At 49.5% G+C, this 266,633-nt stretch overlaps 7 protein-coding genes and 1 long non-coding RNA gene across 12 annotated transcripts in view; 3 read left to right on the forward strand and 5 right to left on the reverse strand.

Moving 5' to 3' along the window:
- On the forward strand, positions 21,180 to 81,000 carry CDCP1 (CUB domain containing protein 1). Its single transcript, XM_018038392.1, has 9 exons — positions 21,180 to 21,378; positions 48,152 to 48,355; positions 56,929 to 57,294; positions 58,516 to 58,884; positions 66,044 to 66,265; positions 67,281 to 67,661; positions 72,052 to 72,417; positions 74,717 to 74,804; positions 77,426 to 81,000. Exons 1-9 carry the CDS (start codon positions 21,297 to 21,299, stop codon positions 77,856 to 77,858), a joined length of 2,511 nt encoding a protein of 836 aa, XP_017893881.1. The 5' UTR covers positions 21,180 to 21,296; the 3' UTR covers positions 77,859 to 81,000.
- Positions 97,875 to 104,077, reverse strand: CLEC3B (C-type lectin domain family 3 member B). The gene is made up of 3 exons (XM_018067001.1): positions 103,751 to 104,077; positions 101,559 to 101,657; positions 97,875 to 98,393 (listed from the first exon to the last, which is right to left on the reverse strand). The coding sequence occupies exons 1-3, from the start codon at positions 103,857 to 103,859 to the stop codon at positions 97,993 to 97,995; spliced, it is 609 nt and encodes a 202-aa protein (XP_017922490.1). The 5' UTR covers positions 103,860 to 104,077; the 3' UTR covers positions 97,875 to 97,992.
- EXOSC7 (exosome component 7) lies at positions 115,278 to 144,246 on the reverse strand. The gene is made up of 8 exons (XM_005696051.3): positions 144,145 to 144,246; positions 133,332 to 133,433; positions 132,941 to 133,035; positions 126,428 to 126,593; positions 123,376 to 123,446; positions 118,663 to 118,786; positions 117,498 to 117,653; positions 115,278 to 115,522 (listed from the first exon to the last, which is right to left on the reverse strand). The coding sequence occupies exons 1-8, from the start codon at positions 144,199 to 144,201 to the stop codon at positions 115,418 to 115,420; spliced, it is 876 nt and encodes a 291-aa protein (XP_005696108.1). The 5' UTR covers positions 144,202 to 144,246; the 3' UTR covers positions 115,278 to 115,417.
- On the forward strand, positions 144,277 to 204,959 carry ZDHHC3 (zinc finger DHHC-type containing 3). Of its 5 annotated transcripts, none has more exons than XM_018067003.1 (8): positions 144,277 to 144,535; positions 165,324 to 165,653; positions 177,121 to 177,245; positions 183,311 to 183,407; positions 183,996 to 184,077; positions 184,182 to 184,277; positions 187,280 to 187,410; positions 202,527 to 204,959. In XM_018067003.1, exons 2-8 carry the CDS (start codon positions 165,348 to 165,350, stop codon positions 202,785 to 202,787), a joined length of 1,098 nt encoding a protein of 365 aa, XP_017922492.1. In that variant the 5' UTR covers positions 144,277 to 144,535; positions 165,324 to 165,347; the 3' UTR covers positions 202,788 to 204,959. The 5 variants fall into 5 exon arrangements, with proteins under 5 accessions (XP_017922492.1, XP_017922491.1, XP_017922494.1 ...); XM_018067002.1 differs by having other exon boundaries at positions 144,277 to 144,526; XM_018067005.1 differs by lacking the exon at positions 202,527 to 204,959 and adding an exon at positions 189,608 to 191,289 and having other exon boundaries at positions 144,277 to 144,526.
- On the reverse strand, positions 211,833 to 215,327 carry TMEM42 (transmembrane protein 42). Its single transcript, XM_018038418.1, has 3 exons — positions 215,084 to 215,327; positions 213,079 to 213,225; positions 211,833 to 212,495 (listed from the first exon to the last, which is right to left on the reverse strand). Exons 1-3 carry the CDS (start codon positions 215,273 to 215,275, stop codon positions 212,355 to 212,357), a joined length of 480 nt encoding a protein of 159 aa, XP_017893907.1. The 5' UTR covers positions 215,276 to 215,327; the 3' UTR covers positions 211,833 to 212,354.
- On the forward strand, positions 215,172 to 238,618 carry LOC108633369. The gene is made up of 3 exons (XR_001917031.1): positions 215,172 to 215,194; positions 236,083 to 236,210; positions 238,355 to 238,618. It is a non-coding gene; the product is annotated as an uncharacterized LOC108633369 (long non-coding RNA).
- Positions 246,720 to 250,802, reverse strand: GHRL (ghrelin and obestatin prepropeptide). Its single transcript, XM_018038228.1, has 4 exons — positions 250,630 to 250,802; positions 250,318 to 250,431; positions 247,357 to 247,465; positions 246,720 to 246,870 (listed from the first exon to the last, which is right to left on the reverse strand). The coding sequence occupies exons 1-4, from the start codon at positions 250,735 to 250,737 to the stop codon at positions 246,851 to 246,853; spliced, it is 351 nt and encodes a 116-aa protein (XP_017893717.1). The 5' UTR covers positions 250,738 to 250,802; the 3' UTR covers positions 246,720 to 246,850.
- Positions 260,950 to 266,633, reverse strand: part of SEC13 (SEC13 homolog, nuclear pore and COPII coat complex component) — a 29,865-nt gene continuing 24,181 nt past the window's right edge. The window contains exon 9 of the mRNA XM_005696060.2: positions 260,950 to 261,365. Coding sequence (XP_005696117.2) covers positions 261,252 to 261,365 — 114 coding nt within the window. The 3' untranslated portion in view covers positions 260,950 to 261,251. The remainder of the gene's footprint in view (positions 261,366 to 266,633) is intronic.

Here is a 266,633-nt window from a genome sequence, read left to right on the forward strand (position 1 = left end):
CTCCAGGGAAGTTCCTGTTTTGTTCCATCCACTGGAACCTGAGACACTTGGTTTTCCAATGGCTTTGCCTCTTGCTATGTGACCCTGGGCAAGTTACACAGCCCCTCGGAACTGGATAAAATGAGCAAGCTAGATGATACTGGCCCTGGTGCCCGCGGCCCGGGCTGGTTCCTAGTCCTGAGCCTACACTTTTGTAAATGGGGCCTTCATTAAGGCTCCTCAGTTGTCACCTGCTTTCAGCTGTCACCTGCTTCCTTCCTCCCCGAGTCACAGGGCAACCTGGTCTGCAACAGTCTGCAGGCTCCAGGGTGGCTGACAGCAGTGCCTTAGAACTTAAGTGTGTTTGATTAACCATTAAAAATGACTGATTTTGCTTCCTACATACAGACACTCTGAAATAATCAAAACTTTTGTTAGGATGAAGGGGAAAAAAAATCCTGAGGGGTAGAACAAGATGATAACATGTTATTATTTGTATAAAAATAAAATAGAGAGCCAGACACTCGTATGAAAAATATATAAAGAGCTGTGGACACAGAGGGCAACAAAGGGCTACATAGTGACCAGTGGCAATCACAAAAAGTGCGGATGTTTGCTTCCCAGATAATCACTTTATTTTACACACAGGTAAGAGTTTGCTCATTGAAGTGACCACTTGGTGAATGACACAGACATGCCTGGATGAAGTGGAGCTAGTTTTCCCAAACGCTTCCTGGGCCCCTGGGCTGACCTGTAGCTGAGACCTCACCTCCTTACCTCTTCACGCCTGACCCCTGCTCAGCCTCACCAACAGACCAGCAAGGGCTGAACCATCAGAAACTACAGCTAAACAGAGAGATGGACAGAGAGAAGGAGTAGGGATACAGAGGGAAGGGAGTGAGAAAAAGAAAGAAAAGTGTCCATCGTCTGAACAACCAGAAAGAACTTGGCACAGTTTTGATGATGTTCCATTTACAATGAGCCTTTACAAATGAAATTCTTTAAAGCAGCCTGCCTTCTGGATGTCTTTCTGTCTTAGCAACTCAGAATGGCGAGGGACTATGCCTGCGTGGGATAAGACCTGGGGTCCCAGTTGGCCCAGGCTCCAGTCCCAGCTCCATCCCTCCAGCACAGCAACGGGCGGCCAGCCACCAGTCTCCGGGAGCACTGGGCACAAGAGCCCCCGAGAGAGCTCACCCCCTGAAATGAACCACTTCAACAACTGGACAAGGCTTTGGAGTGAAGGCCTGGGACGGAAGATAAGAAGGAGCAGAGTCAACATTTCCAGATGTCTTTTTGCTATCTGTCGGGATTAATCTTCAGTGACAGAGCAATTAACTGCACAGAACACGTGGGGAATGGATATGAAGCGGGTGTCCTGAATAACAAGGGGAGGCAGAGGGAACCTCGGGGACTGCATGGAGTGCCCAGAGTCCCGCCCGAGGCAGGGGGCGGACAGGACCCTAGAAGACAACCAGTCTCCTGGAACTTGACCACCACTCACTGCTTTTGAACCTTCTGGCTGGTACTTTGTCAGGCTCCCCTGTTCAAGAGGCTGGTTGGAACAGAGTTGCTTTCTTGCTCTCTCTCCACTTTTCAGCTGGAGTCAGGAACCCTAAGCTGCAGGCCAAGGTTGGTTTGATCACAGAAAAGTTCTCTTCTGCCTTCCTGCTGACTGCCTCCTGCCACCATAAGGACCTGAGCTAGTCACTGTCTCCAAGTCTTTTTCTTTTTTCATATTTATTTATTTATTTTTGGCTGTGTCAGTCCTAATCGAGAGGCAGTGGCTGTGGTGCACATGCTAAGCTCCCCTCAAGGCATGCAGGATCCTAGTTCCCCAACCAGAGATCAAACCCGCGTTTCTTGCATTAGAAAGCAGATGCTTGACCACGGGATCATCAGGGAAGTCCCTCCAAGTCTTTTTTATCCCTGAAAAATGACTCAGGAACCAGAGATTAAAATGTTGCCTTTCTAGTAACAGCCGATGCTTTAGAGTAGCTTGCCAAGTGCCAGGTCCCAGATTCAGTGCTTTATCGGTAATACCACATCTGATCCTCATGACCCAATCAGTTCGGTCCCTCAGTCGTGTCAGACTCTTTGTGACCCTATGAACCACAGCACTCCAGGCCTCCCTGTCCATCACCAACTCCCGAAGTCCACCCAAACCCATGTCCATTCAGTCCGTGATGCCATCCAACAATCTCATCCTCCATCGTCCCCTTCTCCTCCTGCCCCCAATCCCTCCCAGCATCAGGGTTTTTTCAAATGAGTCAGCTCTTCGCATGAGGTGGCCAAAGTATTGGGAGTTTCAGCTTCAGCATCAGTCCTTCCAATGAACACCCAGGACTGATCTCCTTTAGGATGGACTGGTTGGATCTCCTTGTAGTCCGAGATACTCTCAAGAGTCTTCTCCAACACCACAACTCAAAAGCATCAATTCTTCAGCGCTCAGCTTTCTTTATAGTCCAACTCTCACATCCATACATGATTACTGGAAAAACCATGGCCTTGACTAGACATACCTTTGTTGACAAAGTAATGTCTCTGCTTTTTAATATGCTATCTAGGTTGGTTATAACTTTCCTTCCAAGGAGTAAGTGTCTTTTAATTTCATGGTTGCAATCACCATCTGTAGTGATTTTGGAGCCCCCAAAGATAAAGTCAGCCACTATTTCCACTGTTTCCCCATCTATTTGCCATGAAATGATGGGACCGGATGCCATGATCTTCATTTTCTGAATGTTGAGCTTTAAGCCAACTTTTTCACTCTCCTCTTGCACTTTCATCAAGAGGCTTTTTAGTTTCTCTTCACTTTCTGCCATAAGGGTGGTGTCATCTGCATATCTGAGGTTAGTGATATTTCTCCCGGCAATCTTGATTCCAGCTTGTGCTTCCTCCAGCCCAGCGTTTCTCATGATGTACTCTGCATAGAAGTTAAATAAGCAGGGTGACAATATACAGCCTTGATGTACTCCTTTTCCTATTTGGAACCAGTCTGTTGTTCCATGTCCAGTTCTAACTGTTGCTTCCTGACCTGCATACAGATTTCTCAAGAGGCAGGTCAGGTGGTCTGGTATTCCCATCTCTTTCAGAATTTTCCAGTTTATTGTGATCCACACAGTCAAAGGCTTTGGCATAGTCAATAAAGCAGAAATAGATGTTTTTCTGGAACTCTCTTGCTTTTTCCATGATCCAGCAGATGTTGGCAATTTGATCTCTGGTTCCTCTGCCTTTTCTAAAACCAGCTTGAACATCTGGAAGTTCACAGTTCACGTATTGCTGAAGCCTGGCCTGGAGAATTTTGAGCATTACTTTACTAGTGTGTGAGATGAGTGCAATTGTGCGGTAGTTTGAGCATTCTTTGGCATTGCCTTTCTTTGGGATTGGAATGAAAACTGACCTTTTTCAGTCCTGTGGCCACTGCTGAGTTTTCCAAATGTGCTGACATATTGAGTGCAGCACTTTCACAGCATCATCTTTCAGGATTTGAAATAGGTCAACTGGAATTCCATCACCTCCACTAGCTTTGTACAACCCTATCACGTAGACACAATTATGCATCCCTGGTGTATTGGTGAGGAAACAGGCACAGAGAGGTTGAATGACTTGCACAAAATCACACAGCAGGCTAGACTTCAAGACAGGCGGAGGAGGAATGTGTTTCCTTAAGGACAGTAACACATCTCACTAATGATAAAGTTGATCAAGAGGACACAGTCTAGATCTGTGGCCAAGAGACTCCTTAACGCCGCATTCTTAAATTAGACTGGCCCGGTCATGTCAGAGGGGGTGGGCAGGGGGCCCTCGCGCACATCTCACAGAGCGAGCAGAGGACACCTGCATCACAAACGAAAGAATACCTGAAATCAAGGAGGCAGATCATCCAAGTAGGAAGAGGTGAAATATGAGGAACTGAGAGGCTGAGTTTCTTAGTTTCCACTTTCCACTGGTTCCAAAGAATACCTATAGATGTGCCGTGATACTGTATTTCCTCAAATCTCAAATAGCATCAGTGTAGCTCACACCATTATTGGACATACCTCTAAGAAAAAGAAACATCCTCTTTTCTCACCATCTGTAAGATGCATCCCAATTTCAAAAGCAGTAATATGTGAGGAAAGAAACAAATGTCTCTGAATCAATGAATTATGGTAAAAAGGTTTCAGGGTGAAATGGGCTTGGGAAAACTTTGAGTTAAACGGGCTTCTTTATTGCCAGACCTTTATTATGCTCGTGGGAGCTCGGAGTCTCTAAGAAGGGGTAAGTAATGAGTGTTTCCCATGGGTGTTGGTCCAAAGAACCTTTTCTCCCAGAGTGTGCCAGAGAAGGGGCCATCTACAGAGCCAACTCAGGAAAACCTCTTTTAAGGAAAAGAGGAGCATGTGGGGACTGAGCAAAAACCGAAGAGTATCTAAATCTGAAGAGAAAAAAGATGAAACATTGGAAGAAAGACCTCGAAAGACTTTGGGAGGGAACTGAGGTGAGGGTAAGGGAAGGAAGAAAAGATGAGAAACACAGGAGTCTGGCTCTCAAAAAGAAATCCAAGTTCTGCCCTAACTGAGAGGGACTGTAATTCTCCATCCCCTAATGTGGGGCTGGGTCTGGTGACCCCCTCCCAGAGAGTCCTACATGGAAAAGTGGGGGCAGGGAGAGAAAACTGACGAGAACCACCCCAGCATGTGACCAAGATTAATATCAACAGTGGTGAGTTATATTGGTATTTTCCACTCTTGATATGATGAAAATGTCATTTCCCTCTGTGATGTTTCTCCCCCAGACTCATAATCCCAGTCTAAGCATGAGAAAAACATCAGACAAATCCCAATAGGGGATCATCTTACTACATACCTGACTGTTGCTGCAGTTTAGTCGCTAAGTTGTGACCCTTTTGTGACTCCATGGATTGTAACTTGCCAGGCTCCTCTGTCCATGGGATTTCCCAGGCAAGAGTACTGGAGTGGGTTGCCATTTCCTTCGCCAGGGGATCTTCCTGACCCAGGGATCAAATGCACGTCTTCTGCACTGGCAGGCAGATTCTGTACCACTGAGCCACTAGGGAAGCCCATTTACCTGACTAGAATCCTCAAAATTGTCAATATCGAGATTTTCCTGGTGGTCTAGGGGCTAGGGCTCCATGCTTCAATGCAGAGGACACAAGTTCAATCCCTGGGCAGGGAACTAAGATCCTACATGCTGAGCACAGCTCGGCAAGTAACAACAATAAAACTGTCAAAATCATCAAAAACAAGGCAGGAAGAGAGATTGTATCAGCCAAAAGCAGCCCAAGAGACGTGATGGTGGTGGTGGTTTAGTTGCTAAGTCATGCCCAACTCTTGCGACCCTATGGATTGTAGCCTACCAGGCTCCTCGGCTGCTGCTGCTGCTGCTAAGTCCGCTTCAGTTATATCCGACTCTGTGAGACCCCATAGATGGCAGCCCACCAGGCTCTCCCGTCCCTGGGATTCTCCAGGCAAGAACACTGGAGTGGGTTGCCATTTCCTTCTCCAATGCATGAAAGTGAAAAGTCAAAGTGAAGTCGCTCGGTCGTGTCCGACTCTTAGCGACCCCATGGACTGCAGCCTACCAGGCTCCTCCGTCCATGGAATTTTCCAGGCAAGAGTACTGGAGTGGGTTGCCACTGCCCTCTCTACTAGGATAGACCATTTGGTGTATTTATTACTCAAGCGGGAAAGAAACAAATAGGCTACCAAGGTAGCAGTGAGAGATTTCAACTTGGCCAAGAACAGCTGCAAAACTCTGATGGAAATGGAGAAAAGCAAATTAGCACTTAAGAAAGGGAACTGGTGTGGGTTCTCAAATATTTATCCCAACTAGACCTTGGTCTTGGTAAATGCACAATAAATACTTATTGATTACTGTTGACTTGATTCCTCCCACAAATATTTTTGAAATATTGCAAACACTGAGTGAAGGCCTGGGGAGGTCATCCAGATTAAAAAAACTGGGAATCTTGCCAGCCTAGAATCCAGAAACTGTGTTTCATCAATTCTGAGACACACGTCTTAAAAACTTATAATATCTCTCTAATGTGGGCACTTCTCATAGTTGTTGCTCACAAGTGGCAGCGTGGTCACCATCCTAGACACAATCCCACTTGACTATCATGTTCATACTGCATCACCTTCCACTGAATTATACGCATGGTTGGTTCTATGCATACAAGGCCTAATTATCATTTAAAATATCATTAAAAAGATGACAATCTGATTCATATGGAAACAAACAGTATGGGCACAGGAAGTCAGGGAAATGGGGCAGTGGGGCAGAATATAACAGCAGAGTAGCAATTATCCGTCTTGAGAGGAATGACCACAATTCTGTATTGTCCTGCAAAGCTATAACAAAGTGCTTACAGTAGTTAAGAAAGGATGTAGAAGCAGCAGAACTCCACGAAGCTGTGTTGTCACTGAGAAGTGTCCAAAGGATGGCAGACCACACACCAAGCAACAACACAAGGGAGCTTAGAGGAAACTGAGTCCCAGGGAGGGATGAAGGCAGTGGGACACCTTGACCACAAACGCTGGTGTGACCGATGCCCTGGAGCAACGGCTGCCCAAACATCCAGCCACCAGGCAGCCTTCGGCTGAACCTCTAACAAGTGCAATTCACCTGAGAGTGAAACAAAGTGAAAGCCGCTCAGTTGTGTCCGACTCTTTGTGACCCCATGGACTATATAATCCATGGAATTCTCCAAGCCAGAAGACCAGAGTGGGTAGCCTTTCCCTTCTCTAGCAGATCTTCCCGACCCATGAATTGAACCAGGGTCTCCTGCACTGCAGGCGGATTCCCAGAGGAAAGAATCAAATTATGAAGTTAGTGAAAAAGGAAAGCACTATTTTGTTCTCAGCGTTTTTTCTTTCTTCAGTTCAGTTCAGTTTAGGTGCTCAGTCGTGTCAGACTCTTTTTGACCCCACATTCATCTTTTTGATGAATCACAGCATGCCAGGCCTCCCTGTCCATCACCAACTCCCGGAGTTCATTCAGACTCACGTCCATCGAGTCAGTGATGCCATCCAGCCATCTCATCCTCTGTCGTCCCCTTCTCCTCCTGCCCCCAATCCCTCCCAGCATCAGGGTCTTTCCCAATGAGTCAACGCTTCGCATGAGGTGGCCAAAGTACTGGAGTTTCAGCTTCAATATCAGTCCTTCCAACGAATACCCAGGACTGATCTCCTTTAGGATGGACTGGTTGGATCTCCTTGTAGTCCGAGATACTCTCAAGAGTCTTCTCCAACGCCACAGTTCAAAAGCATCAATTCTTTGGTGCTCAGCTTTCTTCACAGTCCAGCTCTCACATCCATACATGATTACTGGAAAAACCATAGCCTTGACTAGACGGACCTTTGTTGACAAAGTAATGTCTCTGCTTTTTAATATGCTATCTAGGTTGGTTATAACTTTCCTTCCAAGGAGTAAGTGTCTTTTAATTTCATGGCTGCAATCACCATCTGTAGTGATTTTGGAGCCCCCCAAAATAAAGTCAGCCACTGTTTCCACTGTTTCCTCATCTATTTCCCATGAAGTGATGGGACCAGATGCCATGATCTTCATTTTCTGAATGTTGAGCTTTAAGCCAACTTTTTCACTCTCCTCTTGCACTTTCATCAAGAGGCTTTTTAGTTCCTCTTCGCTTTCTGCCATAAGGGTGGTGTCATCTGCATATCTGAGGTTACTGATATTTCTCCCGGCAATCTTGATTCCAGCTTGTGCTTCCTCCAGCCCAGAGTTTCTCATGATGTACTCTGCATAGAAGTTAAATAAGCAGGATGACAATATACAGACTTGACGTACTCTTTTCCTATTTGGAATCAGTCTGTTGTTCCATGTCCAGTTCTAACTGTTGCTTCCTGACCTGCATATAGGTTTCTCAAGAGGCAGGTCAGGTGGTCTGGTATTCCCATCTCTTTCAGAATTTTCCAGTTTATTGTGATCCACACAGTCAAAGGCTTTGGCATAGTCAATAAAGCAGAAATAGATGTTTTTCTGGAACTCTTGCTTTTTCCATGATCCAGCAGATGTTGGCAATTTGATCTCTGGTTCCTCTGCCTTTTCTAAAACTAGCTTGAACATCTGGAAGTTCACAGTTCATATATTGCCGAAGCCTGGCTTGGAGAATTTTGGGCATTACTTTACTAGTGTGTGAGATGAGTGCAATTGTGCGGTAGTTTGAGCATTCTTTGGCATTGCCTTTCTTTGGGATTGGAATGAAAACTGACGTTTTCCAGTCCTGTGGCCACTGCTGAGTTTTCCAAATTTGTTGGCATATTGAGTGCAGCACTTTCACAGCGTCATCTTTCAGATTTGAAACAGCTCAACTGGAATTCCATCACCTCCACTAGCTTTGTTTGTAGTGATGCTTTCTAAGGCCCACTTGACTTCACATTCCAGGATGTCTGGCTCTAGGTGAGTGATCACACCATCGTCATTATCTTGGTCGTGAAGATCTTTTTTGTACAGTTCTTCTGTGTATTCTTGCCACCTCTTCTTATCTTGTTTCTGTTAGGACCATACCATTTATGTCCTTTATCGAGCCCATCTTTGCATGAAATGTTCCCTTGGTATCTCTGATTTTCTTGAAGAGATCTCTAATCTTTCCCATTTTGTTGTTTTCCTCTATTTCTTTGCATTGATCGCTGAGGAAGGCTTTCTTATCTCTTCTTGCTATTCTTTGGAACTCTGCACTCAGATGCTTTTATCTTTCCTTTTCTCCTTTGCTTTTCACTTCTCTTCTTTTCACAACTATTTGTAAGGCCTCCTCAGACAGCCATTTTGCTTTTTTGCATTTCTTTTCTTAGTTGTACATAAACAATAATGTTTCTTACCATGGGTACTATCTTTGATTTGCTAAAATCTGCTGTGTGTAATGAAGGAGGAAAAGGAACTATCTTCCTGTAGGAAAGATTACATTCATGATAAGCTTAGTTTTGAGGACTCTAAAGGCATTAGAACTGAGGTGACACACTAGGCATTAGGAGCTGCTAACATGACAAAAAGGAGACAATCACTGCCTCCTGACTGAAGCCCACAGCTCCATCCCTATGGCGGCCCTGCTGAAAAAAATCAAGCATGAGGCAGATCAGACCTTGAGATCCAGCTTATAGGAACCACATAGGGCAAAGGAAACAGGACAAACAGACCAGTTTTTTCAACAAATACATTTTGAGAAAAAATAAAGAGATAAGGGAATTTTGATTCAAATGAGTTTAAAAGACATACCATGGGCTTAATGTTGGTTCACTTGCAAGTAATAGAGCAAGAAAAGGGGAAGATAGTAATTTCATGGTGGAGAAGCCAAGAGACACTACTTACCCGACATAGGAAGGTGAGTATCACCAGGGATGTCCTGTGGCTGTTACCCACCCCTGATGAGGTGTGATGGAGCACTCTGCCTCTGTGCTGTCGTTACCAAACCCACATCCCCAGTCTGATCATGACACAAACCTCAGACAAATCCAGACTAGGGGACCTGCTACAGGATACCCGGCCAGCATTCCTCAAGACTGTCCAGGTCATGAACAAGGAAGAACTGAAAAATGTCACAGAGCAGAGGAGCCTAAGAAGACATGATGACTAAATATATACAATGTGGTATCCAAGATGGAGTGTGGTAACAGAAAAGGGGTATTAGTGAGAAAACTGGTGACATTCCAGTAACGTCAAGAGTTTAGTTACTAGTAAAGTATCAGTGTTCATTTCTTAGTTTTGACCAATGTCTCATGTAGTGAAAAATGTTAATGTTAGAGCTACTCAGGTGAAGAGTACATGGGATGTCTCTGTACCGCCTTTGCAACTTTTCTGTAAAGTTATTCCAAAATAAAGTTTATTTTAAACAAAAGGCATACTGATCAACTACAATACATGAACCAACATGAACCATGTTTTGATTCTGAATCAAACTAAAATAGTAAAAATGATTTTGATAGATAATTGTAAATTTGAACACTGACTAGATATTTGATGCTATTAAGGCACCATCATCCATTTAGTTGGAGGTGTGATGATGGCACTGTTGTTGTCTTTGTTGTTGTTTAGGCACTCAGTTGTGTCCTGACCCTTTTCGACCCCCTGGACAATAGCCCACCAGTTCCTCTGTCCATGGGACTTCCCAGGCAAGAATACTGGAGTGGGTTACCTTTTCCTCCTCTAAGGGGATCGTCCTGACCCAGGGATCTAACCCGAATTTCCTGCATTCAGTTCAGTTCAGTTCAGTTCAGTCGCTCAGTCGTGTCCGACTCTCTGCGACCCCATGAATCGCAGCACACTAGGCCTCCCTGTCCATCACCAACTCCCAGAGTTCACTCAGACTCACGTCCATCGAGTCAGTGATGCCATCCAGCCATCTCATCCTCTGTCGTCCCCTTCTCCTCCTGCCCCCACTCCCTTTCCTGCATTAGCAGGTAGATTATTTACCACTGAGCCACCAGGGAGGCGCTGATGTTACCTTGAAAGTGAAAATGAAAGTTGCTCAGTCACGTCCAACTCTATGAGATTGCGTGGACTATACAGTCCATGGAATTCTCCAGGCCAGAATACTGGAATGTACAGCCTTTCCCTTCTCCAGGGGATCTTCCCAACCCAGAGACTGAACCCAGGTCTCCCACATTGGAGGCAGATTCTTTACCAGCTGAGCCACCAGGGAAGCCCCTTATAATCCAGAAATTTTGCTCTGGCTATATGAACAAAAGGACCAAAAACAGATCCAAATAGATACTTGTACCCCCATGTTCATAGCAGCATCATTCACTGTAACTAAAAGGCAGAAACAATACAAATGTCCATCGATGAATGAAGAGATAAACAAAATGTGGTGTATCTACACAGTGGAATATTAGTCAACTATCAAAAGGAAGGAAATTCTGACACATGCTACAACATAGATTGACTTTGGAGACATTAAGCTAAGTGAAATAAGCCAGATACAAAAAGACAAATGTTGTATGATCCCATTTATCTGAGGTACCTAAAATAATAAAGTCACAGAGACAGAAAGTAGAATAATTGTTGCTCAGGGGCTGGGGGGAGGGAGCCTAGGAAGCTGTTTAGTGAGTACAGTAAGTACCTTACACATGAACCTTCAAGTTGCAAGCTTCAAAGACACGATCGTGCCTTCACATGTCCAATCACATGAGCAAGTTCAAGTGTCTGGCGTACACTGCCATTTGCGTGCATCCTCTACAAGCGGTTGTGCTTATGTGTTCTTTACTGTACAGTACTATAGAGAGTACAGTAGGGTAGTATTTTTATTTCAAGCCCAGGATATCTGGAAGCAAGCATAAAAGCAGTGGTGTTGTAGCAGGTACTGACATGAAGAGGAAAAAAAGAGCTATTAATACTATCCAGACATCACTGGATTGTTTTCTTAAAAGGGTAGATAGAATTGAATCCAGCAAGGAACCAGAACCTGTGACATCAATGTCAGGCATGAGTGACATTGCAGCTTGCCTTTCATCTCCTATTGCTGATGATCCTTCAGCTCTACCATCTCCCACCTTCTCTCCCTCCTCCAATCAGTAACTCTTCTTGCATGTTCAATTCCAGCCCCTGTATGCCAGTTCTTGTACTTTTCAAGGTACTGTACTGTAGGATTTTAAATGTTTTATTTTTTGTGTGTTTGCTTTCTATGTATTATTTGTGTGAAAAGTATTATAAATCTATTACGGTACAGTACTACATAGTCAACTGTGTTAGTTGGGTACCTTGGCTAACTTTGGTGGACTCAGGAACCACTTGGACTTATGAACACACTCTTGGACTTATGAACACACTCTTGGACTTATGAACACCACTTGGACTTATGAACACACTCTTATGTAGGGGGCTTTCTGAACAGAGTTTCAGTTTGGGAAGATGAAAATGCTCTGGCGGCAGATGGTAGTGATGGTTGCACAAGTGAAGCGTGAGTCTCCTGAGGATGTGGATTGGATTCTTGGTGGTGTGGGAGGGCACTGCAGGCAAAGTCTGTGACCAATGGCTCCAGGCTTGCTGAGTTAGCTGTGTCTTTGCCCATCCAGCTCCTGAACCAGTCCTAGACTAGGGGAGTCTCAGAGCGTAAGCCCACGCCACTTCCCCATCCCCTCCTCCTTCTGAAGCCATCTTCCTATCACCAGACCTGGTGTGACCACGGGGAGGGGCTTTGGCTATTCTGGAGAGAAACATTTCAGCAGAGCATTGAGAGTGGAGGCCAAGCGGCCAAGGAAGAGGGTCAGAGCGGGTGAATGAGTGGCAGAAATGAGGATGGATGCTGGCAGGGTTGGACCAGGATTTTTTAAGGAGAGCTCAAAGGGCTCCTGGCTGGACGCCTGGCTTCCTTCCACCGTGAACACCACTTGTTGGGTGGCTTGATGTTGTCACGTACCCTCTCTGTGACTCCATCTATCAAGAGGTGACGAGATGAGCTCTAATGCTCAACGAGATGAGCTCCTCCAGCTCAATGGTTATGACTCAATTCCTTCTCCTGGGGGAAGAACAATCTCTGAAGGCTTTCTAAAGACCGTCTTCCTCCCACACTCCAAGCGAAAATATAGAAAAGAAAGAAGCAAGGCTGGCAGGCTCAGGCCTGATGTGGATATGGGTCATATCCAGGGAGGGGCAGGATCTGGATTTCTTTACCCTGTGGGCCAGACTTACAGGGAGCTGACTGCACAGGCTTGAAGAGGCAGGAGTGGGGAGCTCTGTCTCCCGCTCGTTCTACCTTCACCTCCTAGATGCCATGATCCGGGGAGGTGATGGAGCTTGGGAACTCCATGGCTTCAAGGCACCGTGGGGCGAGCACATAGGTGCTTGGCAGCCTGCTGGCAACTTTCTGAGACACTTGGATTCAAATTCACTCAGCCCCGGTCCGCAGCATCTGACTAGCTGCTCCTGGAGGATCTTCCTTATTTTGTCATCTCAGGACTGAAATTGTACCACGTGCCTCCCCCTTTGGGCAAATGACTTGGCAAACCAGGAACACCCATCTTATCCCCAGACCACAGCCAGCTCCTCTGTTTCAACACTCACAAAGGGGCCTCTGCCCCAGCTGTGACTGGGAGGTTTTCTCTCTGAAACAGTGGTTGGCATTAAAGCGACAGTTAAGGGCTGTTTGTGCTCCCAAAGAATCTCCACTTTGTTAACTTGCTTAATCGCCTGGAAAGCAAAGTCTCAGAGAAGCTGCCTGACGCAGACAGATTCTTTCCACCCCTCTGTTCAAACCAGATGAAGTCTTGGCTCACCAGACACTGGCCAGTCCCATAAGACCATGGTTGCTGCCAGACACCTGGCCTGGGCCATAATGACCTCTTTCTAGAAGCTGCCCCCCCTTTTAAAAATGAACAACTTGCATTTTTTTTCAGGGTCCCTAGTTTTAAAAAGATCCCCAGGCTCAGCTGGCTGGATTAGCAGGGCCATCCACACATTCATCAGCTTCATGAATCCATTCATTGCTCAACTATCTGCTGAGCAGTGACTGTGTACCAAGCACCGTTCTTAGCACTGAGAACATCCAGATGAGTAAAGCAGAGGCAACTTCCTGTCTTGGGGAACTGACGCTTTCATGCATGAATGAGATCATGAAGATGTTGGTCTCTAGACCTCTCCCTCCACCCCAACCAAGCTGAAACCCTCTCATTTCACACCAGCCCCCACGGCAACAGCAATCTTGGCCACATTTATTGTGCATTTACTACGTGCCAAGCACTATGCACATATTATCTGTTACACGTATTATCTCATGAATCTCTGCAACACCCTCTGAAGGTCATCCTCTCATAGCCCTGGTTTGTGGCTGAGGAAACCAAGGCACGTACAGAGTTGCACAAGCTGGTAAGTTGCAGAGCCTGTATTTGAATCTAGGACATCTGACTGCAGAATCACAGTGGTAGTCAGTAAGCCATTCCACCGTGCTCATTTAGGTTAAATTCCTTTTTGCAGCGAATCACTGGGTCTGCTTTCCCTTAACATTCCACAGCACCAGAAAAATCTCTAGTGCTGGCCTAAGGATGAGGTTCCAAGTAACTGGAAGCTGCAAATCACAGAAGCTTGAAAAGAGAGCATGTTCCTTGAGGCTGGTGTGTCACTCCATGGCCAGGCTCCTTGTCTCTGGTTGCTCAGCTGTGTGTGGCTCAAGTGCATCTGAAGAACACAGGTGTGCTGAGGTGTGGATTACGCACATCTTGGCCAAACACTGTTGAGGATCTCATCAATAAAATTAATGATTCCATTGGATTTTGTTGTGTCCATTGGTTCACCTGGAAGGGGCTCCCATAATCCTCGGCCATACATTTCACAACTTGACTCAATCTGGACTCCGGTCTCTCTAAGCACAGTGCATGTCAGCCTGGGCATTCCTTACCTCCCCCTTGAGTTGGATTTTGTGCTTCTTGTGTCCAGAAGCAAATAAATCATGAAGATAAGAAAGTTTAAATAACACTGCAATCCTTCTAAAGGCATGTGCTCATTTACTCCTGTTTTTTGTAATAGTCGCAAAGGCATGTATTTCAATTGCAAAAGAGTTTTTCCTCCACCTCCCCTCCATCTCACCTCCCCTTATGCAATGCAGCACTGAGTGGCTATGAGCAATTTGGGATCCGGCTAAGGAGAAGCTTAACTGGAGATACATTTAATTGGGAGTTAGTGGGATATCTTAGTGGGACATAATTCATAGTCACTTTGGGGTCATTGCTTGCACTCATGCTGTAGTAGCATCTTCTAGAAATACTTCTCCGACCCACTGGGCTGACTCATCAGATGAGGTGACCAAAAGGAGCAAGGTCAGAAGTGGTATCATATGATGAATCTGTCCTACAGTACCCACCCAGAAACATGCAGATAGTGGAGGAGGAAGAATCAAAAAAGGTAGTCTGGAAAATTCTTTCAACTATCAACACTAAAATATTAAGCATAACATGCAGTTTGCATGTCTTATAAAAAGTGAAGGATTTGTCAGAAATAAATGAATAATGCAGCATATAAAATTATAAATGTGTCATACTACTCTGCTCTTTAGTAAGAATCACACATATAGAATTTGTAAGAATTTCTGTACTCTGCATGGCACAACACTATGTTTCTAGAAGCACTGAGCATTTCTGTGTGTGAATTCATATGTCTAATGCATCACAACACATCAAGTTGTATCTTACCTTATCTGATGCATCTTGTCATGATGAAATTTGACAGTTCCAGAAGAAACGATACATACATCAGTGACGTAGTATGACCTGAAGAAATGAACAAATGAAGGACGTGGTGCTGTGAAAAGTCAAAGCGTTAGTTGCTCAGCTGTGTTCAACTCTTTGCCATCCTATGGTCTATAGTCCTCCAGGCTCCTCTGTCCATGGACTTCCTCAGGGAAGAATACTGGACCAGTGAACTCATATTAGAGATATCACACTGCTTCCTAGATTTAGTGACATTTAGGGCATTTTTCAACTTTCTCAAGTTTGTGATTTGTTGTCTTTTCTTTCCTTATTATAAATAAATACTCACTTTTCACATTTGATTTTCTATTTGTAATTCTGTATTCTTTTTCTTAAGATAAGTAAGTTCAACCCCACAAACCTGTATCCACTCCTCTCTGTCTCATGCATTTCCTGTTTTAATGGAATACATCCTCCAGCATTTGTCTGAGAAAAGGTGTGGGGGAGTTTGTTGTTTGGAGGTTTTATTGGTTTTCTTTCTGTGTTAGATGTTGAATGTCTACAAGTGCTCTTTTTCTACTTTATCACTTAATTGGTAGCTTGGATATAGAATTCTTTAGTTCAGTTCAGTCGCTCAGTCGTGTCCAATTCTTTGCGACCCCATGAATTGCAGCACGCCAGGCCTCCCTGTCCATCACCAACTCCCGGAGTTCACTCAAACTCACATCCATCGAATCAGTCATGCAATCCAGCCATCTCATCCTCTGTCGTCCCCTTCTCCTCCTGCCGTGAACCCCTCCCAGTATCAGAGTCTTTCCCAATGAGTCAGCTCTTCGCATGAGGTGGCCAAAGTATTGGAGTTTCAGCTTTAGCATCATTCCTTCCAAAGAATACCCAGGACTGATCTCCTTTAGAATGGACTGTTTGGATCTCCTTGCAGTCCAAGGGACTGTCAAGAGTCTTCTCCAACACCACAGTTTAAAAGCATCAATTCTTCGGTGCTCAGCTTTCTTCATAGTCCAACTCTTGCATCCATACATGACCACTGGAAAAACCACAGCCTTGACTAGATGGACCTTTGTTGGCAAAGTAATGTCTCTGCTTTTGAATATGCCATCTAAGTTGGTCATAACTTTCCTTCTAAGGAGTAAGTGTCTTTTAATTTCATGGCTGCAATCACTATCTGTAGTGATTTTGGAGCCCCCCAAAATAAAGTCTGACACTGTTTCCCCATCTATTTGCCGTGATGGGACCAGATGCCATGATCTTCATTTTGTGAATGTTGAGCTTTAGGCCAACTTTTTCACTCTCCTCCTTCACTTTCATCAAGAGGCTTTTTAGTTCCTCTTCACTTTCTGCCATAAGCGTGCTGTCATCTGCATATCTGAGGTTATTGATATTTCTCCCGGTATGCAGTATTTCTCTTTAATAGAATTCTTAGTTGGAAATTATTATACCTTCACAATTTTGAAGGTATTGCTTCATTGTCTTCCAGCTTCCAGTGCTACTGCTGGAAAATCTAAAGCTAGTTTGATTTTTGTTTCTTTGTATAAGACTCTGGAAATTATAAAATGTTCTCTTTGTTTATAGGCTCCTGAAATTTTGCTGTGATGTGCCTTGATGTGAGCTTGTTTTATCCATTGTGCTAGATACACCATGAGTTTTTAAATCTGGAAACTCATGTCATTCCAGACATGGGGAATTTCTTGAATTATATTTACTGATGATGATATCTCTGCTTAATCTGCTATCTCTATCTGCAAAACCCACTATCCACGTAAGATTCCCTGAACTAGACCTCTAATTTTCTTACCTTTCCTCTCCTATTTTTTATCTATCTTTTTGCTTTACTTTCTGGGAAATCTTTCAATTTTTATATTTATTTTTTAATATTTACTATCATTTAAAATTTTTTCTAAGAACTCTTGTAGGTCCCTGAATACTCATTTTTTTATTACTCCTTATCCCTACAGCATAAATACACTGTTGTTTGCTATTTTTCTAAAGAAGTTAGCAATTGTTTTATTCTCTCTCTTTTCTCCAAGTGCCTTTTTCTGTTTGGTTAGTTGGTTGATTTTGACTCTCTCATGTTAGCTGCTTTCCTCAGATGTCATGAACTTCTACTGTCTGGTCATATTTAAAAGTGAGAGATCAAAAAGTTTAACCGGTGGGGCTTATCAACTGTGAATGTCATGGGAAGAATCTGGTTAGCCTCTTGACGGGGATAAATGTCTATATCTTTAGGTCTTTCTCCTCAAGCTTGTCAGATTCACCAGAAGAAGACTCCTTCCATCTCTAGTATGAATTGAGACTACTGGAGTCAGGGCAAACTGGGGCCAGGCACCTAGGGAGCTAAGCATAAGGAATACATTTGTTCCTTTTATCTACCTATTTTCCAGAATGTTTCCTAAGCCTACAGCTATGCCTAGCACTCCTCAGTGCAGTTTCCTCAGTTGTAACCTCTTCAGACGGAGAAGGCAATGGCACCCCACTCCAGTACTCTTGCCTGCAAAATCCCATGGACAGAGGAGCCTGGTAGGCTGCGGTCCATGGGGTCGCTAAGAGTCGGACATGACTGAGTGACTTCACTTTGACTTTTCACTTTCATGCATTGGAGAAGGAAATGGCAACCCACTCCAGTGTTCTTGCCTGGAGAATCCCAGGGACGGGGGAGCCTGGTGGGCTGCCGTCTCTGGGGTCGCACAGAGTTGGACACGACTGAAGCGACTTAGCAGCAGCAGCAGCAGCAATCTCTTCAGAAAACAATGCTTCAGACTTCTGCTTAGGGGCAGTCGCCCAGCCAGGAGAAATGGAGGACAGTTTCCAGAGATCGAACTATAGTTTTTCAGCTTTCTCCCAGATTTCATTGTTTTAGCCCCTTCTTCACTCTCCCATTACACAATACCTGTGCTGCCAGTTCCTTAGTGGTGGTTTTTTGTTTGCTTGTTTCTTTTTGAGAACTCTATGGTATAAATCATGCTATTTCCCAACTTTCCCCTCTAGTGGCTTAGAGTTTCCACTTACCCATCTGCTTTCCAGTTTCTAACAGGCTGTTGTCTTCTGTCTGCTCCCCTCATCTTTGTAGGCTTACATCTTTTACCAAACGGAGGAAAAAAAAAAAGTCCCTGCTTTGTAGCTTTTGTACGGTTTCCAGAGGGGTCAAAAATGCTTAAAAGATGCTTGCTCCTTGGAAGAAAAGTTATGACCAACCTAGACAGCATATTAAAAAGCAGAGACATTACTTTGTCAACAAAGGTCCGTCTAGTCAAAGCTATGGTTTTTCCAGTGGTCATGTATGGATGTGAGAGTTGGACCACAAAGAAAACTGAGTGCCAAAGAATTGATGCTTTTGAACTGTGCTGGAGAGGATTCTTGAGAGTCCTTTGGACTGCAAGGAGATCCAACCAGTCCATCCTAAAGGAAATCAGTCCTGAATATTCATTGGAAGGACTGATGCTGAGGCTGAAGCTCCAATACTTTGGCCACCTGATGCGAAGAACTGACTCATTGGAAAAGACCCTGATGCTTGGAAATATTGAAGGTGGGAGGAGAAGGGGACGATAGAGGATGAGAAGGTTGGATGGCATCACCGACTCAATGGACATCAGTTTGAGCAAGCTCCAGGAGTTGGTGATAGTCAAGGAAGCCTGGTGTGCTGCAGTCCATGGGGTCACAAAGAATTGGACATGACTGAGCAACTGAACTGAACTGAACTGAACAGAGGGGTCAAAAGTAAATATTACAGTTTTAAAACTCATCTTTCAGTGTCATTTTTCTCTGGCAACAGACTGTAGCTGCCTGGATTTCTTTCAGTTCAGAAATAACTTTTAAAAATGGACTCCTCCATTCAGGCAAGTTTGTAAAGAGAAGATATTTCCAAAACTTGGCAAAGCTTTGCTTACATTCTTCCATGAACCAAGCCATTACCTCAAGACATCTTGATTTCAACTGCAGAGGTGGGTCGTCTTGCAAAGGATGCAGAAATGCCTCCTCATTTCCTTGACTCTTTCTCACTGTCGCCATTATCTGGAACTACTACCAATCCTTCACATCTGAGACTTAGTGACTCTTGTGTCATTTATGGAAAGTTCATTTAGGACTTCCCTGGTGGTCCAGCGGTTAAAAATCTGCCTGTCAATGTAGGCAACATGTATTCAGTCCCTGATCTGGGAGGATCCCACATGCCTCAGAGCAACTAAGTTGGTGTGCCACAGCTACTCAGCCCACACCCTAGAGCCCGTGAGTTACAACTACTGAGCCCACGTGCCACAACTGGAGAGTAGGCCCCTCTTGCCTCAAATAAAAAAAGTCGATGAGCAGCAAAACGAAGACCCACCGCAGCCAGTTTCACTCGTCCAGAGAGTCCAGTTAAGCAAACTTTGGAGAAATGAGATAGTAAAAAGATAACTTGTACCTTAGGCTTAAACTTACCACAAAATATTTCTAGTATTTTCAATTCAACTCATTGCCGCTCTATTATTATTATCAATATTATTATCATCATCATCACCATCATCATATATAGGAAACAATGGAGTTAGGGATGCTAGGAAAAGATGCTGGGGTATATACGCCTGCTTACAATTAGGAAAACAGACAAAATCTGCTTTACTCTCCTGTCAGCATAAACATATTTGAAAGATGTTTAGATTTTCTGGTAATTTTTTTCTCTTGATGAGTCTGCCTTCAATTTCTTGGGGAGAACCAAAAGCCTCCCTACTTTTCTCATCGTCTTCCTTCCTTCTAGGACTCAGCTTCCTCATCTATCTTTCAAGTAACTGGAAGGTAAACTGATGTTCCCTCAGCTCACAGTCCATAGGTGGAGGAGGGGCGGGGCAGTCATGTCCACAGCTCGGACAGCCCCGCATCCCTCAGGAACTGCAGGCTCCCTGTAGACAGAGGCTGCTTTATTCTCATCACTGAAGACACACAGAAGGAAGGGGATCACTCTCCTAAGAGATGGTTTCTTACCCCTGTTCCTGATAAGAGTAGGATCAGCCTGGAGAAGCTCAGTTCCCCAAGAATTAAAAAAAAAGTGGGAACTGGACACAGACCAATGCTCTTGCATGTACTCTGCTTCCAGGTTATTCTGGGTGACCCTGGCCAAGTTGCTAGCTGCCCACTGCCACAGGCAGACCCACAGGGGCCTTTGGAGTCATTCTGATAGAACCCTGGTATTTTAGCTGAGAGTCCCTGAACCATCCACTGTTTCTCCTTGTGACACTGAGACCCTGGACTTGGTGTGGCCTGCAGAGCGGGAAGGAGAATCCACAGGACCTCAGAAACCAGAGAAAGGCAGCTGGGAGGAGAGAAAGAGGCCCAGGGTCATTCATTAACAGCCCAATGATTGTAGTAAATGCCTCAGGCCAGTGCCATACATACTATTCAGAATTCAAGGAAGGGGCCCCCGTGGACCTGTTCAGGTTTCTCCTCATGGCCCTCTCCAGCCTCCTGTATTCACTCATTTCATTCACTCTTCAGAAATGAAACAAAGCAACTCCGGTTGTGCAAACCCCTTCCAGGGGTATCAAATCCTGCCTCTGCAAGTTACTAACTGGCCTGGGGACCTTCGGAAGGTTGCGTAACTGGGTGTCTGTTTCATCTGTTCTGCGAAGGGTTACTGTGAGCATTAGAAGCACTGTCCGTGAAGTGCCTGGAGTTGGCTGCGGGCTCATCATTCTGAAAAGAGTACCAGTAGCATCGGTGTTAAAAGTCCAAAGCCTGCAGCCCAAATCTGGAAGCAGAGGCGGAACCACGGCTTGGGTGTTCCACAGACTTGATTTCCCGGGAAAAAGGGCTGCACAGTGGCCTCCTTTCAGTGTCTCCCAGACAGTGAAAGGAAGGCAAGTGTCTTCCCCAAGCGCGACTCTGGCCCCTGTAGAGAAAGTCGTGAGAGGGACGGCGGCTAGACCCCAGGAAGGTGGCTACCGGCCACAGTGCTCCAGGCGAGAGGCGGGAGTGGAGGCAGGAAGGGGAGGCGGACAGGGAGGAGGGGACTGAGCCGGCCAGCTCGTGCTCCCGCGGCGCTGGGCGGAGCCAGGGGGAGTCCGCCCCGCGCGCAGGTGAGCGAGCCGGGGTGGAGCGCAGCGCCTCGGCTGCCAGGCTCGGGGGCCCGCGGCCGCCACTCTGCACCACGGGCCACAGTCGCTTTCCCCGCCGAGGCCCAGGCGCCCCGGAGCCATGGCCAGCCTCAGCCGCGGGGTCACGCTCGCACTGCTGGGGATCTTACTGCTGGGCGCCGCGCGCCTGCCCCGCGGAGTGGGTGAGTGCGGCGCTGAAGGGGCTGAGGGTCGCGACCGCCCGCCAGCCGGCGCCTGGTGGAGAGGGGCGCGGGTTGCCGAGGGTGCGGGAGGGGGCGGCGCGGTCCGGGGGGTCCCCGGGACTGCCCGGCGCCGCAGGCGGGTGGGCGCGGTGGCCGTGCCCTCTGGATTCCGCGCCACCTCGCCCAGGACGCAGGCCTTGCTTGGCACGCGGGGAGCCCCGCGGTCGGGCGCCCGATTCGGGCGCCGAGAGGGAAGGAGGGAAGGGCGCGCGGAAGCCGGGCCCGGGGACCTCGCTGAGGCGGCGCGCCGCGCGCTCGGGCGCTCCACCTGGATAGTTGGTGGCGCCGGACGGGCGGTGAGGAGGGAAACTTCCCTCTCGGGTGCTCCCTCTCACCTCAGCGCCCGGCCAGAGACGGGGGCGAGGAAACCGTGGTTTAGCGTCACCACAGCCTCGCTTTCGCCTCACCTTTCCCCAGTCCGCCCGCTCTTTTCTCGCTGTCCCGAAGTTCGGGAACACGAATTCCACAGGGAAAGCGCTCCTGCGCCGCGGAGGCAGGGCCGCCCCGGGCCCTCGCACCTGCGGGCCGTGGACCCTGACGGCGGAAGGGGGTCGGCGGGGGGGAGGGTCCGGAGCTGTGCGGGAATCCGGGGTTCCGGTGGGGGCGGGGCGGGGGCGCGCGGGGCGCCCCGATCCCGGCTGCCCGCCGGGAGGTGCCTGCGGGCCCTGGAAGTATTAAAGGCGCGAATAACCTGGTCTCCTCACGTAAGGACTTGATTTGAAGCCTTCCCTGAGACTACGACAGGTTTTGTGTGGTGTTTTTTTTTTCCCCCTTTGGAAAGAACTTTGGTTGTTCTTTGGTTGTTACCCTTTGCTGCATCTAAGGGGACGTTTGTGTTTGGCAGGCAGACAAATTAGAGGAAATTAAAAAAGAATGAAACTAAGCGGATGAGTTGAACTTGGGCGTTCCGGCAACTGCCATCATGACAAATCCGAGACGGGAAAGCTTCCTGGTTCTTTTCCTCAGCGGTGTCAGGCGACATACTACTGCACAGTACATGGGATATTGAACATACTGTGGGTGTGTTTATTGTATTTATTGTAAGTTAGGACTGAGTTTTCAAGATTTCCGTTGGAAAAAGTCTGCTTAAGAATAAAGAGTAACAGCAAATGAAGAGGTGTAAATGTGTGTATGAGAAAAAAAGTGTGCCCACCAGACTTGGGAGCCGTCTCGAAACTCGGGAAATTGTCTGAGATGTTTCTGGTTGTGTGTGATAACAGTTGAGAACTCCAGTAAGAATATGATGTAAATCAAGGCATCAGTACGTTACTGATCACAGTGACAGACTGTCCTGAACTGGCTTCTGTTACGTATCTGATTCCTACTTGTGGCCTGGGGAGGCTGCCATTTTGGTCTCCAGTGGAGCCTGTTCTTTCCAGGAAGTTATTAACTGTTGGAGCAGTGTCTCACCGTTCATTGTCTAGATACAAGGAAGCCCGGGAACTTGCCCCTTTCGCTTTCTTAAATCCCTTATGTGTTCTTAGGAACAAGACCTGTGAGGCCACATCACTGGGCTGAACTAATGGTTGTGCCTTTTTGGTTGAAGCAGGCAGAGTACGTTTGCTTTGCCCAGAAGTTTCTAGAGTCTGTCCTGAAAAGACGGAGAAAACCAGAGAGCCTGGCATAGTGGATTTATTTTATAAATCCCTGAACTGTCTTAATACTCCTGTGAATGAAAATGAAGTTGGTGTCACTGCACAGATGGAAATGTAAAGGAAAGTTGACATCGCCATGGGGTGTGTTTGTTTGAGTTCGGTATTCTCACAAGTTCCCCCACTTCTAAGAATGAAGGACTGATTAAGTTAAAATAATCCTGTTAAAACCTCAACTTAGTGGCTTTCCAAGAACCACTCAGGTACCAGAGTCTGGGTCGGTGACCCCATTCTCGCTACCATTGTTTCTTGCCAAAAGTATGAGTAGACATCAGATGATGTGTTCGCTTACCCTGGGTGAGTGTGTAAGTTCCTCGTTCTTCAGATTCAAATGAGGAGCTGGTGCCTGTTGTCTGGAATGTGTAACTGGCAGAACTGCTGGGTCCTCCCCCCAGTCTCCCCAACTCCCACACAGATTTGTGTGAGACAGTCAGAGACACAGCTGCTCTGCTGGTTGTGCGATGCGCCCGGGTGCTCACCTCAGCCTCAGGGTTCACCTCAGATGCCGGCATTTTGTCCGTGATGACTGGACTGTGCTCCGCCTCAACATTCTTCTAGGGGTTCTCCCAAGCTATCAATGAGGGGAAAGGAAGTTGAAATTATTTACATATTTTAAGTACTATATATATTGTTGTTATTGTTTAGTTGCTAAGTTGCATCCAACTCTTGGCAACTCCATGGACTGTAATAGCCCACCAGGCTCCTCTGTCCATGGGATTTTCCAAGTAAGAATACTGGAGTGGGTTGCCATTTGCTTCTTTAGGGGATCTTCCCACCCCAGGGCTCGAACCCGTGTCTCCTGCTTGGCAGGCAGATTCTTATACCCCATGCCTCAGCTTTGATTTTGCTCAGTGGGGCTGTCTTTGGTTTGGATGGAGGAGAAGCAGAGTTTGCTGGTCAGAAGGACCCATGATTGAGGTCAAGATGGGTGGAATGCTAGGGGCTGATACAGTGCTAAGGCTCTCCACCTGGGCGATTAAGAAAAGTTCACACCCTTTCATTATCATTCTAAATTATAAAAATTATTCCACAATCAAATTATTTCAAACCTCTTCCTACCACCTTGTAATTAACCCATCACTTTCTCCGGGGCAGCTGGCAGTATTCCAGAGAAACAGGCAAGGAGAGCCAAGTTCCCTCCCTCACCTCTTTGTAACCTTGGGTTTGTATTCAGTACATCAGTGTTGTTTTTCTTTTTTAAATTACTAAGTGCTACTTGTAGTAGCTAACACACATTGAGCTTCTACTCTGTGCTGGTCATTCTTCTAAGTATCTTATGTATAAGCATCTCCCACTTAAAATCAGTAATTCATCCCTAAAAACCAGACATTCTACGTGAAAACAGTAACTGATGCCCTCTGTCTCATTATTTCTTGTGGGACAAACTGTAACAACCCATTGCACAAAACCCAAACGCCCAACAGTTTCTGAAAGCATAATGAAACACTGGGAGATACCAATATATAATTAACAGCCAATTCTATTAACTGTAAAACATGTAAGACATCCTTTCCAAATTGCAAGACATCTATGTGGCTCTTTGTAGACAGTTACTTTGTGTGTAATAACTTCTTGCACCCCCATTTGTTGGCACTCAGAGCATCTCCACTAGATCCTGACCTTCTGCCTCTGTGTACAACATATATTTTGTTTAAAGTGTTGTGTTTCGAGATGTAAATATACATGTTTCCTAAATAGACATTGGCCAAAAATAACTGTGATGGATGACACAGTGTTTGAGTAATAAAAGCTCAGCTGTTTCCTCTTGAGAAAATGTAAATCAAGAGTCACTTAGCTCTCCGTCCTCAAGCATGTACTCCTATAACCCTGGGAATAGAGGAGCTCAGAGAGGTGAAGTAACTTGCCCAGGGTTATCCAGCAGGTATGTAGTGATGCTGAGATGCTACATCACCAGGGCACCATGCCCCCTGTGTGCAGTGGGACTCCTCAAGACAGCATTTGCTGGTTATCTTAGAGACTGTCTGCACGCCAGACATTTTTTTTAAAATGTACATATTTCTTTATTTGGCTGTGCTTGGTCTTAGTTACAACATGTAGGATCTAGTTCCCTAACCAGGGTTTGAACTGGGGTCTCCTGCATATGGAGCATGGCGTCTTAGCCAATGGATCACCAGGGAAGTCCCTCTTTCATTTTTTAAAAATCAGCACTTACTGAGTGCTGTGTTCATATCAGTTCTAGAAATGTGTATGTGGTATTTTTTTATTGAGATCACATTTGTTTATAGCATATAAATTTCATGTATACAGTTTTGTATTTCAACTTCTTTATATCCTATAGCATGTAAAAGTCACTCGGTCATGTCTGACTGTTTGCGACCCCATGGACTATACAGTCCATGGAATTCTCCAGGCCAGAATAGTAGAGTGGGTGGCCTTTCCCTTCTCCAGGGGATCTTCCCAACCCAGGGACTGAACCCAGGTCTCATGCGTTGCAGGCAGATTCTTTACCAGCTGAGTCACCAGGGAAGCCCACGCTACAGCATGCTCACCACTAAAAATTTATTTTCCATCCCTCCTTGTAAAATCGACCCCCTTTTCCACATTTGTGTCCCCATCCCCCATCCCTTCCTCTCTGCTAACCACTACTCTGTTCTTTGAATGTATGTTTTTGTTGGATTTGTTCATTTTGTTTTTTTGTTTGTTTTTTATATTCCATATATGCATGAAATCATAGAGTATTTGTCTTCCTCCGTCTGACTTATTTCACTTGGCATAATATCCTCAAGATCCATCCATGTTATCACAAATGGCAAAATGTTTCATCTTTTTTATGGCTGAGTAGTATTCCTGCTGTGTGTGTGTGTGTGTGTGTGTGTGTGTGTTTCTGTCTGTCTGTCTGTCTCACATCTTCTTTATCCATTCATCCATGGATGGGCCCTTGCGTTGTTTCTGTATCTTAGCTGTTGTTAATAATGCTGCTGTAAACATTTGGGTACATGTGTCGAATTAGTGTGTTTGTATTCTGTGGATAAATACCCAGAAGTGGAATAGCTGGATCATATGGTAATGTGTATTACTGTTAATATTTAAATAATTTAAAAGCTGTGCTTAGAAAAATAATTGTCTGTTCATGGTAACATAATTTCAAATAGCACAAAATGGTCTGTGGGAGGAAAGAAGTATGTCTTCTACGTCTGACCCCAGGCCTCCTCCCAGAGGCAGTTATGATTTCTTATGCATTGTTCCTGAGCATGTACAAGTTAACAAATGTATATACCACCCTTCTTAACACAAAGAGGAGCATAAATACAGTATATAGTGGAGGATATATCCCATATGTTTCCTGATTTTTTTCACTGAGCAATCCATCTTAGTGCTCCCTATATACCAAAATATACAGAGCTATCACATGCTTTCTGAGAGCTGTACAGAGGTCCTCATCATGGGAATTTAATCAGCAGCTTATAATGGATTGTTCCCAATCTTTTGTCACTATACACTGAGCCTCAGGGACCATCTTTGCAGTTGATTTGGTTGGATATATGGACAAGTTTATCTGTGGTTGAAATTCCTGGATGAGGAGCTACTGGGGTTTGTACAGAAAGTGAAAATCTCTCAGTCATGTCCAACTCTTTGCAACCCCATGGACTATAGTCCATGGAATTCTCCAGGCCGGAATACTGGTTTGGGTAGCCATTCCCTTCTCCAGGGTGTCTTCCCAACCCAGGGATCAAACCCAGGTCTCCCAGATTGCAGGCAGATTCTTTACCAGCTGAGCCACCAGGGAAGCCCAAGAATACTGGAGTGGGTAGCCTATCCCTTCTCCAGGGAATCTTCCTGACCCAGGAATCGAACCGGGGTCTCCTGCATTGCAGGCGGATTCTTCACCAGCGTATCCAGAAAATGTCAGAGCAAATGGAAGAAAGTGAGTAACAGTGGAATAAGTTAATAAGTGGTGTTGCCGTCTGTGAATCTGGGCAGTTTAGTTTCAGAATACAAGCTCTTAACTGCCCCCAGGCTGCAATTTATTCCTTGCTTTATTCTTTCCAGTTGAAACTAATATAAACTTTAGACAAGGGAAATATTTTGAATCTCCTTTCAACTACTCACTTCAGGTCATGTGATCAGAATGCCATGAGCGCTGTGTATCAGGAAGGCTGAAGATGCGCCTGGGCCCTGGCAGCTCTCAGGTGAAGCGTTTGTACTGAGGGCTGCTGGATCCTTGGTGACCTTTTACCTGATGAGTCTAATAGTTAAGGTGTGACGCACTCCAGCCGCTGTAACACAAACCCAAATGTGTCTAATGGCTCAAACACAATAGATGTTTATTTCCTGCTCATAGTAGGCCGTAAACACCAGTCTGCTCTCTACATCTGCATCTCCATTTCTTCTCTGGAAACAGGTTCATCAGTACTATTTTTCTAGATTCTGTGTATAGGCATTAATATATGGTATTTGTTTTTCTCTTTCTGACTTACTTCACTCTGTGACATATATACATTATCATGTCTAAAATAGATATGGGAAGCTGCTGTATAACATAGCGAGCCCAGCCTGGGTCTCTGTAATGACCTACAGGGTGGGATGGGCAGGGCAGGGAGGCCCAAGAGGGAGGAGATATAGTTATAATTATGACTGATTCACGTTGATGTATGGCAAAGACCACCACAGCATTTTAAAGCAGTTATCCTCCAATAAAAAAATCACATAAATCAAAAGGCCCTAAATGGGATCTCCTCTGAGCAGTGATATGGGGACCCAGGCTTCTGCTTTAACTCTACCGTCTTCAGGAAGTATGGCCTCTGTGTCCATCCATATCAAACCTATGGTCATGACGAGGACTTTGATACTGTCCTGCATGTTCTCCCCTGTGACCCACCTGGCTTCACAGTATCCCAGCCTGCCCAGAATGCAGTAGAAAATCAGAATTTGTTTTACTGACTTGCACTTCACACAAACATTTGTAAACCTTAAAGTTGTTTCTTCAGATACTGTGCTTAAAAAATATCTGCACTCTTCACTTCTCTCCTGAGTATAGCCCAAGCCAAGGGCACCACTGAAAGCCTTGTTGGTCTGACTTTGCCAGGGAGGGGCTGTCCTCTTGAACAGGCCGCCTGTTCTGCGAGAGAGAAATACAATATTCTTTGTGAGTTTCTTCAGTGGCTCGGTGATAAAGAATTCACCTGCAGTTCAGGAGATGCAGGTTCAATCCCTGGTCGAGAAGATCCCTTGGAGAAGGAAATGGCAACCCACTCCAGTATGCCTGAAAAATCCCATGGAAAGGAGAGCCTGGGGAGCTACAGTCCAAAGGATCGCAAAAAGTCAGACCTGACTGAGCGACCGAGCACAATATTCTCTGAGGCCATTAACCACCTCCCCTGAGAGTCCGAACATCTTTAAATAATATTTAATATTTGGAAAATATTTTGGAAATATTTTGAAAAAAATTACAACTCTTCCATGAGCACAAATGGGAAGCTTTCTTTGTTTTTAATGAAGTGTAAATATTCCCTACTCTCAATGATAGAAAATCAAAGCCTTCTGGGGGAAATGTGCCATTTCTGCAACGACGAATGGGTGCCAACCTGCTGCCTTCGGCTGGGACAATGAAAGACAATCTCCAGGATTAAATTCATCAACTGCCCAAGTCCAAAAATCACATGGAGTTCAAGTCAAGCTGTTGTTTTTGTTTTGAGGTCTGCCCTCTTGGCCACATTCAGTATCACACAATGCTTGGAGCCATGAGGGCGACTTCTCAGTACTTGACAATGTGTGGTCCAGCCGGAGCTGGCCTAGGACGGTGTATGTCCAGGCATGTGCCAGATTCCTTCAAGCAGATGCTTTGTCTTCCATCACTGAGCTGGTCATGGGGACATCGAGCCATTTCCAACAAGGATATATGGCAAAAACATTTTTTAACCTGAAGACAACTCACAAGCATTTGTGAGAGGTCTCAGGACATCGGGCTTCTCTCACGGCTCAGACGGTAAAGGATCCGCCTGCAATGAGGAAGACCTGGGTTCAATCCCTGGAGGGATACCTGGGTTCAATCCCTGGGTTGGCAAGGTTGCCTGGAGGAGAGCGTGGCAACCCCCTCCAGTATTCTTGCCTGGAGAATCCCAAGGACAGAGGAGCCTGGTGGGCTACAGTCCATGGGGTCGCAAAGAAACATCACGGAGGATGCAGAGGCAGTGGGATGAAGCCCCTGCATGTGATGGGCTTAGGGCATCTCCTGGACCCAGACAGACGCTTGACTCTGTTGCAGGGTGGCACTCCGGCCACGGCAGGGAAGCGACGAGCCAGCAGCACAGAGGGTGAAGTTACCATGTGTTGCTGCCCCTGCTGGAAGTCTGCCCTATGCTGGAAGTCTGGGGCAGCAGGAGACACTGTCTCAGGAGAAGTCAGTCTGGGGCGATGGGTCATCTTCACCACCAACCGCCCGGCTGACAAGTCTCACTGGAGAGCAGGGCCTCGGAGCATCTTCCAGGCAGGGGCCCAGTGAAAACAACATCTGTAAATCACTCAGCACAGTGTCCGCCCTCGAACGGATTCCTCGCTTAAGAATTGATACTACTTTGATTATCTAAATTGAGCCCAAAAAGAACACTGAGATTTTTTTAGCAGCAGACCATCTGGACCAAACTGCCAGGCCATTGTCTGTGTAACCAAGTTGCTCTGGGGAGACGCTTTGGTTGTTTCAGCCTCTAACTACGCAGTGTGCTTCAGGCGGTATCGCAGTAGTCAGCTTTGGGCCCTTATGAGAACATCTGGGGAGGCTCCTGGATTAAAATCTGCAAGAAATCAGTGACGTAAGAACATGTTTTCCTTTTGTGTGTGTGTTTATTTTCATCATGTGTTTTTAACAATTTTTTTTTGCTTGCACCGGATCTTCATTGCTGCACGCGGGCTTTCTCTCGTTGCAGTGAGTGGGGGCTAATCTCCAGCTGGAGGTGCACGGGCCTCTCACTGCGGCGACTTCTCTTGTGGAGCGCAGGCTCTAGGTGTGTGGCTTCAGGAGCTGCAGCACACAGGCTCAGTGGTTGCGGCTGAGTTGCCCCACAGCATGTGGGATCTTCCCAGACCAGGGATCATACCTGTGTCCCCTGCATTGGCAAGCGGATTCCTAGCCACTGTGCCGCCAGGGGGTCCTAGAACATTTTTTTAAAAATAGTTTGCAAGTGAGCAGCTGCGCGCGTGCGTGCACACACACACACACACACACACACACATGCATACACATAAGCACACATATTTTCTTTTAACCAAGGAACTGACCAGACCGGTTTTATATAATGTAAACATCATACCCAGTTACACAAGAGAAGTGAAGAGAATGCCCCAGTGGGCTTCTGAAGTTTACACCCGTCCTTGTGAGCAGGTGTCAAAACTAAACCCAGACTGAGCTGCAGTGTGCCAGGCCATGAAACCACAGCCTGGTATTCCGTGGAACCTGGCAAGGCCGCCACCTTTCACCGCTGCTGAGAGGTGGAAGATTGCCCAACTGGTCTGAAGTCGCTGACAGTCTTATCAGGCACTTCAGCCGTAGGCTGTCAGGAGCAAGTTCTCAACTTATCTATCACGACAAGGAAGACGTTTTTCAAATAGTAAACCGTGCTCGGGTCGTCTTGCAGAAGCCCATGTCAACATGGTGCAGCCAAACCCTAGAAATAACGCCTTCCAGCCTCCCTGATCTCAGCCTCTGTGGGAATACAATTCAAGTTCCAGCCAGGAACCTGACACACCCAAGAAGGTGTGTCCAGCTGGCACCTGGAAACTCCAGATAAACATCTTCTGCTCCTTCCTCTGGTCACTGGAGACTAGAAACAACCCAAATATCCATCCTTAGAAGACTGATTACATTAATGATGGTGCATTTAAACAGGGGAATGCTGCACAGCCATTTAAAAGAATGGGATGTAGAGACATGGAGTGGACCACCCCCCTGCCCCCGACCAAGATATATTCTGGAGGGGAAAACACAGACTCAGAACTGCTGCTGCTAAGTCGCTTCAGTCGTGTCCAACTCTGTGCGACCCCAGAGACGGCACCCCACCGGGCTCCCCCATCCCTGGGATTCTCCAGGCAAGAATACTGGAGTGGGTTGCCATTTCCTTCTCCAAGACTCAGAACAATGAGGATGACATGCTACCTTTTGGCAAAATGAAATGAAATAAAACAGGGGTGCCTTATGCGTACATATTTCATTTTGTGCTTCAGTATCATTTATCTGAAAGTAAAATGTATTTTTCAGCTTTATTGAGATGTAATGTACATACCATAAAATTGACCTCTCAGCTGCACTCTTTGATGAGGCCTGTCAAGTGCGTGATACAATGTTTCAATCCCCCTGAGAAATTCCTCCAGACCCCTTTGCAGACAGTCCCTGCCCCTTGGCCCCTGGCAGCCATTTGTTTGCCTTCTATCAACACAATTTTGCCTTAAAAATAGTTTTAAATTTAAAAAGAATTTAGAGACTTCCCTGGTGGTCCATCAGTTAAGAGTCCGCCTTGCAATGTGGGGGACCCAGGTTCAATCTCTGACAGGGGTCTAAGATCCCACATGCCACAGGGCAACGGAGTCTACTTAGCCACAACTACAGAGCCTGTGCGCCACAGCTAGAGTCCACACGCCACAACAAAAGTTCCCGCATGATGCAACAAAGATTCTGTGTGCTGCTACGAAGCCCCAGCCAAATAAATAAGCAAAAATAAAAAGAGAAGGATTTAAAGCCAGGTAATGAATATCTCAATGATTCTGTCTTCGAAAGTCTGCAGACACTTCCTGCAAGAAGTTGGTCGTATGGAGGGGGTGGAGTAGAAGTATTAAACCACTAGGAATCAGGGAACTAATGACCAAAACTGATTACTCCACCCAGAGCAACTGTTTTTGAAGAGCGATTTGCTGCTTTTCCCACCTCCTCACCACTTTTAAGTTCTAGCATTGAGCAGAACTAGAGAATTTGATTTTTTGCCTACAATGTCTTTAAAAGACCCGGCCTAGTCCTAGGTCATTTGGTAACAGATTCCATTGATTCCACAGATGTTGGAGGCCCATTGTACTGGATACTCAGAGGTAGAAAATCCTAATCCCTTGCTCTCTGGGGGCTCACCTTCCAGAAGGGATTCACACATGTAAACCAGGAGCTACAACAGGTGGCCTGGGGGCCTTGGCCAGTTCTGCTTGATGTGTTTTGGAAAAAGCTGAATTATAAGGTGCTTAGTAGAGCGTGTCCCCTCCGACTGAACAAAAAGCCTCCCTACTATGCTGGCTTTTCTCATTTACATTGTCTGCTAGGGCCCTGAAAGCATTTGAGTTTGAGGCTCAGTGTGATAAGTACAGCAAAAGATGTACTTGTGGCGAACCTTCTTCAGGAGCGAAGGGAGGAGGAGGAGGCAGGTGCTCTGATGCCTGAGGCCTGCGGACGCCACAGCAAAACCCTAAGACAGGCCCTGGAGCAGAAGTATGGTACTGTCATTCGCCAGCAGTAATCCCCAGTGTTGTCTTGATATTTTAAAAGTGTTCTCTCACGACCTCTGAAAAGACAGTTTAGTAAGTGATCCTCTAACTGAATGTCATGAAGAATAATCCTTCAGTATATGACTTCTGATTGGAGACCAGCTACAGGGGCAAGGCAGAATGTAGTTTGAATGATGATTAAAGGCCTCATTTCTGTGGGACTTCCTCACTGAGTCTTGTTCCCATCGTCTTCTTCCTTTCTTGGCAATAGCACTTAGCAGCACGACCAACTCCGCTGTGAAGAAAGAATACGGGTCATGAAGGGGAAAGTGCTCTGAACCATAGCCTCTCCCCCTTCCAGGAATAACCATCTGCTCGTTCTTCCACCTGCCAGCCTATGTGCTTGGGATCCAGGCTCCTCGAAACCCCCATCTTGGCACTCTGGGTCCCTCCCCTCAGTTTTTTACCTCCCTGAGTGGACGGCACAATTACCTTAAGATGATTAGCTAGACCCACCCCACAGTCCAGGTGCAACGCGGCCCCCCTAGTTGGTGTGACACCCTCCATAATGACTATCCTAGTTGATACCATCTCATCCACGATGGCTGAACCCCTAACAAGTCCATTCTTGCTGATTTGACACCTCCCGTATCAACACCTTTCATAACAGCCATCCTCGCGGACAAACACCTTCCGTAATGATTGTCCTCGTTGACATAGGACCTTCCATAATGGCACTCCCCATCCCAGGGGCTGTCCTGGCCCCTCTCGATGAGGAAAGCTTGTGTCCGTCTGGCCCCAAAGAGTTCCTGGAGTGTGTAGCCTTCCTCTGCTGACCTGCTTTACCTTGGGCTCCCTGGTTTGCCACAGGAGGCAACTGTGTTGACCTGACCCATGTTCATTTGAGGGAGCTTTGTTCAAAGACTTATTCTCCAAGTCAGGCTATGTGGGTGGATCTTCCCTCCCTCTCCCCTTGCCTTTAAGACTGCTGGAAACGGTAGTAACTACAGTAACCGTGGTGATCATTTCATGATGTATATAAGTCAAATCATTATGCTGTACACCTTAAACTCACACAGTGCTGTTTGTCAATGATATCTCAATAAAACTCGAAGGGAAAAAAATTTACTAAAAAAATCGCTGGAAACAGCAACAACAAAAAGTACTAACCCCCCAGTCCCTAAAACAAGAGGTTTAGACAAAAGGATGTTTTCCAAGTTGGCTGCAGCCCTGGCCCCTGGAATATGATACACCCACGCTCCCCCCAGTCCTGTCCCGCAGCTGATCAAGAGGTTGTGTCTCTGCAGTTAAGAAACAGATAGACCTGGTGTGTGTGGATTCTTGTTTAACCATCTTCCTGCTAGCTTTTTATCAGAGCAACTAAAACAACTGGTCTCTGATGGCAAAGGTGAGACCACTGGCAAAGGGCTCCAGGGAACATGAAAGAAATGGGATTTCAGTAACTTCTGAACTTCTGCATGGCAGGGCAGGGAAAGGCCCCTCTTCCTGCTGGCATCCCTGAGCACACACACAGATGGGTTTGTGTTCTGTTTTTTTGGCGACACCACGCATCATTTGGGAACCCCCCACGGGAGATTGAACACTCACCCCCTGCAGGGGAAGACTCTTAACCACTGGACCACTAGGAAAGTCCCCAGGTGGTTTTGTTTTTTTTTTTTAACTGTGCTCCTTTGATTCTTCCCCATCTGTCCTTGTGATCCTCAGTGATTTTTAAGGTCGTCGTGACTAACACCTCAAGGTCTGACAAAATGATTATTTTTAATATTTCATAAGATGTTAACGTGATTTACACTGGCCCTGTGGCACTTTAGCATATCATCGTGAATTATGTACAGCGGTCATAAACTCAGTATGTTTGTTTAATTCCGCAACTACCGAGTGCAAAGTCTCTTACTATGCAGCTTTCTCTCCCTGTGTAAACTCTTTGAAATCATCTTTCCACTCTGTACAGTTCCATTCAGTCTGGAGTTAAATGTTAAAGCTCAGGTCTTAGGGTGGCAAGAAGCCTTAAAATGGCCACGGTCTCAGAGGGGTCTACACATAGATGTGTTTGTTTACTCCAGACTGTGGTCCAAACACTTTCCTGGTGGCTCAGTGGTAAAGAATCCGCGGTAAAGAACCCAGGAGACCTGGGCTTTGATCCCTGGGTCAAGAAGATTGCCTGGAGAAGGGCGTGGCAACCCGCTCCAGTATCCTTACCTGGAGAATCCCATGGACAGAGCAGCCTGGTGGGCTGCAGTCCATGAGGTCACAGAGTCAGACAAGATGGAGCATGTACGATATCCAGACAGAGCTCACTGCCTAGTTATGTGTCTCTAAGATACATCTTCGATACAGTGTGTGTCTTTGATTATAAGAGGGAAAGACACAACAGAAGGATTTAGATGGCCCCCTGCAAACCCATCTCCACTTAAATAATTCAAAGCACAAGCTGTGGAAACAGCCTATCGTTAGTATCTGCATTGGAGGATCATCTACCTTAGAAAATGTACATGCATCACTGCATATAAACTTCTCTCCTAAGGAATTCAGGATTTAAGAGGAGGACATGAATGCGTGGACACAACGGTCCTCTGTTTTGCTAAACAATTCAACAAGTCGGATTGACTGAGAATGCACAAGGTTCCTTTTAACATTGCTCTTTGAAGTTTGTTTTATTGTCTCCATGATTGTTCTAAGAGATATGAAAATAGTAAACTAGTTTTTAATGGGAACTGTGGGTCTCTTTCACTGAGCAGGTGGGAACATGATGTCCTTTGAGCTCTGAAGTCTGTGGATGTGACTCCACAGGCTGGGCCCAGCCTTGGGCATCTCTGTATGCCAGCACCTCGCCTGGACCGAGCTCACCATTCCCTGGAGGCACATGGCCACAGTCAGCCTTCTTACAATGGCAGCACCGCCCTTCCAGTCCCAGATGCTTTGGGATCTGTGGGCCCCGGTGCAGATGTGGCTAAGTCTAAGAACTACACCACCCACGACCAGTCCTGAAAAGGGCACGGAAATGGCATCAAGCAACCCCGATCACAATGATATGAATCTCTTAAGGGGGTGGACCCCAGCTTCCTGAGTAACGTGCACTTGGCCAAGAAGCACGGAAGAAGGGCCTGAAGAAGATGCTGGCCCACAGTGCCGAGGCCAGGAGTGCATGTGCTGAGTCTGCGGAGGCTCTCACGGAGTCCAAGGAGGTCAAGTCCAAGATCCCAAAGGGGCTGCTGCACACTTAGTCAGCCTGCCTGCATTGTTCACCCCTGGCCCAGGAAACATGCTAGTGCCCACATTGCCAAGAGTCTCAGGCTCTGCCGGCCAAAGTCCCGGGCCAAGGCTCACACCAACGCCCAGTCACTGGCAGCTGCGGCTCGTACTCTGGTTCCCAAAGGTGCCCAGACACCTACAAAGGCTCCAGAGTAGAGGCCTGGAGAAGGAAATGGCAACCCGCTCCAGTATGCTTGCCCAGAGAATCCCATGGACAGAGGAGCCTGGTGGGCCACAGCCCATGGGGTCCCAAAGAGTCGGGCGCGACTACAGCGACATAGCATAGCACAGAGGCCAGTGTGAGGACAGGAGGGCGGGCGTGACCCTCCTGCTCTGCTGTCTGCATGGGGCTGGTGTCCTCCTCTGCTGTTTGTTCAAATGAACCCAAGGCAGGATCTGTCAAAAAACAAAACAGCCGCAGCACCAGTTGTCTTTGGGCCTTCCGCGTCTCTTGTACGCGCCCTGGCCCTCCTTCTGTGGCTTCTTCATTGCCCTGACCCCTGCCCCCGCCCCACCCAGGGCAGGTCTGGGTCCCAGCTCTACCCTGGTGTGAGGTTATACTTGGTCACCCCCAGGCCCTTTGTTTATAACTGTGGTCAATGTCCAGTCCTTCCTGGTGTGTTGACTGATGATTGCAGTGTTTAGTGTATGGATTTAAAGTGTGGCTCTGTTCTTTAAGGAGTCTGGGAAGCTCCTGTGCTGGCATTGAAACCGAGTGTGTCGTTTCCAGGAGCTCCAGAGAGCTCAGGTTCCATAGTCCTTTATGTCTCATCGCAGAGAAGAATTCGGGGAGAGCGAAGTGATAGATGAGTGAAAGTGTTAGGCGCTCAGTCGTGTCTGATTCTGTGCGACTACGGACTGTAACCCTCCTTCTCCAGGAGATCTTCCCAACCCAGGGATCAAACCCCGGTCTCTTGCCTTGTAGGCAGATTCTTGACCATCTGAGCCACCAGAGAGGCACCAAAAGTGATAGATAAGAAGTGATTTGTTAGAACAGGATGTGAGGTTTACAAGGGGGATGGGCGAGAAATGCCGTGCCCTGAGAACTTACTGGGCTACAGTTTTTAATAATCAAAGGAAAAGTGGGGAGGGGGAAAAGAACTTCTTTTTCTTTCTTGAGTAGACGTTATGCTTCCATCATCAGCTCCTCCTGCAAGTTGAGCAGGGGAGTTTTCTTGTCCCTGCATGGTCAAGCTAGGTCCACAGATTGTTTTTGTGTGTCTGTGCAGAGAGCGTGTCCTAACTTACTGAGCTCACTGGGCAGGATGTGGGGATCCATGGCGCCACTGTTTCATTGTTTGGGGGCACGTCTTATGCTTCTGCTGTATGGTTCTGCTGCCAAGCAAGCCTGCTTGGTTTTGTGGTTAAGCAAACCAACTCTCTTGAGTCATCATTAACTCACAGGGGTCTCCATATTTTTCCTACTTATAATCCCCTAGTGGGAGTAACTATTTAATGACCTGTTTTGTCCCTTCACTCTATCCCTGTCAGAATGGCTGGCGAGTTCTTCAGTTGCTTTTGGGGGCTGAAATGAGGCCCGGTCCTATGGCCTGCCGTCTCTCCAGACTTCCAACAATAGCCCGAAGCATCCCTCAACCCCGGCCCGACCACCACCCGTGTGCTCAGCCACTCATTTGTGTCTGACTCTGCGACCCTGATGGACTGTAGCCCGTCAGGCTCCTCTGTCCATGGGATTTTTCAGGCAAGAATACTGGCGTGTGTTGCCATTGCCTTCTCCAGGGGATCTTCCCAACCCAGGGATCGAACCCATATCTCCTTGCGTTACAGGCAGATTCTTTACTGCTGAGCCACCTGGGAGGACCCACTCAGCTTCTTTGTGGGGATGCTGTATGTGTGGGCACTTTTTTACTCCCAAGAAAGAGAAAGAGAAAAGATTTGCCCTGTACTGTAAGAGGCTGGTTTTCCCACACCAACCCAGGGAATAAGGTGGGTGGAGTGGCCAGGGGGACAGGGTTGGGATGGGGGGTGGTGTGCCTTCTCAATCAGGCCCCGCCTGGTTTCCGAACCAGCGGACGAGGGAGCAGCTTGACAGCTCCTATACCTGGAAGGACAGGTGGGAGTCTCCTACCAGGAGAAGGTATTTCCTCCCCAGCTAACCAGAGGTCTGGGTTGAGATTTAAAGGCCAAGTAGAGAGGAAGGAGATTCAGTAGAGGGGGGTTGGGGAATTCTCCTTAAACACAGGTATGATTTCGCGCATGAGTCCCACTAACAGTGGCCTTCAGAAGTGAGCCTCTCCAGCCTGGGTTTCTAGAGATGCTTCTCTTCCAAGACCTGGCACTAGCCCTGTACACCCAGTGCTTCGTTCCAGAATGATGGCTGCTTTTTGTCTGCCACCAGCTCAGCCACTTGCCTCCCATGCCCACAGCCCCTGGGCAAGCCTCACAAAGCTACCCAAGTCTCAACACGCCAGGTTCCCTTTTTTCAGGTCCTTGTCCAGAGTCACTGCCAAAAAGAAAAAAAAATCACATAGAAGAACCACACCCCAAACATTTTGAATTCCGGGGAACTATCAACCTTCAGTTTAAATTCAGAACCACATTTGCAAATGATTTTGAAACAAAGTGCCTATTTAACTATTTTAAACAAATGCCTGTCCCTTTTGATAGCCTGAAGAGTCTTTAGCAAGCGAGCCGCTGAAAAACGTTTCATTCCATTTCGCTTGACTGTTGGGGAGAGGAGACTGTTGGGGAGAGGAGACTGTTCCCATCCCCAGGCTCCTGGCTGGCCATGTGTGGAATTCTCTGGGCTGGGTCTGCAGTGAGCCAGTGTTCCTGTGCTGGGCTCCGATATCAGGCTGCTCAGGCTGCAACCTGGCCCTGCCTCTTACTAATCACATGTGCCTGGGCAAGTTCCTTGACCTCTCTGAGCCTCGGCTTTGTCATCTTTAAAGTGCAGGTTAATGTTAGAACCTGCTCCGTGGGGTGGCTGTGGGCATTTTATCAAGTGCAAGCGCAGAGCCTGCGCATATTAAGTACTCAGTGTTATTCTGAACGCTGGCCTGGTATCTAGACTCCAAAAGCTTCCCGTCCAAGAAAGACTGGTTAGTTTGTGAAACAGCAGTTTGCCTTGTGGTCCTTTTGTGAATGTGGGAAAGTAACTATTTCCAGGCCGGAAGATGGCTGATCTTCCTGCCGTTGGTGAGACTTCCCCTTGGTTTGCCAGTCCGTGAACAGACCTGGCCAAGGCCGTGCCAAAGAGATTTAGGGTGGCTACACCGGTTTTTCCTCCGCAGCCTGCAGGCCGTGCAGCCCCAGGTCCACTGGATTAATAACGCTTCAACTTTGGTGGTGTGAGAGTCTGGCACTTGCTCCCAAAACAGGCCCTGTTCTGATGGGTTATGTTGGTACCCATGCTCAGGCCCTTGGTGTCAGCCAACGATTACACGAACTTGATCACAAGTCTTCCTCCCCTCCTGCTGGTTGATTCCACCAGCTTTGGCAACTTCCGGGAGGACAGCTCAATGTGGTACCCTGTGGGGTGGGGAGGGCAAGTGTACAGAGGTCAAACCAGAATCTCCCAGTTGCCTCCTGAGCTCAGCAGACAGGGACATGAGGTCACTTCTCTGAGCCTCAAAGGGATGCTGAATTTGAATGAATCAACGCACGTGGAAGGACCTTAATAATAGCTGGGCAGGGCTAGGCCAGGGCAGGGGAGGTGTGGAAAATGTAAGGAAGCATTCACCCTTGCACAACCCCGAGTGTGATGGTTTGCCCCTAGGCACCTTACCTGCTCTGCCCTCTCCCAGCCCAACCCAGCCAGGACTCTGGGCTCTAGATTGAGAGCCAAGCTGCTGCAGCAGTTGTTTCTCTACTTCACACCCTCAACAACGCCCCACGAGTACTGCCGCAGTAGTTATAATGTGCTATCTGTCATTACTAATATCAACAATAATATCATTGATTGACTTCCTGGCACCATTCTAAGCAATTCACAGGTACTTTCTCATTTAGTCCTTACAACTATTCCATTATTACACCCCTTTGCAGGGAAGAAAAGTAAGACACAGAGAAGGTAAGGAGTTTGTCTAGCGGGACGCAGCTGGTAAGTGGTACCAAGCCAGGGATTGATCCCGGGCAGTCAGATTCTAGCATCCAAGCTTTTCACCATGACACACAGCTGCCAAGGTATCCTGGTCCCACTGGGTGACTGGGTGAAGCCCGAACTCCGTGGCAACAACCAAGCCCTTCCCAGCCTGGCCCCTGCCTCTGTCTCCAGCCTCCTCAACCCACTCTCTAGGCAAACCAGAGTCCCTGGAGTGGCTACAAGGAAGGTCTTCCTCACACCTGTGATGCTGCACCTGCCTTTCCCTCCACCTATCCTTCCTGACACCCATTTCTCTGCAGGCAAACTCCTCACTCATTTTTCTCAACTCCGCTCTTGAGTCTGCTCTGTGAAGTCTTCCTTGACCACCCCTAGACAGTTCATAACTGACCTCAGCATCTTCAGAGTACCTTGACCTTCCCTGGTGCCCTCAAGTTGCTCACTATCCGGTGGGGTCACATGGGGCAGACAGACAGGCAAACGTACACTCAGTTCTGTGAATTCAGCAATTGCCTCCCATAAAGCAGGGGTCCTCAACCTCCAATATCTAATGCCTGATGACCCGAGGGGGAGCTGATGTAATAATAATAGAAATAAGTGCACAATAAGCGTAATGCACTGGAAGTATCCCCAAACCATCCCCCTCCCCTCACCCCCAGCCGTAGGAAAATTGTCTTCCATGAGGCTGGTCCCCCGTGTGGAAAAAAGTTGGGGACTGCGGCCCTGAGGAGTAGAGGCGGGAGGAGTCGTGGGAATGGTGTGACCTGCGGGGTGGGTGTGTGGTGGGAGGGTGAACCACGTGCCTTCTGCTGGTGTCGCCTCCTCTGCCTCTTGTGCTGTGAGCGTCTACAGTCTAACAAGCTGAATTTTGCAAACCTGGCCCCTAAAATCAAATCATCACTTTATTTGATGCTCAGCCAGCAAAGCATGGGTCTGCTCTGTGGGGGAGCAAACTCCAGCCATCAGCCCCGTGCACTCACTGAGAGAAGGATGTGGGTCTGCAGTGGGAAGTCTTCCCGAAAGAGGACAGGGCTGTTTCCCCAGAAGCGATTATCTCCTTGTGGGCTTGCCTGGGAATCTGACTCCCACGCGGGCTGCAACTGATCAGTCACGCTGATTCACAGTCGTACCGCCTGGCTCCTGTGCCCAAGTTCCCAACCTGGGCATTTCGTATGTGTCTCCTGGCGCCCGGGCTGAGCCCAGACCCTGGCCGGGAGCCGTTCTGTTCATCTTCGTTGGACAGAGAGAGTGGATGAGAGCTGAGTCTCCCAGGAAACCACACCCAGAGGCAGCAGATTCTGACCCATCTAAGAAACTGTAAATCACATTTGGCAGTCTTTTAACCTGTACTGGCCACATCTGGGAACAGATAACTTCCTGGTGTTTCCCTGGTGAATCCCCTTCCTTGCATCTGCCTCCCTTACAAAGACGGAGGCTGGCAGGGAGAAGGAGTAACAGGGGCATCTGTATAATATCCTGTGATAGGTGACTAATGAATGGTGAATAATGAATGGTGGTGATTAAAACAATTGGAAATTCCCGCCCGAGGAGCTGCTGGTGAGGCAGAAACTCCGCAACGCATCCTAATAAGGAGAGGTCAGAAGGCAGGGGAGCTGAGGATGAGAGCTGTGACTCACGTGCCCACGTGTGATGCCTGCAAGCTCTCCAGCCGGCAGCCCACGCGCTGCTAACGTAAGGGTCGCCTTGGATTTCTTTCAGCCCCGTGAGCTCTTGAAATCACACTGGAATCTGGAGCTTTGTCTGGGTTCCGGTGAACTTGGGTAATAGATCTTTAAAAATAACCAGACCAACGAAATACCAAGTTCCTGGGGAGACAAAAGAAAGAGATGCTGAAGAAGAAGCCGCCTACCTATTTTCTTTAAGTCACAGAGCATTTATTCAAGCACTCGGATGTGCCAGCGTGACTGGTGGGGGTGGGCTGGGGGTCGTGATAGGAGGTTGAGATTGCTTCTACAGGGTTGAAATTTTCATTTCAAGGAGTGACGAATGGTGGGGAGTGGGCAAGAGGGAAGATGTGCAAGCAAGGTGTCCTTCTCAAACTCCAAGCATTTGTGATAAATGAGTTATAAGTTATTTTACTCAGGCCGGGGGTGGGGGGTGGGGTCTCTCTGCTACTTTTATGATAGTGAAATAAAAGTGAAAATTGGAAGTTAGCTGCGCAGTCCTGTCCGACTCTTTGAATCCCATGGACTGTAGCCTGCCTGGCTCCTCTGTCTATGGCGTTCTCCAGGCAAGAGTACTGGAATGGGTTGCCATTAAAAATGCCATGGACAGAGGAATCTGTCGGGCTACAGTCCAAAGGGTGGCAAAGAGTTGGACACGGCTGAGTGATTGAGCGCAACACGCAAGGGGTTAGTATTGGTGAGGGGCTGGGTAAAGAGGGTCTAGGTTTCAAGTATATACATGCTTGAATCATTATCTTCTCCCTCTGGCTGTCCCCCTCCAGCTGGTATGTTAATCACTGAGGAGGAGGAGGGGGCGGAGCAGTCGAAAATGACAGTCCAGTGAGAATGTGGCCTTGGCTACACGGAAACAGATATAATAAGAGATCCCTCCTTCTGCAAAGGCAGGTAAGGCCTTCAGTGTTGCCTGGGCTCCGACCCGTGGTTGGATGGCATCACTGACTTGATGGACATGAGTTTGAGTAAGCTCCGGGAATTGGTGATGGCCAGGGAAGCATGGCATGCTGCAGTCTATGGGGTCGCAAAGAGTTGGACACGACTGAACTGAACTGAACTGGGCTCTGGACCATGGCGGTCCTCTGGTCTGGGGCAGTGAAGGAGAGAGATGAACTAGGGCCTGACCGTAGAGCATTCCAGGTTGTTCATCTCAAAGTCAGGGCAAAGAAACATGGTTAGATGTTAAAAGTCCACCCAAGTGAGTAATTTAACTCATCTAACAAGGCTCCATCTGCTTTTTATTTCCAAAATGACTTTGGATGAAAATCTGGGTTATTTAGACCCCAAAATAAAGCAACAACAGAAGTTGCATCAGCAGTTCATTAAGGAAGAACTGGCATACTCAATCATTAGCATTGGGACATTTGGCTTTCCATCTGGAGAAAAAGTAAATGAAAGGGAATCCCTACCTCCTACTGTTGGGGTCTAAAAAAAAAGAAAAATTTTCCAGTTCAGACTCCCAGGTCCCACAAAGGCCCTATTCTGACTTAGAACTTTATCATTTTTAAAGCCCTTCACAGACCATTTAGTCTAGACTATTAACCCCCAGGGGACACGGACTCTGGCTGCTTCTATTAAATCATTCGCACCGAGGATGGTCCCTAGAACGTAGCTCTTGTTGTTCAGTCACTCAATCATGTCCAACTCTTTGCCACTCCGTGGATTCAGCACGACAGGCCTTCCTGTCCTTCCATCTCCCGGAGCTTGCTCAGACTCATGTCCGTTGAGTCGGTGATGCCATCCAACCATCTCGTCCTCTGTCGCCCCCTTCCTCTCCTGCCCTCAATCTTTCCCAGCGTCAGGGTCTTTTCCGATGAGTCAGTTCTTTGCATCAGGTGGCCAAAGTATTGGAGCTTCAGCTTCAGCATCAGTCCTTCCAATGAACATTCAGGGTTGATTTCCTTTAGGATTGACTGGTTTGATCTCCTTGCAGTCCAAGGGACTCTGAAGGGTCTTCTCCAACACCACAGTTCGAAAGCATCTGTTCTTTGGCACTCAGCCTTCTTTATGGTCCAACTCTCACATCTGTACATGACCACTGGAAAAACCATAGCTTTGACTATATGGACCTTTGTCATATGACTCTAGAAAATGTTGGAATGAATAGGTGACTTCAAAGAATTTTAAAAGAAAAAACAGTGAACTTCTGAAAGAGCTCATACATTGTTTTTTGGCTGTCATTGATAATGAGGTAGATAGTCGTATACGCAGAGTTATTTGGGGTACTGCTGTAAAGCAGGAGAGAGGATTTGAGTAGAGAAATGTTAGTGAGATCAGCCTTTTCTTCTCAAGATTTAATTTAAAGCTATATGAAATTATTACACTTACCTTGGGAGAAACTCAGCCCACCTCAAAATATTATTAAACCATATTTTAACTGTGGTCATGATTATTCTTCTTTTCATTTATCAAGTGCCTACTTTGTGCAAAAACACAGTCTTTCTAACACGTTTCCCCTCTTTTTTTCCCTTAAATTTATTAAGGCATAGCTTACACATAATAAACTTTACCAATTTCAAGTGCCCGGTTTGATGACTTTTGGTATTTGTGTGCCACCTATAATCACTATCATGGTCAAGATACAGAATGGTTACTTCATCCTACACTGTCTCCTCTGCCCTCTTTGTTTCCATCCCCTCCTCCCACCTCCAATCTTAGGGAACCACTGATCTGCCTAGGGTCTAACAGTCAATTAAAGTAGCAGTAATCAGGAATTCCCTGGAGGTCCAGTGGTTAGGACACTGCCCTTCCACTGCAGGGGGCCCCAAGTTCAATCCCTGGTCAGGGAACTGAGATCCCACAAGCTTCAAGGCATGGTAAAAAAAAAACAAACAAGCCCCCAAAAGAGTAATTGTAAGAGTCAAGAATTTTTGAAGATTTTTACCAAAGAGGAGAAATGAGAAAGAAATTGGTAACCTAGCCAGCCAGACTGCAGCCTTGAGAGAAATCGCAGCTTCACTGGACAATGAGTTAGCCCCCCTGGAGGCCCAGGGTTGGGGGCCACAAAGACTGGGTGCTCCAAGAATTCTTTTTTTTTGTACAAATAACGTGGTGAAACCTTTTTTTGTGATTACAGAAAAAGAAGGCAAGGGTTTATGTATTCAGTTCAGATATACATCTGCCCACTGGGTTTCTGATCATGCATCTGGACTCATTTTTAAAATATTTCTTTTTAAACATTTTTATTTATTTGGCTGTACCAGATCTTCATTGTGGTTTGTGGGATCTAGTTCCCCAACCAGGGATTGAACCCAGACCCCCTGCGTTGGGAGCATGGAGCCCTAGCCACTGGACCACCAGGCACGTCCCTGGACCCATTTTTAATCTAGTGTCTTAAAGAACCCCTGGACCTTCCCCCCTCTCTCAGAAGATTCTCAAAGGCCATGCTGCTTGAAGATGAAGCAGTAAGTAAAGAAACTTCTGCCTCAGAGGATGTTTTCTTTTTCTGAAGCTATTAATCATAAAGCTCAGAGTCCCTGATTTACAAGGAACTAAAGAGTCCCACTAAGATTAATAGCCCAAACTGAAGCACAGAAATGGTGGTAAGTCTATGAGAAACTAAACGGCGCAAAGACAAGGATGTGGAGATTTTATGCGGTGCTGTCAGGCGGGTCGTCAGTTCTCCTCCGTGAGGGCACCCAGCAGGCACTGCTTGGGTCCCAAGGATGTCACTGAGGAAGACAGGCAAGCTCCTGCTGCCCTCTGGGAGGCAGTGGCTCGCGTTCTGGTCTCGGGAGGTGGGAATGAGTAACATGGGTCCTCTCAGAGGATGAACAAACAGCAGGGGCAGGACAGCTGGGTTGGGGTGGGGTGAACACTTTGGGTAATGGTCACGGACAGCTCTGAAGAGGTGGTCTTTGAGCTGAGACCCCCAAAAACAAAAAGGAACCAGCTTTTGCTAGAGAAAGAGCATTATAAAAACCAGGACCAGCACATGCAAAGGCCCTGAGGTAGCAAAGAGGCTTGTGTTCAGGAAAAAGGGCAACGGTAGCCCGTGTTCAGTGGCCAAGGTGGAGACGGATGGGAGCTGAGGGTAGAGGGATGAGAAGCCCTGCTCCAAAATATGCAAAACCTGAGCCCCCTTGGAAACAAAGTAGCAAAGCCAGCTGTGCCGGAGACAGGTGTCAGGCTGGGCGGTAGTTGGGAAAGCTTACATTGGCAAAATCGCTTCTTATTTCCTTGGATACTGATGATAGATGAGCTGCCTGGGAAGGTAGAGCTAGTCTAGCCCAACCTCCTCATTTTACAAAGGAAGGAACAGAGGCCCAGAGGGTAAAGTTCTTCCCTCATAACCTCGAGGAAATATTTGCAGTTCATTATTGTTACCGAAAGGATTCAGGGGCTGGTGGCGGGGAGTCCAGCTGCTTGCTGCTCAAAAGGCAATAAACAGGCCAGGTTGGTGGAAAGGAAAGTTTGTTTTATTTCAGGTGGCAGCAACTGTAGGGGGAGGGTGGCAGACATCTGTGCAAAGGCCAACCCCCCCCCCATCCGACAAGCAGGGGGTGAGAGCATTTATAGACAGAGTCGGGGGTGGGGGGCTACATGCCGAAACAGCACAGTCATCTCTAACAGCTTCAGATTGGTCATCAGTGGTCCGCCCAGCATCATCTTGGTTGTTGTATGTACAGTTAATCTTCGGTTGCGGGTTGCACTGGTTCCCATTTCTTTGCAGTCAGTTCTCAGAATTGTGGCAGCTCAAGTCCTGGGTACAGTCTGGTCAGCGTGTAGTTAAATTCTCCACCTGGTGCTTTGGTATCTATAAGACAGCTCCCAGGATACACTCAGAATATTATCGACAGCCCTTGAGAAAGGACTAAAGGTTCTTGACTGTGCTTAATGACTACATTAATATTGAGTCTCCTTTACTGTTTTCCTTGGTTTCAGCATTTCTCACTTCTCTGATGAAACTTATTCTTTGACTCAAGTTTGACTAAAGGCAACAGGCAGGCAGAGGCCATGGTGTGCGGGGAGCTGGCACAAGGACCATATGGTCCTGCTCTGTTTCATTATCTCAGATTGAGAGATCAGTTTCCACCCCCCGTATAAGGAGCTGCTGGCGGGTGAGCCTGGCATAGAGTGAATGAGGGGGAGGGGGTTCAGAGGAGGTTGACAAAAATCCAGATGTTTGATGGTACACAGCAACTGGGAGGTGGGAACACATGTGCCCTGAGTGGGAGAAGTGAGCACAGCTCTTGAGCAGGCTTGCAGCTCTGGGAAAATGAAGTCACGTGGTTGGTCAAAAACTGGAAAGAACTCCATTGTCCCTGAATGGGTGCCCAGATGAATAGACTGCAGTCTCTCCAGACAGTGGAATACTATGCAGCAATGAAAAGACACAAACTGCAGATCCATGCAGTAACGTGGTTGACCCTCAGATATGCTGAGCAAAAGCAGCCAGCTGCTGTTTTGTGGGAAAGTCTAGGTCAGGCAAAACTGATAGTTTCCTGGGGCCAGGAGTGGAGGTTGGTGGCTAAGTGCACCGAGGGAGCTTCTGTGGATGATGGACGTTTTTATATCTTAATCGCGGTGGCATACACACGTATACACATTTGTCAAAAGTCTTTTAGGTCTTTCTTAGTGTCTGTAAATTATGTCTCAATAAATTTAATTCTAAAAATTTTAGAAAGGAAAGGGGAAGGTAAAGCTTTTGGTTAAACTGCTGTTCACTGGCTAAACGGTTATGGAGCACCTCTTGTGCGTGTGAACAAGGTGCCGAGTGGCTGTTTGTGCCAAACATGGTGGGGCAGAGGACTGACGAGCCCCATGGTTCCCTCCTCCAGAAGACTGTCCCTCCATTCTCTGTACCCAGCCCAGCAGCCACCCAGAGACCACAGTCAGCACCCAAGTCCAGGAAGGAACAGGGATCACTCAGGAGAAAAACAGCTCTTCCTTTTGGCCTGGGCGGACCTAAAAAGGACCTCAAGCAGAGGGAATGGGAAGGAGATGGGACTGGTTCATCCTGACGCGGATGCACCCACCTCTCTGTTTAGTAACCAACCCCCGTCTGTCTTGCTTGATACAGTTTGCTCACATAATTTTTCTGAGCGCCAGTCTGAGGTCTGAGCAATGTTTGGCGTTGACTTGCCAAGTTCATCGATCAATATATTTATATCTAATTTCCGCAAGTTTGCCCAGCCTCCACTACTGCGTATATGTGTGCACAGGGCATATGAGGCATCCTGGGCAGTGGACAGCAGCTTTTTACAGATAAACATGTGTCTCTACAGAAAGACAGTTTCTATGTGTGGACTTTTACCTACAGTTGTACTGTGAAGAGATATGGTAGTTTCTATTTAATATTGCACAGATAGGGGTATCTGAAGGCATACTGCTCTGGACACCTAGAACATGATATAGTGCTTTTAATTTTTCGAGAAATGAATGAGCCACATCAGAGATGAACATCAGGGCCTAGCCCACAGTGGTCGGGTTCTTCTCTGCAGGTAAGGGTGATACTGTCATTTGGTATCATCCCACTTCTCAGACCTGGAGGAAGGAATAAAAGGGTTCAGAAGACCATCCTCCTGGATGAGCTGAGGGGACGGCGGCAGGTAGGCAGCCCTAGTTCATCCTCTTCATTCTATTATTTTTCTTCCTTTTTTCTGAAGCTTATGAGATTGATCTGCCACGTGGAAGCGGCATCACAGTCCTCCTGAAGCCTGGGACCCAGGCTCTGCCAGCAAAACTCTGTTACATCGTGGCTAAAAGATGGGAAACCACTCTGTCCATCAAAGCTGGAGAGAAAAAGGTCTTTTCCTTTAGCTGCCAGGATCCGCATAATTACTTCGTTATCGAGATCCAAAAGAACATTGGTAAGTACGTACTCGTGGGCTCTGGCCTCCCTGTCTCTTCTTTCCAAGCTAACCCAGCCTCTACTGCTAGAGAGGTGAGACCTGTTCTGAAATTCTGCACTCTGTTTAGCTTGTATGTGGCCAGTCACAGTCCTAAGCGTTTTGCATGGTTTCAGGGTTTGTTTGTTTGTTTTCTTTTAATCCTCAAAGCAGCCCTAAGAGAAGTTCTCAAAGGAAGTCACTTGCCTAAGATGGCACAGCTGGTGTGTCTCAGCAAGACAGGAACCCCAAGTATTTGGGAATTCTGGGTCCAGAGTGTCTGCCTGTGGCTGCTATGCCACAATGTCTCATAGCAGAGCTATGGATCCTCGGGTGATGCTCTGTCTGATGTGCTAAAAACATCTGGCTGAGCAGGAGCGGAAGTCAAGGGAGCTGGAGGACAGAGGAAATGGAAGATTGAGGAGCTAAGAGTGGGGCAGTGGATCCACTAGTTACAATGGGAAAAAACCAGCAGCTTTGCCGAGGGACCTGGTTTGACTTCAAGTGCCAGGGCGACTGATCATGTGCCTTGATTGCACGGCTTCATATAAGTTACCTACTGGCTTTGCGATTTCGTTTTCTAGTCTGTAAAACGAGAGTCATTGTACCAACCATAGGGATGTTTTCGGGATGAAATAAAATAATGGATTGAGGTGTATGACATACTGGCATTCAATAAACTACAGATACTTGGCATTATTAATGATAAGTCAAGTTTGGGATAGGAGATTGACATAAGAAATACTAATCAGGCAGAAAGAATTAAAGGTATACTTTCCCAATTATTTTAAGGTGGCATGCCAATGAGATATTAACAACAAGGAGAACACTATTTTGACGTAATCAAAGTCATACTCAGAAAACTTCTTCACCTTTAACTGAAAATAGATGAATTGGAATAGATCATGAAGGAAGAAGAAGAAGAAAATAAACCTTGAGAAGAAGGAATTCATAAAAATAAAAAGAGAAATTCAAGTACTTGAAAGCAGTTTTAAAAATTATGTTTATGGACTTGCCTGGTGGTCCAGTGGTTAAGAATCCGCCTCCCAATGCACGGTACACAGGTTCAATCTCTAGTTCAGCTGAGCCCATGTCCCACAACTGCTGAGCCCGCGCTCCACAGCAAGAGAAGACCCGGCAGTGAGAAGCCTGTGTGCAGCTAGAGAGTAGCCCCCACTCAACACACAGCAGTGGAGACCCAGTGCAGCCAAACAGAAGTGTCCATAACCAAAGCCGAAACCTGGTTCTTTGTAAAGGCCAATTACATAGACGAATCTCTGACTAGTCTTCAGGAAAGAAGAAAGAGAAATTGCAAATATGTAACAGTGAATGTATACATATGGATTTAATGACATATAGAAAGCAGATTGCTGAAACTGTAAGAGACTGATAATAATTGTGAAAATCTGAATGACAAAATGATTTCCAGGGAAAATTTACCGGGCCAGATTGACTCAAAGAAAGGGAGGATATGTGAATAAATATATAATCAAGGAGGAGCCTGGAAAAAATGTCCAATGTGAAGGAGAAAGGGTTTGGGTTTGGCAGAGGTGGTTTCACAGAAGTGTCCTATAAAACTCCAGGTAGCAGATAATTTCTGTGATATTTAAACAATTCCAGAGGAAGGTTGACAAACCTTTTTTTTGTAAAAGGCCAGGGAGTAAATATCTTAGACGTTCTATGCCAGATGGTGTCTGTTACAACTCCCCCGCTCCGCTATGATAGCACAAAATCAGCCATAGACAATAGGTAAACAAATGGGCAATGAACATGCCTTGTTTATTTACAAGAACAGATGTTTGACTGGATTGGGCCTATGAGCTGTGGTTTGTCAGACCCCATTCTAGAACGTTGAAAGAGGTGAAATTTCACAGTTCATTTTTCTAAGGTCCTTAAAACCCTGATGTCAAACTCTTCCACTGCATAAAAAGAAAATAGACTAATCTCTTATGAATATGCTTTGCCCGCAAAATCCTAAGTAAAATAGAAGTATATCAGATCCAAAAATTGCATGGAAAGACCAAAGCAACAAGGGCAGGGGAACTTGCTGGAAGACAGGATAGTTCTAACCATTAGCCAATCAGCTCAGTGTACTGCAGCCTGTGAGCATGTGAAAGGGAAGAACTGCAGTTGATTTTTTTTTTTTCAATTGTGTTTATTTATTTTTGGCTGTGCTGGGTCGTCGTTGCTGAGCATGGGTTATCTCAAGTTTCAGAGCGTGCGGGCCACTCTTGATTGCGATGTTCGGGCTTCTCATTGCAGTGTCTTGTCTTGTTGCAGAGCACAGGCTGTAGGCACATGGGGTCAGTAGTTTTGGCTGATGGGTTAGTTGCCTTGTAGCATGTGGAATCTTCCCAGATCAAGGTTCGAACTCATGTTCCCTGAATTGGCAGATGGAGTCTTAACCACTGGACCACCAGGGAGGCCCACACTTGATCATCTTAATAGATGATTTTAAATGATTTTAATAAAATGCTCTGGCATGCATGCTCAGTCACTTCAGTCACGCCCGACTCTTTGCAGTGCTATGGACTATAGCCCACCAGGCTCCTCTGTCCATGGATTCTCCAGGCAAGAACACTGGAGTGGGGTGCCATGCTCTCCCCCAGGGGATCTTCCCAACCCCGGGGTCAAACCTGCCTCTTTGGCATTGCAGGCTTCGTTACCGCTGAGCCAACAGGGAAGCCCAAAACACTCTTAGTAAAGCAGAAATAGAGGAATGTTTTCTTAATCCAATAAATTGTATTCATCAAAAACCAATAGCAGAGATTTCCCTAGCGATCCTGTGGTTAAGACTCCATGCTTCCACTGCAGAGGGCGTGGATTTGATCCCTGATAGGGGAAGTTCCGCTTGCGGCACAGTGTGGCCAAGAAAAAGAAATAACAAGTATATTTAACCATCAGACATAGAAGCATTACCAGTAAAACAAGGAACAACATAAGGATTCCCACTGTGCATGCTTTTGGTCGCCAGTATTCAAAATTTCTGTTTAAGTATTTAGAGATAATCTTAATAAATACATAGGATGTATATGAAGCAAAATATACGATTTTCCTGAAAGACCAAAGAGAAGATGTAAGTAAATGGAGAGATGTTCCCATGTTACTTGATGAAAATCTCAGTATTTTTTGTGTCATTTCTCCCCAAAATTAATTTATGAGTTTAAGTAAATTACAGTTAAAATGTCAGTGAAGCTTTCACATAGGTGAGGAGACTATTGATATACTTAGAATTCAAAGGGATGGTGTATTGCTATTAAAGAATGGAGGAAATCTATGTATTAATGTTTGACATGGAAAGATACCTCTGGTCGCTTTGTTCCATGCAAAACAGTGCAGCTTTCAGTAGGAGAATGGTTTTCATAGTTGTTATTTTAGTCCCTAGGTTGTATCTGACTCTTTTTGGACCCCATGGACTGTAGCCCGCCAGTGTCCTCTGTCCATGGGGTTTTCCAGGCTAGAATACTGGAGTGGGTTGCCACTTCCTATTCCAGGGGATCTTCCCGAACCAGGGATCGAACCTGTGTCTCCTGCTTGACAGGCAGATTCTTTCTCACTAAACTATACAAGGAAGCCCTTGTATAGTTTAATTTCACTTTATTAAATACACAGAATCATACAGAGCCTCAAGTCTGGAGGATTAAACACCAAAATGCTATCCTTATATCATTTCTCTAGTGAGTAGGGGAGGGGAACAGCTGACATCCATGTCTTCTTTCTGTTCCTCCGTACTGTCATTTTTTTACAAGCAGGCATTACTTTTATAATCAGTTAAGTCAAGAAAATGACTGCCATCTTGCAAAAAGGAAAAAGATACCACAATCATATCTCACAAGACACATCTCATGAGACTCGTCTCACACAGTTTCCCGAATAATAAAAACCCATGCTCGTAGTTTTTGAAAATGATATGAAAATAACATTTTTAGAATTATAAATCTACACACTGGAGTCAAGTTCAGTGTTCTGCTTACCTCTGGTTTTTAAAAACCTTTCTGAATAAACATTCTGAAAGTTTCAATGTTTAGCCCCTATGCTGTCTCCCTTCTTTTTAAAAAAAGAAGTTTAACTTTTATTTTATATCAGATATAACTGATTTACAATGTCATCCCTTCTCGAATGACTCCATTAAAGCTAATGAAAGTAGAAGTCTGTGCAGGGGAAGTGAGGTGTGAATCACTACAGAAATGACGCTTCTCCATCCTCTGGATAAGGAATCATTTGAGTTACGTAAACGTTTTTACACTGGACGGGGAACTGAAGACTTGGAGCCTCCAAAATCACTGCAGATGGTGATTGCAGCCATGAAATTAAAAGACGCTTACTCCTTGGAAAGAAAGTTATGACCAACCTAAATAGCATATTAAAAAGCAGAGACATTACTTTGCCAACAAAGGTCCATCTAGTCAAAGCTATGGTTTTTCCGGTGGTCATGTATGGATGTGAGAGTTGGACGGTGAGGAAAGCTGAGCGCCGAAGAATTGATGCTTTTAAACTGTGGTGTTGGAGAAGACTCTTGAGAGTCCCTTGGACTGCAAGCAGATCCAACCAGTCCATCCTAAAGGAAATCAGTCCTGGGTGTTCCTTGGAAGGACTGATGTTGAAGCTGAAACTCCAATACTTTGGCCACCTGATGCGAAGAACTGACTCATTTGAAAAGACCCTGATGCTGGGAAAGATTGAGGGCAGGAGGAGAAGGGGACGACGGAGGATGAGATGGCTGGATGGCATCACTGACTCAATGGACATGGGTTTGGGTGGACTCCGGGAGTTGGTGATGGACAGGGAGGCCTGGCGTGCTGCAGTCCATGGGGTTGCAAAGAGTCAGGCACGACTGAGCCACTGAACTGAACTGAACTGAACTGAACTTGTGTGTCCATTCTGAAAACTAAGCTCTTAGCAACACATTAAAAAATGTCCACACAACCTGACAGCCGCAGGGTCACATGACTGGTGGCAGGGCTGTGGCTGAGAGATGGAGCTTTTTTGCTCCAGGTACTTGTTATGGAATTAAGTCAGAAATCATTGCCTTAGTTGGGCTAAGTGATCCCGTAAGAACACGGAAGCCAGTAGGAGCCACTCTGAGCCACATGGGAGGTGTAGCTGAAAGGTAGCCCTGGCTGAATGCAAACAGTAGAGTTTCTGTGAGCTCCAAAATGTTGATACTATCTTTACCTACACAAAAAACCTGATTTTACCTGCATTTGTCACCTCGTTATCTAACCTTGCTTTATCACTCGAGCAGTGCAGGGGACTGGCAAGAGTGCAAGTCAACAAACAACAGTCTGGGCTTTGGTCCTGGGAGCGTGTGTACTGTGAGCGCCACACAAGCCACCCGGAGCCCAGGGCTCTTTGCAAAATGTGAGAGGCTTAATGTGCTGACCTCAGAGGTCCTTGACAGCTCTGAAATTCTCCCATAAATCCTTTTCGAGTTGGCAGTAGTTTCACATAGTCCCCCGGAGCAGCAATAAAAAACTTGCAGATTATTATTACAGTGGCCAGAGTGCTTTGCACCTTTCAGATTCCCTGCGCTTGAGACCGCAAAAGCCACACTGCCTGCTTTTCCTTACTGCCTCTCTGAGACAACATTTCTCCCTTTGTTTTCTTTTGTTTCTTTTTAATTTCTCTTCAGTTGGAGTATGATTGCTTTACCATGTTAGTTTCTGCATGCAACAGCGTGAATCAGCCATAGGTATACTTATATCCCCTCCCTCTTGAGCCTCCCTCCCACCCCTCTAGGTCATCACAGAGCACGGAGCTGCGCTCCATGTACTATACAGCAGCTTCCCACGAGCTATGTGTCTTGCACAACGTCTGTATGTCAATGCTCCTCTTTCAGTTCATCCACCTTCTCCTTCCCCACCTGTGCCCGCAAGTCCATTCTCTGTGTCTGCGTCTCTATCGTTGTTCAGTCACTCAGTCGCGTCTGACTGTCTGCGACCCCATGGACTGCAGCACGTCAGGCCTTCCTGTCCCTCCCTCTCTATTCTGACGGCGTCTCTATTTGCTGTCCTGCACGTAGGTTCATCAGGACCATTTTTTTAGGTTCCATATATATGTGTTAATATACGATATTTGTTTTTCTCTTTCTCACTCTGTAACACAGATTCTAGTTAAATCCACCTCACTGAAAATTCTCCCTTTGTTTTAAAAAGGTTTAGGAAACAAAGTACATCAAAGGATTAGACATTAGCCTTAGGGGAAAAGATTCAACAGCAGTGGTAATAACGTACCAGCAGTAAAGCCAGGAGGCAAGAAGATGACCTGGCCTCTGGGTTCCAGCCCTTAAGGGCTTGTATACTCAGGGCATACTCCATCTGCTGATGACTGCACCGATGGGAAAACCAGTTTTAAAGGGTAAAGCTTGGCGCAATGCCTGAAAAATTACGAAATCATGACTTTCCGGATCAAGGAGGTAGAACATCCCAAAGCACAAGCCCCACTGCAAAGGCCCCCTCTCTGGGGGGCTGAGAATGGAGCCACAAGCTGGACTCCACTAACTTAATCTGGAAAACAATGCTGGTTTCCCCTGCTCTTCAAAAGCTGTTCCTATGACACTTTTTTCACAAGCTGGAATGGTGTAAATCGAAGCAGCAATTACCACAGGACATATTTTGCTAATGGAGGCACAAAGTAATTTGAAATAAAGCACAGATGCTCACAGATACAGTGCAGAGCTGTGACGGCTTGTTGCTGAGAGGCTGAGTCTCATTCCAGGGAGAGAGAGCAATGCCCACTCCTGAGGTATGCACTGCCTCTAATGGCTCCCTGCAAAATAAACACCAGACGCTGTTCACGCTTTCCACCTTTTTTCATAAAAGTAAAAATTCTCTTTGGATTTATTTTGGTTCGTGGAAACATGTACTAATGTAAGTCTTTCATAAAAGTGAAGTGGTATAAAGCGAACTTGCAGAAAGTGGGGGAGACGTGTAGTTAGGAGGTGACTTTGGTCTGGTCCACTGGAAGCAGAGCCTGACGTGGGGATTCTTGTCTTTAAGTCGGTATCAAGAGAGTTTCCTTGGGGGAGGGACTCTCATAGCGGTCTAGTGGTTAAGGCTTCACTTTCCAGTGCAGAGGGTACAGGTTTGATCCCTGGTCGGAGAGCTAAGGTTCCACATGCCTCTCAGCAAAAAAAAAAAAAAAAAAAAACCACACACACCATAATATAAAACAGAAGCAATATTGTAACAAATTCAATAAAGACTTAAAAAAAAAAAAGGTCAAAAAAAAAAAAAACCCTCTTAAAAAAAAGGAGAGTTCCTGTCGGAAGAAACGTTTGAAGAAGTGAGGAAAACAGGATAAAATGAGTAAAGTGAGGGGTACTTGTGGTTTTAGCTGCAGGCTGAACTGGAGCTTGAGTGGCAATTGCTGGGCTGGGTCATGTGAAAAGGGGCAGAGGGTCAGGCTGGTGGTGACTGGGGCTTCCCCTGTGGCCCCGTGATAATGCACCTGCTGACGCAGGAAACGCAAGTTCGATCCCTGGGTCGGGAAGATCCCCTGGAGGAGGGAATGGCAACCCACTCCAGTGTTCCTGTCTGGAGAATCCCATGCACAGGGGAGCCTGGTGAGCTGTGGTTCATAGGGTCACAGAGAGTCGGACACGACTGAAGATCTCTGGGCTGCCACCCTCTGCGGGGATTCGAGTCAGGGGGCAGGGAAATCTCTCAGGCTTTTCTGCCCCAAAGCAGTTCCCTCCAGCCAAGGCACTTCCCCAGAGAGGGACACACTCCTGAGCGATTGGCAGGCAGCATTCAGGTAGCCAGGAGATGGGAGGTGCAGGGGGCGGCGGGGGGGGGATGGTTTGGGGATGATTCAAGGGCATTACATTTATTGTGCACCTTACTTCTTACAGCAGTCTTCCCTGGTGGCTCAGATGGTAAAGCGTCTGCCTACAATGCAGGAGACCTGGGTTTGATCCCTGGGTTGGGAAGATCCCCTGGAGAAGGAAATGACAACCCACTCCAGTATTCTTTCCTGGAGAATCCCATGGACGGAGGAGCCTACAGTCCACAGGGTCACAAAGAGTCGGACACGACTGAGCGACTTCACTTTCACTTTACTCCTATTATTTTTGTAGCCTTTATTTTAATTATTTTTTTACCTTTTTCAAACAATTATTTGCTTTTAATTGGAGGATGATTGCTCTATAGTGCTGTGTTGGTTTCTGCCGGTTGTTGTTCAGTCGCTCAGTTGTGTATGGCTCTTTGCAACCCCATGGACTGCGGCGTGCCAGGCTGCATGCTGGCATCCTTCCCTATCCTTTACCGACTCCCCAGATTTGCTCAAACTCATGTCCATTGAGTCAGTGATGCCATCCAACCATCTCATCTTCTGCCGCCCCCTTCTCCTCCTGCCCTCAATCTTTCCCAGTGTCAGGGTCTTGTTTCTTTCTGCTACACAACATGAATATTTCTATTACCAAATCAGCGCCACCTCAGACCATCAGGCGTTAGATCCCAAAGGTTGGGGAACCCTGCACTCCAGGGGCTGAAGAGGTGGGGCAGTGAGGGGCCCAGTAGCGTTTGTGACCAGACCGTTTTGTGACTGTGTTTCAGACTGCGTGTCAGGCCAGTGTCCTTTTGGCGAGGTTCATCTTCAGCCTTCCACGTCGGTGTTGCCCACACTCAACAGAACCTTCATCTGGGACATCAAAGCGAGCAAGAATGTCAGTCTCGAGCTGCAGTTCTCCCTGTCACGCCTGAGGCAGATTGGGCCGTTGGAGGACTGCCCGGATGGAGTCACTCACCGTATCAGTGGCCGCGTCGACGCCAGCACGATGGTCAAGATCGGAACCTTCTGCGGCAATGGCACTGTGTCCCGGATCAAGATGCAAGAGGGAGTGAACCTGGCTTTGGACCTGCCGTGGTTCCATAAGAGAAACGTCTCTGGCTTCAGCATCGCAAACCGCTCGTCGATAAAACGTGAGCTTGCCCACCCCTGTCTCCCCAACTAGTGGTTGAGGTTGAAACCTACAAAATCAGCCTAGCTCTCAGTCAGAAACAGTCTGATGGCGGCAGTTTTGTGATTCCATATGACCCCTTAAAGCACATCCCACTCTTCTGTGAGCACGAGGGCCGCCTGGTGAGAGCCCACCCTTCTCTGTTACACAGACCAGGTGGCGACTCTGTCCTTTGTCCTTGGTATGTGAGACTTGTGTTCAAGAAGTAGAATGGGACTGGCTGCGCAGACCTACCACTCCGAGGCTCTGCTTCTCATGTCCTTGTCCTATCTTCCGTCTCTTTCATATTTTCTCGAATTATATTGGTGGCGGTGTGCCAATGCTGGCTCACCACAGCTCTGAGTGCCAATTGCTAAGTGTTTTGGAATTTCGTGAGCTGGTAGTAAACAGAGCAATAATTAAAACTCTATAAACTTATAACTAGATAAATTAGTTTAGGAGCAAAGGTAATAAGAACTTGAAGCTCATCCCTGCTTAGTTACTGCAGTTTACTCTTCTCTATGCTCTGAGGGTGGGTATGCCGATTGGATCTGTACGGTAAAAATCCTATGTTATGGGAGAGGCTCTCCATCACCTCCCACCTCCATCTTCATCCATCTCCTTTTGGCAGTTTGGAAACAGCAACAATGGGAGTCTTTACACCAAGGAAGTGGGCAGACACTACAAATTAGGGCTTTATTGTTTTCCCCTGCTGGGCTGGTTATTACACATTTACTCACACATGCTGATGTAGCCTCATTCTCAGTCTTGTTCAGTCGCTTAGTTGTGTCCGACTCTTTGCGACTCCATGGACTGTAGCACACCAGGCTTCCCTATCCATCACTATCTCCCAGAGTTTGCTCAAACTCATGTCCATCGAGTGAGTGATGCCATCCAACCATCTCATCCTCTTCTTTTCCTGCCCTCCATCTTTCCCAGCATCAGGGTCTTTTTCAATGAAAGGTGACCAAAGCTTCAGCTTCAGCATCAGTCCTCACAATGAATCTTCAGGGTTGATTTCCTTTAAGACTAACTGGTTTGATCTCCTCTACCTTGAGTATAAACGTGCCATATCCAAACCCAATGCTCAGGATCTGAGACCTTGCCCTTTCACCTCTTCTCTAACCGCTGTCCCTCCAGCCACGAATGACCAAGGCAGAGTGTAATCACCTCCTATTCTCTCGTTTGGGTTCCACCCCCACAGGCCTCTGCATCATCGAGTCTGTGTTCGAGGGTGAGGGCTCGGCCACTCTGATGTCCGCCAACTACCCGGCCGGCTTCCCCGAGGACGAGCTCATGACATGGCAGTTCGTCATCCCCGCGCCTCTGCGGGCCAGCGTCTCCTTCCTCCAGTTCAGCGTCTCCAACTGCGTGAAGAAGGAGGAGCGAGTGGAGTACTACATTCCAGGCTCCACCACCAACCCCGAGGTGTTCAAGCTGGAGGACCAGCAGCCCGGGAACATGGCCGGGAACTTCAACCTCTCTCTGCAGGGCTGTGACCAAGATGCCCAGAATCCAGGCATCCTCCGGCTGCAGTTTCAAGTTTCCGTCCAGCATCCACAGAATGATAGCAGTAAGTGAGCCCCACCTTCCTTCCCCCTCCCTCCTCCTTTGTTCCTTCCTGGAATCTCTTGCCTGGGGCGAGATTCCTTCCTACTTCCCGTCTGTAAGTCAGTCTTGGACTGGACCCTGGACCCTGTAAGACTTTCAGGAAGTGCGTTGCTAGTGACACCAGGTCACTGGGTGAACGCGGAGCATGCCTCCGTTTCAGCACAATAAGCTAAGATGATCCTGCGTTCAGGGTGCTGAGTTGTTTTTAATGAAGACACTGGAAGGTTACGCTCTAGAGCTCGTGTCTTGACTGACCCTCCGGTAAATCAGGACATCACCATCACTGTGAGCAGTGCTATTAACACTTTTATTGGCTGAATGCCCCATACCATGGGCACATACTTTGCGTGCCAAGTCCTGCCCTAGGCACACCACTCAGGTGGTCCCAACTAATCCTTACTGTAGTCTTGTAAGGGAGACAGGGGTTGCCTTCATTTGTTTCTTGAAATTGTTTGTGTGTTTTGACTGCGTGGGTCTTCGCTGCTGGGTTTCGGCGACTGGGAGCTGCCCTCCATCGCGGTGCACGGGCTTCTCACTGTGAGGGCGTCTCTTGTTGCGGAGCGTAGGCTCCAGGTGCACGGGCTTCAGTGGTTGCACATGAGTAGTGACGCACAAGCTCTTCCCGGAAGAGGGATCGAGCCTGTGTCCCTCGCATTGGCAGACGGGTTCTTACCTGCTTTACCTGCAGGCAAGTCCCAAGAGTTATCTTCATTTATTGATGACAAACCAGAAGGTTCGGGGAGCTTATGACACTAGGCCAACATCACACAGCTTGCCAGGAGCAGAGCACGCTCAGAACCTGCAGCCTGTGCTTCTGGACCACACAGAACCCCAGGTTCTGTGACAGTGACGTTGCGTATCATTCCACACACATTTACTGAGATGCCGTGAACCTCAAGAAGGGTTGTTAGGGCCCAAACTACAGCGAGGCGACGTGCCCAGGGCACAGCATTGGAGGAGGCCCCAGCTCTGACGAGTGCACTCTCACAGAGCCCCTACCCTTGGATCAGTACGAGGTCAGCCCCTGACAGCAAGCACTTCCATAATACTTGTTCCGTGGGTTCCCTTGCCTCACAGGAGGGGAGTGGTGTGGATGTTGAGAAAAAGGGACAGGATGAGCCCCCGGGGATCTTCCCGGGGGTTGTCTATGAGCTGGAGTTTGTGGGTTGTGACAGGGGGCCTTGAACCAGGACCTCTGTGACATGTGCTAAGGATGGATCCTGCCCACGGGCTGCTTCTCATCCTTATCTTTATCAGTATTTGCTTCGGGAAGTAGGCAGAAACAGGCAGAGAAAGTAAGTGGGAGTGTGGACCGGCAGGCCTGGTAAATATCTGCCAAATGATCACACGGGATCCACTCCCAGATTTGGCCATCTGATGCTGTCTTGGGAGTGCCTGCTCAGCACCCGCTTGGAGCCTGGCTCCTGGAGAAGCCTCAGTTCCATCATATCTTGGCCCAAGATTCCTTCTCATTCACAAGAACCGTGTACAAGGCATAACGTTATATATACATGTGTGTGTGTCCATTGATGACTCCACTGTCGTCAGTGTTAGCAGAATGTTGGAAACAGCCATCGGAGGAATCAGAAATGGACTGAGTTTGAGTTGTAGAAGACGGAGGGATTTGTTTACCGTCTCGGTCATAGTGAAGTGCTACTGATGAATTCTGTTTTCTGAAACATCAGCTGGGTTGAAAGCTACATTTGATCAAATTGTTAAGCATGCTATTACCAGCATCAAGAAGGATACAGCTTTAGTTTTGAGGTAAATAGTGGTTAATTGCAATTTAGATGTGTTTAGCAGCATCAAGGCTTTACATCAAGCAGGGTTTGCATTTTTCTCGACTACTGAGTGAACCTGGCTGGCAGAAGTATCTTTTTTATTTGATTGGATTATTTTTGGTTGCACTGGGTCTTCATTACTTTGGGCGGGCTTTCCTCTAGTTGCGGTGAGTGGGGGCTGCTCTTCGTTGTGGTGTGTGGGCTTCTCACTGTGGTGGTGTCTGTTTGGAGCACTGGCTGGAGGGCACGCAGGCCTCCGAGTTGCGGCTCCTGGGCCCTAGACACAGGCTTAGCAGTTGGGGCTCATGGATTTAGTTGCCCTGCGGTATGTGGGATCTTCCCAGACCCAGGATCACACCCGTGTCAACTCCGTTGGCAGATGAACTCTTACCCACTGTACTATCAGGGGTGTCCAGCAGAAGTATCTTTAGAGATAAAATTAGTCGAGGCTGGGTGCCCTGAGAGCTCTGAGTTTCTGGACATCTCCATCTTTGAAACCCAACATGGACCCTACATTTCAGGACATTGTGCAAGGCAGCCAGCCCTGTGCACTCACACGTCTGTCAGGTTCTATAAATATGTGTGGACAGCTTGTCTTGCAGGCAGCATAGCCTGGCAGTCAAGGGCACTCACGCTGGAGTTGGCCTCCGAGAAGTTAAAATCCTGGCTCCCCTACTCACTGTGTGAGCCCAGGCAAGTCACTTCACTCCTGTGTGACTCCGTTCATCTTCCGGTGGAGCTAATAGGCCTGCCCTCATAGGGGTGCTGTGAAAATGCAGTGAGGTGGCACTGCCTGGCAGGTCGTAAGCACTGTCTGAATGTTATCCTGCCAGGCGCCAGGTCAGGGAAGGGAGGCAGAGTCGAACAAGACACGGCACTTGTCCTTAGAGGTTAGCTGGCAATCCAGAAGGCAGACGAGATTTGTAGGATGCTGGTGGTCCCTTCCCAGAGGAGTTTCTTCTATTTTCTTTTCATGTCTTGTTGATTTTAATAATTGCAATCTTTGTGCCCTGTTGGTGTAACATGTGGTCACCGTGTGGGTGGCCGTTTCTCCGCAGGCTCCTCTGGGGCTGCAGCGGATCACTGTAGGGTCCCAGGACCCCCGGGACGCTGTGCATCACTGGGCCGGGCGGAAGTCTTCAGGGCCAGGTCTCTTGGTTCTGCTCCAGCCAATTCTCTCTGTCATTTTCATGCCCTCTCGGCATCAGCTGGTGGTAACAAATGCCGTTGGTCTTGTTTCTCACTTTCTTGCACAGATGATAGAAGTTTCAGAGGAAATTTTGGCTGGCATCTCTACCCACTTGGCTGTCTTCCCCACCTTGGCACTGTCTCTGCGCTTGTATTGGCAGAGGGGTCATCATCTCCATCCTTCCCTGAGTGCTGGTGGTCAGCTATTACCAGCTTGTGGCTGGCTGTTCGGTGCTAGGAGCTGGTTATTCCACGCTTGTGGTTGTTCTGTACCCACGGTTGGCCAGTTCATATCTGTGATGAACTCTTACAGATTGCCAATAACTTCAGCCATGCTGGAGCCTCCCATTGTGTCCACACTGGGGTTTTTGATCTCCTGACATATACCTTCTCCTAGGCAATGAAGAGGGCCTCCCAGGTGGCGCAGTGGTAAAGAATCTGCCTCCCAATGCAGGAGACCCAAGAGATACGAGTTTGATCCCTGGGTCAGGAAGATCACTGGGTCAGAAAGATCCCCTGCAGCAGGGCATGACAGCCCACCCCAGTGTTCTTGCCTGGAGAATCCCATGGACAGAGCAGCCTGGCGGGCTACAGTCCACGGGATGGCAAAAGTCGGACATAACCAAAGTGACTTAGCACACTTGCGTGCTAACTTCGGAACAGCCAGATGGAAGAGAAGCATGGGTGTGTGGGAAGGAGGGCAGAGCTTCCAGGCCCTCTTCCCAAATCTCCACGTGTTCACCCACCTGGAAGCCCCCCAGAAGCAGTTTCAGGGGCATGTAACGGGGTTCAGAGCAGGGAGCGTGCCTCAGGCTTGAGGGGCAGGGTACCAAGAGGAGACTCGTGACAGAGCCTGGCCCTTCTCAAGCTGCCTAGGAGGCCCCAGACAGGATGTGCCCCTCGTGGCCACAGGAAAGAAACACATATGTGCTGTTTAAGCTCTTTGCTTTTTTAAAATTTACTTTTTTTGGCTGCGCCTGGTGGCATGTGGAATCTTAGTTTCCTGACCAGGGCTTGAACCTACACCCTCTGCATTGAAAGCAGCGGGTCTTAACCATCAGACCACTAGGGAAGTCCCTCTGCTCTTTCTTAATTTTGGGGATGAGAAAAGAGCTAGAGGTTGTGGGTGAGGGGAACTTCAAGAGCCTTGACTTTGCTTTGTCCCAGCAGAAGGAAGCAAATGCCCAGACCACCATACCAGGAGCCCCCATTAAAATGGTTTGCACTCATCACCAACCATGTCCCGATCATCCATCTGATCATCCATCTGTCCATGTCTGGGTCCTGCTAAAGACCCCATCAGGCATCTTGTCTTATTCCTCCATCTTCCCACTCTCAGCAGTATCCAGCACATTCCAGGCCCTCCATAAACCCTGTTTAACAGCTCTCAGGAGGCCCTTTTTTATCCAAAGTGGTTCAAGACCCAGATGCATGCTCCAAAGGCAGCACGCCTCAGAAGGGGCAAGGGTGGCATACAGTGGCGGCACCAAGAACGCGGCTGCAGGGAAGTTAGACACGGGCGAGAGAAGTTGAACCAGAGCAGGGGCAGAGCTGGGAGACCTTCTCAGGCCACACGGGGCGGCTGTCACAGCCACCTTGCAAAGGCAGAGCCTCGGCAAGGGCAGAAGAGGCAGCTGTCAGAGGCACCCAGACCCTTATCACCCATCCATCCAGTAGGCCTAACTACAGTCGGCTCAGACTGCCAAAAAAAACCCCAACTTAATGAATGTGGGCAGCAGGAAGGTACTCCACTGAGCCTGACTCCCCCCCAAAGCCCTTTTCTCAACCTCTGTACTTTGCTGAAAATATCAACTAGGCTCACACTAGACCCAGACAGCTCCTGCAGAGATTATCTTTCCACGGCTTGACCACAAGCATCCTGTGTCTTAAGACAGTAATGTACAAGCTGCCCCGGACTCGAGGAATGACTGATCTAGCCAGCTGTGACCAGATGTGTGAGCACAGATAGCCTACATTGCCCAAAACCTGCAGCTTAACCATGTCTGAGATTATCGGAGAGCTTGATTCACAATCATCTCCACCAAGCACCAACTCAACAGACATGAATTTGAACAAACTCTGGGAGATAGTGAAGGACAGGGGAGCCTGGCAGGCTACAGTCCACGGGGTCACAAAGAGCTGGACACGACTGAGCAACTAACATTTCTACCTTTTGGAAGATACATTTACGTGCTCTGAAAATACCAACAGACTAAGTGTATCTTCAAGTCCTATGGGTTTCCAAGTTACCATGATTCAAATAAGGTAAAGGGATGTGAGTTCCCAGCATTGTATATCACGTGCTTCCAGTGACCCATCTGGGTAAACACTGGTTGCGGAAGCAGTTACACTGCTTCTTTTTCAGCTTTCATAACCACCAGAAACTGCCTGGAGCCCTTAACTAAATGTTGGCTTTGTTTTTATTTTTTGTTGGGTAACTCCTGCTCTAAAAATTCAAACATCACAGACAAAGCTAAAATCTCCTTGACAATCTGTATTGTCCCTACTTCCAGGCCCCCCTCCCAGGGTAACCACAATTATGTGTGTGCTTAGTTGCTCAGTTGTGTCCAACTCTTTGTGACCCCATGGAGTGTAGCCCGCCAGGCTCCTCTCTCCATGGGATTCTCCAGGCAACAATACTGGCATGGGTTGCCATGTCCTCCTCCAGGGGATCTTCCGAGCCCAGGGATGGGACCCAGGTCTCCTGCATTGCAGGCAGATTCTTTACCATCTGAGTCATCAGGGAGGCCCATAAACACAATTATGAATTTGTTATATTTCTCGCCAAATTTTTTTCTCTTCATTTAAATATTAAATGCAAATGTATGTAAGTATGTACATGTAGAAACAGCTATTTCATTTTACATAGAGATTTTACAATCAAATAATGTCACAGTCTAAATATGATTCTACAACTTGCTATTTTGCCTCATACTACATCTTTTTAACTGCTATGTAATATTCCATTCATGTGTTTCATGGTCTGTTTAGCTATTCCAGTATTATTCCACTAACTATCACTGGTGTACAAATGTGGGCATATATCCCCATGGCTAGATTTATAGGGGTGAAGAGTTTTTATTTTTATACTATACTTTTTTTTGGCTGCGCCACATGGTCTTAGCTGCGGTATGTGGGATCTTTGCTGACACGTGCAGAATCCTTAGTTACAGCGTGTGGAATTTAGTTGCCTGACCAGGGATTGACCCCGGGCCCCCTGCATTAGGAGCCTGGAGTCTTAACCACTGGACCACCAGGGAAGTCCCACTATATTTGATTTTAATTTGCTTTTCTCTTATTACAAGAAGGATTACAAGTGATGCTAAGAACCCTTCACATTTTAGATATTTGGACATTTATATTTCCTGTACTGTGAACTCCTCAGTCATTCTGTTACGAATATTTTCTCCCAGTGTGTGCTTTGTCCTTCAAGCATTATTTATGGTACCTAAACCAGATAGACATTTTAATCTTTTTTTTTGCTTTTATAATTTGTGTTTATTCTACATTTAAAAAGACAATCTCTTTGTTTTTATTTTGGTGACTGCTCTGAGGCACCAATGTAACGTTACTCTTTTACTCCTGGGAGACACCATTCTCTTGGCCCAGCCTATGAAATAGTTCATCTTTTTGTCGCTTATTTGAAATGTAGCATGTATTAGAGACTAAGTTATATCTGTGATTCTATCCTTCTATGAATCCTCTCTCCCTGCACTAATACTGACGGTTGTTAATAACTGTTCATAGTAGAAGAATATTTAAATAGGTGATGCTACATCTCACTTGGTTGACTAAGATTTAATAAATATTTTAAAAGATTAGTGAGTATGAAAACTGTATAGTAAAGTAGATATATCTGTATAAAATAATAAAGTAAAAGCTGAGTATACAATTTTATATACACTATAATATGCATGTGGATGAACAAGGACTAAAATGAATTTGAAGAAATGAAGTACTTCCATGAGAGGGGTAGAAATGCAGTCTACTCGTCTTCTTTTAAAATTTTGTTTCAAACTATCATAATGTTCTCTTACTAATAAACAAGCTTCCCAGCATTCCCCAGCCATGAGAGGTTCTTTGCTCATTTTTGCCTTCACACGAGGTTGGTCCTGACCATTCTTCACGCCTGTTTTGCACTTGTGGTTCCAGATAAAACCTACGTGGTCGACTTGAGTAAGGAGCGAACCATGTCGCTGTCCATCGAGCCACGGCCCAGCAAACTGAAACGCGAGTTTGTCCCCGGCTGCTTCGTGTGCCTAAACTCTCGGACCTGCAGCACCAACCTCACCCTGACAGCTGGCTCCACACACAGTATCTCCTTCCTCTGTGATGATCTCACACGCCTGTGGATCAACGCTGAGAAAACCATAAGTACGATCCTGCCCTGTCTCAGTGGGGTCCGCGGGGTGGGTTGTAAATAATCTGATCACCAGCAGGGCAGGGTGAGCAAGGGCAACAAGGAAGCACAGAGTGAGGTAGAGACACACCTCCTTTCAGGACCAGCAGCTTCAGTGGGGACATGCTTCCTTCAGAAGCGGGTAGCGTCCCCCATGTCCATGCTCACGTCTCCTCTGCCCAGCCTCCAGTCTCCCTCTTTTGAAGTCCTTGTAGCCTTCCCTAACCTCCCCCATCTGCACGGCCCCTGAGTCCACTCTCACTGCCTGCTTTTCTTCTCTTGCATAAGAGCAAGTCTTGAGGTCAAAAACTTTGGCTTCTTCCATTTTTTTTAACCCCTTTAGTTACTAGCCATGCCAGACATGTGCTCGTCATGTAAGAAATGTTCCGTCAGTGGAGAGCAGCAAAACCAAGAGGCACCTCCCTCCTGGGCAACCATCATCTCTCACATGGATGCTCTTAGGGTCTCCACCGAGGCATTAGCTGGGTCCAGGAGAGGCGAAGCAGCTAGCCCGAGGCCACCCTGATAGGAAGCAGCAGAGCTGATATGCCAGCTGAGATCTCCCCAGCTCCACTCTCTGCTCTAATCACTAAGCAGAAATGCTTCCCCACAGACAGGGACGCTAGGCAGTAGGGCTGCATGCTGGAAAAAAATCTACTCTTGGCCCATGTGGCACTTGGCATCTAAGATATAGGTTGTCTTAGAGATGAGAACTGGCAGCAAACAAGAAGAGAAGTTTTCAACTCTGACTCCTTCCCAGAAGGTGGTCTGCCAGTTTAGTGGAGAGTAAGAAAGCAAGAACAGGAGATGAGCTAGGAAAGGAGCACCAGGGAGGAAGGAATGAAGGAAGAGAGACCAAAGGGAATAGCGAGAAAGCCTCGGGCTAACTTGAGAGCTGGAGAGGATGCGCTTCCGGTCTCCTCCCAGCTGGGTACCACTGTGCACGTCCAGTCTCCTCCCAGCCAGGTACCACCCGCCCCTCTTTCACAGGCTGCTTGGACCCCCGGTACTGCCACAGGACGCGCTACTCGCTCCAGCTGCCACAGTTCATCTTCCAGCTGCCCGTGCAGCTGCACGACTTCACCTGGAAGCTGCTGGTGCCCAAGGACAGGCTCAGCCTGGCGCTGGTGCCAGCCCAGAAGCTGCAGCAGCACACGCACGAGAGAGTCTGCAACACCAGCTTCAGCTACCTGGTGGCCAGCGCCGTGCCGGGCCAGAACCTTTACTTCGGCTCCTTCTGCTCTGGAGGGTCCATCGAGCAGATCCAGGTGAAGGAGAACATCTCGGTGACCCTCCGCACCTTTGCCCCCAACTTCCAACAAGAGAGCACTAAGCAGGACCTGACTGTGTCCTTTATCCCCCACTTCAAAGGTAAGGGTGTCTTTCACTCTCTCCCCATCTCCATGCTCCCTTAGCCTTTCTCGTTGGAGAATTCATTTTGCTTTTGTGATCGACTTAATTGCCGATTTGAAGAGAAAGGGGTACCTGAGTGGGCTATTCCTCTCGCAAGATGAGGAATCCTAATCCTGATTTTACCATTAGGCTAGTGTAGACAATTCCAGGAGTTAGAAATAAGTCTCTGACATCACTCTCTGACAATCAGAGGTGATGGTTGGTAGGCAGCAGAACAAATAATCAGCTCTCGAGCCTTTTTTGGAAGCAGGCAGGGCATAAATGAGAACTAACTATAGTCTTAAGTCCTGGATTCTTGAGGTGGTAACATAAAAATCCTTATGCAGACATGCTTATGATTCTGCTTTGACAATTCAGAATGTGGTTCAGAGGACACAGAGGAAGGAAAATGGGGAGAGAGATGAATCTTTGGAGCTCTTGCATGGGGGAGCAGAGCCCTCCTGGGAGGCCAGTGCATGATCTTCTCAGGCAGTAAATGAGGTTTAAATCAGTCACAATGGATGAACTCTATATGGCTGATTTTGTTGGGGGTTTTTTTTTCTCTTTATTTTTTTTACTTTACAACACTGTATTGGTTTTGCCATACATTGACATGAATCCACCACAGGTGTACATGAGTTCCTAATCCTGAATCCCCCTCCCACCACCCTCCCCATATCATCTCTCTGGGTCATCCCAGTGCACCAGCCCCAAGCATCCTGTATCCTGTAATGAACCTAGACTGGCGATTTGTTTCTTACATGATAGTATACATGTTTCAATGCCATTCTCCCAAATCATCCCACCCTCTCCCTCTCCCACAGAATCCAAAAGTCTGTTCTATACATCTGGGTCTCTTTTGCTGTCTCGCATACAGGGTTATCATTACCATCTTTCTAAATTCCATATATATGTGTTAGTATACTGTGTTGGTGTTTTTCTTTCTGGCTTACTTCACTCTGTATAATTGGCTCCATTTTCATCCACCTCATTAGAACTGATTCAAATGTATTCTTTTTAATGGCTGAATAATACTCCATAGTGTATATGTACCACAGCTTTCTTATCCGTTCGTCTGCTGATGGACATCTAGGTTGCTTCCATGTCCTGGCTATTATAAACAGTGGTGTGATGAACATTGGGGTACACGTGTCTCTTTCAATTCTGGTTTCCTTGGTGTGTATACCTAGCAGTGGGATTGCTGGGTCATAAGGCAGTTCTATTTCCAGTTTTTGAAGGAATCTCCACACTGTTCTCCATAGTGGCTGTACTAGTTTGCATTCCCACCAACAGTGTAAGAGGGTTCCCTTTTCTCCACACCCTCTCTAGCATTTATTGCTTATAGACTTTTTGATTGCAGCCATTCTGACTGGCGTGAAATGGTACCTCATTGTGGTCTTGATTTGCATTCCTCTGATATTGAGTGATGTTGAGTATCTTTTCATGTGTTTGTTAGCCATCGGTATGTCTTCTTTGGAGAAATGTCTATTTAGTTCTTCGGCCCATTTTTTGATTGGGTCATTTATTTTTCTGGAATTGAGCTGCGTAAGTTGCTTGTATATTTTTGAGATTAGTTCTTTGTCAGTTGCTTCATTTGCTATTATTTTCTCCCATTCAGAAGGCTGTCTTTTCACCTTGCTTATAGTTTCCTTTGTTGTGCAGAAGCTTTTAATTTTAATTAGATCCCATTGTTTATTTTTGCTTTTATTTCCAGTATTCTGGGTGGTGGATCATAGAGGATCCTGCTGTGATTTATGTCGGAGAGTGTTTTGCCTATGTTCTCCTCTAGGAGTTTTATAGTTTCTGGTCTTACATTTAGATCTTTAATCCATTTTGAGTTTATTTTTGTGTATGGTATTAGAAAGTGTTCTAGTTTCATTCTTTTACAAGTAGTTGACCAGTTTTCCCAGCACCACTTATTAAAGAGATTGTCTTTAATCCATTGTATTCTTGCCTCCTTTGTCGAAGATAAGGTGTCCATAGGTGTTTGGATTTATCTCTGGGCTTTCTATTTTGTTCCATTGATCTATATTTCTGTCTTTGTGCCAGTACCATACTGTCTTGATGACTGTGGCTTTGTAGTAGAGCTTGAAGTCAGGCAGGTTGATTCCTCCAGTTCCATTCTTCTTTCTCAAGATTGCTTTGGCTATTCGAGGTTTTTTGTTTTTCCATACAAATTGTGAAATTATTTGTTCTAGCTGTGTGAAAAATACCCCTGGTAGCTTGACAGGGATTGCATTGAATCTGTAGATTGCTTGGGTAGTATACTCATTTTCACTATATTGATTCTTCCGATCCATGAACATGGTATATTTCTCCATCTATTAGTGTCCTCTTTGATTTCTTTCATCAGTGTTTTATAGTTTTCTATATATAGGTCTTTAGTTTCTTTAGGGATATATTCCTAAGAATTTTATTCTTTTCATTGCAATGGTGAATGGAATTGTTTCCTTAATTTCTTTTTCTACTTTCTCATTATTAGTGTATAGGAATGCAAGGGATTTCTGTGTGTTAATTTTATATCCTGCAACTTTACTATATTCATTGATTAGCTCTAGTTATTTTCTGGTGGAGTCTTTAGGGTTTTCTATGTAGAGGATCATGTCATTTCCAAACAGTGAGGGTTTTACTTCTTTTCCAGTTTGGATTCCTTCTATTTCTTTTTCTGCTCTGATTGCTGTGGCCAAAACTTCCAGAACTATGTTGAATAGTAGCGGTGAAAGTGGGCACCCTTGTCTTGTTCCTGACTTTAGGGGAAATGCTTTCAATGTTTCACCATTGAGGATAATGTTTGCTGTGGGTTTGTCATAAATAGCTTTTATTACGTTGAGGTATGTTCCTTCTATTCCTGCTTTCTGGAGAGTTTTTATCATAAATGGATATTGAATTTTGTCAAAGGCTTTCTCTGCATCTATTGAGATAATCATATGGCTTTTACTTTTCAATTTGTTCATGTAGTGAATTACATTGATTGATTTGCGGATATTGAAGGAGCCTTGCATCCCTGGGATAAAGCCCACTTGGTCATGGTGTATGATCTTTTTAATGTGTTGTTAGATTCTGATTGCTAGAATTTTGTTGAGGATTTTTACATCTATGTTCATCAGTGTATATGGCTGATTTTGAAATTCACTGTTACAGAGTTTTCAGTTCATTTTTAAATTGACTGAGAGTTTAATTCAGGGTTTACTCCATAGTTTTGTTCTCAGAGCCATGAGTGGGAGGGAGATGAATCTTTGGCCAGTGAGATTAAGGTCAGTCCAGGCTGTCTGGTATCTTCTAGGTTACCAGAGAAACTCCTTCTGGGGAGTCTTTGAAAATAAGACACACCATCCTCAGTGTGGAGGGTTGGGGTTTTATCTTACCCGAAGGTAAGGAGTGGATTAGAGACCCTTTCAGCTTTGCCATTCTAGAATTCCTCCCAGAACCTGAAGTTTTCTAAATCTCCAAAATATAAATCAGTATATACCAGTCCCACCATGGTGCAGAGCATGAGATGAATGTTAGCTCCATTGAGGGCATATTTCTTTCTTTCTATTTTTAACTTTTCTAGCCATACCATGTGGCATGTGGGATTTTAGTTCCCCAACCAGGAATCAAACCTTCGTCCCTTGCATTAAAAGGTGATTCTTAACCACTTGACCACCAGGGAAGTCCTGAGGGCATTTCTGAAAAGAACCTGAGATAACCACCAGTTTGGCAAACTGGCCTGTTTAATGTTTGGTTGGTTTTCTCCAAAGGCCTGAGAACCTACTTGAAGACTATTCTTTTGGTGACCAATATGGTAGCCACAGACCACAGGTGGCAGTTTAAATTTAAATTAATAGTAAATGAAGTTAAAAATTCAGTTCCTCAGTCACACCAAGTACTTTCCAAGTCTTGCAACAGACACCTGTGGCTGTGACCATTCTCCTGGCCAGTGCTGATCCAGAGCTTCTCTGTCATGGCGGGATGCTCTGTGGTCTGGACTCCTCCACCTTCCTGTTCTCTCCATCTTCTTTAAAAATGATTTATTTTATTTATTTTTGGTTGCACTGGGTCTTCGTTGCTGCCTGCGGGCTTTCTCTAGTTGTGGTGTGCAGGGGCTACTCTCTGTTGGGGTGCTCGGGCTTCTCATTGTGGTGGCTTCTCTTGTTGCGGAGCACAGGCTATGGAAGCTCGGGCTTCAGTAGTTGTAGCACATGGGTTCAGTAGCATGGAGCTTAGTCGCTCTGAGTCATGTGGAATCTTCCCGGACCAGGAATAGAACCCGTGTCCCTTGCTTTGGCAGGCAGATTCTTATCCACTGTAGCACCGAGGAAGTCCTGTGTTCTCTCCGTCGTGATTGAGTGAAACAACCTCTGAGTGGATTCTCTTCCCTTTCCTGCAGAAGAAAGTGTCTTCACAGTGACCCCAGACACGAAAAACAAGATCTACCTGCGGACCCCTAACTGGGACCGGGGCCTGCCGTCCCTCGCCTCGGTGTCTTGGAACATCAGCGTGCCCCGCAACCAGGTGGCTTGCCTGACCTTCCTCAAAGAGCGAACAGGTGTGGTCTGCCAAACCGGGCGTGCATTCATGATCATCCAAGAGCAGCGGGCCCACGCCGAGGAGATCTTCAGCCTGGAGGAGGAGGTGCTGCCCAAGCCAAGCTTCCGCTATCACAGCTTCTGGGTCAACATCTCCAACTGCAGCCCCATGAGCGGGAAGCAGCTAGACCTGCTTTTCTGGGTCTCGCTTACCCCAAGGACCACGGGTAAGGTCTTTTAGGGGTGGTGATGAACATCAAATTGGTGGCTCAAGAGTTGGGAGCAAGCCTGGAAGGCAAGTCAGAAAGCATGGATTTGAGCCCTGGCTGTCCATGTATCAGTTAGCTATTGAATCAGTAACTCTGAGTAACAAACCAGTCCAGAATGCAGTGGTTTAAAAACAGCTGTTCGTAATCGCTCACATGTTGGCTGGGCATTTCTGGTCTGAGCTGGGCTTATCAGATTCATTCACTCAAGCCCCTGTGGGCAGCTGCAGGTGGGCTAGAGAACTTTGTCAGTCTTGACCAAACATGCTCACATTCTGGGGCCCAGACAAGATCAGCAGAGACAACTGGGATTCCTTGGCTCTCCTCCACGTGGATTCTTACCCTCCAGCCTGGGCCCCCCTCATGGCAAAGCCAGAGAGATGCAGGAGAGGCTGGGGGAGGCATGCTAGGTCGCCTGATGCTTCAGATTAGAAACTCATACCCAATCCCTGTGACAGCATTGGTTTGGTCAACCCAGATTCAAGGGGAGGACAGGTAGGCTCCACCTTTTGGTGGGAGGAGCTGCAGAATCACACCTAAAGGACATGGTTCGGGCAGAGGGGAGAATTAGGGCATTTTTTGTAGTCAATCTACTACTGATCTCTTTCTGACATAGAGAAAGTCTCTTTTGCCCTCTGAGCTTCCTCATCTTCCTTCTGTAGAGAACAGATGACTGTAACTACGCTATAAAATTTTCACTGGGCTTTCAGAGTTGGTGACTCAAATGTGAGAACCTGAAAAGTGGGACACATATGCATGACACCAGCACTTTTTATTTAGTCCAGTGTAACATCAGAATCCTTGAAGGCCCTTGGTCATGAGCCGCAGAGCCACAATGAGGATTTTGCTTTTGTGCCCAGAGTGGCAGCATCCACTGGAGGGTTTGAGGTAATCTGTGCTGGGGCCATGTTTGCACTTTATTCCAAAATAGTCACAGAGCATCCCAGAGTGTTGGAACCATGGAGATTTGTTCCCTGACCCCTTCTCTTTTTTGATGGTCAGATAGATTGTGTATCCTCCCTGGTGGATCGATTGTGACCACCCAGGCCACACAGGTGGTCAGCAGCAGGAGAATCGACAGGGATCGGAAACCACGTGTGAAAAGCTCGCCCACATTCTCAGATTAGCTCCTGGGTTTTTTTCTTCTCTTCCACTCATTTTCTGTCATTTATTTCTAGCCCTGTTTCTCTCTCAGTCTCACCTTTTGTTTTCTTGTTGAGCAAGCCAGAAAGTCTAAATCCCAGTTTGGTGCGGGGCTCTCTCTCTGCCTTCTTTTCTTTCTCCTTTGTACAACTGTAGGAGGACAGCACACATGAGACAACCCTCTCCTCACTCCTTCTCCTCTGACTTTTGACTCCCTGCTTTCTTCTACACTCTTCTCTCCTCCAACTCGGGCAGTGGCGATTGGGGGAGGACAGCTGGGATAGGCCAGGAGTAGCCTTTGGAGTAGATCTGGTAAGTCCCCCAGTTCACTGCATAACAAACTACCCCAGGATTTAATGGCTTAGATGGTCACCTTTTTTTTACGCCCACACTCCAGGGGTCAGGAGGACTTCCCAGGTGGCACTACTGGTAAAGAATCCATCTTCCAGGGCAGGAGAAGTAAGAGACACGGGTTCCATCACGGGTCTGGAAGACACCCCAGAGGAGGGCATAGCAGCCCACTCCAGTACTCTTGCTTGGGAAATCCCATGGACAGAGGAGCCTGACGGGCTACAGTCCCTAAGATCGCAAAGAGTCAGACATGACTGAAGTGACTCAGCATGCAGGCATGGGTCAGGAATTCAGACAGGGTACAGCAGGTGGCTCGTCTCTGTTCTAAGATATTGGGAGCCTCCGCCAGATGCCCTGAACAGCTTCGGGGAGTGGGCTGGGCTGGTTCACCTTTGTTCACTTTCAAGGCTGGGTGGGACCCGTGGGTTTTTTTTTTTTTTTCCTCCTGGAGTCTCAACATGGCCGCTTGAGCTTCCTCACAGCATGGTGGTCTCAGCATAGTCAGACTCCTTACATGGTAGCTGGATTTTCCTCAGGAAACACAAGACGCTTCCACATTTCTAAAAGGTTAGGTGCACACCAGCTCAGCTCATATTCAAGAGGAAAGGAAGCAGATTTCCCTGAATGTGAGAGGAGCGGCACGGGCCTATGGGGAGGGAAGGAATGGATGGTGGCCATCTTTGAAGACTGTCTACTGAAGTTGGTCACCAGGCTAAACTAACCCCACATGTCTCCTCATCTCTCTCCCTTGTGTCTCTGCTCACAGACCTGACTGTCATCGTCCTCGCAGTGGTGGGAGGTGGCGCCTTACTGCTGTTTGCCCTCGGATTCATCATATGCTTCGTGAAAAAGAAGTAGGTGGAATTTCTCAAACTCTTCTCCTGAGCTGACACCTCCTTATATCACACAACCCAGAGCTGTCATTAATTACTGACTTTTTCCCCTTGCTTTCCATTGTCCCCCCCAAAGATCAATCTTAAATACTATTGCCGGGGGTGAATTCCCTGGAAGTCGAGCAGTTAGGATTCCGAGCTTTCACTACCTCGGGCACAGCTTTGATCCCCGGTCAGGGAACTAAGATACCACAAGCTGTCTGTCATGGCCAAAAAAAAAAAAAGGAAAATAAACGATAGTGCCAGATGTGAATTATGCTTGGGGGTTGGGGTTGGTGCAGAAATCCCCTGCCTAGCAGGAAAGAAAAAGAAAACACACATGTGGTGACATTTTAGCCTGCAGTTTTTAGGCAGCTGCCTCAGCACAGGCTCCCTGTGAATCATTTACTGTCTGCTCATTAGACTGCGGTCCTCATGGGGGTGATGTTGGCAGAAAAAGCTCACGTAAGCCCTGCCAGACCAGGCCTGTGAACCTGCTCCGCCGTCACCTTGAGGTACACATGCACGCTGCCCAGCTTGTTCTCCTCCAGTTTTTTAAACAAACTGTCTGCTTATGCTTGTTTGTTGGCCTCCAGACGAGTACCAGAAAGCCAGCCCTGTGGGCAAGAGACAGGAAGAGCCAGTTAACTGACTCAAGTCTCACCTTCCACCCCCTCAGGATGACAGCTTCTTTTTTATGAGAGGACAGGGTTGACCTTTTTAGAGGTTGACCTTAGTCCACACTGCTACTAGAGTTCATCAATTCTGCTCATATTTCTGATTAAAGCCATGGGTGGCAGGGACAGTGCCGGGGGGGCGGGGGCGTGTCTATTTTCCTTAGCAAAAAAACTAAAAAAAAATTTTTTTTAATTAACTGGGTCCATGAACAAACAGTTGAAATTGCTGATCATCAGTGAGACTGTCTAGAAATGTCTCTGCTGGTGAGGACGGGCCGGCAGGTCCAGGGGAGACGTCTCCTCAGCGAAATGGGATTGCACATGTCTTGCATGAGGGGAAAAGACTTCTTTTAATGACACATCATCGTATGGTTTCTCTCAGGAAACTTTCCCGTCTGGGGTGCATGGTATGTTCAACCTAGATGGGAAAGCGTGTCATTAATACTGAGAGCCAGCTTCCTGCTCAGGAGGGAATTGGGTGGGGAGGGGAAGGGCCTGCAATTGCCTCCATCCCTAAAGTGCCCCAGTCCCGGCCTGAGAATCCCCAGCCCCCTCCTTGCTGTGGGGGAGGCTACTGGCTGGCAGATTTACATAAGGCTCCTCCATCCCCAAGTTAGGGTGGGAGGAAACACGGGTTCTGTAAGGGAGAAGGGCAGACAGTGCCGTTGAACTTGTTCCTTAAGCATGTATTTCCTGGGACTTCCCTGGTGGTCCAGTAGCTAAGACTCCACGCTCCCAATGCAGGGTCCCCGGGTTCGATCCCTAATCAGGGACCTAGATCCCACATGCCACAGTTAAAGATTCCGTGTGCTGCAATGAAGACCTGGCACAGCCAAGTAAAAAAAAAAAAAATTTTTTTTAAAGCATGTATTTTCCTGAGGGTCTTCTGGGCCTTAGGAACCAAATGAGGTGCTGGGGATACACAGGGGACAGAAGAGCTTAGTGGGGACAAGAACGGCACTGTGGGAGCACAGGGGAGGTGCATTATTACAGGACTTCAGGCTGGGGCCCTGGCAGCCTGCTGTTCTGGCCGGGGAACCCAGCATTACAAGCTACATGTACTGGATTTATCTTTATCTCAGAAAAGTCCAGGTTCATCATTATCGAACCGCCAGCCAGCGAACTGCATTATGTGATCCCTTATGCTGATTGAGCTAATGTCCTCCATTTGAATCTCTGATTGGCCCAAAAGTCAGCCTACCCTGCTTTTCACTGGTGGAGATGGAGAGCGAGGCTTTGTTTTCGAGGCAGGGAGTATTAATGCTCGTCCACGTCCAAGTACCAAAAAACATTACAAACCAAGCGTCACTGGTGGTGGGAGGGGAAGTCAGGCACCCTGGGCTGACTTTTGTCTTGTTGGTTGCTCTTTCCTCTGTTGGAGGTTACTGCTGAAAGGACTGGCTCCCTCTGCTCCTTCAGAGTCCAAACTGTCCCCAGCTCCAACTAAAAACTAAGTTACAAGCTTCCATCCTGAGTCTCGTGTGCTGTCATTTAGAATCGAAATGGACGTAGCTTGTACACGTGCAAAAGTGAGCTGAAGCGTTAGCTACAGGAAAGAATTCAAAGTCTTGGGAGGCTGGCCTGGGCATGCCCATTTCTGCTAGGAAAGGGTATTATCAGACCCTCCACCTTTGGACACCACGCGGGTAATCCAATTGAGGCACGGATGGTGTTAACAGTGCCCACTCCACACCACTATCTGCTCCTTAAGTTTCCACCTTAAAAACTGGAGACAGAGTTGGTCCCTCCTAAACGTTCTCTGAGGACAGGAGTTTCCATTTCAAATGCTAAAGTGACCTGAGGGCCTCGGGGAGACCTGGGTATAATCGACCCTGAAGGATCTATTATATGTTCCAGTAGGGACATACAGTTGATGGGCCTCTAAGGTCACATTCTTCCTGACTTCTGTCTCTTTCCCTCCCTCAGTAAGAAAAAGAAGATCACCAAGGGCCCAGCCGTAGGCATCTACAATGGGAACGTCAACACCCAGATGCCAATGCAGCCGAAGAAGTTTCAGAAAGGGCGCAAGGACAACGACTCGCACGTGTATGCCGTCATTGACGACACCATGGTATACGGGCATCTTCTGCAGGATGCCAGCGGGTCCTTCCACCAGGCAGAGGTGGACACCTACCGGCCCTTCCAGGGGCCCACGGGGGACTTCCCTCCCTCTCCACCCCCCACAAACTCCAGGGCCCCGACCGTCAAGCTGGCCACAGATGAGCCGCCCCCTGGCTCCCCTCCTGAGTCTGAGAGCGAACCGTACACCTTCTCCCACCCCAAAGACGGGACGGTCAGCAACAGGAGCACAGACACTCCTCTGCTGGACGCCCATGAGCCCACGGAGCCCGGGGAATAACAGGGACCCACCCAAAGACTTGGCATACAGCAGGGCACTGAGATGCCCTTTAGGGTTCCCACCCATATATCCTGAAGACAAGGAATTGTGTGGAAAGACAAAAGGAAGTTTTTCCTGAATGCCACCAACTTCTGATTTCCACGTGGACTCACTCCGCCGCTGAGACGTTGATCATGATGATTTGTGATCCGGATGGTGTCATCTCCGGGCATGTCCTTCTGTACTCAGGTTGGGTTGTAACCAGCCCATAATGAGAGGGAAGCGGCTGAATCACCCAGGACAGGGCTGCAGCAAGCCCCACATTTGGGTTTTGACCTCTTCAGGTTGACAGTGTCAATCCCTGGGCCCTTGCTCTCACTGGGGAGCCCCTGGATGAAAATATCAGTGTGCTTTTTTAACTATTATTATTTATTGGGTGGTCCCGGGTATTTAAGAAGTCAAATGCCATGCAGCTCTTCTCACCCGGCATAGTGGCAGCTCACGCTCACTGATTAGATGGCTGGGTTTTGACTTCTGTCCGCCACTAGATAAACATGTGCCTGTCCTCTGGGCGGTGGGAATAATTTGCAGTCTCTCCAGCCGGAAAACAGTGTGTGTGTGTTTGAGGGCACTGACGCACATCTGCTTTGAGCAGAGACTTGCTGGTTGTCTTGCTCTGCGTGTGGTTCTCTCGCTGCAAAAATCCGTCTTGAGTCGCATTGTCCTTGGATCTAGGAATAGGAGAAATGTCCTGGAATTGCAGTGTGTGGCTCCACCCAGCTGCCGCAATGCTTTAACATTTAAACAGAAATGCAGAGAGTATCTTCATCCTCTAGAAGCGTTGAAAGAGGATTTCCGTGGTGGCTCAGTGGTGGGGAGTCTGCCAGTGCACGAGACACGGGTTTGATCCCTGATCTCTGAAGATCCCACTTGCCTCAGGTCAGCTGAGCCCGTGTGCCACTATGGAGCCAGCACTCTAGAGCCTGCGAGACACAGCTACTGCACACCACAGCAACCAGAGAAGCCCCAGGGCCGCAACTAGAGAAAAGCCTGCCCAGCAACAAAGACCCAGCACAGCCAAAAAGATACCAGTAAATACAGGTACGCACTAGAAAAATAACACTGAAAGGTACAGGAGGGAGTGGCCACTTGTATTAGTTGCTAAGGCTACTGCAAGAAATTACCACACGTTTCCTACCTGACGGTTCTAGAGATCAGAAGTGCAAAACGGGTTTCCCTGAGCTAAAATCCACGTGTCAGCAGAGCTGTGCTCCTTCTGGAGGCTCCAGGGGCGAATCCATCTCCTTGCCTTTTCCAGCTTATAGCGGCCTCTCACATTCCTTGCCTCCAGTTCGGCATTGTGACACTGCTGTTGTTCAGGCGCTCATTGTGTCCAGCTGTTTGCAACCCCATGGACTGCAGCACACCAGGCTCCTCTGGCCTCCACGCTCTCCCACAGTTTGCATCTCTGTCCTACTGACAAGGACCTTTCACTTACGAACCTCACCCAGGTAACCCAGGGTCATCTCCCCGTCACAGGATCTTTAATTACACTGAAGATCCCCTTTGCCCTGTAACACATCCGCAGGTTCCGGGGATTAACACATGGACCTTTCTCCTGCCTACCACACTTTACCCGCCCCAGGAGAGACTACAGAATGTTCCAGCCTACAGATGTGTTTTGTTAGGCCTGCAGCATCTTTTTAAAGAATTACTCACCAACATTTGAAATGATAAAATGTTTACATAACAAATCTGGATTGGAAGATCTGGCCATGCTGGGACTTGCATGCTCATCAAAAAACAGCCTGCTGGAGTTGAAACAGAGCTGCTCTCTAGAGGGGGCACGCAGTTCACCCATTCAGGCCACACCTCTCCCTATTGCCTCCCACACAGAGGCTGAGGGTCTGTTGCTGTGGGTGAGTGCCCTTCAGGGTTGCTTCTCTCATAATGAAACGGAAAGTTCAGGACCCATACCTCAAGTGACATAAAAAGACAAGTCTTGAGGTTGATGTGTGCTTCAGGAAAGTTGTTTTGTTACACCCAGCCCACATCTTTCATTTATACTAATTACCACCCCAGCTCCTGCAGGCGTTTGCCTTCGTGGCCCCTGCTCTCATCCAGGAGGAAAAGGATTGTGTTATGGCTCATCAGCACAGTCCCAAGGTCAATATTTCTGTGGCAAAACCTCCTTTAAAAAATAGATGCGGGTTGTCAAATTCAGTGACTTCACCTTGAAAATGCACTGTCTGGACTTGTCCCCTTGCTACTTTGCCTCCCTGAAAAGTTTTGCAATCATCTAAATGCTGTGAGGTCCAAGGTCTCTTGAATTCTTTCCAGAAAGAGGAGTATTATATTATTATTATTATTGTGCCTTTGGTGCTCCCTGTGACACTTTTACTCTGAAAGGCTGGCTCTGCCCAGGGACCCTCATTGTCTTGGCCTGAGATGCTGGCAAAGCCCCTCCAGGAAGGACCAGAGGAGGTCTGTGGCTCCTTTCCTTTTGTGAAATTGTGTCACTATTTAAAATCATCACTGAGGCCCTGCTCCTCCATTCTCTGCCTTCTCCGACCTCTTGGCCTCTTCTGAGGGTCACTCAGCGCTCTGAATTCCACCCCCAAAGCGTGGCTGTCATCACACACATCACCTTTACCTGCAGGGGCCCCACGTGGCCATTTCCTTTTAACCAAGAGCTCAAAACTCCAGACCACATTACTATCTTCCTGAGACCTCAAGTAAATCTCAAGTTCTCCAGAAACATGCCTCCTTGAAGGGGCCAGAGCGATGTACCCCTGGCTCTTCTCTTTAGAGCTCAGGCCCTATTTCTGTAACATATTTTCAGGGTCACTGAAAACCAAACACATTTGTTGAGGCCAGCAGAGTGCCCTCCACGCTGCGTCTCCCCTCAAGCCCATCCTCTGACAAAGCCTGGCTCAGGCAGGACTGATTTAATGCTGCAGCCGTTTTGCAAGATTGAGGGGGGGTGGGGTCTCAAGGAAGATCCAGGGGGAAAAGCAGAAGTCTAGGCGATGTAACCTTGGTGAAGGTTAGGACAGATTTGTGCGGATCTGCAATGCTTAACTCAAAATAATTTATTTGTTGTAGATACTTTTTAGGCAGCATTTTGTTCATTTCCTATACTTTTTTAAATAAACAAATATACGGAAAAAAAAGAGGTATCAGGTTGTTTAAATGCTTTGGCAGCTTGTCCCCTGGGTCACCTGCAGCCCTCGTTCCCCGGTTGTTGACTGAGACAGGTTCAGCAGGAGCTCAACGCATTCCATCTTCTCTATGTGTTTATGTTCTAGCAGGCCAGGCTTTGAGCTGCCAGTGGGTGACTCAGAGGCCACAGTTTGTTCTGTTCTGTTCTTGTTGAGGCAGCTGGAGTCCCCTCTGTGTGACCCTCCTAACACCTGTCCCCTATTGAGGCCACCTTGGCCACTGACTGCTCAATGGCTCAGCAGTAAAGAACCCACCTGCAATGCAGGAGCTGCAGGAGACTCGGGTTCCATCCCTGGGTCAGGAAGATCCTCTGGAGGAGGCAATGGCGACCCACTCCAGGATTCTCGCCTGGAGAATCCCATGGACAGAGGAGCCCAGCGGGCTACAGTCCACGGGGTCGCAGAGTCAGACTCGACGGAGCACGCACAAAACGTATGCTGCTCTAAGCCCAGGGCAGCTCACCAGCCAACGGAACAGAAGCAAAGAGAGAGTGGTGGGAGAGGGAACCTCCAGGTGGGTGCCCGCGCACTTGGACAGGAGACCCAAGTGCACGAGGGAGGCGTACACAGAGGGTGCGTACACAGCATCACGGAAGAACATTAAACTCGTAGAGAAGTGACAAGACAAAGGAGAACTACTCTGAGCTTCTAGGAGTGGCAAATTGTGGAAAGGTAAGAATATGGGAGAAACAAATGGAAAACACAGGTCTTAGCAAAGTGCGTTGTGTCAATTTCTCTGGTGTTGTCTCCAGGCTAAGAGTGTAGAGTTGTCTCTGGTGATTAAGAATCGTCCTGTCCTTCCTGGTAAAGAGGGGGAGGACAGAGAGCTTTTCTTGTGTCTGTTCCTTCTGAATTGCCTTCAATTCAAAATAATCCTCATGCCAGGCAGGCATATTTTGGGGTGGAATACCCTGAATCCCTCACTTTCCCATTTGAAACATAAGTTTCATATATTAAAAGTTGAGTCGGCAGCTGTGCAAAGAGACTGGAATGACAAGTAGCGAAACAGATCTGCAGAGGCAGAGAAAAGCCGAAATGGAAGAGGGAAAGAACAAACCTAAGTCTATTGCCCATGTCTTCATGAATCAGTCTCTCAGGCCCAGGAAGGAGTCACTCGGTGAAACAGTTGTGTTTCATTTTAGGAAGCTGTGCTGCAGGCGGGAGCAGGGGGCCTGCTGAAGTCCAGCCTTTATATGGTGTCAGCAGTCAGGCACCTAACGAGGGACATTTCTATAGAAAATGAAGGGGAAACAAACTGGATCCTCATTTTTTTGAGTCCCGAGGGTCGTCAGTGAGAAGATTTCTAGATGTTGGGCTCAGAGCATTTTTAAATGGGGGACTGAGAATAGCAGTGCCAAGCCAACAAGTGTCCTAGTTTGCAATTCCAGTGTCGGATTCGCGCGTCTACATTAGCCTCACTATCACCAGAGTTTGTGGTGCAGTGTGTGGAGGTGTCCAGCTGCACTTTGCAGGGCTTCTCCTCCTTCGGTTGCTCCTTCTCTCTCTCTCTTTTTTTTTAAGGTAATCCCAAGAAGGATCTAGGCAGTCAGGTAGTTCTCAGTGGCACCAAGCTGGGGGGAGGGAGAGAGAAAAAATGGAAATGTTAACTGCTAAAATGCACGCATGTCAGAAACCAGTTTACCAAGAGGTCAAAAGGCTCAGAGGCAGTGAGCCTGGCTGGAGTTCCACAACCCACCCACAACAATATGCTAGAGTTTTGTTGTTGTTGTTGAAAAACGGAATTTCTCTCTATAAGTACCCCCATTTCTATCAAAGATAATCAAAGACTATTTTGTTTGCACAGTAAGTCTAGTCTCATGCAATCTGGCCTAATTATTTACAGAAGTGCAGCAAGAGTGGTACCATGTCTCCCCGGACCGAAGAGACCTCGGAATCGGCTAAGAGGCCGCCATGAAACGTGAGCTGTGTGACAGGCAGCCTAACTTCTCTGAGCCAAAATTTCCTCAACTGTAAAATGTAAATCCTAATACCTACTTATTAGCAAGGTGACTGCCAGGGTGGGGAAGAGATGCTGTGTGTGACGATGTCTGGATTTAGTAGTCACTCTTTGTTAAACCTGCATTGAAGAGAAAAAAAATACATAGCCTATAGTCTGCTCAATTTGGCATGGTCTCCTCTTCAGCAAGCTGGCTGCCTTTCCCTGTGAGCTGACAGTTCTCTAGCTAATTGTGTCAAATTCGAAGACGCTGTACTCCGCGTCCTCTCCACACTCATTTTAGCTGTCAGCTTCAGCAAGCTGACATATGATCCTCAGCATTCATGCAGCCCTAGAAAGAGATGTTCCTGGGGGAAGCATCACAGCATGAGCCGTGCGGGCTCCACAGCCAAAGAACCCAGAACTGTGGGCTTTCATTTTCTAACACGATTGCAGTTTGATAAGATACTTGGCTGCCCGTGGCAGAGGCAGCACCGGCTGTTTGGGCTTGCCTTGACCAGGCACCCAGACCAGAGAAGGACCTCAGCAAACACATGTGAGGTGCGCATCATTGTGGCTTGAAGTTACCATAGCAACTGTCCTGTCTTTTCCCCCCTGTTCCACTCCTACCCCATCACAGGATACCTTTCGTCAGTGACGAAGAGGCCAAGAGTTGTTGTTCAGTCGCTAAATCATGTCTGACCCTTTGCCACCCCATGGACTGCAGCACACAAGGCTTCCCTGTCCTTCACCATCTCCTGGAGTTTGCTCAAATTCACAACCATTGAGTCAGTGATGCTATCTAGCCGTCTCGTCCTCTGTCGTCCCCTTCTCCTCCTGCCCTCAATCTTTTCCAGAATCAGGGTCTTTTCCAGTGAGTCAGCTCTTCACATCAAGTAGCCAAAGTATTGGAGTTTCAGCTTTAGCATTAGTCCTTCCAGTAAATATTCAGGGTTAATTTCCTTTAGGATTGACTGGTTTGACCTCCTTGCAGTACAAGGGACTCTCAAGAGTCTTCAGCACCACAGTTCAAAGGCATCAGTTCCTTGGCACTCAGCCTTCTTTGTGGTCCAACTCTCACATCCATACATGACTACTGGAAAAATCATAGCTTTGACTAGACGGACCTTTCTTGGCAGTGATATCTGCTTTTTAATACACTGCCTGCTTTTGGCAAAAAGTATCCCCACTGTAAAGCTGGTCAGAAACTCATCACTTCTCTAATGTAGAACCAAGCCAATGCCTCTAAATTGCCTCTAAGCATCTGAAAAGTTTAAAAAAGAAGTTTGAAAAAAATCTTACTAAAGAGGAACTGTGGACAGTGTTTGCCTTCATAGAAGGAAACAGTGACTGGGAAATTTCCCCCCTTATACCATTCTGTAGCTTTTGAATTGGAACCGTACTTATTTTACTTACTTTACTTATTGGAAAGTATCTTATTTTACAGTGAAAGAAAATGAAAACAAAAACTTCTTTTTAAAACTTGTCAAAACTCAAGATTCCTGGGACTTCCTGGCAGTCCAGTGGTTAAGACTGTGTTCCCCATGCAACATGGGTTTGATCCCTGGTCAGGAAACTAAGCTCCTGCTTGCAGCAGGGCCAAAGAGAATACATTAAAAAATAATAATAATAATAATAACAGAGTACCCTTAAGATTCTTCGGTGGTTCAGTCTTGCCAGCCTCTTCTGAGTGCAATTTTTCAGAGACTTTTTCCCCCTTCCTCCGCCCCGCCCCCAGTGGTGGGACCAGTTTGGCCAGATTTCACCCTTTCTGGTCAAAAATCCCAGGTTACTCCCAGAGAGGCTAAAGGTTGGAAAAGACTGGAAGGTGTGGTAGCTGCTTGAACACCCTGGAAGCCTCTTGCACACTACCTCAGGGATCATTCCTCAGTGCTGATACTCCCAGGCCAAGAAGTTCTCTGGGAGCTGACACCAATCCTGGGACAGCAGGTTTTGCACCCCGCTCCCGCATCGGAAAGAGGAGTCCCAGGACCAGCTGGTGATCCAGCGTCAGCTCCATCACTGCCCAGGACGTTCAGATCTGACCTGCCTAGGAGCCAGGCTGGAGGGACTAGAATCCGCTCAGATCTTAAGCCTAGGAAGTATGGTTGGGAGGGTATCGGCTGCCCCTTGGAGTTCAGGGAGAAGAAATCATTTTGTGATGCTTAATCATTTGGAAGGAAAAAAATTTTTTCTTTTTCTTTTTTTTTTAGCCCCCACCCCCCCAAAGGAAAAACATTAGTTAAAGAGTGAAAGAGCTTTTCTACCGCAGGCTTGGGTTCAGTGTGTACTGTGGACCCTGGGGTGGCTCCCTGGGTCTCAGGATAGCAGGCGGGTCCAAGTCCCTCTAGGGTCCCTTTCTTTCCTGGACACATTAATTGCTTGGCTGCCTGCCACTGGCAGCGTCACCAGAGCTCTTGGCAGGCTGAACACTAATCCTACCTTCCACCTGGGAGACTGGGAGGGAACCTGCTCTCCAACCTCCTCCCAAGGCAGCAACCTCCACTCACCCCCACTGATGGTTGCAGCTGCTACCCAGGAGGCCCCTGCTGGTATCCTGAGACCCAGTGAGCCAGCTGAAAGTGAAAAAGTGAAAGTGTTAGTTGCTCAGTCCTGCCTGACTCTTTGGGATCCCATGGACTATAGCCCTCCAGGCTCCTTTGTCCATGGAATTCTCCAGGCAAGAATAGTGGAGTGGTAACCATTCCCTTCTCTAGGGGATCCTCCCGACCAACGGATCCATCTCATATCTCCTGCGTCTCCTGCAATGCAGGTGGGATTCTTAACCGCCTGAGCCACTACGGAAGCCCAGGGGGCCAGCTGAGGGAAGGATAATTGGGAAATGTGAACTTCAGAGGTGATCCTTTCCAATCAGGAGTTAAATTGCCCTCACTTCCTCTTGAAACGCAACCCGGTGATATTTCTGCAAATAACAGTCTTTTTGAGAAACACTGGCAACATAGATACTTCCAATAATGAAGATGAAAATCCCTTATACCTTTTAAAAAATGTCTAGTGTCAAATCAGTCCAATATATCCAGGATAAAGCTGTATTTTCAATCATAGTTTTCTTAAACAACATGGGTAACAAGCTCCTTTTGCGATAATGAAGGCTTTGTCTTTGGTGTTAAAAAAAAAAATTATTTTCTCCAGGCCAGGGACATCAATTTTTAAAATGAGAATTTACACTTGCTACAGATGCTGCAAGCTGACTTTTTGCACAAATAGATCAAGGTGTTTCTGTTTGCCTTCAGATCCTTGCCAAGGGTTGAGCGATAATTGAACATGGCAACAAATCTGCTTTGATCTTCATGAGGAATTTCAGTGTGGGTAGCACTCAACTGCCTGGTATTCATTCTGCTGTGGATCCAATTCAATTCAGTTATCTCAGTGTACTCATTAAATGCCTACTATGTGTAAGACATAAGTGTGGGATTACGTGTAAGACTTAAGTGCGGGCTTCCCTGGTGGCTCAGCTGGTAAAGAATCCACCTGCATTGTGGGAGACCTGGGTTCGATCCCTGGGATGGGAAGATCCCCTGCAGAAGGGAACCCATTCCAGTATTCTGGCCTGGAGAATTCCATGGACTGTAGTCCATGGGGTCGCAAAGAGGCAGACACAACTAAGCGACTTTCCTGTATAAGACAGTATGCTAGGGCTGAGTGCTGGTGGAGAGGAAGTTACCATATAAAGTGCTATGAGGGAGGGCTGAGACAGGGTGGGGGAGGAGAGGAGACGACAAAACTTCAGTGGCAACATCTGCTCGTTCATTCAACAAGCACTTCACCAAGTGAGGTGCTGGATGTCTCCGTTCCATTAGCTCCTTTCTTGAGTGGTTAAGACGTTTCTAAACCGGAAGAGGAATGAATTGTGAGGCTTGGCTGGAGAAGCAGTCATAAAATATGGTGAGTTCTTTGCCAATTTTTAGTCACTTTTCCCAACTGTAACGTTTTGCTTCTCGCCCTGCTCCTGAGGCAACAGACCATATTGCAAGTATTTAGTAAACAAGCTACATTCATCTATAAACCAAGCAATACATATTGTGCTGATTCCTCAGCTATATGCTTTTTTCATTTCGATCATTTCATTTATTGATTACCTTTGGCTGTGCAGAGTCCTTGTTGCTGCCTGACTTTTCTCTAGTGGTGCCGAGAGGGGGTTCCTCTGCAGTTGCGGTGCGCAAGCGTCTCACTGCTGGCTTCTCTCGCAGTGGAGCCGGGGTTTAGATGCAGGGGCTTCCTTCAGTAGTCCTGGGACACGGCCTCAGCCACTGGGGCTCCCAGGCTCTAGAGCACAGGCTCAATAGATGTGGCTCGTGGGCTTAGTGCTCTGAAGCATGTGAGATCTCCCCAGACCAGGTATCAAACCCGCGTCTCCTGCTTTGGCAGGCAGATTCTTCACCCCTGAGCCCTGAGGGGAGCCCTCTCGGTAATATTCTGACACAAAGAACTTTTCACTGAGGATACTGAAAAAAGAAAACCATGCTCTCTATCATGGCCCTCAGGAATGCTGATGACTGGAGTGGCTAGAATGTTCTAGAGTCTATGCCTGTAAGACACAGGTCGCCTGAGGATTTAACCTTGATTCCAGATCTTTGCACAGAACTATCGCCACTTTAGGAAGAGCAGCCTACTATTCTCTCACCTGAACTGGAGACGAAACACACATTCAGGCCCCCGAGGGATAAAAGGGACCAAACAGCCTCAGTTGGGGAGGGCGGAACCCTGGGGCTTCCTGGATCTAACTCAGCAGGCCCAGAGTTTGGGGGTGAGAAGGGCAGGCTCGTCTACAATGCTTTAGTCCCATCTCAAGGTCCTGAACTGTCATTTTCCAGGTCCCCTTTCCTGAGTTCTTTGAGGGCCCAGAACATTAGAAAGAGGGTCTCTGAAGATCATGGCTGTGCTAGGGCTGAGCTTCTGCAGAACAAACACTGTCCTCCTCTCTGAACAGCCATCCTCAGATGCTAAATAGGGGGTGACCTGAGGACAAGGGGAGGGAATTGATGAGCTCTGTCTCGTCGGTTGGTCAAATTCCAGAAAATTCCAGTGAAAGGGCTCCTATCACAGCGACCATTAAATAAAGGACTGTTTGTGCTCAGGTGAGCGCCTTCCCCCCACACACGTGTTCAAGGACTGCCTTCAAAACGACAGCAACACAAATCCCCACCCAACCAGCGATCCTGGATTACCTCAGTTACCAATCCTTCCAGGCCTTTCTAGCTTGAAAAGCAAAACTCTCATCTTTGGATTGTGAGGCAAGGGTCTGAGGCCAGACTCATTCTCCCAACCCCCTTCCTTCCACCCTGTCTCCCTGGGGGGCGGGGATGAGACCTATCTTGAGACATATTTTTAAACCAACTGCCTGGCTCTCTGCCCTGCCTCCCACTTCTAAGCCATCATTTTAAACTATGTTTAAAGTGGACCACATGGGGACAATTAAGGCAAAACATTCCTAGGCCTGAGGGGCCCAGAGGATGAGAAAGACCTTGAGGAGAAGTGAGGGAGCCAGAGATCTTCCCTGGTGGCTCACAGTTAAGAATCTGCCTGCAATGCAGGAAACATGGGTTCGATCCCTGGGTAGGGAAGATCCTCTGGAGAAGGAAATGGCAACCTGCTCCAGTACTCTTGCCTGGGAAATCCCATGGACAGAGGAGCCTAGAAGGCTACAGTCCATGGGGTTGCAGAAGAGTTCCAGCAGCAGCAGCAGCAGAGGTCAGAGAAGGGGGAGGTTCTGAGCGAGGTGTGGGGAAGGGAAGGGAGAGGCAGGGGGACGACTCCAGGGGGAGGCTGGCTCACTTAGCCTCCTGGTGGCAAGTCCAGACTGCCTCCCTCCAGGCCACCTGCCAGGATCCTGAGACCCAGAGAGCCAGCCGAGAATCAGGAACCACACCCTGTGCCGCCTTCTGCGCATGTTGTCACTTCAGTTATGTCCGATTCTTTGTGACCCCATGCACTGCAGCCCTCCAGGCTCCTCTGTCCATGGGATTCTCCAGGCAATAATACTGGAGTGGGTTGCCATGCCCTCCTCCAGGGGATCTTCCCCACCCAGGAATCAAACCCATGTCTCTTACGTCTCTTGCATTGGCAGGCAGGTTCTTTACCACTAGCGCCACCTGGGAGGCCTGCCGCCTGCGAAGAAACGTCCCATCACATCCAGGTAAAGGTGAGGAACCTGGGGCCCTCCCCAGGGTGCAGAAGTCCAGGTTTAAGGCCACCAGCATGTGAGTAAGGACACTGCCAGACCCCTAGTCGAGGACAAGGGCAGATTCCCCGTGACACGGCTGAGGGCCTTCCTGGTTAACATTTTCACCACTGGGGGCGACAGAGGTTGCTCCACCTAGGTTTGGGCCCCTTTCTCCTTTGGAGCTTGCACTACCCCACCTGGGGCCCCTGATCCTCCCCTAGTTAAAGCACACAGCGAGAAGTGCCAGCCGTGTGGCAGGATGGGTGGCCTCAAGACCTTCCGGCTAGCGGCACCATTCAACACAGGCAGCCTCCCGTAGCTCGAGCTGACTTGGCCCAGGGATGATGCAGAGAAAACCTTCCTACCGCCTTTCAGTTTCTTCTCTTTGAGCTCACAGTTCCTTTAGTCTGGTTCCTTCTAGAAGAATGAGTTTTTCTAACTGGTGTCCTCTACTTCCGCCTTCGAGTTAAAAGGTGAGCCGTTCGCTTTGGACTCTTAAGTCTCTGGAAGGTGACGATCATTATTGGTCTGTTTTTGCTCCTGAAAGCTCTGTGCATTTCTCTTTTAATTAAAGTACAGTTGATATACAAAATTATGTAAGTTACAGGTGCACGATATAGTGATTCACAATTTTTAAAGATTTTACTCCACTTATAATTATGATAAAACATTGGCTATATTCCTCATGTTGTACAATATGTGTTAGTCACTCAGTCATGTCCGGCTCTTTGTGACCCCATGGGCTGTATGCCACTAGGCTCCTCTGTCCATGCAATGCTCCAGGTAAGAACCCTGGAGTGGGTTGTCTCTCTAGTTGTGGTGTGAGTTTCTCATTGTGGCGGCTTCTCTTGTTGCAGAGCACAGACTCAGTAGTTGTGTCCACAGGCCACAACCGTGCATATAAGTCTTCCCGAAGCAGGGATTGAACCCGTGTCCCCAGCACTGGCAGGCAGGTTTTTTTAGTTTGGAAGATAACTGGTTTACAATATTGTGTTGGTTTCTGCCATACAGCAACACAAATCAGTCTTAAGTATACATATATCCCCTCCCCTCTCCCCTCCTAGCCCACCGCTCTAGGTCATCACAGAGTGCCAGGCTGGGCTCCCTGTGTTACATAACACCTTCCCACTAAGCAGGTAGATTCTTAACCACTGGACCACCACGAAGCCCTGCAAATATTTTTTGCATGCCCACAATTGTGCATGGCTTGCTCTCATCCTTGACTTGTTTCAGACTTAACTTTGCAGTCCTGTGGAGCTTCACTATATTTCCAGTTGTGTACGACTTGTTCGAGGGCACAGAGCAACTTGAGTTAGATTGAAACCCTACTCAGAAGATTCATGTACATCTTGGCTCTGTGTCCTGAAACCTTTCTTTTTCATCATTGTCTTGCCTTTCTTTTCTTCTCTTTTTCTTTCATAGGCTGGATTCAGCACCTTGGAGACAGACTCAGGACCTGACCATCTGTGGACCACCTGTGTGTGCCCTGTAGCTAAAGACCACCAAGAACAAAGTTGGACTTACTGATCTTTTGCAGGGAGGGAGGCTGTGTACATGCACAGATAAGGAGTCATGGGGCCTCTCAGCACAAGGGACTTAGAACAGAACATGGACTTGTGTTAAGTGGTGTGTGGGAAGTTTCAAGGAAGAAGAGGTTTGCTCTGGATTGAATGGTGTCAGGAAGTAGGATTCTACCACCAGGAACTTCAGTTTTTATACAGAAGGTGAGATGAAGGCATCAGAGCTAAAGCCATGGTTGTGAAGAGACAGCTGTCACTTGGGTTAGTTGAGTGATTTCTCTCGTGTGGGCAGAGGCTTAGTTTGTGTCTGTGCTCAGACATGACTACAGAATGGTCTTGTTTTGTCAGGCTTATCTGAAGTTGGTGATGGGTGAGACTAGCTCTGTTTGAGAGGAGAACGTGGCACCTAGCTCTGAGTGCCTGGCTAGGGGGAGCTTGATGCTAGGGACTACTTTCGTCTTTGTACATTACAAAGGCAAAGCTTTGATCCTCCAGTTCCAGTCTTCTTTATATCCTAGTCTTGTATCTTCATGATGGGATACGGATCCTCACATTTGAAGAGGAGGAGGAGGGACAGATGAGAATGAGAAGGGGGATTTGTTTATGGTGGGGGTGGGGTAAAATAGTGTCTTAGCTTAGAGGATTCATATCTCTGTAACCTAAATGGATCCAGGATTCCATTCCGCTGCCTGAACAGAATGATATTCCAAAGCCATGTTAAGCAGACAAGGGAAGGAATTAGGATAAGCTTCCTATGTAGGTGCCTTGTGAGTTACTGGAGGAAGTTCCAGGTCGAAGGGTGGGGCAGGCATAAGAAGCAGCCATTCTTATTACAGATAACCCTCACTTAGAAAGGTAGTCCACTCTCTTTGGAAACACAGGGTGATTGTACATTCCAGTTTTCTGGTATATCCTCGATTTAAGTAATGTAACTATTTGATACCCTACATATAGTTTGGCTACATATTATATTGTTCTATATAATTTTTTTAGAAGTGCAAGAGAATAACTGAGGGAAACACCTGTGAAAGGTCAAGGGCTCACGGGAGCAGGAGTAGGCAGAGAGAGGCGTCTTCAACACAGGTCTGACCCTGTGTGAAGAACAGCAGGGCGAAAAGCAGACAGGGTAGGCAGAACCCCAGACTGCAGCTCACTTCTGAGACAACTGAGCCCAGGCCTTTGGAGAGTTCCCAGGCTAAACTTTCCACTTAGAGGGGTCACCTCTCCAGAGGGAATGGTTCAGTACTCAGTCATTGCCCAGAGGCAGCCGGGGAAAGACTGGCCTCTGCGCCTCCCCAGACAGCCCAGGCTGTCGGTCAACTCTTGTTCGGCAGAAGGTTCTCCTAGAGCCGTCTGAGCTGCACCCTCCACGGCCATACGTGTCTTCGGTCAGCAATACCTTTCTTTTTTTTATTTTTTTGAGTCACTGAAGCAGATCAAGTCCTCCCAGAAGCAGAGGCCAAGACAGGATTAGACATGCAAAAGATTTGTTAAAGGAAATGCCTGCGGAGGATAAAAGGGGGAAGAGAGGAGAGGGGGAAAAACCTATACAAATGTGACTTACACTGTGAATAAATGAGCTTCTATAAGTTCTTTGTTGTTCTAAGCCTCTGTTAAGACATATGCCCTGAATTTGGCTTGGCAACTATGGTTTCTAAGTCGTGTTAAATGATAATACTGTAATTTAGGAAGGGCAAACAAGGTGATATGGGCTTCCCTGGTGGCTCAACAGCAAACAATCTGCCTGCCAATGCAAGAGTCGCAGGAGCCACGGGTTCCATCCCTGAAGATCCCCTGGAGGCGGGCATGGCAACCCACTTCAATATTCTTCCCTGGAGAATCCCCAGGGACAGAAGAGGCTGGAGGGCTACAGTCCATGGGGGTCACAAAGAGTCAGACACAGCTGAGCGACTTAGCACGCACTCACGCAACAAGGTGATGGAGGCACAGGAAGAAGTGGACCTTCCTCAAGCTCACCTACATCTGTGCGGACCTCGACCACCAGCGGGACACGGCCTAAAAGCAGCGGGAGGGCGACTGCGCAAGGAGCGGCACATGCTGCTATAGCGCCTGCGCAAGACCAGACTGAGGCTCCGCCCACAGTGGAGCCCCAGGTGGTGAAGACGAGGCGCCGCACCGTCGCCCTGCAGGAGATGGTGGGCAACGTGGTGGGCGCCTGCAACTGTCAGGACCTTCAGCAGGTGTAAGTCAAGCCTGAGGTGATCGGCCACCACCTAGACGAGTTCTCCATCACCTTTAAAAGCCCATGAGGCACGGCTGGCCCGGCATGGAGCCACCCATTCTTCCCGCATCGACCCCCGCAAGTAGCTTGCTGGCCAGCAAAGGCACGGACTTGGCTTTAGGAAGAAAGAAACTGGAGTCTAAAGCATCAAATCAAGATCTGCCTCAGCTACTCTTTTTTTCACACGGCTCCTTTCTGGGAGGACTTCGCATGTGCCCTCGCCTCCTGCTTCCACTCGTAAAGGGTGGTTTTGCCTGGCCGGGGACTCTGGGCTGTCAGAGCCGGTGCCTGGGTTATTGGGGGAGTAGACGCTTCTCTCATCCCAGAAGGAGTTCAGAGAAGAGAGAGGGCGGTCAAGAAAGCAAAGTGAGGGTTTAACTAAGCGACGGTACACTCTCAAAGGTGAGAAACTGCACCGCCTTTCTTTCGCAAGCAGGACATGTACAAATGAAGGGGTGGAATATGCAGTGGGGAGGGAGGGTTTTGCGGGGTCACGTACCCGGATTTTCATCCTAGCTCCACCTTGCCAGGGGAGGAGGGATTTTTGTCCTTATGTAGTCTTGATGGGAAGTGTCATGACCTCAGTGCATGATAGGAACTTCTTACCTGCAAGGTTTTATTGTAATGAGAGCTCAGGAAGCAAAAGGTTACATTTGGGCGCCAGAGATTCCTATCTCTTCCCACCTTTCTTTAGCTGTCTCCAGGACACTTATCACCCCAAAATGTGTGGTTTCCCATGAGTCGGAAGGGTCCTTCTTGGTCTGCCTAAGGACCCCCTTTGTTTACAAGATACATGATTTCCTGCTGTTGGCCTGTGTGCCCCTGTAGTTTGCACCTGGCTATCTCCCTGCTCCAACATTACTCCTTCAAGGAGTCTGGACACTTAAAATCTTCTAAGGGCGAAAGTATCTATGGTCCATCTTGGTGTTTTAATTTTTATTTATTCGTTGCATTGGGTCTTCATTGCTTCGTGCAGACTTTCTCTAGTTGTAGTGAATGGGGGCTGAGACGCTGTAGTGGCTGCGCTCCGGCTTCAGTAGTTGCAGCATGATGCGCTGAGCCGTTGCAGTGCACGGGCTTAGTTGCCCCAGGACATGTGGAATCTTCCCGGACCAGGGATCGAACCCTCATCCCTGCGTTGGCAGGCGGATTCTTAACCACTAGACCGCCAGGGAAGTTCTAGTCCATCTTCTGTAACTGCTTTGAACTGAGCATGAGTGTTGTCCCTGCCTGTGGGTGGAGATCTCCTTCTTGTCTGTGAGAGACGGGGATCTCAGGGTGGTTTACGGTTTTGGAGGTGGAGAGTGGGGAGTAGATCCAGTGGGTGGTGGCACCTCATCTTCAGGTGGGATGAATTAAAATCCCTGATGCATCATCATTTGAAGAGCTGGAATCCAAATCCAGGATTTCTTCCTGATTGGTATTGCACCATCCATGAGTAGCTTCAGCCAGGTTTAAGGTTTTCCTGGCGGAACTTGCTGATGAACGGGAGGAAACTAGTTTCCCGATTTGACTCTGGCTTATTATTTGGCTTGCATGTCTTAATCGGAAAGACACTTTCCTACTACTACTGCGCAGTTGTTTTCCCAACAATGCAAAACAGGAAAGCCACCCTTAGAGGATACAACCAGCCCCATCCCTCTGTCTTTGAGCAGCCTCAGAAATGGCAGGGCAGTGAACACCTCAAGAACAGGATCCAGGCGTTGTGGCCTAGCTTCTGTCTGAGCAATTGGCATACGGAAGGAGCTCAGTACTTACTAGCTGGCTGTTTGGAGAAATGGTTTGCACAAAGCTCTTTCTGCTAACAAAGTGAGACTCTTCGGCTCATTCTCTTGCAAGCAACATGACCTTGGCTAGTCACTTAGCCGCCCTGGGCCTCAGTTTTTTTCATGTGAAGATTGCATTGATCTTTGAGCTGTTTCTCCTGCGACTGTGTTCTCATGCTGTACAAAACAGCAGTGCATTCTAGTGGAGAAAATGGTTAGTTTCATAGATTGTGTCATGATTTTTAGCATGAAAGAGACTCATAAACCGTGCTTTTCATGAGTCACCCATGAAAAACAGGTGAAGTAGAATCTAATGTTAAGCTTCAGAAATAGCCCTGGAAAATCTGGGTGGAAAATGTGTTTTTACAGAATTCCTTTCCAGCAATCACAAATATACACCAATGCACATGACCATCAACTCCTTTTCACAAAAGCTTCACAGTCACATCATGAAATATCTGAAAACTTTCTTCAAGATTCAGGAAGGGCTGAATGTAAATAATAGATAGTACATGGGCCTTGGAACTCAACAGACCTGAAATCCAGCCCCATTCATGGATGTTCTTAGAAAAATTATCCTCTCTCTACTGTTTTCTTCAACTATGAAATAGGCTTAATAAAAGCGCTCTCCTAGGTTAGTATGACTGTTGAGTGAGGTCATTCATGAGCTGTTGTCAGGACATAGGAAGGGGGTTGTGGGTCAGTGCCCAGCACACAGTAGGAATGCACTCACTGCTCATTCTCTTTGCTTTTATGAATACTTCCACCTTCTCTCAGCAAAGCCAAAATCCAAAGAATGTGCCTGGAGGTTGTGCGAGGACACAGGAGTGGTTTAATGTTTTCATTTGAAGCAAGTATGTTTATGTGTGTGAGAGGGAAGCTCACATTCCAGGGGCCGACTCTGACCAGAGTTTGAACCGGTCTTCTTTGCCATGCAACTAGCAATTATGCAGGAAAACCTGTGGTTTAGGGAGGTTGGGAGAGACTGATGGGTGAGTTGCCAACCAGGAAAGATAGTACTGACACCTCGATTAACCTCTTCTCCAAGGCAAAGAACTGGAAACAGCTGAACTTGCGAAAGCTTTTACCCAGCATTTTGCGTGACCGGCACTTACAGCAATATTTCAAATTGTCCCTTTGTTGGACATCCTCAAAATCTTTGCACACCAGGGCAGCACATGGTAAAGAGGGAAATGCGTGATGATGAAAGAGGGCTCTACCATCAATTCTAATAAAGAGTAGTATAGAAGCTGAAGATCTAGAAACCAGTACCTTATTATTGTTCATGCACCTTGGAAATTTTTAATTTTGTAGCCAGTGCCATAAGGAATAGTATGGTGAGTGAGGCATTTAACTGGGGTACAAAATTTAAGGAAGTGCCTAAAAAACTCAGTAATCATGATACAAAATATTTGAACACAGTGTTTTAAAAAATAAAAATTAATGCAAACAACAACAGGTCGAAACTTAAAGCAAGATCCCAGGGCAGATGTACCCTAGCTTGAAGTCCATGAGTCTGTGTCTTAAAATCCCAAGCACTTTCGCAGCTGATTAAAAATGGTCAGTGATTCTTTTGCTTATGCTGCCACCTGCTGCTGAAATCAGGCAGCGCCACAGAGGCAGTTCTCTACCAGGACCCTCTCTCATACCCAAAGGCCTGGTGCCCTCTTGCGGGCATCCACGAAATGCAGGAACTTTGAAAACGTGTGGCCTACATCCTACTAGATAGCTGAGTGGGGTAAAAAGAGCCCAAGACTCAGCCAGACCGACATCTGCATCTCAATTTTGCTTCTCATTTGCTAGGTCATCTTGAAAAAAAGAATCACATCGCTGTTCTGAGCTTCAGTTTCTGCATCTATCATGAATGTCTTCCATCATTACATCTTCCTAAACTGTTGAATTACATGAGATGGTTTCCATGACAATGTCAGGCAGGCTGTGTGGCACAAAGTAGACACAGAGTTCACTCTAAGCCACCTCCCCCAGCATAGCCCACTCCCCGTGATCAAATCAAAATATCATTAATTTACCTCTGAAGGCAGGACACACTCAAAGACGACCAGGGAGAAAAGATATGGCAGACATGGCTGATCTGGGAAGACCTCCCCTAAGCGGGTTACTAGAGCTAGGCCTACATGGTTGGATGGGCCAGAGGGGTTCATGGGGCCACTTGTCTGATGTTTTATCTCAGGGAAGGTCCAGTACCATGAGACAAGCATCACGGTGGTGGTGGAAAGGCCAAGGCCCTGGTCATCCTGGCTCTGTGACCAACGGAAGTCACTCAGCTTCCCTGAGCCTCAACTTCCGTTTCTACAAAACGGAGATAATAACATGCCTGTCCCTGGTGGATAAGATTAAATAAGATGACTTATTTAAAGTTCCTGTGATTCAGTGGGCTCAGTAAGTGGTAGCTGGTATTTCTAGGATGGAACTTTCTTTGAGGAGCAGAAAGGGGGTCACACCAGTCAGGCAGTGTCGGCCGCTCTCATTTTTGACTCCTGTTCGGCAAGAGGGGGGATGCAAATGTTCCCTGTGGCAGACCGAGCTCTCACCCTAACAGGACTCCGCGAGTGAGTGCACCCCAGAAATGAATCCCCAACAGAAAAGGGTGGGATGGGGGTGTCCCTTCTGCCCTGCAGTTGTGGAGGGGATGCTGAAGTGGAGTTTACGATAAGAAGCCTGGAAATCGGAATAAGGGCTGTAACTTAGATAAGAATAGAGTATCAGTGTTCATCTCCGGACCTTGAGGAAACCTCCGTGCTGCCATGAGAAAATCTCCTTGCTTTCAGGAAACACACTTAAGAATTTAGGGGTAAAGGAGTAATCACGTCTGCAATTTATGGTCAAACGGTTCAGGAAAAAATGAAAGGCAAATGGGGGAAATATTAGTGTTTGTGGAATCTGGATGAAGGGTATTCGGGAATTCTTGCTCTCTGTAAGAGGGAAATCAAATGAAATATAAAGTTGTGTAATTTAAAAAAGGCAGCAGCAGTCAAGGGTTCCCGCCTCCCCTCTGTTCTCTTTCTCCCTCCCCTTCTCTGTGCACCCAGCTCACCATCCTTCACCGCCTCTCTGCTTGCCTCCTAAGAGCCTTCTCCCAGGGACCCCAGAAGGGCTCCTGGACTCTCCCCGCCCATGGGAACCGGCACAGACTGCAGCCACTCTCCATCACGGTGCACCCACTTTATTTGCGAAAGGAGGCGCCCAGCGCGCGGGGGGCGGGGAGGTCCCCGCACCCCTCCTCCGGGGCTCAGGATCCCGCGCCCGGCCCGGCCCTCCCGGCCCGCTAGACGATGGCGAACTGGCAGACGTAGGGCAGCTTGTCCCGGCAGCGCTTGTCGAACCACTTGCCGTTGGCCGCGCCGGACAGGGTGGCGCAGTTCTCGACCTTGCCGCCGTCGGGCTGCGCGGTGATCTCCGTCTCCCAGTTCTTGTAGGCGATGTGGCCACCGGTCATGTCCACCCAGGCGCCCTCGGACGCCATGTCGTTGAAGCCCAGCCAGACCTCGGCCTCGCTGCCCACGCTCTGGCGCAGGTACTCGTACAGGGCGTCGTTCTCGGAGCCCGTCTGCGGGGTGCCCAGGGTGCCCCCGCGCGAGATGCAGTCCTCGCTCGCCTCGTGGAAGGTCTTCGCCTGGACGAAGGCCAGGAAGCACTTCATGTGCACCTTGGTACCCTTCAGACAGACTGGGGGGGGAGAAGTGGCCGTCACCCCAGCTTCCCCAGCCGAGAGCCCACTGCCAGGGGCCGGCTCACCCCCTCCACCAGCCCTGTCCGCAGCGGAGGGGCTCCAGACCCAGCCCCGAGGGCCCTGCTGTGATGGGCACTGAATCCCAGACCGCCGATTCACAGCGGGTGGAGCCCCTGCTGCTGGGCGTGGGCCCAGCCCCCTCCGCTGAAGACAGACGGCCCCTCCCTCAAGGTCACACCCCTCCCCTGGGTGCCCCATCCAGCTCCCAGGTGGGGAGTGGTCATCTCTCCCCCAGGCAGGATAATTCTGCCTTTTAGCAGAATTAAAAGGCCCTCTAGGGGCCTTTTAGCTTGGAGGGTGCACAGGGGGGTGCAGAAGCTGGCCTTGGGTGTCCCTCTGCCGAGTCTGCTTCCCACCGCCCCCTTTCACAGCTGGGACCCCAGACTCTCCCTGATGAATGTACCCCATCTCAGAATGGGCTTCCCAAGGAGCCCCGCCAGAGCCACCAGCTCTGATCTTCCTCGCGCCCCACTCTCCCTGAGATTGGAGCCAGGGGACATGACCACACTCCAGGTGCCCAGGACCCCAAATCCCTGCCCCAGGGGCCCAGACAGGCTCCCAGCATCTGCCAGCAGCCTCTTCTGAGTCAGTGCTCCTGAGGGCTGGTTGGAGTAGTGACTGGGAGCTCAGAGCTGAGACTGGCCAGGCCCCGGACAGAAGAGATGGCCCAAGTAGGGGGCCAGGAGCTCGCTGTCTCAGGCTCAGAACTCTGAGGAGTCTGAGAGTTCCAAATTTGATTCTGGCCTCGAAGGTTGTAATGAGGGTATATATTTGGTCTAGTTAGGGATATAGGCTGTTTCTGCTTAGCAGTTTATTCTTTAGCTGGGTTTATAACATAAATATTTAGACAGTTGGAGTGTATGTCTTCATTTGTCCTCTTGCTGCTGATCCTCAAAATTTTAGGGGTGGGTCTGCACTCCACCACCACCCCCTCCCCTCACTCACCCGCTCACTCTGTTACTCTCACTTAACACACTTCTCTGTGCCCCCGTGAGCACCGGACACTCCTGGAACTCTCAACTCCAGGTCCGGAGAATCACCGAGGTGTCTTCACTCACAGACACTGTCCCAAGCTGGCCAGCCCTGGCACATGCTCTCGTGCAGTGCCTCCTAGCCGGGCTTCATTGCCCTTCCCAGCCTGGCCCCACACTGTCTTTCCTTCCTTCTGGGGTCACTGTGAAATGCCACCTAGACCCCCTTGGGGTGAAGGCCTGACCACCCCAGCTGCTGGGAGCACTCAGACTCCCTTTGGGGATTGCCTCAGTGGAAGATAGCCCCTCGCCCACAGCGTGCCCCTCCCCGGAGCAGCCTGCACCCAGGGACCAGCCCATGAGCCCCCTTGTCCTGACTCAGGACAGCTCTGAAGGGCCCTCCAGAGGTCAGGGCTCCCTCTGCAGTCTCTGGAGCCTTCCCTGAGACGCAAGGCCCTCTGCCCACTCCTGAGTCCTGTCTCTTCCCTTCTGATCCTGGGTGCTGATCAGGTACTGGTCCTGGGAGGTGCTCCCTCATGAGCCTCCTGCAGGCCCAGCTCCACCTCAGGGCCACGTCCTGGGAGCCCCGCCCACAACGCTAACGTAGTCCTCAGGGCGAGTCAGTCCGCAGTGCCTTCCTAATTGTAACCGACAGTTTCTCACTCTGGCCTCCTATGATCTGGTGGATTGATGCTGGCCCTGCCTAGCCCTGCTCCTGCTGTGCCCTCTGCTTGGAATCCCTCTTTATGTTCCTACACCTGCTTTAAGGGTACCAGGGAATGCACTGACTCCATGAATATACTGAGGCCCCAGAGCAGGGCCCCACTCGGTCACCTGTCTCTCCTTGTGCGTGGCAGAGGCTTGCTAGTTGGGGACCTCATGTGCATTTGTTGATTGGGGGAGAGGAAGGGCAGATGGCAGGAGGGAAGGATTTCTCCCCTAACCCCTCATTCTCTCAACTCTTTGGCTAGGTCAGCAGAGCTCAGGAGTGCTTTGTGTGGGGTTCTTGGCAAGGTGATTTGCAGCTTGTCGTAAAGGAGAGAGTGATGAGAGGGAGAAGGCTTCCAAGGATACCAGGAGCCCATGAATCTTCTGGGAATCAGCAGACATGGAGGGGGTGTTTGGATCTCCGTCTGCCGTGGACTTTGCACAGGGAGGTCCCCACGACATTGCCCGCCTCAGAGGGCAAGTGGCATCTGGGTTGCATGGTCTTTGCATGAGTGCAGAGCTGAGTCATGAGACCTGAGAGCTTGCCCTGCCAGTCCAGCCCCAGCCCGTCCACTTTACAGATGAGGAAACTGAGGCCCCGAATGGCATTGTGCTTATCTTAAACATTCCCCCGTGTGTCAAGCATTACTGATCGTCTGTATTCTGTGTCCTCCAGGGCAAGGTCATGGAGTAGGTGAGTGGGAGGTGTGTGAAAACTGGAGACAATATGAAAGGAACTCAGTGGAGAGAAAGAGAGTGAGTTGTCCAGGCAGGCTGGCCAGGAAGTGCCAGGGCAGGTGGCTGTGAGCTGAGTGTGTCCCCAGGCTCCACAGCTGGGTGTTTTGTCCATCCTGACTTAGCTGGTTCGTGCAGGGTCAGGAAGACCAAAGCCCACCTTTCCTCACACCCAGCATGCACCGGGCAGGCTGCCTCCATTTCCACCCTAACCTGCACTTGCCAGCCAGGGGCGTATGGGCAAAACCAGGGCCGCTCTGTGTCTCAGCTCCCGCCTTTAGAATAGGGATAATAAATCCTGCCTCAGTGTAGCGAGGATGACTGAGGGTGGCTGCACAGCAGGTACACAGGTGTTGAGGCACATGCCCTGCGGGACCGTGGGGCCAGCTGAGTGCAGGGTCTCGTGGGGCTCGTTAGGATGGCCTCTGCCCCACCAGCCCTCCAGGGCTCATGCTTCCAGTGGGCGGTAATGGATTCTTGGGGGCAAGTTCGTTGTCCTTTTGGGACATTCCTGCTTCCACACATCAGGACATCTTCCTGAGGCCTCCTTGAAACTGGTGCCCTGGACTAGGGGAGCCAGCCAGTTCCCTGGTGCTGGGCCAGAGGTTAGAGGCGCATCCCTGACTGCAGGCCTGAGCCCCTGTGTCCAGCGCACCCCTGCCTGGAGAGACCACCACGTTCACTCACCCGTCTGCAAGGCCTGCTGCTCTTTCAGCAGGGCCACCTCCTGGGCCAGGCTGTCCAGCTGAGTCTTGAGCTCCTCCAGCATCTTCGGACTCACGGCATCTAGGATGAAGTCAGAAGGAAGTGGGGACAATCCCGTGATGAAGGCAGTAGGGATGAGGGTAGGGCAGGGCAGGGACTGGAGGGGCAGACCACCATCAGCCACAAGGGGACAGGGGATGACCCCTCGACCTTGATGTCGTGGCAGACTCTGTCTCTCTCTGTTCCTGCCAGTGGTCATCCAAGGGATTGCTCGTGATTTCCCTTCTGCCGGGGACCCTCCTGCACTTGCTTTTGCTAATGTTAGAGACCTGTGCTGCATTGTGTAGGAGGGATCAGATGGGATGGCGACAGGCAGGGGTGGGGAGGGGGTGCAGGCAGAGCCTTCAGTGACCACCCCAGACCCCGGCCACCCTCCCAGCTCCAGAGGAGAACAGACCACAGGAAGCAGGGCCAGGGGCCCCGGAGACCTCCCGGGTGTACTTTCCCAGAGGAACAACACGCAGACCAGCAGAGCGGGCGGAACGGGCAGAGCCAGTCAGGCACTCCGCTCTCGCTCTGTCCGCTGCTCTGCAGGCCTCCAGCGCCCTGGGCCTCCACGGGCTCTGCACGGAGACCACATGGAGCTGGGGTGCAAGTGTGGCAGCTGCAGAGGGCCAGGGCATTGTCTGGTGTGACCTTCTTGTCCATGTGATGAGATCTGTGATTTACACGTTCGAATAAATACATACAGCATCTTTGGTAAACTTGAGAAATTAGCAACTCTTTTCCACATTTAAAAATTCTGTTATTTGCCTTTGGAACTGTGTATCCTTTACAAAGAACATCCTTGCTGGCAATTTTCGGTCACATTTGTGGACATACCGTGCATGCCACGAGTCCTCTTTTTTTTAATGAACATTTTGTAGAAGGTAACAGAGCCATATAATTTTTAAAGACCCAAACAGTTCAAATGTTCAAGTCTCTTTCTCAGTCTGCTCTCAGCTCTCTAGTTTCTCTTCCCAGAGACAATCACTGTTGCTAACTCTCGTGAATCCTTCCAGAAAAGTTCTATGCATATACAAGTAAATAGGTATTTTTTTTTCTTTGAAGTAAATATAATATTTTTATATAAATCCCTTTTTCAAAACAAATGTTACGTAAGTATCCATTCTGTTTTGAATTTTTTGTTGTTTACTTTATGAACTGAACCTTGGGGATTATTCCTGTCGGCACCGGGACCCGCCCATTCTGTGTCGCAGGCCTGTGGGGCTCCGTGGTCCTAAAGTGCCCTTGCGTACATCGTCCATGGACCGTGGGCAGCTGTCCATTTACAGTGGAGGCTCCGGGAGGGGCCTGAGGGCAGCTATGTCCCCCGGCCTTGCCTCCTCTGGGCCCGTGGCCCCAGGCCAGCCGTTTGCTTGCCTGCATCAGCACTCTCGTTTCCTGGGGGGTGACAGCCCCCTGCATTGCCATGACACTCCACTAGTGTTGTCTCAACACAGCCCGGGGTGACCTCACTGCAGGCAGGGCTCCAAGGGCAGGCCTTGCTGAGGCCAGGGCCACCCAAGGACACCCCGGGCCCAGAGGCCGTGGAGGGAGAGCAAAGCTGCCTCCACTGTCCTGGTTCAGCCTTGAACAGTTTCATTTCCTGAAGGCTGTGATGCACCATAGAACTGCAAGCTGTCCGTATCTCCTTCCCTGTGCATTACATTATACCCTGTGTTCCAGAAGCCTTACGTGTTTTTCTATCGTTAAATCCTCCCAACCAACCTTTTGCGCCAAGGCCCCCATCTCTGTTTCACAGTTGAGAAGCCTGAGGTTCAGAGATGACAAGGTGGTGCCTTGTCAGCCCTCCCGAGAAGAGTCGGACATCTCCAGGCTGCCGAGCCAAACATGTGGTTTCTCTTAAAATCTTGGGGAGGTGGGGGAGGAGTGTGTGTCCGTTAAGGCGATCTGGAAGGTTCTTTCTGATTCTAAGAGCCCGTGACTCCGACAGCCTGACAGCTGCCCCCTGCGGCTGGAGAATTCACCCAGGTCCCAGTTGGTGGGGCGGGGGGGGGAGGGGGGGGTACTTCACTGTTCCCTGGGCTCGCGGAGAAGGGAAGGGAAGGAGAAAACGGAGGGTGAGGGCCAGTCAAGGAGAAAGCGACCAGCTCCCCCACCCACCTCCTTACCTTTCTTGGCATTTGCAGCCTTCTTGACCTTGGTGGCGGGGGCCTCGGCGGCTACCTGGGTCAGGAGAGAGAAGAGGCAGAGGAGCACGCAGGGCCCCCAGAGCTCCATGCTGCTGCTGCTGCTGCTGCTGCTGCCTGCGGTGGGCCTGGGTCAGAGAGCACTGGCCGCTGGGGCCCGAGCTGCGTGTCTTAAGGCAGCGGCCACAAGGACCTCTGTCCAGAAAACCCTCCCAAAGTCGGCTGCAGGAATGCCAAAAAAAAAAAAAAAAAAAAAATCCTTCAAAAAGAGGAAGGCCTGGGAGCCACAGAACCTGGCTGCTGCTCGGGGAACACCCACCCAGCATCCTGGCCCCGCCCTCTGAAACAGTCATTGTTTTCTAGGATTCTGAAAAATACATGCTTGTCCTCAGAGCTCACATCTGCTGGGCAGTTCTCAGGCAGGCGCTGGGTCACGCTTTTCCCTGGCCTCACAGAGGCCTCACACCAGCAATGTGAGGCGGGTGCTGGCATTTCCTCATTTTACAGTTGAGGAAACTGAGGCTCAGTGAGGTTAAGGGAGCCTAAGGTACTGGACCTACTGGCAGCACTGGTATCTGACCCCAGCCCGGGTACAGAACAGTCATGGAACCGTGTCTCCTTAGGGAGAGAACTGGGGCTCACTGCCAAATTGTCTGGAGTGTTTGCTGCGATTCTTTTATAGTTCTGCGTCTGTGTTCTTGATGCATGTTTGGTTAAAAATACAAAGAAGACCTTTCTTTTCTTGCCTCACTCTCTGTTTTTCAACCATCCTTTCCTGAAGCCGAGGTGACCATGGTGGGAAAGGGGCAACCTGGTGTGCCAGAGTGGTGTCAGATGGAGCAGGGAGGAAAGAATGCCCCCAGGAAGGGGAGTCTGGTGTGGGGTGTCAGGACGCAACAGGGTGGAAGGGGGCACCCCCTGGGGGAACAGAGGTCCTCCATGGAGTGTTGGAGTCCCGGTGAGGAGAAGAGATCTGCATGGGAGAGCAGGTGGGGGCACATGGGAGAGAGTGGTTACACAGAAAGAAAGAAAACAAAAAAGACCACGGGAGTCAGGTTTCTCATTGTCAGGAAAGGGAGGTACAAATACATAGAGAAAACATAGAGAATGTTTCCTACCGTGTAGGATTGACATTGGAGCTGTCGGTGTGCAGTTGTGGACTTTGACACATGAAGCCCAGTCTGAAGCTGTCCACGGAAATGTGCGCTTCAGTCCCCCAGCCAGATGTCTGGGTGGAGCAGCAGCCCCACCAAAGGCTTGAGCTCGCCTGGCATCCAAGCGCCGGCTTCTCAATACGGCTTTCCGTGAAAAGGAACTGCAGCACCTTGGAGCAACGGCTCATTCCAGGGCCGCGGCAGGAAAAGGAGAAACTAAGCCCAGCACAAGTTATTTTGCCAGAACATAAGAAAATGTTTAAAGAAGGGTGAGAACGTGGCAGGACACGGAACCAGCTTGAAGGAGCTTCTTAGGGCCCAAATCGGGGACAGTTTGAGCATCAAAACAGTGACGATAACAGTCAAATGGGAAACCACGAGCGCAGACAGATACAAATAAATAAGTGAATACTCTGGAAGTCGCAAGCAATGGGAACTTTTCATTGTCTCAGATTATTTGCCCACAAAATCCTTACTAACTCCAAAGAGGAAAGAGTCCCCTTGCAACGGAGAAGCCTGGCAGATGTCACTTTAATGAAGTGACCGAGGTTAGCATCGTCAGTAACGGACCCAACAGAGAGCTGCAGCCCCCAAGCACCTGATGGGCTGGGGGAAGACTCCTGCTGAGGGCACAGTGCACAAGCCCAACCGAGGGGCCCTCTCCACAGCAACTGCCCAGCAGTCTTCAGAATTGTCCAGGACACGTCTGAGGACACGAAGGAGGTCTCAGACACAGAACAGCAAATGTGCTGTGCTCTGGACCAGATCCTTCTGCTCTCTGGATGCCCCTGGGACGGGGTGAGGAGCACGTGGCAGGGATGGTAGGTCATGATGACGGAAGAGAGGGGCCTCGGCCACAGGGACCAAGCACTAAAGCGGGAGGCGGTGATAGGGCATCAGGTCAATGACTCCCTTGGAAATGGCTCAGGGGAAAAACATTCTCTGTGCTGTAGTTGCAGATTTTCTGTGAACTTTAGATGATTCTACAAGAAAATGCAGCTCTGTGTAACTCGGGCTTTTCTTGCAGGGACCCCCGCCTTGCTCTGTCTGATCTGGGCAGGGACGTGGCTGCAGCCTGCTGGGCCAGGCCCCGCCCTGTGGTCCCCCAGCGCCGGAGCCTGGGGCAGGCAGCAGGAGCTCCGTGCGGTTGGCCCTTCCTGTCTGGGCCAGCCCTCACGTTCTCAGAGTACAAGAGAGCTTTATATTCTCAGCCAGGCCCTCAGTGGGACATTAAGGGCCAAAGATTAAGCAAACCACGAGGGAGTCTTGCTTCCTGGAACTTTGGGTGGGTAGCACATGGCAAGAGAAATTATGGTTCTCTTTTTCTTTTTAAAACTCCATTGCGTTCCTGATTGTCTCTCCTCGGCTCTTGGGCAGCAGGGAAATGGGAGGAGTCTGTTTCTGGGTACAAGGCCAGGGCAGGCCCGATTGTGGAGGCCGTGCCCTGGGTAGGCTGGAGAGGAGGCCCTAGAGGAGCCACTCAGAAGCCTGGAACTCTCTGCTCTGGGGCTTATCCTGCAGGAGCCGCATGGGAGCCGGGCTGCATCCGGCCTGCCTGGGACTGTTCTCACCCGGCCAGTCCCTTGGTCACTGCACCACGTGCCCCTGTCACTGTGTGGCCCTGGGAGTGCAAGGCACCCACTGTGCCAGCGGGGCTGCGGTGGCCTCTCCAGAGGCACGTAGCCCACCATCTCTCAATCTCTGAGCTAGGAAGCTGAGTGGAAGAGGCTGCCTGCTTTAACCGCCTCTCGATATGTGATGTCCTTTTCCATTGATTTCCATGTGCCTTCCTGGAACGAGCAGCTCATTACTCTACAAAATAGCTGGTTATAGATGCTTGGCTTTTTATAAAGTCCCCCTGTGCTGAGGCAGTGCCCTGGTGCACCAGAACAGTCGTTTAAGGGGTCAGCAAATGTCAGCAATATACAGCCTTGACATGCTCCTTTCCCGATTTGGAAGCAGTCACCCTGCTTATTTAACTTAGATGCAGAGTACATCATGTGGAATGCCGGGCTGGATGAAGCACAGGCTGCAATCAAGACTGCCGGGAAAAACAGCAATAACCTCAGATACACAGATGACACCACCCTTATGGCAGAAAGCGAAGAAGAACTAAAGAGCCTCTTGATGAAAGTGAAAGAGGAGAGAGAAAAAGTTGGCTTAAAGCTCAACATTCAGAAAACTAAGATTATGGCATCCGGTCCCATCACTTCATGGCAAATAGATGGGGAAACAATGGAAACAGTGACAGACTTTATTTTCTTGGGCTCCAAAATCATTGCAGATGGTGACTGCAGGCATGAAATTAAAAGACACCTGCTCCCTGGAAGAAAAGCTATGACCAATCTAGACAGCATATTAAAAAGCTGAGACATTACTTTGCTGACAAAGGTCTATATAGTCAAAGCTGTGGTTTTTACAGTAGTCATGTATGGATGTGAGAGTTGGACCATAAATAAAGCTGAGCACTGAAGAATCAATGCTTTTGAACTGTGGTGTTGGAGAAGACTCTTGAGAGTCCCTTGGACTGCAAGGAGATCCAACTAGTCCATCCTAAAGGAAATCAGTCCTGAATATTCACTGGAAGGACTGATGCTGAAGCTGAAACTCTAGTAGTTTGGCCACCTGATGTGAAGAACTAACTCATTGGAAAAGACTCTGATGCTGGGAAAGACTGAAGGCAGGAGGAGAAGGGGATGACAGAGGATGAGATGGCTGGATGGCACCCCTGACTCAGTGTACATGAGTTTGAGTGAACTCTGGGAGATGCTGATGGACAGGGAAGCCTGGCGTGCTGCAGCCCACGGTGTGGCAAAGACTCAGACTCGACTGAGTGACTAAACTGACAACTGAGATGTTGGCACCGGGCCTTCCGGTCCCTCCTTGATTGTCTCTTCTCCTTGGTCCTTCTCTTCCTCCCAACTTTCCTTCTAAGGTATGGTTCCTGGACTTTTTATCTTCTTGAAAGCATCTTTGGATAGAATTCTGCTTGCCACAGTCCTCACTGTGTTTGTGTTTGTGCGTGTTCTCAAGGACTCTGCTGTGGACAGGGGCCTGTGTCCTGTGTTCAGAATGGACACGCTATTCAGAAAGGCACTCTGTAGACACAGCATGCCTCATTCGCTGCCTACGTTGAGCTTAGGGCTGTTAACCCCCTGGGTCCTCTTGTCCAGGCCTAGTTTGCCCCGGCCACGTGAGGACCATTTCGGCCACCTGCAGTGGACTTACCACCGGCCCTGGTGGGGCCTAGGATTTCACCCTCCCAGCTTAAAAGACCTTCTCGTGGACCGTCCCCCAGGCCTCCACCAGCCGGAAGGGCACCAAGCAGGGGGCGCTTCAGCCAGGAGCTCATGCGGGGTTACCGTTCACAAGTCAAAGGAAAGGTCTGTGCACTCACACCCCGCCCTCAGGGCCCAGTCTTCTCCCATCAATTTCCCTGCACAAAGAATCATTTTGGCAACAAAGCCAGAGGCAGAAAAATCTGAAGAGGGCTCCGAAAGGCACATTTCAGTTTTGTTTTCTCCCTCCCAAGCTGCTGGAGATCTGAGTTATATAAAACAAGCGCTGGCCACCCCACCCACGTCGTGCACGGATGAAAACATCCCCCACCCCCCACCCTCTTCATGCACAGATGTTTCCTCTTAGCTCTGCTGGCCCTGGGTCAACAGAAATGTGGCTCGCCTATGGAGCAGAGAACTTTCCACACTCTGTTCAAAGGTAAGAACATCCAGGCTGCACATCTCCAAGAATCCTGCAAGGGCCAAAGACCAGCATCCTGTTGCCACGGTCTCAGTGACCCTCATTAGGAAAGTCACTCTTTCCTTTTCGAACCTTTTGTTGGCCTGGTTCTGTCATTCATTCAGCGAGTACTGACTGTGCCCCTGTGTGCCAGGCCCTCGGGCACCCACAGCGCGGAAGGCAGTACACCATCTGGCCAGGTTCTCGGCTCCATGGGGCCACGTTTCTGGTTGTTTTGAACCTAAAGGTCAGCAGTACCCTAGTGGAAAGAGAACTGGGAGCCTTGGATTCTAAGCAGAGCTCAGACATCCAGCACTTGGGTCTTCTGGGGCAAGTTATTCCAGACCCAGATATCTCTTTCATAAAACAGGATAATAATCTCTACCCTGCCTACACAACAGGATTTAAAAAAAACAACTTTTTACTTTATTTTAGAGTATAGTTGATTAACAGTGTTATGATGGTTTTCGGTGAACAGCCGAGGGACTCATGTATCCATTATCCATATATATAATGTATCCATTCTCCCCCAAACTCTCCTCTCATCCAGGCTGCCACATAACATTGAGCAGAATTTCATGTTATACAGCAGGTCCTTGTTGGTTATCCATTTTGAATACAGCAGTGTATCCATCCCAGACTCCCTATCTCTTGCCCTTCCCCCAACCAACCATGAGTTTGCTCTCTAAGCCTCTGCGTCTGTTTCTTCCGTAAGTCCATCTGTCATTTCTCCGTAGACTTCGCATATAAGGGATGTCATCCAGTGCTCCTCTGCACAGTGGAACCCTGGGTGTGAGGCGGCCGGGCCACCTGGAAAGGTGTGGGAGGCTGGAGGACGGGGGTGAGACGGTGCACGGCCCTCAGGGCTCCACGGCCTCTGTCCACCGCCTTCCTCCTCCCAACCCAGGGCTGAGACACTAAATTTACCTGACCTGTACATTTGGGAGGAGTCAGTCTTGCCTGTGCAGCCCAGTTCTGCACTTACCTGATGTCTTCAGCTGTTAAAGCTCACGCAGGAATAGAAAATCTGATTAACTGTGTAGGATGCTATAGATGGCCATCTGCCTTTTTGACACCTTTCCCCCACCCCTCTGCAAATGGCCTTAAAATTCAGCAAATACAAAGCCGGTTGTGCATTTAGGGATCCTGAACATTTCACGTTATCACACGAGACATGCACAATCTAAGTTTTGCTGGTTTCTTTTTTCCCTCATAGAACCCCTCTCTGTGCACCAGGTCTGATCCTTAGCTCATGTCCAGAATCTGTGTGTCCCCAGGAAAGGAAAGGGCTGGTGGCAGACTGCTCCCATCCAAAGCTCTGCCTCCTCTGGAATTTTTCAGAGAACAAGCTTGTTTTTCCATTGATTTTCTCTATCGATTTCCTGTTTTCAATTTTGTTGACATCTATATTGCTACGTTGAATTTTTTATAATTTCTCTCCCTCTGCTGACTTTGGATTTAATTTGCTCTTTTTCTGATTTCCTAAAGGTGGGAGCTTAGGTGACTGATTTTAGATCTTTCATCTGCCCTAATATTCAATGATTTAAATTTCCTTCTAAGCACTGCTTTTGCTGCATCCCACAAATTTTGATAAATAGTGTTTTCCTTTTCATTTAGTTCAAAATAAAGATTTCATCTGAGTCTTTTTTCTTTGACCCAAGTATTACTTAAAACTGTGCTGTTGAATCCCCAAGTGTGTGTGTGGTTTCCAGCTACTTTCTGTGATTGATTTACAGTAGAATTCTATCATGGTCTGGGAGCAGATCACTGTGATTTCCGTTGTATGAGATTTGTTAAGGTGCATTTTACGGTTCAGAACGTGGTCTGTCTGCATGAATGTTTCCAAGTGAGCTTGAGAAGAATGTGTGTCCAGCTGTTGATGGATAAAGCAGTCTATGGGTGCCAAGTCCCTTCAGTCGGGTGCGACTCTTTGCGATGCAATGGACTGTCTTTGCAACCCACTGGGCCCTTCTGTCCAGGGGATTCCTTCAGGCAAGAATACTGAAGTGGGTTGCCGTGCCTTCCTCCAGCGGAATCTCCCCCACTCAGGGATCGAACACCCATCTCTTATGCCTTCTGCATTGGCAGGTGGGTTCTTTACCACCAGCGCCACCTGGGAAGCCCCAGAAGCAGTCTGTAGATGTCCGTTATATCCAGATTGATGCTGTTGGCAAGTCCAAACACGTCCTTACCAATTTCCTGCCTGCTCCATCTGTTCATCTCTGTCAGAGCGATGTTGAATTCTCTGGTTATGATAGTGGGCTCGCATATTCCTTCTTGCTGTTGTGTCAGAGTTTTTTACCTCATGTATTTTAATGCTCTGTTGTTAGGCATATACACGTTACAGATTTTTATGTCTTCTTGGATTTTTATGTCTTTTTATTTTTTGTCTTTATCATTATGTAATGCCCTTTATCCCTGATAACTTTCCTTGCTCTGAAGTCTCCTCTGTCTGAAATTAAGATAGCTACTGTAGCTTTCTTTAGATGAATGCTACCATGGTTTATCTTTCTTCCTCCATTTACTTTTATTCTATATGTGTCTCCTGTTTAGTGAGCTTCACGCTTTATTGATTTCTCTGGACTTGCCTGCGGGCCTCCCCAGTTTGGGGAGCAGTGGTTGCCTCGGTCCTCACCTCTCTTCCAGCTCTGAGAAGCCTTGCTGCTCTTCCAGCCCGTTCAGTTCTGGCTTCTCCTCCTCATTTACTCCAGGTGCCGGCAAGGCCCAACTTCAGGGGCTGTCCCAGCAGTGAATTAGGAAACCTTCAGATCTCCATGCCAGGACATTAGGCCCCCGCCCAGCCCTGACCCTGGTCCAGCGCCCTCAGAGCCACTCCCAGCTGTTTCCTTGGTACCTGCCAAGCCAGGTCTTGCGACTATTCTGATGAGTCGTGTCTTTCTTCCCAGGGCAGGGCCTGTGTTTCCCTGCTCAGGCTGGGCTGTCATCAGTCCCTAGTTATGGGCCTGGAGCCAAGGAGGGAAGGTGTTATCACTTTATGAGAAATCTGCCTCAGGTATGGTGCCTGTGTGGAAACTGGTATAGTGTTTCTCTGAGGAATGCTTCTCTACAGGCGGGAGTTTCTTCTGCCTGCCCAAAGCGTCCAGAGGAGTATGAGGGGCCAAGATGCTGTCTTTCTCCCAGGTCAGAGTCCCCTTCTCCTGACCAAAGCCCCGTCTCTGACAGAGGACCCTGCCAAGGGTCTCCGTTTATCTTCCTGGGCCGCTCGGCCTTTCTCGCACAACCACTGGAATGAACTTCTGTTTTTACTCTTTGGTGACATTTCCAGAACTCAATTATTAGGTCAACGGCCATGAAAGTTTTAAGACTTTTAATACACACCGCCAGACTATCTTCAAAAAATATTGAATAACATAGATTTACGCTCAACTGGCAGCTATAAGATTGCTGGGAGAAATATCAACAACCTCAGTATGCAGATGACACCACCCTTATGGAAGAAAGTGCAGAGGAACTAAAAAGCCTCTTGATGAAAGTGAAGGAGGAGAGTGAAAAAGCTGGCTTAGAGCTCAAAGTTCAGGAAACTAAGATCATGGCATCTGGTCCCATCACTTCATGGCAAATAGATGGGGAAACAGTGGAAACAGTGGCAGACTTTATTTTTTGGGGCTCCAAAATCACTGCAGCCATGAAATTAAAAGACTCTTACTTGGAAGGAAAGTTACGACCAACCTAGATAGCATATTGAAAAGCAGAGACGTTACTTTGCCAACAAAGGTCCATCTAGTCAAGGCTATGGTTTTTCCAGTAGTCATGTATGGATGTGAGAGTTGGACTATAAAGAAAGCTGAGCACCGAAGAATTGATGCTTTTGAACTGTGGTGTTGGAGAAGACTCTTGAGTGTCCCTTGGACTGCAAGGAGATCCAACCAGTCCATTCTAAAGATCAGTCCTGGGTGTTCTTTGGAAGGAATGATGCTAAAGCTGAAACTCCAGTACTTTGGCCACCTCATGCAAAGAGTTGACTCACTGGAAAAGACCCGGATGCTGGGAGGGATTGGGGGCAGGAGGAGAAGGGGACGACAGAGGATGAGATGGCTGGATGGCATCACCAACTCAATCGATGTGAGTGTGAGTGAACTCTGGGAGTTGGTGATGGACAGGGAGGCCTGGTGTGCTGCAATTCATGGGGTCACAGAGAGTGGGACGTGACTGAGCGACTGAACTGAACTGAACCAGCAGTTATACGGGAGACCACTGCCTTTACTGAGCAAACGCAAACTGCTGTCAATTTTCGAAATTTGTGTGCTTTGTAGGCTTGAATTTACACGATTTCAAAGACCAAGGAATCAAAGAATAAAAGCAATTAGAATATTCTGTAATACTCCATTCCTTCCATGCCCACCCTCACTGAGCCCCCCGCCCACAAGCTCCTGATTGCCTTCTGGCTCATTTTAGGTCTTCTCCCCAACACTGATTTAATGCCCACTAAAGACAGCTCTGGTTCTGCTCAATGAAGTAGTGGAGTTCTCTGGGACAATATTTTCCCAAGTCTTTGCCAGTCTCTGCCTTCAGTTCTCTTTCCTTATTCTGAGAGCTGTAGTAACCAGACAATTCCAGGAAAGCCTCTCTGGAGAGACCCTGCTTACTTGGTGTTTTGTTTCATTTGTGATGGACGCTTCTTCCAGGCAGGGTGGCCCTCAAGGAAAGGTATGGATGGGGCGGTAGAGACATGCTGACATCTACCTCTCCTCTTCATCTGCACTGGACAGGCTCCGCCAGCAGGCCCAGGCGGGTAGCTGTGGCACAGTTGGACTGGGACAGCGTCACCTGTCTGTCGCAACTCTGATGCCTCTAATCACCGAAACCGAAGGCTTCTCAACTGTGTTCACGTTCTGGTTGCAGCTGCGCAGCCCCACTGTGAACGCTCCATCACAGGCAGACAACCAGCGCCAGGGGAAGAGGAACAGGCCGATTGCCACCTCGCTGGCAGCACTGTGGCGGCACCCATGAGGACTCTCCCTGGAAATAAAGCAAAAGAAGAAAGCCCCGGCTGTTCTCTCCACAGGGCAGCAGCTCCAAGTCTAGGCAGCCGCTGCTCTCCACTGGGCACCCCTGGCCAGGCCGGGAGGCGCCCACGCCAGGACCTCTGCAGTCAACCTGCAAGGGCTTCAGCTCACATTATGTTCTTTCCATCCGGCAATAAAAATTCCTAACTCCTTACCCTGTTTGTTTAATGAAATGAAGAGAGTAAAATGCCACGCTGAAACACTCCTTCATGAATCAGCTCCTTCCCCAGGGCTCTCTTGAAGATCGACTGGGGAGTTTCAGTTCCCCCGGAAAAGGAATACCAAGACTGCTTCAACCCATGAATAGACTCAATTCCAGCACGCTGTCCCGTGAGTAGAACACGGGCTCACAGAAAGCGCGTTCTGAAAGCCAGAAGAATGGCCTCCCCTTCTGTCCCCAGAGTATGAAGGCGGGCTGAGTAATCAAATGGCAACATCTCTAAAGCAGCCTTCTTAATATTGATAAAACCTGGAAATCTTACAAAACACCAGGGAGTGGTTATAAAACATGAAGCAATTTCCAAACAAGAGTGATAAGGCTGGCTGGCTCAGAACCAGACCCTAGGGGAGCTCGGCTGGGATCTCTTAGAGGGCCAGTAGCAAGAACTGGGCTTCCCCAAAACTCGGGAAGGCTCACCAGCCAGGCAGAAACCCTGGGTCGGTACCCAGGGCAGAATGCCTTCTCCATCTCAACCAGGAAGCCCCCAAATGCACGAGTTGCATTTATATTGTGTGTGAGTATCATCTTGAAAGCTCGAAGGGGGAGAAAATTGACAATATATATATCATAAGATGGTGATTGCAGCCATGAAATTAAAAGACACTCCTCGGAAGGAAAGTTACGACCAACCTAGACAGCATATTAAAAAACAGAGACATTACTTTGCCAACAAAGGTCTGTCTAGTCAAGGCTATGGTTTTCCCCGTGGTCATGTATGGATGTGAGTTGGACTGTAAAGAAAGCTGAGCACTGAAGAATTGATGCTTTTGAACTGTGGTGTTGGAGAAGACTCTTGAGAGTCCCTTGGACTTCAAGGAGATCCAACCAGTCCATCCTAAAGGAGATCAGTCCTGGGTGTTCATTGGAAGGACTGATGTTGAAGCTGAAACTCCAGTACTTTGGCCACCTGATGCGAAGAGCTGACTCATTTGAAAAGACCCTGATGCTGGGAAAAATTGAGGGCAGGAGGAGAAGGGGACGACAGAGGATGAGATGGTTGGATGGCATCAATGACTCAATGGATGTGGGTTTGGGTGAACTCTGGGAGTTGGTGATGGACAGGGAGGCCTGGTGTGCTGCAGTTCGTGGGGTTGCAAAGAGTCAGATATGACTCAGCGACTGAACTGATACTAATATCATAAGCATTTCCTTTGAACTATTTTTCTGGTAGGTCTTATTTTAGTGTGTGTGTTTGTTGTTCTGATTTCCTGCAGCAGGAGACAAGTCTCCCTGGAGAGGCCTGGGACCAGAGTCCTCCACTGGAGCAGGTCTCTGGACTTAGTTGTCATTTCCTAGATAAGGGTCAGTTGTGGCGGAGCCACAAATGGCATCCTGGCGTACAGCTGAAGAAGTCAAGCCATACTACACACGAGACCAGAAAATAGACTTTAATTTCACATGTACAAATGTTGCCTTAAATTCACAGCAGTTAAGAAAACAATGTTACAAACTTCAGCTTCCAGGGAAAAGGAGAAGATGAACATTCGGCAGTTGGAGGCTGCTGTGCACATCAGCCCAGGAATCCGACTTTCTGTCTCTTGGGCCCCAGGCTCTCCTCCTTGTGTAGAATACTCTGCAGGGAGGCATGCAGCACCTTGCCCACGCGCTTGCCAGTCTGCAGGACAGAGAAGGGCAGACAGAAGAGGGCAGACGCCCGCCCGTGAGGCACACGTACTCTGACTGAGAGAAGCGTCCCTGCCAACCAGCCATTCCAAAGCCACACACATTCCATCGGCCTTACAGGACTTTAATTCAACATAAAAACCCCAGGGAGTTCCTGGTGGTCCAGAGGCTGAGACTCTGCACTCCCAATGCAGGGGGCTCGAGTTCGATCCCTGGACAGGGAACTATAGATCCCACATGCCACCACTAAAGATCCTGCATGCTGCAACTAAGACCAGGTGCTGCCAAAAAAAACACCAAACCTCCAAACCCCAACACCACAGTAGTTAACCTTCTGGGAAAGCCTCTATTCTGAGAAAGGGGAAAAAGAAGAAGGCAGCCCCCAAGCAGCAAGCAGAAAGGAACAAAAGCGGCCTCGGTCCTTAGCTGCTGCCACTGGAAGCAGCAGAACAGTCAGCCCCGTCAGAACCTGGCTACAGCCACTGCGCTGCAGAGAGAAGGCATGGGGAGACCACGGGGAATCCAGAATCTGTCTGATGAAGGAACAGATGGTGCTGGGAACCCTTTTTAACAAGCAGTGTCTAATCTGCCTGCCACCAAAGGAGACCTGCTCAGATAGGACTAAAGTCAATACCTGAATAGAGTCTTTGATGTTACTGCCATGCAGAGATGCTAAAAGCATACGTTGCTGGGATCAAGGCATGTCACGAGGTCAGACAACGCCATAGATTTCCTAATTAGCCCCCTGCACAGCAGACAGAAGGGGGCTTTGACAAAAAAACCCTAACTATATAAAAATCCTTCTTCATGCAACTGTTTTTGGGTCACATGAATCATTTCAAGAACATTATGAACCGACTACAAGTTTCCTCTCCAAGCCTTCCATGGTCTCACACCAGCTTTAGTTCACTTGTGCTACTGGTTCCATTCCCGACAATGTCAGGGAGAAAGACACCCAGGCCCTGGCGCCACCCCAGTCCTCCTAGTCATCGGTGGACTCTCCCCAGGGCTGTGTGGCTTTTCTCCTGACCCCGGACTATAACAAGGGATGAGACCCCCATATCACGAAAACTCATATGAAGAGAAGAGCTTAGTCTAAAGACCAGGAAGGGATTGAGTCTATGAAATGTGAAATCAGGATTAAGGTCCAAAGTGACTTTGGAAAGATTTCTATCGCAACATTAAGAAAAGGAAAAAATGTCCAAGTAGGGGACACTGACTAGGGAAACTGATTATTCATAGGAATGAAGACAGGGAGAGAACAGGAAATGAGACAAATAGGCCACCAGGGCTTGCGAGATCTGGACCTGGATTCGCAGGAGAGGTTACAGTGGCCGGGGCGGCAGACACACAACCAGCTGAGTGTCTAAGCTTTATCAGGAGTGGAGGGGATGGGAGTGCCAACCAGTCAGTTCAGGAGCAGCTGGAAAGCGCCCGAGTGCTGCTGCCAGGCCTGGGGACACCGAGGGGAGCAACCCACCCAGAGGCCGTGGGGGGCTTTCCCCCATCCCTCTTCATCTCCATTTACACGCTTCCAGGCCCACACGGAATGGGGAGACCACCATCCTGTACCCGCAGCTCCACCTTTGCCCACTCTCCTTAACAGGCAGGAAGCAGTCAGCCAGGATTTCAGTTCTCTCATCCAATCACCGAAGCCTGGGATTTGGCAGTTACAAGTGACTCTTAACATTATCAGTCCAACATTCTTATTCAGAAACATGGCACTGGGGTCAGAGAAGGAGAGGATAAGGAATTCTTATGGGCCAGTCGCTAGCTCCTGGTCCCAAGCCCCCGCCCAATACCATCTCAGCTAGCTCAGCGACATCTGCCTTATACCAGCTGCCCTCCAATCCCCAAAACTGCGGTGAAGAGGGGAAAATGGGGAGAATGTCCCGTGTGACCAAGGGGGCAGGAGGCAGCAAGCGGCCCCAGCCAGGTACCAGCGCCCACTTCAGAACCAAACGCACCTCCAGCATCTCAAAGATGCTCTCTGGGTCCAGGCTGCCCTTTCCCACCTTCCTCACGCACGTCACGACTCCCTTGCTGGTCACGGACACCAGTAAACTGGCCAAGGAGCAGGCCTCCTCCTGAAGAGTAGCGTCCACCACGTGCCGATAGCCAATCTGCAAGATGAGGGCAGCAGTGCGCACGCGTGGGCAACGCGCACCCCGAGGGCCTCGCAGAGGTGATGCCCACACACCCATTCGGGCCTAGTGTTAGATTCTGTTCATACGGAGAACAGCTGAGCACTGTTTGCTATGCTGTTGAAAGGCTGTGTAAACTGTAACAGAAGCATGGAATGGAAATACATGGTGGGGGGGATGGTGGTCAGAATCAAGATTCAGAGACCTTCCAAGTCAGGGGCTATCCAGGGGTCTCCAGCAGAGGTCCCCTGATGTTTCGCTGATGACAGAGATGAATGCAGAGGGCCCATGCTGATGGACGTGCTCAAAAATGAGTCAAGGGCAGGTGGCTCTGGTCGTCCCAACACTTCACAAAGCCCAGGCTCATGTAGCGATCCTGGTGGAATTAAACCTGGCCTGTCAGTCTGATCTGTATCCAGTGAATCCCGAGTGGAATCATGACAGTCTCAGTCAGAACAGGCCTCTCTGCACAGTCTTGGGCAGTGCCAGTCACACCTGAGCGTCAGCTAGCCGCTCCGCTCCACAGGCCTCGGCGCTCCACGCTTGATGTATTTAGACACCCAGGCCCTGCTCCAGCCCTCGTTTCACAGATGTGCTCATTAGGGCCCACAGAGGGGACAGTGTCTGCCTTTCAACCACCTTTTTACTATTCAAGCAGCCCAGACACCAGAGTTGAAAGAAGTAAAGGAAATATGCATTCAAGGTATTTTGGTGAAATGCCTGGTAGACAGAAGGAGCTCTGCAAACTCTGGCTACTGATACTATGAACCCACTCATGTGCTCCTGAGACCAGAGCCACATCTTCCAGTTAAAAAGAGAAAGCTGTTTATGGTAGTAGTCTCTAATATAACAAAATTAGTGGATTTAGGTTAAAAGTACTTCTGTATGGGTTGTAAACCATAACTTCTCAACCTACTAGGTAACCTTAACGGGCCACGGTTGGAGGAGATTGACAGGGAAGAAAAAACCATGAGAAATAAGCTCATACTTTGCACAGGGTGACGATGCAGGGGACATTCTCCACGCTTAGCTGGATGCAGTCGTAGGGGTCATCGGACAGTTCAATGTCCTTCGACCCTTCTTCGTCTTCCAGAACACGAACTCTTGGTATCCTAGAAGCAGAATTAAAATTCCCAGTTACTGAAAGGAAGCATGGTGACTTCTTTTTCTTGAGTTGGAATCCCCGTGCCTCAGAAGATGAAGTCACGCTGTGCCTGAGTTTGCCCTCAGCCCTGCCAAAAGGGTGCAGTGAGGAAAGGAGGTCTTTTAAAAAGTGATGCTGGGCAGAGGCAAGTGGAGAGGGGCTAGAGGCGGGGGAGATCGAGAGGCACAAACTAAATACTGCGAATGAGATAAGTAAGCTTCATGGATACATTGTACAGCACAGAGAATATAGTCAATGTTTTAGAGTAACTGTAAATGGAGTATAATATATAAAAATACTAAATCACTATATTATACACCTGAAGCTACATGAATTATACCTCAACCAACGACAAAAAATTTAAAAATGAAATTTAAAACAATACTTGGTCAACAGAGATCCAAAAAAGAGCCCTGATCCCTACCTTCTCACCAAACACAAAAATCCATACTAAACGGACCACAGATGTAAAAGGTGAAACAATAAAGCTTTTAACTAAGAACATCTTCACGACCTTCGAGTAGACAAAGATTATTAAATAGGACACAGAGTACTCGTTGTAAAGGAAACAAAACTAGCCTTCAATTATAACTGAACACACACACACACATCTTGGAGACACGGCAGGTCTGGTTGCAGACATCACAATAAAGCAAGTCCCATGAAAACTCGGCCACTCCCCAATGCATATGCAGCCATGTTTATACTACAGTGCAGTCTGCAAGCTTGGCGCAAGCATTATACGTAGAAAATGAAAAAAGAAAACAGTGCACATACCTTAATTTTAAAAGACTCTTAAAAAAAAACAAACTGGAGGATACTTTTAACTGGAGGATAACTGCTTTACAATACTGTGTTGGTTTCTGCCGTGTACCAACATGAATCAGCCATAGGTATGCGTATGTCCCCGCCCTCTTGAACCTCCCTCCCACCTCTCACCCCATCCCACCCCCTCGGTTGTCACAGAGCACTGGATTTGAGCTCGCTGTGAAAAACACATAAAAAAATGTTAAACATCATGTGAACCTTCTTGCAATAGTAACATCAAAAATTACTGATCACAGGTCACTGAGACAAATATGTACATAAGGAAGAAGTCTGAATACTGCAAGAGATGTGAGGTGAGAAGATGCCGTTGGGAAAACGGCGCTGACGGACCTGCTGGCTGCAGCACGGCCACAGACCTTCACTCTGCAGAGAAGGCCGCACCAGCTAAGCACAATCCAGGGGTGCGCAGTGAGACAAGGAGCGCCTCTGCGTGTGCACGATGTAACACAGACGATAAGCTTCTGTTTGTCAAAAGGCATTATCTGGAAACTAAAAGATCATCCAGAATGGAGAAAACAAATTATTTCTCTGTGTGAGTGTGTGTGTATAAACTGACACATTACACAAAGAATTCCTACCGAACAGAAAAGACAGACGACTCAACAGAAATGGGCGAAAGACTTCAACAGGAACCTCAAAAAAGAGCCTATTCACATAGCCGATAGACACTCAGAAAGGTGCGCAACTGAAAATATTCATCAGGAAAGTGCAAAATAAAACTACAATGTGATACCAAGACACACCTACCAGAATGGCTAATATTAAAAAGACCAAAAAAAGGGGCAGGGGGGCTGGCAAAGACGCAGAGCAGCTCAGACTCTACACAAAGCTAGGAGTATCACTTGGTAAAAGCAATCTGGAAAACCGTTTCACAGTATCTGCTACCACTATTTGCAGGAGCTCAAAACTGGCAACTACTCAGATGCTCGTCAGCAGAAGAATGGATACATCAGTGTGGCATATTCGCCGGCAGTGGACCAGCACACAGCAAAACAGAGGGCCGTGACCACAAGCCACAACACAGAAGCCTCAAAGCATAATGCTCGGTGACCGAGGCAGACATCAGCGAGAAAACACCGCGGGATTCCGTGTGGACCACGCACAAAGCGCCCTATTGCTTTACGGCTGTGGTTATCCTCGGGGGGTGCAGTGACTGCATGGGGGTACAGGGTGGGAGGGCTTCTGGGGGCGGGCGCTGTTCTTGTTTCTTGAGCTGGGTGCTAGAAACACAGTGGCGCCATAGAGCCGGCTCATTCCAGTGTGGGGTGGGGCCAGGAAGGAAGAGGCGGTCCAGCCAGCTCCGGTTCCGGAAGCAGCGCCAATGCTTTTCCCCGTGCCTCTGCCAAGAGCCCCCTCTGATTCAGTCCTGCTGCCTGTCCCTACGCACGCCGAGGTCCAGAGCAGAGGGGTTTCAGCCCGAGAACGTGCCGCGAGGGTCCTGCCCCGAGGAGTCCTGCTATGGTCTGCCCCGCGTGAAGTCTCCGTGCCAGGGGCCCCCAGGGTGGAAGTACTAAGTAATAGCAGGTGAACAGTTTGAATTCTGATATGGCAAAAAATAGGCACGCATACACACACACACACCCCTTCCCATCACACACGCACAAAGCACGCATACACACTCACACATACCCCTTCCCATCTCACACACACACCCCATCACACACAAAGCACACATACACACTCACACATACCCCTTCCCATCTCACACACACACACACACACCCCTTTCCATCACATACACACTAAGCACGCATACACACTCACACATACCCCTTCCCATCTCTTACACACACATACACACACCCCTTCCCATCACATACAAAGCACGCATACACACTCACACATACCCCTTCCCATCTCTTACACACACATACACACACCCCTTCCCATCACATACAAAGCACGCATACACACTCACACATACCCCTTCCCATCTCTTACACACACACCCCTTCCCATCACACACAAAGCACACATACACACTCACACATACCCCTTCCCATCTCACACACACACACACCCCCCTTCCCATCACACACAAAGCACGCATACACACTCACACATACCCCTTCCCATCTCTCTCACACACACACACCCCTTCCCATCACACACGCACAAAGCACGCATACATACTCACACATACCCCTTCCCATCACACACAAAGCACACATACACACCACACATACCCCTTCCCATCTCACACACACACCCCTTCCCATCTCTCTCTCACACACACACACACACCCCTTCCCATCACATACACACTAAGCACGCATACACACTCACACATACCCCTTCCCATCTCTTACACACACACACCCCTTCCGATCACACACACCCCTTCCCATCACACACAAAGCACGCATACACACCACACATACCCCTTCCCCTCTCTCTCACACACACACACACACACTCCGACCCCTTCCCAATCCTCTGGCCATAATGCGGTTCATCAGAAGGGCTAGAGGATGTTCTCGAGAGAATGGCCGCCACCCTTCTAGCAGGCCCTGACTACAGAGTCCTCTCCACACACCAGGGGCACCGAGTGCCTTGCAGAGTCCGCACCCCCTGCTGCCTGCATGGCTGCTGTGCTCTGGGAATGGGACTTGAAAGCTATGCCCACGACAGCTGTCCTCCCCAGCCTGAGCAGCTGGGTTTACCATTCTGATGTACAGTTTGCCCAACACTTCCCCTACAGCCCAACAGCCTCATCTGGTTCTCCTCTCCCTTTCTGCCTTGGTGCCCATGGCAACTAGCTGGCAAGACAGGGAGTGATTTCTGAGGCTTGAGGTACAACAGATGGCAACTTCCTTTCTTCCCCAACCCAAGGCCAGGCTGCTGCGGATAGCATCTGGGACGCGAGGCCTCACAGTGGCCACAAGGGCCAGGCCTGCCCTCGGCTAGTGTCAGCCAGGAGTCTAAAGGCCCAGCAAGGGGAAGGGGCTCTACAGCTTTCATCTCAACAGAGCTTCGATCCTGCAACGTCTGACCTACATTTATTCAACTTTGTTTTGGTTTGTTGTATTTTAAAGTGTGTAAGTGGTCTAAATTCCACCACAGGAAAACTCTGAAATCACTTTTTTAATCACCCATAATGTGAGCACTTGAAAATAACCATAACGTCCATTTGGGGGTATTTATGTTTGTCGTCATTGCTGTACAGTTGCTAAGTCATGTCTGACTCTTTGGGACCCCGTGGATTGTAGCCCATCAGGCTCCTCTATCCATGGGATTTCTTGGGCAAGAACACTGGAGTGCATTGCCATTTCCTTCTCCAGGAGGTCTTCCCAACCCAGGGATCGAACCCACATCCCCCGAGTTGGTGGGTGGGTTCTTGACCCCTGAGCCACGAGGGAGGCCCAGAGAGCAGAGTACAAAGCGAGCAAAGCCCGGGCCCCTGTGGAGCTTTATCTAGTGAAAGTATCTGGACGGTTGGCTGGGCCGCTGGTTTCGACTCACTCTGCTGTTCTGTGGTTTTCGAACATTTTTCTACATGGTGCATGTTTACTTATGAAAATAATAATCCAAAATATAAATACAGAAATATATCTAGTTTTAACTTATGAAATCTGTTTTCTGAAGCTTAAAATTAAATACCATCACTGTCGATGGGGAAGCCCCTTGTTATCCTCTCCGACGACCTTCAGTCGTAACGCCCTCTGCGGTCCACTGCAAATGCCCCTCAGGGTCTCCACAGGCCCCGGCGCTGTCTGCAGCAAGGCTTACCTTGTGTTGAAGAGCGCAGCCTTCACAGCTATGGAGATGGCATCGAACAAATTCCCACCACATTCCAGCAGCTAAGGGAGACAGGGAGTGAGGCGGGGAGAAGCAGTGAGCACCATTTCTCACCTTAAGTATTACCCCAATGAAAGCACGCTGGTTCCTAAAAAATACGGACCAAGTGTTTATACAGACCAGGAAGCCAGGCTGCTCGGCCGGCTCTCCGCTGCGCACAGGCTCCTCACCCTAACTGCAAGTGCTGCCTGCTGCCCCAGCTGTGGGACCACCGCTCAGAGGCCCCAGACTGTGTGGAGCAGCTGCTCAGGCAGTCGGGCCTACGCTAAGGGAAAAACTGCTCACTGGCGTTTTGCCCCAGCTAACTCTCAGAAGCACTCGGCAAGCATTCCAGTCACCTCTGCTTGCATATACCCAGCCTCCAGACAGGTACACAACTGCGGCCACTGATGCTGCCGCCGCCACCAGGATCACGCTGACGACCGCAGTCACTGCTGCTCGTAATGACCGATGCAAATCTGATGCTCAAACACCTCTCACTCCATGGTCTCGGTGAAGCGTAGCAACAACTAAGGTCTTTCGCACATTTTCACCCGTGAGCAAAAGTGTTAGCTGTACTCGAGTGCTCCTGTCCAAGGAGGGTTGGAGCCCATCATTAAGTGGAGGGCAACACACCCTTCTTCCTCACTCTCAAGAAGCCTTGGCCTGAGGTTATGGAATAAAGCCAATGGGAAGAGAGGAGAGGAAGTCACGTGGAGAAAGAAAAGCCGTGTATTTCCGTGTGTGTTTATTTAGAGTCTGTCTCCTCTACATCTCAACTACTGATTCCTGAGGCTGGACGCTGTCGGCTCTGTTTATTCCTTTCTCTTCAGAGCCCAGCAGAAGGGCTGCTGGGAAGGAGGAGCCTGGCAATTATTTATGGAAGACAGGCAGGCTCAAAGCCCGGGCCTTCCAAACTCTGAGAATCAACAGTCACACCTGGCATGTCTCATGCACTGCGTCCACGCCCAGTACAGACTCTAATTCCCACCTTTAAGCTTTCTGGGCAAGCCTCCAGTAGACTCCAAGCATCTCTCCTACCACCTCGTATAATTACTGCTTATCAGAATATGATCTCCCAGCCTGTGTTACCAGCTGGCTCGATAACTGCAGCGTGTTGGGTCGAGCAGCCGGACTAGCTCCCCTGCACCCTGGTTCACGTACAGACTGCTGCATGGCTAGACGCTGGCGCTGGACAGGCTGCTTCGATTCCTGTCTTTGCTGGGTGACTGCTGACTTCCCCAGTTTGGACCCACTTTTCCAGGCTTCACAAAGGGTGAAAGCCACTCTATCTTCCAGAGGTGTTCAACATATGAGTCTTTGTAAAGTCCTCCAAAGTGTCTGGCACACAGGAGGCATCAGCTAAGTGTTTTAAAAATATATCCTAATTTGCTCTTTCATCTTCCCTTTGTTCTCCTCACAGACTGTCCAGTGTGTCCACAGCTTCTCCATCTTCATTGCTGACAACCCCTTTGGAGAAGAAATTCCGATGCAGAAGGCCTGCGGGTGACCAGGACCCAGTGCACCCTGAGCTGCTCCTGTTCACCGTGTATCCCTGCTCATGGGAGGAGCCTACGGTTCTAAGGTGAGACAGTGTCTCTTTGATGTTCACCAGTTTTGCAAGAGGCGGCACTATGAGGACAAGCCTGTCCAAATCAAAAGTGCATGAGGCCCCCTCGCTGGGCCAGCCTCCTAACGAACCACAAGTGTGTGGGGTGGCACCTCCCTGGGCAGCTGTGAAGCATGACTCTTGGCAATGACTATAGGCTACCAGTTCCCGCCCTCCTCAGAACCAGCACCTGTAAAACTACCTGCTTAGTAGGAATCAAACTCCTGCTTAGTGGGAATCAAACTCCAAATACAGACTGGAGACGAAAAAAAGGAAATGAACTTGTGATTTCATTATTTTTACCCCAAAGCATCAGCATTCAGAACAGACCCAAACCTGCTGGACAGTTAAGCACTGCTCTTTTGGCTAGCTCTGCCCCATCTATGAGCAAACTAATTTAAAAGTTTCCAGAAAGCCCTGCCCTGTTTCACGCAGGGCCGACAATTAGACAGCCAGGCTGTTCCCAGTAATGAAGCTTACTATCAGTCCACAAGATCAGCCTTATCTTCATACTCATGAAAGGACTTGTTTGGTCCCTGGCTTTGCCCTCTGCCCTCAATATGAAGTGGAAGATGTAGTCACTCACCTCAAGGTTCACAAGATTAAAGGGAAAGAGACCTAGTAAGAGCCTGTACATGAGCAAGAAACTGGCAAAATAAAGCACAGCTGTCAGAGGAATTACTGCCACGTGCCCAAAACCGGGCAGACAAGTGACTGGGAGGGAAGCACCAGGAAGGAAATGGAGGGCTAGACCAGAAAGACGCCTGCAGGCACAGACTTTGGAGAAGGAAAGAGGCAGGGCCTCGGGTCCTCATGGGAAAACAAGGGGGTCAGGGTAGGTGGGCTACAGTGTTTTCAAGGGAGGATGAGGTGAGGTCACGAGTTGGCTCTGGCGTTAAACAGCCCTGGCTTTGGAGCCCAGGATCACTGCTCATGAGCTGAGATCCCCTGGCAGAGTCCCTTGACTTCGCTGTGTCTCAGTGCCTCACTTATAAACGGGGAAGGCTAGTGCCCACTGGCAGAGCATCTGTAACGGCTACACAGAAATGCAGGTGAATGCTCATCTTCCTCGTTGCAACTCTGCCGATCAGTTCTGCTGGTACCGTCTGCAGAATATCTCGTTTGCTTCTTCCCAGACAACCTCTGTGGGTGATTTTGGGTGCTACCATGGTACAGCTGTTGGCAGATTTAGGGTCAGGTGGCATCATCCGCGCCCCACTGCACGTCTGTTGTATGTAAGTTAAAACCCATTATGGGAGACCAGTGTTTCCCCAAGTAGTCTCACCCTGGAAACTGAGAGTATCCAACTGAAGACGGGAAAAGCTCAGGGAGGAAAGCGGGCCCACGGGTTCCCACAGACGTGGGGCGTGGCCGGCGCAGTGGCGTGAGACCTACCAGCACGTCCACGTAGAGAACCCAGCAGTGCTCGCGGGGGCTAATGCACAGGGACTTGAGGTCGATGCTGCTCTTGTTGTTAAATATCCGGTACAAGGTGTTAGCAATCTCCGTGCCAAGGTCATCGCCTCCGCGACCTTCAAATTCAGGGGCAGCGCTGGCCGAACTGCACAGAAGGGCGACAGGAAAGGGGTGAGTCTTGTCGCATGCGGAGCAGAGGCGCAGGCTTTGTCCCGGGTTCCCCGGGGGGCGCTGGGAGGAAAGCCCACGTGGCAAGGCTGCACCTGTCCCTCTTCCAGCGTCCAGACACAGGCCATGAGCCAGGCCAGGACCGTGCCTGGCTGTGCTGCTGTGTGTGGTGGGAGTGCCCACTGACTTCTCACACAAGCCACCTTTATCCAGAGAGAAGCAAGAACACTGGTGAAATGAACCACCGCCAGCAATAATGAACTCTCATATCTTGAACGTTTACTAGACTCTTCTCTGGCAGGCCAAGGAAGGAGGAGGCCGAGAGAATGAGTCTGGTCTACAGAGGGGTGACAGTGTACACACCAAGCCTAGATGATGATACTCTCAAGACAAAGCCACAGTGCAGGCACAGTAACTTTCCTGGGGTTACTGAGGATGTGCACATATACACACATATCTGATTCATGTTGATGTATGCGGAAACTAACACAGTACTGTAAAGCAATTATCCTCCAATTAAAACTGTTTTTAAAAAGAGACATATAATAGTATGTCAGAGTTCTGTCATAAACTTTAGATTATCATGGTACTAAAAGGCAGGAAACTAAGAACTGTTTGCTGACTTAAATATCTCTTCACTTTGGTTATCGCTTCTACTTTGTTATTTTTCAAGAGAAGTGCTTTTGCCTTCTTAGCTTCCTGAATTTTATGCCAAACGACCTCAACAAAGAAGGAGCAAGCATCAGCATGTGCGACACCCGCCCCCGCCAAGCACTACTCAGTGTTTTAATAGGAAATTTTTTGAGGGTTTTGCCTTAACAAAAATAAGCCCTTGGTACATGTGTGGGGGTATATAGACACCCCAGTAATTATTTTATTGTAATGAATTTAAGGCCCAGAAAGACAAGAAATCGGTTGTTTCAGTAGGTCTCTACAAAACCACACATGGAAGCTCTCTGGTCCCTGTCCATCTGTCCATCCGCTTGTCCTCCCGGAAGGTTCCAGGCCCTGGACTAGGCACTAGCGACCTAGAGACAGTGGGACAGGTGCAGACCCAAGTCAGCAGTTCCAGGGACGCAGCAGGGAGTCACATGGAAACAGGCACACAGAAACGGTCAGGGAGGGTCGCAGGGGATGTCAGTAGGTCTTGAGGGTTGGAGGGGGTCTCGAACCTGAAGATGAGACAAGCTGGCCTGACCATAGACGGGCAGGGGGATTCCAGCCCGAGCAAAACCTCTGTGGAGGCCGAAGGCTGTGCCCACCCCATCTGTATGCTGAACCAAACCTGACCTCCTCACAGGTTTCACTGTCCCTTCTGTCTGGTCCATTCTAATACAGATATAAGATGAATCCTGAAACAAGAGTGTAGCGTTGTGTAATAACATTGCTCCTCTCATCATACAGTCTTCCCTGACCACTACAAGCCAGGAGAACTCCCCCATTTAAAAATCCCTAAGAGAAACTTCACCACTGCCATAGCAACCTCACCGTTCCTTCCCGGCCTCGGCCAGACTTGGGCACCGAGCCATGAAAAGCTCATTGATGGTAAATTAATCAAGTCACTAGGGACCAAGTTCATTATTTTGCAGAGCCAGCAAAAGACAACCTGTTTCTAATGAAAACCCTAAGCCATCAATATTAAGTCCTATCTTTTAAGTGTTTAAAAGCGCATCTGTACAGAGCTCTCGGTGGACAAATCCTGCAGAGGTCCTTATGCCTAAAATGTTTACCCTTCCCTCATTACAGTAGGCTGAGTCCTCCTGGGTGTGACTAATGACGGGATGGATCCATTAACTCTTCTATAGCCCAAAGGGACGGTTTAAGAACTTCCCAAGCCAGTTGGCTAAATTAATCTACCAACAAAACCACACCCCACTGTTTTTTTTGACACTGCTCTGGTTTAAAGTGGAAAATTTTCCCATTTTAAATGATTTCTCCCCCCAGCCCTTAAAAAAAAAACAAACACACAAAAACAGGTTAACCCTTTCTGCATAGCTGCCAGCCAGAGAAAGGAGGATTTAGAAGCCCATGAGACCATGGAAAGCTCCCGGGCCCTCCCCGAATGTGTCATTCAGCATGCTTGGCTTGTAGCCTAGCATCAGCCAGGTGAGCGCTCTTGGGCCCGTCTTATGTCTTATGTCTCAAGGTAATGAACGGGTGCTCTGGTCTTAGGACTTATGACTAGACCACAAATGTTGGAGTCAATGAATGCAGACCAAGGGACTCCTAAATAAAAAAGCTTCTCTATTTAGTACCAAGTTGAGAGAGAGAGAGAAAGAATGCAGGCTGGTAACCTTAGCCCCTGTTCACAGGCATCACTGTATATTCTTCAGTCGAGGAACATACACGGGGTTTTACGGCATAAAACAAGTGCTTTCTATAATTACAGTTACTGAAACTGATTCGGATCCTTTATAAAGTATGATCCAGCCCCTCTTCCAGGGCTGCTGGGAAATCGCTTATGGAGCTGGATAAACAGAAAAATCCTGGAAGGCTGCCACTCCCAGTTCTCCAGCCTCCTGACTCATCGCCTCCTCCTGCTCCTCCTGCTTGGCGCATCTCTGCTCTGACGGGATTAGGCTGAGGTCAAGGCCGTGTCTACCTGGAGCAGGACTTGGGACACTAGGCCCATTGTTGTTCCCCTTGCAACTGATCTCGCCCGCAGAGCCGTGACGTCTTACAGCCAGGTGGGCCAGGGGTAACTCCGGGCCTCACCTCTAGGCCCCTAGCCCCTAGGCAGGTCCCAGCTCCCCTGACTCCTCTGGGGGCACACTGCTCATTTCCAAGCCTGCTGAAGCGCCCCAAGGGTATGGGAACAGTGGCACTTTCTGAGTGTTTCATCTTAAGCCCTCGTTTGAAGTTTCTGGGAGAGTTACCTCGTCAGCTCTGCAGACTTTCAGAGCCCAGCGAGCCTCAAATGACTTCTGCAGGTTACCTCTCTGCTTTGCCCCCACCCTCGACCCTTCGGCCGAGAACGGTGCCCGCTTCAAGCAGCATGAAGTAGGTAAGGAAGAGAAATCGAGTGGCTCCACCCACCAATTCAGGGCTTGAAACCAATCCAGGTTCAGCGTGAGTGAAGAAAACAAGTGATCACACTTAAAAGCAGTTAAGATTCCGGACGAGTGAAAAGCGAGGGACACGCTGAAATGTCCATGAATGAAGTGTGTTCTCCCCAACTGCCCCAGCTAAAACCCGAAGCTTCTTGAGACCAAACACAGTCCCTAAACCCATCAACCGGTGGCCAAAGAGCCGGGAAGGGACCTGACGGACGGCCCCTGGGGGTAACCAGAGTGACACAGCGAGCTCACGAAGCCTCACCTTCTGGCCTCAGATGGAACCATCTTTCCCAAAGTTTCAGCCTTCTTGTAACACAGCCTACTCTCAGGCTACAACTCACGAGCCAGACACAGAGGCAGGAGTTAGAAGGTCTGAGCCCGCTCCCAGTTAGAGGTGCTGCCAGCTATCTCTGGAGCCGAGCTCAGAAACCCCATTGTTTTCCTCCTCCACGGGTACAGGGATCAGGCTCATGTCTCAGGTACCCTTCCCTCAGGGCATCACCTCTGAGACCCAGGGAAAATCACTGGGGTGGGGAAGGTGTCTACCCCAGGCTCCATATTTGACTCCAAGCAGATGAAAAGAAGTAGAAGCAATTAGAAGAAAAGCAATTAGTTTTCCGTGACCTCTCTACCACTGGGAATTGAAATAATTAAAAATATGAAGGTTGCTGGCAAGTAGTTAAGTCAAGCTGGGCTCAGGCAGGCAGGAGGGGGTCCCACCACCCCCCAGTTGCTTTCCTCCCACTGGGTAACACCTCTCTTTCAGCCTGTGGATGGGTGTGTGCCTTGAGCTCTCTGGCAGAAGCCCCACGCTTGGGGCCCAGGTGGGGTTTGTGGCAGCACCCTGAAGCCTGGGCACAGCCACAGGTGCCTGGAAGCCATTCTTATTCACTGCGTCAAAGTGTAGGGGGTTTGTTTACACAACTGTGAGTTGCTCTTGGAAGACACAAATAAGCTTCTGATAAAGGTGGCAGCCAGAGGTGCCTGGTGACCTCTTGTTTGAAGGAAAATGGGGTTTTATGAATCTCATGGTGATTCTGTGAAGAAGGGTGCCACCTTGAGAAACAGATTCAGGAGAACTTCCCCTAAAAGTGGGGCTTCTAGGCCTGCTGAGGTTCTCTTGAGACTTACAGAGGAGGAGAAAGAGAGCAGCCACTCTCAGTCAGGAGAGAGGGGCTTACTTCTACAAGCCAGATCTGGGGAAGAGGCTGCTCAAAGGCTCCGCCCGCCTTAGAGCCACCCTCTCCAGCCAGGACTAGAAAGGGCCACGGGCAGTGGGCCAACCTCGAGCCATGTTCAGACGCAGAGCCACAGGGAAACGTGGCCCCTGCAGCAAGCATGAATGCAGCACTCTCCCTGGCCTGGCCACACTGCCTGCCTTTGATCTGCCTGAGAGGAATGAGGCAGGAGATAACGAAGAGAAAGAAAGGAGAGCAGATGACAGCCCCTAACACGTGGTATCTGCTCTTCAGTGACTATTTACCGCACTGAACAGGCAGATCAAGGCAAGAGAGGCATTTTTTCTTCCTCCATGAGCAAAGGAAAGGATAAGCTGGAGGCCTGAACAAGGTCACCACCATGTACAGCAACTTAAAAGATGGGCTGGTTCCACTGGATGACCCGGAATGCTGAGAGTGGCTAGGCAGAACCGAGGGGAGACTGCTCCAGGGGACCGGGACTAGGGGCAGCAACGCACTGGGATGAAAACTAGCCTGAAAGATGAACAGACACGTTCTGGAAACCGCGCAGGGCATCCCGCCAAGGCTGGCTTCTGCAGGCTGTATGAAATAGGAAGAGCAAAGGCTCACAGCTGGACCTGAGCTGGCATGACTAGCTGTGTGAACCCAGGAAAGTCACTTACCCTCTCGGAACCCCTTGTGTCATCTCTTACCGGAGTTTTGTGAGGACCAATGTCTGTGTTTGGAAGTGAAGGCTGCAAGTCTACAACTCGCCGTGCAAGTGTGGGTCAGCATCTTTGCAGGAAAGGGCTGACATCACAGGCGGCTGCTACCTTTAGAAGGGCCTGCTTACGAGGCTGGCCCTTGGCTCGCATCTGGGCACTCGGCTCTTAAGAGAGGACCCAGTCAGCGGTAAACTGGGCCGAGCCCGTGCAGATACCGTACGGTGTATGCCAGATGCCTGCTTTCCTTCTGGGAGTCCGCAGCTTCACTGTGTGTAAAGCAGACGGTGCCTGCGCCACCAGTCAAAGCCTTGGGTGTTGAGTCTCTAATGGGTTTCCTCAGGCAAAATTATCACACACGGGTTGCTGTGTTTCTGTAACAATCATAGCTCTGAGTACAACTACATGCTCCACGCTGAGTCCTCCGAGTCTGTTCAGGAACTCTCCGACTGTGGGGGCGGTCTTGCCCCTCCACCAGTGAAGTATCAATATTACATATCTGCACCCAGCATGAACCAAGAGCGCCTCATCCATTTCAAGAAGGCTCGCTGTCGCCCCTGCTGGCTGGAAGGGGGAGTTACAGGCAGAAGATGAGACGGCCGGCAGCCGGGTGAAAAGCCCCATGCCTTGGAAGGGGAGGTGGAGAGAAAGAACACTTTGGAAAGCCCATGGAATGTGTAAGGACTGGGTCCTCGCTCTATTTTCATTACCTAACTTCCTCATCATCACCCCAGTATCATCATCTCCATTCTTTAGATCGCGAGATTCAGGCAGAGGGGCTGGGTAACCAGCCCGAGGTCACACAGCTGGCGGAGAAGAAGGCAGTGACGAGGCCGGCCGGCTGGCTGCTGAGGGTGCAGAGTCTTTGCTCTTCCCTGCGCCCACGCAGCTTGCCTGGCTGCCACCCCCCAGCCTGCGAGATGCTTGGCTGGTCCTCGACCCCGCTCTGCCGAGCGAGTCATGAAAAGTTTTCTGCAAAGCTAGAGCCGGAAGACGGATGGGGCCTTATAGCACAGATGAGTCTTGTCAGGTATAAATGATTATTTTTCAAAGCTCAGTGACACCCATCATTTCCTATGACTCTTGTAACTACCGCGTGCTGGACGGCCTGGCAGGCGCCTTCCTTTTTCAGACGGGGAAAACGAGGCCCGGCTTGGCTTATCAGGACAAAGGCAGGCCCTAAGCCCAGGCCTCCTCCTGCATTTCCCAGGGCCTGGCACAGCAGGGAACTCGGCACATACCTGCTGGCCAGATAAAGGATGATTAAATACAAAATAAAAGTGGGCTCAGCAGGAAACCAGAGGTTCATTCTCTGAATCTGCTATCTTTTAAATCGCTTTTCTTTAAAACCATGTGCAGAGTACTGACCAGTCAACAAAGAACTCCAAGTAACCTTCGTTTGGTTTCTCCAGCTTCGGCGTCCCCATTTCTGCCTTCACGCCCACCAAGATGTCGGTGTGACCCTGTGGACACAAGCAAGAAGGGGCCTCACTCGGGGCTGACAGCCTGCCACCCAACCACGCCCTCGTCTCCCAGACACACGCCTCTCGGGACTCTCTTAGGATCAGTGCTGGGACTTGAAAAGGGGCCCTTTAAGAAGGAGAGGCGTCCTTCAGATCTACACAGACCCCCTCCCAGAGTTGGCTGTGGGTCTCATGTTTCCCCTGGAACAAAATGGACCCTGAAAGCCCAGAGGGGCTGGCTCCTGAGAGCCGACCCATTCCTCAACATCAGTACAAACCGTGGGCCCAGCACTCACCAGCTTGACCCTGGCAGACCCACTGGTGTTGGACACCACGTCGGTCTCCACTTCGACACATCGGTAGTCGTCACAGCCGCGGCCATCCACACGGAGGTCTTCCTGGGTGCAACAACCAACATCCTAAGGCTGTGGGCCTAAACCTCCAAGAGGCTCCTCAACTGACTCCCTTCTTCCCCCCCTAGAGAAATACGTGGTACAACAGCTCCTTTTAGGGATTCGTCCAGAAATCCTGTCCTGAGAGCTGATAACATTACTGTCTTACATATGAGGAAATGGAGACTCAGAGAAGTTAAATGACTTGTGTTCAAGGTCCCAAGGCTAGGGAGAGTAAAGCTCGGCTTCCCATCTAGGTCTGAAGTGCAAAGTCCAAACTATATACCACCATCCAGAACAGGTACACACGAAATCCGAACAAGAGACATAATAAATAAGAGCTGTTTCTTTCCAAATCTGCAGTTCTGAAGCCACAAGAAACACGGATTGTCAGTTACAAGTTCACCTGTCTCAGCTTGTAGCCCTCCTACCCCCTAAACGCAACCAGATCTACTCTGTAAACGGCTGGAAACAATCAGCTGGTGTCTTCTAACACAGGCATTCTCTAGGACAGGGTCAGCAGTTAGGCCCCCAGGCTGCTCGGTCTGTAAGCTGTCCCACGGGAACCCAGCCATGCCTGTTCACGCAGGGATTCTGCGGCCGCTCGCACACGCCCACCGGCAGAACTGAGGGGGCGGGGACAGAGACCACATGACCTGCAGCCCCCACATCCCTACCACCTAGCCTTTCACCGGAAAAGTCTGCCGACCCCTGCTGCAGAGGACGGGCTTCAGGGTGGTCTACGTACTGCCTGGCTTTATCCCCAGTTATTTACTTCCTCAAGTATTTACTCCTATCTGTATAACTCATAGATGACCATTTTACGTTGTGGCTTCTAGCATTTATCTTGTTGCTCAACGAGTTCCAGATTTCATCACTGGGAGTTCCCAAGGGTTGGTTAACCCTCAGATCTCTTTAGAGCACTTCTTTACTTCTGATAACATGAGGAGTTCCAGCCTCTGGGATTTTCCCTGCCCCAACCCCGGGATCAGCCTATTTCCTAAGGAGCCCTGGTTCCCTTTATGGGAGAATAGTACTTAAAAACCAAGATCTGGGTGCTAAGTAGATTCACTGCTACTAGGGTATCATTGCTTCTAGATCTCAGTAGAACACAGCCAGAAAAAAACGTGTGTGTACTAACCCACGCATATACACATACCTTTATTTCTGTGGATTATCAGTCCACATGTGGATTAAAGGGCCATGTGTTCATACTGAGAGTTGGTTCCAACCTTCCTCCGTGCCTTATCTGTAACTTCTCTCAGGGAGAAACCTGGCTCTCATTATCTACAGTGTATTTGTTAAGTCTCGGAATACACATAGTTTCAGAATTGTTACTGCCATACCCCTATGAGAAACAAGTTTACTAATACAGTATTTGTGCAGACTTCTTTTTGTCTTTAGCCTTACATGTTGTTGTTCAGTGGCTCAGTCGTGTCCGACGCTTTGGGACCCCATGGACTGCAGCATGCCAGGCTTCCCTGTCCTTCACTATCTCCCTAAGTTTGCTCAAACTCACGTCCATTGAGTCGGTGATGCCATCCAACCAGCTCATCCTCTGTTGCCCTCTTCTCCTCCTGCCTTCTATCTTACATAACCCACTCAAAACACCTTTTCCAGCTGTCCTCCCTGCGCCTGTTACTCACTTGCACCCCTTTCAGGTTCCATTATAACTGCTGATGTTCCATTTTGAGTCCACCACATCCTGGCTACTTTTAACTCCTACTGACCTTTGGGCCAGGCGGCCTATCACTAGGGCTCTAGGAGTTACCGCTGCCAGGAGAGGTGCTCAGACAAACGTCCCTCCCCCCTCATCCCTAGTTCACGCTCCCCTCTTCCTACTTCCTCCCACCCACTCCGTCTCTTTAGCTCCTGGTCCATCGTTCCTGTATCTTCTTTGCACAAATGAACCTTTACATGAGTATTTTTAATATCCTTTTCTTTCTTATACAAAAGATAGCATACTACAGATACTCTTTTACACTTTGCTTCTTTTTAAACACTAATGCCTGTGCAGGAAACCACTACACATCAGCTCATACAGACTGTTCTCATTCCTTGTAAACTTTTTTCCTGAAAGCTCCTTCTTTCAGAAAAAGAATCATCACCTCATTAGATTCTCAAAGAGGGTAATGCTCCTCAAAATGTTAAAAAAAAACAAGCACAAAAGAAACCAAAAACAAGCAAAAAAAAAAAAATCCAAAACAAAAAAGCAAACCACTGTTCTAAAGTATGTAACTATCGGAAACTTATCTTTGAACTGCTTGACTAACTGCATATCTGACTTTTTTTATTTTGAGAAGTTAAAATAAAGGAAAACACTGCCTGCTCTTGCCACACAGTACCAACTACTACCATCTGTCGTTTTTGTTTCAGCTCTTTCAACTCCTATTAAAGGAGAGAAAATAAACAATCCTAAATCAGGCTGAAGTCCCTTTGCAGCCCTGCCGCTCCCAGCCGTCCTCTCCTTGGAGGCAACCCCTACCTGGACTCTGGGGAGAGGGGTTCTTTAAAAGCAACAGAATTTCATGTCTAGGAGAATGAGTCTCCTGAACTCTGTAGAGAGATCTCTCTTCACTGGAGGATCCAAAGCTATGTAACTGTGTCTCTTTACAACCCCACCTACCCCATCCACCCCCATCCACATGAAGATTTCCTAGGTCCATCTCTGCTTGCTCCATCCCTAAGGTATGCATGTGTGTGTGCTAAGTCTCTTCAGTCGTGTCCGACTCTTTGAGACCCTATGGACCATAGCTCACAAGGCAAGAATTCTCCAGGCAAGAATACTGGAGTGGGTTGCCATGCCCTCCCCCAGGGGATCGTCCCGACCCAGAGACTGAAGCAGCATCTCATTTCTTACGTGTCCTGCATTGCAGGCAGGTTCTTTACCACTAGGGCCACCTGGGAAGCCCATCCCCAAGGTACATCCTGATGGAAAGTAAAAATCTGGCTCAGAAGCATTTACCTTGAGTCTTCGGTGGGTTACAAGTGTGATGCACACTTGTGAGCATCACCAGGAGCCTGAGTCACGGACTCCAGGCCTGGTCCTGCCTGACTCGCTGCTCGACCTCAAAGGTGTTTCTCTAATTCCATGGATGTACACATGAAAAGAACCACCACTGTTTGCAAGAACTAAAATAGCAGCGACTGCGTAATGTGTATTTACTGTCTACCAGGCTTCTCCGGTGGCTCAGTGGTAAAGAATCTGCCGGCAATGCAGGAGATATGCAGGAGACGTGAGTTCGACTCCTGGATTGGGAAGATCCCCTGCAGTAAGAAATGGCAACCCACTCCGGTATTCTTGCCTGGAAAATCCATGGACAGAGGAGCCTGGCAGGCTACAGTTCATGGGGTAGAAAAGAATCAGACACAACTGAGAGACTAAACAAGGAAAAAGCTACTATCTACCAGATAATGTGTTAGGAAGTTCATACACGTCAATATGTCGAATCCTCACCATAACCCATAACGTAAGATTTTTCATTCCAGTCTACAAACGAGGATCAGGTTGAGAGATGCTAAATGGCCCAAGGTCAGAGCCAGTCAATAGCACTTGAATTCCAAGCCAGAGCTCTTAACCCCACTTCCGCAGTCTCCTGTGTTCTAAAGGGTCTCATTGTGCAGGTCAGGCAGCACAGGCCTCCTGCGAGGACGAGCTGGCTGGTGGCCGCTTGGCCCTAGTGAGGATGCTAACGACTATGAGAGCAGCGGGGCCACAGGGCTTCCAGCTATGCTTTAGATTGCCACCCGCTCTGGAAAGATCTAATCAGAACCCTTAGAAGTGAGAAGGGATGTCAGAAAACTGGGCCACCAGGGCTTCTCTTTCCATCCCTTAAACCACTCTCTGAGCCCTCTTTTCTCAGCTGGGAAGGCTTGGGTGACACGTAAGAGATAAACTAGCAAGCTACAAATTTCCCTTTCCAGGGATGCATATTTTTGTTGTTTTCCATCAAAACAAGCACACAAAAGGAGAAAAACAAACAAAATCCCCGAATCACTGCACACAGGACTTTTTCAAAATCCACTTTTTCTCATAGAAGACTCTAGGAATCACCCAAACCTGGCGATTTGGCCTGGCTCAGAGCTTGACACCCTACACAATATTTTATCCAACTGCAGTACTCAAATGAAGGAACCAATCCATGTGTGAACACTTAAACACTGGCTGCCTTGAAGTGAAAGCTCCATCTAAAAAATCAATAGGGGAAAAAAAAAATCAATAGAGGTGTCTACAGGTGACTGACCACACCAGGGAGCGGAGGAGCCTTGTCCTCAGGGGACAGGGGACTGAGCACCTTTCCAGGTAAAGGCCTTCTGCCGGGAGCCAGCGTGAGGAATTCCACCCGTGACAAGGTCATGCGGCAAGAGCTCTGATGGCAAGGCTAATCAGACCCCAGGTTTTCCCCCTGGAATTTCCTGAGCATCCACCCCCCAAAAAATAAGAATCTGCCTGCTTTTCCACTCTTCTGATATTCTCTGGAAAAAGTCAACTCAGGGCTTTAGTCTTCTGCATTTGAAAGGGGTGTTTCAGTTAAAACCCCTCTGATTGCTCTCTAGCTTGCCTAACAGGTTCCCCGGACCTCTTAACAGCTTGTGAATTGCTTACAGCCCCCCAACCGCGAGAGGCACAAAGCTTGAAAGCATCTTAAAGATACAGAGCCTTTTCTAAAGAGTTAAAAATTATATTGGTGACGGGTTTTCACTGTCGACTCAATGACTGCTGCCAGGCCTCCATATTCTTTATCTTTTAGGCACCTGGAAGGATGTTACTCAATGTAAGCAGGATGTAGAAAAAGATACATAGTAGTTTTGATGTTAGCAACACTAGACTTTTGAGTTAATTGCTTCTCTTTTGCTGTAAATCACTGTACTCCCTCTACTTGTTATAAGTTGCTGTATCTTTGCTGTGTAAGAATGTAACTTTAGTGCTTTCTGAGAGAGGCACCAGACCTTGGGAAGATCAACACAAATAAGTCTTCTGGTTGACAAACCCTTATCAGAAAAAAGGCTGTAAAATGTTAATTGGCCCTTTTGGCTGGAAGATGATGTAAATTACTTAAGACTTGTGTATACAATTAGGTATGCAGAGAGAAAAGCCTGGTTTTGATAAGAGTCTGGACTGCTAACGCTGCATAACTTTGTGTTACCCATTGATCTCCATGTTTTATCAAAAGTATAAAAGGCCTTCTGAACAATAGAGGACGGAGCTAGTTGCTGCACTGGTTTCCCCCGTGTCTCTCTCTCTTTTCTCTCCTCTTCACTAATTTCAGGCTGAATTCCCATCTGGGGCGCGGAGGCTCGCCAAGTCTACTTACTTGCCCTGGCTGTTAAGACCCGCGCGAAAGGGAGCCTAAGGTGAGGCACCCTTAGATATTCAAGTGAGCACCGGTGGCCCAACGTAGATGGTGCAAATTCCTTGTATGGAATTGTATTGGTCTTCCGTGTAATCCAAATTATTCAGCCCTCTTCCTCCACTTAATTTTCCTACTACACTATTGTTTCTTAATCTAATCTTATATCAAGCAATAAATAAGTTTTTCTCACGCCAACGCCGTCCACCCTTCGAATTCCCTGGATCCACCGGGGCTGGACCCTGGCTGCCTTCTGAATGCTAGGATGGGTCCTGGTGACTCAAGTTGTTCACTTTGTGATTGCAACAACCCTGCTGGTTGGGTGTGACACTGAATCACCTTCAACCTGTATTTAAAACTCCACTGTGCACACCAGCTTTGGGACCTTGAGCAGGTTAATTCCTGAACATCTCTGAGTCTGTCTCCTTGTGCAGAAGAGGGAATAACCCTGAACGTGCAAAGTTAGAGGAGACTCTCCCGCACAGGGCAGCTCATAGGAGTCCCTGCTCATGATTTCCTTCGGCTTCTGGCTACATGTATTAACCCACTGACTCCTTAGAAACAGCCCAGAGAGAGGTTACCAATGAGGACGCCAAGGCGCCAGGTTTAACTCCTGTTTGACACAGGACAGATGACCCAGCCCAGAGTTGCTATCCCTCACACCCAGGTAACCCAGTCCTACTTCCTAATAGCAGCTGGCAGTCGGCTCTTGTAATCCAACACATGAAGTGGTCCTCTGAGGTGATGTTAACCCCTCACTACCTTGCAGAGATACCACTTTGCCAGCAAAGACCCATCTAGTCAAAGCTAAGGTTTTTCCAGTAGTCATGTACGGATGTGAGAGCTGAACCATAAAGAAGGCTGAGCACCGAAGAACTGATCCTTTCCAATCATGCTGGAGGAGACTCTTGGAGGGTCCCTTGGAGTGCAAGGAGATCGAACCAGTTAACCCTGAAGGAAATCAACCCTGAATATTCATTTGAAAGACTGATGCTAAAGCTCCAGTACTCTGGCCACCTGATGTGAAGAGCCGACTCATTGGAAAAGCCCGATGCTGGGAAAGATTGAGGGCAGGAGGAGAAGGGGCCGACAGATGATGAGATGGTTGGATGGCATCACTGAGTCGATGAACATGAACTTGGGCAGACTCCGGGAGATGGTGAAGGACAGGGAAGCCTGGCATGCTGCGGTCCATGGGGGTCACAAACAGTCGGCTGTGACTGAGCGACTGAACCACAGAGCGCAGAGCTCACTGGAGGAGAACGGAGACCAGCTGGCCTCCCTACTAGGAAGCCACCCCACTTTAGAAGGAGCTGGCCTCTGCAGGCCCAGGCCCAAGACCCAGCAGGCAAACCAGATGTTGTCCTCGTTCCACTCTCCAAGCCTGCTGGGTGGGCCCGCATTCCTTTAGGATGGGATGCTGTTTGCCTTGCAAAGCTGCAAAGCGCCTGACCCAAAAGCACGCAGGCCAGAGACTGGCCAGCTCTCTGGGGCCTGAAACTGATTCTCTCCTTAGAATCTGATCTCTGATCTGGGAAATACTTGGCAGGGAAAGAGAGTTAAAGAGGAGCTGATAGGTCATGATGTGGAGGGAGGCTGGAGAGGCCTCACAGAAGTAAAGATGGGCAGATGGCGTGTACCCAGGTGGAGGGCAGCCTGACAGCAAGTGGTTGCGGAGAAGGGAGACACTTCAGCAGAGAGAAGTAGGGGTGCCTCCAGAGACAGAAAGGCAGGCAGAGCCACACAGACACGTGATCCATGCTGGGGCCCCGGAGAGGCAGTATCCAGGAGCTGCCTAGGGACAGCTACACCCAACAATTTAACAACCTCTCAGTTCAGTTCAGTTACTCAGTTGTGTCCAACTCTTTGCGACCCGACTCAATCTCCCCAAATAAAAAGAGCTTAAATCTCAACAGCCACAGGCTGAACCCCTCATGGGGTCACTGTGAAGGCTGCAGATACAGTACGGATGGTTCCAGATGAAGCCACACTTCTGACGGGAAAATCTCAACTGGGAGCCAGCGTCTCTTCCAGGCTGAGTGCAAGCCAGGTGGTCCATGTTCCCTTTCCTCGTCACTCCTCACAGTCCTGTTCTGTCCCCCAGACAGAAGTGTTCTCATTTTACACAGGGGGAACTAGCTTACTACACTCTTACTGTGAATGGTGGAGCTGGGAGGAGCCCTGCTCAGTCCACTCCAAGTCCTCATCCAAACAGAAGCTGGAGGCCACTGACCTTTTAGGGGAAACACTGGCAGAAACCACCTGCCCTGGCCAGACCATTAAGGTTCCTATAATAACCATTTGCAGGAGATATGTTATCTTACAACAGGACGTCCTGGTAAGGAATGCAGAACTAATAAGCTACTGCTACCTTTTCCTTTTGGGAAAAGTCAAAAGGAGAGAGGGGATGCCAGTCCATACATACTACTAACATCCCAGAATCCTCCTTGCTGGAATCCACCTTGGCTGAGTGATGCGTGCGCCACCAGGAAGGATGCTGCGTCAGGACGACTGGCCAGAGGCAGCCCAGAAACTAACTTCATCACCGTGAAACCTGAGGCTGCCAGCTGCACAGCAGAGCAGTTCTCCTGGGTTCCCTCACCCTGCTGCTCTCCACTGGGGTGCCCCTTCCTAATAGAGTCTCTTGCTTTGTCAGCACGTGTGTCTCCTTGGACAATTCATTTCCAAGTGTTAGACAACAGCCTACTCGCTGGCCCTGAAAGGGGTCCCCCTTTCTACAACCTCCTCAGGCAGAGGGGCAAAGATTTCTACAGCAGACTCCAGGCAGGCTGGACCAAGCCAGTGGCTGGTCCAAGGTCCAATGTCTAGTGACTGCATCAAAATCTCCCAACATTTATGAAAATACCCATTCCCAGGCTCCAGCCCCAGCCCCAAGGATTCTGATCCAGAAGATCCAGGTAAAGCCCAGGAAGCTGTATTTTGTGAGTAAAAGGGACTTCAAGGTCTCAGAATTACTGGGCTAAGACAGAGGTTAGCAATGTCTTTCCAGGGAGGAAGAAAGCACACATTTAGCCAGTTAAGCAAACCTGAAAAGAAGACTAAATGCTAATTCTGGAAATTCTGAAACCTGCCCCCAATTCCTGAATATAAGAACCAGCTTGGGACTTCCCTTGTGGTCCAGTGGTTAAGACTCTGTGCTCCCAATGCAGGGGGCCTGGGTTGGATCCTGGTCAGGGAACTAAAATCCCACAGGTCTCAAATAAAGATCTCACATGCTGCAACAAAGACTGACGATCCCTCAGCTGAGACCCAGCATAGGCACGTAAACAAAATACTTAAAAAACAAAACCAGTCAGATACAAGTAAAACAAGAGCTGTACAAAAAAATGCTAACTAGGGTTCTAAAGAAGCTTAGAACCAACGTGGGAAAAACACTACCTAAAAAGGTAATAGTAATATATGTCCATATACTATTTAAGGCCTAGAAAAATGCGGTGGGGTGGGGGGGGTCAGAACTTGCCCTCCCTGCTCCTGTTTTGCCGACGCACTTTCAGAGGACAGAGCAAAGAAAGAGAAGTAGAAGCAGTGGGCATTCTCCCTGGCTTTTATTTCTGGGTGCCTATTTTTAAAAAGGGAAAATAGCACAAGGCTTGAGCTGGGCTTTACAGTCAGATCTGGATTTATATCCCAGTTCCACTGTACAAAGAGAGGGTGGGGGGTTCCGGAAAAAGGCAACCAGGCATGCATGGCTTTCTGGACACAAGGGAAGCCATTTTAGTCCTCAGCCTTTTTGTGATCTACCTGGCCACAATGCTTGCCCTTGAACATGTCACGGTAATTAATCATCTTGAGGGAACTACAGAATTCAGGAAAAAATGGAAAAGCAATGAAGAAACAACAGTTCTCAGATAAAACGGAGCCCTAGTTTTTCTTGAATGGATATACTTAACAGTTTGATACGAACCTTTGAGTTGTTCTACAAGAACTCAGGGGCCCACTCAGCTGGAGGATGGTAACTCCAGGATAAGATCCCAAGGTGGTCACAACCTGAAGATGATGTTGCCCTTCTCTTCCCCATGGTGAAGTGAAGCAAAGTGACAGTCGCTTATTCATGTCTGACTCTTTATGACCCCATGGACCATACAGTCCATGGAATTCTCCAGGCCAGAATACTGAAGCCATTCCCTTCTCCAGGGAATCTTCCCAACCCAGGGATCGAACCCAGGTCTCCTGCACTGTAGGTGGATCGTTTAGTAGCTGAGCCACCAGGGAAGCCGTCCCCTTGGTGACTCCAATCAACTAAGGCCTGGACTCCGCTGACCTCTGCCCTGACTTTAGGCCTCTGCTCAAGCCCCTTCATGACTATACACGTGCCCTTAGCCTGTTTTCCAGTTTTGCTATTGGTAGACATTGCTTCTGAAAAGATTCCCAGAGTCCCCTTGCCGCTAAGTCGCCTCAGTCGTGTCCGACTCTGTGTGACTCCATAGACAGCAGCCCACCAGGCTCCCCCGTCCCTGGGATTCTCCAGGCAAGAACACTGGAGTGGGTTGCCATTTCCTTCTCCAATGCATGAAAGTGAGACGTGAAAGTGAAGTAGCTCAGCCCTGTCAGACTCTTAGCGACCCCATGGACTGCAGCCTACCAGGCTCCTCTGCCCATGGGATTTTCCAGGCAAGAGTACTGGAGTGGGGTGCCATTGCCTCCTCCGAAAGTCCCCTTACTTGATCCAATTAATAAATTCCTCCTTCTCCCATTCTCTGGCTTGGTTGTGTTTTTTGGTTCAACATCCAAGGGTCAACCCCGGAGAAGCGACGGCTACTCACTCGAGTATTCTGGCCTGGAGAATTCCATGGACTGAATAGTCCATGGGGTCGCAAAGAGTCGGACAGGACTGAGCGACTTTCACGACCAAGAGTCAAACCCCAGTTTTCCGGTAATACCACCACACACTTACCTTACGACCTCAGACAACTGACTTAACCTCTCTGAACTTAGTTCCTTATATGTAAAGCAGACATAACACTCACCTTCAGGACTTAACAAAAATTCAATGAGATTAAAAACTATGACAGAATATGTATCTAACAAAAGTGAGACAGCTCAGCCTTCAAAGGCTGAGAGGGATTTAACAGAATCAGGGACTGCCCACCGCGTCCTACCCGAGCTTGGAACCTTGTAGACCCGGAAAGATCCAAGTACGCATACAGTCTTAAACGGATGCTCGCCGCCTGGTCCCAAAGACGCCGGCACGGGCGGCTTTAGAGCTGCACATGCGGGCCGCACAGCGGTCTAATCAAAGGTAAACCCAGCCTGCCGCAGTCCTTCCGGGCAAGCCGAGGCCCGGCATCGACCCGCAGGGCCAAGGGAACCCGGAGGCCGGCGCCAGTACTGCCCGCTGCCGCTACCTGAACGCCATGCACAATGTACACCTTCTCCGCCTCGCTCAGCGCCACCGACGCCATGCTGCCGAGCCTCCCCCGCCGCTTGACGTCATACGCCCGCGTCGCCCCCGCCAGGCACGACCCCCCTCCCATGCGTCATCAGCCTGCGCGGCGGCCGCTCCTGCAGCTGCCGCCGCCACCACCGCCGGGGAGCTCGATGGGCTTCTCCTGCGCGCCGCCCTGTGTCTGGCCGAGTCCAGGGAGCCGCGGCGCCTCGTTCCTGGGAGCCATCGCTGCAGCCCAGGGCCGGGTCCCGGGTCGGGGGCTGAAAGGGGAGCGACGACGGCAGCGGCAGCCGGAGCCCCACCGAGGGGGCTGGGACTGGGGAACTGCCTCCGGCTTCACGGTCAGTCGGGTGAGGAAACTGGGATCGGGTGAGAAAGCTGGGGCGAGACGACAGGCGCGGGCCGGGGCCGGAGCTCGAAGGACTAGCGGTGGAAGAGGCGTGCGGCGCAGTTTGCTCAGAGCTGGAGTTGAAGTGGCCGGTCGTGTGCGTGCGTGTGTGTGAAGAAAGAGACCGACCCCAAGTGAGAGGTGGCGGACGTCGCGATTGGCCTGAGAGAGGCTGTCTCTTGGCTCTCCTTCCTGCCCTCATGTCATGTATTTCTCTGGCCCATGGGATGGTGGGGAGGAAAGAAGCGATCAAGCCCTCTTTAGGTCGTTCTCGGTGATAAGGATCTGGGCCGGGAGTGAATGCCCGTCTAGTCCCGAGACGTCTTCAACTGCACCCCAGGGATTCCCCCACCCCCTCAACCCCGCTCTCTCTGGGGCTGGCTGACCGAACGCTGACCCCCGCCCCGGAACCTTGCAGGATCCCCATGTCCCGGATGGTTGCCGGAGCTTTGTCCCAAAGAGAGTAGAGGGGAGAGTCTTGGTCAGCGCTGGCGGGGGGGTTGCGGGGGCGCAGTGCCCCGGCGTCCCCAGCGCTTCCCAGCAGGGACTGGAAGCCCTGGCTTGACCGGTGATCGCTGGGAACCGTGGACAAAAAAAGAGAAATGCCGGCCCCGGTCGTGACCAGGTAGGAATATGGGCCTTGAATATCCAGAAAGGATACCTGCAAGGTGAACGTGGGGTCACTGAAGGAGCCCATTAAGGCGGGGTTGATAAGGCAGGAAACAGATTTTAAAGGGGCCACGTAGATAAATGGAGGAAAGTTAACCCAGAAGGATAGTAGCAAGGAGGGGATCTGATGACTTTTCCAAGTGCCCCACTTTTGAGGAACCTCCTTGTTGTCAGAAGTGAAACTAACCCTTGACTGCTTGATCCTCCAAAGAATGGTCGGTGTCTCAGATAGTAGCTTCAATACAGTTTCACAGATCACTCTTGGGAGCCTACTGTTGATGGGCTTTGTGCTAGCTTTGAGACACTGAGACAAGTGAAACACCGCTGCTGCCCAGAGAAGCTCCCAGGCAGAGGGAAGGCTCCAGACCCAGCATGAACGTGGGGGTGAAGAGCTGTAACAGTGGCACCGGTGAACATAGTGGGACCGGGAGGTGGTGTACCCTCTGAAGAGGGTATGGAGAGGACGTACCTGCCCACATTCTGAAGCCCTAAGCTGCCGAGCGCCCAAATAATTCATCTCTTCTTAGTAGACTGGACCTTTCGTTGTTTCCGGTCTCTCCGTAACTCTCTGCAGGTGTACCTATAGGGAGGATGTCTTGCAGTGTTGAATTCTGCCCTCCAGGAGACTTGGAGAGGTAAACCCAGAAGGGTTTCCTCCTTCATGAAAGTACAGGTGCCCCACCTGTTGGGACACATGCACCTGGAGGCCTTTGGGTGATTGAACACCTGGATTCTAATGAGCACCTGGGTGATGAGATAACAGGGCACTTCTGGTGTTAGAAACGGTGTCTTGCGCTCGAGATCGCTCAGAAAGAAGAGACCCCGGATGTGAAATTTTAATAGGTGGGACATCTAAGAGGAACGAGGGTTTAAAAAGTGGCAGCGAATAGATCAGAAAAGTCAGGGAGAGAAAATTCTGAGTTTGGATACCATGGGATCATCTTTATGTAAAAATCTTTCAGTGTGTCTTTCAAACTATAGAACATACATTTGAAGTGTTTCCCAGATAAATGACTAAAGATTCTCTGCTGGAGGACTGGCAGTATTTGCTAAATAACATTACAAACAATGTCTGACATGTTAGCCTACATCGATAGAAGAGATACAAACAATCGAACGTTTGTTTTAAATTTTCTGCTAAAACAGTGACACCTTCACTAACTGTTGTACTTTAATGCAGCCAGAACAGTTTTTATCACATTTGTTGTGATCATACATTAGATATTTCAGAACCCCATAAATTCAGAGTTCTTTTTGGTTTACTGAAGCAGTTCAAAGACTGTACGTTTGCCAGAAAATCCAAACACCAAGGATGGCATATTATTCTATTAACCAGCTTGTTTTCCCATCACTGTCAGATTCTTTAGGCTGCATGCTGATTTGTAGGTCCGTCTGTCCTAAATCTCTGTATTCTTATTAATTATATCTAGTAATAATGGAAGCATAATAGTGCTTACTATCTGCCCAGCTCTGTTCCGAAACACTTCACAAAGACTAACTGATTCAGTCCTATTAACAATAGCCCTGTGAGGCAGGTGCTATTATCCTCTTTTACAGATTGGGAAACTGAGGTACAGAGAGATTGTCTTGACCGAGGTCCCAGGTCACATAACTGGGAAGCAGTAGAGGCAGGATTTGAGAGCAGACAACCTCGCTCCCATACCTGCATTCCTAACCACCCCTTTATGCAGGTGTCCCCTTTCATTTCATTCACCAGAGTATTTGAAGGAGGCCTGTGTTTCTTATGGGCTTCCCTTGTGGCTCAGCTGGTAAAGAATCCGCCTGCAATGCGGGGGATCTGGGTTCGATCCCTGGGTTGGGGAGATCCCCGGGGGAAGGGAAAGGCTACCCACTCCTGTATTCTGGCCTGGAGAATTCCACGGACTGTATAGTCCATGGGGTCGCAAGAGTTGGACACAACTGAGCAACATTCACTTTCATGCTTCACTTTATGTTTCTTGTAGGTTTCCCAGGTGGCTCAGTGGTAAAGAATCCACCTGCAATGCAGGAGATGTGGGTTTGATCCCTGGGTCGTGAAGAGCCCTTGGAGAAGGAAATGGCAACCCACTCCAGTTTTCTTGCCTGGGAAACCCTATGGACAGAGGAGCCTGGTGGGCTACAGTCCATGGAGTCGAAAGAGAGTCAGACATGACTGAGCAGCTAAACAACGTATTTGTTATGGGAGTGGTGATGCCATATAAGCTATAGTTAGTGTTAATTCTGAAAGCAAGGGGTGTGTTCCTTTCTCTAGGGGAATGTTGAGGGTGGTGCTTGTAGGAAGCCCCTGTGTCTGTTTCAGCCAGCTCTTTTAGGTAAGGAGAAAGGTTACATACAGACCAAGTAGAGCTTAACTCAATGTAGGCGAGAGCCCTCAACAGCAGAGAAGGCCAGTGGATCTGGTAGAGAGGACTGAGATAGGCGTGGAGACCCAGATTCCAGCCACGTGCTTATTCCCAGAATAAATATCTAAGAAGCTCTTCAAACAATCAGGAAGTATCTGTTTGCATGTCTGTGTGTCCCTAGTGTTCCCGTGGGCCTGAAGTGATAAGGAAACTGCAAACACACGCCTGCCTACGAGAAGCTGAAGACTGTATTCTAACCGGGGAGCTCCGGCTCTTGAACTAGTACACGAACAAGACAATAAACTAAAGTGCTCACTTGAGGCACATGGCAATTAGATGCGAGGCCTGCCTAGAATGAGGTGCTAATTGGGCAGGCCAGGCATCAAGGGCAACAGGTAAAGAGCTGCTGTTGGCCACCGGCAGCAACAATAACTTTACAGCTATAGAGGAAATCTGTCCCACCTACCCTTGTTAATTACAGCAATAAAAGTCAGTTTAGGGGAGAGCTTGGGGCAGTACTGAGTCCATGGTGCTGAAATTGCAGAGAGCTCTTAAAAGAGAGCTCTTAAGATCTCAGCAAGGGAACCCTTTATTCCTGGTCTTAAGCAGAGGAAGCCAAGTTTTGGGCCTTTTCCTTTGCATTCTTCCACTTAGCAAACCAGAGCACCAGAAAAGCAAAAGAGAGCTATTGCTGGGGACTGCCCTGGCAGACCAGTGGTTAAGACTTTGCCTTCCGAGGCAGGGGATGCGAGTTCATATCCCTGGTCAGGGAGCTAGGATCCCGCATGCATTGTGGCCAAAAAACCAAAACATAGAAAAAAAAGAAACAGTACTGTGGCAAATTCAATAAAGACTTAAAAAATGGTCCACATCAAACCAATCTTTACCAAAAATAAAAAATAAAAAAAGAGCTATTGTTTTCTCTGTAGCTCTGTTTCCTTTAAACACTTTGCACTTGTCGGGCCTTGCCTTGTCTTAAAGGACACTCAGTATAAATAACCTGCCACAGGCCAGCAGGTCTGTCTGTCTCGCTGTTGTAGAAACCATGCCTTGTGATTCCAGTGATAGGAAAATTGATGGGAATACACGGGTAAAGCTTGTTCCACTGTAGAGGAAGGGTCTTCCTGTGTGTTTCATTTTAAGAGAGTGGCAGGGTGCTTCCCAAGTCTTTCATGAGGGCATGTAGTATGAGAAAGGGGCGCTCGTGGGTCCTGACGAGCCTATCTAGAAACATTTAAACACGCGTACATCCCGGTGGGCTACAGTCCATGGGGTCACAGAGTCGGACATGGCTGAGCCACCGACGCACACACACCCCCCCTGGTGAAGGTGTAAAGTCTGGCCATTGACCTGTTGAGGGGAACTAAAGAGGCTAATACCGCTCCACCTCGGGTTTCTTCCTGTTCTGTCTGTCTGTTTTGTTTTTCATTTTTAAATCATTTCCAGAGATAAATGACCAGGTTATTACTGGCTCTCAGCTGTAAAGGTAAGAAGACCACCTTGCATGTCCCACCTACTCCAGTCATTCGTCTAGGCAATGTGAGGAAATACCAGGAAAACTGCCTCTCTTCATAGTTTCCTCCAAATTAAATGGGCTTCCCTGGTGGCTCAGTAGTAAAGATTCTGCCTGTAATGCAAGAGACACGAGTCCGATCCCTGGGTCAGGAACATCCCCTGGAGAAGGGAATGGCTACCCACTCTAGTTTTCTTGCCTGGAGACTCCCATGGACAGAGGAGCCTGGCGGGCTACGGTCCACCGAGGTCACGAAGAGTCGGACATGACTGAGCACTCTTAGACACACTCCGAAGTGTAACCATTCAGCTGTGTAGAGACTTGTTGGTTGAACTCTGCAAATTTTCTGGTCAGTTTGAGACATGAATACCTCCTGTACAGGGTCAGTGGTTGAAATGCCCTTGGGTAGGATTGGTTTTTCACCTTTGGACAGTGGCCCTAGGGGGACAAGTACAGTTGTGGCTGCAGTTCCCTTGCAGTAAGTTTTGTACAGAGCGTGCATTTCTAAGTCAAGAAGAGTAGCAGAGCATCTTGAAAGACGGGTTGGCTAGGAAGATAATGATCTATGCTGGAAAGACTATTGGGCATCTCTTCCAGTGAGCCAGACCTTGCCACTAACTTCCCTTGTGACTTTGAGCAGGTCAAGCTCTCTAAACCTCATTTTACACGAAAATGACCTCTCTTAGCAGGTTATAGAAATCCCAGTAGATCTTGAATTTATAGACATTTAAACATTGAAAAGTGGTCATGTTTAACTTTATATTTTAAGACTTTTCTTTAACCACTTTCTGATGTTTGATGTATTTTAATAGTGCTTTTCCCACTCCACAAAACATTAAATGAAAGAACAAAGGAAGCGGTAATTGCATGCCATATTTCATTGAAGAAATTGAACATGCTCAGGAAAATTGCTAACAGTTGTTGGTGGGTTTCTTTCTGAATATTAACAAAGAATTGGGATAGGACATTAAAGGATACTTTTGATAATTTTTTTAAGAATCCAAGAAATTAACAGAGATGTTGAATTTGTTCCTGAGAACAGAGAAATCAGAATCTGAGCCCTGCAGCAGACCTTAGCAGTCAGCTTAGTCTTCCCTCTTACTTTATGGATAAGGAAATGGAGCCCATGGAGGGTAACTGTCTTACCCCAAATTGTGAGTTAGTGAGCAGCAAGGTGCAGAGTAGAATTCTGGCCGCTTGACTCCAAACCGAGTCTTCATTCCGCGTTAGTCTGTCTCCAAAGCCCTCCAACAATTCGTCACCTGGCAGGCAGGGGCGATGGACGTGTGAGGCCTTGCTTCCTCAGGCTAGACTCCTCCAAGGCCCTGCTCTTGCGGGACTTAGAGGACTTGGGGTGAGTGGAATCGGCAGGGACCCTCCTTGAAGCCTGGCACAATGGTCACAGCTGGTTTTCTCTTCTCCTTCCTTAATTTGTCTTTCAGATCCCTCCAAGCACTTTTGCTTTTAGTCCCTAAAAAAGCCAAGTTTTTGCCTGGGTGATGTCACAGAGGCTGCATGTCTGTGCATGGCACAATGTGGGTCTGGGTGCCATTTTCAACACCCTCAGGTGGGACCCTTTGCTGGGTGCTCTCAGCCTAGCATGGGTGGGCTTTCCCCCCAGATAAGCAGCGTGCTGGAATTTGGCCCTCCCGGAAGTGTCCTCCAGCAGAAGCAGACTTTAGGGCCTCAATCTTAGGGTGACTCTTCTGGCTGAAGCTCCATAGTCCTCCTGCTCCCTCAGTTAAGGCAGGACCAGTCTTCTGAACGTTGGTTGGTGTTCAGCCAAGGCCCCACCTTAGGGCCCAAAATGCTTACGTTCAGCTCTGTGGTCTGTGAACAGCGCTGCACGTGGCCCACGCGATAGTGCCATCTCTGCTGTGACCATGTGTGGGCAAGAGATTGAAACTGTAAGTAAGCCAGGGTCACTGGCAGAAACACCACCACCCCTCCCCATTCTGGTTCTAGTTAATGGGCAACGTTAACGATCGCAGAGAGCAGTTAAAGGTAGGCTCTGGAATGAGAACAGGCTTGGGAGTGTATCCTGTCTCCACTGCTTCCTAGCAGTGTTTTTCTTGTTTCATCGCTCGGTTCATGCCCAGCTCTTTGCGACCCCATGGCCTGTAGCCCGCCAGGCTCCTCTGTCCATGGAATTTCCCAGCAGTGTGAACATAGGCTAATCGTCCCTAAAAGAGGGTGGGAAAGTGCGTGCTTATCCTACAAGATAGGATGGGAGTTTCGAGCAGGCTGAGGCGTGTCCAGCATACAGCCCAGTAGGTGAGACCTTCAGTGAGAGTCAGGGCCCTGCTCCACTTTCCACGTGGCCTGTGCTGGGGCAGCAGCCAGGCCAGATGCCCATCTCGGAACCTACCCTAAGAGAGGCCAAGAGCAGGTCAGTGTCAAGTGAGACCATTCACCTGATTTCAGAGGGTTCCACGTACTTAGAGAGTGTCAAATTGGCTGACAGATATTAATTGGCTAGCTAAATCAGTTAGATGCTTTTGCCTTTTTAAAGGTTTCCCTGATGGGTTGCAGACTTCCTGGAAGGCGGGGTGAATGGAGGGTGATGGCGCATAAGCAACCGGTAGATGATGTTCAGTCGCTCCATCGTGTCCGGCTGTTTGCGACCCCGTGGACTGTAGCCCGCCAGGCTCCTCTGTCCATGGGATTTCCCAGGCAAGAGTACCAGAGCAGGTTGCCATTTCCTTCTCCAGAGGATATTCCTGACCCAGGGATAGAACCCACATTGGCAGATAGATTCTTCACCTCTGAGCCACCAGGGAAGCCCGATTAATCGATATCATCCATAAGACCTAGAAAGGAAGTTAGCCACCTGTCTAACTGTTTTATGGAAACCAACTGACTCCCTGAGCTTCGTTTCTTTATCCGTCTGTAGAGGAGCCTAGGCTAGAGTCTGGAAGGGGTCAGCCAGTCCCAGCAGTCTCTTCCCAAAAGGCCGTGGATTTGAGGGCCGGGTGCTGTGCGCCATTAAAGAGACAGCCCATTGGCAGTGAAATGATTCACAGGAGAAAGAAGGCTCCTTTTTTTTTTTTTTTCTTTTTAACAGTATTATAAGCTCCTAGGAGTGGAAGGAAAGTCTGCTTAGTGTCCACTTCTCAGGTTCTTAAAAGAGCCACAAAGTTTAGAGAACTGGTCATCCCCAGTCGCTTGAAAGATAACATTAAAGCTAAGTTTCATTTAATGCAGTGACCTCTCCTTAGCACCATGAAATGTGTGTGAGGAAGTAGGAAGCAGGACTCTAATATTCTGCTTGGTCATTCTCCTGGCCCCCTCTTGCAAAAAACAAGAAGAGAGAGAGAGAGAGAGAGAGAGAGAGAAAGAAAGAGAAAGGAAAGGCAGCCACGTACCGTTTTCAAAACGTGGTCTGTGGAGGCAGGCAGAGCTGGTTTTGGATCCTGGTTTTCTCTGACCTGGGGAATATTATTAAAAGCCTCTCCACCCACCCCCCTGCCCCCCCGCCCCCCGCCCCGTCTCTACGATGACGAATAAAAGCTGCTGTGCTAGGCTGGCGTGAGCCCTGAGAGCTGCCGCTTTGTGCGCCTCCTCGATCTTAAGGGGCTCATGGTTACTGTTAGTGCCCACCGCCGTTCTTCATCTGAAAGCAGAAGAATTTGACTAAAATCTATTAGATGGTCTTTATGGTTCTTCCTCACTCTGAAATTCTGACTCAGCGATTGTTTTTTACTAGTTGATCTTATGCGTGGTCTTGTTTTAATATTTTTCTCATCGTGGCAACATACGATAAAACATGCCCATAAAAAACAGTGAATGTGTAACCCAAATGAATGGTAGTTTCTACTGATTCCCAGCGTTTCTGACATGGATTGTGTGTGTGTGTGTGCCTGTGTTAGTTTTTCAGTCGTGTCCGACTCTTTGCGACTCCATGGACTGTACCTGCCAGGCTTCTCCGTCCATGGGATTCTCCAGGCCAGAATACTGGAGTGGGTTGGCATTCCCTTCCCCAGGGGATCTTCCCAACCCAGGGATCGAATTCAGGTCTCCCTCATTGCAGGCAGATTCTTTACCATCTGAGCCACCAGGGAAGCCTGTGACATAGATTATGTCATCCTATCTGTGGGTGTGTGTGTTGTTTTTTTTAATAGATCCGGAAAGCCTAGAGGCAGTACACCAGCCAGTTTTGGTACAGTAGTACTCAGCTGTAGTGAGCGGAGGAGCTGTTAGCCTCCATGAGTTTTCAAATCCAAAACTTTTTTCTGAAATGGAGACTCATTGTTGGGAGTGTGAGTTTCTGCATGAGTGGGTTTTATAAGAAGGTGTCTGATTATGAGACAAGAAGGCCACTTTAGCTTACCGACCACTTCCTGGTTCCCTCAGTGAATTTTAATGGGTGTAGGATTTGCTTTTCAGGTGTGATGTGTTTCTTTTCTTTCTTTCTTCCTCTCTCTCTCCCTCCCCGCTCCTTCCTCCCCTCCCTCTCTCCCTCCTTTCCTCTCTTTTCTTCTGTTTTTGTTGAAGTTAAGTATGACAGAGACAGGAGGCAGGCAGGGGAAGCCAGACCCTCTTATAGAGAGACGCAGTGTAGACCCCTTGGTTGAGACCCAGAAGAGGCGAGCAGCTCTGCCTGGCTGGATGCCTTCCTGGCTTGGCAGGGTACAGTGCCAAGGGGAAGATAAGGCACCTTGCCTTTGGACCACACGCTTACCTTTGGGAAAAACTTGAGCGACTCGTTCTGGTTCTTTATGAAGCATTTCGAACATAATGCTGTGTGGCTCGTTCTTTTTCTGAGAATCACCTAAACATGGGTATAAAATTTACAGTCCTTTTGGGTCCGTATGCAAATTCACCGAAATTGTAAGTAGAGAAATAGATAAATCCGTTTTTCACTTGATCAGATTCTTTTCCAAAGCGTCCAGGGAGTGGACCTTTTATTCGTCTTTGCAGTTGCAGGGCTGGCTTGTGAATACTTTCCTACTTGAAGTTCATTCTTGTAAAACATGAGAGGTTCTGAATCTGTACAGTTCCAAGATCTGCTTGAATGCTGTGCTTAAATGCATGTGCATACATGAGAGCGTGAGTGGGTGTGGTGTTTTCGGAAGGGAATCCTCACAAAGTTCTTTGAATTGCATGTAGGACTTCGGTTTAGATCTAGCTAAGCCGTGTGTGTGTGTCTGTGTGTGTCTGTGTGTGTCTCTGTGTGTGTGTCTGTGTGTCTGTCAGTGTGTGTGTGTCTCTGTGTGTGTCTGTGTGTGTGTGCGTGTGCATGTATATGTGTGTATGTATGCGTGTGTGAACACTCAGTCATATCTGACTCTTTTCGACCCCATGGACTGTAGCCCGCGAGGCTCCTCTGTCCGTGAGATTTCCCAGGCAAGAATACTGAAGTGGGTTGCCATTTCCTTCTCCAGGGGATCTTCCTGACCCAGGCATCAAACCCACATCTCTTGTGTCTCCTGCATTGGCGGGCTGGTTCTCTACCAGCTGAGCCACCAGGGAAACCCGTGACTTTAGTGTAATATCTTGTCTCACGAAAACAGCTGGCAATCTGAGAGGGTCTGGGGTTCTTTGGGTATTCATTAGATCAAGAACAGTAGGTATCTGGGGGCTCTAATAACCTGACACTGAACTTCTGTGTGCTGGTCATGCCTTTGACCCTTGTTCCTGAAGCGTGGACTTTTGGTCAGGTTTCTTAGGCCAGGTGATAGATTCATAAGGATTTGCCTCTCACTCAACAAATGACGATTAATGGAACTTCCCTGGTGGTCCAGTGGCTAAAACCCAGGGGGCCTGGGTTCAGTCCCTTGTCAGGGAACTAGATCCTGCATGCCACAACTGAGACCTGGGGCAGCCAAATAAATATTTTTAAAAAATATGTAAAGTGATTAACTACAGGCATATAGCTGGATTCTGCCCGTCACAAAGTGTCAACACTGGGCCAGGCCAGGAGTCTCGCCTGGCCAACAGTCAGCTGTGGGCCACAGTGGAATGGGGCCTGTGAGCTTGGCCTTTGAGTCGCCACTTTGAAACCCTTTGAGCTGCCCAGCCATGGATAGGCAGCGTGGACCTGAGTCCTGAGCGCTGTACTGCAAGGGCTGACGGGACTCTCGGTGGCATCTCACCAAGTACATTTTCGTCTGCTCATCTGGATTTGTGGAAGGGCATGGTTGTGGTCAAGCATAAGGAAACACAGGTGTTACAGTTGAATCTGGGGGCCCTTCTCTGGACCAGAAGCAGTGGCGTTTTGGGGACATTAGCGCTCGTATCAGTCATTTCCTGATTTTTGCTTCTGAATCTCCAAGAAGGAAGAGGAGATGATTTCCTGAGACAGCCCACACACTGCCCCCCACCGCAGAGCTCAGATTGTCATTCTGGACACCGTCTGCCTTATCATTGGTGTCACTATCTCTGGGGAGCTCCAGGACACCTGTGGGCCTGTGACTCTCTCTGCTTTACTTCTGTGGCCTCAAGGCTTACTCCTTTTACCGACCTGGCCCTCGGGTGCACTCCTCTGTCGGGAGGGAAGAATGGTTACTTTGGGCTTGAATTACTAACCTGTGAGAAAGCCGTCTCTTTATTTTAATTACCGTGGTTCATACATTTGTATTCTTTTTAAAACATGGTTATTTATTTGCTTGGCTGCATCAGGTCTCAGTTGGGGCCCGGGATCGCCGTTGCACCATGTGGGGTCTTCCGTTGCACAACAGACTCCCTAGTTGTGGTGCACGGGCTCAGCAGTTGTGGGGCTCTGGCTTAGCTGCCCTCGGCATGTGGGGTCCCAGTTCCCCAACCAGGGATCGAACCCACGTCCCCTGCATTGAAAGGTGATTCTTAACCCCTGGATCATCGGTGGTTAAGCCATCTATTTTTAATGCTACAAAACTCTTGACCAAAAAAATACAATTTTATTAAGCTTCTCAGACTTGCATTTTTGACAGATTAAAAGGTTTGTGGTAACCCTGCCTTGAGCAAAGTCTGCTGGTATCATTTTCCAGCAGCATTTCCTCTCTGTATCACATTGTGGTAATTCTTGCGATATTTCAAGCTTTTTCATTATTATTGTATTTTCTGTGGTGATCTGTAATCAGTGATCTTTGATGTTACTACTGTGACACTCTGAAGGCTCAGTCAGTCAGTTCAGTCACTCCGTCGTGTCTGACTCTGTAGCCCTCATGGACTGCAGCACGCCAGGCTTGCCTCTCCATCACCAACTCCTGGAGCTTGCTCAAACTCACGTTCATTGAGTCGGTGATGCCATCCAACCATCTCATCCTCTGTCGTCCCCTTCTCCTCCTGCCTTCAGTCTTTCCCAGCATTAGGGTTTTTTCCAAGGAGTCAGTTCTTCACATCAGATGGCCAAACTATTGGAGTTTCAGCTTTAGCATCAGTCCTTCCAGTGAATATTCAGGACTGATTTCCTTTAGGATTGACTTGTTTGATCTCCTTGCAATCCTTGGGACTCTCAAGAATCTTCTCCAACACCACAGTTCAGAAGCATCAGTTCTTTGGTGCTTAGCTTTCTTTATAGTTCAGCTTTCACATCCATTCATGACTACTGGAAAAACCATAGCTTTGACTAGATGGACCTTTGTTGGCAAAGTAATGTCTCTGCTTTTTAATATGTTGTCTAGGTTTGTCACAGCTTTTCTTCCAAGGAGCAAGTATCTTAATTTCATGGCTGCAGTCACCATCTGCAGTGATTTTGGAGCCCAAGAAAATAAAGTCTGTCACTGTTTCCATTGTTTCCCCATCTATTTGCCATGAAGTGATGGGACCAGATGCCAGGATCTTTGTTTTTTGAATGTTGAGTTTTAAGCCAACTTTTTCACTCTCCTCTTTCACTTTCATCAAGAGGCTCTTTAGTTCTTCTTCGCTTTCTGCCATAAGAGTGGTGTCATCTGTGTATCTGAGGTGATTGATATTTCTCCCGGCAATCATGATTCCAGCTTGTGCTTCATCCAGCCCAGCATTTCACATGATGTACTCTGAATATAAGCTAAATAAGCAGGGTGACAATATACAGCCTTGATGTACTCCTTTCCCAATTTGGAACCAGTCTGTTGTTTCATGTCTGGTTCTAACTGTTGCCTTCTTGACCTGCATTCAGATTTCTCAGGAGACAGGTCAGGTGGTCTGGTATTCCCATCTCTTGAAGAATTTTCCACAGTTTGTTGTGATCTATGCAGTCAAACGCTTTGGTGTAATCAATAAAGCAGAAGTAGATGTTTTTCTGGAATTCTCTTGGTTTTTCGATGATCCAGTGGCTGTTGGCAATTTGATCTCTGGTTCCTCTGCCTATTCTAAATCCAGCTTGAACATCTGGAAAGTTCTTAGTTCACATACTGTTGAAGCCTGGCTTGGAGAAATTTGAGCATTACGTCCCTAACGTGTGAAATGAGTGCAATTGTGTGGTAATTTGAGCATTCTTTGGCATTGCCTTTCTTTGCGATTGGAATGAAAACTGATGTTTTCCAGTCCTGTGGCCACTGCTGAGTTTTCCAAATTTGCTGGCATATTGAATGCAGCTTTTTGTCAGCGTCATCTTTTAGGATTTGAAATAGCTCAGCTGGAGTTCCATCACCTCCACTAGCTTTGTTCTTAGTGATGTTTCCTAAGGCCCATTTGACTTTGCATTCCAGGATGTCTGGCTCTAGGTGAGTGATCACACCATCATGGTTATCTGGGTCATACAGATCTTTTTTGAATAGTTCTTCTGTGTATTCTTGCCACCTCTTCTTAATATCTTTTGCTTCTGTTAGGTCCATACCATTTCTGTCCTTTATTGTGCCCATCTTTGCATGAAATGTTCCCTTGGTATCTCTAATTTTCTTGAAGAGATCTCTAGTCTTTCCCTGAAAGGCTCAGATGGTAGTGGGGTTTTTTTTGTTTTTTTCTTTTTTTTAGCAGTAATGTATTTTTAATTAAGATATGCAGATTGTTTTTTAGACATACTATTGCACACTTAATAGACTACAAGATAGTATAAAAATGACCTTTATGTGCGCTGGGAACCCAGGCACACATACAAACTTTACAGGCTCACTTTGGTGTAATACTCACTTTGTTGAAGTAGTCTTGAACCAAGCCCACAGTATCCCAGCTCTGCCTGTAATTAAAATTGCAAAATGATCACTGCTCTCGGTCTTTCTTTGGAAAACTGGTAACCCCTTACAAGAAGAGAAAACCTAGTTCCTCCAAAGCAGAGCTCAGGCCTGTTGCCTTCGTGCCTCCCTGGGCTCGATGGCCTCTGGTCTCAGAGCCCTCTCATTTGTCTCGCCTGTCACTGCTGGCATCGCCTTGCTAGAGTGCGCGCATGTTCCCCTCACAACTTTCCTCAGAAGCTTTAGTGGTTCACCAGAACCTCCAGGGTGAACTCCCAACTCATGAAATCCAGGCCTTCTAAAACACAACCTACTCCCTACTTTTAAAGCTACACTGTTCCCAACAAAGCCCGAGTACGCGCATGCTCACGCATCCAGGCCTGGACGCCCAGCCTTCCCCCAGCACTGCCTCTCTCCACGCCAGGTCCACCCGCCCCCTTGACTGTGTCTGAGCAGCACACCTCACCTAGCACCATGCCCTGCTCTCATCCCTCCCCTCTGAAGTCCTTGCTTCGGAGAAGTCTGTTTATCTCCGTTCTGGGTTGTGTGTGGGGGCGGGGGTGGGTTTGGGATTTTTGGGGGGGTACTGTTTTCCCCTCTGTTGTGCTGTTCATTAGACACCTATGTGTTAGGATTATCATGGGGCGGGTCTGTCTGGTTTGTGAAGGAGCCGTTGATTCGAGCACTCACTCATACATACACCAAGATACAAAGCTAAACAAAGTGGGACTTGCAGGTTAGTAGAAAAAAGCAGATGGGACTGGTCCTGCCAGACTGGGGGCTGTGGGAGGGCAGGGCAGGGCCCGACTGGAGCAGCTCACATACAATTGTCCTCATCCCCACTGGGTGTGCACGCCCCACACAGCTCCTACCGCTTAGTTGTTGCTCCGTGCATTTTGAGTTGAGATGGAGAGAGGGGGCTTGAGCAAACGGGCCAGGGCATGGGGTGCAGAGGGCAGGGAGGGAGACTGCAGGAAGTGGCCCCTTCTGAGTGAGGTCTGAGCAGGCTGGCCGGAGGGGTACAGGGGCTGCAGGGACCCACTAGCCTCCCTGTGGGCCTGCCCCCTAGGCTGAGCCGCCAGTCCTGCCCGTTTCTGCTCACATGAGGACTCATGTCGGGAGTGGGTCTTTGACCAAGAGCCTCAGCCCCCAGGGTTGATATTTCCCTAACTGGAAAAGGAAACGAGCGCCGTGTTCACCTGTTGTCCGTTGCTGTTATAGCAGCAGGATGAAGGGAATGTGTCCAGTTTGCGTTTCATGGTGGGTTTCCCCCTACATTTCTCAAATTTTCAGTTGGCTGACATAAGGAAAGGACACCGAAAGCTCAGCTTCCCTGTACACGGGCGCTGATTCGATTCTTGGGGACTGAGATTTGGGTGAAGTAGAAATGAGTGACTTTATTGCTTCCCCAGGCAAAAGGGGACACAGCAGGTTTGTGCCCTCAAAACCGTGTGTCCCAGCTTAGGAAAGATAGTGAGAAGTTTATCATACGCATTGTTCAAAGAGGGCCTGGTCAGCTCGTGGACATTTCTTCTGATGGGCTGGTGGTGAGGTCCAGTAGCAGTCAACATTGTCACCTTTCAGGTCCAGCTTGTCTGGGGTCTGCGTGCCTGTGGGCAGCCTACCATTACCGTCTCCCACCTGGAGGGTTCAGGACCTGCAGACTAGGTCAAAGTTACTGTTTATGTATCCTGCGATGGGGAAGCAGGACTCCGCTCCAATGCTGCCCTTGGCTGTTTGCTCCTCCCTGGTCTCACATCCTCTCCCTTCTCTGATTAACAACTGCATGAAACTGCCCCTTGGAACTCAGGGAAGGTCCTGGAGGCTGAGTGAAGGTTTCCTGTAATCAGAGAAACTGGGGGGACACAGGCCTTGTGCCCAGGAGCCCCACAGGGCCCTGCTCGGTATCAGAAAGCTGCTTCCGTTGCTTTTGGAGGGGCTGGGGGTGACGTAAGGTTTTTAGAGCAGCATGTCTTCCTGGGTTTTGACTGGACTACTCGAAGCTCTAAAGTGTGGGTTGGAACATGCTCCTCAGTTCAGCTTAGTGTCTGGCTCTGCACGTGCAGCCTTACTGGGGTCCTTGCCCGGATCTCAGGCTCCCACTCACCAGTGAGGGGCAGAGCAAACACAGCACCTCTGTCCAGCCTTTGGTCTCACATGGTCTGAAGGTGAAACATCTGGAACCACGAGTACGAGTCACAGCCCCTCCATCACGGCCCTGTCGGGGGCACCCTCCACCGTCTGGGTCACAGCCACAGCCCTGAGAGTAGCCACACGTGGCCTCCGGGAGGGGGTCCTAGGACCACCCATCTCTCGCATCTTCCCCTCGAACTCGTGTAGCGAACACAGGTCGTAGATGGTTACTGTGTGCCAGGCCCTGGGCTAATGGAAAGGCAAGGCTCCCCGCCCACAAGCACTGTGTGGCAGGAGAGCATAGCAAGTGTCCTCTAAAGGCCTGTTACCTAAAGTGAATACCTTTCTTTTATAAACAAGTCTAGCAAGACTTAGTTTTCTTTGCTTTTCCAGCCCACAGCCAATGAGCAGTAGTAAATAAAGGGTATATTGGGGGTAGCTGTAGACACAGGAACGACAGCCAGGAATGGAGGGGAAAGACGAAGAGCCACAGGAAGGAGACCCCAGAATTAGAATTGGAATAGTCTGCACGGCCAGTTGGTTAAAACCGAGAGCACAGTGAATCTCTGCCCGCCTGAGGACACCAAGACCTAACACACTCCAGTAACTGATGTTCCCAGTAATGACTCTATATCATTCCAAAGAAATGGATGGTTACTGTACTTTAGACAAAAGCAGCTATAATATATATTTTTTGTTGTTTTTAATTTTACTTTTAAGATTTCCAACTTAACCATCCAAATGGTTAAAATGTGTTTCTGCTTAGGAACAAAGCACAGTTGCCTGGGACATTTACTTATGTGGAAGGACCTGTTCCTCCGGAAAACCACACATATGGAACACAACTCAGGTTTAGTCACGTCATCACCATATGACTGGTGGTGGCTCAGCCGGTAAAGAATCTGCCTAGAATGCAGGAGACCCAGGTTTGGGAAGATCTCCTGGAGAAGGAATAGCTACCCACTCCAGTATTCTTGCCTGGAGAATCCCATGGACAGAGGAGACTGGCGGGCTACAGTCCACGGGGTCGCAAAGAGGCGGACACGACTGAGTGGCTAACACTTTCACTTTTCACAATAAGAATGGGCAGTTGTCAGAGGACAGATAGGATACAGTCAACTACTCTGAAAATATACTCACTGGAAGTATATAAGTTGTAGAAGTGTTGCTCTGAATTTGTCTGTTCCCGTCAGAGCTCTTGGGTGAGTACATGTGTTGGTGAGAAGTGCTGTTTGGAAAGGAATCTTTTTTTCTGAGCGGTGGGTCTCACCAGGGGCTTAAAATAGTCAGTAAATTGTGTTGTCAACAGGTGTGCTGTCGGTCCAGCTTTGCTCCCGTTTCCAGAGCATAGGCAGAGTAGATCCAGGGTGAGTCTTAAGGACCTTGGGGTTTTCAGAATGGCGAATGAGCACTGGCTGCAACTTCAAGTCACCAGCTTACTTGGCCTCTGACCAGAGAGTCAGCCGGTCCTTGGAAGCTTTGAAGTGAGGTATTGACTTCTCCTCTCAAGCTATGGGAAGTCCTAGATGGCATCTTCTCCCAACAGAAGGCTGTTTGGTCTACACTGGAAATGTGTTCTTTAGCGTAGCCACCTTCATGAATTATCTCAGCTGGATCTTCTGGATAACGTGCTGACGTAGCTTCCACGTCAGCACTTGCTGCTTCACCCTTCACTTTTATGTTATGGAGATGGCTTCTTAAGTTACACTTCATGAATCAAACTCTGCCAAGCTCAGACTTTTCTTCTGCAGCGGCCTCACCTCTCGAAGCCTTCACAGAAATGAAGGTTCTGAATTAGGCTTTTGCTTGCAGGAATGTTACGGCTGGTTGGTCTTCCACCCGGAGCACTGAAGCTCTCTCCACCTCGGCAGTAAGGCAGTTTCGCTTTTTTATCATCTGTGTGTTCACTGGAGTAGCACTTTTCGTTTTCTTGAAGAACTTTTCCTTTGCATTCACAACTTGACTATTTCATGCAAGAAGCTTAGCTTTCCGGTCTGTCTCAGCTTTCGAAATGTCTTCCTTACTAAGCTTAATCATTTCTAGCTTTTAATTTAAAGTGAGAAGACATGCTACTCTTCCTTTCATTTGAACACTTAGAGGCCATTGGAGGCTGATTGATTGGCCTAATTTCAATATTATTGTATCTCAGGGAATGGAGAGGCACAGGGGGAGTTAGAGAGGCAAACAGCAGCGTCGTGGAGCAGTCAGAACACCAGAACGTTCACCATTTAAGTTTGCTGTCTTATATGGGGGGTAGTTCATGCTGCCCTGAAACAACAAAATAGTCATATCAAAGATTGCTGATCTCAGGTCACCGTAACAATAAGATAATAATGAAAAGGCTTGAAATGTCATGGGGATCACGAAAGTGTAGACACTAAGTGAGCGGATGCTGTTGGAAAAATGACACCGATAGACTTGCTCAACACAGGGTTGCCAGAGACATTCAATCTGCATTTCTTGTAGCGTAATAAAGTGAAGTGAAATAAAACAGGGCATACCTGTATTTTTTTCGGTGAGTAAAACTATCCCAGAACCAGCAAATTTCTGTAAAGAGCCAGAGTAAATACTTGAAGCTAATGAGTCTTTCCATCACAGCTACTCAGCCTTGCCATTATAATGCAGAACAGACATAGACCCTATAATATGTGTAATCAAATAGTGTGGCAGTGATCCAATAAAACCCTACTGATTTAGAGCTTAGACAGCAATCGTTGGGGCCTGGGTGATATGCATACAAATCAGCATGGCAACAGGAAAAACCAGGAGAACGCTTGCATTTGGACGTTGTCAAGATGGTGAGCCTTGATCAGCTCTTGAATCATAATGAAATTTCAGCTTTTCGTTTGTTGGGTTCGGGTTGTGCACAGTCTGGAAGTTTAGAATCTCCCTGCCGTGGGTCAGCTCCCTGATAGCCCCGGTTCTCAATCTCCTGCTGCCCTTCTCTTCGGTGCCGCAGACGGTATCCCTGCATCTTCTAATGCCTCGAAGTCATCTCTGGCAACACTGATTGTCACTCTCTTGTGAAGAGCACAAGGCTGCATTATTGGAAAATTCTGGGTGAATGTGATAGTCACTCTGAATATTTGTTGAGTCAATGTTCCTTTTTTTTTTTTTTAATTTTTTTTTTCAGTGTTCCTTTGGAAATGCACACAATCCACATTACCTGCCTTTCAGCCATTAATTCCCTGCCAGCCTGGGAGGGGAGGCCCTGGCCTTATTCTTTCAGTATTAGTCTGTGCAACTTTTGGCGCTGGGATGTCTGTCCGTTGACTCATAGTTACTGTTCTCCCCTCTCAGCTTTCTGGACACGTCCTTACTTTTCATGACTGTACTGTATTCAGTTCAGATCCTCTTTCTTTGCTGGGGGTGAGGGCAGTCGAGGAAGGAGGAAAATTGGGCAAAGGGCGAGGAGAAGCCGTTGCGAGCTCACTCTTGTCCGTCAGGAAAGCAGACACAGCCAGCGCCGCTGTTGAGGGATTTCCTCTGCGGTGAAGGGACTCAAGTTCCCTACAAACTGAGGTGTCGCCTGCCTGCCTGCCTCAGAGACTGTGTTCCGGGGTGGTCCTCGGCTCCTATGTCTGGCAGAGAACTGGAGGCCACCACGGTTTCTGAGAAACCTGGTGGGTGAAGCGACAGGCCACAGAGTGTAAGAGAAAGAGCCGGAGGAGGGGATTCTGGACTTGCTGTCTTGCAGCGCACACCGTGGACAGATAGACTTCCATAATCGAGCCTTAGTGATTTCACGGCTGTCTCCAGAGACTCGGCTGGAGCCTTGAGAGAGTGGGCACCTTGCTCAGCACATGCTTCTGGAGGAATGGACGTCTTTCCTAGAGAGAGGACGTGTACACCGTCTGTGATGTGTGCATAGACACCCATAGCGTCCATAGCTCCCTCGACCTTCACACCTACCCTGTCCTGAGGAGGGCCCTGGGGCTGGGGTATAGGTCTTGTCCTAGGTCGGGAGACCAGAACTCACCCAGCCCCACAGCCAGGTGGTGGGGAAACACCTCTGGGCTCGCTGGCCAACATTCCTACACTTTGCTTTGTCACCACAGGTAGAGCCTAACTCAGAGTCTCTTATCCATGGAAAATTAACCATTTTGGCCAGAGGGCTAAAACAAGCTTGGCTTGTTTCTAGAACATTCCCCATGCTGCTGAGTGTTGTGCCTTTATTACTGGCTAATGCACTACAGAAAATTAGAGCAGCTTAACCCTAGGCCTTCTGTCCTCATACTCAAACCCAAAGAGCCTCAGCATGAGTCTTGGGTGGGTCCGCAGTATGGAGGCAGCAGTGTAACTGATGAAGAGTTCTTCCCCCACCCCTGGTCTTGTAGGTCAAAATTTGAATATGTCTATTAGTCCTGCCTCCCATCTGGTGTTCTGTGTGTGTGCCTGCTGCTCTGGCTGACCTTGGGTGAAGTGTTTGCCTTTTTTTTTTTTTAAATTTACTTTTGGCCGTGCCGGTTCTCTGTTGTTGCGTGGGCTCTCGCTAGTTGTGGCGCGCTGGGGCTACTCTCTAGTTGCCGGACCCAGGCGTCTCACTGCTGGCTTCTCGTCGCAGAGCGCAGTCTTTAAGGTACACGGGTTTCCGAGGCTGGGGCTCCTGGGCTCCGGAGTGTAGGCTCAGCAGCTGCGGTCCACAGGCTTAGTCGCTCCGCAGCATGTGGGATCTTCCCAGACGAGGGATCAAACCCGCGTCTCCCGCACCAGCAGGTGGATTCTTTACCACTGGACCACCAGGGAAGCTCGGCATTTGCCCTTTTCAAGCTCCCCCGCCTTTCGTTATCTGTCACGTGAAGGCTTTGGGCAAGGCGGCCCTGTCTCACAGAGGTTAACTTAGCTCTCAGGAGTAGGGACGAGAGCTCAACGTTGGAAACGAACAGAAGGTGTAGGCAGCTTTCCGATTAGAAGTTCACACCCAGATCCTCACGGCTCCCTTGGGAAAGGTAGCTTCATCAAGCCTCCCAGACGACCAGACCACGCCACCATCTCTGGATCCTTCCCTCTCTCTTCCAGATGCCAGTATGGACAGAATAGTTTATGATGCTTATCCCCGCCCACCACTTCCGAGACATTGAGCGGAAGCCGCAGTACCTCCAGCCGGAGAAGTGCATCCCGCCTCCCCACCCCCGTCCCGCGGGAGCCATGTGGTTCATCCGCGACGGCTGCGGCATCGCCTGTGCCATCGTCACCTGGTTCCTGGTCCTCTACGCGGAGTTCGTGGTCCTCTTCGTCATGCTGATCCCGTCCCGGGACTACGTGTACAGCGTCATCAACGGGCTCGTGTTCAACCTGCTGGCCTTCCTGGCCCTGGCTTCCCACTGCCGGGCCATGCTGACGGACCCCGTGAGTATGTCTGGGCTCGTTTTCACCAGCCCGCACTCTCCTCCTCTGGCCCGGGCATGGCCGCAGCCTGCATGTGCTCCCTGACCTTGGGGATGCGGAGAATAGGAGGGCCTGTTCTCTTCCCCCCGGGGGTGGGAAACTGGACGCGGGCCCCTGCAAGGGGACCCTGTCTGTGCCGCGGTGTGTCTGGGTTGGTTGAACAATACTGTCTATACGTGGGTGTCTGCTTGAATGGAGCCTTCCATGGGAGGGGTCTGGCCAGGGCAAGCCCAGCCTCTGGTTAGAAAGGCACGGTGAGGGCCCCACGAGGCTGGGGCCGCATGATCCGAGCAGAAAGCGCGCTGCCCCTTGGGTGGGGTTGGGGGGTCCTAGTGAAGACAGGACTGGCGCTAGGTGGAGATGAAATTAAAGCCCTACCCAGGCCCAGAAACCTGCATGGCAGTGACCTTTACCTCGCTTGGACGAGACTCGTCTTTTCCTGAAAAGCTGGATAGGCCGGTTTCAGGCCGTGGCAGGCATCTCTCAGTACATATCTGTGGGCAAAGCCACGGTTTTCTGGCCAAGGACTTAGCTAAATATACCAAGCTGTGCAAGTGGCTATTGAGTGTCGCCTACCCTGGTATTAAATCCTCCGTTCCTGCTCATTACTGTGTATGGGAAAAGCAAGAGAGTGCGTTATTTGATAAAGACCTCCTGTGGCTTAATTGTCTCAGTATGAGGGACCGGTGTGTTTAAATTAGGAAAGAGAAAGCTCTCTGAATGGCAGTGGCCCCGTCCACACAGACCTCGATTCTCTGAGTCCTGGGGAAGGCACGGTCAAAATGCTGGGTCCTGAACTAGTTCACTTCTCAAAGAGCTCCACTTCCTGCTGGTTTGGGGTGGGGGGTGGTGGTCGGGGTTGGGGGGCTGGATCATTAATCTGTCCCTGGGGAAAGCTGTTTGCCCGGCTCGATCACAAGTCAGTGCCCAGCCCAGATGGCACCTCTGCTCACACATGCGCCTGTGGAGATGGCACACGCTGGCAGGCAGGGGCCTGGTGACCCGGTGTTAGCGCTGCTCGTGGGATCCTTGGAACACTTGTCACCTGAAGGAAACAAAGTATAAGGTTATGAGTGCCCCAAACACAAGGGTACGAACGATTTTCCCAGCAGCATGCTGGAAGCAACTTACGGGCTCTTTCACAAGATTTTCCGGTGCCCTTGCAAGGCTGAAAGACATTATTTGTCTCAGCTTATAATTCTGGTGTCTGCTGGGCCCCAGGCAGGCTTTCTTCCCTCACGGTGCCCTGGCAGGCGAGGTCCACCCTGTGTGATGAAGGCTGCGGCAAAGGAAGCACGAGTAGGTGTGAAAGAAATCACCAGCCTAGGAAGGGGGGGCTGCCTGGAGGAGGTGCCGCCCAGGCCAGCTCTGATCAGAACAGTGGACAGGGGCAGGGAAGGTGGGGGGGGGGGCGGGCAGGAAGACACTGTGAGTGTTCCAGGCACAGGGAGCGGCGTGCAGAGAGACACACGAGTGTTGGGGTGTGGTCGTCTGGAGTGAAGAGAACCCAGGAGGATGGACTTGGGTTGGTCACGTGGCCAGAGTGCCAAAGAAGTGGGGTAGGAGTGGGATAATGGGGGCCGTCAAGAGGCACTGAGGATTTTAAACGCAGGAGTGATGAGATCAGGTTGTCGCTGTGCAAGGATCACCCCGGCAGCAGTGAGCGGGCGCTGCGGACTGGGGTCAAATGAATGCTGGTGTATATCGGGTGCCTACCATATTCAGGGTCCTGAGCAGCCAGTTCAGCTGTGAGCAAGGCGCACCGCGATCCCTGCCCTCCTGCCCAGCTCCCGGCCTAGGGCGTCGGGCAGTGAAGAACAAGAGAAGGAACAAGGCAGTTCCAGGGAGCGAAAGGGGCTTTTAAAGATCCAGGGGCTCTGGTGGGTGACTTTCTGGAGCGAAGCCAGACCGTTTGGAGGAAGCTGATCTGAGAAGGACCCCTGAGGCCTGAGAGATAAGAAGCAGTGCTCAGAGGCAGCCCCCTGCAGACAGAGGACAGATACAGAGGCCCAGAGACAGGAGCGTGGTCGGCATGTTTGAGAAACAGGACTCACACCAGGCTGACCAGAGCGTGGTGAGTGGGGGTGAGAGGGGCTGGAAGAGGCGGGGGGGGGGGGGGGCGGGGGGGGCGGGGGGGGGGCGGGCGGGCTGCGGAAGCCCGGCCGGGTAGGGCCTGTGGCCTCGTGAGAACCTTGGTCTTTCTCGTCAATTCAGTGAGAAGCCATCTGAGAGGCATGATGTGACCTGGTTTTGAAAAGGGTACTGCCTGGCTTGCGATGGGGGGGACTGAGGTGGAGCCAGGAGAAGCAGGAAGGTGAGAGCTGCGGCAGTGGGCCAGGCTGGACATGGTGGCGGCTCAGACCAAGGTGGAAGCGGTGAGGTCAGGGGAGGAGAAGCTGCTGGACTCCGAATATGTTTGAAACCATCAATGCTCGGGTTTGCCCGCACGTTAGAATCCCCTTGGGCAGCTTTTGAAAAGTACTGATGCCATGTGCCTGCCCCCAGAGATTCCACTCTGATTGGTCTGAGGTGGGGCCCTGGGATTGAGGTGCTTTAAAGCTCCCAGGTGTCCCTCCTATTCAGCCAGATCTGAGAACCGCCAGAGTGGCAGGCAGAAGGCGTGAGGGATCAGGGAGGGTGCCTTCCAGAGTCTTGGCGGGAGCAGCTGGGAGGTCTGCTGGCGCCGCTTGTTGGACAGGAGAGCCTGGGGAGATCAGATTTTGGAGGAGAAATCAAGGCTTCTGTTCTGGCCAAACTGCAGGTCTATTACATGTAAGCAGGGGCACCAGGTGGGCAGTAGGTAGCCAGGTCTGGGGCTGGTGGGGATTGGGGGTCAGAGCCTAGAGTGTGGAGGGAGGTTACTGGTTTCTATGAATAGAGGGCGTTGGATGTCAGGCGGGAGGGAGAGGAGGCTTCCACCCTGGCATTCCTGCTACCCTCACATGCATATGTTCTTTAACCCCTCCATGGTGCCCCCTCCAGGGTCTTCCTCAGTCTGGCCCCTGGCAGTCAGATGCAGGAGAGAATGAGCCTCAAGGGCCTGTTGCTTGGCTTCCAACCCCAAATGTGTGAGAGCCGGAGTTGTCATATCCCAGATACCAGCCAGCTGCTCAGAGGTTTGTCTTGCTGTTGGCCCCAAAGAAAACTGGGCAAACAAGTAATAAAGCCTCTGTCAAATAAATACCCACAGCAGTAAGGGGAGCAGCTCAGAGCACGTCCTGCCGACCTGCCCCGTCTCAGGCTCCGCATGCTGCCTCCTGCCTGTCCCCAGTCCCAGCGGGTGACACCTCATGCAAAAGAGAGACAGGTGGGCTGCAGAGCCCCGGGACACCCGCACGCCAGGTTCCAAGGGGCGGAGGCTGGAAGCCCAGATCTCACCCTGAAGGCAGACACTAGGGGCTCCTTATTAACACTGCAGGCAGGGTCTGGTTTTAGAAAGACATCGCTTCAGGATTCTAAGGAGTTTCCTATAGGGCTGTAATGTTTTGTAGGTCAGTTCATGCTGTGTATAATTTTTCAGAAAAGTTTATGCCCAGAGGTTATAAAGAATGTATCATAATGTATACATAATGTATATTGGTCAGAAAAACTTGTGTCCTAAGGGGTAAACAGTGTATAACAACGTATGCATTGTGTATCATTTTGGTTTGTTAGTATTACTGGTAAAAGAAAACAAAACAAAACAAAAACCCCTCCTATAGTCTCCTGCAGTTGCTGGTACTACTTTGAGCTCTGATGTTCCTATTCCAAATGTAGCATCAGAACAGGTCGCAACCACTGCAGCTTTCTGGACCATGTAGCAGTCACTTACTCCAACGTAGTTGTAAACAGGTCCACAGAGAGCTTGAACAGAAAAGGGAAGGAAGGACGGACCCGGATGTGGAGCTCCCCTTTGAGCAGCGGGGTGAGAGGGTGCTGCCTGGGGGGGCGGGGTGTGGGGCGCACGGCAGACTGGTGTTTGAGCGATGTCCTCAGAGAAGCACCGCTGGCCCGGAGGAGGCCACCCCTTGAAGACAGCCCGGACTCCAGCTCTTACCTCGGCTCCTTCTCTCTCCCTGCCCCATCCCGATTTCACCACCTGTCCTTTTCCTGTTATAAGTACTCATCCTGGGAATGCTGAAATCCTCAGGAATCCTGAAGGACTCCATTTCAAATGTAGCTCTGGGTGGCTCCCCTGGGGGTCCAGGGGTGAAGAATCTGCCTGCCAGCGCCAGGGACATGGGTTCGATCCCTGCTTGGAGAAGCCCCCCCACACGCCTCGAGGCAGCTGAGCCCGGGCACCGCAGCTGCTGAGCCTGCACGCCACAGAGCCTGTGCGCCGCAGTAAGAGAAGCCGCTGCAAGGAGAGGGCTTCCAGGGTGGCCCTAGTGATAAAGAACCCACCTGCCAGCGCAGGAGACGGCTCTCACGCGTTTGGGGTTGGAAGCCGAGCAACAGGCCAGTGAGGCTCGTTCTCTTCCTGCATCTGACTGCCAGCGGCCAGGCTGAGGAAGAGATGCGGGTTCGATCCCTGGGTTGGGAAGGTTCCCAAGAGAAGCGCATGGCAACCCCCCACTCCAGTTTTGTTGCCTGGAGAATCCCCTGGACAGAGGAGCCTGGCGGGCCACAGTCCACAGGGTCGCACAGAGTCAGACACGACTGAAGTGACTTAGCGCAGACGCACACACACACTGCAATGAGAAGCCCCCACACCACAACAAAGAGGAGCCCCTACTCGCCGCAGTTAGAGAAAGCCCATACACAGCAACAAAGATCCAGTGCAGCCCCCAAAATAACAACTGCAGGTCTGGGACAGTGTCTGTCTCCCTGCAGATGCTTAAAGCTGAGAGTTGGTTTCTTTCTGTCCTGTCTTCTGGAAGCCCGAAGCTAGGTATACTACATGATCGCAGCAGTTGTGGCAACCTTAGGATCAGTTGCTCCCCCCGACCCCCGCCCCACGGCACCTCCATTCTTTGGACCTAATTGTTTATTACCTCAAAGCTGAGATTAGAGAACAAGAGGGCTAGAAATCAGTTCAGTTTAACCACATCGTGAAGGGAAAGGAAAATCATCTGCCTGCCGGCCGGTGCCCCTCCCTGCCTTTGAACCCCACCCTGTAAACACCCGGTTATAGACAGGCCTCACGTAACTATCTGAGACCACCGCAGGCCTGCAACTGGAGTTTCAGCTGCCGAAACTGGAATAATGGACCTCACTGCAGCGTGCAGTTGCTCGTCCCTCCTGGAGTCTCTCTCAGAGAGCTTAGTGAGTGTCTGCTCAGGCTCGTCCCTTGGCAGAATGATGTCAGGCCCGTGGAAACACAGGGCGAGCAGCACGGGGCCGCCCCGAGTGCCATGAGGTGTGTGTGGGCACTGAGTGCTGGACGCAGCCAAAGAAGGGCCTTGCACACTTGGCCCCCAGGCACTGGCACTTCCCCTGGGTGGGTCAGGGGTTTGCTCAGGGATCACTTGAGGAGGGTGCTACATTCTCCCTCGTGCCTGGCAGCTTCTCATACCTGCCAGTGAGTAATCCATCAACCCCAGCTGGAAAATGTCTCTAGCTCCAGAGAGAAGAGGGTGACGAACTTGGGGGTTGCCCACCCCTTGCCTTTCTGCAGAGGAGACAGGCGGCCTTGTGGTGCAGGCCGGGGCCGGTCACCTGTTCCTGGTAGGGGCAGAGCTCCTGCCCAGACCAGCCAGTGTGCAGGGGTTGTGATCCCGTGGCCCCTGAGACGGTATAAGCAAGTCTCTGTACTTGTTGCCTGAAATGGAATGGTTGGTGCCTCTTGGTAACCTGTCCCTTCCGCGTTCCAAGTGTGTCCTTTTTATATCATCATATTATCCTGGATACTAATTAAAGGAGGCCTTATCCTCTGGGGTCTGTTTCAGTCTTAATGTTCGTGCAGTGAGACACTTCTTAGCAGGGGAATGGTGTTATGGGATCAAGGCAATTCAAAAGTCTCTTCGATCAGTTAACAGAAATATCTACTAGATACATGAGTTGCCCTTCGATTGCTGTTGTTCAGTCGCTCAGTTGTGTCCAACTCTCTACAACTCCGTGGACTGCAGCACGCCAGGCATCCCTATCCTTCACGATCTCCCAGAGTTTGCTCAAACTCATGTCCATTGAGTGTGATACCAATCTCATCTTCTGTCGCCCCCTTCTCTTCCTGCCCTCAGTCTTTCCCAGCATCAGGGTCTTTTCCAATGAGTCAGTTCTTCACATCAGGTCCCCAATGTATTGGAGCCTCAGCTTCAGCGTCAGTCCTTCCAGTGACTGTTCAGGGCTGATTCCCTTTAGATTCTGGACGTGGGTCTGAATCCTGCCTCTGCCACTTACTGGTCATGCGATCTCACAAACTTGCTTAACTTTTCTGCCTTAGTTACCTCACCTATAATATGAGGACTAGCATACTCTCTCTCATAGGTTTATTGTCAGAATTAATTGACAGTGTGCAGTGAAGGAGCCCTTGGAAGTGTGCCTGGCATAGAAGCAATCAATAAATGTCTGTTAGGCCATCACTATTAACCCGGCTTGGATTTATTGAAGACTCGCTTCCTGCTAGGCCCTGGGCAATTCACTGGGCTGCAGATTACAGACATCGTCTCTGTCCTCCAGGAATTTACAGTCCTGTAGACGAGATCAGTGCATAGTTAAATGATAGGTGTTATGAGACGAAGAGAAACTGTGGTAGCACAAAGGCCAAGTGATGGCTCTGTCTCGGGCGTAGCCTGGGGCCATTAGAAGGCAGAGGATGTGGTCCAGGCTTGTTGCAGGCCCAGGGCTTCCCTTGTGGCTCAGGTGGTAACGAATCTTGTCTGCCAAATCAGGAGACACAGGTTTGACCCCTGAATCCGGAAGATCCCCTGGAAAGGAAATGGCAGTCCACTCGTGTTCTTGCTTGGAGGGTTCCATGGACAGAGCAGCCTGGTGGGCTGTAGTCCATGGGGTCGCAAAGAGTCGGACATGCCTGAGCATCTGACGCACAGCAGGAGGCGGGGACGAGCCTGAGACCGGAGGGGAGGTGCCGGTGTGGGTCCCTGAGGGCACAGGAGGGAGACTTGCAGAACACAGAGCTCCGGTGTCCGGGGGGTGGGGCTCTCAGGAGAGAGAGGACACTGAAGGCGTGGTTCAGGGCTGCGTCTCAGTGACCTTACCTGGGCGCCACCCAGGAGCTTGGGCTCTGTACCACGTGAGGGCTCTGGGGAGCCAGGGAAGGCTTTTTTTAGGCAAAGGGAATAACATGATCAGATTCACATTTTAGAAAGTTGACTCTGGAAAACAGTTAGGGGGAGGCATAGAGGTGAGGCTGCCAGATGCAAGGGAGAGCCTGGAGGCAGGCAGACCTGGGGACTCTAGTATCTGGGACGCACGGTGATGGGGCTCAACTAAGGCCATGAGCATGGCGTGGAGGGGAGGATATTGGAGTCGGGGCATAATACGGGAGCACGTTAACTCAGTGGAGTAGGTGGGAGTGTGAGGTGGAGGGTTAGAAGAATTGAAGATGACTAGTGGGCGTCTACCCCCAGTGACCAGGCAGATGGGTGTCCCATGGGCTGGGGCGGTGGGGAGAGAATAGGAAGGAGAGTTTGGGGAGCAAGGGGTGGGGTCAGTTCTAGCAGGTTGAATTGGGAGGAGGGGAAGGGGTTGGATTATTTTGTCTGAATGCTTTTGAACAACCAGGTAGAAACACGTTCAGCTGCAAAAGAAGTCTGAGTTGGAGCTGGTGGCGGGGGAAGGTTGTCTGGGGAGTGCAGGATGAACGGGGATGAGGGCAGCTGGTGGAGCCCCGAGAAACACCCAGGTCCAGGTTGGGCGGAGACCCCGAGGGCGTGGAGCAGCCACAGGAGGGTGACAGGCGAGGGACCAGTAAGAGAGGGCGGAGGACTGGCGTTTGGACTTGGCCACAGGGAGTTCTCATCAACCTGATGAGGGTGGTTCCCTGTTACGGAGGCAGTAGGGGCCAGAGAGCGTGAAACGGAGTCAGGGTGAGCAGAGCGCACACAACCTCGGAGAACCTTAGCTGTGACAGGGAAAGCCTGGAGTCTCCTCTAAGCTCAGAGAAGGGAAAGCTCCGAGGTAGACGGATGAGCCCCTGGGTGTCCAGGGATCGGGGTAGGGAGAGGAGGAGTCTGGAGGGGGTTACTTCAGCAGCCTCAGTTTCCTCTGACATGGACAGGGAAGTGAGTAGGGGTCGAGAAAGGTACTGGAAGTTTGGGCTAGCCACTGAAGGGAATGGATGATGGAGGCATATCATGCCTCCTGCCCCCAGATTCAAATGGATTCCACTGCAGGGTGAAATCGGTTTTAGAAGCTTATGAGCATTTTTTATGGGTGTATAGATTTTTTAAAAAGTGTTTGTAGCTTACTATGTGGGCTTCCCAGGTGGCACGAGTAGTAAAGAACCCACCTGCCAATGCAGGAGGCGTAAGAGACACGGGTTCGATCCTTGGGTTGGAAAGATCCCCTGGAGGAGGCTAGAGCAACCCACTCCAGTATTCTTGCCTATGACATCCCATGAAACAGAGGAGCCTGGTAGGCTACCATCCATGGGGTGGCAGAGTCAGACATGACCGAAGCGACTTAGCACACGCAGCTTACTGTGTACAAGGAGAAAAGACTGGAAGACTGTACTCGAAAGTGTTAATAGTACTAATCTTTGGATGACAGAGTCAGAGGGGTGGGCTTCCCCCGTTTTAAAATTCTCTTCTCTCTGCATTTTTTAAAGTTTTGAATAAGTATTACTTTGGAAATGAGGAAAAGATGAGTAAGTTTTGCTCTGTCGGGGTGCGATAACGTGGAAGCTTTGAGCCATCCCTGTGAGATATAAGCGGTGGGTGGATGTAGAGAGTGTTTCTCTTAATGCAAGTGCAACAACCGTGCAATCACTGGCAGAAATGTCTCAGCGGGCCTTCCAACTCCGTGTCGTCTTATCAGGAATCAAATGGAACAAACTTCCTTACTGTGGGCCTTCCAACTCCGTGTCGTCTTATCAGGAATCAAATGGAACAAACTTCCTTACTGTGGGCCTTCCAACTCCGTGTCGTCTTATCAGGAATCAAATGGAACAAACTTCCTTACCATGAACTAGTACATTCTGAAATCTGTGGAGATGAGCCCAGGAGAGCCTGTTTTTTTTTTTGTTTGTTTGTTTGTTTTAAAGAAGGACAGAGAAAGGGAGGAAGGACGGATCCCTCAGCTCAGGGACTGGTCCGGCTCGTCTCTAGCTCTGCGAGGGGGGCTTCCTGGGTGGGTGGGGTCTCGCCTGGATGGGAGTGTGCCTCCAAGCAGATGTGTGCAAGAGGGAGTTTCATGGAGGGGAAACTTTTGGGAAAAAGACTGTGGTCTTGAATCGAAGTGTCTCTGGCTGGGGTCTGGAATAGCAGGTGGGAATGAGAATACCAAAAGACAGCCCCGGTTGCCCTTGGTGTTGTAAAGCTCTTGTAGCCGTTATAGGGGGAGAGGGGTCTCCTGAGGTTTATGGCAAATTCTGGTGGCAGGGACCTGAAACACGGGACCTAGGGAAGAAACCAAGAGCAATTTCCATTTAGGAAACCCGCCCCATTGCCTCATCTCCTTGGGGAGACGGTGTTCTTAGTGCTTTTCCCTCGTACGCGTGATAACAGTGACTTCCAGATGTGGTTCTTTGGCTTCAGAATCCATGAAAGGTCACGTGGTTGCCCAAACTCACTTGCTTTTTTACATTAAAGAGAATTTAACATGCAGTCCTCTGGACTTTCCTGCAACCCTTCTTCCTGGGTCAGTGCCCTTCCCAGGCCCCTTTCAAAGTCCATCAGGGTGGTCCTGGTGCCTCTGAAGACTTCCAGACCCTGAAGCTCCACTGGTGCCTTAATGGGGACCCTCAGCTGTCTCAGGATGAGACACATCACAGCACCTCGGTTACAAAATCCAGGAAAGTTGCCCATACTCCTGCTCTGGATAGCTCCTTCCTGAGTATCTGTTTTTCTTGGTTTTTCAAATGAGTTTTTTTTTTCCTTATTGTAGAAGCCACGTGTTCATACTGGAATATTTAAGAAATATAAGTTAATTAAAAATTACTGCGATTTTACTGCATGAGATAACCATTAATCCTTGAGAGGCACATGTGCGTCTGTATCTGTGTAAGTGTGATCTTCACCGCAGTGGGCTTGTAGTCTGCGTGCTGTTTGAGGATCTACTTTCCCCGTAACAGTCTGCCATAGGTGTTTCCTGTGTCAATGACGGTGTGCTTTCACGGCGCATGTGACGTCACCTGTTGGTCGCGCATTCATGTCCAACTCTTTGTGACCCCGTGGACCGTAGCCCACCAGGCTCCTCTGTCCATGGAATTCTCCAGGCAGGAATACTGGAATGGGTTGCCATTCCTTTCTGCAGGGGCTATTCCCGACCCAGGGATTGAACCTGGGTCTCCTGAATTGCAGGTGGATTCTTTTACTATGAGCCACCAGGGAAGTCCGCCCAACTATGTCCTAAATAACCTTATGTGTACCAGGTAATCCTTGCCTACCAAAGTTTGTTTGCTTTTAAAATTTTCTGTGATGAGTTCTTCTGGTGTCTGTTCTTCTGGTATCTGTATTCTGCAGACCAGATTTTTTTTTTTTTTTTCACTTCTCTTTTGAACTTTTAGAAAAAATTATAATGAACTACTTGAGACAGTCAAAAGGGTATCAAGGATAATATGATGACCATTCGTGTGTTCACCTCTCAGCTTTGTAAATTAAAAAAAAAAAAAAACTACAAAGGTTAGCCCCTTTGTATGCCCCACCCTCACCCTACTCCATTCCACCCCTAGCCTCCCCACCACCCCAGAGCTGATCATTTTTCTGGGTCACATCTGCTTTTCACCATCTTGGTGTGGAGAGCATGTTGAATATTTGAGGGCAGTGGTTCACAGTTGCTTGTGGATTCATAAGGAGAAAACACAGATTACCAGTCCATGACAACAGTCCTGGTAAAAAAGAAAATAACCCTTGATTCCATTTTAAACAGAACCCAGTAACATTCAGAGCTGTGAATTTTGACCTGGGTGAACTGGACTGTTTGATGTGATAATCCCCAGTGAACATTCACAAGAACTGAAGCAGTCCCTGGGAAATCTAATGTAGGCCAAAATAGTAGTTAATAAGTCAGATCCTCAGTGAAATATTTACTGGTACATAGGAGAGGATGCATTCAGTGAAAACAGTTTTTGTAGCATGGAAATAAAAGGTCATCAGAAGCGATGTAACTGTATGGTGTGGACAATTACTCACTTTTCCTAGGGTAATTTTCCCAAGGTAAATTGTTATCATCGGTGTTGGCATAACTCTGAACGGAATCCCCATGTTGTTGGCATGAAGATGTCCTGTCCCCGTGTGTGGAGCTGCTACTTTCGAATGACGGCCGCCTCTGTGGTATGTCACAACCGAGGTCATCCCTAGCCTGACCCCAATGTCTCTCTTCCTTACAGGGGGCAGTCCCCAAAGGAAATGCCACTAAGGAATTCATCGAGAGTTTGCAGCTGAAGCCCGGGCAGGTGGTGTACAAGTGCCCCAAGTGCTGCAGCATCAAGCCTGACCGAGCGCACCACTGCAGGTACGCTGTGCCCACCCGGGCCCTGCTTGCCCCTGCCCCCGCCACAGCCCTCCACACTCCCCAACGGGCGCCATCACCCGCAGGACTTCTGAACACGCCCTGCTCTGGGCACGCAGTGACCACTGCAGCTCTCCCTCCCGCCTCCACAGGCGGGCAGGGATGGGAAAGGGTGTTGGGTCTGGGCCCAGGACACCTATCACACGAGTCGGCTTTGCCACGCTGGCTGGAGAGCCCCACCCAGGCCCTCGCCCTTCTCCGCTCCATGTCCATGTCTGAAACTGAGTGGATTTCTGCCCTTCCTGCCTCACAGCTTTATTACTGTGTGAAGGGTACTCGAGGCAAAGCTGTAGAAAGTCATTCTGGGCATGTCTAGTGCCTGACGTCCTTGAGGGGCAAGTCCAGTTTCACAGAAATTGGAGATTTCACCTGCTTTCTTCCTAGCATTGAGGACCATGGAAGCCCATGGGCGTCCTCAGGGTGGGTGGGTCATGCTAACGTGAATGGCCAGAGGGAAATGAAGGGGTTATCCTTGAAGGAAAAGAACAACTTTTCTTAAAAACAAAACTTCTAGAGGTCTGACCATTGTAGAATTCAGCCAAAAAAGCCATTTCCCCATTTTATGTGCAGTGATTTTTCCCTTTTGGTTTTCAGATTTCTTTGTTCTTTTGAGTCTTCTGTGCCAAAAAAAAAAATAAACTTGTAGGTAAATATTGCACTTCATCCTGACAAGAGAACTTTAATGCTAAATTACAGAAATACAAGCGTGTTACTTGGTCCCTTTTTCACATGAGTGTGTGGGGGCTGGAGAGGGGCTGCAGAGGAATGAACTGCCTCCGAGTGTCGGAAGGTATCGTCAGCCTGATGCTGTGGAAGCATCTGGGCTTTGTGAGAGGTCCGAGCGGCTGAAAGGTGGCTTTTCTGTGTGGGCTGCGCTGCCTACCTCTCGGAGAAAAGCAGTCAGTCTCCACATCCGGGTGCCGTGGTCGGCTCCCGACAGCTGCTGTGTCCCGGGCACCTCAGCCCACCCCATCTCATCATCGTCGTTCCCGTGGTCACCCCCAGAGATGGCTTCGCCATAGCACCGAGTCTCCCTGGATGAGGAATTAAGGCTGTCTGTCTTTCCATCTGTCTGAGAGAGCAAGCTGAAGCCCTCCTCAGCTACTTGCTACTTCTCAAGGGTAAGGGCCAAGGTGGGCAGAGGCCACGGGAATTGCTGTCTTCCGTGGGGTCTTCTGTCCCTGGGTCAGCTTGTTTCCGAGATCTGTATTAGAAACTAATTCAAAGAGGGAGGCACCCATCTAGCCTTACCCCTGAGGCTTGGGAAGCCAGCTGCCTTCACCTCCCAGGTGCCGTGGTTCCTCGGGGTATCCCGGTGTGGTGGAGCGATGCTCAGGTCAGCACTGGAAGGGCAGTGCTGTCCCGGTCACACCGGGGACCATCTCTCAGAGCCTCTGCTCTCTGCTTTATAAAAAGGCTTGTTCCTCCTAGCTCGTGAGGATTCAATATGAATATCTGTCTGTTAGTGGAGGAATGGGTGAGCGTTGGGGATGTGCTGGGTTTACAGAGGCTGGACCAGAAACAGGGAAGGGTGAGCTTTGTAGAAAGCACTCGGGCAACCACAGTGGTCCTCTTCTCTCTCCTCCCCACTGCCGGGCATTTACTCACCGCCTCCTCCTCACTTCCTCCGCAGAATGGTCCGAGGGAGGTATTCTTGAGTGCTAGTAAACAAACTCAAACTCAGAGAAACTCGAGTGACAATGCCTGTGCGTGGCCTGTTCCTGTCTCGGGAAACGTGTGCTGGCAGCCATTCCTTGGAGATCGCTCGCGGTGGCCCGGGCCATCTAGGCACCCACGGTTTTGGGTGAGCGGAGTCCCCAGCACACCAGAGCTGGGCTTGTGGTTGGTAGAGCCAAGGGGCCTGTTGCCCTGCTGGAGAGAGTGGGCATCAGTCCTCCTGCTCGGGTGAAGGGGCCACTGTTTGTGCCCAGATCTCTGCTTCCTCTCTCCCGGAAGAGTCTGTGGAATTTGAAACCATCTCTTTGCCCTCAGCTCTGATGGGTGCCACGCATATTCCCTGACATTGACTTGTGGGTGTTCCTTCCAGCCTGGTGGTCTGTGAGTGGGTCTTCCTTCCAACCAGGCTGCTTTCTTCTTGACATCGAGGGCCGCAGAAGCATGTGGAAGTCCTCAGGGTGGGTAGGCCATGCTGACACGATGGTTAGGGCGTTAGGCTTATGTGTTAGGTTCTTTTTTTATTTTTATTTTATTTTTATTTTTACTTTATTTTACTTTACAATACTGTATTGGTTTTGCCATACATTGACATGAATCCACCACGGGTGTACATGCGATCCCAAACATGAACCCCCTTCCCATGTGTTAGGTTCTTTCTGCACAAGGAGGTGGAGATGTCTGACCTTGGCGAAACCTCATATTCCTCCCCACCTCCCAACACATACACGCACATGGACGCACACACACACAGGCTGAGACCACTGTGGGCTGCTTAGGCCCCTGCCAGCTTGTGTCGTCTTTCTCGTGCCCTGTTTGAGCACTTGTTATGTAGTCACTCAGCGGTGTCCGACTTTTTTCTACCCCACGGATTTTAGTCCACCAGGCTCCTCTGTCCAGGGAATTCTCTATGCAAGAATATGGGAGTGGGTAGCCATGCCCTTCTCCAGGGGATCTTCCCAACCCAGGGATCGAACCCTGGTCTCCTGCTCGGCAGGCAGATTGTTTACATCTGAGCCACCAGGGAAGCCCACCCGGGCACGGCCTTACCCCAGATTGTTTCTGAGCTGGGACCAGAATGCTGGAGATGTCTTTTTTGCTTATAATTTTAATTACAGTGAATGAGGTGTGAGATGAAAGCCTATACGCAGAGCATGGTCCCCTTGGGACCTACTAGCTGTGTTCCTTTCTCTTTCTGTGCTGTGGTGTCCCCACCTGGGGCGGTAGTACCTGTCTCCTCATCTGTAGTGTCAGAGCCTTCACTCCGCTGACCCTTGCTAAGCTAACCCCAGGCTTGGCTCTGGGCCATAGTGGTGAAGGGGAGACGGCCCTGACTCACGAGCTTACCGCCCAGGCAGGACAGATACAGCTTGATGGGTGCCGCTGTAGGGAGGGTGGGCAGAAGCCCTCAGCCGCTTCTTGGAGCCTGAGGGCCAAGGAAGGGCCCCTGTGTCTCCCTGGAGGAGGAGGCACGAGCCCCAGGAGACCTGAGTGCATGGGATCCGGTGAGCTTGTCCGGCTCTTCCAGGCTTTCCAGGGAAGCGCTTTGGGGATGGACACTGGTAGGGAACCTGGAGGAGGAGGGGAGAAGCCCCCTCCCTCATCTGAAACCAGGAGGGACCTGGGGGGACCCTGAAGTCAGGAGCACCCAAAATAACCTCCAGGGAGGACCCTTGGTCCTTTCAGCGACTGCCATAGCGCACTTAGGAGGTGCCTGTGCCCACAGCGTCTCGCACGGGAGCCGCTAGAGCTGGCGCAGGAGAGGAGCCAGGGGTGGTGGGTTTCACCAGGAGGTGAGCGTGGAGAGAGGACCCTCTGGGAGCCCGTGTGGCCACTGTGTCAGGGGGAAGGGACAAAGTGAGCCTCCTGCCCGCTGGGGACTGGGCAAAAGGCTAGCTTTGGGGTGTAAGTTCCCAGTCAGTGGGGTGTCAGGGGCTGTGGAAGGCCCACATGTTTTCCTCCTCCCCCTGACGGCTGGTGCCCGGAATGAAGTATCCAGGCAAGTGAGGGCGGTCTCCCCCGGGGCCTGGCGCATCCTTCACCTGGCGGCCTGCAGACCTACCCCAGGCCTTGCCCCTGGCACTCTCCCAGCCCCAGTCCCACAGCCGCTCAGACCAGGCGTTCATGAGCCATGGGTCTGTTGGCCTCCTAGGAGAGCCTCCAAGCCTCCTGCATGGATGGACCTCCCCACCCATGTGCGCCACCACTCGACCCAGGAGCCCCGCTTCTGAACAAGTCTGTAAGCCACAGTGGGGGCAGCGTCTTGGCCTGTCCTGTCTCTGCAAATAGGCAAGAAACTCGGAGACCGGCACTCTGGACAGCATGTGCAGCTCTCGGTTGGCTGTACTCCTGCCTGCTCCCGGAAGGACAAGCCGTGTTCTGATTTGACTGCCCAGAGAGACTCGCCCATGGTGAAACCCATCTTCCCAGATTCACACTTGGCCTCTTCACGGAGGCTGCAAGGGGAGAGCAGAGGACAGATTCGCTTAGCCTCTGACAGCTCTCAGAGAATGCCAGGCGCCTTGGCACCTTTCTGCTGCTGAGCACATGCCTCTGACAGCTCTCAGAGGATGCCAGGTGCCTTGGCACCTCTCTTCTACTGAGCACACACTGTCCTGGAGCACCCACCTTAAATCCCTTTTACAAAATAGTGTGAGTGGAAGAGAAGCTGCTCAAGAGCCTAGAGCAGGGAGGTAGTCCCCCTCAGGGGTTCCCTTGATAGGGAGGGGGTTGAGAAACCCCAGAGCTGAGGAAGGACGTGGAAAAGATGGTCTACAGGGCTGGTTCCACGGTGGGAATGTGTTGCGTGAGGCCCAGGACGCAGGAAGCTTAGCTGCCTGCTCGTCGGGGCTTGTCGGATTGTACACTGGGAGCAAGGAAAACCTACTCATTCATTCATTCATCCAGATTGGTGACAGAGAGGTTGACCAGGTGTTGGTGCTGGCACCTGGCCTTCTGTTTATTGCCCTCCCTGTCCCTTTCATGCATCCTTTTCTTACGCTGCCTTTCTGGCTCCCAAGGAGACTCTGGCGCTGGGCTAGCATCTCTGAAGTGTGCTCATTTCCCACAGGCCTGTGTTATCACGAGCCTCTGAAGCTGTGGGAAGAACGAGGGTGGAGACCAGCTTGACGCCCCCGCTGGTCTGAGCCAGTATCTCTCCTCACTTTACCTACGTGTCCTCTGGGGCGGGGGCTGCGGGGGGAGAGGTCTGCCTTGCCAGCAGAGCTCCTGCCGGGCTTTGGAAAGGCCACACCCCTTCAGAGTGGTCTGTGCTTCCTTCCTCTCCTGCAGCCCCCCGCCCACTTCAGTCATAACCTGAGATAAAGTTGGTTATGGAAACTAGTGGAAATAAAAGCTGGTGTGAACTCAGGGCCTTTCAAAAATACATATAACAAGCTTGTATTTACAGTATTTCAAACTGTTTTGAACACGTAATGCCCCCAAGATAAATTGTTACGGAGGCTATTTTAATGAATTGAAAAAGAAACGGTTCTCGATGAGTCCATCTGTTGGCAGATGGCTCTTCCTGAACTTGAGCTTTGGGAATAGCTGCTTTTAGCTGCTTTCGAGCCCTTATTTAAGCTTTGTGCTCTTGTTTCAGATTGTTACTTGTGTCGTCCAGAAGGGAAGGGGAGGGCATTTTTTTAAATCAAATATCATAGCTTCAAACAGTCCCAAGCCAAAAACTATCCCAGCAACAGGTTAATAACTGTTTGCAAATTAGTGGGATTTCTGGTCAACACTTAAGCTCAGATGACTCTTCTGCTATTTTCGGCTAAGTGGATATTATCTTAGAGCTGAAAGGTCCTTAGAGGGGGACTTCCTGCAGCCCCGTGACACGCGGTTCTTGACTCCACTCTGAACTCTTCAAGTGTTCACTTTCTCTCTCTCTCTCTCTTTCGTCAGCCACAGTCTGGCAAGTTCCATCAGGCCCGCCCTTAGGGTTTTTTGGCCTCTGGGGGAAATGAGGAGTAGCTCTGTCCCATCTCATCCTGTCAGGTTTTTGGAACTGCTGCTTTCTTCTGTCCTCTCAGTAAACCAGAGTCTCAGCCCACTCTTCCCTCAGGGGAGCAGTGTCCTTCTCAGGCGAGTCAGTTCCAGCCTTTTTCTTTGTGAAACAAGATAAGAGGCCTCAGGGGTCGCCGCCTATCCCCCTTTCTGGAATGACTGTGACCTCGGGGGTCTTGTCCCTTCCAGGCCCTTCCAGCACACACGCAGCGAAACGCTGGGCCGCTGGGGAGGAGTGGTGCTGGAGCGTGGGTTCTAGGTCCCCTTGACCCTCCTGCCTCCGTGGGGACGCCCCCCCCTCAAGGTCTGCCTTGCGGCTCTTTCAGCGTCTGCAAGCGGTGCATTCGGAAAATGGACCACCACTGTCCCTGGGTCAATAACTGTGTCGGCGAGAACAACCAGAAGTACTTCGTCCTGTTTACAGTAAGTCAGCTTCCAAATGCCGTCCTCACCCTGCGGGGAGCACTTGCCGTTTGCCTTGCTGCTGGCAGAACGGTGCCTGGCCACGCAGACCTCTGCCTTTCTGCCAGAGCTCTCCCTGGTTCCACACGGGCCCACTCCCACGCCCTTGCCTCGAGCGCCTAGAAACTGCCTCCAGCTGATTAGCTCTAAGCAAAGGGCCGTGTTCTGGGCTCCCAGGCCTGGTGTCGAGCTCAGTAGCCAAGAAGGCAGCCACCCTCCCTCAGCTGCAGGTAGGTGGAGGGCATTTAGCGTCGAGGGCTGGAGGGACCGCAGGCAGTCAGTGCCCTGACCCTTCAGGCGAGAAGAGGCGGCGGGCCAGGAGCCCCCAGGACAGCCCAGGCCCCACCCGCCCCCAGGGAATGGCCGCGCACCTCAGACCTGGGGGCGCAGGCCGGCTAGGGGGAACCACCAGGTGGCTCTCCGGCCCCTCCCTGCTCAGCCCTCGGCCTGAGCGTTCCTGCATGGGAGGTTGCAAGCACCCCGTCCTGGGCTCCCGCACGGCCACGCAGTTCTCTCAGCAATGGCGTCTGCCCTGCTTTCCTGTTGCAGATGTACATAGCTCTCATTTCCTTGCACGCCCTCATCATGGTGGGATTCCACTTCCTGCACTGCTTTGAAGAAGACTGGACAAGTGAGTACACGCCAGGACCCCTGCTCCAGGAGGGGTGCATGACCGGAGCGGGGGTGGGCTCTCTGTCTCTGTCCTGGTGCCAGGGGCCGACCTCATTTTACTAGATCTCCTGCGAGCATATGGACTGACCAGGGAAGAAACAGCAGAGGCCCGAATGTCTCTTCATGAAATAAAGCAGCCCCTTAAAGTCAGTTCCACAGGTAAAGTTGTGAGTTGGACAGACCCTCCTGGATCTGAGCGGGCCCAGGAAAAATGCAGGCCCCCCAGCAGGGAAGCGCATCCCAGGAGCAGACCCATGCCTTTAAGGGAAGAGCTTTAATTGAAAGTCATTGCATCCCAACCTTGCAGAAACCCATTTTTAACTTTCTGGCTAGGACGTATGTGGGGTTTTTGTTCATTTGGGTGTTTTTGTGTGCGATAATTTTTTTAACTGGTTAATCACCAGTGTATGTTAAGATTGTAGACAAATTCTTTCTGCTTTTGAAGTATCTCATTCAAAGATGCAAATGCTGAGGAGGGAACTCCGATCACAAGACTGCATAAATCCTGAGGGGAAAAATATAGATGCTGAATGTATAATTAAAATTTGAAATTTTTTAAGAAGAATAAAAATAAGATATAAGAAAACAATTTTTAATGTGGTAGTCCCCGCTTATCTGCAGGAGGCATGTTCCAGGACGCTCCGTGGATGCCTGACACCTCCGATAGTACAGAACCCTACATACACAATGTGTTTTTTTTTTTTAATACAGATGTGCCTATGATAGGGGCTTCCTGGGTAGTTCAGCTGGTAAAGAATCTGCCTGCAATGCAAGAGAGCCCGATTTGATTCCTGGGTCAGGAAGTTCCCCTGGAGAAGGGATAGGGCACCCACTCAGTATTCTTGGGCTTCTCTGGGGGCTCAGATGGTAGAGAATCTGCCTGTAATGCAGAGACCTGAATTTGATCCCTGGGTTGGGAGGATCCCCTTGGGGTGGGGGTGGGGGGTGCATGGCAACCAACTCCAGTATTCTTGCCTAGAGAATCCCCATGGACAAAGAAGCCTGGCGGTCTGTGGTCCATGGGGTCACAAAGAGTCGGACATGATTGAGCAACTAAGCACAGCACAGCATACCTATGATAAAGTTTAATTTGTGAATCAGGCACAGTAAGAGAGTATCCGAACGGCTAGCATCATCACTCTTGCACTTTGGAGCTGTTGTTAAGTAGCATAAGAGTTACTTGAACATAGGCACTCTGATACTGTGGCAGTCGACTTGGTCACCAAAATGGTAGTATGTGCCGCATGAACGTGCTGGACAAAGGGATGGTTCACGTCTCATGTGGACAGAGCCAGGTGTGAGATTTCATCATGCTTCTCAGGAGAGTTTGCGCTTTAAAACTTATTATTTCTGGAATTTTCCAGTTAATATTTTTGCACCAAGGCTGACTGCAGGTAACTGAAACCGCGGAAAGCAAAACCAAGGATAAGGGAGAGACTGCTGTAGTTGCTGGAGGGTTGAGGAGAGGCTGCCTGCCGGGCTCCTTCTTTCACACACAGTCTGTGAGACAAACACCTTGAGCAGAAACATCGTATTTCCACCCTTTTACCATTGATTGGTCTCCTTCTTCGTGTCATCATTTTTTATGAGTTTTGCTCTTCCTGCATGTACTGACTTCTTAGGGATCTTTAGCTCCTGACCAGATATTAAGAGATTTCTCTAGCCTCTGTTCCTAGCTTGCATCTGCCCCCTTCTGTCTCACTGGTCCACCTGGCTTGACCTCATCTAGGGGAAGAAAAACCCCATGAGTACTGGTCACCTCAGGCTGCTGCAATAAGATGCCATAGACTGGGAGGCTTAAGCATTTAGTTCTCACAGTTCAAGAGTCTGGAAAGTCCAAGATCAAGGTACCAGTCAGTTCCATCCCTTGCGAGGACCCTTTTCCCAGCTTGCAAATGGCCCTATCCTTATGTGTCCCCACCCAGCAGAGAGAGAGAAAAGCAGGCTCTCTGGTATTTCTTCATAAGAGGTCGTGAGGGTGGGGCCCTCGCAGTAGAGTTCACGCCCTTAGGAAGAGACGTGCGCAGTGCTGAGAGTATTGAGGGCCGCTGGTGGGGCAGTGGAGTTGGCTGGGACCACTGCTTCCGTGTTCTCACTTAGTGCACAGAAGACTGTTCTCACTTAGTGCACAGGGCCTTATCTCAACCTTGTAACAAGCCTGCAGGGTAGGAGAGATACTCCCCCCATTTTGCAGATGACAAAAGTCGGTGTTCACAGAGGTTGAGCAAGTTACCCTATCACGTGGCTAAGAAGGGGGCCTGTGATTCAGGCCTTAGTCCGGAGCGGGCTTCTCCTGCCCTGTCTGGAAGACTCCACCACCCAGGCTCTTACCTGCATGCCCTGGATTGCCTGTGGTCCATCCAAATGGGGTGGTTTCCTCCATCAGTGGATTTCCTGATGGTGGTGGCTTGAGGCCCCCAGTTCCTCTGATCTCAGGGCAGGGGAGGTGCCGGACAGTCCCCAGAGTACAGGCTGTCTGTGCAGTTAATACCATCTCTGTTCAGCCCTGGATCAGTGGGGCATCCAGCTCGTGTAAGAGGAATCCCCCAGGATGAGGGCATCTTGAACTGATGTTCAGAGAAGGGTAAGGAGGCAGTTCCGCCTTCCCTCGATCTGCTTCCCACCTCCCCAGACTCCACTTGCAGTTCCACAGCCAGCCCAGGAGAAGGGTACTTGCAGCTGTGCCAGGATGGTGGCCAGGCCACTGCTCCAGGGCAGCTGTAGGGGATCAGGAAGCACGGCACCCCTGTCGGGGAGCAGCATCCACTTGCTCATGCTGGGCCAAGGTGGAGTCGGGCAGAATTCCTCTCGCAAACCCTCGACCGTTCCACAATACAGAAAGGAAAACTAAAGCTCAGAACGCCCCAACCTCTCGCCCAGATTCTTTTGCTGTCAGGCATCCCTCCAAGGCTGATGGCCAACACCAAGCCGAACAGAAAGTCCCTGCCCTCCTGGAGCCTGGGGGTGGAGCGGGCGGGGCAGACATCAGACAGGGGCAGAAGGAAGCAGGCGACTCCCGACGCATGGGCTGTGATGGGGTGTTAGTGCGAGCTCATGGTGTTGGGGGCTGGTGCGGGGCCCTGGAGGCCGGCGAGGAACCCGGTCCTGCGGGGCCAGAGGCAGAGTGGAGCCCCGAGCCCCACGTGTCCCCTCTCTTTCAGAGTGCAGCTCCTTCTCGCCGCCCACCACGGTGATCCTCCTCATCCTGCTCTGCTTCGAGGGGCTGCTCTTCCTCATTTTCACGTCCGTCATGTTCGGGACCCAGGTGCACTCCATCTGCACGGATGAGACGGTGAGCACGGGGGCAGCCTGCCACCACTCCCTCCACGGCTGGGGTTGTGGGGCGGGGGGCTGCCTGCAGGTCAGACCTGGGCACTCAGGTCACACAGGTATGGGGCCCAGCAGCCTCTCTGTGACGAGCCCCTCCCGTCCCCACCCGCCTCCCATGAAGGTTCAGTCTTGTCCAGAGCTCTGTGTCACTCTACGAGGCACTGGGGTGCCCTTTCTGTCTAGCGGCCATGGGCCTGGAGAAGGGTGATGGACAAAGGGTGCCCTGCCCCGCATGGCACAGGCAGGGTCAGCTTCCCAGTGAGAGCGTCTTTACGATCCGATCCTGAGAGTGGGGTCGGGAGACAGCCCAGCGGGGACCCCCAGAGCAGTGGGCGCAAGGCCGGTTCTGGTCCCCATCTGTGGCCTCCCGCCTACCCCCTCCTTCCGCCCGTTCACAACTCCTTCTCTGGGAGCTTCAAAACTGCTGGAGCCCCCACCCCTGGCACCACCGCTGCCACCTCTAAACCCTCCTAAGGCGTCCAGAAGCCTCCTGGTGGCCAGTCCGTGGCTGTGATGTGGGCATTTGTTCCCTCTTTGGCTTTGGGGTCTCAGTGAAGGGCCCCAGGCGGAAGGGGTAGCCTGAGTTCTGGGGGGAGGTCGTGAGTCCATCCTCAACAGTCACCTCGGGGTCTTCGGGGGGACATTGGCCGGTTGGGTAGTCAGCCTTAGCTGGAGGCTCATAGGAAGACTCAGCCTTCACTGCTGCTGCGGCCCCACCGCTGAGGGTGTGGAGATTCAGCGTGCAGAGGAGGATGGTATGCCGGCTGCCAAGCCAGCATCATTGGGATCTGGGGCAGTCCCCGGTGGCTTAGGAGGTTGCGTGCCTCTCAGCACCTTTTTTTCTTTTATAACTATTAGTACCATTATAAAAGAGTGTCTGTAAAAATAGTAGCCGATGGGGTTCATCCAGCCATGTGTCTGTGCAGTGCACAGACCAGCTTCTGTCTGTGAGACCTGCAGGGAACCCAGAGGTGACCGTCTGGCCCCACCGGCTGTCGGGACGCCACCGGGCCACACAGGCTGCAGCCTAGGTGGGTCGGGAGGCAAATCATGGCCCTGGTCCTCGTCGTTCTTCCCCCTCAAGGCCATTCCTAAAGGGAGCCGCACTGAAAGGAAGGGAGAGAGGAGTCGAGGGCCTGCCGCGCGTGGCAAGGGCATCCCGCCCTTGACCAGTATGGTGTGGTCCCAGCGCCTTAGGCTGTGAACAGAGTTGGACTGGGCTGTCCCCTCGGGCCCGCCCCATTCCTCCACCTCACAGAGACCACCAGATAGGCCCCCGGTCAGGCTCCTGCCAAGCTGCTTCCGCCTTGTCCTCTAGCCGCTCGCCAGCTCCTTCTGGAGAAGGGGACAGGAAGGGACCGAACTGCTCCCCCAGCTCGTCTTTCCTGTGAGACTTGGCTGGGGGTGGTGTGGGCTCAGTGACAACTGCTGAGGCTGCCTCGGGTCACATTTGTCCCCAGAGGAGCCCAGGAAGGCCTTGGCCGCGGCCGAGGCTGAGCGGTCTGCCGGTGCGGCCCCTCTAACCTGTACTAATCCCTCTCCTTCCTCCTCTGTGCTGACCTCTTCCTCCTGTTCACCTCCTCCGCTGCACCTGGCCAGCCCCCCTACGCCGGGCGCTCCTTGGCCTCCCCGGCCGGCGGGACAGACCGCGCCAGAGCAGTCTTTTCACTTGGTCCTTTTTTTTTTGTCTGCAAAGTGGTCATAGCAGCTTCAGAGTTCCCACAAACCGATCCTTGGCTCTCACAAGCTCAAGCTCCCCACGAGCTGAGGCTCCCCGCGCCCCAGCCTTCAGAGTGCTCCCACACACAGCTCGGCGCTGGGCCCAAACCCCCCGGCCAGGACTCACTTAACACAACACCAGATTGCATGACTAGGAGCAGCGGCTTCGGGGCCTGCTGACTTTCTTACGTGTCCCTTCCTGCCTGGAGGGACTTACACAGACGTGCCTGTGTGCCCACCCGAAGGAAAAATGATGATTCCTTTTGTCTTTAGCACTTTTTATGAGAGAAAGAGAAGAAAAAAAAGAGTAGTATGTAGATAAGCTTCATGGCTTTAAAAAGGAAGCATTTACTCCATTCACCTCAAGCTAACGGATTTCTCTCCCCAAAAACCACAGCAGTGAAGTGCTTGACTGAAAGTATGATTGTTCTTGTTTTCAGGGGATAGAACAATTGAAAAAGGAAGAGAGAAGATGGGCTAAAAAAACAAAATGGATGAACATGAAAGCCGTTTTTGGCCACCCCTTCTCTCTAGGCTGGGCTAGCCCCTTTGCCACGCCAGACCAAGGGAAGGCAGACCCGTACCAGTATGTGGTCTGAAGGACCCTGAGCAGCATTGCCACTCAGACACAAACCGCATCCCAGCACCACCGTCCGATCCGTTCTCATGAATGTCTAAACCGAAAAAGCAACACAACTACTCTGAAACTTTTTTTTTTAATGTCTCAAGTAAAATGGCTGAACATTGCAGAGAAAAAAAAAAAACTCCTCATGGTTTTTATTTTTGAAAAGATCATCCTTTCTATTTTTCGGTGACCGAAGCTGCTTTCCTTTTTTCCCTATTTAAAATCACTTCTCTGGCCTCTGGTTTCCTCTTTGCTGTCTGTCTGGCATGACTAACGTGGAGGCCACTGTCTCCAGGCCACGCCCCCTTGTACTAACTGAGTCGTGACGCTTGTGCGTGGACGGACCGGCCCAGACGCCTGGTCGGGGACCCATAGGAGAGAGCCAAGAGGGCCTGTGACCTCCCACTGCCCAGGAGGCAGTGGCAGGTGCCTGGATGGGACTTAAAACCTCGCTGAAGACGGATGCTCACCCCTTGTGGCCTGGGAGGCCTGAGATCAGGGCTGGAGCCCTAAGAAGGGTCCTTGACCACAGCAGCCTCGTGCCCCGTGTGAACATGATTTGCCTCTGAATTCACAGAATCAATTGCCTGCCTTGTACTTTGTGGGCTCTGGGTGTGTAGAATGATTTTGGGGGTGGGTGGGGGGGATGGAGATGAAAGGGGTTTTATTTGTATTCCGAATCACCGGTTATATTCCAACTGATCATTTGGAAGAATGTGAAGGAAAGAAGTTTTTCCAGTTCAAAATGCCTTACACAATCACGAGAAGAAAACGACTCAGCTTCAGGCGAGCTATACGTTTCCTTTATTCCCTCTGCTTCCCGTCTGGGCGTCCCACCTCCCTCGCTCTCCTAGTGCGGTGTCCGTTCAGCAGTGTTACTGCCAAGTGAACCAGCCACAGCCCCACCGTCGACCCCCTCCTTCCTCATTCTCGTAGATCTCCGCAGTCGGTTTACTTTCGGATGTTTCAGACCCATGCATGTGCACGTCTCCATGTCTTGTCTGTATTTTAACCTGGGAGTCCGTGGACCTGCGTGGGCTGCCCGTGATGCAAAGGCACCATCGCCAAGTTGAGAGACACCCACCCGTCCAGTGGAACCGGCAGATTCCTAAGCCTGCGGCACCGAGACTGACTAGTGTTTCCATTTGCACACTTGTGTGTTGAGTCTAATTCGAAGGAGGGAAGGCCTGAAGACCATGAGGGGAGGGGAGGGGACGGGAAACGCGCATTAAATGCGGAAGCCACAGAAATCTGACTGCCGACCGTCTCACACAGGGAATTGTTTTTAAATAATCACCACAAACCTTTTTTTTTTTTTTTTTTTAATCTGCTTGGGGTGGGTTTTGGGATGAGGTTCACGAAATCAGCCCGGGGTGGGGACAGATTTCGTCTATCTGTGTGATCTTTCAGAAAAGTAAGTGGAACATGCTGCCTCTTTTCAATTCTGTCAGTGCTTCCACATGGAAACCAAATGCAATAAAATTTTTCCAAAACCTGTTCTGGCTGAGCCCCCCGTCTCTCACGGAGTCCCCCCCTTGGGTGGAGCTAATGGTCCGGTCAACATGAATGTGCTCTGTTTGGGGGTTTCTTTCATCGCTTTTAAAGGGCATTTGTGCATGCTCCCTTTTGCATCATCACCTCTAAAGGATGTTTACAGCCCTCTTTCGGACAAACTGGCCCCACTGGGTCTCTCTCTTCTCTGGCTCTTTCTGCAGCCTGAGTACCTTCCCTGGTGCGTGTGGATTCCCAGTTGGAACAGAAAGAAAACTCATCAGGTCTGCAAAATTTGCTTCTCCAGTTGGGCCTGGGAGAGAGACCTTTTTTCCCTCTGCCCACCCACCAAAAAGCAAAGTGAAGCCAGAGGAAATGACTGGGAACTTCCACACACATCCTGGGATGTGGCTTTGAGGTGCTTGCCACCACCCCTCAGATGTTTAGGCAAAGAAGCCTTTTCTTAGCAATCTTTTCTGAGTCAGTCAGCTTTGACCTGCCTCTGCTGTGCTGTTTACGCTGTAGTCAAGCCTGCAGTTTGGGCTTTTTTCTCTCAATGCTGTTTTTAAATCTAGTCCCTAGCATTTGTTCCCTGTGTGCTTCCCCCACCGCACCAACCCCACCCCTTACACTGATGAAATAAATGTGGTTGAATGACCCTAGAGCATTTTAGAAAGCCCTCACTCTGCTGTGTTCCCTCAAGGATCTATCCCAGGGAGGAGAGAGTGCTTTTGCTATGCTCCCTTTTGCCAGGGAGGAGAGAGCAGGACTCGGGAAATATTGTCAAGTATTTGAAGGCCTCAAAATACCCCATCTTCAAGGGCATTTTTTCTTTAAATGAATCACATTGGTTCTTCTCCCCATGGAATTTCTAAGGAATACAGTAGATTATGCTAAAGATATATCGAATTTTGTTTTCAAGTCCTCAAAATAGAAACTCACTGTTTACACCTGAGCATACCACCTATATCTTTCCCAGAGAGTCTCCTTCTGACATCCAATGTGATTCTGTCTCTGGGTTTTTACAAGCCCTTGGCTGAAAGAATGAATGTTCCCTAGTTCTCAAGCCTGAGTGAAGAGCTGCACTCAGGACATAGGAAATATCCCCAGACTCCCTGTGTTCTTCCTATTTTATCTTGTTGAGATGGAGAATGTTTTGCCAGGAACCCAGTGAGTGGAGGCTTCCCAGGTGGCTCAGAGGTACAGAATCCACCTGCCAGTGCAGAAGACTCAAGAGACACAGGTTTGATCTCTGGGTCGGGAAGATCCCCTGGAGAAGGGCATGGCAACCCATTCCAGTATTCTTGCCTGGGAAATCCCATGGACAGAGGAGCCTGGCGGGCTCCAGTCCATGGGGTCAGATACAACTTAGCGACTATAGCAACAGCGGCAGCAGCAGCCAGCGATGAGGAATGTAGCTGTTCTCTGCAGCACGGTGGTTGAGCTTCCCGCCTGGCATCCACGCAGGAAGAAACAGGCATCCCCAAGCCCTCCTCAGTCTCCCAGGATGGCAGACGAAGAAGGACATCTCTACACAAAAGCAACCCAGCCTTTTGCTTCGGCGCCGGAGTCCCGACAGCACCGAATGGTGCACACGTGGGAAAATGAGCCAATAGTAGCCATGGTCTTCCAGAATGTGGGCTCTGAGGAGTGCAAAGGGGAAATAAAGAGGAAGGCGACTTGATCAGTTGGACTGGTGACTCCTTCCCACCTGTCAACTTCTGGTTCGTTTTCATAGCAACCAGACTGAACATGCAAAAAGCTTAGGAGCAAACAAATCTCTGCGTATTTACATGGGCTTGGTGACATCATGCGCAGGGTAGACGCGGGTAGAAATGCATGTGCTTCGTCTCCTTCTAGTCATGTACTATTTCATCTTTGTAATACTATTTTCATGGAAGAATGCAAAGTGAGACATCTTGACTTACTAACTTTTAAAACCCACCTTCCTCATGAGGTAAATTAGATGGTGTTTATTGAACACTTATGTGAGGTCGATATCACACAGAAACCCCAGACCTTAAGGCTGGGCTGGGTTCTTTCAGCCAGGGTGATGGGTTTTATGTTTTTCTCACTTCAAAGCTTGTAGTACATAAGCCTACACAGTGACCTAGCCTGTAGAAGTGAGGGGTTCTGACCTAGAAGGGGCCCTTAGTTAACAAAGATATTTGAAGAGAGGAAGATTTTGCTAGAATCCCTCTTGAGAATCTTGCTGCTGAGGGATATACTGAGGCAGTGCATCTCCAAGTGTGGTCCACAGACCAGCAGCAGCTGCATGTCCTTAGGGACTTAACAGAGATGCAGATTACCAGGTGCCACCCCAGACCTGCTGAATCAGAAACTGGTCGGGGAGCAGCGATCTGGATGCTCACAGTCTTCCAGGTGATGGTGACCCGTGTTCAAGTCTGAGAATCCACTTAGGGGCTACAGGGGTCACCCACAGGCCTGCCGATGATGTGGTCCTGGGTGCTGCTGGTGTCAGCATGGTGCTAGCTGGGGTTTTGCCCACTGTGAGCCCCTCTTCACTCATAACCGGCAGCCTCCCCGGCCAGTGAGGGCTGAGAAAATAAGGAAAGTGTTTGAAGGGGAGCCAGACTATTCACCTGTCCAGTGATCTTCCCGCATATCTCATCTGACCCACTGGTTTCTGCACCAAGAGGGCCCTTTGGGTGAAGAACCATCCCAGAAGAAGATGGAAAAGAGTGGCGCCAGGGTCCTCCCAGCGGGAGCGGTGGCCAGTGAGTGAGTGAGCCTTGGGGCAGACGCAAGAATGTCCTGGCCTTTGGTTTTTGTCTCTGGACCTCAACTCCCATGTGGCCTTTTCTTGCATCTTTTAAATACATATCTGCCTGAGAATCACCTAATAGAGGATGATGGATTCACAGTGAAATGAAAATAACCCATTCATAAGTCTACAGGCGTCCCTGGTGGCTCAGAGGTAAAGGATTTGCCTGCCAATGCAGGAGACACAAGAGACACAAATGTGATCTCTGGGAAGATCCCCTGGAGAAGGAAATGGCAACCCACTTCAGTATTCTTGCCAGAAAAATCCCATGGACAGAGGAGCCTGGTGGGCTACAGCACATGGGTTTGCAAAGAGCTGGACACAATTGAGCGAGTAAAGAAATCTACATTCCCAAACTGAAGACTTCCATTTCCCCCATCTTCTCACTCAATTAAAAAAAAAAAATCATTGATAACTTGAGACTTCCGATTATACTAGCAAAGCAGAGTGAGCCCCAGGGATCCCTCATCTGTGCCGGTGGGAGCTGAGGATGGGTGGGAGCTGAGGACGCTGATCCAAGGAATTATGAACAATGTTGCAGAATAGCTGATCCATGGAATTATGAACAATGTCGCCAGGATAGTGTTTGCAAAAACCTTTAGGATGAAGATACACGCTCTGCCATGGACGTAAAAGATTCTCTGAATTCCTGCAGCTGAGGTCGTGTGGTGATGGGTCCTTGGGCCCTCTGTCTTTGGTTCCGGTCTGGCTCAACTCCTTCCTTCCTGTGACCTTAAGCAGTAGTTTGTTTAAGCCTCTGCTCATCTGTGAAATCCCAGAGATAATCTAACTCACAAGGTTGCTCTGAGGATTCAGAGAGGAATGGATGTGGGTGTTAGGATGCTGTCTGGCCTGTTGTGGCTCTAGAGAGCGTTAGCTCTGAGATAATCTAACTCACAAGGTTGCTCTGAGGATTCAGAGAGGAATGGATGTGGGTGTTAGGATGGGGTCTGGCATGTTGTGGCTCTAGAGAGCGTTAGCTCTGAGATAATCTAACTCACAAGGTTGCTCTGAGGATTCAGAGAGGAGTGGATGTGGATGTTAGGATGGGGTCTGGCCTGTTGTGGCTCTAGAGAGCGTTAGCTCTGAGATAATCTAACTCACAAGGTTGCTCTGAGGATTCAGAGAGGAGTGGATGTGGGTGTTAGGATGGGGTCTGGCCTGTTGTGGCTCTAGAGAGCGTTCGCTCTGGCGAAGCTGTGCTTTTCAGAGCATGTGCACAGTTGTTGGTGTGCGAGATCAGTTTATTGGTTTGCAACAGCATTTTTTAAACAGAAAAAATAATGCCTTACACCTTGTAAAAGATGTATTTTCATGAAACTTTGGTGTGTGTGTGTGTGTGTGTGTGTGTGTGTGTGTGTGGTAGGCTGCAACAGAATAGTATTCCCTATTGTTGTTTCATCGTTCAGTCACTCAGTCGTCACAACTCTTTGTGACCCCATGGACTATAGCCCACCAGGCGCTGTGGGATTTCCCAGGCAAGAATACTGGAGTGGGTTACCATTTCCTACTCCAGAGAATCTTCCCAACCCAGGGATAGAGCTTTTGTCTCCCTGCGCTGGCAGGCAGATTCTTTACCACTGAGCCACCCAGGAAGCCCATTTCCTACTGTGGGTTGCACTAAACACATGTGAAACTGCTGATGAGGAGAGGGTTGTTCGGCTGTCTCCAAGGAGGGCACGTTTGTATGGGCTGCAGCAACTCCAGCTTTCTATGTCTGAGATGCAGGGACCTCCTGTTCTTCCTCTGTGGGCTTCAGCCAAGTCCTTACAGAGCATGCGCCTGGTCTCCGTCTCCTGGGGAGCCGTAGTCCTGGTTCATCCATTCTGGGGCATTGATCAGTTGGTTTACAGATCACTGCTCACGTGGCACCCAGGCCGATCAGGCCCAAAAGGCCAAAGTCACACACTGCCCGCTAGAAACGCTGGTTTAGCCAGTTGCCCCTTTACCAGGAATCAGCCAACCATTCCTGTTGGCTTGAGTGGGAAGTGGGTATCACTGCTGCCCCCGCAACCCTTTAGCTTAAGATCTCTGCCTCCAGGACACCTTGAAATCCATACAGAACTCAAAAGTGAGTCCTACCAGGGAAAAGAAACCCCACTGGCTCCTCTGAACCTGATGGTCCAGATCTTCAACCTTTCTCTTTTTTAATCTTTTTGTTTGTTTGTTTGTTTACTTATTTGGCCATCATGTGGCATGTGGGATCTTAGTTCCCCACCAGGGATCAAACCCGTGCCTCCTGCAGTGAAAGCACAGTCTTAACACCTGGACCGCCAGGGAAGCCCCCCTCTGCCTTTCTTTTGCATCAGATTCATTTGGAGTATTTTCTCCTCTTCAGACAGACACTCGTGGATGTTTGTCCACTTCACTTCTGAGGAAGTTTGTCTGGGGGGCAGGCCAGGCTCTGTCTGGAACATTTTTTCAAGCTTGCTGAGGAGGTTGAGTATCGTTCTGTGGGCTCTCTTTTTATTTTTATTTTTTAACTTGTTTATTTACTCTTTGGCCGTACTGGGTCTTCATTGCTGTGTGCAGGCTGTCTCTAGTTATGGAGAGTTGGGGCTACTCTTCGTTGTGGGCTCTAGACACGTGGGCTCAGTAGTTGTGGCGCATGGCCCATGACATGTGGGATCTTCCCGGACCAGGGATCGAAACTGTGTCCCCTTTGTTGGCAGGCAGATCCTTAACCACTGGGCCACCAGGGAAGTCCCCTTCTTTTTATTTTTAATTAAAAAAATTTCATTGAAGAATAGTTGATGTATGGTATTATACGTTAAAATATAGTGATTCAAAAATTTCAAAGGTTATACTACATTTATAGTTATTACAAAATCCTGGCTATATTCCCTGTGTTGTATAATATATCCTTGTAGCTTATTTTATATACAGTGTTTTGTGCCTCTTAATAACTTACCCCTGTATTGCTTCTCTCCCTGCCCCTCTCCCCATGCTGCTGCTGAGTCGCTTCAGTCGTGTCCAACTCTGTGCGACCCCATAGACGGCAGCCCACCAGGCTCTGCCGTCCCTGGGGTTCTCCAGGCAAGAACACTGGAGTGGGTGGCCATTTCCTTCTCCAATGCATGAAAGTGAAAAGTGAAAGTGAAGTCGCTCAGTTGTGTCCGACCCCTCAGCGACCCCATGGACTGCAGCCTTCCAGGGTCCACCGTCCATGGGATTTTCCACGCAAGAGTACTGGAGTGGGGTGCCATTGCCTTCTCCTTCCCCTCTCCCCATGGATAACCACTAGTTTGTCCTCTGTATCTATAAGTCTGTTTCTTTTTTTTCTTTTTTTTTGGTATATTCACTAGCTTGGGTTTTTTGTTTGTTTTTTTAAGATTCCACATAGAGGTGATATCATACATTATTTTTCTTTCTCTGACTTATCTGACTTAGTGAATTCAGTTATTTCAACTTAGAGTCCAACCATGTTGTTGCAAAAGGAAAAAATTCTTTTATGGTTGAGTAGTATTCCATTGTATATATATACACACACCACTATTTCTTTATCCATTCGTCAGCTGTAGATACTTCGGTTGCTTCCATGTCTTGGCTATCGTAAATAGTGCTACTGTGAATATTGCAGTATCTTTTGAAATCAGGGTTTTTGTTTCTTTCAGATATATCCCCAGGAGTGGAATTGCTGGGTCATATGGTAGTTCTATTTTTAGTTTTTTTAAGAAACCTCCATACTGTTTTCCACAGTGATTGCACTAATTTACATTCCTACCAACAGTGCACAAGTGTTCCTGTCTCTCCACATCCTTGCTAACACTTATTTGCATTGTTTTTGACAATAGCCACTCTTACAGGTGAGAGGTGACATCTCCTTGTTGGGGATTTTTGAGGGCTGTGTCCAGTCTTCGTTGGGGCACGTGGGATCTTTGCTGTGGCATGAGGGCTTCTCTCTAGTTGTAGGCTTGCAAGCTCCAGAGCATGCAGCCTCAGTAATTGCAGCACTTAGTTGCTCTGAGGCATGTGGGATGTTAGTTCCCTGACCAGGGATTGAACCTGCATCCCTTGCATTGGAAGGCAGATTCTTAACCACTGAACCACCAGGGAAGTTGCTCACTGTGGTTTTGACTTGCATTTCCCAGATGATTAATGACATTGAGAATCTCTTCACATGCCTATTGGCCATCTGCACGTTCTCTTTGGGGAACTATTCAAGTCTTCTGCCAATTTTTTAAGCAGGTTGTTTGTTTTTGATGTTGAGTTGTAAGAGCTGTTTATATGTTTTTAATAGTAACCCTTTTTTGGTCATATCATTTGCAAATACTTTCTCCCGTTCTGTAGGCTGTCTTCATTTTGTCAGTGGTTTTCTTTGGTGTGCAAAAGCTTTTAAGTTTAATTAGATCCTCCTTGTTTATTTTTGCTTTTATTTCCTTTGCTCTAGGAGACAGATCTAGAAAATATTGCTACAATTTGTATCAAGGAGTAGTCTATGTTTTCCTCTAGGAGTTTTATGATTTCTGGTCTTACATTTAAGCTCTTTATTTTGAGTTTGTTTTTGTATTGGTGTTAGAGAATGTTCTAATGTCATTATTTTACAGGTGGCTGTCCAGTTTTTCCAGCACCACTTATTGAAGAGACTGTCTTTTCTCCTCTGTATATTCTTGCCTCCTTTGTGTTAGATTAATTTACCAAAAATGTGTGGGCTTTATTCCTGGGCTCTCTATTCTGTTCCATTGATTTGTTTGTTTTTATGCTAGTTCCATACTGTTTTGATTACTATAGCTTTGTAGTATAGTCTGAAGTCAGGGGGCCTGATTCCTCCAGCTCTTGTTCTCAAGATTGCTTTGGCTATTCAGGGTCCTTTGTGTTTCCATATAAATTTAAAATTTTTTGTGAAAAAATTTGAAAAATGCCATTGGTATTTTGATAGGGATTTCATTGAATCCACAGATTGCCTTGCATAGTATGGTCATTTTAACAATATTAATTCTTCTAATATAAGAACACGGTATTTCTTTCCATCTGTTTGTGTTGTTCTGTGGGCTCTTTTGCTTCATTTTCCTCTCCAGCTTTTCCCTGCCTTTGAGTGAAGATTTGCGGTAGGATTGAAAACGCAGAGGGCGCACCAGTTCCCATCCTGGTTCTGAAGCACAACCAGCAGGACTAGCTTCGGCCGCTGTCACAGCCTCCCAGCACCCGTGTCTTCTATGCCAACTGTCAGTACTAACACCCACCTCCTCTCAGGGGGATGTGAGGATCCACAGTGATAGCTTTGAGTGAGCCCAGTCAGTGCAGACCCCCTATTCTGGCATTTCTGGATGTCCCCTCTGTAGCCTGGCCAGCCACATAGCCATGCTCCAACCCCTCCTCTCTCAACAGGCTGCAACTGATCACTCAGGAAGGAATGCGGGATCCCTAGAGCAAGTCCCTCAGCTGGCCATCACTGATCCTGCTAAGGAGGGAGGCCTGGTGAGGGACCCGATTGTGACTATCATGGCCTCCTGTGCCCCAGACCCACATGGTCCATTTCCTGACACAGCTTTCTCATTCTCATTATAAAAGTCACACCTATTCATTGGTGAAAACTTGAAACAGAAATAAATCTAAAATCTCATTCCCAAACCCCAGATCCTAAGATGATGTCACATGCAACTTTGCTTTCTTTCCTTGTCACCACATGGACAAGAATTTGCAGTGTGTATAAACCTGTATCGATGCCACTTGTTTAGAATTTTTATTGAAGTATAGTTGATTTACAGTGTTGCATTAATTTCCCTGTACAGCAGGGTGATTCAGTTATGTCAGTACGGATGTATGTTCTTTTTCACATTCTTCTCCATTATGGTTTATCACAGGAAATTGAATACAGTTCCCTCTGCTGTACAGTGGGACCTTATTTATCTATTCTGTATATAATAGTTTGTGTCTACTAATCCCAAAGTTCCAGTTCTTCCCTCACTCACCTTTCCTTTCCCTTGGCAACCCCAAGTCTCCTCTGTGAGTCTGTTTCTGTTTTGTAGATACATTCATTTGTATTGTATTGTAGATTCCATATGTCAGTGATACCATAGAGTATTTGCCACTCTATGACTTACTTCCCTTTCATATGATCATCTCCAGGTCCATGCATGTAGTTGCAAATAGAATTATTTCATTCTTTTCTATGGCTGAGTGATAGCCCATTGTGTGTGTGTACACCACATCGTCTTTATCCATTCATCTGCTGATGGACCTTCAGGCTGTTTCCATGTCTTGGCTATTGTAAATAGTGCTTCTCTAAACAGAGGGGTGCATGTATGTTTTCAAATTATAGTTTTGTCTGGGTATATGTCCAGGAGTGGGATTGCTGGGTCATATGGCAAGTCTCTTTTTAGTTTTGTGAGGTGCCTCCATACTGTTTTCCATAGCAGCTGCAGCAATTTACATTCCCACCAACAGTGTAGGAGGGTTCCCTTTTCTCCACGCTCTCTACAACATTTATTATTTGTAGGCTTTTTGATGATGGTCATTCTGGCCCATGTGAGGTGGCACCTCATTCTAGTTTTGAGTTGCATTTCTCCAATAATTGGCAATAATGAGCATCTTCTCATATGCCTATTGGCTATCTGTATATCTTCTTTGGAGAAATGTCTGTTTAGGCCTTCTGTCCATTTCTCAATTGCATCGTTTGGTTTTTTTGTCGTTGAGTTGTTGAGTGAGCTGTTTGTATATTTTGGAAATTAAGCCCTTATTGATGCTACTTTTATGAACTGTATTAGTGTTCTGCTTATAGAAAAACATATAGAAAATTTACTTAGCCATCATTATTGGGTATTTTGATTGTTTGAGTTCTCATTATTGTAATTCTGCATTCAAGACTATATTGCCTAAATCATGGTGTCTCAGATTTTTTTACCTTTCTACTGAGATATCATTTCAGATTTAATCAAGAAAATGGTAAAAATAGTACAGAGAGCTCCCATATGCCTTTCAGTCAGTCTTTCCAGATGTAAACATTTTATAAAACCGTAATACAGATATAGAAACTTGAAACTTTATTGGTATAAGACCATTAACTGATACAATACTATTAACTAAGAGTGCTGGAGAGGAAGTGACTCAGGCATAGCCCGATCTCAGTCAGTACGTGTGTGTCAGTGTCTCCTGCACAACGGAGAGGACTGGGCCGGTTCGGTAGGGATCTCACCTGGAAGAGAAAATCTAGAACTGGGTACTAAGAGGTCCTTCCGCGGTGGAAAGCACTGGCCGTGGGCAGGACGGGTGCCTGACTTTTGCCCCTAGCAGAATCCCTGGGGCAAGAAGAGACGGAGCGGGGCACGCCCCGGTGGGGGTAGAGGGTGTTGTGGGTCTGGCCTGGCTGTGCCTTTAACTCCTGTGGCTTCTCCCCGTTCCCCAACACCCTCTCTGTGGCCTGGCGCACGGACACCCAGAGGCAGGTGAGTGGGCAGCTCGGGAGAGGCCTCAGGGCGTGTCCGCCGCATGTGCAGGCCCGCCGGCCCTCGCCCCCCTGCAGAGCGGCCCCGCGTGCCCTCCGGCTGCCCGCTGCATGTGGCGCTCGCTGTGCACGCGGCTGCCGCCTCCCCTCACCCGTCCCGTGTCCCCTGCGCTCCCCTTAGCCCCAGCATCCCGCTTCAGGCCGGTTTCCCTGCGCCTGCTGTCAGAGGGGGGAGTGGCCCAGGATTCTCGGAGAAGGGTCATCTTTCCAGGTGGTCTCAGGAGAGGCCTCAAGGGTTACCCCTTGGTCGCTGTGCAGCAGCCATCTTGGGAACCCTTGATCCTGTGGAAGGAAAGGGCGGGCAGGGGTAGGAAGGGCGGGCCGTGCTGGGTGTGCTGCTCGGCACCCTGCCCCGCCCTCTGAGGAGCCACACCCCCGCCCCCGCCCCTCCCCCAGCCCCCGCCCGCCCCCAGCCCCGCCCCCCGCTCCTTCCCCCCCGCCCCCGCCCCTTCCCCCCCACCCGCGCCCCTTCCCCCCCTCTGAGGAGAACCCCCTCCCCCTGAGGAGAACCCACCCCCCTGCGCCCCTCCCCGCCCTCTGAGGAGCCTCCCCGCCACCCCCGCCCCCCCCCCCCCCCGCGTCCCTCCCCGCCCTCAGAGGAGAAGCCACCCCCGCTCCCCTCCCCACCTTCTGAGGAGAGCCCCCCTCCCCCCGCCCCGGCGTCCCTCCCCACCCTCTGAGGAGCCTCCCCGCCACCCCCCGCGTCCCTCCCCGCCCCTGAGGAGAAGCCATCCCCGCTCCCCTCCCCACCCTCTGAGGAACCCCGCCCCCCTCCCCCCGTCCCCCGCCCCCCCCCTCCCCCGTCCCCCTCCCCCCCCCCGCCCCCGCGTCCCTCCCCACCCTGTGAGGAGTACCCCCTGGCGTCCCTGCCTGCCCTCTGAGGAGCGCCCCCTCCCCTCCGCCCCCGCCCCCGGCGCCCCCTCCGCCCTCTGAGGAGCCCCCAGCCCTGGGCGTCCGCGCTCTGCCGTGCGGGGCCCAAGCACGCTGACCCTCTGTATCCCATTCCCCTCGCAGGGCATCGAGCGCCTCCAACGGAAGAAGCAGCGCAGGGAACGCAGGGGCAGCTGGAAGTCGGTCAAAGAGACCTTCGGCGGGGACTTTTCCCTGAACTGGTTCAACCCATTCTCTGGACCGCGTCACCCAAAGCCGCTCAGCGACAGAGACTGGGTGCGACAGGTGTCCTCGGTGTCGGACACGGAGAACACGGAGACGACGACGGAGGAGCCGTCGGAGGAGCCGAAGGACGAGGACTTCGCGGAGGTGGTCGATGAGTGACGCTGGTGGCGGCCCGGGGCGCCTGGGCACCGGGCCCTGGGCACCCCGCGCGCTCCCCTCCCGCTCCTGACCTCCGACCCCCGGCCCTCTCGCCAGGTCAGGCGGTGGGGTGGACGCAGCATGATGCAGGCAGACGAGAGACCTGCTCTGAGCTCCCCACCCCGTGAGGGATTGTCAGGAACCATCCTCCGAGGCTGGGCGCGCTTCTCAGCCTGCACAGCCTCACCCAGAAAAGGAAGCTCCGAACAGGGCAGCCCAGGGGCAGAAAAGAACTTGCCTCTGTCCTTTCTTGGGGTGTCTGTCTTCTCTTGAGAAGGTTGGGGCCCAGGCTCCTGGCATTTGGGAACTAAGGCCGTGAGGCGGTGACGGAAGGACGGAGCAGGGCTGGCCTTGGGAACCCGAGGGGGACCCCAGCATCAGCAGAGATGGGCCTGGGCAGGAGGCAAGGATCCTGGCTGCTCCCCAGAAAGGGCTACCCGCCCCAACCCCCATGCCTGCCTCACTAGGAGACAGCCATGGCGGCCTTGGCTACCTCCGGGCTCCAGCTTGGCTTGAGAGAGGGCCCACACATGTGGGACGTGCACGGTTGGGCACGAGCCCAAGTTGTGACAGCAGCATACAAACTGAGCTCGCGTTCCACAGACACCAGAAGCCGCAGTCTGCTCGAGGTGCCTTGTCCTGGGGCTAAGAATCTGTCCACTCCCGGTGGAGGGGCAGAGGGACGACCTATGTAGAGCTCCTGGAACTCTGACCTCCCCCGTGAGAACTGCATTTAACTGTCCCTCCTGAAAAGAGTCTAACCACCCACATGGGCAGATCTGACCAGAAAATCTGGCCTGAGAGTCTTAGGCCTGTTCTCCCAAGACAGTGTCCTTTCTTGGGGTGTCTCTCTCAAACCATGGATGGTGGCCAGGGCCTGCCAATTAAGAAGCAGGAAGGCCCTCTGTCACACATACAGACCTCCCACACTGCCAGGCTGAGCCGGGACCCTGGTCATCCCATGTGAAGCCTGAAGTGTCCATGATCATTCCTGAAGGTCTGAGTAGCGCGTCCTGGGTTCACAATCCCCGTTCTCATAGCAGCTGAAGCAGCATCTTCACAGAGTCCAGCAGAGGGTTGGTGCCCCGTGATGATCGTGGGTAAGAAAGGAGGGCCAGGCAGTGGCCTAGTTCTGGGAGGGCACCCTTGGGCATTCCATAAAGGTGGCGATTGTCAGAGAGACACTGCCGTCCACCCCCAGTAACCTGCCAGGCTCTGGGTTTTCTTGCAGAGGGGCCGCTTCTTTCCTCATCCCATCTCTAATGTCTCACAAGAGGGCGACAGCAGGACTCTGGCGTTGATAGAGCAGTTGGCAGGGCATGGGGCCTTCCACACCCAGGCCGTAGGCCTCTTTTCTGGGTTTGTATTAGCTTTAATATTTATTAACGGCCACATAAGGGACTCTGGGGGCCTCTGAAGCCTGTTAACTCACCATCTAGCCAGGGTGTGGCTACAGAGTCCTGCTAGTTTTTATCCTTACCCAAAAAAGCATCCAAGGAGCAGGCTTGATGGACTGTACACCCAAGAGACTCCACGCTAGGGAAGGAAAGCCGTCCCAACCCCTGGAGTCCCCAGGAGGCCGTGGTTAGAAGGAGATAGGGGTCACTGGTCACTGTTTGCGGGCAGCTTCAGCGGTCTCTGCTGAGTCCAAGCCCCGGGTCAAAGGCATGTGCTGAACCACAGGGCCCCTGAGAAATGTCCCTGCATGACAGGCTTGAAACTGGTCTTCCTGTGGCCGTCATGGCCTGAAAGCAGAGGTACCCACCAGGCCCAAAGCCACTTCTGCTTTCAGATTGGTGGATGCCGAGGCCTTTCACCCACAGAGTAGGACCCAGACCCGACCCCTGTCCTCGCTGAGCCCATCTCCCTCCACACTAGACACATCACACCGTGTCCCAGGAGGGGCACCTGGGCCGTGTGGGAATCACCTGCCTAACACTAAGCATCGTAGCCTCGCACCAGCAACCACAGTGGCCTTCTCTCCATGGTGGCTGTCGCCAGTGTGATATTCTGCTTAACCCCCAACTGACCACCGGGTGCCTGATGTCAGAACAAGCTGAGGGCTGCAGGGAGGGAGGCCAGGCACAAGCCTCCACCTCTTTGTTTGAATAAAAAGCTCTCTGGTCCACCTCAGCTGCCAGAGTCTCGTGTCTTCATGGAGCTCCCAGTCTAGACCCCTGGGCGGCGTCCTGCCTCTCAGGTCACTTTGAGGACATCTCTAAGCCTCTTCTCTCCCATTTGTGGCCTAGGAGACAAGTGTCACATAGCTACACCCTTGTCTTGGGATTTTCTCCCCGTGGTATTTCCAGCAGGAAGAAAACTCACCTTTTATGCACCAAGCATTGATGGAGCATCTACTGTGGACATTTGGGCCAAGAGTGCCCAGAACTGAAGGTCCTTGACTCTCTAGAGCCCAGGCCTCCACCTCTGAATTTCCTGCAAATTTCACATAAAATATCTCTCGTTCAGCCCACACGGTGCTACATGGTGCCTCTGCCAGAGTGTGTCCAGTTGGGGTTATGGCCTTAGAGGGAGGAGCAGGTGTCCCCAACAGGGTCCAGAACAAAGAAGCCTGACCCCAGAAAGGGACAGTCCCTTGACCTGGGAAGTTCGGAGGATCAGACGGCTCTCCAAGTTCCCACATGGTCCCAGCATAAGACACTAAGAAGCTTGTTCACAGAAAGAGAAAAGTGATCTGGAGGACCACATGGTCATCTCGAAGGTATTTGGATTTAGTTAAATGTGCACTGATTATCTGAGCAAGTCTCTGGAGGGCAGCACCCAGAGAAGAGCTGTAGGTAACACAAGGGCTTTGTGTTGGCACAAGGAGGTGCCTCCTTCTGGGATGACCAACCCACCCTCCAGGAAGGGACAGACCCCTGCCCGAGGGAAGGGGGTTCTCCCTCCCAGGCTGGGCCACCTCCCTGTGGCCGAGAGCCTGTCAGCAGGCCGAGGCCATCTCTCCGGGTCCCTGTGCTCCTTCCCACAGCTCTGCTTCCTGGTCCACCATACGGGGCCACTAGCATCAGTCAGATGAAGTGGGGGTGGCTACATGGGAGCCTTCATGGGGGCACTCCTTGGGATTCTTCTTTACCCCAAAGGTTAGGATGGGTCACCCTTCTTTAACCCCTTTCTTTTCCTGGAGTTGGTTCAAATCAGGGCCCTTCGGGCTGGCCTGCCTGCTTTTGCACCCTGAGGTGGAGGCCCATGGGGTCACTAAGGCAGCTTTATTCCTGGGGGTCAAGGAGTGAATGGGAGGTACAGGGCAATAGATTTTAACCTCCTTGACCATGAAAGGGAGGAACTGAAGCAACAGGATCAGCAAATTCACTGACCGGTCTAGGGCCATGTCCAAGGTGATTCACAAAGGCAGGCGTTCTTGAAAAGGGAAGCTCCGGTCTGGAGGCATTGGGGGACGCAGGGTTGACCCTGCTCAGCTGGGCAGGGGCCTGGGATGGGCCTGCTGGCGTGAGGAGCTGGGGTGCGGAGGGTGATGTTTGGGGTGTGAAGAGTGAGAGTGAAACATCTGGATAAGAACAAGGTGAGGAGCCTGTGGCTTCCTTGGAGAAGGTTCAGAGGCTGTTTGGAGGGAACAGGTAGGCAGGCTCCTGCACCAGGAGGGGTAGAGCCATTCACCATCTTCCCCCGTCTCTCCCCATGCCCCGTGTCAGCCCCCTTGAAGGTTTCTGATTTTAACTTACCATGATCAAGTAGGTGGGACCACTGGCTCACCCACCACCATCACGAGGGGGCTGGGGCTTCTTCCACGTGGAAGACTGGAAATGGCCCCTGCGCTGCAGGTGCCTCGAAGGCCCACCAGTCGTGGGGAAGCGCAGGCAGGCAGGGGGTCATGAATTTTGGTTTCAGGTGTCACAGTTTCAAGTTGCCTGAAGTTGTCAAAAGTCAAAGGCAAGCAGATAGCACGTGGTCCTCAGTCCTGCGTCTGGTTTGGGCCCGGTGTGCTGAGGTCTGTAGGAAAGGCCCTGTCCCCCTGCTGGCCCTCAGGTCCCCTTGGGGAGGAAGGAGAGGTGGGAGTAAGGCATGGGGCAGAAGTCATCGGACTTCAGGCAAACACAGCGGAGAGAGAAGATATCTTCAGCAGGCCCAGCCAGGGTGGGCAGAAGGCTCCGGTCAGCTGCTGCTTCCAGGGCTGATGTGCACTGGGACTTCTCACGGGGCGAGTGGGCAGCAGCTCTGGGCTTCTGATAGCCTAGGGTCCAGGGAGGGCCTCTGGGGCTGTGGACGCCTCTGGTTCTGATCACAGACAGCCATGGTCCGAAACTCAAGGTGGCAGGGCAGGGCTCTGGGACCCAGGCTGGGCATTTCTACCGTCAACAAGGCGACCCTGTGAGTCCATGTGACCTGACCCAGTGGTTGTGTTGCTGTAGTTGGTTGGCCTTTGAATGGTATCTTTCCCCCAGCTAGCTCTTGAATCTGCCCTCATATGAGTAATCAAACCTGATCATCTGAAATCTAATGAGTAATAAAATCTAATTATCTGAAAGCTAATATCTAAGGTTTCCTTGGAAGAAAAGCTATGACAAACGTAGACAGCATATTAAAAAGCAGAGACATCACTTTGCTGACAAAGGTCCATATAGTCAAAGCTACGGTTTTTCCAGTAGTCATGTACAGATGTGAGAGTTGGACCATAAAGAAGGGCACCAATGAATTGATGCTTTCAAACTATGGTGCTGGAGAAGACTCTTGAGATTCCCTTGGATAGGAAGGAGATCAAACCAGTCAATCCCAAAGGAAATCAACCCTGAATATTCATTGGAAGGGCTGATGCTGAAGCTCCAATACTTTGGCCACCTGATGCAAAGAGCTGACTCAGTGGAAAAGACCTTGATGCTGGGAAAGATTGAAGGTGGGAGGAGAAGGGGATGACAGAGGATGAGATGGTTGGATGGCATCACCAATTCAATGGACATGAGTTTGTGCAAACTCCAGGAGATGGTGAAGGACAGGGAAGCCTGGTGTGCTAGAGTTCATGGGGTCGCAAAGAGTCAGACACCACTGAGTGACTAAACAAAAATCCCTAGGCAAGAAATGCTGAAATGTTCAACCAAGGCTCAGAACCCGTCACAGCTGCCACCTCCTTCCGGGGCATCAGGCAAAGTCTCGTTGGTGTTGAGAACAGCCTTCTCAGCAGGAACCTCTTTCACCTTATTGGAACTAAACTTGATGAGAAGTTTCTTGAGTCCAGTTTTTGTTGGGATGCCTTGTATGTGGAATCTGATGGTCTTCCCTGGCTTCACTGTCCTGGGAAATTCAGACACACAACCATACAGTTGGCGGGAAGTGCTGCGGGAGGGGAGGGGCGCTGTGTGAGAAGCCGGGAGTCCCAGCCTCAGCTCAGCCTTTTTGAAGGGTCCTGCCTGGTCCTGAGCAGGGCACATGGGCGTCCTGCTGAGAAGTACCTAGGAGCTTTAGACGATTACTAATGATGAGACCCAGGCTGGAGAGTCAGTTGCAGCCGTCAGGGCTGGAACATGCTGGGGATGTCAGTAGTATTTCTGCCATTGGGCGCACTGGGTATAAACCGACTAGCTGAAAACAAGTTCAACCTCCAACTTGCTGAGTCTGATCCACACACTGAGTTTTACAACTTCAATTACTACAGAAGACCTTCACACTGTAGAAAAACACACATGCTCCTCTAGCTTATTCTGAAAGATCAGAAGATCCAGAAGTGCAGCACTCAAGTTCCTACACAGTCTCAGCTAGCCAAAGAGAGCTGCAGCACCTACTGTTTACAAGGTACCTCAAACATCCCCAGAGACATGACTGCCTGGAGACACATGTGCTTTCCCCAACTCCTCTCAGGAGGTGGGAGAAGTTTTCTGCTAAGCCACTTGGGGGAGGGTGGAGAGTGAAATTCCCCAAGAGAAACTCTTGACGCTTAAGTCATGAAAGACGCCTCACTGCCTTTGGGGGTGGGTTGGGGTGGGGGGTGTGGGAAGGGCAGGAGGTGCACACCTGCAGGAAAGAGTTGCTAAGAAGCTTTTCACTGTAACTTTTGCATCTTTAGAATTTTGTACTACATGCAAATAATTACTTATTCCAAAAATTAAAATGTTAAAGATTCAGTTGAGCAAAAACTTTAAAAAAAAATTGCCTATTGATGCATCACTTCTTCAGAAATTCTAATTTGGAAAAGCAAGGTGTTATTTTTCTTAGGAATACACCTGGCCTGAAGAATAAGCCAACCAGGGCACCCCCCAGGGGTCTTAGGGACCCACCCCAAGCCAAGACTGAGCTCCAGGCAGGATCCCTGTCTGCCTCTAGTGGCTCACCTCTACTGGGAGCTTAGCGTACCGGAAAGATACAATCCTGAGAGGCGGTCATTTCTTTGGACTCTAAAATTTCTGCAACGATGAAACCTTTGATGATTGGTTCATCATCAAACTTAAGGCAGTCCAAGTAGGTATTGGAATCCAAGGACACAGTCTCTTCAGATGCTGCCAAAGAGCTAGAGAGAAGGGATGTGGTCATTTACTACTGTTCCCGCAAACGAGTTAACATCAAGCACAGAATTAGATGAAATCTGGATGGACAGAACTGGGTCACTTTGCATAAGTCTCTTCCTCTCTCTGGAAAACAAGCAGCTGAGCTCAAGATGAAATAATAATTGACTGCATTCTCCAGGCTCCCATCCTGAGTCCATGGAGACATCACCAGCTCTAGGACTTTCTGCCCATTCTCAACTGCCCTGGCTACCCACAAACCACTGGTTAGAGTAGGTATTTGAGACAAAATCTTTGCCATCATTAAAGACTTCCAATGCTACTTCTAGCACCCCTGATTCATGACTGTGATGGACCCCACGTTTCTGGACTAGTAGTCTCTTTGGCCCCCATTTTCTCTGTGCATAGATTCCTTCTAACTATCAAGCGGTAGCTACTTAGGAAATGTTCATTTGTGTTAGCTCACAAACCATGAAAACTAAGTCCTCTGAAGCAGGGACACACGTGCACATGGGGGTTATTGTCCACCCTTGGACACAGGCAGACCAGTCTCAGGAGGAAGCTACATGGCCTGGTGGTAGGGGGTGGGGTCCTGCAAGGTATCCACGAGAGGTTTGGAACAGTAAGGGTTGGGAGGTCAGACGTGGGAGGCAAGAGTTAAGACAGGAATCAAAGAGATGTTCACTTCCTGAGCCAGCTGTGCAGGACTTCCACGGGCAGATGTGGGACAGTCCTAGCACAAACATAATTAAGAACAGGAACAATCGTAAACCACTGGGGACAAATGAGATCCTTGAGCTCACGTGGAGAGATTGTTCATAGATGGATAGATGATTGATAGATCAGACAGACAGATGATAGACTGGGGTGAAGGAAGGGCTTTGGTTACAGAATACCAGGGCCCAGCAGGTAAGCGTGGAGGGAGAGCTGAAGTTGGGAAATGACTGTGAAACCATCAGAGGCTGGTTCAGACATGAGTCATGCAGGCACACTCAGTCGTGTCCGACTCTTTGTGACCCTGTGCACTGTAGCCCGCCAGGCTTCTCTGTCCATGGGATCCTCCAGGCAAGGATACTGGAGTGAGTTGCCACGCCCTTCTCCAGGGGATCTTCCTAACCCAGGGACTGAACCCGCATTTCCTGCATTGGCAGGTGGGTTCTTTACCACTGAGCCACCTGGGAAGCCCCAGCATGAGCTGTCAGTGGAGAGTAAATTGTTGGGGGGGGGGGGCACGGCGGGGAAGGACAGGAATGATTTTCATGAGGACCAGGATATTTGCATGACCTCATTTACTTGTTTACTCCAACGAACTTTGTCCTTTCTGAAATGCAATGGGGAGGAGTTGAGATGCGTCAGGGAGTGTGAGGCGGCACACGCTGAGATGCTGGCTGACAGAGCAGAGTGAAGTAATGGAGACAGCTAGGGGACACTCAAGAGCCTTGAGAAACCGCAAGAGCCATGGAAGGACGCTCCAAGGAGCCTCCCAAGAGGACCTGGCCGTGACCACGCCTTGATTTTAGGCTTCCAGCCCCAAAACTGTGAGAGAATACGTTTCTGTTGGTTTAGCCACCAATTTTGTGGCCATTCGTTTCTGCCCTAGGAAGGGAATTCAGGGCACAGAGTCCACGTGCCCTGAGCACTGGAGCATCCTCCCCGCCCACCGCCTCCTTGAGGCCGTGCAGTGACGCAGCACCCTCACACGGGTGGGTTCACGAGGTCAGAGCAGTGCTGGGACTGCAGGAAGCCATACCTCAGCCATAACTGTTATTTTTTTAATGCTTTTGTTTTCTGTAGTTATTGTACCTGAGTGGGTGGAAAAGACTGAAATGTCAACTGCTTGTAATGTCATATCATAAATGCTGGGGAACCATCCCGATAAGGGTAAGCTGTGAGGAAAGTGTTGGCAGGATACAACTTCCTTGTTGTTCGCCACCAGTGGGCGAGTTGGAATTTAAATCCTCTGAGTATTAAAAAACAAAACCAGTTTGCATAATGGATGATGTTTGCTGTAACTTCTGCCTCTTGGAGCCTCAGGACAGAGATGACAGATGGAGACGGACTGTTAGGGTTTTAAAAGGCAAAGTTGCTCTTAAACCAAAGTTAGCGATAGTTGCTAAGTGCTCTTGTGAGACCATCAGCCTATGACTTTTCAGCTTGTGTGCGGATTTCTGGCGGGTGGGGGACTGTCCAATCAGGACTCAAAAATGGCAAGACGGCAACTTCAGGACTCAAAAATGACAAGGACCAGGGTTCAATCCCTGCTCAGGGAACTAAAATCCCAGAGGCCAAGTGGTGCAGTCATAACATAACATAAAATATTATAAGAGATATGCACAGGTATGCTCCTGAATTTGAAGAACACTCGCCCGGGCAGAGCCAGGAAGGAAGTGGCAGGCAGAGAGCAGCCAAGCCCCAGGCCTCGAACTGAGGATGTTATTTCAACTCCCCTCCGAGAACTGTAGCTCACCCCAGTTGCTTACTCCAAAAAACATGAGGAAAGGAAAAAAATCAGGACAGAATCGAGATCACACACTTGGCAGTTTAAACTTACAAAAACAAGCATTTATTAATCTATTTTTTCTTCTCTTGCTTTAATACAGAAGCATGAGGCTGATGGTCTGGTAACATCGATGTGAAGCCAAAAGCCCAACCAGTCCTGATTCCAAAATCCTGTGACTGGCCTTCGTTAGGCAACAGGATTGCAGTTACAGTGTGGTCTCAAGTCCATACAGGAAGCTGACCAACCCCAGGGTCTCCTGCACCTGCCCAGGCTTGCCGGGTGGGCCAGAGAACATGAGAATCAACAGCACAGCGCAGATGGATGGAGGAGGCGGCTTCAGGCAGAACACTGCCGAGGTGTACTTCCCCTGCCAGAAGCTGGAGCTGTCCACGCACAAAGCTTCTTGGTCACGGGCCCACTTCCCTGGGCAGCATCCTCCTCTGGCCCGGGGTCGGAAGGCTGCGCACCCAGATCGCCCTGAGCTGCGGTCCCCACGTGCCAGCACGAGCCTGAGCCGCCATGACTGTCTTTCCAGCGGGTCTGCTTGGCCAGCTGGTGCTACCGCTGCTTGTGTGGAAGGGGCTTTCTGGGCGGTGGGAGCTCCCTGTGGATCAGGGTGAGTCCACAGAGGATGAGGAACACTCCACCCCACCACAAGACCTCCTGGCACTCTCCATACAAGACAAAACCCAGGAAGGCCTGTGGGACAGAGACAGCTGTGAGGCCGGGTGGACACGTGCCTGCAGGGTGGGTGGGCACCACCTGACTCCCCTGTGGCCCAGTGCCTCCCAGGGCAGGAAGAAAGGTCTGGAGCTGGAAGTCTTGGGCCTGAAACCCAGCTGTGGTCTTCAACAAGTCTCATCTGTAGAAGCAGGGCGGGTACCTCCTCACGGCACTGGGCCAGCAAAGGGGACGAGAGAGGCCAGAAGCCAGGCCCTACACACAGCTGGCCCAGCACGCCCGCCCTGCTTGGACTGCACGCTGACTGGCTCAGCTCCACTAGGAGGGAAGAACTTCCACCCTGCATGTCTCCTGCCTGAGTTCACAGATCCTTGTGGAGCAGCGAACAAGTAGGCTTTTGACAGCTGGCCTTCCTCACCATCTAACTTGAGAAGTCACCCAGTTTGAGGTTGGAGGAGAAGCCACAGGAAGTCAAGATACCGCCCAACCTCTGCTTCGGTTCCGGTCCCTTCTCCTAGGTGGGAAAGTAGGGTGTTGCCCAAGGACAACCCACCCAGAACCCAGGTTTGGGATAGAGGAACCATACACTCAGGCTACTCACCGAGTTGAGGATGTTTGAAAAAGTCACCGTGACAGATGCAATGGCTGAAGACATGGACAAACTGAGGCCCCGGCTAAAGAACGTCCACATCAGAGAATTGGTGGTAGCCATCATAATAATGCCTAAGACGCAGAAGCCCACGTTCACCTGCAGGAGAAAGGGTCACTGCAGCCACGGTCAGCCCTGGACAAGCTTGACCAGCAGCCACCCTTACAGCCACCCAGGGTCACGGTCCCTGCTGGGCAGCCAGGCTGCCACAGCCTGGGGATCCTGAGCTTTCCTGCATAGGACTTACTTAACCCTCAGCTGGTAGCATGCTCATTTAACACGTGAAGCAAACTCAGAGAAGACATTTATTTGGCCATTATACTAGCCATGTGACCTTGGGCAGAAGTGCTAATTCATATCCAGTTGTCTTCCATTGAACACCAGTCTGCTACGGCCCCACAGTGACCAGTGCAGTGGGGTAAGGTCAGTCTCAGTGGGCCAAGTAGTTACCCCCAGTCTGAGTAAATGAGGAGCAGAGTCCTCACATGCCAGAATCAGGTAACACAGGAATTGGTGGTCTCCCTGCTGTTCTATGCAGCCTATAAGCCACTCAGCCAGGTCCCACTGGGCATTCTTGAGCTTTTACTCGGTAGCAGGCCCTGGGCTAAGTGTTACAAGTACATTTTTATTTATTCCTTAACTTCATTTTACAGATAAGGAACCTGAGGCATTAAGGAACCTGCCTGAAGGGCCACAGCTTGGGGGAGCCACCAGGATTCAGGCCCAGGCAGTGGGACTCCATGCTCTGAACTAGGACACAACATGGGAAACCACACCTGGGAGTGTCTGACTATAGTGATCCCAGGCATCACTTGGAGAACATGCAGATTTCATTCATTCATTTGTTTCAGGAGACTACTGAGAGAACAGAGGGTCTTTAGAAGCCTCCAACACAAAGGACGTGCGGACCCCTTACTTGGTTTTGAGTTATTAACCTGCCTTCAGAGAGCCCCTTCCCTTGGGGATGGCACCCATCTACATCTCCTCTTCTTTCTCCTAACAGTTTTCCATCAGCGGAATATATGGTGTCTTGAGGAAGGAGTGTCTCTGTATAATTTACACAGAAGCACCATTATGTGCCAGTGGCAGCCTACTTATGTAAAGGCTTATGAAGGTCTGCTGCACAACTGAGAAAACAAGAAAACCTCATGGCTCACGGTCACTCACCTTACTTTGGACCACTCAGTCCAATGAGAATTACACACGCCAGGATACCAACCTCAAGCATGGCAGTGCTCATTGGATTAGCCCTTAACAGGCTTAAACCTAAAGAACCAGCCTGTCTACTGTCTCAGTTGGGGACTAACCCTGAGTTGCAGCGGCTGCAATGAAAACTCTTTACCAAGCAGAAGCTGGCCTATCTGACTTGAGATGGGAGAGAACACCTTAGCAGATGTGGGGAGGCAGTTCAAGAGTTCTCAGCATTGGGGAAATATCCAGAACGGTTGTCTCAGTCTTCCTTTTATAGGACATCCCAAATTCCCAAATTTCCTGGCAGGTGGGTTGACCAGTCAAAACACCCGTTAAAGACGGAGTTGGGCAACAGGCTTCTCACCTTAAGAGTCACGTGGAGAGAAATGCTCAGGCACAAAGGGCTTAAAATGAGAGGTAGAGAGTGGATGGAGGAGGTGTGCGTCTTCCCCGAGAGTGAACTAGCCCAGTCGGAGGACAGATTTTTGGGGTCCCTGGTAAGGGAACAGGCCTCAGTCCCCGACGTCTCTTACCACCTACATTGGACGAGGGCTGGGCGTGATTCCGAGTCGAAGTATGCTCTTCTGCCCCCGCTGTTCTGCAGCGCCTGGCTACGGATGGGCCCCCCAACACAACCCCCAAAACAGACCCGCGGGGGTCGGACGGCCCCAGCGCCGCCAGCCCCGCCCCGCCCCGGAGCCCCGCAGCGCCCCTCCTCCGCCTGGCCCCTCCCGCCGGCCCACCGCAGCAGCGCCCCCGGCTCGACCTCTCTGCCGAAGGCCAGCTTGGCGGAGGCGGCGGCCAAGGCCCCGAACGCGCCGGCGCACAGGCAGTTGAACACGCCCCAGAAGCGGCGCCGCATCGCGCCGGCCTGGAGGTGCGGGGGGAATCCGGCAGAGGTGTTAGGGTAGGCGGCGGCGCACACCCCGCCGCCTCCGGGCAGCGGTCTTCCCGCCATGGCGCTCGCGGCTACCTCTTGGGGTGTCAGCCAGCGGCTGGGTCGGAGGCGCGACGATTGGACGGCGGCCTCACGTGAGCGCCGCACCACGTGAGTGGGATGGCCAATTGCGGCCCCGCGATGGCCTCGAGGGGTGGGGCCGCCGCAATCTTCTGGCGGTGGCCGATTTTCCGCGTTAGGTTTAGGCTTTCGCGCGAGCACTCCTGAGCCGATATATCCAAGGCTGACTGTGGTCGCTGTTGTAGAACAACTCTTCGTGACTCAGCAGTTTCAACCCCTGTTACTTGGTGGGGTCCAGCATCAGTTTCCCCTAAGAATTGTTTAAAATGCCGAATCCCAGGCCCTGCCCCACACCCACTGAATCAGAATCTACATTTTTAACAAAACCCCCAGGAGACTGACCTGCACCTCCTAGAAGCACAAAATGGAGAGATGCGATGGCAGAGGGCGCTAGAGATCTGCAGGGTCACTAAGAAAGCGGAGTTGCAGTTGAGGGCTGAGGAGGGAGGTTAGGGCTTCTGGCAGATGGCCCAGATGGTTACATGCACACTGTAGGAAATTTAGAAAGTATAATTAGAAGAAAATAGTATTCATCATCACCCCACCGAGATAATCAGGTGACATTACTTCCCCTTTCCCATACACTTAAATACTGCTAAAATGTTTTCCCTTAAGAAGTAGTAAATTTCTCTGAAAACAAACTGTCGTTGGGAATTTCCTGGCGGTCTAGTGGTTAAGACTCTGCTTCCACAGCATGGGGGGCACAGACTTGATTCCTGGCTGGGAAACTAAGACTGGCATGCCATGTGACAGGGACAAAAATAATTAATTTAATTTTGAAAAGATATATGTGCTTAGTTGCTCAATTGTGTCCAGCTCTTCGAGGTCCTATAGGCTGTTCCAGCCAGGCTCCTCTGTCCATGGGATTCTCCAGGCCAGAATACTGGAGTGGGTTGCCATTCCCTACGCCAGGAGAATCTTCTGCACCCAGGGATCCAACCCACATCTCTTGAGTCTCATGCCTAATCCCCAGCTCCTGTGAATGTGAATATATTTGGAAATGGGTCAACTGTAATCAAATTAAGATGAGGTCATTAGGATGGGCTCTAGTCTGACTAGTGTCTTTAGAGAAGAGGAAGACACAGGGCACAATGCCGTGTGACCACAAAGGCAGAGACTGGAACACTGTATCTACAAGCAGAGAAACACAAGGGTTGCCAGCAACACCACAAGGTAGAAGAGGCGTAGAACAGTTTGTACTCTGGAGGCGTGAGCCTTGCCAGAACCTGGATTTTAGACTTCCAGTCTCCAGAACTGTGAGAGAATGTGAATTGGTTGTGTTAAGCCACCTGGTTTGTGCCAGTTCGTTGTGGCAGACCTAGGGAACTCAAATAACTGAGAAGACCCAAGCCTGTGTATTACCAGCTTCCCTAGTCCACCACCTTCTCTCACCTGCAAGGCTGCCGTCCCCTGTAAGATGGGGGGCCCTCCCACCGATCCAGCTGGCCCTGTGGATCACATAACTCCTATTGTTAAGTCAGTCACCACAAATCAGGGACCCCATTGATTCAGTCAGCACCCTTATATCACTTGACTCCGATATATTGATATTAAGCCAGCCCCCTGAACCCATCACTCTCCCTTTTAAGGAAGCTTAATAAAGGAAAGACGAAAAGTGTCCAAAAGTAGGCAGTGCATCATCAAGGCTTCCTTTTTGGTATTCCTATAGAATGGTATTTTAATAGACCACAAATTTATTGAAGATGTACCTGCATGATAACAGTCTTGTTTTAAAGGGGGATATTAATTTTTGGTTCTTGGTGCTTCCCTGGCGGTCCAGTGGTTAAGACTCCACACTTTGAATGCACCAATGTGGCGAGCATGGGTTTGATCCCTAAATGGCAACCCACTCCAGTACTCTTGCCTGGAAAATCCCATGGATGGAGGAGCCTGGTAGGCTATAGTCCATAGGGTTGCAAAGAGTTGGACACGACTGAGCGACTTCACTTTCTTCTTTCTTTCTTGGCAAACAGAATCACACACAGACACACACACACACACACACACACATTTTCAAGATGCATCAATAGTAATTGTTTTATGTTATTGACATAGAGCTTATATATTACCTTTTAGAATGCCATGACACTTTAAACAGTTTCAGATCTTTATAAAGCTATATATAAAATATATATGTGTATATATATACACACACACGTTAGTTTTCAGACCCATCTGAAGCATAATTTGAGTGAAGCAAAAAATAGTATGTCAAAGAATAAGTGAAAGCAAACTACCTTGCTCCAAAGCTTCTGGTGCCAGTGGCTTTCCGGCTCCCTGTGAGGTCATGTCCCATTCTCTCTCTGCCTTCAGCTTCTGCTCCTCTCTCCTTCCTCCCTCGCTGGCCTCCTTATGTACCCAAGTGATAACTGGAGTATTCCAGATTTAGAATAGTTGCATTTCTTCTCTCTGGGTTACTTTCCCCCGACATCCACATGGCTTGCTGGATAACCATCTTATTTATTCAAATGTCGCTTGCCCAGGGCCTTTATGGTTTCCTCTATGTTTGAAAATACAGGGACTTCCCTAGTGGTCCAGTGGTTAGGACTTGGTGCTTTCACTGTTGGGACCCAGCCTTGATCCCTAGTCAGGGAATTAGGTCTTCCCTTCCGTTGTTTAGTTTTTCTTCTTGCCATTATCACTTGCTAAATACACATTTTATTTTAATTTTGCTTGTTATCTGTCCTCTTGTTTTCTTTTCCCCACTAGAATGTAAAGATAAACACTGCAAAAATTTATGATTTTTTTTTTTGCTGTGGTTTCCTTGGAGCCTAGATCTGTATCAGTCATATAGTAGGTACAAAGCCATATTTGTTGAATGAATGAATGAACAGCTATAAAACAGATACAAAGAGACAACGCACAGGATGAGATCGTTGGAACTAGAGTTTAGGGCCAAGAAGAAACCAGGAACTAAATATTCATCAATAGTAAAAAATTAGTGTTTTAAAATTTATTGACAGAGACCATAATAGTAACCATTTTTTTCTTTTGCTTAATGTTTGCCTTTCTGAACATTATTTTGTGTAAAATAAAAGGGGGTTATGATACTTTAAAGGAGGGTCAGGTTAGAATGCACTTCCATGATGAGTTAAAGAAAGAAGGGTCTGGAACACTGCTATAGGACAAGACTCAAGGATTAGTTTTTAGAAAGAGAGAGAGAGAAAGGAAGGCAGGAAGGAAGTGATAGGGACAGAGCAAGGGATGAGGTCATTGTTTTTTCGTCGTTGTGGGCGTGCTCACTTGCGTCCGACACCTTGCGACCCCGTGGACTGTATAACCTGCCAGACTTCTCTGTGCGTGGAGTTTCCCAGGCAAGAATACCAGAGTGGGTTGCCTTTTCCTTCTCCAGGAGATGTTCCCGACCCAGGGATCGAACACATGTATCTTCCATCTCCTGCATTGGCAGGCGAGTTCTTTACCACTAGCGCCGCTTGGGAAGTCCAGATAATTATTAATAAAGAATTGATTCCATTAGGGGATTCTAGTAAAGAAAAAAGTATGGGAGACCCCTGTAAGTTACTGATCACTGAAGAAAGCAGGCTTGTTTAGCAACGAAACTGCAACATCGGCATGAAACATGCCCGGAAACAAACAATTGTGGCACGAGAGCCACGTCCTGCCCCGTGAGCTCAGTAAAGTAGTGACTCCTCTGCGCACACTAAAAACAAAAATATAAGGGAACGGTGATATACTAAAACCTGGGATGATTCACCGTTTCAATCATGTGCCACTGCCTTTCCGCTCATTTCCATTGCGCAGTGACGGTCCTGGCTCGACGTGTGGGGACAAGGAAACTCCTCCTGTCACCCGCCTGTCTGTAAGCCTCACAAGCGTCCTGTTGTAGTAAATCACTTCTTATCTATCGCTTGGCCTCTTGCAGACATGGATTTGATTCCTGGTCCCGGAAGATCCCACGTGCCGCAGAGCAGCTAAGCCTGTGTGACATAGTTATTGAGCCTTGCCCTAGAGCCTGGGAGCCGCAACTGAAGCCCAGGCCCCAGAGCCCGTGCTCCACAAGAGAGACCACTGCGATGAGAAGCCCGAGCACCGCCTAGAGAGTAGCCCCTGCCTGCCGCAGTTAGGGAAAAGGCCGAGCCCCGACGGAGACCCCGCACAGCCAAAGACAAATAAATAGCAGTATTTAAAAAACAAACAAACAGAAAGCCAGGCATCCAAGCAGATGGCAGACAAGGGTTGTAGAGAAGCGCCTTTACTGGGGTCTGCATTTGTTTATTTCTTTATTTATTATCGAGCAAAGAAAAAGCGGGCTGAGGAGCCGAAGTAAGAAGACCAGTGAAAATGGTTGCAAAGATGTCCTGGTTTAGGCCTGACACCAGGAGGGAGTGTGTTAATTTCTTCTTGCTGTCAGCCATTCCCAGGTGAACTGAATAAAGGTATTGTAGTTTAATCTTCAGGCACATCGGGGGAGGGGTTCCCAGAGAGGAGCTGTTGCATATATTTTAAGCTATAGGCAACATCCCTTTAATGATTAACTTGTCACAAAAGCAATAGAGAACAAAGGCTACAGTAAAAGAAACTGACCTGTTACGGAGGCAGATTTATTGATTACCTAATCCAGCCTAATTCATTTCATGAATTTTTCCTTAGGTAAAGGTTATTCTGCTGGCCTGGATGTAAATAACCATCAGTTTGTCTTCAGAATCATGTCTGCATTACCACAATATATTGAGGCTTTTCTTGCTGTATCAGAGGAGCTAACGAAAGGCAGTTCTGATCAGGCCAAAGATAAAACTGGGAAAATCACTATCATATAGAAAATGACTGCCGGGGCGCCATAACTGAACGTGGTTTCATGGATTTAAGAACAGCGAGCTGCAAGGTATTCTGATAGGCGTGTTGTAAGAGACGAAGGGAAATTCTGGCTCGAAGGAAGGAAGGGCCCTGTCCAGAGTCTGTCAGGATGGACTCAGCAGAGCTTGAACCAAAGTGATTGTAAGAGGGTCCTAGATCCCGTGTTTGTATGCTATTTATTTTTATTAATTCATGCTTCTACTCAGCTACGGTTTTTGAAGCCCTACTATGAGCCAGTTACCGTTCTAAGCACTGTGCATATATCGCGTTAAAAACAATCCCTGCTTTCTTTCCTTCTACAGAAGGGAGACTGATATTAAGAAATAATTTACACGTGCAGAGCTGGGCCGGTAGATTGAGAGCAGCTGTGGTGGAGGTGGGACTCGGCGAAAGGTTGGCTCCGGAGCTCAGATCTGCAGGGGAAGGAGGGGCGAGGAGACCTGAGGAAAGAAGGGTCTAGACTCAAGAAAGAGCGAGTGTGGGCCTCCAAGGAGGGGCCACCTGATCTGCTTGAGGAACGCTGGGAGGTCAGTGTGGTCAGAGGCCAAGAAGCAACGGGGAGATTAGCAGGGCGGCGAGGAGGAGCCCAGACTAGAGGGCCTTTGGCTACTTGAATTGTGGACAAGACCTGGTGCCATGTGAAGACCCTGAGCGGTGTATCTGAGAAGGCCCAGCCCGGCTCCTGTGTTCATGGTAGGCATCAGGGTATGAGCGTGGAAAGAGGGGGCTTGTTTGAGGTTTCTGTGGGAAGCAGGCAAGGGAGGCTGGGGGATTTGACCAGAGCATCGGTGAAGGGTTGCATGAGGGGTATTCAGAGTTACTGACTGGATGCTTGCTGAGTTGGAGGAAAGGGAAGAGTTAAAGGCATTTCCATAGCTTTGGTCTTGAGAACTAGAGGAATGAAGCTGGCGAAATGTGTGTTGTGCTCAGTCCATCAGTCACAGCTGACTCTTTCCGACCCCTTGGCCTGTAGCCCTCGGGGCTTCTCTGTCCATGGGATTTTCCAGGCAAGAATACCGGAGTGGGTGGCAATTTCCTTCTCCAGGGGATCTTCCCGACCCAGGGATCGACCCTGGGTCTCCTGCATTGGCAGGCAGGTTCTTTATCACTATACCACCTGGGAAGCCTTCCTGAAATAGGAAGACCCCATGAAAGGCAAGTTCAAGTCATCTCTTTTAATATAGAGCTCTGTGTGTGTGTGTGTGTGTGTGTGTGTCTTCCCTTTGTGTTGTTTACCTGTTGAAAAACTAGATTGTATGATGTATGTGGTTTTCCACAATGTGGATTTTGCTGATTATTTCCCTTCGGTGCCATTTAACATGTTCCTCTTTTCCTCCATGTTTTCTGGAAGTTGCCAGGTGGGGACTGTAAGCTTGATGGAGTTCATGTCTGATTTGTGTCCGTTTCACTGTAGTTCTCTGTGCGGGCCCTCCCCTCTCAGCCGTCTCTCGTGTCACATGGATGTGTTAGCAGCCGTGGATGTCCTCCTTGCTGTGTTCAGTCACTTAGTCCGACTCTTTCCGACCCCATGGGCTATAGCCCTCTGAGGCATTCTCCAGGCAAGGATACAGGAGTGAGCTGCCATTTCCTTCTCCAGGATAATCCTCCTCATATCGTACTAACTTGCTGCAAGTTATGAAATGATGGCACTCTGATTTAGCATTGAGCCTTCACTGATGAGCTGTAATATTTCCGTAAAGGGAGTAGTTAGCTATATTACAGTTCATCTGGGTAACGAACTGTATGGACTAAATACTGGATTTTTTTTAACCCTCTTTTTCTGATAGTCAAAATAGTGTTAGTTACCTAGCATCTTCCAAAATTAAACATTTTTTTTCCTTCCAGTGAACTTATAGAATTAAATATCCGTGATGTATTTTAATCCATTGCAGGAAATTCTGATTGATGTTAATGAAAATCACCCTTCTTTGGCTCTGGGGTTTTGAATGATCCTCCGTCTCCAGTAGTTGTTTTGTTTCTGTTGCGGTTGTTTCTGTTGCGACAATATGTTCCGGGCTCCTCTTACCCAGTTGCAGTCCTGGAATCAGTCATTTCTCCAGGAGCCTAGTGTTTTCTTAATGGAAAATGGTATTGAGTGATGACAGTCTGGTGCCAGAGTTTGATCCTTGTTTGGGGACCTTTTCAGTGGACAGAGCTAGGACACACATCTGCAGTTTGTAAAAGATAACCTCATTAAGTTATCTTAGTGACATATTGACACTTCTAATTCAATGCAGAACTATATAGGATTTTTTTTTTTTTTTTTTGGCTGGGTCATGGCTTGTTTGTTCCCTGACCAGGAATCAGACCTGTGCCCCCCACAGTGGAAGTGATCTCAGGTGGCCTTAGCCTGCAGAGGCTTGGAGTGGGGCTTGGGTTCCTCGCCAGAGATTGAAAGTGCCAGATCCTAGCCACTAGACCGGTGGTTAGTGACGAAGGACCTGGCCCTTCAGCTTTGCAGAAAAGGATTCCTACAAAGACAGAAAGTAGTTACACAAGTAAAGTGTTAAGAGGAAAAAAGTACAATTCGTGTGGATAGGCAGATGAAAGAATTCCAAAGGCTGTCTGCAGGTAAATAAATAGCACACAGAATAGAGATAGAGTTTAGAGCTCTTTGTTTGTTTGTTTAAATGTTTACTTGTCTGCATCGAGCCTGTGCCATCTCCCTTGTGTCACGTGGGATCTTTGGGCTCCGTAGTTGAGGCTCTCGGGCTTAGCTGCTCTGTGGCGTGTGAGATCTGAGTTCCCTGACCACGGATCGAACTCAAGTCCCCTGCATTGAAAGGAGGATTCTTAACCACTGGATAACCAGAGAATTCCCCGGGCAATTGTTTTTAAGCAAGTGTGAATGTCAGAATCTCCCCGCTGCTTGTCACAATGCTCATTACTGTGATTCTGACTTGGGAGAACTTGGTTGGCGCACAGTAATGTTTGCTTTTAATAAACATCCAGGGATCACTCTGTGACCCATACACTGAAAAACGCCATCTTGAGTTCATGGTGTGAGGTCTCTCATGTTGAATTTTAAGGTGTCAGTCCTGCATGTAGGACAAAGTTATTAAAGGGAAGAGTAGAACTTGTCTGACCAATTGAAATAAAATGGCATACGTAACTGCCTGTCCCTTCAGCTAAAATATAGTGGCATGGTGGTATTTTTAAAATCCTTTTCATAGACTAACTATTGTAAAGTGAATTTCAGCCTCCCCTTCTGAGTCATTTTTCGCATCCCAATTCTTCTTTCCAAGCTAATTAAGCAGTAGAAACCAGCTGAGACCACAAAAAGGAGTGGTTGATCCATCAAGTTTTCCTGTATTATTGTATTCTATACGTGTCATGGGGCTTTCCTGATGGCTTAGATGGGAAAGAATCTGCCAGCAACGCAGGAGACGTGGGTTTGAGCCCTGTATCTAAGTGGGATGGAACATGATTTAATATAAATCTTTGATTTGCTGTTTAAGGAGCTGATGTTTGCTGTAATTGACTTTCTCCCCCTCTTTCCTAGTAACATGCAATTTGAAACATCCATTACTTGTTCTTAACTAAGGCTGAACCGTATTGACTACATTGAAACTGCTATAGTAGCACTTGTGACATGTGTTTGAATACAAAGTATATCCATCAGCATTGTGGCAATTACAGTGGATATCAAATGGATTTTGTAATAGCACTTAGAATGCTGTTGTTTTAGGAGTGTTACCGTCAGGACTTCATTTGGGGTCTATAGTTTCTCTTCATGCTAATGATAAACACTAGATTTTGTATGTATATGCATTTTTATTTTGATAAATGTTTGGCTGTGTCATACCATTAGCTAACAAATGTAGATTTACTCTTTCATAGTTTCTCGAAGCTTTTACAAGGATGCTAATACATGCCCCACAATATATTTCTTCTTCTTGTTCAGTCGCTAAGTCATGTCCAGCTCTTTGCAACCCTGTGGACTGCAGCACGCCAGGCTCCCCTGTCCTCCACTGTCTCTTTTTATTACTATACAATTTTTAAAAAGAATCCATCTTAAACTAATGCTTTTGTCATTCTTTATGGTCATATCTATTCTTGCAATGTAACTGCGCCTTCCATTGTCCTTAATCAACTTTATAAAAGACATAAAAAAAAGACATAGAAACAAGACAAAGTTATTTGATTTCATATCAATTTGAAAATAAATCAGTTCTTCTCAAACAAAAACAATAATAGCTGCCCCAAACCATAGGATATAAACATGTTTTATGTTTATATCCCTAGGACTGCAGATACATTGATACCTAAACTTAATGAAAGGCAGAAACAATGACATTCTCTAAATAATTCTTTATAGAATGAGATCTACTTCTGAAATAAATACCTTAATGACTTGAATTTGATAAATTAGACACCAGGGGAAAGTTTCCTTTTGATCCCACTTGAGTCAAATCTTTGTCAACAACCCTAATGCTTTTAGATGGCAAAATTATGTCCCTATGTTTGGACAAGACCTATCAGCCTGATTTAAAATGCTTATTTGTGCATATTAGATGCACTATTGCTATGTATTTATTTTACGAAACATTATTCTGTTTAATTAAGAGTTTTCTGCTGAAGTATTTATTCCCTGCTGCTAAGTCACTTCAGTCATGTCCAACTCTTTGTGACCCCATAGACAGCAGCCCACCAGGCTCCCCCGTCCCTGGGATTCTCCAGGCAAGAACACTGGAGTGGGTTGCCATTTCCTTCTCCAGTGCATGAAAGTGAAAAGTGAAAGTGAAGTCGCTCAGTCGTGTCCGACCCTCAGCGACCGCATGGACTGCAGCCTTCCAGGCTCCTCCGTCCATGGGATTTTCCAGGCAGGAGTACTGGAGTGGGGTGCCATTGCCTTCTCCGATTTATTCCCTACATATATAAATATTTAATTGCAGAAGTATAAAGTTGATATGTTTTCTATTTTTCTGACTATATTTAGTGCAGTTTTCATTGGTTCCCAGTGTTTTATTTCTTTTAATTTCTCAGTGTAGTCTTGTTCTCATAAGTCATAGTTTTATTACTACATCTGTTAAAAGGAGCAATATAAATTTTCCACCCCTTTGGGTAGTTTACTATTAGATTTTGTGTCTATTGAAAAGGAGTTATGTTCACAATTTTTGCCTGTAAAGTAAGCTGCATAAAATTCAATATAGATTAATAATACCAAACTGTGATTTAGTTTCATCCAAAAGAGATGAAAACATGACTGTGACATTGTATATTTTTTTGTCATTCCACTCCCTGGCCTTGTAGTTTTAGCAAAAATTTCTGAACTTTGGTGAAGCAATCAAGAAAGTGAATTTTCTGTTTTTTATATGCATTTTAAGAAACTATGCTGTTTACCTCTTGAAAGAACATAGGATAAAACATTGCTCAACTGTACCTAAAGATTGACATTTTCTGTGAGATCTATTATGACTAAATAGTATGTTAATCAAAAGGTTATTTATCTAATTATTTGTTAAATCATTGTACTGAGATTGGAGGGTACAAAGAAATGGGATGAGCCAATAAGAGAGTAATAACTACAAGATAATATTAGAAAATAAAATCTAGTAATATTCCATACCCAGGCAACTAGCATCTTCGTAGAGGACTCTGTAGTTAAAAGAGCACAGTCACAGAGGAGAATAGAGGCTGTTTCACCGACGTGGATAGAAACTGTTGAATGTCTCAGCTGGAATAATGAATGAGAGAATCAGTCCACAAATATTTTTTGTTTCTTGTGTATCAGGAATTGTGATGTCCCTGGAGAGAAAAGAGAGTATGACGTTTGCAAAGAATGAACACCTGCTTTGAGAAAGGAGAAAAAGGAAAGGGTGTAGATTTTCATTACATTCTATTGATCAATACCATCCTTGACATTTTATCTCATTTAACTCTAAAAGTTACGCAAGTGGATTTTCTTATCTCCATTTTGCAAAATGGTTTCCTTGTTGGCTCAGACAGTAAAGAATCTGCCTCAGTGCAGGAGACCCCGGTTTGAGCCTTGGTGTGGGAAGATCCCCTGGAGAAGGGAATGGCTACCCACTCCAGTATTCTTCTTTCTTGGAGAATTCCACGGACAGAGGAGATGTTGCCGAGTCCGGCATGACTGCGTGACTAGTGCTTCTGCAAAAACAGTGCTTGAGGGGAGAATAAAACTCACGGAAAGTCACTAGGTCTTAAAGAGAGAAAGCTGCGATTCCAATGTCAACTGATCTTATAAATATTTCTTTCTGGAACATTAAGAAATTATGAACAGAGGTCAGTGTCCTGCCATCACAGTGAGAGTTGAACTAATCACTGAAGTAATTGTACTCACCCCGTCCCTTCAACGGTCCCTGGTTTGGGAAGATCCCTGGAGGAGGGCGTGGTGACCCACTCCAGTATTCTTGCCTGGAGAATTCCCGTGGACAGAGGAGCCTGGCGGGCTGCGGTCCACGGGCTCAGACAGGACTCAGCGACGGACGGCACAGCACATCTCTTCAACCACCATACAAGTACATTTTCTCTCGTGTCACTTAGTTTTCCTGCCCGTGATTAGAAATAGTCCATTTCAAGTGACCTTTGGTCTAGTCCAATGTTTCTGAATAAAAAATTAAATCTTAAGGTAAGATTGTGATAGACCTGCGCAGTTAGTTGCCAGGCGAAAGGCATGGAGGCAAGCCAAAGGGCTGCGGGTTGTTGTTACAGATGGTGTCCACCAGAGGGCGCCAGAGCACTGGCGAACTCAACCAGCGGGTCCAGGGCGAGACTTCAAGGCTAGGTGATGAGCTTGGAGGAACCCAAGGATGCCCCCTGAGAGACAGGTTGATTAGGGCGCACTTCTAAATCCAGGACTTCCCTGGTGGCTCAGACGGTAAAGCGTCTCTCTACAATGTGGGAGACCTGGGTTTGAGCCCTGGGTTGGGAAGATCCCCTGGAGAAGGAAATGGCAACCCACTCCAGTACTATCGCCTGGAAAATCCCATGGACAGAGGAGCCTGGTAGGTCTATGGGGTCACAAAGAGTCGGACACGACTGAGCAACTTCACTTTCACTTTCTGTTTCTAAATCCCTGGCCCAAAGTGCCTGCCCTCCGCAAGGGAGCAGGATGGGCCTTCCGCACGCACTGGGGCCCCTTCCATTCTGGTTGGGTGGCCTCACGGCCTGACTATGGATTGTTTCTCCAGACGCAGAAAAAAACCTGCCTTGGACTTCCCTGGTGGCACAGGGGATGAGAATCCGCCTGTTAATGTGGGGACGTGGGTTCAATCCCTGGTCTGGGGAGATTCCACATACCTCAGTGCAACTCAGCCCAGGTGCCACAGCTACTGAGCCCACTCTCCAGAGCCTGCAGCCTGCGGGTACTGAGCCTGCGCCCCACAGCTGCTGAAGCCCACAGGCCCTCGAGTCAGCAGGACAAGAAGGGAGGCCACCTCCGTGAGGGGCCCGCACCCCACAGCTGCTGAAGTCCATGGGCCCTCGAGTCTGTGTGCCATAAGAAGGGAGGCCACCTCCGTGAGGGGCCTGCGCCCCACAGAGAAGAGTACCCTCGTGCACCACAGCTGTGGAAAGCCCATGCAACAACGAAGGCCCTGCAGAGCCAAACGCAATTAAAAAAAAGACATCCCTGCCTTGACTTCTTGTGGACGCACAGTAGAGGCTCAGTAGTCATAGCGTTAATGACTATGTGCGTCATTTTCCAAATAGAGACTCAAGTGTTACAGCCTTCGTTCCGTAAACCTTAGGGTGCTTACCAGACGTGGGATCCTTCAGGACGGGATGGCGGTCTTTAATGGAACCAACAGTAGGTGTCGCGCAATTAGGTGTTTGGTGGAAGGAGCTGAGGTGTGGCGTGTCTGCTTTCTCTGTGTTATTAAAAGTGGTGCTAGGGGAGTGGCATCCGCACAAGGAACAAGCTTGTTAAAGATGCCAGTTCATGGGCCCGACACCAGAGCTGCAGACTCACAGTTTCGTCTTTGCGTGCTGGAATGCTTTGTATGCGTGTTAAAGTTTGAGGGGCAAGATTTGAAGACGTGCTTTTCACTCTAGGCTTGCCACAGAGACAGACGACACAGTGAGTTTCAAATACTACTATCACCTGTGACCTCCTTCACACATTCTGTGTATTGGTCCGGATATGTAGTTGAAAATGGATAACCAACAAAGACCTGTTGTATAGCACACGGAACTCTACTCAATGTTATGTGCCAGCCCAGATGGGATGGAAGTCTGGGAGAGAATGCATACATGTATCAGTTCAGTCGCTCAGCCGTGTCCGACTCTTTGTGACCCCATGGACTGCAGCACGCCAGGCCTCCCTGTCCATCACCAACTCCTGGAGTTCACTCTCACTCACGTCCATCGAGTCAGTGATGCCATCCAGCCATCTCATCCTTTGTCGTCCCCTTCTCCTCCTGCCCCCAATCCCTCTCAGCATCAGAGTCTTTTCCAATGAGTCAGCTCTTCGCATGAGGTGGTTAAAGTACTGGAGCTTCAGCTTCAGCATCATTCCTTCCAAAGAAATCCCAGGGTTGATCTCTTTCAGAATGGACTGGTTGGATCTCCTTGCAGTCCAAGGGACTCTCAAGAGTCTTCTCCAACACCACAGTTCAAAAGCATCAATTCTTCAGTGCTCAGCCTTCTTCGCAGTCCAACTCTCACATCCATACATGACCACAGGAAAAACCATAGCCTTGACTAGACGGACCTTAGTCGGCAAGGTAATATCTCTGCTTTTGAATATGCTGTCTAGGTTGGTCATAACTTTTCTTCCAAGGAGTAAGCATCTTAATTTCATGGCTGCAGTCACCATCTGCAGTGATTTTGGAGCCTAAAAAAATAAAGTCTGCCACTGTTTCCACTGTTTCCCCGTCTATTTGCCATGAAGTGATGGGACCAGATGCCATGATCTTCGTTTTCTGAATGTTGAGCTTTAAGCCAACTTTTTCACTCTCCTCTTTCACTTTCATCAAGAGGCTTTTGAGTTCCTCTTCACTTTCTGCCATAAGGATGCTTTCATCTGCATATCTGAGGTTATTGATATTTCTCCCGGCAATCTTGATTCCAGCTTGTGTTTCTTCCAGTCCAGCGTTTCTCATGATGTACTCTGCATAGAAGTTAAATAAGCAGGGTGACAATATACAGCCTTGACGTGTTCCTTTTCCTATTTGGAACCAGTCTGTTGTTCCATGTCCAGTTCTAACTGTTGCTTCCTGATCTGCATACAGATTTCTCAAGAGGCAGGTCAGGTGGTCTGGTATTCCCATCTCTCTCAGAATTTTCCACAGTTTATAGTGATCCACACAGTTAAAGGCTTTGGCATAGTCAATAAAGCAAAAATAGATGTTTTTCTGGAACTCTCTTGCTTTTTCTTTGATCCAGCGAATGTTGGCAATTTGATCTCTGGTTTGTCTGCCTTTTGTAAGTCCAGCTTGAACATCTGAAAGTTCTCGGTTCACATACTGTTGAAGCCTGGCTTGGGGAATTTTGAGCATTACTTTGCTAGCGTGTGAGATGAGTGCAGTTGTGCAGTAGCTTGAACATTCTTTAGCACTGCGTTTCTTTGGGATTGAAATGAAAACTGCTGAGTTTTCCGAATTTGCTGGCATATTGAGTGCAGCACTTTCACAGCATCATCTTTTAGGATTTGAAATAGCTCCGCTGGAATTCCATCACTTCCACTAGCTTTGTTTGTAGTAATGTTTCCTAAGGCCCACTGGACTCCACACTCCAAGATGTCTGGCTCTAGGTGAGTGATCACACCATCATGATTATCTGGGTCATGAGGATCTTTGTTGTATAGTTCTTCTGTGTATTCTTTTTTTTTTTTTTTACTTTATTTTACTTTACAATACTGTATTGGTTTCTTCTGTGTATTCTTGTCACCTCTTCCTAATAGCTTCTGCTTCTGCTAGGTCCTTTCTGTTTCTGTCCTTTATCGAGCCCATCTTTGCATGAAATGTTCCCTCGGTATCTCTGCTTTTCTTGAAGAGATCTCTAGTCTTTCCCATTTTGTTGTTTTCTTCTATTTCTTTGCGTTGATTGCCCAGGAGGGCTTTCTTATCTCTCCTTACTATTCTTTGGAACTCTGCATTCAGATGGGTATATCTTTCCTTTTCTCCTTTGCCTTTCGCTTCTTTCCTCATCTATTTGTAAGGCCTCCTCAGACAGCCATTTTGGTTTTTGCATTTCTTTCTCTTGGGGATGGTCCTGATCGCTGCCTCCTGAACAGTGTCTTGAACTTCCATCCTTAGTTCTTCAGACACTCTGTCTATCAGATCTAATCCCTTGAATCTGCTTGTCACTTCCACTGTATAATCATAAGGGATTTGATTACCTGCATGGTCTAGTGGTTTTCCCTACTTTCTTCGGTTTTAGTCTGAATTTTGCAATAAGGACTTCACGACCTGAGCTGCATCCAGCTTCCGGCAAGACTGGCCATCCACAGGGCTGAGTCACTGCTGGACACGCTAGGCAGTGGTGCGCCCTCTCCAGCATGTGGTCGTGGGTACTCAGATGTTAGTTACATGGTGGTTGGCCGCCCTCAGAGGATCAAGTGGAGAGAACCGGGGCAACGGTGAGGCCTCTGCCCTGGCCCCAGAAGCCGCAGTGTCCCTCCTCTACTGTCAGTGATAATACAAGTTTGGTTCAAGGGAAGGGGGTCACAAAGCCCACCTTTCAGTGCAGACTGATGTCAAAGAATTTGTGAACATAGCTTAACACCGCTACAGGTGCGTGGCAGTGTGTTTTGAATGTGCAAGAGACGTGTTGTTAGGGGCGCTGGGTGCTGCTTTTCTCTGAAATGCCCTCCCCTCCCCAGCACCGTGTGTTCTTGTTGTTGTTCAGTCACTAAGTCGTGTCCGACTCTTTGCGACCCTATGGACTGCAGCACGCCAGGCTTCCCTGACCTTCACTGTCTCCTGGAGCCTGCTCAAGCTCAAGTCCATTGAGTCATGATACCATCCAGCCATCTCACCCTCTGTTGCCCCTTTCTCCTCCTGCCTGTGTGTTCTGGTGAGCAGCTTTTTTCCAAGAGGGATTCTTCAGGAAGGGCGTGCAGGCACAGCCTCTCTCTCGGGGATGGCACGTGGCACCACGCTCACAGGTTTGTTCCCTGAAGCCGCTAGCCCTGTTCCTAGCTGTAAGCTGGCTCACTTTCTGTGAATCACGAGGAAACCAGGCATCAGAGTGCACTAAAGCGGGAATGCAAAGCCATCATCACAGCTGTAAATGCTGCCGGGGCGTGTGTTCCGCAGGTGGCGTGCACTCCGCAGGTGGCGTGCACAGGAGGCTGTCGCCACACGGAAGGACACTAGCCTTCTGTCTCTTGTTTTCTGCAGAAAGAGCATTCTCGAAGGGCATGTAGCCACGTGGCAGAGCCACATCGAGCCACCTGCCAGGGCGCCAACGGCGCCCAGGCTGGAGGCTTTCATCAACTCCCACGGTCACTGGGACACACTCTTTGCCAGGCTGTCCTTCCAGGGGACCTTTGTTGGTTCAGGAAGATCTACAGCAGCTCCTTCCTGGAGGAGATTCAGGGCTGCGTCTCCAACATCTACGATCCTCGCATACTGACCGACGGCCTCTGGGGGGACCTGCTGAAAGAGGACCCAATGTGGGGGGCCTTTGGCTGTCTCCCCCATTTTGCCCACTGCTGCCAAGGTCCAGCCCCGGTGGATCCAGGATAATTTGAAGCGGGGATGGCGTCGGCGAGGAGAAACTAATTTATCTAGAGATATTAGATTAAGGAAGAAATAGTATAGTAGGAAATTGAGACGGAGAAAAGGAGGCTGAATAATTTGGTTTACGGGGAAAACCAATAAAACCTCGAGACGAGAGGTTTGCACTATATACGTTAGGCCACCAGCGCCCACTTGAACATCGAAGGGTGCCCTGCCTTACGCTCCCTTTCACGTGGATCTTAGCAGCCAGGGCAAGTAAGTAGACGTGGTGAGCCTCCCCGCTCCAGATGGGAATTCAGCCACAAAAGGGGAGAAAAGAAAGACATGGGGAAGTCCAGCTTTGGTGCAAGACTCCAAAAACTCCACTCTCAAAATCAGCTTATATACCCCAAGTTGTACATAAAGAAATAATGGAATATGCAGAGTTATGCAGGGGCAGCAGTCCTGACCGTCATTGAGACCAGGCTTTCTTTTTGCATACCCTCCCGTATACAAAAGGTCTCAGGTGGTTTACATTATCTTCTGGCCAAGAGGCCTGTTAACATTTTTATGGCTCTCTTCCTGGATAATTGTCCATCAACCAGAAAACTCCTTTTCCCTAGAAGTGTTTTTTCTTTACTCTGCATCACCCTCAAAGTACTAAGTAAAGTTACATTCCTGTAGAACAAAGGTGCAGTGGGTTATAACAGAAAGTACTTAACTCAAAGATCTAATGTTGCTAATACCAGGTCTACTACCTGTTTTTCTATATACCAACTATCTCTACAAATAAAAGATATGAAAATATGGCAGCAAGTATTGGCTCAACACATGAAACCTTTAATCAGTCCTATTCTAATGATTTTGACTCCTCGGAAGCCCCGACATTCCTAGGATGTTCTAAGCTTCCTGTGCCTCCTGTGGTCGGGAGGCCTCAAACAGTCACATGCGCAGCTGTACGAGTCCCGTAGGCAGGCTAGAAAGCCATCAGAGGGGTTTTTGGATTGAAACACCCTTTCAAATGCAGAAGACTAAAGCCCTGAGTTGACTTTTTCCAGAGTGTGTTACAAGAGTGGAAAAGCAGAGTACAAAGGCCAGCAGACTTTGGTTTTTTGGGGTACATGCTCAGGAAATACCAGGGGGAAGCCCTGAGATTTGACTCGCCTTGCCCATCAGATCTCTGCCGCATGACCTTGTCACGGGTGGGATTCCTCACGCTGGCTCCCGGCACACTGCTACAATGAGAGGAAAGAAATCTGCAGGCCTTCAGGCACCCCGAAGCCGTGGTGTTTGGGGTGAAGGGCTCAGATTTTCTCCCAGAAGTGCTCCCCGCCCGTCCCAGTGCACCACAGGGCGCCGGCGTCCTCGGGGGCCTTGCTTACGGTGTTGGTGCCTCATTTCCTTGTTGTAGCATCAGGGTTTCTCTGCCTTGGGAACTAACAAATTTAGAATCTCTAAGGATGTCGTCGCTCTCATCCAGACCCCCTGGTTGCCATTGGTCACGTGCTTCACACGCTGGTTCTCACCTCTCAGCTTCATGATATAAGAAGACGAGGACAGGCCTGAGTGGCCCTCGCAGCCAACGATCCCAGTGGCAAGACTTCCGTTCCTTCTTGGGGAGCAGCACATTTTGTTTGATTAATTAAACAATATATTTTATATTTTTTATAAAATACAGTTTATATTTGATAACTTATATATATATATAATTATTTATAACATATAAAATATATTTTATAACTTAGTGTGCCCGTTGCAGAATATTTGAAAAGTACACAGATGTGTACAGATCATTTCCTGTTCCATCAGGATGGTGACCGGGACCATCATGAGACCTTTCCTGCCCAGTGAGCTTCATTTACTCCTGGGCTTTTTCAGCTAGCTTCCTAGGGAGGACGAAGTCTCCAGCCCAGCCACAGTTTCTGTCCCCTAACAATTCTTCCTTCTTAACAGTTTTGAAATTCAGATTTGTTTTGAAATTCGTATTTTTAATGTTGCTTTGTGTTGGAAAATTGCAAGGGACAGTTGGAGGCATGTCTTTCAAACACCTTTGATAGGATCAGGAACATGTGGGCTGTCTCTACATGCTTTTTAGAAAAGTAGGAAAATTAAAATGAGAAAGTAGTAGACGCGAACCTTTTTTCTACTGTGAAAGTGTTCCTGATCATTAAATATGCTTTGAAAAATAGGCTTTTTAACAACTATGTTATATTCCACCTCAAAGCTGTACTAGTTTGATTACTTAAGGAAAGATTTTTTAGAAGCAAAAATTAAATGTGGGAATTAGAATTCCTTGCTACCTTCTGCCTCTGGAGGGGCCCAGGGAGGGTAGATGTGTTGGGGGAGGTTTCCCACCAGCTCTAGATACTGGATCTAGCTTGTCTAGACTTGGCGAGTAGTCTATGCTGTTGGTTCCCAGGGTCACTTTCCCTTAGTTGAAATCACAGATTCAACATGAGTTACATCAGATTTGCTCTCAGCTCATTGCCACGGTTCTGAGGAGAGGCAGTGTAAGTGTTGGACCGGAAGGTCTTGTCAGGTGAACACCACCTAACTCAAATTACCCAAAGCATCTTTTTATTTGATGTAGTAATTCAAACACAAATTATATTCCACAATTGAAAAAAAATTCATGGAAACATTAAGTTGAATATGACATTATTTGTTTATAAATGAATTAGTAGTTTCGTTCTTTTTTCCCCTAAACTGATCTTGTTAAAGGAGAGAATAAGTTCTAGCCCTATTTTTTCATTAAAATTATTAGCAACTTGTATATTTTACTACTGAAGATTTTTAAAGTAACTAGGACTTTTTAAAATGTAATATACCTGTAGATCTTCTAGAAGAAGATCTGATTTTGGTTAGGAAAGCAAGCTGGAGGAAATACATGTAGTATCCTTTCCACACACTTGCGCACCTTCCCAGAGTCAGGCATTGTGCAGATGTCTGTATGTATGGCAGCGTTGTGTGTAGGAAAAGGTGGGCAAGGTGATGGATTACCTCTTGGGAGTGGGGGTAGAGGAGGGGGCAGCGAAGGGGAGGACACTCAGCTTGTAGTGGTGAGCGCTGCCCTGCCCCTGGAGCCCCAGATGCCCATTGCCTAGTGGTTGCTGTGAGCACAGCCTGGGTTCAGGTTTAAATCGTGGTGCTGGAGCTCACCAGCTGCAAGTTACATGACCTCGTTTGGAGCCTCGGTTTCTTTGCAGGATGGGCTAAGAGTAGGAACCCTCCTAAGGTGCTCGTGAGCATTGCATGTTATCAGTCAGTCAGTTCAGTCTCTCAGTCGTGTCTGACTCTTTGCGACCCCATGAATCGCAGCATGCCAGGCCTCCCTGTCCATCACCAACTCCCGGAGTCCACCCAAACCCATGTCCATTGAGTCGGTGATGCCATCCAACCATCTTATGCTCTGTCGTCCCCTTCTCCTCCTGCCCCCAATCCCTCCCAGCATCAGAGTCTTTTCCAATGAGTCAACTTTGCATGAGGTGGCCAAAGTATTGGAGTTTCATCTTTAGCATCATTCCTTCCAAAGAACACCCAGGACTGATCTCCTTTAGAATGGACCGGTTGGCTCTCCTTGCAGTCCAAGGGACTCTCAAGAGTCTTCTCCAACACCACAGTTATAATACATCTATAATATTGCTACCACCTAGGAGGGCTGTCCCTGGTGGCTCAGCTGGTAAAGAATCCACCTGCAATGTGGGAGACCTGGGTTTGATCCCTGGGTTGGGAAGATCCCCTGAAGGAGGAAATGGCAACCCACTCCAGTATTCTTGCCTGGAGAATCCCATGGACAGAGAAGCCTGGCAGGCTACAGTCCACGATGTTGCAAGAGTGGGACACGACTACATGGGGAAAGGCTACCCACTCCAGTATTCTTACCTAGAGAATCCCATGGACAGAGGAGCCTGGTGGGCTACAGTCCATGGGGTCGCAAGAGTGGGACACAACTTAGTGACTACAGCACCACCACCCCCACCACCACCACCTAGGAAGCGCACAGTGTTAGCTGTTATTGTTCTGCCTGCAATGCGGGAGACCTGGTTTCGATCCCTGGGCTTGGAAAGATCCCCTGGAGAAGGGAAAGTCTCCTCACTCCAGTATTCTGGGCTGGAGAATTCCATGGACTGTATAGGCCATGGGATCACAAAGAGTCAGACACGACTGAGATAGTTTCATTTTCATGCATTAAAAAGTCTAAGAACAAAGAATTGGACGCAGTGGGGGTCACCCAGTGCACTGGCCGCTCTGGGGGTAACCAGGGTGACGCTGACCCACGGGCGTTGTCCCCTTGCCTCCTCCCAGGTTTTTGAGAGGCAGCTGCAGCTGGCTGTGTCTCTAAGGAAGTCCTTGGCGATCCACTGCTGAGATGCGGAGGGCGATCTGCTGAAGATCATGAAAAAATGGGTGCCTCCAGACTACAAGATTCACAGGTGAGAGCCTAGAACTTCAGTAGGCAAGGGAAGTGAACAGGCTCCTCGGTCTAGGATGCTACTGGGAAGAAGAAGCTGAGGGAGGAGAGTGTTGATAATGTCGCATCTTTATATAGAATCTTTTCCCAAGATTAACTATCAGCTTGATCCATATGAACTTTATGGTATTTGAGTTCTTTTAATCTAAAAACATGACAACTTCATTTGGTTTGAGCTGATACCCTAAATCATTGTGATCCCCATCCCATGAAAGTGTGAAAAAGGGAAAGTGTTAGTTGCTCAGTCGTGTCTGACTCTTTGCGACCCTGTGGACTTGTAGCCATGCCGTGAAGCAGGCTGAAATGGGGGCTTGGTTCCCAGAGATGAGAACTGTTGATCTTGGGAGAGGCTGCCTTCAGGGCACTTGAAAAGAAATTTTGTCTCCTTTGAATTGAATAAAGCTCATCTTTCCCCCTTTCCCCCCTTGAAGTCCAGGATGTGTCTTCTCTAAATGGTATTTCCGTTCAGTTCGGTCGCTCAGTCGTGTCTGACTCTTTGCGACCCCATGAACCACACAGCTCGCCAGGCCTCTCTGTCCATCACCAACTCCCGGAGTTCACTCAGACTCAGGTCCATTGAGTCAGTGATGCCATCCAACCATCTCATCCTCTGTCGTCCCCTTCTCCTCCTGCCCTCAATCTTTCCCAGCATCAGTGTCTTCTCAAATGAGTCAGCTCTTTGCATCAGGTAGCCAAAGTATTGGAGTTTCAGCTTCAGCATCATTCCTTCCAATGAACACCCAGGACTGATTTCCTTTAGGATGGACTGGTTGGATCTCCTTGCAGTCCAAGGGAGTCTCAAGAGTCTTCTCCAACACCACAGTTCAAAAGCATCAATTCTTCCGCACTCACCTTTCTTTATGGTCCAACTCTCACATCCATACATGACTACTGGAAAAACCATAGCCTTGACTAGACAGACCTTTGTTGACAAAGTAATGTCTCTGCTTTTTAATATGCTATCTAGGTTGGTCATAACTTTCCTTCCAAGGAGTAAGCGTCTTTTAATTTCATGGCTGCAATCACCATCTGCAGTGATTTTGGAGCCCCCCAAAATAATGTCAGCCACTGTTTCCCCATCTATCTGCCATGAAGTGATGGGACCAGATGCCATGATCTTCATCTTCTGAATGTTAAGCTTTAAGCCAACTTTTTCACTCTCCTCTTTCACTTTCATCAAGAGGCTCTTTAGTTCTTCACTTTCTGCCATAAGGATGGTGTCATCTGAGGTTATTGATACTTCTCCCGGCAATCTTGATTCCAGCCTGTGCTTCCTCCAGCCCAGCGTTTCTCATGATGTACTCTGCATATGAGTTAAATAAGCAGGGTGACAATGTACAAAATGGTGCCTAGGGGTTCTTTAGTTTGGTAAAGTCGCCGACCCCCTCATCATGTGCCTAGGGTGTGGGCTGGGCTTGGAGGAGGTGCCCTGGAGGAGCTTTGAGAGATGGTCACTGGTCCCTGTCCTGAGGATGTGGGGCTGAGGGGGACACTGGGTGCCCTGGGAACCAGAGGAGGGGCCCTCGGCTGTGTCTGGCTACAGTAAGGTCAGGAGTGATGCCCAGTTAGTGCTTTCAAGAGGGATGAGGATGGGTTAACTGGGGAAACAGGGAGTCTGTATCCCAGGCCGGGTCATGACAGGTGGCCGAAGCGGGTGGGGCTGTCCGGCCACTAGACGCCTGCCTCCAGGGTCCCTGAGCCGGGAGAGTGTCGCCTCTGAGCGGAGCCTCCATCAGAGACACGAGGCGTAGGCACTCAGCCCTTGTGGGCTGACGTGTGTTGTACTAAGGGTGCAGACGGGTCAGTTCAGAGAAGAAAATTCACCTGTAGGCCAGCCCCCCGTGTTCAACTTCCTATTTCCTTCTTGTTCACTTGACCACGTGGACGTAGTCTTTCCCTGCTGTCATTGTGATCCAGAGGGACTTGGGTTGTCCACTCTGCTGCTGACTGCGTGGACCATGAGTCCTTCCCTGGGATGCAGTCTTTCTGTGTCTGAGAATTTACCCACGGGCAGTCCCATAAACAAGGTGATGGGTCTGGAGGAAGTCGGGGGCTCTGCAGAGCCGGTTAGGAGGGAACCCCGACCTGGAAATATTCTTCCTGAAGGCACTGCTTCACCGGCAGCTACCGGGTCGTCAAGCCCCTGCTGGAGCTCTTTCCCACCATGTCGGTGGGGTTCACGGCCGTCCTGACCTGCTCCTCTGCCCAGGAGAGCTGGCAGGCTGTGAGAGAGATCCCGCTGGAGAGGATCGTCATGGAAAGCGATGCCCCTCATTTCCTGCCACGACAGGTAGGGCCATCTTCAGGCTGAGCTGAGGCTCTGGGAGAGGGTGGGAGGCGGGCGGTCACCGCACGGGGCCGGCAGGACCCGGGCCACAGTACCTTTCCAGGCGCCCCGCCCCCACACCTCGGCTGTGTAGACGCCGCCTCTGTGTTGCTTTTCAGAATCAGAGTCTGGGGGATCAAGAAACTGAAGCATAGCTACTCTGTTCCAGGTGGTGCAGAGCCCCACCCTATAGAGGGTCATCCAGGGATGCGTGGGACCCTGCTCACTGGCGCTTCCATGCCTGGGACTCTCTGCACCTGCAGACAGAGGAGTGTCTACACAGTGTCAGAGAGGCCCCGCTAGGGGAGGGCCGGGGAGGGGGTTGGATGTGATGGTCATGCCTGGAAGGTGTAGTGGTGTCCTGAAGGCTTGGTGTCTTCCAGGTTCCCAGGAGCATACGCCAGTGTGCCCACCCAGGCCTGGCCTTGCACACAGTTCACAAGATGGCCAGGGTCAAGGTCCTGTCGCTCAGCCACACCCTGGCCACCCTCCGTGAGAACGCCTGCCGCCTCTGCAGCCTCTAAGCCCAGACGTGCCATCAGGAGTCTCCCAGAAAAGGTGACGAAGGTCACATTGTATAGGTTTTAAAGTCCAAGACAAAGTGGCTTAGGCTCTACGTTTGAAATGGAGAGCACGTAAACAGAGGGTGAGCAGTGAGCCCGAGGTGTCTTGAGTGACCTCGAGTCTGACCCTTGTCCCCGTCTCTTCCCCGGCCAGCAGCCTGATGAGAGGAAGGCCATGTGAGCTCGGCCTGTGTGTCCCCCTCAAGGGTGTGTGAGAGCCCACCAGACGGGGTGCTTCCTGAGACCTCGGTGGACGCTCCCCTTTCAGGCTGGCGGGGTTGGGGGGCGGGTGAGGGGTGCGCGCTGGCTTCCCAGCCGCGGGGCTCCGGGGCCCCGGAAGAAGAGGGGAGGACGTGAGGATGTGGCGAGCTCACCTGCCAGTGGCGTCTCTGCAGCTGGTGGCGAGTGGTCTGTGGATAGTCACAGCCCTTCTCAGCTAAGTGCATGGGGGCGCGTAGCGTGGTTCCTGGTTTCCTCCACTTAAACACACCTCTCAGGTGGAACTCTTCTCTTGGGGACATTTGCCGGAGACCACTCAGGTGGAGAAGGAGCCCCTCGTTTCCCTGGATGACCCTTCGGTCTGATCCTCAGCGTTACCATGTCAGCTCCCAGTCAGCACTGGCAGAAGGACCTCAGCCCCTGGCCTCAGTGGTTCCACTGCCATCGATTCAGTGGGGCCAACGGGCGCTCATCGTCCAGGGCACATCCTGGCCGAGGGAGCTCCTGACGGATTGGGGGACCCGAGAAAAGCCTGCTTGAGCAAGAGGACCTCAGGGAAGGTGCTCCTGCTCACAGATCCCCCAGGACTGCAGCCACCCGGGCCTGCATGCCAGGATGAAGAGTGGCGATTCAGTGGAGGTCTCGGTGCCCCTGCAGGCTTCCCACAGAGTGAAGCACACGAGGCCGCACGCTTGTGTCTCCAGGTTTAGGCTCCTCGCTCCTGTTACACAGTGCAACATGACCTGTGTGGGTGTGAAAGCTGGTTGGCGTCGCTTCTCATCTAGTTCTCGTGTGGCTGACTGGATTGTTTTTGCTGTGCTGCCGGAATGCCTCTGTACCTCTGCCCCCTCGCCTTGACCACCCCTTTCTGAAAATAAAGTGATGGACCTCCCATGGCCTCCACGTTTGTGTATCTTTCAGAGTGTTACCAATGGTTTAGTCATTGACTAGCTCAAGATTCCAAAGGTCTGGAGGCATTCTTGAATATGTATGTGCCTTAGCACAGGAAACAAGCATTCCTGGTCCCTTCTTCAAAGTTCTGCCGCTGGACTTTCCTAGTGGTCCAGTGGCTAAGACTCCATGTTCCTGTTGCAGGAGGCCCGGGTTCAATCCTTGGTCTGGGATCTAAGGTCCCACATGCTGCAGAGCAACTAAGCCCATGTGCCACAACTCCTGAGCCCACGTGCTGGAAGTGCTGACCCCGCGTGCTTTGGAGCGTGCTCGCCACAACCAAGGAGAGCCTGTGCAGTGCAGCAAAAGATCCTGCTTGACGTGATGAAGATACCACGCGTTGCAACAAAGACCCAGTGCAGCCAAGTAAATAAATTTTGTTTTAAAAAGAAAGTTCTGCTGCCTTTGAGCATTAACTCTCAATTTACTGCCTGGGAACACCCAGATATACTTGTGCTTCTTGGCTGTGAAAAATAGACACTCTCTTTGTTCCAGAGCAGTGCAATAGGAAGAAGAAAAATTGAGTGCCCAAGGATGTCGTCGATGACTCAGTTGTTCTCTGGGCTTTGGACTGAGAGCTCTGATGCCTCTGGGCAAACTGACTGCAAGCCATGAAACAGAATTTTCTCCCATCTTCCAGTGCTGCCCTAAGGTATCTTTGGACACAAGTGCTCAAGCCAGAAGTGAACGCGCCAGAAGGGAGGCTCTGTTCAGGAATAGCGAGCACGTTTGAAATCTGTGGCGGGCTCCTCTTGGACGCACATTCGTTGGTTTGTGTATTTCTAGTACGTTCTTCACTCACTTGCAGCCAACCACACGGCAGCTGCATCCACCTGACGCAGAGACAGCCTCTTCATCTGTGGAAATCTGCTCTCGGCCTTTCTGAGGTTTCACATCCTTCTCTCTGTGTTAAGTTTGGGACCAGCAGTAATCAAGCTCTAGTGCAAGCAGTTAGTAATGCAAGCATTTTCATCTTTGTTTTGTTTTCAGTTAATTTATTTTTTAATTGAAGGATAATTGCTTTACAGAATTTTGTGGTTTTCCATCAAACCTCAACGTGGATGAGCCATAGGTATACATATATCCCCTCCCTTTTGAACCTCCCATCTCCCTCCCCATCCCAACCCTCTAGGCTGATACAGAGCTCCTTGTTTGAGTTTCCGGAACCATACAGCAAATTCCCATACAGCAAATTCCCGTTGGCTGTCTGTTTTACATATGGTAATGTAAGTTTCCATGTTACTCTTTCCATACATCTCACCCTCTCCTCCCCTCTCCCCATGTCTAAGTCTGTTCTCTATGTCTGTTTCTCCATTGCTGCCCTGTAGATAAATTCTTCAGTACCATTTTTCTAGATTCCGTATATAGGCATTGAATACAATATTTATCTTTTTCTTTCTGACTTACCTCACTCTGTATAATAGACCCTAGGTTCATCCACCTCATCAGAAGTGACTCAAATGTGTTCCTTTTTATGGCCGAGTAATACTGCATTGTGTATATGTACCACAACTTTTACGTCCATTTGTCAGTGCACATCTAGGTTGCTTCCATGTTCTAGCTGTTGTAAATAGTGCTGCAGTGAGCAATGGGATACATGTGTCTTTTTCAGTTTTGGTTTCCTCAGGGTATATGCCTGGGAGTGGGATTGCTGGGTCATATGGTGGTTTTATTCCTAGTTTTTTAAGGAATATCTATACCGTCTTCCATAGTGGCTCTATCAATTTACATTCCCACCAACAGTGCAAGAGAGTTCCCTTTTCTCCACACCCTCTCCAGCATTTATTGTTTGTAGACTTTATGATGATGGCCATTTGGACCGGTATGAGGTGATATCTCATTGTAGTTTTGATTTGCGTTTCTCATATGGAGCAATGTTGAGCATCTTTTCATGTGTTTGTTAGCCATCTGTATGTCTTCTTTGGAGAAATGTCTGTTTAGGTCTTTTTCCCGCTTTTTGATTGGGTTTTTTTTCTGGTATTGAGTTGTATGGGCTGCTTGTAGATTTCAGAAAGTAATCCTTTGTCAGTTGTTCCATTTGCTATTATTTTCTCCAGACAACATTCTGAGGGTAGTCTTTTCAGCTTGCTTAGTGTTTCCTTTGCTGTGCAGAAGCTTTTAAGTTTAGTCAGGTCCCACTTGTTTACTTCTGTTTTTATTTCCATTTCTCTAGGAGGATCTTGCTTTGATTTATGTCACCGAGTGTTCTGCCTATGTTTTCCTCTAACAGTTTTACAGTTTCTGGTCTTACATTTAGGTGTTTAGTCCATTTTGAGTTTATCTTTCTGTATAGTGTTAGGAAGTGTCCAAATCTCATTCTTTTACGTGTAGCTGTCCAGTTTTCCCAGTTTCCCATTTATTGAAGACGCTGTCTTTGCCCTACTTTATATTCTTGCCTCCTTTGTTAAAAATAAGGTACCCATAGGTGCATGGGTTTATTTCTGGGCTTTCTGTCTTGTTCCATTGATCTATATTTCTGTTTTTGTGCCAGTACCATACTGTCTTGAAGACTGTAGCTTTGTAGTATAATCTGAAGTAAGGAAGGTTGATTCCTCCAGCCCCATTCTTCTTTCTCAAGACTACTTTGGCTATTCGGGGTCTTCTGCGTTTCCATATGAATTGTGAAACTTTCTGTTTTAGTTCTGTGAAAAATGCCTTTGGTAATTTGATAGGGATTGCACTGAATCTGTATATTGCATTTGGTAGTATAGTCATTTTCACAATAATGATTCTTCTTACCCAGGAACATGGAATATCTCTCCATCTGTTTATGTCATCTTTGATTTATTTCATTAGTGTTTTATAATTTTCTGTATACAATTCTTTTGTCTCCTTATGTAAGTTTATTCCTGGATATTTAATTCTTTTTTGTTGCAATGGTGAATGGGATTGACTCCTTAATTCCTCTTTCTCATTTTTCATTGTTAGTATATAGAAACGCAAGTGATTTCTGTGTATTGATTTTGTATCCTGCAACTTTGCTAACTTCACTGATTAGCTCTAGTAGTTTTCTGATACCGTCTTTAGGGTTTTCTGTGTACGGTTTCATGTCATCTGCAAACAGTGAGAGCTTTACTTTCTCTTTTCCCATCTGGATTCCTTTTATTTCTTTTTCTTCTCTGATTGCTGTAGCTTGGACTTCCAGAACTATGTTGAATAATAGTGGTGAAAATGGACACCCTTGTCTTGTTCCTGATCTTAGGGGGAAATGCTTTCATTTTTTCACCATTGAGAATAATGTTTCCTGTGGGCTTATCATATATGGCCTTTACTATGTTGAGGTAGGTTCCTTCTATGCCCATTTTTTGAAGATGTTTAATCATAAATGGGTGCTGAATTTTGTCAAAGGCTTTTTCTGCATCTATTGAGATTATCATATGGTTTTTATGTTTCAATTTGTTAATATGGTGTATCACATTGATTGATTTGTGTGTACTGAAGAATCCTTGCTTCCCTGGAATATACCCACTTGATCATAGTGTATGAGCTTTTTGATGTATTGCTGAATCCTATTTGCTAAAATTTTGTTGAGGATTTTTGCATCTGTGTTCATCAGTGATATTGGCCTGTAGTTTTCTTTTTGTGTGTTGTCTTTGTCTGGTTTTGGTATCAGGATGATGGTGGCCTTGTAGAATGAATTAGGAAGTGTTTATTCCTCTGCAATTTTTTGAAAGAGTTTTAGGATAGTCATTAGCTCTTCTCTAAATGTTTGATAGAATTCTCCTGTGAAGCCATCTGGTCCTGGGCTTTTGTGTTTTGGGAGATTTTTGATCGCAGCTTCGATTTCAGTACTTGTAATTGGGTTGTTCATAATTTCTATTTCTCCTTGGTTCAGTCTTGGAAGATTGAACTTTTTTAAGAATCTGTTCATTTCTTCCAGGTTATCCATTTTATTGCCATATAGTTGTTCATAACAGTCTCTTATTAGGCTTATTTAACTTATACACAGAGTACATCATGAGAAACGCTGGGCTGGAGGAAGCACAAGCTGGACTCAAGATTGCCGGGAGAAATATCAATAACCTCAGATATGCACATGACACCACCCTTATGGCAGAAAGTGAAGAGGAACTAAAGACCCTCATGATGAAAGTGAAAGAGGAGAGTGGAGGTGGGCATTGCACGTGGGAAGAGCCTGCACAGTTCAGCGTTGTGGGTGGATCCGGCAGCTGGTGTTCACGTTCAAGTCTGAAGCATGTAGCTTTCCAGCCCACTGCGCTTCCTGGGCCAGTGAGAGCGCCCAGGGTAGAGTGGGTGCTTATCATCTGTGTGTGGGGTGAATGACCTGGGCGAGTGGGAGAGAAGCCTGGTGTGGCCCTTGAGGAAGGAGTAAGGCCTTGTCTCTGAGGAGGGGGCAGCCGGTGACCAGTGTTCCCTGGGGCCTGACACCCGTCCTCCCCTGAGCCCCATCTGGCTGCTTGTCCATCAGGTCAGGAGCAGGTTTCTTGGGCCCTTTGAACATGTTCAGGCCTTGGGTCCTCCTCTGGGTGTTGAGAAGAGGGCGGTGGGCTAGGGTGACACCTCTGCTCAACTTTAGGGCTGGGATGTGACTCAGCTCCAGGCCCACGTGTTGGTCTCCACATCAGAGCGAGGGGCTGGAGGCTTCAGCTTCCTCCCTGCCTCCCCCAACCCAAGCCGTTCACCTGCTTTCCAGTACCTTAGATTCCTCTTGAGGGGACAAAGCTCTTCAAACTGTGATCACCACTTAGAAGCAGATGCTTTCAGAAGCAAGGGCTCGTTGAGCTAAGTTACTGGGCAGTCAGATCGTCAGTGTGGGGTGCCCCGAGAGATGGAGAAGTATATGTGTTGTCCGTCCGATAGACAGGCCTGGCATTGACATCAGAGCTGAGGCTGAGAGGGCCGGTGGGGGAGGTAAATGAAGGAGGAGGCAGGACAGCTGTTTGCTGTGTGCCCAGTTTTGCTGAGGTCTGCTGGCCAGGCCTGCATTTTCTTGTCACAGGAGAGTCAACACTTGCTCCAAGCCAGGTGTGGGACTGGGCTCTGCTGGTGAATAGGACCCTGTGGCCTCTAAACCACTTTATATGGACCTGGGGGTCTTGTTAGAAAGCAGATCCTGATCTGTCCTAGGGGTGGGGCCCAGACTCTAAGAGGCTTTCTGACCATAGTGATGTTCCTCAGACCATAGGTGGTTCTTCGCTGAGGGATGGTGGTATGGGTTCTGGGTGCCCACCAAGTGTGGCTTTGTGTTTTGTCTTGAGTGCCTGGGGGCTTCCCTGGTGGTGCTAGTGGTAAAGAACTCACCTGCCAGTGCAGAAGACGTAAGAGAGGCGGGTTCGGTCCCTGGGTTGGGAAGATCCCGTGGAGTCAGGCATGGCAACCCACTCTAGTACTCTTGCCTGGAGAATCCCACGGACAGAGGAGTCTGGTGGGCTACAGGCCTTAGGGTTGCAGTGGGTCAGACAGGACTGAAGTGACTTAGCAGGCACGCATGCTTGATTGCTGGGTGGCCAGAACTTCACTGGAGAAGGTACCTGGCTCCTAGAGGGAGTCCTCTGTGACCAAGGTTTCCCCTGAGTGTGGCTATTGCCCTGGCTCCACAGAGGGCCGTCCTGCATGTTGGTGATGGGTGTGCGCATGTCCAGTGGGTGGCTGGGTGGTGCTCCTCCCCTGTGATCGCCCACCCATTGCCACAGTCAGCGCACATGTTCGCACCAAAGTGCAAGTGAGTGCTAAGTGACATCCCTTCCAGGAAGACGGGGTCTTTGCTGGAATTAAGTTGTGGTGCTTAATGATCAAGGCTCATTCAGCCATGAGCTGGGGTTGCACGTGTGTCTGGACATCAACCTCGTGTCCCAGATCAATGAAGGGACCGAGGCAGGGGTCAGTCTCAGCCACAGGAGGTGGCGTCCGCTGAGCGTTGGGCGAGGAGGAGGGAGGGGTTAGGTCAGCCAGGTCCAGCAGTGGCTGTCACCACTGTCAGTGGCCCACTTACGTCCAGCCTCAAAGTCAGGCTTTCCCTTTCCCAGCGTCCTGTCCGCCCGCGAATGTCAGTTCAGGGACATTGGCTCTGACAGTGTCCCCGGAAGGTTCCCTGCTCACACAGCCCTTGCTGGTTGTTAGTAAGAAGCCCCCGTTGCAGCTTTGCCCCTGGGAAGCTCTGCTGTTTAAAGGAACTGTGTCGTCGTCTTTTCCTCCATCTTGCCCCTCCTTCCCCCGTCCTGTTCCGCTGTCCCCTCCACCTCTGCTCCTACAACCCCCCAGCAGCCGTACGTGCTTGTGGGAGTGGATCTGGTTTGGTTTGCTAAGCATTCACACCTCCTTGCTACATGTTCTTCCTCGTCCTTCTCCTCTCTTTCTATTGACCATAGACCAGGAATTGCGGGGGCATGCTGTTTTTCACTGAAATGTGAAATTTTCGTCTTTGCTGAAATAAACATTTTGAACCTTTGCATCCGTTTGAGTATTTATTCACCTCCTAGGCTAGTACCCCTCAGAGCTGCCTGTGGTCTCGGAAGTGTCCCGGAAGCCAGGTGAGAGCTTCTGAGGGCGGGAGAACGGACAGGTGGTTGGTCCCAGGGCCGGTCACTCGTCAGCCAGGGTTTCTGAAATGCAAGAGGTCAAGTCAAAAAGCTGTGTCTGGGACTTCCCTGGCGGTCCACTGGTTAAGACTCCATGCTTCCAGTGCAGAAAGCACGGGTTTGACCCCTGGTTGGGGAACTTAAGATCCCCATGCCTTACACTGCAGCCAAAAAAAGAAAAACCACCAAAAAAACCTCTACCATGTCTGCTGTCCTTCTGTTGCCATCCAGTTTGGCTTTCCTTCCACAGAGGGATGGAGGAGAAATGTTGTAATGGCGAGAGGAGTGGCCCCAGAGTTGGACCATGTGACTTCAGCCTGTCTCCTAAAAGCTGGGGCCCTGGACCCAATCCCCCACAGGTACTGAGTGATGACTCTTTGGGAAAGAGGAATTGGAAGCTCTTTTGAGAGGCAGGGTGGGGAATGAAACCTCTGTTTTGTTACTCATAAGCAGGCTCACACTGGGACTCAGGTGAAGCTTGGAATTGAGCTGAGCTGGGCAAGGACTTACCTTCGGCTTCTTCCCAAAGGATGTCCTGAAGAAACTTCCCCAGCGTCTGGCCATGCTGGAGGGACTGAGCCCCTGACAGCTTGATCCCAATGTTAAAGGGGGCGTTGAACTAGGAGGAACCCAGGAATTATCAGAGGTCACCCCCACCCTCCCACCCCTGCCCTCTGCTCTCCCACCAGAAGAGGCCCTGGGCTCTCAGGAGGGGAAGAGGGAAGAGCCTGGGGTCCGACAGGCCCCCTGAGGGGTGGCTTAGCCAGTTCTCCGTCCGTCCTGGGCCTGATCTTACCACTCCATGATCCTTAGGAGGCTCACCTTGTACCCTCTTTACCTGACTGAGGAGGTTACTGATAAAAGCTGTGGGGTCCCCTAGATCAGGCATCCCCCCACCTTTCAGCTTTGGAAGACGTCAGATGGAATGGCCAGTGATGGAGTTACAGCTGGCAGCATGATGTGGGATCCGGGCTCTCCCTGGTGGACACAGCACCGGCCCGGGGGACAGTCTCTGCACCTGCCTCCCTCCCTTCCCAGGAGCTCTTCCTCTCGACTGCACTGGCCCTTCCTTGTTCCGTGATGGACCAGATAGGATGTTGACCTCTTCCTTGAACGATGCTCTGAGCCAAGGCTGTTCTTTCTGTGCCTCTGTCTCTTCCCTTCTACAGGCGGATCACCCCCACGTCTCCTAGCTTCTCGGCAGCCTATTAGATGGCTTGCTGAAGCTCAAAGATTTGGGCCACCAGGAAGGAACTTTGTGGCTGCATCGTTTCTCTCCAGGGGAGCAGAGACCATGTTCACCTCCACTCATCCAGTTCCTGGCCGTGTTGGTGACAGAGCTCCTGGGTAAGTCCACGAAGGGATCTTGGGGCCGAAAGGGAGCCCCTGGTCCTCCTGCCCTTGGCAGGGGTGCAGCCCTTGCCCTGCTCAGCCCCGGGCTGAGTGCCTTTCCCTCTGCCTCACATTTCACAGGTAAGCAGGGATGCTCCGAGGTGTTGTTAAAACAATGCATAAAATATGGTTTCCTCTTTTAAAATTTGCCTCCCCCTCTTGCCTCCACCGTGAAGGTGGAGCTGTGGAGATGACGTAATTGATTTGGGGGGAACTGAGGCCCCTCTGTTCTCTCCCTTCAGTAAATATTCATTTCCTCTCCAGCCCCATGGCCGATGCGAGTGGTCGGGTGACCCCAGCAGACTCTGGGGCTCCGTGGACACTGAGCTGGGGACCTGCTGGGCTGGTCTGCACCCTGGAGCTGGGCAAGGGGCAGCTGCCAGGAGGTGAGGCAGCTGTCGGACGGGAGAGCGCAGCTTCGAGGGGCTGGAAATGGCCCCATTGGCCCCAGTGTCTAACTGGTCCATGGGTGACGGGTAGGATGGGACAGCACTTGGTTTATAAAGCGTTCCGCTCTGAGATTCCATTGTAGGAAAACGTTTGGAGGGAGTGGAGGGGCCTGCGATGCCTGAGGCGGGACTCCAGGACTGGAGGCTTTGGGGCGCACAGCCCACACTCTGCGGCCTGTGTCTCAGGCTTCCCCCACATCTGGTGGGCCCCCCCACCTCTGGACATCACACACTCCTGGTTCCGGCTAGGGCAGGGCCTGCTGTTGCCTCTATGGAAACCAGAAAGTCCCAGCCAAGACTTCTGCCCCGTCTGAGCGGTCCCAGGGCTTCCCTTGCCCCACTGGGCCTGGCAGTCTCATCAGGAAAGTTTCCTGGTTTTAATCTAAGAATCTGTAGGCTGTCGTCAAGTAGGAACGTGACGGGTGGGGTCTCACACATGGTGGAGGAGGCGCCTGGCTAGAGTCGGGCTGGGGGCTGGGGATTTGACCTCTGACGGGAGCAGAGGCGGGCAGAGGAGATTTCCCAGGCACTTGCTCTCTCTGCCAGACCGGCGATGGAGACCGAGGGCTTGGGGACCCGAGCCCCCCGGACTGTGGGTCCCACCTTGGCACCTGCAGGCAGTGGCCCCTTGGGCCAGCGGGTTCCCCTGGCTGAAACTCTGTTCCTCATCTCTAAACGAGGCTGCTCATCCTGTTGCAGCCGTACTGACCTCACCAGTGGCTGTAGAGATTCAATGCCAAGCAGGAGGGCAGGAGGGCTTCCCAGGTGGTGCTAGTGGTAAAGAACCCACCTGGCAATGCAGGTGATGTAAGAGACACAGGTTCGATCCCTGGGTCGGGAAGATCCCTGGAGGAGGGCCTGGCAACCCACTCCAGTATTCTTGCCTGGAGAATCCCATGGGCAGGGGAGCCTGGTGGGCTACAGTCCATGGGGTCACATGGAGTCGGACACAACTGAAGCCACTGAGTACGCTCGTGTGCAGGAGGGCGGAGCCATGGAAAGTGAGGCCGAGGGGGTGCAGCAGCTCGGTGGTGACGGGCACCTCGGGGGACACTGGTCATCCTGCACGGAGATGCCCATCTCCACCTAAACCCTTGTCAGTCCTTTCCCGGGACTGCGGCCAGCCAGGAAGCCCACATGGCGGGGGGCCCTTAAAACGCCTTCATGCCCTGTCTCTCCTGGTCCTCCCATTCTCTCCCAACAGTGCCCTTGCCCCGTGCAGGATTCCTGAGCCCAAGCGAGCCTGCCGGGCTCCATCCTGGCCTGCAGGTGGGGTTCACCCATCCAGGGTGCTGTCCTGCCAAGATAGGGTAAGGTCAGGTCCGAGAGGGCCCTGAGCCCATCGGAAGGTTTTCTGCGGGGAGACACCTGCAGCCTGTGAGCAGCTCCTCCTTCCTGAGTGTCTGTGAATACTTGCTGGCATGCCCCCTCCCCTCTGCTGGGGCTCATCCTGTTGCAGCAAATTTCCTTAGACATTTGCCTGTTGATGGCAAAGACCTAGCAGAGCCAGGGGTGTGGAGTCGCTGTTGTCCTGCCGTTTGATGTCCCTTGAGTAGCTGCTAAGTGGGGGTCTGCGGGTGGCCGCCCTCCCCTGCCCTCCCCACCCCCCTCCTACTGCAGAGGGACCCACCCGGATTTCCAGCTCGTCCTCTGCACCTTCCTCCTGACTTCCCACATCCGGGTCAAACTGGCCTTCCAGGGCCCGGGGCTTCAGTCTGCCTGACGGCTTCTTAGGTTCCTTTCTCTGCAGGAAAGAGGAGGTGCTCCCCTTAGGCCCTGAATCTCCCCTCTCCTCCGAGAAGCAGGGTGAGGTGTGGACTCACAGTCAGACCCAGAGCCCTCCTTTGGGCTCAGGGAGAAAGCTGAAGCTCAGGGCAAGCCACTGCCCAGCTCACACGGCTCGGGGCATTTAGGACGCGGGGCTCCTGGGGTGGCATCTCACCTGCAGTTTCTGATGTTCGGGGCTCAGAAAGCTGGAGCCCGCCATGGCCAAGTCCATCCAGAGCATGCTGAGCAGCAGCAGGCTGCAGATGGTCCGCGGGGCGGGCATGGCTTCTCTGGCTGGAGGCAGATGGACCTGGAGGAGAGAGGGTCTCTGGGCCGGGCAGAGAGATGGTGGCAGGGCTCCGCGCTGGACCCCTGGACCCAGGGTGACTGCTGTCTGGAGCAGCTCTCCCCCAGGAGCGCCGTCTGCCCGCCTCCCCAGGTAGTAGCATGTGGGCTCCTTCGCAAGACTGTTCTCTCAGGGGCGGATGCTTGGCAGTGGACTGTCCACATCCTTCGTCCCCAGCCCTGAGAACCTTGCGCCAAGTTTGTGGAGGAGGGGTGAGGAAGGCGAACCGGCCAGGTCCCAGGAGACACGGGGACACCGGGGCCGCTCCCAAGTCCAGCTGGGAGCAGCCGGGCAGCCGGGGCCCTGCGACCTTCCCGTGTTCAGAAGGCCCTGCAGGTGCGCGGCCGTTGCTGTGAGTTAGACCCATAAACAGACCCCCTGCATGCGAGCGTCCCCAGAGTGCCTACCTGGGGTTCCGGGCGGAGGTGGCGCCTGGTGGCCATCTGGTCCTTATATAGGGCAGCCTGTGTTTGTCTGAAACCAGCAGCTGTCTCTCAGGGCAGCTTGGCATCCGGGGGCTGAGTGCCATTCCTTGGGAACTAAAAATGGTTCGCATCACCCACCAGGGAGACGTCACCAGCAGAGGTCAAATGCCCTGAGAGATGGCTGGGTTGGCTGGGTCGGCCCCACAGGGCTACCTGCCCCTCCTGTGCCCAAGAGTGCCCGCCTCGGCTTGGGCGGAAGGAGAGGGCACCCTGGGGCCAGCCTGGTGTTGCTGCTCCCCTCCTTTTCCCAGGTTAGAACCAGGTCAGTTGCTGTTGTTCAGTTGCCAAGTCGTGTCCAACTCTCTGCGACCCCAAGGACTGCAGACCTCCAGGCGTCCCCATCTCTCATCCATCCTCTCCCGGAGTTTGCCCAAATTCATGTCCATGGAATCGGTGATGAACCAGGCATCGTCGCTTGATCTTGGGGGCTTGTGCTACCTCTGGCCTTGTGAGGGACGCCGTTCTGGCTTCCACGGCCTCAAGCACGTGAGAGCCTGCCTCCTGGCATTCTCAGGCTGCCTGGAGGGAAGCCCCATTTTTCAGATGAGGAAACTGGAGGAGCAGGGCAGGGACAGTCTCCAGCAGGGGTTGAAGGCCCGTCCTCGCCTCTGGGAGGAAGGGGGTGATGGCTCCGCTCTGCACGGTCTTCCTTAACATGTGGGCTTGTCTCTCCTCCCCCGGCCCGGCCCTGAGAGGCAGCAGAGTAGCCCCGGGGGCGGGAGAGCCAGGACCCAGTGCTGCCAAGGGCGACCACACGCATGCTGGCCTCAGCGAGGTCACTGAGCGTCCCCTGCACAGGGCTGCCTCTAAGAGTGGCTTTGAGGATGGACCGAGGTGACAGATGAGACATCCTTTGTAAGCTGTCAAGTGTCACACGGTAGCTGTTCTTTGTACCTTGGCCAGCCTCAGCCACGTCACATGTTCCCCAATGATGAGCTGCTCAACCACACGGGGGAATCCTAACCTGCCCGGAGCCCTTCGTCCCACCGGATGCCCAAGCAGTGACTTCTGAGGGCTCGGTGTTGTCTGCGTAGACGTTCTAGTATCAATCAGAGGAGGAACTTGCTTCTGGCCGTGCTGGTGGGAGGGCTGTAGGCAGAGGGCCACGGCGGGGGTGAGTGGCAGGCGCCGGCGTGGACTGTGTGGAGCCGCCCAGTGAGAAGGTGGGGTGCTTGGAGGATGGTGGTGGGGTAGGGGGAGGAGTGGGTTGTGAGGAAAGGCCTGGAAAGAGGGGCGGGGTGAGGATGAGCACCCTTGGGAAGCTCCTGGCACCAGGCATCTGGGCTTTGATCTGGAGGAGGGAGGGAAGACGTTGAAGGCTCGTGAGCAGTGGAGTGACCGATTGACCTTGAAGACTTGGGAGGCTGCACCTCTTGTTTCAAGGGGAGAACAACCGACTGTTTAAAGGGGTCACCCTTTCCTTAAAACCACGCCGCCCTCAGTGGCTGTGTGGGCTGCCAGCCGGGCTCCTATCAGGAAGGGGCTGGGGCCGCCAGCGGACCTTTGGCTGTCAGATGCTGGCCTGACGTAGGTGGACCTCAGAGAGATGCACCTTGTAGAGACTCTAGGGACGGGGGACCTGGGAGGGGCTGGCCTGAGCCCCACAGTGCAGTGTGGGGACTAAGTACCTTCTGCTGGAAAACTACTTTTCACCAGGAGGCTCTATCAGTCCCAGGATAGGGTTAGCATGTCCCCTGGAGACCGTCCCCTTGTGAGCCCCCTGAGCGTAGGGCTCCTGACCTTGGGAGCCCAGAAGGCTGAAGGTGGAGTGGGCTGGAGAGATGTTTGAGACGGCCAGCAGCTTTTCCAGAGCCTCTCCTTGCCAACCCCAGCAAAAAAACCAAAAACCCCAAAGTGTCTATGGTGACCAGGCCCCTGTTGTGACACGAGGCCTCCCTTCACCGTGGAGATGGGAGCTGCGGGTGTTGATCTTAGATAACAGCCCCCGAGAGCAAACACAGAACACCCTTGCTGCCTGGTTCCCGCGCCCGCTGATCCTGGGAACGGGAAAGTGCAGAAAGGAGGCCTGCGGTGGGAAACCACCCCAGGTACACCCTGCAGAGCCCAGGCGAGCTGGGGAAGGAAGAGCTGAGGGCCGGGGAGGCGGCGCCCGGGAAGTGCCCCGCCGCCCACCCCCAGCTGTGGAAGGGGCCGCGGACCGAGACCGGCCCCCGGAGTTGTCTGGAGGTCCCGTCGGGAGTGCGGATGACGCCGAGGCCAGGCGGCACCTGTCTGCCCCGCGGAGGGTTCCTTGCCCGCTGGGTGGTGCTTCCCTTCCCCCCGCCCGGCCTCGAGGGCCCGGCCTCGTGAATGGACAGGGATGCGGTGTCACCCAAGTAACTGCCATGAGTAAATGGCGTCTGAGAACACATTGTGTACACGGCCCACTGTCCTTTTGTTTGTAGCAATGCTTAGTTGGCTTATTAGGCGCTTTTTGCACAGTGTAGCCCAACCTTGGTATGACCGAGGCAGAGTTTGGGGTTATGGAAACAGGTTTTACTTTGTGAGATAGGGCTTTTTGGTCTGGCTTCTTTCTCTCCTGGCTGCTGAAGCAAAAGTATCATGCCAGCCATCCGATGAAAAATTCCTCAGAAGTCACATTAAAGGATGCAGAAAGAAAGAGGTAAAACCAATCTTAACAATATACTTTAACGTATCCAAACACTATCAATTTGGCGCACAATCAATGTGAAAAATGTTACATGTTCGACACTGGCTTTCTTTTACTAAATCCTCACAGTCTGGCGGGGTTGTGTTTCTGCAGCGTTTTCCAGTTCAGACTTGCTGCATTTCCAGAGCATAGTAGGGACGCGTGGCTCCCCGTACTGCACAGGGTGAGTACTAGGTCAGCATGGGTGTCACTCTTTTTTTTTTTTTTCATTTTTATTTCTATTTATTTATTTAAAGTCTATAGTAAAGTCACAGCTGTAAAATAAATGCATTTAAAAAAACAGAAGATACATCTGGATGACAAAAAATAGAGGAAGATTGAAAATCTATGGGATTCCCCAGTAGCTCAGTTGGTAAAAAATCCGCCTGCAATGCAGGAGACCCCAGTTTGATTCCTGGGTCAGGAAGATCCGCTGAAGGTATAGGCTACCCACTCCAGTATTCTTGGGCTTTCCTTGTGGCTCAGCTGGTAAAGAATCCACCTGCAATGCGGGAGACCAGGGTTCAATCCCTGGGTTGGGAAGATCTCCTGCAGAAGGGAAAGGCTGCCCACTCCCGTATGCCGGCTTGGAGAATTCGGGTTGCAAAGAGTCGGACACAACTGAGTGGCTTTCACTTTTCATGAAAACCTACTGTACATTTTGCCAAGGGCAGTAGAATGCAACATGATAGGAAAAATTCAATATTCATATATATCCTTAACAAAAACTTCCCTCATGAATAGCAAAATCATCTAAGAAAATGGTATGTTTATATAAGTGCACACTTTTTTAAAAAGTGGGGTACAGGGTGCTTGATAAAAATATGTGGGCACCAGGAACTCAAGATTAATCTTCTAAAATGAAGGTTTATTTAAGAATAAAATGACCGTTTCTAACATGATAATCATATGAAACCTTTTTTTTTTCCTTTATAAAAACGAGATGAGCACTTCACAGGAACAGCTTGGTAGTCATTTAAGTAGAATGGAGACACCACAGGCGTTGCTCTGAACTTGCATCACCTCAGCCAAGTGCTCCCACAGCTCCTTTCCCACTGGGGTGTCCCTGTTCTCCTGCCATCATGGGGCTGGAGCCCCAGATACTGGTCTCCTGTCTTCAGTCTTTCTGTCCAGCAGCTTCCGCCCTCAGCCTTCAAACATGCCCAGGTCTCTCATCCTGGAAAGGTCTGTCGATGCCCCCTTGCCCTCACGCTGCCGTGTCCAGGCAGAACTTCCTTTCCCTGTGTCCCGTTCCTCAACGGACACTGGCCCCTCCAAACTGTCTAGCTCGACACCTGCTCCACCACTGTGCTGAAACGGCCCTCGGAGCTGCAGATAGTGCAGCCTTAGTCTAGGGGTCACTAAGAGCCGTGGGATCTCAGTGAGGCCCGTGGGGTCACCTGATCGCAACTGCGGGGTGCAGACTTCTGCTGCGCTGCAGTCGATTCACAGGGGAGGCCGTAAGAAAGCCGACTTCCTTATGCCTCATCTTCTGACTCGGATCGAGTAAGTCTGCCGTGGGGCGAAGAATCTGTATTTTCACAAGGGTCTCAGGTACTTCCTTTCTGATTACAAAGTCATGTTTCCAACGAAAACTTGGCCAAAAGTTTTCCAACAGAAAGTGTGTAAGCTGAACTCTCTCTCCAGATATATTTGAACTTATTCTTCTAGAAAATTTCAAACATACAAAGAAAGCAGAGAGAGTAATTCCATGAGTCTCCAAGCACCTGTTATCAGTTTCAACATATATTAGCATCTTCTTTCGTGTACTTCTCTCTCATATTGTTTTTCATTTGAGGGGAATATTCTGAGAGCAAACCTCAGCAATCACGTGGTTTCAGTCTTAAAAGCTTCAGTTTGTATTTTTCCCAGATAACACACACTTTCTTGGTCTACCAAAGCCCCTTTTGTCGTCGCTGTTTAGTTGCTAAGTCATGTCCAGGTTCCCCGTCCTTCACTATCTCCTGGAGTTTGCTTAGATTCATGTCCATTGAGTCATTGATGCTATCTAACCATCTTATCCTCTGCCGCCCCTTCTCTTTTTGCTTTCCATCTCTACCAGCATCAAGGTCTTTTCCAATGAGTCAGCTCTTTCCATCAGGTGGCGAATGAATGATGACTTTGGCTTCAACAATTTTGTTTCATGGCAAATAGAAGGGAAAAGTGGAAGCAGTGAAAGATTTTATTTTCTTGGGCTCCAAAAATCACTCCTGATGGTGACTTCACCCATGAAATGAAAAAATGCTTGCTCCTTGGAAGGAAAGCTTTCACAGAGCTAGACAGCAAGACAGTTGTCTTGGGGTCCGGAAATCAGTCCATTTCGATGAGTGATTTAGATGCACATGAGTGTGTTTTCAGTGCTGTTGGGAAGAATGTTCTATGAATGCCAGTTAGGTCAAACTGACTGACAGATTTCTCTGGGTATTCCATCACTTGACTGTTTCTCAGGGGTCTGCGTGTTCTACTGCTAAAGGATGAGCGTTGCGATCACCAGCTAGAACTGGAAAAGACTTCTCTTCACTTCTGAGTTTTTGTTTCACGTATTTTTCACATATTTTTTCCTCACCATAAACACGTCCAAATGTATCTGAACCCAAATAAACTACTATGCCGAGGAGCTGTTCTTAATAAAGAGGATGACTCTAAGCTTAGAGAATGTAGGTAGGAAGCTGAACACCAGAGAATGCAGAGGCCATTTCACTTTGAAACTATTTCTCATGGATGGTCACTTATATTTGGGGTCCTTGAGACTGGGATTAGATTTAAGACAGTGGGCATGTGGCTCTAAAATTGAAGACCGAACCAGAAGTGGGAGGCCCTAGGGTACCGGGGGGATCATTTCTGCCAGAACCTCTACAGGATAGAGGATAGGATCCAGGATAGTCTAGGCTGGGGAACCAAGCCTGCTTAGGCCTGGGACACCAAGCCAGGGGACCCAGGCTGTGGGGAATATAATAGACACTTTTAAAAATACATCAGTACTTTCAAGTGTGTGGAGACAGACTCGTCTCCGTCGTGCACGCTGTGGGCGGGCAGCACCGTTAGCCGGGTGGGCGCGTCTGCAGCGCTCTGCTTTGGTGGACTCTCCCCGTGGCGGCTCTTGGAGCGCTGGGTGGACTGCACGTGCTGTAGTGATGGGTCGCTGTTTTATGTAGGAGCGTGCACTGCTCGTGCCTTTTCCCCCCACTGCACACACATTTTTTTCCAGGACTCTAAGACTGTTTTTCTCAGAGGGTTTCTCGCTCTCCAGTTTGAGACAACACCACTACACCAAATCCTTTGGCTGCAGCCCTTACATAAGTTCCTGGAGGCCAAAGATCTCTAGGTCCATCCTTGTTGCAGGCGTGGTTTTCTTATTTTATAGCTGAGTCAGTTACTATGGCATACATGACCCAGGTAGGTTTTTTCGGTGTGCAAGTGGTCCTGGTCATTTGCTTCGATTCCCTATCTTGAGTGTTGTACACATCCCTGCAGCATGCGTTTTGAGGCCTGAGTCATTTCAGTCCCTGGTTTCTCATTTCTGTCCGGGAGCTGTGACTTCCCTTTCAGAAGCCTGGGTATTCTTTCCCAGAGCGGCCTGTGCCTGCGTGCAGTGCTGGCATCAGCATGGAGGGTGCCCTTTATCCTCCATCTGCAGCGTTTACTGTTTGCAGACCTTTGTGCTGGACCCTCTGACTCACGGCAGATGGCGCAGGGTGTAGTTTTGACGGTCTGAGTTTGAGGGATCTGGTGCAACATTTAATGTGCCTTGTTTATTTCTTGCAAATATTTGAGGAAACTTTCCTTTTGAGTAGGGCTTATTGAAAGTCCCCCTGTTTATGGGTTTTGAAGTTTTTACTCACTGACCTGGGCCAGGGTGTTTCTAGGGTAAGTGTTCCTTATTTAAGGCCCTGCAGCCTGGAAAACCCCATGGACGGAGGAGCCTGGTAGGCTGCAGTCCATGGGGTCTCTAGGAGTCACACACGACTGAGCGACTTCGCTTTCACTTTTCATTTTTATGCATTGGAGAAGGAAATGGCAACCCACTCCAGTACTCTTGCCTGGAGAATCCCAGGGACGGAGGAGCCTGGTGGGCTGCCGTCTATGGGGTCACACAGAGTCGGACACGACTGAAGCGACTTAGCAGCTGCAGCAGCCCTTTATTATGCAGTGCCTTGAAGCACCAGGCTGTATGTTGTAATAACAGGAGATGGCCACAAGGTGGCACTACTTTTCCATGCCCAGCCCAGGTCAGTGGGGAGAGCAGCGCCTGAGGAAAGTGCAGGCTTTGGGTGGCGAACGTCTGAGAACATGCCAGCACAAACCGCAAAGGCTCGCGTCCTGTTCCTCCTCCTACTTCACCCTTGACCTGCAGCTTTTCAGACCCCAAACCGCTATGCTGAAATTTCGTCCTTTGGAAGTTAGGGGGCTTGAAGGGGCTGCAGGTGAGACCCCACCCCCAGAGCCTGTGCAGGCCGTATGAAAGTTGGAAGTGCTTTTCTCCCCGATAGTGCGGTGTCTCCTGGGTCATTTTGGCTGAGATTAGCATTCGGGGTAGGCTGCCTGGGTCTCAGATTGAGGCCCATTCGGGAAATGAGGCTCTTGAAGTCCAAGGGAGGAACATTTATGTCAAAACCTTATAACAGCCTGAGCTCAGGTGGGTCTGGCCTTAGGGACCAAGGCTGCTTAAGCATGGCACACCTGCCAGGGGACCCAGGCTGTGGGGACTATACTAGTTTGAAACATACTTCAACATTCCAGGTGTATAAAGACATACCTGATCTCCATGTGCAGGACTTAGATGTGAGCACCATTGATCAGCTGTACGCGTCTGCACAGCACTGTTTCTGGATTCTTTTCCCATGGGGCTCTTACAGTGCTGGTAGACCGCGTGTGCTATTGATGGAGGGCCGATGTTTACGTAGCAGTGTGAGCTGCTCGTTGCCGAGCGTTCCTTTAGATCCTCCCCCAGCTTTTGCCCCTGACACACACATGTTTTGCTTCCAGGACTCTAGTTTGTCTCTGTTTTCTCAGAGGGTTCACTTCTATGCAGGCTGAGATGACATCCCTACACCAAATCCTATGGCTGCTGTCTGCTTTGGTTCCCTGAGGCCAGAGATCTCCAGGTCCATCCTTGTTGCGTCAAGGTATTGTCTTATTTCACGGCTACGTCAGTCGTCTAGTGCACGCGCGTCCCGGGGGGATTCTGTCAGCACCCTAGCGGTCCTGGGCATCTGGTGTGATTCCAAATCTCGAGGCTGTTCATATTCCTGCAGCAAGCATTTTGATGCCTGGGCCATTTCAATCGCCAGCTGCTTTTTACTTTTTGTCCGGGAGCATGCACTGCGCTCACGTGGAGCTGTGATTTCCCTTTCGGAAGCCTGAGTATTCTTTCCCAGAGCGGCCTTCGCCTGCGTGCAGTGCTGGCATCAGCATGGAGGGTTCCCTTTGTCCTCGATCTGCAGCGTTTACTGTTTGCAGACCTTTGTGCTGGACACTGACTCACGGCAGATGGCGCAGGGTGTAGTTTCGACGGTCCTGTCTGTGACTGTGAGGTATCTGGTGCAACATTTAATGTGCCTTGTCTGTTTCTTATAAATACTTTGAGGAAAATTTCCTTTTGAATAGGGCTTGTTCAAAGTCCCATTTATGGTTTTTGAAGTTTTACTCGCTGACCTCAGCCAGGGTGTTCTTAGGGTTAGTCAGGTCCATCGCTCAGTCGTGTCCGACTCTCTGTGACCCCATGGACTGCAGCACACCAGGCCTCCCTGTCCATCATCAACTCGCAGACCTTGCTCAAATTCATGTCCATCGAGTCGGTGATGCCATCCAACCATCTCCTCCTCTGCCATCCCCTTCTCCTCCTGTCTTTAATCTTTCCCAGCATCAGGGTCTTTTCCAGTGAGTCAGTTCTTCGCAGCAGGTGGCCAAAGTATTGGAGTTTCAGCTTCAGCATCAGTCCGTCCAATGAATACTCAGGGCTGATTTTGCTAAGCGTTCCTTATTTAGGGCCTGCAGCCCTTTGACAATGCAGTGCCTGAAGCACCAGTTTGTACGTTGTAAGAACAGGAAATGGCCACAAGGCGGCACCTCGCGTCTATGCCCAACCCAGGTCAGTGGGGAGACCCAGGGCTTTGGATGCCAGTCTCTGGAACACGGAAGCACAAACCCCGCAGGCCTGTGTCCTGTTCCCCCTCCTGCTTCCCCGCTGACCTGCAGATATTCAGACACCCCTGCCAGACTGCTAGGCTGCAGTCTTGTCCTTTGGAAGTTAGGCGGCTTGAAGGTAAGGGGCTGTAGGGAGCCTGTGGAGGCTTTTCTCCCATTAATGCAGTCTCTCTTGGGTCCTTTGGCTGAGATTAGCGTTCAGGGTAGGCCTCCTGGGTAAAACTCAGGCCCAGTCTGGAAGTGAGGAGGCCCTGGAACTCTACTCTAGGGGAGGAACGTTTATGCCAAAGCCTTACAGCAGCCTGGGATGGGGCGGGTCGGCCTTGGGGCCAGGCCTGCTTAGGCATGGGGACAGCGACCCTCTTCACGTGCAGGGCTTCCTCTTCCCCTGAATTCTAGTGGTTACAGGTTGTACATGGCACAAGGCAGTGTCTCACCTTCCTGCTGATTCCCTCCGTGGGAATTCTGGATTTTCTGCCTCCAGAGCCTCGACATGCTGTCTGCAGAGATCTGTCATTGCAGTGCGGGGTGTGAATGCTCATTCCAGTCCTGGTCACAGGTGCTTTCAGGTGCTCCTCCGTTAGGGTGAGTAAGGCCCTCTGCCTGCAAACGGGTGTAACTGGACAGGGCAGGCTTTATCAGCCCGTCCAGAGCACAGGGCGTATGCGCAGGGGACACAGCCGCAGCCCTGAAGGTCCAGTGCCTGGCTCTCTGAATCAGAGCTCTGCAGGCGCCCTCAGCAGAGCTCGGGTCTGGGGATGGTGCCTGACAGCTGTGTGCAAGGCTCGGCCTGAATCTGTGCTCTTCCAGGACAACTACTGTGAGAAGGAGCTCGGTTTTAGGCGGGTTAGGAAAATGCAGGGAGAGTTATAAGCAATATGTGTTTATTTAATTACTCTGGAAACAAACCCCACAAGTGACGCCTGAACGTAAAAGGTACGTAAAAATGACCAAAATATCTTAAAATAACAACCTTCAGATCTTTTCATAGTTTTTCCCTCAGAACAAGTGTGTGTTCAGCTGGACGGTAAGTTACAAACCATATCAGATCGTGTTAAGGCAGATGACAGTCCTGCTGTGTCTGTGGGAGCCTGATGGCGCGGGCGCGGGGCCGCCTGGGCTGCCGGCCCAGAGTCTGCAGCGGGTGGAAAAGCAGGCGCCCCGTGCGCTCACTGCTCGCTCTGCTGGCCCTCTGTGACAGACGTGGACACGGATCCCTGGCCCTTGTTGACGTCACTGATGCACACCCACTGCCCGTCGACCGACTCCTTCCACAGTGTCACCTGCAAGCAGAACATGGCACCCACTGGAGGCGGCACCCCGCCCTCCCCTCTCCCTGCGTCTTCAGGAGGGACGCACAGTCCACCTCCATCAGAGACCACAGCTCACCGCCGAGGGCTAAACCGAGCACTTACATTTTGGTGGTTTCAGTGGAGGAACCAAGGTAAGTAAAGGAATAAAAACGACGATGGGGGTGGGGAGAGATGTCAAGAAGAGGATGACTCCAGCTGCTCCTGCCTTCATATCCCGCAGATGAAGAACTGAGAACTTTTCATGGACATGACAAGCCCGAACAGATCCTACACCCCAGCACTGAGGCTGAAGTGCCCCTACAGCAAAGACAGACTGATTCCATGAGACGGTAAGAGGTGTGGCCGATGTTTAGCCCAGGGCCCCTTTCCAGGGCTGGCAGAGCACCACGCAGAGAGGCTTCTCTTGAGGCTCTGCACTGGAGTGAGAAGAGAGCCCTCTACTTGCAAAGAAGCTGTCACTTTGCAGATCGGCTACTCTGGTTTGGCTCCACCGAGATCGCAGTTGGATCTGCTGCCGAGACACTAACTCTGCCGGGTAAGGACCACCCACAGCCAGCGCCCGGATCTTGGGGCAGGAGTGTGTCCTACAGGGAACGTGGGCACACTGAAGGCTAGAGACGAGAGCACAAATAAGGCATTAGTAACCTACGGCACTACTCGCCTGAGGGCTCAGTTGGTAGAAAATCTGCCTGCAGTGCAGGAGATGCAACTTCGATCCCTGGGTGAGGAAAATCCCCTGGAGAAGGAAATGGCAACTCACTCCCAGTACTCTTGCCTGGAAAATCCCATGGTCAGAGGAGTGTGGCAGGCTAAGTCCATGGGTTCACAAAGAGCTGGACACGACTTAGTAGGTAAGAAACCTTGGAGCTGCCTTCCAGGCCAGGAACCACTTCCAATCACCCAAACAGACAAACTACACTGGCACTCTGTAGAATAAATCAAGTAGCCTCACTTACCAAGAAGTGCACACTCTTGCTTGGAAGCTCACCAAAGGGAGAGCCAAACATCCTTTGGACTCTAGCCTGCTGTACTGCCAGGACAGGGACGTTTCGAGGTGAGCTGGGGGAAGGAGCAGGTAGGCAGTGCTAGCCACATGCTCTAAAACTGTGCCACAAGGAAGTGCTTCAACAGAAAGGAGGTTTAAATAGAAAGCACTATCTGTGAATGCCACTATGTTGAGAGGCTCCCGGTACAGAATCTGAAGTAACGAGTGCTAGAATCGAATCCAAATGTTACCAGATACAGCACAGAAACACATGGGTCTAATACATCATTAAAGGAGAAAAGAAACAGGAAATTCAGGGAGAATCCCTTGAAATTAATAAAAAGGGCAACTGAACATAATGTGCAATCTCAAGAGTATCCTCGGTGGGTAAATCAGGAGGTTGGGATTCACACAGACAAACTTCTATTAATAAAACAGATCATCAGAAAGACCCTATTGTAGCCCAGCAGAGCTCTACTGAACACTGGCCCTTAAGCTAACCAGGCAAAGAGTCCGAGGAAGGACAGGGGTGTGTGTGTGTGTGTGGACAGGTGGCCAGCACAGTGTTCTGAAACTGACGGGACACTGTAAATCTGAAGTACTCCCCCGATAAAATAGGAAAAAAGGAAAACCTGAGAGACTCTTGTCTACTGTGGCGATGAGGCTCTGGAACCGGGGCTAATGTCCATCCCTGGAGCCTGAGCTGGCTGGGAAACCAGGCTAGAGAGTCGAGGGCCGTAGGGCGCTGGCAGGGGAGGGACCAGCCGATGATGCCTCTTGGAGCTGGCCTGGCCTGGGCCATGCGGAGGATGAAGCACACCCAGAGCAGCCGAGAGCTGAGTCCTCGGGGCGGGAGATCTGGAAAGACCCATCTCCACAGCCGACTTCCGGGGAGGGGCCCCTTCTCCAGCCTCTGTCCAGGGGCCTCAGCCGTGCAGCGCGGTTACCCGGGTTTGGAATCTAGTGGGTTGATGGCTGAGGAGGAGGAAGGAAGGAGACAGAAACCCTGGGATGTCTGTGCAGTATCCACCAGTCTCAGAGCAACCCAGGAACGCGTGGTTCCCAAGGGCTTTGGAGGCTGCACCAGCCACCAAGGGCAGAAAGAAATGCTGCCGCCTTGTGGCCATTTCCCAAAGCAACACTATTAAGACCATAGTTTCAAGCTCACCAAGCCGTGGGGCTGTAAAAGGCACCTGTTTTCAAGAAATAGGGCCCCAGAATCTCACGGATAATAATTCAAAACAGAAACCACTTTCCAATAGTGGGTTGCAGAGGTACGTTTTCCACACACTGCTCTCAACCTCAGCACAGAAAGACATGGTTCTCCTGCCAAGAGGACCAACGGGCACCACCACTAGGAATCCCAACACTGAACACAAGGGCCACCCTTACACAGTGTGAACCCGGACAGGAGGGAAAGCTCCTACACTGCTGAGGGAAATGTCAACTGGTAGACCTCTAGACAGAACGCTAGAGGCTGGTCGGAAATTCAGAAAGAGGGGCATCACGGTTCAGTCAGGAGTCCTGCCGAGCAGGGCCTGCAGACACCTGAGACTCAAAAGATACCTGCACCCCCAACGTTCCCTGCAACATTACTAACAGTGAGAAAAAGGATAAATACCAACGACAGATGAACTGGTAAAAACTGTGGTATGATATCGTGGAGTTAATTCTTCAGCCGTGGAAACAGGAAAAACGCCAGTGCAGCTCCATGGGCGGACCTGGAGATGAGCCCAGGAACCAGTACAGATTCAGAAGGCAAATATTTCGTGATTTAAGCAATAGGGGGAACCTAACCAGTGTTAGATGTGAACCTGGTCTGAATAGACGAAAAAAAAAACAGGGTTAGTGCAGGGTATAGTGAGCAGATAAATGGAGAGGGTCAGGATGCACATATACCAACTCCTGTTAATAAGACAGATACTCTAACAAGAACCTACCACACCGCAGAGAACTCCAGAGAAGTGTCCTAAGCTATCGAGGTAAAGAGCCTGAGTGACAGCAGCTGTGTGCATACAGGCAGGTGAGCAGCACCCAGCGTTCTGAAACTGAAACACTGTAAACCAAGAATACTCCCAGATAAAGAAGAAAAAAGAAAACCTAACAGGCTACTGTCTGCTGTGAGGCCTGTGAGAATGTCACATCCCTGGAGCCCAGAGGTGGCTTGGAAAAAAGGCTGGAGAGTCCAGGGGCTGAGGCCACTGGCAGGGAGGGACCGTAACCAGCAGACACGGGTGGGTAATGCAGAGGCTAAAGCACGCCCAGTGCTCCCGAAAGACTTTAGTGCTCTGTGCAGACAGGTCTGCAAAGAGGGCTTCCCATCTCTAGCCTCTGTGCAGAGCAACTCCACATACACGAGGAAGCACCTGCTCACTGCGTGTTTCCAGGGTTCACACCTCTTAAGGTGAAGGGTAATAGGGAGGAAGGAAGGAGACAGGAACCCTGAGGTGTTCTGTGCTGTCTCTTCAGTCTCACTGACAACCCAGAAACACGTCGTTCGCAGCAGTTCTGGAGGCTACATGAACCACAGTAGGGCAGCAAGAAATGCTGCCGCCTGTGGCCACTGCACAAAACGACGTTAAGAAACCCTGGCTTCAGGAGACTTCAGACTCACCAGAACTGTGGGGCTGTAAAGGCACCTGCTTTCCAGAAACAGGGGCTCAGTATCTCATGAATTCTAAGAATTCAAAACAGAAACCACTTTCCTACAGTGGGCTGCAAAGATACATTCTCCACACACTGCTCTCAACTGTAGCACAGAAAGACACGGTCTTCCTGCCCGGTTAGTAGAGAGGGTCAACAGGAACACCACTAGGAATCCCGACACCGAACACAAGGGCCACGTACACAGCGTGAAAGAGTCAGTCTCGGAGAGAAGCTGGAAAGAAGGCAGCCCTCCTACACTATGGGGTAAGTGGATATTGAGAGCGCTACTAGGCAGAACACCAAGCAGGCTGGTCAAAAATTCAGAAAGGGAGCTATCATAGCTGACTTTCTCACACGGCTGCAGACGCCTGAACTTCAAAAAATAAAACGATGAATACAACAGATGAACTGCTAAAAACTGCGGGGACTGCCCGTGAAGGGTTAAGTCTTGGGAGCTGCTCGGCGTTATGCAGAGCCTTAGGCACGTCCCTAAGCTCCCTGTCCCGCCCCCCTGAAGAATTTACTACCCTTAAGGCTCCGGGATGTCTCAGTCTTGCAACATTTCATACAAGATAGATTAGCTTATTGATAGAAGATAGATTATCTATTTGTGATCTGCACACAATGGTAAGGGTCTTGTGATTGTATCTGGAGATTAATATACAATCTTGTGAATGTCAGAAGTCACGTACTTTATCCTATATATACTGCAGCACAATAAAGAAAGGCATCAGCCATTTTGGTCTGATCCTCTCAACCCCATCTTTTGTCTCTCTTATTTTTCTTAGCGGGGACGCGCCGTTCTCTCCCTGTGCAGGTGCGACTCTTGCTTGTGCTGGCCGCGGCAGTGGCGCCCAACGTGGGGCTCGATTTCGACAGTTTTCCTCGCACTACTCTTATTAGCTAAAAAGAGTGAGTATATATGTATACAAGTGAATTTAAATTGAGGAGGAGTAGTAAGGTATATAGTTGAGAGTATAAATATGGGACAGACGCATAGTCGTCAATTGTTTTGTACATATGTTATCTGTAATGTTGAAACATCGGGGAATTACTGTTTCCAAACCTAAATTAATCAATTTTCTTTCATTTATTGAAGAAGTTTGCCCTTGGTTCCCAGAGAAGGTACAGTAAATTTAGAAACATGGAAAAAGGTAGGGGAACAAATTCGGGCTCATTATACTCTACATGGCCCTGAAAAGGTGCCTGTTGAAACTTTATCCTTTTGGACACTAATTCGTGATTGTCTGGACTTTGATAACGATGAATTAAAACGTTTAGAAATTTATTTGAAACAGGAAGAAAATCCTCTACATGTTCCTGATCCAGAACCCCAGTATGCTGTTCCCAAGGGAGTCGAAGGCGACCCCTCCGTTTTCTAAATTATCGCGTCCTTCAGATAATGATGATTCACTTTCATCCACAGATGAGGCGGAATTAGACGAAGAAGCTGCTAAATACCATCAAGAAAGATTGGGGTTTTTTAGCACAAGAAAAGGGGGCATCAACATCTAAAGATGATTTGATTGAATGTTTAAAAAAACCTCACTGTTGCTTTACAGAGTTCAGGAATTAAGCTTCCCATTAGCAACTCTAAATCTCCTTCT

This window comes from Capra hircus, chromosome 22, assembly GCF_001704415.2.
Source record: "Capra hircus breed San Clemente chromosome 22, ASM170441v1, whole genome shotgun sequence".
NCBI lineage: Eukaryota > Metazoa > Chordata > Mammalia > Artiodactyla > Bovidae > Capra > Capra hircus.

Bases quoted from the DNA above. Each gene is read 5' to 3' on its own strand.
- CDCP1 (XM_018038392.1), top strand. From the start codon at position 21,297: ATGGCCAGCCTCAGCCGCGGGGTCACGCTCGCACTGCTGGGGATCTTA. The intron at 67,662-72,051 runs GTAAGGGTGTCT...CCTTTCCTGCAG, and splicing joins CTTTATCCCCCACTTCAAAG to AAGAAAGTGTCTTCACAGTG. The intron at 74,805-77,425 runs GTAGGTGGAATT...TCCCTCCCTCAG, and splicing joins ATATGCTTCGTGAAAAAGAA to TAAGAAAAAGAAGATCACCA.
- CLEC3B (XM_018067001.1), bottom strand. From the start codon at position 103,859: ATGGAGCTCTGGGGGCCCTGCGTGCTCCTCTGCCTCTTCTCTCTCCTG. The intron at 101,658-103,750 runs GTAAGGAGGTGG...ACTTCATCCTAG, and splicing joins GGCTGCAAATGCCAAGAAAG to ATGCCGTGAGTCCGAAGATG. The intron at 98,394-101,558 runs GTGAGTGAACGT...CTCCCCCCCCAG, and splicing joins GCAGCAGGCCTTGCAGACGG to TCTGTCTGAAGGGTACCAAG.
- EXOSC7 (XM_005696051.3), bottom strand. From the start codon at position 144,201: ATGGCGTCGGTGGCGCTGAGCGAGGCGGAGAAGGTGTACATTGTGCAT. The intron at 117,654-118,662 runs GTATGAGCTTAT...CTCATCTTGCAG, and splicing joins GCATCGTCACCCTGTGCAAA to ATTGGCTATCGGCACGTGGT. The intron at 115,523-117,497 runs GTGCGTTTGGTT...TCTGTCCTGCAG, and splicing joins GCATCTTTGAGATGCTGGAG to ACTGGCAAGCGCGTGGGCAA.
- ZDHHC3 (XM_018067003.1), top strand. From the start codon at position 165,348: ATGATGCTTATCCCCGCCCACCACTTCCGAGACATTGAGCGGAAGCCG. The intron at 177,246-183,310 runs GTACGCTGTGCC...CGGCTCTTTCAG, and splicing joins GACCGAGCGCACCACTGCAG to CGTCTGCAAGCGGTGCATTC. The intron at 187,411-202,526 runs GTGAGCACGGGG...TTCCCCTCGCAG, and splicing joins CCATCTGCACGGATGAGACG to GGCATCGAGCGCCTCCAACG.
- TMEM42 (XM_018038418.1), bottom strand. From the start codon at position 215,275: ATGGCGGGAAGACCGCTGCCCGGAGGCGGCGGGGTGTGCGCCGCCGCC. The intron at 213,226-215,083 runs GTCGAGCCGGGG...TTTCTCCTGCAG, and splicing joins AGCTGGCCTTCGGCAGAGAG to GTGAACGTGGGCTTCTGCGT. The intron at 212,496-213,078 runs GTGAGTAGCCTG...TCTGTCCCACAG, and splicing joins TTTCAAACATCCTCAACTCG to GCCTTCCTGGGTTTTGTCTT.
- GHRL (XM_018038228.1), bottom strand. From the start codon at position 250,737: ATGCCCGCCCCGCGGACCATCTGCAGCCTGCTGCTGCTCAGCATGCTC. The intron at 247,466-250,317 runs GTGGGTCCCTCT...GGTTCCTCCTAG, and splicing joins AGGACGAGCTGGAAATCCGG to TTCAACGCCCCCTTTAACAT. The intron at 246,871-247,356 runs GTAAGTCCTTGC...CTTGCATTTCAG, and splicing joins CCTTTGGGAAGAAGCCGAAG to AAACCCTGGCTGACGAGTGA.